The following is a 278222-nucleotide window of genomic DNA, read 5'->3' on the forward strand; positions in this document are numbered from 1 at the left end:
TTACCTGTCTGAAACCCTTGTTTTCTAAGCCCATCCTAAATTTTCCTTGCTCCAAGATGCAGAATCCTCCTTCAAGAAGTCTCAATTCCTTTCAGTGAGAGTCAGGGGTTGGCAGAAGTGCTGATACTAATGGGCTGCAGTCAGAAAAACATATTTCTGTTAAGGGTCATGCGTTCACAATGATTTTCCCAATTAAAATTACATTTCTTTCTAATATAAAATCTTTTATCTATTTTATTTTACCTACAATATTTCTGCTTAAAGTTTTATTCCTTCACCCACAATATAATCGTACTTCCTTCTTTTTATTACTCTTATTCCTTGGCAACTACCGTCATGCTGTCTCTTTGTTGACAATGATGTCCCCTGGGTTGGTCTCTTTGTTTTAGTTGATCAACCTGTCCTCTTTCCGTTAACGGCAGGAAACACAACCTCCCAACGCACACACACGCACACACTCGCACACGTGAGCGTGTGCATTCACTGGCCAGGGCCAGAATTCTTACTGGAGGCAGCCTCCTGAAGCCAGCCATCCTTTTTTTTTTTCATTTTTTTAACATTTATTTATTTTTGGCTGTGTTGGGTCTTCATTGCTGCATGCAGGCTTTCTCTAGTTGTGGTGAGCAGGGGCTACTCTTTGTTGCGGAGCACGGGCTCTAGGCTCATGGGCTTCAGTAGTTGTGGCACGAGGGCTCAGTAGTTGTGGCTCGAGGGCTCTAGAGTGCGGGCTCAGTAGTTGTGGCACACGGGCTTAGCTGCTCCGCGACACGTGGGATCTTCCTGGACCAGGGCTCGAACACGTGTCCACTGCATTGGCAGGCGGATTCTTAACAACTGCGCCACCAGGGAAGTCCCAAAGTATGTACTTTTATGAGAAAATGTCTCCTGGGTTACAACACCCTTCCAATCAAAATGTCAGGGTAAAAACTGTGGTGTCCAAAGGTTTCAGGCTTTCCCTAATTTTTTTCTTTTCTGTTTAGTATACTTTCGGTACTTTTTTTTTTTTTTTCCTGTACGCGGGCCTGTCACTGTTGTGGCCTCTCCCGTTGCGGAGCACAGGCTCCGGACGCGCAGTCCCAGCGGCCATGGCTCACGGGCCCAGCCGCTCCGCGGCATGTGGGATCTTCCCGGACCGGGGCACGAACCCGTGTCCCCTGCATCGGCAGGCGGACTCTCAACCACTGCGCCACCAGGGAAACCCGCGGTATTTTTTTTTAATTAACTAATGTCTCTTAATGAGTAACATTTGTTTTCAGGTAGTTAAACTTAGTCAACTGTCCCCTAAAAATCAGAAGACCTCTCTGATATCTAACTGGAGAATCAAAACCCTATTTTTTAATTTAAAATAAGTTTAAGATCTAAGCCTACTTTTAGGTTCATTCTCCAAGAGAAACGAATGAGGAAACGCTGAGCCGGAAGCACAACATCCAGGGCTGCCGATGGCGGGTAAGCACGGAAACAGACATGCGCAGAACTCCCCAGGTGCCCCTGCTGTCCTGGCGCCTCCCGCCCCCCAGGGGACTCCCCTAACACCGCCACAGCATTGAAGGGCCAGCAAGAGGCTCCCAGGGTCCTGCTCCAGCCCCTCCCGGATCGGCACCATCCTCCACGCCCAGGAGTGGTCCTTCACCCCTCTCCCTCCCTCACTCCCACATCCAGTTGGTCAGGAAATCCCAACGGCTCTAACTTTCAAGTATATCCAGAACCCATCACTGCCCATCTGGATCCAAGGTGCCATCTTCTCTCACCTGGATGGCAGCATCAGCCTCCTGACAGACCCCCTGCTTCCTCCCATGCCTCCTACAGTCTTTTTTCATCAGAACAACCATTGTGATCATTTTTAAATGAAAGTCAGACGCTGGCCTTTGTGCTTAAGATGCTTCAGTGGGTGGGATGTCATTCAGAGTAAGAGCTGCACTCCTCTCGGGTTGGTGGAGGGATGGAGGGACAAGGACACTTATCTCGCTCCTCTCCTTCCACTGCAGCCCCCACTCCAGCCACCGTGGCTCCTTGCGGTCCCTGCCGCAGACTAGGCACACTCCAGCCTGAGGGCTTGGCACCAGCTCTCCTCTGCCCCCACGCACTGCCCTCAGATACCCGCTTGCCTGATGCCCTCATCTCTGTCAAGTCTTTGCTTGAGTCTCATCTTCTCAATGAAGCCTTCCGTGACCACCCGATTTAAAAGTTCCATCCACACTACTACCTTCCTCTCCCTGTTCCTACCCTCTGTGTTCCCAATCCTGCTTCTCTTTCCTGCTCCCTTTCTTTTGTCCTCTCTTACTGATTTATTGTTTCTGATGTGTCTGCATCACTATAAGGTCAGCTCTACTTGGGCAGAAATTGTTTTGTTCACTGATGTATTCCAAGCACCTAGGATAATGTCTGGCACATGGAGGCACTCAATAAATATTTGTTGAAATTGGTCAGGACTCATGCCATAGCAATTGGTAAATGATTTGAATACATCACCTAAAAAGATCCTATAAAACGATTCTATAAAAGGCAGTCAAAGTGAAAAGAAACAACAAAGTGCATCATGGGGAAACAATTGTGGTTAGCAACTATTATAAATCCAAAATGATGGTTCACAAAATTAGAGCACCCGTCAATCCCACTCCCCACTCCCCACTCCCACCCCGAATTACCTAGCTAAAGGAGGCACGGCCTTCGTAGTCTGGAAAATGCTGCTCTTTCTGCTTCTTCAGTTCTCAGAGTCATTTAAAAACTATAGTTTGCTTTATTTTCAGATCGTGACTTTCTTGAACAGTGTGCCTTTGTGATTGTTTAGATGTTTCTAATCAGCTCTTCAGTGTTCGTTGCCCCGTAAAGCAGCTTTTCTTTCCCTGCAGTTCTCAGTTTCAGTTTCTTAAATCCTATGTTTTCCTCCTTGTTGAATTCTTCTCTTGTCTGGCTGGAGTTTATCCAACACGTCAAATCAAACATTGTTTGTTCGTCCGGAAAGGGAGCACAGGCAATAACATTTCTGAGTCCTTGTCTGTCTAGCAGTATCTTTGCTTTGTTCAGGTCTAGAATCTTGACAAGTTTATATTCCAGGTGATTGCTGATGCCATCAGAGCCCAGTCTGCCACCACAACTTTTCTCACACATTGCCCAAGTTCCCTCTGCATCCCCATAGCCCCTTCTCTCACTGTGGTTGTGAAATCGCATAGAAACTGTTGAAGCCAGCTCTCCACGATAGATATATTCTACACTTGTCAGAAATAGCAAATTGAGTGTGTCCATCAGGTTATTTTATGAACTTATCAGCCTATCTTGCCATGAAAGCCTGGTGTGAAGGGTTTTATAAAAATATATCTTATAAAGCAAATTTGCTTAGAGCAAAGGTAACTGAAATAGCCAGAAATACAAAACGTTGCTATTGCTTTCTGTCAATAATCAAGACATGACAGAATGGCCATCATCAAAAAATCTAGAAACAATAAATGCTGGAGAGGGTGTGGAGAAAAGGGAACCCTCTTGCACTGTTGGTGGGAATGTAAATTGATACAGCCACTGTGGAGAACAGTATGGAGGTTCCTTAAAAAACTACAAATAGAACTAGCATATGACCCAGCAATCCCACTACTGGGCATACCCTGAGAAAACCATAATTCAAAAAGAGTCATGTACCAAAATGTTCATTGCAGCTCTATTTACAATAGCCCGGAGATGGAAACAACCTAAGTGTCCATCATCGGATGAATGGATAAAGAAGATGTGGCACATATATACAATGGAATATTACTCAGCCATAAAAAGAAACGAAATTGAGCTATTTGTAATGAGGTGGATAGACCTAGAGTCTGTCATACAGAGTGAAGTAAGTCAGAAAGAGAAAGACAAATAGCGTATGCTAACACATATATGTGGAATTTAAGAAAAAAAATGTCATGAAGAACCTAGGGGTAAGACAGGAATAAAGACACAGACCTACAAGAGAATGGACTTGAGGATATGGGGAGAGGGAAGGGTAAGCTGTGACAAAGCGAGAGAGAGGCATGGACATATATACACTACCAAACGTAAGGTAGATAGCTAGTGGGAAGCAGCTGCATAGCACAGGGAGATCAGCTCGGTGCTTTGTGACCGCCTGGAGGGGTGGGATAGGGAGTGTGGGAGGGAGGGAGATGCAACAGGGAAGAGATATGGGAACATATGTATATGTATAACTGATTCACTTTGTTATAAAGCAGAAACTAACACACCATTGTAAAGCAATTATACTCCAATAAAGATGTAAAAAAATAATAATCAAGACATGAAAAACGTTGTAGGAAGTCAAGAAGCTGGAAAAAAAAAAAGAGTTAAAGATGCAGAATTTCAGGAAGACTGAGAAAAACAGAGATAACCTGGAGGTAGCAGTCAAGCCTCAGCTTACAAAAAGATGAAACAAAGAAAGAAATGTTCCCTGTTGTCTTACTGCAGCCATTGATAGCATCAGTATAGAGGAATTCAGCAGGGGTTTCCAGGGGGTGCTGGAAAATGGGAATCATGAATGCTGTATTCTGTTTTGTGTGTTTGTTACATAAATCAAGCTGTTTATTATGGGCTAGCAATGTTTCAAATGGTGGAGCTCTTACTGGCCTTTGCATGTCTTCAGTCTTCTGAGGGCAGACGTTACTGTGACTGCAGAAGTGGGCTGGGAGGTTCCGGCACCACCAGCTACAATTTTCATGCAGGAACCCCAGTGCCTGATCCCCACAACTCAGCTCTTCATTTTGGTTTCACCTCAGAAGGAACAAGTGTACTTGGCGTGCTGGCGGACTTCAATTTCCTTCACCATTCTCCTGAGGGAGGCATCAAAACAGGTCCCATATTTACCCGTGATTCTGACCTTAGAGCATTTAGCCTTGTCGTTGCAAACTAAGGCTGAGCCCAGAAAGCGGATGCTGTTTTCTGAATTAAGTTAGGATTCAGCACTATTCAGAATCTCTGGTCTTCATGGAGGTAAGGGCATAAAATATCAAGCATCAATTTGACCAGAGAAGGGTTAAAACTCTCAAAAACACAAATGACAAATCATTTCCAGAAGGCCACAACTTGTCTCTTCATTCCCTGCTGGCTTTTCGAGAAACGTCTCACTGCTCCGCGTCCCCCAGGCAAGATCTTCAGTAGCTACAAGGGGCCAAGACAGTGAGAAGCCTTCTTTCAGGCTGGCTGAATCAGCGGGGGCTCTTTTATCTTCTTTTTTTCTGGCGGAGGCCTGGGCAACCACAGGCTCACAGCACCCTCTGCTGTTAAATTACAGTCTTGATGTTGGGACTGAGACCACGAGAGAATTCTGGTCTGGGGCAAGAAGCAAATGACAAGAGCAAAAGAAACTCAAAATTAGTTTTCATGCAAAACTTCAGGACGAGTTAATCTTGCTGGTAACAGGCAGCAAAGACACAGCCAAGGAAAACGGGAGGACAGTGGAACTTTTCCAGCAAGACAGCTTTTCAGCCTTTTCCAAAGCTGAATGGAAATCCCTGACTCACCCACACCAAGGATCCAAACAGGCCAAGTACACTTTTTCGAGCACCGTTTGTAAAACACATGGAATATTGTCTTCATAGAAATAGAACCCAGAGTAACAGAAAAGGGGAGACAGACAGGCTTTGAATTAAATGTAGGGAATTAGGGGCTTCTCTTCTGGGCCCTCTGGCTTTCAGCATGATAAGGTATGTACCTGCCCTAACAGAGGTAAAATTAGAAGCTACATGGCAACAGTATAATGGAAGGTTTTCACTTCTCCTTATAGCTTGCTTATTTGATCCTTTTTCCTTGCCAAAAGCACCAGACAGCCTTAAGATCCTTAAATGCCCCCGTCCTGAAATCACTTATTTAACCAGGAGAGAGATGCTAGTTTATAAAAGAAAAGATGTTGGTCACGTATATATATATATATATATATATATATATGTATTATACAAATATAATATATTTATATATATTATATATAATTATATATAATATAAAATATTATACAAATATATTATACAAATCATATATATATACATTGTATATATGTATATATATACACACACATATATATAATTTGTGTGCTCTTTTAAAGTATATTATGAATACTTACATAACTACTTAAATATACTAGCTATGTTACTCAGAGGCCACACAACATGGTGGTTAGGCAGATGGGCTCGGGAGCCAGATTGCTAGTTCAAAGTTGTGCCCTGTCATTAACTAGCCGTGTGACCCCAGCAATCTCCTTATCTCTCTGTGCCTCAGTATCCTCATCCGTAAAATGGGGATGACAATGGAATCCATCTCATGGGGTTGTTCTGAGAATTAAATAAGTTGATATTTATAAAGTGCTTAGAACAACACCTGGCAGAACTCTATATGTTTAACACGAACCAATAATTAAGCAATACCAAACAATAATAAAATAAAAATTAGGCAGTGGCACTGAAATCTGCTTTTCACTATTTGGAACTGCAATTAGTAGAGGGTTTTATCTAGTGTAACTTCTTTGCCTTTGTGAGGTCTTTTTCAGACTATGTTTTTGTCACCCTCTTTTTGCTGGGGTGTAACACAGGATTTACCTTCTGTTAATGGGGAGGGAGGTGGGCCTCTGGGGACCAGAAGAAATGGCCTAAAATTGGTGGGAGAGGTTCATTTGGGTGAAGAGCAACACAAGCTTCATGTCTGTCTTATTCTTTGCCTCCTTGTAACAGCCAAGTAAAAGGTGCCCAAAATATATGACTCACTCCATCAGCCTTTTTAAGACCCTGTTACCTTCTGGGGCTGAGGACAATTCGCAGTCCAGAATTTCTATAAAGAAGGGGCTTAGCAGTGACCATCTGGTTGGAAGGGAAACCAGCAGCTGTCTTAGAATAAACTAGTTTTGTTTGCCTATTAAGCGCACTGCTGTATTTGAGATGGCCTGGATACTGGAGCCCAGGAGCGACTAAATTCCACTCAGTCCTCTGTTGTCTCTGCCACAATCCTCCTCTGCTCTCCTCCCCCCATTATTCTCTCACATCACCCTGTTCTTTTCCTGTTTGACTTAACAGAATGTATGATTTTACATTTATTTGCTTCTCTCTCCCCTTTCTTCTCCAGGACCTCAAATACCATTGAAAACAGTGACCACAGCTGTTTTATCCACCAGTATGGCCCAGTTCTTAGAACAGTGTCTGACACACACTACACTCTCAATAAATACCTGTTGAAGACATGAACAAATGAATTCCGTGATGGTTTACTACATACCCAAATCAGCAATAACAACAGAAACAAGTTAGGTGACATGGAAGATAGAGGAACTTTTATTTTCACAAAAGAAAAGGTTGATTCTGAAACACTTGGCTTTGAGGATGTTTGAGGATGAACAGGGATGGTTTACAGGAGGCCTCGGCTGCAGGTGGCTTCTGCAGGGAGTTCACGGAAGGGCTCAGCAAAAGAGAGAGAAGGCTCTCATTATCAGCGCCTCTTCTGCTCTGGACACCGGCCAGTTCACCAAGACCCACCCTTGTTCCTTGACATTGAGAGTCTGGCACTCTGCCAGCAGTAGTCTTCACAGAAGGTGCAGACCTTTCTGGAAAAAAGAAGAAAACTTTCCATCACTCTTTCCCAGATAGCCCTGGTTTCCCTCCATCGAAGGCACTTTAGTCATAGTTTGGATCCAATTCAGGAAAGGAATGGGAGACACAGAAGCTTTCTTCAAGAGTATTTCATTAGGGTATGTTGAGCTGTCTGTTTTCCCAGCAGGGCTCTGCAGTTTATTTAAGTTCTTATTAAGGAAAATATCTGGCATTCTAGCATAACTTGGCTGACTCTCTCGTTTCCACTCAGGACTAAAGGGTGGGGTGGAGCTACAGGACATTTAGGCACTATGCCTGCCTGAATTTCGGCTGTCTCCTGCTCTGTGTCCAGCTTTCATCTGATGTCGTTTGTCTTTCATACTAAAATCTGATCCAGCACCTCCATGTGCACATAGTTACAAAGGAGACCTTCACCTTGGTGTGAGCCACAGCATTGTCTTCAGCAATTTACAGGTACTTAAGTCATAAACTTTCTTAGCCAAGAGGGAGCCATTTCTCACTATTTCTATGCTGTAAAAGTGGATTCTAGCCATGTTCCAGAATATGCAATCTATGTGCGTATATGTGTACCTAAAACTCTACTACATTTTGTGCTAATTAATACCTATTATTCTCTTGGTCCTCATTTAAGTTACTCTAGTAAATAATCAAACTCACTCTGCTTGATTTTCTGGTGAACCTCACAAAAGATAATGCACCCCGTCCCTTGAATACAAACTGTACCTCTCCCCAGGGCATTGGATTAGGGCCCCTTGGACAGGTGTGAATGACATCACCAGTTCAAATGTGCTGCTTTATTTTCCCTTCCTTTACACAACTAGTTACTGTTTTCACATAATTAGCTCAAATGTTGATGCATTTTCCTAATTATTTCAGAAAATTCCTTCTTTCTTAGGACACCGTATTCACATCCCCACTTGCCGGTTAAGAAATTGAAGGTAAGGGAGAGTCTCAGCAGGGAAACCATACACCCCGGATTTGCCCGAGACCAACCTGGTTTGTGGTTCTGGAGAGATGTGTGGAGCACCCCTTTCACTCTTAGAAGTCCCCAAGTTTGGGTAATAAATCATATGGTCATTCTAAGCCTACGTGACCAGAACCCACCTGAGTGGTGGCAAGCAAGGGTGGCCCCAGTCCACTGCTTTTTTTTTTTTTTAATAAATTTATTTTATTCATTTTTGTCTGTGTTGGGTCTTCATTGCTGCGGGCAGTCTATCTCTAGTCGCAGCGAGCAGGGGCTACTGTTCGTTGCGGTGCGTTGGCTTCTCATTGCAGTGGCTTCTCTTGTTGCGGAGCACGAGCTCTAGGCATGCAGGCTTCAGTAGATGTGGTGCACGGCTTTAGTTGCTCCGCAGCATGTGAGATCTTCTTGGACCAGGGATCGAATTCATGTCCCCTGCATCGGCAGGTGGATTCTTAACCACTGCGCCACCAGGGAAGCCCAGTTCACTGCTATTTTTATTACACCCCGATGAAACAGAAACACAGAGGGAGAGAGGGAGATCACACACACAAGAAAATGAACTCATGGGAATTCCTTGGTGGTCCAGGGGTTAGGACCCAACGCTTCCACTGCAGGGGGCCCGGGTTTGATCCCTGGTAGGGGAACTAGGATCCCACAAGCCATGCAGCCAAAAAACAAACAAACAAACAACTCCCTCCTCAAAAAAAAAGAATTCCCTTGGGTCTCTGTTCAAGGGAATCCTGCCTGAGTCCTTCTCTAAGTAGGAACCCTTCTGTGAAGCAAATACTACTTCCCCGTCTCTCATCAACGATTCCATTTTGTACTGCCTAACTTTTACACTATGGTTTTGTTTTAAAACACGATACTCATTTAATTGAGGAAAGCAAGATGCAGAGGAGTGTACATTATGTTTCAAAAGACGGGAGATTTATACACATCTATGAAAAAAATACTGCCAGAGGATATATAAGAAATTAGTGGCTGTCTCTGGCAAGGAAAATTGGGCAGAGGCAGGGCTGGAGAAAAAAAATTTTTAAATATGTTTTTTAGGGCCGTCCCTGGCGGTCCAGTTGTTAAGACTCCCTGTGTCCACTGCACGGGGCGCAGGTTTGATCCCTGGTCGGGGAACTAATATCCCGCATGCTGTGTGGTGCAGCCAAAAATTTTTAAAATACATTTTTTAATTTATTTTTTAAATTTAATTTATTTAATTTATTTAAATTTATTTAAAATAAAATAAAAATACATTTAAAAAATATCTCTCGATGCCTTTCATACCCCCTCTGCAGCCTACTGATGCAACGTCAATGCCTAAACTTTGCCTCAGAAACTCAAATTTCTCTTCCCTCTGGCCACCTGCCTGCAGCCCAGCTCTCCCACTCATCCTCCTCCTGGCTCCAGCTGAAGTCTCAGACTCTGGACTTCTGTCCCTGCCAAGTAGGCTGCCTTGTGGCTTTCAGTCTTACCAGACAAGCTGTTTTAGCTTCTTTCACTTTGGGAGAAAACTAACTAGACACCATCATTCTCTCCTTAGGAGCTCTTGACACAGGAGGAAAAAATGATTCCACACCAGAGCTGTATCCACCCTGAACTTCTATATCACACGCACATGTAAGCACATAACCTCATCCGGAGACCCAGGATTCAACCATAAGTTTGATTTATAGGACCAGCACAAACATCAAAGCTGACATGCCCTGTGAGGGAGAACACGGGCTATTGGGGAGAATTGGTCTATACTTTGAAATGGAACGGCACATCAAAAAATACTTGTTAAGGGCTTCCCTGGTGGCAGTGGTTGAGAGTCCGCCTGCCAATGCAGGGGACATGGGTTCGTGCCCCGGTCCGGGAGGATCCCACATGCCGCGGAGCGGCTGGGCCTGTGAGCCATGGCCGCTGAGCCTGTGCGTCCGGAGCCTGTGCTCCGCAACGGGAGAGGCCACAACAGTGAGAGGCCCGCGTACCTAAAAAAAAAAAAAAAAAAAAACTTGTTAAATGTGAAGCTAATCTTTTTAACTACCTTGGATGCTTATTGCCCTATGGTGCTATTACTAATCATATACCCATTGGCACCTACCTTCCCTGAACCTTCTCATCTATAAAATAGTTACACTACATCAGTGGTTTCCAAATGGTGCCCTGTGGCTCCATGGGGGTACCTCAGGGCCCTCTAAGCTCCTGCAAAACTCCAAGCCTCCACTCCTTTTTCCAACCAGATCAACACAGCTTTCATCCATTTCTGAATTGGGCTGTTATATGTAAGACTCATGAAGAAAAGCTTCCTTTAAATTGAAGACAAAAGTTTGAAAGCCACTACAGTAGGTAACCACTCAATTCCATCCAGCCAAATTCTATGAAGCCACGCTCCCTGCCTGCCTCCGTTTCTCTAGCAGGAACGCAGCAGAAATTCCTCATGTGGGAATCTTACCTGAATAAAGTCCTTGTGTGAACAAGGAGACAGACATCTAATCTGAAGCTATTCACCAGCAGCTGCTGGGTTCAAGAGACGCCTCCCTTGGCCTCAATCATAGCTCCAAAATAACCTGGGGAAGCATAGGAGGTGGCTGCACACACGCCCATCCACAGGGGCACTGCCCAGGGAGGCAGCTCACCTGGAGGTGGCAGAAGTGCAGCCACTCCTGCTGTTACAACCAATCCTCGATTCGCAGGTAAAGAGGAACTGAACATCAGGTAATCAAAAATACCCATTCTAAAAAAAAAAAAAAAAAAAAAAAAAATACCCATTCTAGGTCATCTCCAGGAATCCAGTGTTTTCCTGAGCACTTACAGTTGAATATGTTACTTCCCAACACCACAGAGATGGAGGCACCCCCATTACTGCCACGTCACCAGTGAGCAAAGTGAAGGTTGAAAAGGCAAGATAACTCTCCCAAGTGAGTAAACAACAGAACCAGATTTTTTTTAAGTTGTATTCTTAAATTGTGAACTATAACCTCATTGAATAAATCATAAATGTAGGCTACAATGCGTAATCGCAGAGCAAAGCCCGATGTTTACCTGTCACCCAAGTCAAGAAACAAAACACTGCGGGCACCCCGGAAACCACCCTCCCACCCCCATCTCGGGTCTCTTCTTCGTCCTGCTTCACTCCCCCCCCCAGAAGTATCAATAAATGTTGTCCTTTTAAAATCAATCCCTCGCTTTTTGTTATATAGGTCTACCACCTATAGATGCACGAAGCCAGGACTACTCAGGTCTGTGAAACTCCAGTCTATGCTCTTAACCTTGAGATAATGCTTCCTCTTGTTCTATCAGCTGCTGAAAGATGACTTTAAATCTTCCATCAACTATGGATTTGTTTCTCCTTTAAATCTGTCAATGTCTGCTTTATGTATTTTGAGGCTGTTATTAGATACCTATAAATTTACAACTATTTTATCTTCCTTTTATCACCACACGTCTCTCTTGGTCTCTAATAACGATTCTTTTTTTTTTTTTGGCCATGCTGTGCAGCTTGCGGGATCTTACTTCCCCCACCAGGGATTGAACCCAGGCCACAGCAGTGAAAGCACCGAGTCCTAACCACTGGACCGCCAGGGAATTCCTTTTTTTTTTTTTCTGGGGGGGCGGAGCCAATAATGATTCTTAAAGTGTTACAGCCTTAAAGTCTCATTTACCTCATATTAATAATGCCCCCAGCTTTCTCTGGGTTAGTCTTGCCTGGTATCTTTTTCCATCCTTTTCCTGCCTCAATAGCAGACTCGGAACATCTTTCAACTATATATTTTCGTGCCCTCTTGACCTATTTACAAAGTCATTGATACCTTTTAATTCTGAAACACAAGACTAGGAAAAGAAATAAGGAAAAAATAAGAGAAAACAAGGAGATGTGAGTCTAAGCCCTAAGCCAAGCCTCTGGTCTGACTCACATCTCCTTAGGCAGCTGCATTTCTTCATGAAGAAAGACTGCAGCTGGGTTTAGATAAATTACTACAGTTCATCAACGTAACACTCACGGATAGGGTGTGCCTAACAGGAGCTGAATTAGAAAGCTGTTTAAGACTCACAGACATGGAGAACAGACTTGTGGATGCCATAGTAGGGGTGGGGGTGGGGGTAGGTAGGGATGGACTGGGAGTTTGGGATTAGCAGATGCAAACTATTATATATAGAATGGATAAACAACAAGGTCCTACTGTATAGCACAGGGAACTATATTCAATATCTTGTGATAAACCATAATGGAAAAATTATGAAAAAGAACATATGTAGCTGAATCACTCTACTGTACAGCAGAAATTAACACAACATTGTATATATCAACTATACTTCAATAAAATAAATTTTAAAAAATAAAGCTGTTTATTCACAAAGACACTGATCACATAAGCACACTGGAATATACTGTATAAGTTCAAATCCATCATGTAAATATACATGGTGCCACAATCATTCCAAGTCAAACTATTTTATTGTCCAAGAGACTCCTTCTGTGGTCACAGGAGGCCGGCTGTCAACGGACAACCAGGGAGGCACCCGAGCCCTCACTCCTCTGCACTCTGCGTGCTGACGTAGTCCTGGAGAAGCGCCTGCACCTCTGCCCGACGGCTCATCTTGGTGGCCTTGCCCTGAAAGCGGCCTTTCTTCCCCGCTCCCTTGCCTTCTAGCACCTCAGCCACCCTGGGGAGCAGAGAGACAGTCAGGGAGGGCGTCTTTGAGGGAAAAGTCACAGGAAAACCAAGGGCAGCCCTGAGGCTTTCCCCTTGGGCTGGGGGGAGAGAAAAAGTAAATGGCTTCTAGAAATACTTGCACATGTGCACAAAGATATGGGTACCATATTTATTTAACAGCGAATAACTGGGGGCTTCCCTGGTGGCACACTGATTAAGAATCCGCCTGCCAATGCAGGGGACATGGGTTCGAGCCCTGGTCCGGGAAGACACCACATGTCACGGAGCAACTAAGCCCGTGCGCCACAACTACTGAGCCTGTGCTCTAGAGCCCACGGGCCACTACTACAGCCCATGCGCCTAGAGCCCGTGCTCTGCAACAAGAGAAGCCACCGCAATGAGAAGCCTGCGCACTGCAACAAAGAGTAGCCCCGGCTCGCCGCAACTAGAGAAAGCCCGCGCGCAGCAACGTAGACCCAACACAGCCAAAAATAAATTAATATTTTAAAAAAAAAAAAAAGAGTGAATAACTGGAAACAATAGAAGTGTCTAGAAAGGGGCTAAATTACGGCAACCTTCAAGGAACAGGATGAGCGTCATTAGGAGTAAAGAGCTGTAGACACAAAGGCCTGCGGGAGCAGCAGGGAAGCAACTGGGGCTGAGCGAGAAAGGTGGGCCTATGGCACTGGCCGGGCCCGTGCTGTCTGAAGAAGCAGGCCCCACTCACGTCCTCGTAGATACTAACCTGCAGGAACGTCAGTCCAGTGTTGCAAGCGTGCGCCTTTTTTTCTTCCTTTTTTGAGAAAAGCTAGAACTCTCTATTTTTAAATAAAAATCTCCTAATTTTAAAATGTAGCAACTAATTTTAAAAATTTAAAGTAGTATACAGGCCAAACCAGTCTATAGGCCACAGCTGGCTGCCTGTCAGGAGCCTCTGCTCTAAATACTTCTGTTTTCCTTCAGTGTTTTACAGTGAACACATATTCATCACAGCCAATCAGGACTTCAAACCCCTAAATGCCAGAAAGAATATGGGGCACTCCACCTCCATGTCTAATTTAAAATAAGAAAATATAAACAATATAAGAGTAAAAAAGTCCAACACAATTCTACTTTTTCTATAATAACTACATCAATACGTCTTTTGATTCAGTCTCAAAATCCTAATTTTTTCCCCCAAGTTTGTCTGTGCCTCTGCTTTGCTGATGCCTTAAGCAGGTGCTTCAACTGCCTAGTGAGAATCCAGCACCTGTATTCATGTATCACTTATGAATCTCAATTTCTAAAAGAAAAAACACAAAGCACGTGAGATTTGGAGCCGAAAGTCCTGGGCTCGAGTCTCAGTTCTGCCACTTTAACCGTGAGATCTCAGGCACACAATCTGCTGTCCCTCATCTCTAAAACTGGGAAGGACGGTGGTGATCATTATTTCTGCTAAGGCAACATCACATGACTGTGATGTGAATGAAAATGAGATGCAGGGGCTTCCCTGGTGGCGCAGTAGTTAAGAATCTGCCTGCCAATGCAGGGGACACGGGTTCGTGCCCCGGTCCAGGAAGATCCCACATGCCGTGGAGCGGCTAGGCCCATGCGCCACAACTACTGAGCCTGCGCGTCTAGAGCCTGTGCTCTGCAACGGGAGAGGCCGCGACAGTGAGAGGTCCGCGCACCGCGATGAACAGTGGCCCCCGCTCACCGCAACTGGAGAAAGCTCTCGCACAGAAACGAAGACCCAACACAGCCAAAAATAAATAAATAAATAAGTAAATTTATTAAAAAAAAAAAAATGAGATGCAGATGCGGTGGCCCTTTGCATCCAACAAGGGTGCTATTAGTAGGTTAGGCTTACAGGTTCTTCCACCCGTGCAAAGCAGTCCACGGAAGATTACCTGGGCGCCAGGGTCTCCACAGCCTCAGCTGGCCCTGCCAGTAAGAAGAGTCCAGCACCTTTCTCTTCGCCCACAGTTAAGAACAGGAGGGTCTCCTAGGATGGAAGACAAGATGAGCCCTGACACTTAAAAGACGTGCAGTCAATCCCCCCTAAACTGCACTCTCTTCAGTCTCAGGAACAGACTTTTATCATATTGCAATATATAAAGATACCAAATCAACACAGTGTACACCTTACACAGTATTACATACCAATAACATCTCAATTAAAAAGAAAACAGGTTTTCCCTCCTAAACCACAAGTGATGTTCCTCATGAATGTAAGGCAGCCCCTCCACTCTGGGGCCCACTAGGGACAAGAAACTTTGAGAGTGGCTATAGGAACTTAGGTTGAATATTAAGAAGGGGGCAGAAGCCTGCTGACCATGACCAAGCATAGAATGTCTTTCATGATCTGACTCCCGCCAAATTCTGCAGCCTGGTCACCCCACTCCCACACCGCCCCTTGCACCCTGTGTCTGCTATCGCCAAAACCTCCGTGTTTCCCTCTGCTTGGCCACCTCGGCTCCCCTGTCTGCCGATGACCGCTAAGCAGTCTTCTAGGCCTCTCCCCTGAAGCCTCCCCAGCCTTTCAGGGAATGCGCTCCTCTGCCTCTAGCACTGACCACCCTAAGTTATAAATGTCGGCATACACGGTTGTCTCCCAGACTCAAGAGTGAGCTCCTTGAGTATCAGTACTCTCTACACAGAAATAAGAGGAGAGATACACACACACTGCTTGGCCCAGAGTAGATATTCCCAAAGGTGTTTCCTGAGTGAATGCAAAAGAGAGACCTGGAAACCACTAAGCTCTGGTCAGTACCGGGATGGGTGGCTGAAGCCAGAGGCAAAGGAACACTGAACGGACAGCCTTCTAAGGGCCTAGCCGACCGCCGTATTTCTGAAATCAGCCCTCAGCACATATAAATGTGGGTGGCACGGAGGAGTTCCAGTTCTGATAAAAGGAGCTCTGGAGCTGGTAAGTGTCACAGCCCCAGAAAGGACAATACCACTGACTGAGCTTGGCACCTAAAACAGAGCCTAGCTCAGAGTCAGTGCTGAGAAAATAGCGTTGAATGAATTTCTGTTCCCTATTCTTCATGTGTTCATGCGGAGGGACCTCAGCTAACCTGACGCCCCTCATTAGGTCTCCACCCGGGGCGGACAGAGAACCTCATGCTCCTCTTACCTCTGACCCAATCTCGTTGGCGATGATATTCATGAACTCAGAATCACCCTCCTTCCTAAAACAAAGGGCAAAGACATCAGATCTAAGTTGCAACGGGAGCTAAGAAACTGCAGGAAGCCCAGCTCCTCCTCGTGAGGCTGGCCACACTGCTGCCTTTTGTGCAGAGTCCCAGAGAAAGAGTGTGCTCTCTGAGGGCCAGCCTGGCATCTTTCTAAGCCTTGGCACGCTATAACAAGTTTTGCGTTTGTTTCTGTCTCCCTTAAACAGGATTCACCCGGGTAAGTGGAGACCTGTTAGATGGCAAAGGAGATGAGGGAAGGCTCTAATGAAAGTTATAGTGAAGATGTTTATATCAAACCCAGAAAATCTGCAAGGCAACACACTTCTTCGGGTCTTCTCAGCCTTAAGAACACCAGGGGCGGGACTTCCCTGGTGGCGCAGTGGTTGAGAGTCCGCCTGCCGATGCAGGGGACACGGGTTCGCGCCCCGGTCCAGGAAGATCCCACATACCGCGGAGCGGCTGGGCCCGTGAGCCATGGCCACTGAGCCTGCGCGTCCGGAGCCTGTGCTCCGCAACGGGAGAGACCACAACAGTGAGAGGCCCACGTACCGCCAAAAAAAAAAAAGGAACACCCGGGGCGACCCGCCTCCCACTCTGCACTGCGTACAGGGGAGAGGCTGAGCCCTAAGCCTAGCACCCCTGGCCTCACCTGTGTAATGTGACCACACCTCCCCAGTCTGGGCTGTTCCTGAGGCTGTGGGCAATGTGCACAGCCAGGTCTCTGAGCAGATTCAGGTTGTTCTGAAAAGGATGCCATAACTCAGTTGACAGGTGGGGAAAGGGTAACCAGAGAGAACATCTCTCCACCCCTCCCCTCCCCAGTCACTGCCCACTAACGTGCTGCACATCCAGTCAGATGGAGGGGCTGAGTCTGGGGAGCCTTTTCCAGGCAGAGCCCACACCCTCGCCACCCTCCATGGATAAATCACCTTCTGCAGGAGCTTGTTGGAGTTCTGTAGCTTTTTCACTGCTTCCACGTGATCCTCTGCTCCACACCTGCAAGAGAAAGGTTCATGGAGGCCTGGCCAGTTTTCCAACTGCTTTTGGTGTCAGTCATAAATCAATGGCGCCCTTCCTGATGGGACCCAGGGACATTTCCAAGGAAGCCTCAGGCTGTTGGGGAAGAGGATGTAAAGGAAGAAACCATTTTGTGTGCATCTGATCGACTACCCAAAGCACCTTAGCACTTCTGGTTGCATCCTACCCCTAAAGATAGAGTATTCTGTCTGCCGCACAGGTGGGAAGGCTAAGCTCCGGGCTGCCCAGGCGCTGAGAAAAGGAGGCAGTGGAGGGGGGCGTACTTCAGCAGAGCTGTCAGTGCTTTCTCAGTGCTGTGACTCTTCTCCATCCACTTCAGCACCCGGTTCCCAGCCAGAAAGGTCACATTGGTTTTGTTCTTTTTCCCCTTCTCAGAGCCCAGGATTTTAATGACCTACATGACGCAAGGAAGTAAAACACACACACACACACATATAAACCGCAGCAGGTGCTGGACCCAAGGGTAGGAGAGATCAAGACCTCCCTGCTGGCTCGGAAGCAATAAGGAGTGATTTCACTCAGGACCCCTCACGTGTCCCCCTCTATCACTCTCAGCCCTGCTGTGATCCCCCACCTCTGACACCCTCGCTCCCACCCACTCAAGAGCCCTTCCTCACCTACCTGAAGGTCACTGAGATTGCTCACGTGGGTCCCACAGCACATGTTGGAATCAACGCTCTTGATGGTGACAACTCGAATAGGCCCAGCATGATCATCCGGCAAACCCCGGCCCCTCACCTGGAACGCAAGGGAGGGAGGAGGGCTGTTTGAATTTTGATGAGGAGCCCTCGGAGGGCCACTCTACAGAAGCCACCCTGCCGGCTCTCCCCTCACCTGCTCCACACCGGGATCATCCAGGCTCAGTTCTCGCACATACACAGGCAGCCGCTCTCTGATTTTTTCATTGACACTCTGCTCAATGGCAGCTACTTGCTCCGCAGTCACGGAAGGGCTGTCCAGCTCGATGACACTCCGGAGTCGCCCTAACTCCCTGCAAGAAGAAGTAGAGTGGTCACAGGATGCTGACGGGGACAATTAATAATAGAAGGAAGTTTATTGTTTACAAAGCGTGTTCATGTAAATGCTGGTATTTAATCCTCACAAAAATGTCACAAAGTAGGGACTGTCATTTCCACTTTACAGGTGAGGGGTGATAAGGAACAGGATCAAGGTCATGCAAGGGATTCACCCCCTAGGTCACTGAGCTTCAAAGTCCATATTCTTTTTTAAGCAAAGGGAGATGTTTCTCAGGGAAAACACAAAGTCATCCACCACGCCATCTTCGAGGGGAACAGGTGAGCACAGCAGATTTTTATCCTCCTACCCCCAACTCACTACTAGGAAAGGAACCAGCAGTCAGGGACCCATGCCTGACAATTAGTCTTATGCCTCTTGCTCACCATGATGTTGTCTTCAGCCCAAACAGATGATCAGCAACTGCAGTGATGAGATGCTGCCCTGAGCAGAGAGAGGAGACGGGAGAAGAAGTGAGACGTGATCATGAGTGACACGACCCCAATGTCAACGTCATCACAGAAATTCTACTGCTGAAGACCTGCCTGGCACTGGGTAATACTCTTGAGAGATACTTTATTGAAAACCCTCAGGAGAATTCTGCAAGAGGCTTTATGATGCCATTTCTTTTTTTTTTTTTTTTTGCGGTACGCGGGCCTCTCACTGCTGTGGCCTCTCCTGTTGCGGAGCACAGGCTCCGGACGCGCAGGCTCAGCGGCCATGGCTCACGGGCCCAGCCGCTCCGCGGCACGTGGGATCTTCCCGGACCGGGGCACGAACCCGCGTCCCCTGCATCGGCAGGCGGACTCTCAACCACTGCGCCACCAGGGAAGCCCTATGATGCCATTTCTTGAATGAGGAAACCAAAGTCTAGAGAAATCAAACAACTTTCCAAGGCAACAGTAGCTCGTCAGAGGCAGGATTTGAACTCGAGTTCTAACTGTGCCAGATTCATTCACTCAACAGAGATTTATCAAGTGCCTACCACGTGCAAGGCACAGGGCTTGGCACTAGAGATGTAGCGCCATCCCTGATCGATGACAGCGAGGAGGAGAAGGAATCAACTGTGGAGGCAAAGGGAACAAGACAGCCAAAGGCCTTGAAGGAGGAAAGAAGCAGGATGTGTTCAAGGAATGGAGAGAAGGCCAGCATGGCCAGGATGCAGGAGCGGGAGGCAGGAGCACCGGGTGAGGCTGGAGCAGTAGATGAGCGCCAGCCCAGGCAGGCCTTGTGCCCCATGGCAAGACGTTTGCCTTCATCATGAGCTACAGGTAGCCTCTGAAAAGCTTTAAAGCAGGGGAGTGGCCTGATCAGACTTTCATTTTTAAAAAATATTCTAGCTGCTTTGTGGAGAATGGGTTGCAAAGAGACAAGAATGAACATGGGGAGACTAGCCGGGAGGCTGTTACGGAGGGCTGGGGAGAGACGATGAGAGCTGGGATGAGGATGACTGTGTTGACAGTGGAAGCAGGTAGAGAAGTATTTCGAAAATAAACCGACATGACTCAGATCGCCTGGCTATCCCTAAAGCAGTGTCTGAACTGACTTCCAGGATTTGAGCAACTGGGTGGATGCTGGCCATGCACTGAACACAGTGAAGGCGAAGAGAAGACCAGATCTGGGGGAGGGGGTGGCTTTTTAATTCCATTCTGGACATTTTGAGTTTAAGAAGGCTATGAGACATCTACAGATATAGATATCAAGTGGGAAGTTATAATACTTAAATCCAGCAGTTATTCTAATACTTTTACTTTAACTGCTCATTTTGCTTTTATAACATTTATCACATCTTGTCTGAACTGGAGCTGATTCTGAATATGTCTGTCTCTTCCAAAAGGTTAACTCCTAGAGGACCCAAACCACGTCTCAATCATCGTGACATTCCCACACGCAGCAACTGCCCCATCCCACCCCACCTACCTGAATGCTGCTGCATGTGGTCAAACCTCCATTCCCAGTCCACCCGGACCTGTACCTCAGTCCCAGGGGTCAGAGGTGTCTGGGTGAAATGATCAGCCTGGGCACCCCGGCGGGTCACTCTCAGCACAGAGATGTCATTGATTGTACCACGGTCATCAGGCTGGGGAAAGAAGTAAAAATAATCGATGGTAGCAGGTAGGGCTCACCCTAACTCCTGGATACCCTCTAGCAGAAGTTTGTGAGAAACACACCCAGAATTTGAGATTCCCTAAGGGAGAAGAAGCAATGCCAAGTGAGGTGGTCCACTTTGCTCATGAGGGGACTCTCTCTATACTCTTCACTTGGAACACCTTTTGTTCTTCAGAAAAAAATCACAGAATGAATACAAAAATTGTAACTACAGCATAAAATAGATAACTAATGAGAACCTACTGTATAGCACATGAAGCTCGAAAACAAATAAATAAATAAAATTTGAAAAAAAAATGTAACTACAGCAACGAAAATTTTAGTAAAACCCAAACAAACTTAATCCTCACTCTCATTGCCTTGGTTTACATTTTTATCTTTCAATAGTTTCCAAACTGACCTGAATTTTTCTCCTTTCTTCCACTCTATCTTCTACACTCCTACTAGAATTAAATTCAAAAATATTCATTAAAAATATCAAATATTACAAAATATCAACTGCTTACAAGACACTGTACCTATCCAAGACTATAATGTAAATAAAACATGGTCCCTCATGGAAAAGTCTGGAGAAGAATAAAGACATGCTAACAGGCAACTGCAATATGATCTACAACATGCCATAGTTCAAAAAAGTACATTGTTTTAGAGGAGCTCAAAGAAAAGGAACCTAACAGTCTTGGGGAATCAGGGAAGACTTCCTGGAAGAGGTGATATATAAAATGAGACCTGCTATGGATACCTGAGGGCACATGTTTTCCTTCAGCAGATCAGAAAACCTCCATGCTGGGAAAAATTGGAAGTTTCTCACAATCAAGTTTACTGAATATGTTCTCTCACATCATTTCTTTGCTTAAGTACTTCCATGGCTCACCATAGCCTCCTGAATGAAGTCCACACACCTTAACACATCCTTCAAGGCCCTCTGAACTGGCCCCCACTTACCTTTACAAAACCATCTCCAGCCTGTCATCAACACACACCAGAGGCTCCAACTATATGGGACTATTTTGCAGTTAACTAGACTTGTCAGATTCTTACAGGCTTCCCTGTTTCAGCTGGGAAAGCCTCTCCCACAATGCCCACCTTTCGTGTTATTATTCTCCTTTCCCATTTTCTCATTGGACCTTGCCCCTACCCCATCACAGCACTGATACGTCTGCCCTCTGTTGTGCTCCTTCATGGGAAACTTTTTCAGTCCATGCCAAACACCCTAATCGAATTCCTACCTCAGGTCCTTTGCACTTATTCTCCCTCCCCGGAATACTCCCCACCCCCCACCAGCACCACTAGATAATGGCAATGGCTTACCCCCTCACCTCACTTCGTTCTCGACAGAAATAACTTGCCCCCTACCTAGGAGGCCATCCCATCACTCTCTTTCCCTCGACCTTTAATTTTCTTTATAGCATTTATCATACTGACATACTACTTATCTATTCACCGTTTTGTCTGTTTTCTCCAATAAATATTCTACGTATGCAAAGACATTTTCTTGTTCAGCTTTTATCCTTAGGGCTTGAATTAGTACCCAGCATTTGTTACGGACAGATAACCATTTGTTGATAAATACCTGCTGAATGAACAAATGAACTGAATTGAACTAATTTCCATCTGTATTCATTACAGCTAGGACTGAGGACCAGGAGAGCATTTCCGACCTGCTCGGAAAGAATTAGGGGCTTCCTGGGAGGGGGGAGAAGGAAAGGGGAAAGGATGGGCCTGGTACCTGTCCCCCGCCCTCGGGGAAAAGCAGCGTGTCTTCTAGCACCACGTAGAAACCGCTCAGCACTTCCTTCTTGCCGTTGCTTCCTTCGGTCTGCAGCTCCGCGGGACTGCAGGAGACCACGGTGGTGGTGAACTGGGTAAAGAGGGATGCGAGAGTAAGCCCCGACCCCAACCCTCAGCGCACCGGGACTGAATCCAGCTCGGTGCCCCCTCCACGCGGCGCCTTCTTCCCCGCACCGCCGCACCCGCTCGGAGCATCAGGTTTCCCGCCCGCCGGCCGCACCTCCCTGGCGTAGCTGTCCCGCTGACACTGGAACGCCATCGCTGCTGTCTCCCAGTACGCCGGTAACCTTGCACACAGAAACGCCCGGCGCCGGACGGAGAGCGAAGCGGGACAATCTTCATTCCGGGCGCGTCTCTGCGCAGAAGCAAAAGGGCTAAGAACGGCGTGTGGTTTGGACAAATTTATTGAAAACGCGAAGTGCAGGCACTCAGCGTTGCTGAGGGACTATTTTAAGACTTTGAAGAAAACCAGAAGACAAGACAGAACAAAACTGCGGCCTAAACTTGTCATAGCACTTTGTTTGGCCCCGTTGGACCCCAGGGATGTACGTAATTCGGCCCCGCGGAAGCCTGCCTGATAGAAGTGGGGATGGTACTGGCTTGGATAGACAGCAACGTCGCCCAATGGAAATGTAATGCAAGCCACATGTTAATTTTTCTTTAAAGCTCTTTTTTTTTTAAATTAAATTATTTATTTGGTTGCACTCGGTCTTAGTTGCGGCAGGCGGGCTCCTTAGCTGTGGCATGCGAACTCTTAGTTGCAGCATGCGTGTGGGATCTAGTTCCCTGACAAGGGATAGAACCCGGCCCCCTGCATTGGGAGTACTGGGATCTTATCCACTGCGCCACCAGGGAAGTCCCTTAATAATGTTTTTATTTAAATCACCATATACAAAATATTATTTCATCATGTAATGTGTATTTTAAAATAAGTATTTTCCCCCCGTACAAGATTTTCGAAACCTGTTATGTATTTTACACTTACAGCACCTCTCAGTTCGGACTAGCAACATTTCAAGTACTCAGTAATCACGTGTGACCATTGCTACGGGACTGGACAGTGCAAATAAAGAGGTTAACAGAAGTTAACAAGTTTAACTGCAATCGGTGCCTTAAAACGTTAAATGGATTAAAAGTTAAGATTAACCTTCTGCTCTTTTAAATCAAGTAATAAAAAGCTTGAAGTTCCCAGATGTTTCAGAATATAGGGTTTTTCTGATTTTAGGCAGTAATGCAGACCATACCCATGTGTTACGTAATGTGTTCCATTTGGAACTCTGGAGCAACTCCGTATTGATATTTATGCTGAGAAATAAATACGCTAAATGGAATAAACAAAGACTATAAATAGCCTCACATCATTTTAGGTCATGTTTTGCTGCCGGATGAGTTTTGGTGTTAACTTTTTTTTTTAGGTCAGTTTTTAGAAATTTTCGGTTTTCAGAATTGTGGGCAAGGGGACATATGCTATAGAAGTTCAAGTCCCAGCTTTGCCACTTATTGTGACCTGTTTGAGCACCTATTAAGAGAAGACTTAATTATTTTACAAGGTTGATATGAAGTTCAAAATTTTTAATGAGATGATATTAAAATACTTAGTAAATTGTAAAGCACGATACAAATACAGATTTGCATTATGTTATTTTTTAAGTTTAAGAACTAATGTCAATATCAAAATGGGCAAAAGACATGGACAGAGCACATTAAAAGAAATATTAATCACTAATAAACAATGAGCCATCTCATAATTTAAAGCAAATTAAACCAGGGAATTCCCTGGCGGTCCAGTGGTTAGGATTCTGTACTCTCATTGCTGAGGGCCCGGGTTCAATCCCTGGTTGGGGAACTAAGATCCTTCAAGTCCCGCGTCGTGGCCAGAAAGAAAAAAAATGAAGCAAATTAAACCAAGTATAATTTTATCTTGGCAAATATCTAAAAGGTTTTGGAGAATGGAGCACTCTTGGTGGAAGTGAAAATTGGTATGATTTCATCTAAAAGCAACTTGGCAACAGCTTTCAAAACGTTTATCTGCTCTTTGACCTAGCAATTCTACTTCTAGAAATTTACCCTATAGGAATTCCCTGGTGGTCCAGTGGTTAGGACTTGGTGCTTCCACTGCCAGGGCCCAGGTTCAACCCCTGGTTGGGGAACTAAGATCCTGCAAGCCACGTGGTGTGGCCGGGAAAAAAAAAGAAAGAAATTTACCCTACAGATATTCTTGCCAAACATGTAAGGATCTACTTTTTGTGTGTGTGTGTGTGGTACGCGGACCTCTTACTGTTGTGGCCTCTCCCGTTGCGGAGCACAGGCTCCTGACGCGCAGGCTCAGTGGCCATGGCTCACCGGCCCAGCCGCTCCACGGCATGTGGGATCTTCCTGGACCAGGGCACGAACCCGTGTCCCCTGCATCGGCAGGCGGACTCTCAACCACTGCGCCACCAGGGAAGCCCAAGGATCTACTTTTTAAACTGTTCCTTGCAGCCTTGTTTGAAAACTGAAAAAGACTAACAACAACTTAAATATCCCTTGATAAGGAACCAGTTAAATTATGGAAAATATATTCAACTGAATACCATGTAGCCATAAAGAAGAGTCAGATCTATGTATACTGATTTAGAAAGAGCTCCAATATATATTAAGTGAAAAAAAGCAGGGTACAAGATGTATATTAATAGTATGATTCCCATTGTGTACACACAGACGCATTGCATTTGCCTATATGCGTTAAATTTTAATATACTGATATATTGTACTGTATGTAAATAATACATGATATTGTATATGTTCCAGATATGTTGTATGTTTTATATATAACTATATATAGTATTAATTATAGGTATTAAGAAATTTATAACAGGTAGAAATATAGATATAAAGATCTAGACATAAATATATAAATTTATTGAAGAAATTGTTAACAGTGGTTACAGCTATTGAGGGAGTGCAAATTCTACTTTAAATTTTAGACCCTTCTATACTATTTAATTTTTTAAACTATGTCCCTATATTACTGAGATAAACTTTAGATTTTGATTTTTTTTAACAAATCTCAGTACTTTACCATGAATTCAAGGGCAAAGCCTGAGTGTTGCATTTTGTTTAAGTCACAGTTTAAGTACACACTGGGCCCTCAGAAAACGTTTATGGATGAATGGGGTAGCTGATGAATAGAGTAGTAAACAAACATAGGCATTAACTAACGTAACAATTAGCTTTAAAAGTGTAAAGATAGGGCTTCCCTGGTGGCGCAGTGGTTGAGAGTCTGCCTGCCGATGCAGGGGACACGGGTTCATGCCCCAGTTCGGGAGGATCCCACATGCCGCGGAGCGGCTGGGCCCGTGAGCCATGGCTGCTGAGCCTGCGCGTCTGGAGCCTGCGCGTCTGGAGCCTGTGCTCCGCAACGGGAGAGGCCACAACAGTGAGAGGCCCGCGTACTGAAAAACAAAACAAAACAAAAGTGTAAAGATATTTAAAGGAATGCTCTCCTAGTGCCAATAAATGGCCTAACTGCTTTTTAAGTGCCAAAAAAAAAAAAAATGTAAAGATATTTCTGGAGTATGCAGGGAAGCTAAGGTGGGTTTCTGGCTGGTTCTAGAGGTGGCAGTATTAGCTATACAGTGAAAGGCTGGTTTCTGCTCTGAAGATCTGGGCATGGGAAAGTTCCCCAGCTTGGTTACAAGTCTGCTCCCAATATCTTTCTTCTTCCAATCTCGACAGTAAGGGCCAGGATCTCTGACACCCACCTCTCCACTGGAGAGGAGCTATAGACAGGAAGAGGCTTGCCTCTAGGAGGAAGAAGTACAAAAAGGAAAGAGACACAGAACAGTTCCTACAGATTTATTATAATCTATATGCTGCTTCTATGGCTTTTGCTCTTACACATACACACACACAGAGGCTCAAATACTCCAGAAAGCCCTGATGAGTGGCCCAAACACAAAGATTACAGCCAATTGGTAGGAAGTCAGAAGCCCCACCTGTCTACTCCTCTCCTATCCTGTCATCTGACACAGCAGCCTTAGTCAAGTGCCTAGGAAATAGAAATAAAGCATGAAGGAGGACCCTTAATAAAGAGCTTCTAGGAAAGTTCGGAGATCCCAGAGGACCCTGGCACACAGCCAAAGAGCTGAGAAAGACCCAGGACCTAGCTTGTTAGAGTGACTGGAAGGTAGCCACAGCTTCCTCCCCAGCTCTGCTGTCACAGAAAGTTAATTACTTGTTGCATCCGCACTGTCAGAATCATCCTGGGGGGAAAAAAAAGACAAAAGCCCCTGTAGAGTCTGCAAAGAGTGGACATTTATGTTCACAAATGCTGCTCACTCCCTCCAGCTCTCCAGGTTTTCTTTGGTAATTTTCTGAATCACACAACTTCTTGGGAACCTAACACGGAAGGATTTAAATTTTGTATGATAAAATAAGACACTTGTATTCAGTAAACAGCACTGTGCCATGCATCATTTAATGCCAGAATTACAGCGAATGCTACTGGTCCTTACAGCTATAAAGATAGTCAACAGGGCCAGGTCTGCCCTAGATTGGGGAAGCAGAAGGGGAGATGGAAGGGACAAGGGTCTTACTGGGGTTTTCTAGAGCATGGAGAAGAACATTTGACCTCCTGTGTCAAATTCAGATTTGGCTAACATGCACTGAGAACCACTATGTGCTAGAGACTGGGACAGGAGCTTTCTAGTATCTTATTTTTAAGGGCTAAAAGGAAAGGGAAAGGTTAAGGAGCAGGCTTTACTTACATCCAGGTCGTCCATTGCAGGGGGAGGCCTCTTGGTCCTGACCTTCTCCAAAAGCTGGTGGGAAGAGAAAAGTAGTCACGAGAGAGAAGAGGGGCAAAGGAAGAGCAACCTGCATATTGACGGACCACAGGAAAATGGTCCCAGGCAAACAACTGCCCCAGCTTTAAAGCCCCTAATACATCACTGGAATGAACTGAAGAAAAGTAAATTGATACACCCCTTTTTAAAAAATTTTATTTTATATTGTAGTACAGTTGATTAACAATGTTGTGTTAGTTTCAGGTGTACAGCAAAGTGATTCAGTTATACCTATTCTTTTTCAAGTTCTTTTCCCATTTAGGTTATTACAGAATATTGAGCAGAGTTCCCTGTGCTATACGGTAGGTCCTTGTTGGTTATCTATTTTAATTATAGCAGTGTGTATATGAAATTGACCCCCTTTTTAAAAGGAAATTTAGACACACACACCTCCTTACTAATCCGGGTTACTATTAGTGTTTTTACAACTTGAATAAACAGCTGAAATTCGGAAACCAAATATCGTATAGCACGGTGCAATTTATTGGGGATTGGTGATTTATTTTGTGATGTGAATTTTTATACTGCGTAGTTTGAGCTTCCCATGAAGCTATCTGGCTCAGGAAAAACACACACACATACACAAAGAAAACAAAAGAGAGAACAAGAATTACAGAAAAGTAGGAAAAGCTTTTGCCAAACTTGTTCGGAACACAGGCTCTACTCTAAACAGTGAATGAATCTATGTATACAATTTCACTAGCAATATTCACTTCTCTCATCCCTACTAAATAAACATTGCACAAAACATAAATACTATCAAACCATTGAGCAACCTGCCTGGGGAGATCATATCCCTCTGCCTAGCCCTGACGACAATCCTCTAGAGCAATGTGTGCAGAGAGTCCCAGAGAATGATTGAGATAGGCAGAAAACAGCATTACCTCTGCGTAATGGTCCACCTGAGCCAGCTCCACTTCTTCATCCCCTTCCCAGTCTCTCCAGTTATCAAAATCCACAGACAACCACACTGGCTGCAGGAGGAAAGCACAGAGAGTCACAGGCCAGGAAGGCAGCAGCAGAAGTGCATAGATGAGTGTGGGTATGTGCATGGGAGCATGCTTGGGGAAAAGAGGGTCAATGGGGGTATCATCTTCCCAACAGCACCCCTTTAGTTAACCCCCCTCTAGGCTGCCACGTCATCAGCAGCAGCAGCAGCAAAGATTTACCAAGAACTTACTAAGTGCCAAGCACAATGCCAGGCATTGTAGGGGATGGAAAAGCATAGAAACTCTGTCCTCCAGGAGCCAGCTGACTAGAAAGATAACACATCTAGAAAGATAACTGTATCATAAAGCATCCTAGGAGTCAACCAAGCAGCAGTCCCTGGAATCAGGGACAACCCTTTGAAGCCCATATTCCAAGTTCCCACATTTAGACAGGGAAAGAAGTTATTTACTCGATCATTTAACAGGTATTTATTGAACACATACTGTGGTTGGCACTGGGATTTTTAAAATGTTCACTACACAGTCTCAGCCATCAAGAAGCAAGTAGGGGGGCTTCCCTGGTGGCACAGTGGTTGAGAGTCCGCCTGCCGATGCAGGGGACATGGGTTCGTGCCACGGTCCGGGAGGATCCCACATGCCGCGGAGCGGCTGGGCCCGTGAGCCATGGCCGCTGAGCCTGCGCGTCCGGAGCCTGTGCTCCGCAATGGGAGAGGCCACAATAGAGAGAGGCACGCGTACCGCAAAAAAAAAAAAAGAAAAAAAAAAAAAAAAGAAGCAAGTAGGGGACTTCCCTGGTGGTGCAGTGGTTAAGAATCCACCTGCCAGGGCAGGGGACACGGGTTCAAGCCCTGGTCCGGGAAGATCCCACATGCCATGGAGCAGCTAAGCCCAAGTGCCACAACTACTGAAGCCCGTGCGCCTAGAGCCTGTGCTCTGCAACAAGAGAAGCCACTGCGATGAGAAGCCCGCGCACCGCAACGAAGAACCGCTCGCCACAACTAGAGAAAGCCCGCACGCAGCAATGAAGACCCAATGCAGCCAAAATAAGTAAATAAATTTATTTTTAAAAAAAGAAGCAAGTAGGGAAGGGAAATGTAAATAAATCATTATAATACAGTGTGGAAAGTGTGACGGTGGGTTCTGTAGGGGATATTATAGGAAGCCAGCCTTCTTGGAGTAGCAGGGCCTTGAAGGATGAGCAGGGGTTAGGTGGGCAAAGGTAGTGGTGATGGAGACTTTCCAGGAAGAAGGCATAGCTTGAGCAAAGGTATTGAGGTGCATAATAGCCTGGTGTGTGGAAGACAGCTGCAAGCAGTTTGCTGTGGCTGGAATGTGACGTTTGAGGCAGAGAGTAAAGGGGTATGAGGCTGCAGAAGGAAAGAACAGCCAAGTCATCAGCTTATACGCCATGCTATGGGCCTTAGACTCTAACCCAAATGGCAGAAGCTACAAGTTCAAATGCCTGAGAGTGTCAGGGAGATAACGAAAAGGAGTGAAGTGAAGTGGAATGCATGCCCCATTTCAAGCTCCAACTCTAGGCATTTGGGAATTTAGACCAGCGTGGCCAGAGTCTCCAGTTTCCAAGAGAAGCTGAGAATCTGGATTTTTAGGTGAAATCTCTACTTTTTTAAAAAAATTTTTATTTATGTATTTATTCATTTTTACCATCTAGATCTTTTATTTTCTTTATAGCTATCATGCCATGAATTCATAGGGAATGGGTTCCAACAGTTCAGGCTCCTTTCCATTGGTTCTCATGAAGTGTGCTTCTCTGGGTGGAGCAGGCTGGTGCTTCAGCTGAACCCAAGTACCATTCTCTTTGGCTTCCTTCTTTTTCTGATCATTTTCCTTCACACATTTCAGGAAACTATCTCTGCTCTCAGAGTGCTTAATATGCTAAATATGCACATTAATTCTCTTGGCAATAATCTTGCCCTTAACTTGTTTGCTTACAGTGATGCCAACAGCATGCTGGGTAATGCTGTAAACTTGCAATTTTGCCATGGTAACATTTGTGGGGCATTCCTTTTTGAACACAGCCCATTCGCTTGATATCTACAATACCACCTTTCTTGTAGATTCACATGGAAGGAACAACTCCATGTTTTTTAAAAGGCCTAGGGAACATATAGTGGGTGGCCTCCTCTTTCCCTTTGTGTTGGTCATTTTGGTGAGTTACTGGAAAATGGCGGTTCCGGCTGAAAGGTGAAATCTCCACATTTTAAATAATGAATTAATTAATTAATTAATTAATGGCTGCCTTGGGTCTTTGTTGCTGCGCGCAGGCTTTCTCTAGTTGCGGCAAGCAGGGGCTACTCTTTGTTGCGGTGCGCGGGCTCTAGGCTTCAGTAGTTGTGGCATGTGGGCTCTGTAGTTGTGGCTCACGGTCTCTAGAGCGCAGGCTCAGTAGTCGTGGCGCACAGGCTTAGTTGCTCCACGGGAAGTGGGATCTTCTAGGACCAGGGCTCCAACCCATGTCCCCTGCATTGGCAGGTGGATTCTTAACCACTGAGCCATCAGGGATGTCTGAAATCTCCATATTTTTAAATGTCAGTAGCCCATCAAAATAATTTTTAACACTTTGAAGACTGCTAAAACAAATTTGAGAGGCAGATCCAGCCAGCATGCAGCCAATTTTCAACTTTTAGGGGAAAAGAAGCCACTGGAGGGTCTTAAGAGGAAAAGTGACAGGGTCAAATGTGTGTTTTAAACAGACCATGCTGCGAGGAATGCAGAGGATGGATTGAGGGTGGTGCTGAAAATATGCAACAAACCTCACCCAGTAATGGATAAGGCCTGAATTAGGAAGAGATTAAATCATGGATTCTATTTAAGAGGTCAAATAGGCAGGACCTGGTGAGTAACTGAATGTTGGTGGGAAAGGAGCCAAGGGTGAGTCCCAGACCCAACTTGTCAACCTGGGTACACAGATAGAGAGCACAGGAGAAAAAGCGGCCACTTCCCGCACACCCACCTTGATATCCTCCTTAGTGAGTCGGGGCCAGGCCACCTTCTCCTTCCATTTCCTCACAAAGCAAGTAATGGAGCGGCCAGAGCGCTTATCTCGTGAGTCCTGCCAGATAGAGAGGATCATTCTTAGGGTCTGAGGTTTAGAATGAATCTCCATTTCCCAAGCAGCCTTCCCATCCAGCCCTTACTGCCCCACCCCACCCTTACCTTGCAGTTCACCTTGGCATAGAACTCAATCTCATTATAAAACTCCATTCCATCGGCATTCTTGCAGCTGAGGAGACAATGCAGCTAAGGAGACGAGGAGGCTGAGTGTGGAGTGTGGGGGCATTAGGAGAAGAGAAAGGTTCCCAAGAAGCCAGGCCCTGGCAGCAGTGGAGGGGGAGGGGATTACCTGAACACAATGCGGTGGTCTTCGATGAGCACGTGGACATCGGTGCTGTCCTCAACACAAAACTCCATGAACACATACTTGGGCCTGTCGTACCACAGGGTCCGAGCATGCTGCCTGAAGAGGAGTTGAGGTGGGGCTTCATAGGGGTGCGAGAGGGAAGACTGAGGGCATTTGGGAAAGGTTGGGGAAAATACAGGGACGTTTTACGCTACAGCATGGTCAAAGCGGAGCTAAATAAGACAGAAGGGGGTGGAAGGGGAGTGACGAGACTGGGGTGTGCGGTGAAGATGAACCTGAGGAGAACCGAAAGTGCGAGAGTAGAGAGGTAGGGAGTTATGGAGAACATTCAGGTCACACTTCCCCTCAGCACCCCAAGGATACAGAGACCTGGGGTCCGGGGTTCCCATGGGACCTCGCAGAACCTGGAGCGCCCAGAAAACGTGGGGAAAGGAATCTCTAGTGAAAAAGGCGGCCAGAAGCACTTACCGTGCCATGGCGGCTCCCGCTGCCCCGAGGCGTTTGGAATCCGAGGCAGGGGCCGCTATCTTTAGATCCTGGGGACGCCCCCAGCAGCTGCCTCTCCTTACATGGTTGGGGAAAGGGTTTAGAAGAAGTGGGAACGTGGCCTAAGCCAAGGGATCCGCACTCCGAAGAGACTCTGGGAGAGCATAGTCCCTGCAGCCCTTCACATCTTGGGGTCTCCAGAAATACACACGTTAGGAATAGACGACCCGCCCGCCGGGATTAGAGGTCGATACACATGGAAGGGCTTGTCCAGACTTCATTCGCCTGTTTCTCCAATGCTTAGCACACTCAGTGTCCGACACACAGCAGGCGCTCAATAAAAAAAAAAAACTACTGGCCAGAATTAAGTCCCGAGGGAAGGCCGGCCCTGGATGACGTCTGAACTAGGTGACGTCTGGGCCCCGCCCATCCGCTCCTCCGGGTTTCCCAGCCAGCGCGCCGTTGCCATGGCAGCGGGGGGCGTGGCTGACGTCCGGCGGCGTTTCCTGAAACATGGCGGCTCTCGAAGCGGCTGCTGAACCGGTAACGGGGGTAGCGGCCGTTGGACCAAAGGCGAAGGACGAAGAGGAGGAGGAAGAGGAGTCGCTTCCGCCGTGCGAGGCAGTGCGCTGGGCGCCGGTGGGGGCGGTGGCAGAGGCCGGGCCCGGGGCGGCGGCGTTCTCGGAAGAGGCGGCGGCCGAGGAGCCCGGACCGGCCCCGGGCTCCCCACCGGACTCGCCGGGCCGGACGCTGCGGCGGCTGCGGGCCGAGCGGCGGCGGCTGGACTCGGCGCTGCTCGCGCTGTCCTCGCATTTTGCGCAGGTGCAGTTCCGCCTGCGGCAGGTGGTGCGCGGGGCGCCGGCGGAGCAGCAGCGTCTCCTGAGCGAGCTCGAGGACTTTGCCTTCCGCGGCTGCCCTCACGTCCTGGGTTACGGGAGCCCAGAGGACCCCACCAGCGATGATGGCGACGGGATGCCGGGGGACCGGCCACGGTTGCGGGGCGAGGACCAGGTGAACAGCTGGGGCCACGCCCCGAGGGATATGGGAATAGAGGGGTAGGTGGGCGGCGATGCTAACGCGGACGGAGGTAGCACTGGTGAGAAGCCGGCTCGTCTAGGTGGCTATGCGTGTCCCAGAAGAGACCAGACAGGTGTTCGGGACCTGCTGAAAGGCAAGAGGACAGAGAGGCCTGGGAAGCTGACGGTGAGAGGTGTTCACCAAAGGTGTGGGAAGAGATGCAGGTGTGATGAGGTGAGAGGCAGAAGAGGGATGAGCGAGGAGAGTGTTCAGAGGGCAACAGAGCAGCCAACTGAAACAGTGCTGCTCCCGCTCACCTTGCCGTCGCCTCAAGAACCTAAGCCCTCAGCACATTTGCTGTGAGAGTTCTCCGACCCTGGAGATTGAGAAAATTGCTTAGAGAAGAGCAAGTGAATTGAAATCCGTGGAAATTTAGATGTACTCCCTGTCCGTGCTTTCCTAGAATCTAGAGAATGTCTTTAATCTTCAGACTCTTGTCTGGGTGAGAGCTTTGGTGAACAGCAAGGTCTCTTAGTAATTGTAAGAAACACAAGTCCTAATTATGTGAATTTCCTAATGCTGGTATTTTAAAACTCCTTCCCCATCCTACTTAATAACTAGGTATTCTAAAGGAAGCCCGTTTGGTAACTGTGAGAAGATTCATTCAGTTAGTCAACACTGAATGCTGAGAATTTGTATGACAGCCCCAGGGGACGTTTCCTTACAGTCTTTGAACCTCTGTAAGTGCACAATTGTAGATAGCTTGTTGGAAGAGACTCGCTGTTTTTTCTCCACCTTCTTATTTAGGTTACAACCCATATGTGGCTTTCTTCCCACTTAAATTGATTTTAACCAAGAAGACTTATCAGCAGATATTGACTTGCTTATTTTAATCTGAAATGTTTCCAGTTCAGTCCTGTGTTTACTGTTCCACCCTTCTCTCCGTATACCCACAGCTCCTTGCACAAGTCCTCAAATTGCCAGACTTTTTTTTTTTTTTTTTTTTTTTTTTTGCGGTACGCGGGCCTCTCACTGTCGTGGCCTCTCCTGTTGCGGAGCACAGGCTCCGGACACGCAGGCTCAGCGGCCATGGCTCATGGGCCCAGCGGCTCCGCGGCATGTGGGATCTTCCTGGACCGGGGCACGTGTCCCCTGCATCGGCAAGCGGACTCTCAACCACTGCGCCACCAGGGAAGCCCAAATTGCCAGACTTTTAAGGAATAGGTAGGATATAAAGAATTTCTGTGGTCAGGCCCTGTTCAGGAGTGAGGAGCACCAAAGATTTGGTGTGGATGTGGTGCTCTTTTGGTTGTCCGTTTTTACTTTTAGAAACAGTGTACAACTTAAAAAAAAAAAACTGTAGCGCTCAAAACACCTAATAAGCAGCTGTAATCTTGTGTGCATATATTGACACATGAACAGGTGGTGCCAAAGTGGGGACATGTTAGAACCAAACGATTTACTACTTATCAGTTACAGTTTTTTGTTTTTTTAACCAGTATTTTCTCTTGCTTCATACTGGAAATTATTTCTGTTATTTCCTGCCTTGCACCAGAGCTCATTGTTCTCACCTAGTAAACATGTTTGCCCACACTCCAGTAAATCGCATACTCAGTAATTACCATGGCAGGTAACAGCGTTCAGCAGACACAGTCATGAAAATGGAATCAGGATCTATGGCTGGTTTCTTTCTTCTTTGGCTTCATAATGTTGGGATGGGATACAATGAAAACAAAAACAAAGTTTCCCTAGTCCTTTCCCTTTGGGCTGGTTAGACAACTTTTTCCGTAAGAGTTCATTATTTGGAATGTGGCCTTCTGAACCTGATTGCGTTCAGTAACGTACAGCAAATGTGTACTGAGAGCTTACCCTGGGCCAGACACAGTGCTAGGCCCTGGGGGTAGTCAGGGCCTTTGCCCTTAAGGAGTTCATAGACTTGGGGAGACAGAATCCTAAACAAATCATTATAATGTGACATGAGCTAGAGTAGAAGTTTGTACAAAATACAGAGGAAGTGATTGGTTCTGCCTGGGGAAATCGAGGAAACCTCTTAAAGAATAGCTAGGCCACTAAGTTGGGGAGAAGAACACGGTTCTAAGAAAAAACCACGACACTGGGAAAGCTTTGGAGAGGCAGTATCCCCTGAGAAAAGGCTTGCTTTCATATTGAGCAAAGCTAAAGCAAGGGGATTGCTTTTTAAATAGCTAAACAAACAGTTAATTTGTTGTTTTTCATTTGATCTCTCTCATACCTTACTTCTGGAGGCCTTGGTAAGTACCATTTTAAGATTAAATTTAATATCCTATAGACATCTAGTTTAAAATGCAGCCTTACACCTGTAAATGATTTGCTAGTTTTGCTTTGTTTTGTTTTTGATACTCAAAAAAGGCAAGGAAGAACCAGTATTTGAGAATACATTGGCAAGGCTTTACCTCTCCGAAGGGTTTTTCATCATTTAAATGTAGAAACTACCGGGTGGCCAACAGTGAGAAAAGGCGTCACTGGTCAGGGAACCTTATCGAACTTTTTTTTTTTTTTTTCCAAACCTAATTACCTTCTCACCCCTCTTACTTGGCTTTGAATTTTTTTCACTGCCCCAGGTACCTGTGTTTGTTTGATTTTGCAATACATTGGAGGCGCTTTGGACCTTAAGAAAACTGATAGGATTTATAAAGCCTCTCTGTACACCCTTACCTCCAGATTCTCACACAAAATTTGGCTGTAGCAAGTATTCAGGACTTGTTCTGTGGTAATTGGCTCTGGAGGATGGCATGTTTAATTCCAGGGAGGCTGTCTTGGCTGAGATAAGTTGTGTCAATCTTAACTAGACCTGAGTGGGTGGGAAGCAATCTTAATGAAAGGCCCCATTGTACTTATATCCTATTTCCAATGAAGGACAAATACTTTCTTAAAGAAAACATGCATTTAATAAATTGCCCCGATGAAATAATTATTCTCATTTTTTAACGTGTCCCATGAATTCTGTATTTCATTCGGGTTACTTGGAAACATTTTATATTTTACTAGTCATTATTGGCTTAAGAGAATTCATAATGTGCCCTGACTTTTTCTTTTCCTGTGAAATCAACCCAAATCTTTTCCCATCTTAGAGTGAGCAGGAGAAACGGGAACATCTGGAAACCCAAAGGGAGAAGCAGAAGGAACTGATACTGCAGCTCAAAACGCAGCTCGATGACCTGGAGACGTTTGCCTATCAGGAAGGCAGTTACGACTCCCTGCCGCAGTCCGTGGTCTTGGAAAGGCAGCGGGTGAGCAGATCCAGAGGCGCGTCCTCCACTGCCTCGGGTTACCTTGTCCCTTCCAGCGTTCGCAGGACAGCCTTGTCCAGCTTGCTCACCCTCAGCCTCACTGCTGGCCCATATGAAAGGGAAATTTTGCTGCTACCTGGGACCAGTCTTTATTCACATGTGGAAACACACATGCCAGAGCTTTCTAATGTGATGATTGAGCTCTTTTTTGTTTTTTTGGTGGCTATTATTATTAATAATAGTAGTAATAAATAATAATAACAGCAATAATTTATTTCATTTGATCATTGAAACCGTTCTACTTGGGCACTTCATATGATGTAAACTAGTTTTCTCCCCCAGCACCAGTCAATAAATATTCCAGGAATCCTGACTTTAATGCTGTATTTATTAAAGCAACACCTGGGCAGACAGGTGAATCTGTTAGTCAAAACACAGTCTCAGTTACACGTTTGTCTCTCTGGAGCTGTGATGTGGCTGTTTTTCTGGCAGGGCTGGAGTTATACATTATCTGGTTTTCAAATTGTTCCTCATGTTGTCACTAGGATATTTTGGTTGTAACACGCCTGGATGTTTCATAGAGCTTTTCCTTTAGTTGCCTAGAGTAGTAAGGCAAGAAGGGATGAGAAGGACTAGAAACTAAGGGAAATCAGTATTTATTCTCTTGGAGGCCATGGGGGAGGCTAACTATGGGGCTTTCGGGATCATCAGCCACTTTGGATCATTTACACTGTTGTTCTCTTGAGTGAAATTTACCTGGCCTGGTAGAAAATTTGCAGTGAGAGGAGCCATTTCTGTCAGAGAGGAACCAGGGGTCCTTGATTCTATAAGAGACGTAAAAGGCCTGTGCCCTCACCTTGATCAGCAGTTGCACCATTTTTCTCACAAATTTGATTTCCATTTAAGGGTAGAAGGGAGGCACACTAGTAAAGATTCTCCTTCTTCCTAACCCTCTCCCTGAAAATTCCAAAGGGTGTGCTCATGGCTTGTAGTCTTGATAGGTGATCATCGATGAGTTAATAAAGAAACTGGACATGAATCTGAACGAGGACCTCAGCTCACTGTCCACTGAGGAGCTTCGGCAGCGTGTGGATGTAGCTGTAGCTCAGATCGTCAACCCAGCCCGAGTGAAAGAACAGCTGGTTGAGCAGCTGAAAACTCAGATCCGAGACCTCGAGATGTTCATCAGCTTCATCCAAGGTCAGAGGAGGGGTGGAAAGAGAAGGGTGGCTGGGTGTCACCATAATTGTATGTATTCTGAGTACTAACACCTAAAGGTGCCAGTCCTTGATGTATATGCAAGAGGTTTGGTCACTCGGTGAGGGAGCCAGCATGGTGGAGTAGAAAGGACATGGATCTTAAAACCAGAGGGTTAAAATCTCAGCCCTGCCCCTTACTGGCTTCCTGTCCTTCGTAGACTAATGAGGTTAGGCAGGTTCCTAACCTCTTCAGTCCCGCTCTCCTCCTCCATAAAATGGTGATTCGTGCTTCCTTCACTCAGCAGTTATTTATTGAGCCAGCTAGTATGTGCCAGTCACTTCCACACGATGAAATACTGTTTGTAAAAGTCTTGTCACGTGGTAGGCACTAGTAAATAGTATTTTGCCTTTAAAAATCTGCCAAAAAGAGGCTAAATAAATGTCTCCTCTTTGTAACCTCTGATTGCAGATGAAGTAGGAAGCCCATTACAGACAGGTAGTGGACACTGTGAGTGCAAGGCCAGTGGGAAGACAGGAAACGGCTCCTGCAGAACTGGCAGCAGCAGACCACCTCCAGGAAACAGCAAAAGTAAGTACAGCTTCCAGAATGCGCAAATCTATAGAGACAGAAAGTAGATTAGGGGTTGCCTAGGCTGGGGGATCGGGGAGAAGTAGGGAGTGGGAAATGCCAATGGTACACGGTTTCTTTGGGGGATGATGGTTGCCCAACTCTGTGAATATACTAAAAACCACTGAATTATACACTTTTAATGGGTAAGTTGAGTGTTATGTGAATCATATCTCAACATAGTTATTACTAACCAGAAAAAGTAAGCCCAGCGACATCCTAGGTGGCTCTTGGCTTCATGTGGGACCCATGCTGTGGCTCAGAAGCAAGACTGGATCTCAGCTTGTGACTTGCTGACTGTCCCTCTGACCACTGTGGCCTCTCACTGATGAGTCGTTGTGTTTTCTACGCAGCGAAGGCAGAAGACGTGAAGAGAGTTCGGGAGACAGGGCTGCACCTGATGCGGCGAGTGCTGGCAGTGCTCCAGATCTTTGCTGTTAGCCAGTTCGGTTGCGCCACGGGCCAGATCCCGCAGACCCTGTGGCAGAGGGACCAGGCTGACAGGGACTACTCTCCCTTATTGAAGAGGCTGGAGGTGTCAGTAGACAGGGTGAAGCAGCTGGCCTTGAGGCACCAGGCGCACGACCATTTCAGCAGCTCCGCCAGCCTCCAGGACCTCTCTCTGGGAGGCAAGGATGAGCTGACCGTGGCTGTGCGGAAGGAGCTGACTGTGGCCGTGAGGGACCTGCTGGCCCATGGACTGTACGCCTCTTCACCGGGGATGAGCCTCGTCATGGCCCCCATCGCCTGTCTGCTGCCGGCCTTCTCCTCGGCCCCCGAGGCCATGCACCCCTGGGAGCTCTTTGTAAAGTACTACCACGCTAAGAACGGCCGTGCTTACGTGGAATCCCCCGCCCGGAAGCTCTCACAGTCCTTCGCCCTGCCTGTCATGGGAGGCACTGTGGTGACGCCCAAGCAGAGCCTGCTGACAGCCATCCACGTGGTGCTGACAGAGCACGACCCGTTTAAGCGCAGTGCAGACTCGGAGCTGAAGGCCTTGGTGTGCATGGCGCTGAATGAGCAGCGTCTCGTGTCCTGGGTGAACCTCATCTGCAAGTCGGGGTCGCTCATCGAGCCCCACTACCAGCCCTGGAGCTACATGGCACACACGGGCTTTGAGAGTGCCCTCAACCTGCTCAGCCGCCTTAGCAGCCTCAAGTTCAGCCTCCCTGTAGACCTGGCTGTGCGCCAGCTCAAGAACATCAAAGATGCCTTTTGATGAGAATGCCCTGGCCCCAGACCAGCATCTTGCTCAGTAAGGATAGATGGTTAGTCTTCTCGGATAAGAGCAAGAATTAGGAGGAGGGGCTAAAGACATTTTCCCTAGCCAGATGATGCAAAGTCTCTCTCCCCCATCAACTTAGCATCTCAGAAAGATATGCTGGAGATCCTCTTGTTAAAAGGTTCTGCCCTGGCGTGTAACCACGGTGTGCATGTGAGCACATATACTTGAGCCTGTTGAAAAGAAGTCAGTCATGGCACACCCTCTTCACGCCATGTCTGATTTGTAGAAAATCCGGGTTGCTGTAACCATTCTCTTCACGGTGGTGAGGGACAGCATGAGTGAGTTGTTGGTCCTGGAAGACATACAGCTTAAGGCTCCTGTCAGTCAAGTTGCGAGCCATCTTCCTTCACTTGAAGCAGGTTTGAGAGAGTCCTAGGTCAGAATTCAAACTCCTTTTGTGAATACTGATGCCTCTTTCTTCCTGACCCCAAGGTCAGGGGAGGCCCTGTGTGTGCCATAGCTGCCTCTAAAACCAGGAGTGGGAATATCTGAGAACAGCATTTCTAAGGGTGTTTACCACAGTTGGTTTTTTTTTTTTTTTTTTTAATTTGGCTGCGCTGAGCAGCTTGCGAGATCTTAGCTCCCCGACCAGGGATTGAACCCCGGGCCCACAGCAGTGAAAGCGCCAAGTCTTAGCCACTGGACCGCCAGGGAATTCCCCAAAGTTGATTTTAATATGAGCCCTTTTTCGTGTAGAGGTAAGAACTGAAATCTGTCCCTGACCACGTGGTCCTTTCCTCACAGCCCAGATGATGGTCTTTCGGTTTTGGAGCTGGTTTACCAGGACAGCCACCGTCTGGTACCATGTCCTCTGGCGAGTAACCTTTCCTCTGCGCACCTCCCAGCTTCTCAGAAGGAAACGTGTCCAAGGTGTGTTCCACGTGTCCTGGAGGCTGGATGGTGGAGGAGGTCTGACCACGTGATCATACTACAGCGTGGGTAGGAACTGTGGCAGATCACTGGTGACAAAGAAGGGCCTTGGCATTTCCTTGTAGAACTGACTCTAGACTGGTCCTATTGGGTCTCTTTTAGCCTTTTTAGTTCATATTTGCCATTCAGCTTGCATCCTGCTCTGGGACTGACCAAAAATGAGCAAAGTATATCACCTTCTGGAAAGCCAAATGGGTTCCCAACACTACTGATTTACCATCGTTCATGTATTTAATTGCCAGCTGCGCTTCGTGACTGCACTATTATGTAGTGCATTTTAACTTAATGTTTTCAGTAAGATATTATTTAAGATCTATTCTTGATAATTCATTAGAATTAGTCCTTCACGTGAAACAGGATAAGTGTAAAATGTTGTGAAAAATGGTATCTGTGGTTGCTAATAAAATCATAGTATTTTGTGTAGCTTCTCTGCAAAGACCTTAGAGACTGTTGGCTTTGGTTTATAAGTCTGGGCATTGTCAGCGTATCTGATCCAGATCAGTATTTCCTTGAGCAATGCCTGGCTCCTGGCATTTCTGCCTCTTCTCTGTCCCCTGCACTGGATCAACTCAGCTTTGGTGGTGTTTCCCCCACTATCCCCCTTGAACAAATTCATGAGAAAGTGTCGTTGGCATTATCATCCCGTCTTGCCCAGACCTACAGTCCTATCCCCACAGCATATCTCACCACACATGCCACTTTAGGAACTGACGCTTTTGAATTCACTTGTCTGGATACCATTTAGGGTGGGTGATAAGTGCTCTAGTCGTATGGCATAGCCCTGGATCACCCCAGTGTGTTTCCAGTCCTCACAAAAACTGGTATTAAGGCTTTTATGCTAACATGATGAGAAGCATTTTGTGTGTGTGCCATCCTAATTTAATTCTCACTACATGTAAGGCAGGACAATATTATCTGCATTTTATAGCTGAGGAAACTGAACTGCAGAGGTTAAATATTTTGTCCACGTTTACATGTTGGAAGAGCTGGGATTTGAACCCAAGTTGCCTGAATCCAAATCCTATGGTCTTTATACTGTTAATGTTACCTCATTGTATCATGCTGCTTCTAGATATTTTGTTCCTCTCTCTCCTTTATCCACACCCTCACTTCACCATCACTTTGTGGATGAACAGGTATTTTCCACATGCCTGCCAGAAATTTCAGCTGCCAAAGGACTAGGCTGCAGGGAGATGGGCAGATAGCCATTGCTATGCCAAGTTCTTCATGAAACTTAGAGACATGCAGAGACTGCCAGCAGGCCAGCAGTCACGTAGCTGCTAGTCACTGATAACGTCTGTATTATAACTGAGGACAGAGGTCTGTGCTTGGCTTGGAGTGAGGCAGACAGGATGAAGGAGGAGAGGAGGGACTGTCAGCCGAGGTCTAAGGCTATGCAAGAACAGAAGGAAAGAGAGCCGTGGATATGTATCCAATGAAAGTGCAGGGTCCATTGTATGATCTGCAAGGCATCGTTAAAGATTTCCAAGATGCTCTGCCTTCATTCATTCACTATTGAGCACCCACCAACTGCTTGGGCCAGGCTAGGTGCTCAGAACTTATCTCTGCCTGCCTTCAAGGAACACAAGGTTTAGCAAAGGAGGTAGCAAGCCAATTGGAGATTTGAGTAGCTTGTTAAAACACAAATTGCTGGGACTTCCCTGGTGGTGCAGTGGTTAAGAATCCGCCTGGCAATGCAGGGGACACAGGTTCAATCCCTGGTCTGGGAAAATCCCACATGCCACGGAGCAACTAAGCCCGTGCGCCACAACCACTGAGCGTGCATGCCACGACTACTGAAGCCTGTGCTCCTAGAGCCTGTGTTCTGCAGCAAGAGAAGCCACCACAATGAGAAGCCAGAGCACCACAATGAAGAGTAGTCCCCCTGCGCGCAGCAAGGAAGACCCAATGCAGCCAAAAATAAATAATTAAAACAAACAAACAAACAAAAATAACCACAAATTGCTTGGTTCCATCCCCAGAGTTTTTTATTCAGTAACTGAGAATTTGCATTTCTAACAAGTTCCCATGCTTGTTATGCTGATGCTGCTGGTCTGGGGACCACACTTTGACAACCACTGATCCAAACCAACTGAAATATGTTCTATAGTAAAATGAAGTGTGGATTGGATTGCTGAGGGAGCATAGAGAAGGAAGAGATGAATTCTGCCTGGGAGAATTCTAGAGTGGCCTTGAAGGATGGATAGGATTTTGCCCAGCTACAGTGGAGGAGAATAACGAAACACGGAACAGCTTGCGTGAAGACCCTGGTGCTCAGAAGGGGTCGGATCTTTGAGTAGTTGAGCTGGCTGGAACCCAGGTGGTATGTGAAGGGTGTGGAGGAGACAGGAACTTATACTGCAAGGAAGATAGGAAGGGAGTGAGAGTTCAAACTTTGGTACAGAGAGCCAGCGAAGGATTTCAGGCAGGTAAGTGGCGGACTTAAGAGTTGTGTTTAGAGAACTTTCTAAAAATAAGATCTATAGCTCATGGCTCCACACCAGACCTGAACTGGAATCTCTTCAGTTGGCAATGCATATTTAAGCATCCCAAGCAATTTTTGACCCACCCAAAGTTTTGAGGAGGGACTGGAGAAAACAAAGAACTGAAGCTGGATCAGTTAGGGAGCAGGTGTAAAAGGATAGAAAAGATTTAAAAGACATGAGGCAAAATTCACAGGATTTAGTTACTAATTTGATTTGGAGAGTTTTAGTATGTGATAAGAGTTCAAGGCAATGATAAGATTTCAGGGTTTGGTTTCTGTTTTCCAAGAGAGAAACAGCAAAAGACACAAAAGCAGATAAGGAGGGTGAAAGAAGACCATGGAGGTGGACATGGACAGGGTCGTGTGGTGCAGTGGCAAGAGCGGCTTGGGAACGGGGGAACCTTGATCTGCGCCACCAACTCCGTGACTTTGCTGCTCTAGAACTTTCCTCTCATCTTTGAGAGGACAGAGTAGACGATTTCTGAGTTCCTTTCCAACTCTACAATGTCATATTACAAATTAAAACAAAACATTTTCATTAAATATAGAAATATAAGTACATATCAGGGTGATAAACTATTGGAATGAAGTCCTGAGGGCTGCGGGGGAAATTGGTCCTTGGAGAGCCTGAAGAAGAGAAATGATGAAACCCTGATTGTTCCCACGTCTTGCCCAAGACCAATCCTATAGATTCGTCAGTGTTCAAATGAGCAAAAACTATAAGATGGTTTCTCTTTCTCTTGAACTCGGAAGACACCTAAGGACCCATCTAAAAACACTCTTCCAATAAGTGATGGGAAATAATTCAGTTTGAGAGCCAACTAGACCTGGGTTCAAACCCAGATTTGATGATCAGAGCCTTAGGCTCTCTAAATCTCAATTTCCTCATGTCTAAATGGGAGGAAAATACCCAAGATGCAGATTCCTGAGAATTAAATAGCAGTTGACTTACCTAAAGTGCCTAGCATCTTGCCTGGCACAGAGTGGGTACTCAATTTGGTGACTGGGTAAACAGTATGGGCTCAGGAGGACTGCTTGAATCTGAGTTCCCAGCTTGATCACGTACTAGCTGTGGATTTGGGGCAAATTACTTAACCTTCCAAAACCACAGTATCTTCAACTGTGGAATGGAGATAACATTACTTATCTCTTATTGTCGTTATGAGGATCAAAAGAGATAATACACGTAAATAGATTAACTTGGCCTGACACAGCGTACAGAGCTGCTAGTATCACCATAATCGTCCTTCATCTCCCTCCTTTATTCTGGTCGGAAATGTCTCTGACATCATTAGCCTCTAAATGTTGAGGGCAAGTTCCCTTGTTTGATTGATCTTCGTCTCTTCCTTATGCGTAACTGTACACAGTTGGTACTAATAAATGTCCTATTTTGTTTCTTACTCTTCCAAAGCAAAAGAAGTAAATTTCAAACTGTGCCTCCCCCACCCGCTAGCGCCAGAGAAAGGAACTACAACCAGGGGGCAGAGGAGCAGCTGCGTCCACGTAAAAGCCTTCCGGGGGAGGCAGAACTCCTTTGCCCTTTCTACTGCTGGAGCTGCTCATAAAGTTTGATTTGAATTAAAAAACTGCCAGGCCTTCCTTTCCCTTCAAGAGCTTCTTCCGCCCTCAACACAGATTCTGAGCGCCACGCAAGAGGCGGGAAGAAGCCCGAGGGGGCGGGGCAGGAAGTGAGGTCACCCTCCCCGGGGTGAAAGGTAAGCGGAAGTGCTCTTTCTTTCTCTGCTGTAGGCCCGAGAGGTTGCTGCCGGTGAGTAGCGGCTGGGGCAGGGTATTACAATCCGCAGCCATCCGCGGACTGGGGGTTGAGTTGCGGGGTGGTGCCGGGTGCTTTTCATTCTTCGGTCTCTGACGGTTTCGTAGCGGATCCTGTCTTGAGAGCAGTACCTGCGGGCGGCCTGAGCCGAGACGCAGTGAGCGCCGCTGAAGTTCCGGGCCCACAGCCTGAGCTGGCGGGTTTCTGAGCGGCCCTTTCTCTTTTCTCTGCAGACATGGGCAAGTTCATGAAACCCGGGAAGGTGGTGCTGGTCCTGGCCGGTCGCTACTCCGGACGCAAAGCGGTCATCGTAAAGGTACCAACCTCGCGAACCTGTGCCCCTTTGTATCCCGTGAATGGGGCGGGCAGGCGACTTGGAATTCAAGACCTAGTTTGGGGGCATTACCCACTGAGCATTGCGAATGTTGGGGGGGGGTTGAATGCATGAGAGCTTTTGAGAGAGAAAGACGCATAATAACAAATGGGAGTTGAATTGGACAGCTGACACCCAACGCGTTTTCTATCAGAGAGGTTTTAAGTAATACTAATGGCTGACGTTTATTGAATGCTTGCTTGGTACCTGGCACTGCCTTATAGGTGTCGTCATGTGCAATCCTTGCGGTAACTATAAGGTTACTTTCTACTGCGAAGGTTTAGAGATGTTAAGTTTAACCTGAGGTCAAACAGGTAGTAAGTTCTGCAGCTGGGACTCCGTAAAAAGAGGAGAAATTGTTACTAGTTAAAATGGTCACTTAGCGTAATCTAGCCGTTCACTGTTTGCCTTTTACCTACGTCTTTAGCCTTTTATGAGATTTTCCTAAGCTCTGGCCACATACACCACTGCTGTTGACTGTTGGGGACACCGGGGCACCCTTGGTTCCCTTTCCTCCGTCTGCCTGAGGCTGGTTTTGGAGTTAGGCAGCCAGGTTTGGAATCCTGCCTCTAACCATTCCTAGCAGTGCAATCCTGGAGGAGGTTAAGAGATGTAAAGTCCTGAGAACTAGTGCTTGGCATATAGCAATCACTTCATAATTGTTAACTGTTGTTACATTTTAAATCTCTTGCCTCCCAGGAACCCTTCCAGATTTTTCCTGGTGGGAAGGAAACCACCCTTTTCCCTGTTACTCTTTGGGCATCTAGCATAGCACTTAGAATGTCTGCTTTGTGTCGTTTTTATAATAGTGGGTCTCAGAGGCCTAGGGGTTGACGGTGTTCTTTCTATACACGCCCTACATCTAGCAAAGGGTCTCAATAGCAATAACATGTAATTGCTCACTCAGAACATTGATGACGGCACCTCAGACCGACCCTACAGCCATGCTCTGGTGGCTGGAATTGATCGCTATCCCCGCAAAGTGACAGCTGCCATGGGCAAGAAGAAAATTGCCAAGAGGTCAAAGATCAAGTCTTTCGTGAAAGTTTATAATTATAATCACCTCATGCCTACAAGGTGAGCGTTTCAAGAATGGGAATGAAAGTGACTTTTTCTAACTTTTCCCAGTCTCTGCCCTGCTGAATAAGGAGACAACCTTGTAGCCGCTCCAGTGGAAGAGACATCATTTTCAATTTGTCATTTGGCCGTGGTTTCCAGTGTTGCCTCTTTAATCCATCTTGGAAGTGTTCACTTTCCTGTTGTTTTCTATTGATTTCCCTGACTTGGCAAAGCCTGATTGAAAAACCTCTTCCAAACTTGCTCTTGATCTGTCTCTCTCCTCACCTGAAAATTCATTGAAGTGTTGAGTAAAGGTTGTTCCATTTGTTTCCAGCCACAGTAAACACAGGCATAGAATCTGGCCTGCCTTCTTCCACTCTCAAGGATACTAGTTATTATAGGGTAGGGTAGTTGTGGGAAACTGAGAGTGAATTGTGAAGTTTTTCAGTGGCTTGAATCTATGTAAATGAGTTTGTTAAAACTGGACATTTCCAAAGAATATCATCAGGACTTTAGCACAGTTTTGATGATAGCTCCTGTGGAGTCAGACCTTAACGTGCCAATGTCCCAGGAGTGGGGCGGAGGGGTGAAGGCCCTGGCAGCATGTGGGCTGCTCCTACCTTCCTGCCATTGTCCCCAGGTACTCTGTGGATATCCCCTTGGACAAAACTGTTGTCAACAAGGATGTCTTCAGAGACCCTGCTCTCAAACGCAAGGCCCGACGAGAGGCCAAGGTCAAGTTTGAGGAGAGGTAAGTAGGCTTTGGTAGTGAATGCTGGAGTATGGTTTCACTGTTCCCCATGAAGACAGTTTTGTCTTCTGTGATTCCTCCCCTCATTAGTGTCCTTTTTTCCCCCCTCTAGATACAAGACCGGCAAGAACAAATGGTTCTTTCAGAAGCTGCGGTTTTAGGTCTGTCTTGTTTCAGTCATTACAAATACAAAAAAAAAAAAAATCCATGTGTCTGCTTCCTTCTTGTTATTAGACTGGGAAAGAACATTCATACAATGAGGGACTGTGGGAAAATATAAAATAAAAGGTACATCTGCCTTTGTGAGACATGGACTACTTCTGTCCATAGCCTCATAATCCTTTAATGGTCTAACTCAGTGGGTAAAATGTCATATTGAACTGTTTCCCCAAAAGAGCTACTCTGGACATTTTTAGGTGTGGAATTGTTTAAGCATCCCTGGCTTCAACCCATTACATATCTAGAGAACTGTTCCCCCACCCCCACCCCGTGTGACAACCAAAGGCCCCTCTGAGTGGACACCATCTACTTTGGATTAAGAGTCACTAACTTGAGGTGGTTTGTTAAACCGGAGTGCCAGATTTGGTAGGTCAGAATTCAGCATCTTGTCAAGTGATGTTGGTGCTGCTTGGACGAGGACCACACTGGAGAACTGCTCTAGATGGGGATGGACACCAACAATGAAGGCCTGAGCCACAGAGCAGCCATTCCTAGTGGGACCAAGGAGAGGTCCCCAAGTGGTCTGTCTAGCAGAGACAGGCAAGGAAGGGGGTGGGGCTCTGGATTGTCACCACTGTTACAGGAAAGGCGTTTGGCCCTTCTATAGCATTTTACCTCTCATTGGACACTTAACTGTGACTGGTGTTACTGATGAAATAGGTTCTCCAGGCAAGCTAATACTAAGTCACTAAATGGAACTAGGATTCAAATGGCCCTATTTGCCAAGCTTCACACTTGGCACACTTTCAGCTGGGGTGAGGAGTGGGGGCATGAGAAAGGGGCTCAGTAAGTTACTCTGAGTGGGAAGCCCTGGACTAGGTGAGAATACAAAACTTATATCCTGCACTGCTTTATGTATATTCATTGGACTCATCTCACCCTTAAGTGTTTTTTGGTTTTTTTTTTTTTTTTGGCTGCGTTGGGTCTTCGTTGCTACGCGCAGGCTTTTCTCTGTGGTGAGCGGGGCTACTCTTCGTTGCAGTGCGCGAGCTTCTCATTGCGGTGACTTCTCTTTTTGGAGCACGGGCTCTAGAGCGCAGGCTCAGTAGTTGTGGTCCAGGGGCTTAGTTGCTCCGCGGTATGTGGGATCTTCTTGGACCAGGTCTCGGACTTTTGTCCCCTGCGTTGGCAGGCAGATTCTTAACCACTGCGCCACCAGGGAAGCCCCTCACCCTTAAGTGTTCGATGTCTCCAGTAAGTCACACTCACACTCACAGTCACAAATGGAACTATATTTAAACCCTCTTTTAACTAAAAATTCAAGTTCAAATACTGTTCCAACCAGGTTTGGATACATGCATCACTTCCTAGCAATGTGACTTTGGGCAGGTTTCTGCACTTCTGTGTCTCACAAGTTTAGAATCTCATCGGGAAGATGGAACCAACTTCAGGGGGTTGTTTTGAAGGTTGAGTTAATTCATGGGAAGCAGAATTGGTATTGGGCACATAACAGCTCTCAAGTGCTGGCTGTTGCTACAGCTTCGTCAACTTGATGGGGCTTTATCTGTCCTGGTTGCATTTCTCATTCAGTTATCAACATCTGCATGTTCTGGGCAACATTTTAAGCTCTTGGGAAATAGCCATTAACAAAGCAGACAAAATTCTACCAATAGGCCTGTGCTGGGATTGCTAGGTTGGGAATGAATGGCTGATTGGGGCCAGCATTCAGTTTGTAGTTGCTTGTGGGGTAACTTCCCCTGAGGCCTCACAGCTAGGGGAAGTTCGAAGACCAGGAAGCCACCCAGGGGTGGAGTAGGGAAGGGCAGGGACTTTACTGAAATGAAAGTGAAAGCAAAGAGCCTGCATAAGAACCATAAGAAGTGTCTTTCAGGCTCTGCTGGGGAGACCAAAACTCCTCAAAGTGCAAGCAAGACGTTAGTCGCGTTGGACCCTGCCAGTTTGTGCTAGCTCTGAAGCTTCAGCCCTTGCTAACTGGACCTTAGACCATGACGGTGAGAGGAGGGTCTTGGGGGTGGGGGGAGCCCAAGAGGAATGCTCCTCTTGGCCAGGAATCTGCAGGTATCCCAGGGCCTGGCAGGCAACCCTCTCCCTACCCATCTCTTAGACCTGCTACAGGTCTGGGGAGTGACGGCTGGGTTGACCTCTCTGCAAGGGAGTTGGTCCCCTAATCCACTGCCTCAGAGACAGTTTATAACCTGCATCTCGGGATCGTGAATTCCTTGTGTGGATGGGCATTTTTCTGGAGAAAGAATCCATCGTTTTCATTAGATACTCAAAGGGTTCTGTGACCCCAAAAAGTTTAAGAATTGCTCCAACCTTTATCTCCTGAGATCTTCCTCAACAAGTTCCTCCCCTCCTTATATTTCCATCTAAATGTCACCTTGACCTCTTTTCAGGGCGAGGGGAAGAAGTGTTACCCTGTCTGCTGTGGTCCCCGCTTTCCCAACCCCTGATCGCCCCTGCTCGTGCTAGACTAAGCCCTCTGCAGGCTGGTCCTCTGTCTCAGCCTGTTCACCCTTGATCCTCGGTGCCCAGCACAGTGCCTGGCATGCAGTAGGCGCTCAATAAACAGCTGTTGAGTGAATGAATCTCATTTCCCTAGTTTCTTCAGTCTTTCTCCCTGATACTACCCCGTCTGTTACAAATATATAGGTCTCTTGCTTGGAAATTTTTCATTTGCCCCTCAAATGTTGAAGGAAGACACAGGCTCTAGAGGCCAGCCTGCCTGGTTCCAAATCCTGGTTCCTCCAATTGTGTGGCCCTGGGTAAGTTATTAGCCTCTCTAAAGTTTACAGTCTAAGCCCCATTTCCTTATCTATTTGGTGGGAATGATGGTAACACTTCCACACAAGAATAGCTACCTGCCACAATTAAACTAAACAATCCCTAAAATACACAGTAAAAACTGAGCACGCTGCTTGGCACATACTGAGTGCTCAATACATGTTCATTATTGTTAACATTGCCAGTTCCCCAGTTCAGCCACCCCTCACTCCTCCCACTCTGGTAAAAGTGCTCTCTTAAAGGGCCTTTACATATTAGAAAGGAAAGAAGGAAGGTGGATTCAGGAAACTGTATTTTTTTAATATAAATTTATTTAATTTATTTATTTTTGGCTGTGTTGGGTCTTCGTTGCTGTGCGCGGGCTTTCTCCAGCTGCGGCGAGCAGGGGCCACTCTTCGTTGCGGTGCGCGGGCCTCTCATTGCGGTGGCCTCTCTTGTTGCGGAGCACGGGCTCTAGGCACGCGGGCTTCAGTAGTTGTGGCATGTGGGCTCAGTATTTGTGGCTCATGGGCTCCAGAGTGCAGGCCCAGTAGTTCTGGCGCACGGGCCCAGTTGCTCCGCGGCACGTGGGATCCTCCCGGACCAGGGCTTGAACCCGTGTCCCCTGCATTGGCAGGCAGACTCCTAACCACTGCGCCACCAGGGAAGCCCAGGAAACTGTATTTTTAAAAAATCACCCTAAATTCATTATTGAGAGACAGAGTCTATTAATGACATTGTGATGTCTATCTTCCCAGAATTTTTATGCATTGATAAATATCCTCATGAATTAAAACATTTTAAATCATCAGAATAGGGAATGTACAGGCAGCTTTATATTTTGCTTATTGTGAGCATTTTTTCATGTTAAATGTTCCTTATTACTGTCTTTTAATTGCTAAATATTTTATATTTAGCTGTTTCTTGTTGGACATGTAGATTTCTTTTTTTTTCCCATTGTAAACAAGGCTACTGTAATCATCCTTGTACGTGAACTGACCATCTCCTTATGATAAGCAGGACTGTTTTTTGTTGCTCAATCTCAGCAGTCATTCTCATGCCTCCTGGCAGAAGGCTTGTTAGCAGCACTGGGCACAGCTGCGGGCTCCTCTGCCTTAAACGTGTTGTTCTTCATGCCTGCTCTCCCTCTGGTTTCACTAGCCCCTCCTCTGCATTCTCCTTGGCTGGTTCTTCCTTGTTCCCCTGATCTCTTAGTGTTGGTTGCCCCAGAAATCAGCCCTTGGACCTCTACATATTGATCTCATTTAATTTTGTGACTTTAAGTGTCTCTGCTTGGATAATTTTCAAATTTATACTCATGGCCTGGACCCCTTCCCTGGATGCCACATCATAGAGGCAACCACCACTCTACATCTCTACTGGGATGTCAGATAAGCACTTCATCCCTAATATGTTCAAAGTAAACCCCAATCTCTTCCATCCAACGTATTTCCCATCTCGGCAAATGGCTCTCCTTCCCCTCAGTTGCTCAAGCCTAACAGCTTAGTGTCATCACAGACTCGTCTTTCTTCCACATCCTACTTCCAATCCATCAGCAACTTGAATCAATCTAAACTCTTTTTTTTTTTTGTGGCACGCTTGCGTGGCTTGCTGGATCCTAGTTCCCCAGCCAGGGTTTGAACCCGTGTCCCCTGGAGTGGAAGTGTGGAGTCCTAACCACTGGACAGCCAGGGAATTCCCTCAATCAATCTAAACTCTTGACTACGCCTCACCACCTCCACTGCTACCACCTGATCCAGGCCATCAGCATTGCTCACATGGACACTGTCATGGCCTCCTTAGTAGTCTCCCTGTTAGTGCCCTTTCCCCACATCAGTCTGTTCACACAACAGCCAAGTTATCCTGTTAGCATTTAAGCCTGCCTGCAGCCTCCCACCTCACTTTATGTGAAAGGCCCTTCATGGCCCCACTCTGTTTTCTCTGTGACTTTATCTCCCACCACTCCCCCCTCACTCGCTCTGCTCCAGCCACATTGGTCTCCTTGATGTTCCTCAAATACATACAACAAACTCCCACCTCAGGGCCTTTGCACTTGCCGCTCTCTCTGCATAAAACTTTCCCCCACGTACACACACGGCTGACTCCTTTATCTCCTTCAAGTATATGATCAAATATCTCAACGAGGCCTACTCTGATCACCCCAGTTAAAACTGTACTCCAACATTCTCTCTCCTCCCTTCTCTGTTTTTGTCCATAACACTTATCACTAACATACTGCAGATTTTACTTATTTATTGTGTTTATTATCTGGCTCATCCCCTAAAATGTAAACTCCACAGGGAAGTTTTGTCTGTTTGGTTCACTACTGTGTCCCCAGAGCCTAGAACAGGGCCCGACACGTGGTAGATGCCTGGTAGCTGATCGTTGCGTGAGTGAATAAGGAAGCAAATGAGGGAGGGGACTTCCTGTAGCCCTCCTTTTCTTTTGCCTCTGTTTCATCACTCCTCTTCCTTTGTGTCTATGATGCTACCTAATCCTGGCCCTGGCCCTGACCATGCCTTCTTTTTCTTTTCTTTTTTAACATTTATTTATTTATTTTGGCTGCACCGGGTCTTAGTTGCGGCACATGGGATCTTCGTTGCGGCATGCGGACTCTTAATTGTGGCATGTGAACTCTTAGTTGTGGCATGCATGTGGGATCTAGTTCCCTGACCAGGGATCGAACCCAGGCCCCCTGCCTGGAACACGGAGTCTCACCCACTGGACCACCAGGGAAGTCCCCATGCCTTCTTTTTCTCCTCTGCATTCCTTTATCTTTCCTGACCCCTGACTAGGTATCTTCAAAGATCACATTTTTAAGGGCTCTGTCCCTGAATGAGTTCTTCCATCCTCTTGGCTTCTACTATTACCACATACTGTTCTAACCCAGAGTCCAAGCCACCAAGTCCTGTCCCTGACACTCTGTGTCTTCAACAGCCTTGGGTTTTACTTACTTTGGCCCATTAGGGCCAAAGTTTTTTTGTTTGTTTGGTTTTGTTTTTTGTGGGGTTTTTTGTTTTGTTTTTGGCCACACCACGTGGCTTCCAGGATCTCAGTTCCCCGACCACGGATTGAACCCAGGCCACAGCAGTGAAAGCCTGGAATCCTAACCACCAGGCCATCAGGGAACTCCCACCATTAGTTAACCTTGATGAACCTCAGGTTCCTCAACTATCAAACGGGGATTATTAAAATACAAAACATTTAACATAGCACTCATCATATGCCGGGAACTACTTTTCCAAATAAAATTATACATAGGTAGAAATTGCTATTCCCACTTTACAGATGAAGAAACCAAGGCACAGAGAGTTAAATAACTTGCCCATTGTCTTGGCAGTAGTAAGAGGAGCTGAATGTAAGCCCCGGAGTTTTGGCCCCAGAACTTGTGCTCTTAACTGCTATATTACACTGCCTCTCAGTACTGCTATGATGAACACAGATAGCATGAGATTTTATCTTAGGGGTTGTTAGGTTCTAAACTTGGCAAGGAAGGCAGAAGAATGCATGTAGTCAAATGAACCTCAAATCATTAACTCACCCCTAAGTATCCAGAATTCATAGTCTCTCAATGAGCTCAGTGTAAAACGGATCCCTTTTGTTTTTTCAGTTGAGTACCAGATGGATACTGGCTTGCATTTAGAGACCAAGTTATCATGTTAGTTAAGTAAATAAATAGCATGTATAGTTGAATTCAAGTAAGTGACTACAATCAGCCTGTGTTGTCCTTAAGAAGTCTGTGATAGAGAAGTTTCAGTTGGGAGTTGGAGACAGGAGGCAGTTTTGTGATACTTAAATGGGATGGAGTCCAACTGTGCCGATCACTTAGCAGGTCCCCAGTAACTACTGGCTCTCTTCCCTTGCCTGCTGGGTCAATGACATTATACCAAATCCTTGGACATCCAAGTCTGCAACCTCAGTGTTGCATCGCCTCTCCAGTCTGTCCCCTCTGTCGCTTTAATACAGCATCCGGAGTCTGGCAGCTTTTCCTCTTGAGATGTACTCATCTGTGTGTGCTCCTTGTGCCCAGTGCCAGAGGTTCAGGTCAGCTCCTGTCACGTCTGTGAGAATTAGAGCCACAGATCTGGGCTTGTTCTCCCCACTCCCCAGTTCCTGCTGCTCCAGTTCATCCTGCCATCAGTGCCAGCTTCTTTTTTTTTTTTTTTTTTAAGTATAGTTGATTTACAATGTTATGTTAGTTTCAGGTGTACAGCAAAATGATCCAGTTATACATATATGTATTCTTTTTCAGATTCTTTTCCATTATAGGTTATTGCAAGATATTGAATATAGTTCCCTGTGCTATATACAGTAGGTCCTTGTTTATCTATTTTATACATAATAGTGTGCATCTGCTAATCCCAGACTCCTAATTTATCCCTCCTTCACCCCTTTTCCCCTTTGGTAACCATAAGTTTGTTTCCTATGTCTGTGAGTCTGTTTTTGTTTTGTAAATAAATCTGTGTCATTTTTTTTAGATTTCACATATAAGTGGTATCATATGGTATTTGTTTTTCTCGACTTACTTCATTTAGTATGATAATCTCTAGGTCCATCTGTTGCTGTAAATGGCATTATTTCATTCTTTTTTATGGCTGAGTAATATTCCTCTCTCTGTGTGTGTGTGTGTGTGTGTGTGTGTGTGTGTGTGTGTGTACACACACACATATATATATAACATCTTTATTCATCTGTTGATGAACAGTTAACTTGCTTCCATGTCTTGGCTATCGTAAATAGTGCTGCTATGAACATTGGGGTGCATGTGTTGTTTTGAATTAGGGTTTTCATCTTTTCCGGATATATGCCCAGGAGCAGGATTGCTGGATCATATGGGTAACTTTATTTTTAGTTTTTTAAAGAGCCTCCATACTGTACTCCATTGTGGCTGCACCAATTTACATTCCCACCAACAGTGTAGGAGAGTTCCCTTTTCTCCACACCCTCTCCAGCCTTTATTATTTATAGACTTCTTAAGGATGGCCATTCTGACTGGTGTGAGGTGATACTTCATTGTAGTATTCATTTGCATTTTTCTAATAATTAGCAATATTGAGCATCTTTTCATGTGCCTGTTGGCCACCTGTATGTCTTCTTTGAAGAAATATCTATTTAGGTCTTCTGTCCATTATTTGATGACCGGATTGCGCTCTTTTCAACACTGTGTCCATCACCTCACTCCCCCTTTCAGAAATGTTCACCAGTTCCCCATTTTCCCACTGATAAACTCTCTGGCCTGAATTGTTTTGTTTGTTTGTTTGTTTTTCCTTGTATCCATTCACCAGTGGATGGACGTTTTTGAATGTTTTTTTTAAACTGTAATTATGAAGCTTTTAAAACTAAATTTACTTATTTATTTATTTAAAGCTATTTATTAAATAGCATTGCCAATTACTAGATTTTCAAACAATATGTATAATTAGATCAAGATTTAAAGCAGAAGTAAAAAGAGGATGGATTAAAGACTGAATCCAACTTTTATTTTTCATATTTATTTAAAATCGAGCCATCTGGGCTTCCCTGGTGGCGCAGTGGTTGAGAGTCCGCCTGCCGATGCAGGGGACACGGGTTCGTGCCCCGGTCCGGGAAGATCCCACATGCCGCGGAGCAGCTGGGCCCGTGAGCCATGGCCGCTGAGCCTGCGCATCCAGAGCCTGTGCTCCGCAACAGGAGAGGCCACAACAGTGAGAGGCCTGCATACCGCAAAAAAATAAAATAAAATAAAGCCATCTTTTTCAAATAAAAATCCAGATTTCTGGTTTCCCTTAGAAATGGGAAGATATAGGATACTGAGACCACATTCCATGTGAAAAAACTTGGCTAGAGCCGAGAAGGGGTTGCCACTTTAGTTGGGACATGCTGTCTGCAGGATGTAAGAGTCCCCACCTCTCCATATCACACTGCACCTGCTCCCCTGACTCATTGATGTCATGTAACTGACCCTGAAAGTCACTGATTATTTCTCACTACTCATTAATTGGCATTATTTGGTCAAGCCCTAGTTTTCTTCTGCTTAAAATAGAGTGAACTCATATTGAATTATTCAACGCCCACTGTAATATGTTCCCGTTCTGTCATTCGTTCACTTCATTCATTCACTCACTTCATTCATTCATTCAACACGGGTTTACTGAATGCCTGTTTTGTGCCAGGGACTCTGCTGAACACTTGGGACACAGAGATGGCCAGGACAGAGTCCCGTCCTCCCCAGTGAGCTCACACTTCCCTGAGCTGACCTTATTTATCAGGCTTCCAACCACAGGGTGAGCTCTCCATCCCACAAACAAAGGTGCATTTATTCCCATCCCTGGTGTCACTCCCCTGCCCATTTGTCAGCTCTCTCTGGATCTGCTCCAAATCACACCCAGCCTGAAAGGCTGCTTGGTACAGCAGAAAGGGTGGCAGTCATGGGACAAGCTGGGAGATGTGGGGTAAATTACTCCCCTACTCTGAGTTTGATTTCTTCACTGTAAAGCATAGACTAAGAGTCGAGAGTCAGACTGCCTAGGGCCAGATGACTTCAGGTAAGTCACTCGATCTCTCTGAGCTACTGTTGCCTCATCTGCAAAATAAGAAGAGGGTGTTTATTTCATAAGGTTGTTGCAAGACATGAGTGGTATAATCCATATAAAGGGCTTAGCACATGTTAGCTGATAGTCTTATGACATCTTGCAGCTGTAAGCTCCTACTACTCCTCGAGGCCTCCCTAGTTGTGTTAACCCGTTTGGGACGGTCCCTCCTCCAAATTCCCGCTGTCCTCCACCATCAGCCTCTCCTCCACCATCAGTCGTGTGATTGTGCACTGTCTTGAGTACTGTTTGTTTGTCTGTTTGAAATATTTATTTATTTATTTTGGCTGTGCTGGGTCTTAGTTGCAGCATGCAGGATCTTCGTTGCGGCACACGGACTCTTAGTTGTGTCATGCGTGCGGGATCTAGTTCCCCGACCAGGGGTCGAACCCAGACAGGCTGCATTGGGAGTGCAGTCTTACCCACTGGACCACCAGGGAAGTCCCTTGAGTACCGTTTTATACGGGCCTAAGCGCTGGACCCTTTTCTTCCACTGCCTGTGTCGTGCCCAGTACCTCATAGCAGGAGCTCAATCAGTGTTTGTTAAACTCTGGGTCTCCAGGAATGACCCAGCCGTGGCTGCTGCAAAGGCTCCTGCCTTTCAGAGCAGCTGCGATGGGGGCAGCCAGGCTGGGCCAGGACAAGCCCAGGGCAAGGTAAAGGGGTTGGGCTGTTCTCGGGCTGAGCACCAACTCTGCTCCTGGAGTGTCCAGAATAGCGGCCCCCTTTCCCTGGGTCATTCATTCTCTGGAAAGGCAGGTGGATGTCTGGTGGTTCCCCTCTGCTCCAATAGGCCCTCCAAGCCCTTCAGGAGGAACAGGCCAAACTAAAGACCAGGCTACAGGAGCTGAAAAGGAAGCTCAGGGACAACCCCCAAGACAAGGTAAGCTGGGAGGGGGTATGGCCTGGTAGAAAGAGCTGGGGAGGTCTTGGTTTCACTACTGCCTCTGCCATTTCCGTGCTGTGTGACCTCGAGTGTGTTACTTGAACTCTCTGAACCTGTCTGCTTCTCTGTAAAGTGGAGCTCCCTACCTCACAGGCTTGTGTGAGGACAAACTAAGATTTTGTATGTAAAGTGCCAGTACGTGCTTGGCCCACATTCATCCGCTTAGTTACCCAGCTCTTCTTTCAGTGTTCATCCCTGGCACTCAGCATCAGTGGCATGTAATTGAGGGTGCTTTCCTCCTGGGAGTGGGGCGCTCTCCCAACCCTGAAATCCGCATCAGCCTCTCCTCCCCCACCTCCAGATCCCATTCCCAGTGCCTGAGACCCCCCTGGTGTTCCGAGGAGACATTCAGCAGGGCAAGGAAACAACCAAGTCTGTGGTTTCTAACCTGCGGATCTGTTACCCTCTGCCTGGAGGCTCTGCTCTGGTCACCTTTGATGACCCCAATGGTGAGCTCCAGGAAACCTTGGGAGGGAGGCTGGGAGGCTTCCTAAGTACTGACCCTGCTCCCCCACCCAGTGGCCAAGCAGGTGCTGCAGCAGACGGAGCACACGATCGATGTGGAAGGGTTCCGACTGCGGGTGCAGGTCCAGCCCTTGGAGCTGCCCATGCTGACCACCATCCAGGTGACAGAATGGCAGGGCCCTGGGATCTGCACGGGGCCCCATGCACCTGGGCACAAGGGAGTGGGGTGTGCCTGGGATGACTCCCTCCTGCCTCCCCCTAGGTGTCCAGCCAGATGAATGAACAGAGAGTACTGGTCAGTGGGTTTCCTGCCGGGCTTAAGCTAAGTGAGGAGGAGCTGCTGGACAAGCTGGAGATCTTCTTTGGCAAGAGCAAGAACGGGGGTGGCGATGTGGAGACGCGGGAACTGCTGCAAGGCAGTGTCATGCTGGGCTTCGCTAAGGATACAGGTAAGGGCCTTGTCTGCGAGATGAGAGCAGAGGCACCAGGCCACAGGAGGGGGGAGCCCTTGATGCTGAAGGTCCCCCGCTCCCTGTCCCTGCAGTGGCCCAGCACCTGTGCCAGACGGGCCAGTTCACAGTGCCACTGGGTAAGCAGCAGTTCCCTCTGAGAGTCTCTCCCTACGTGAGTGGAAAGATCCAGAAGGCTGAGGTAAGTGGGAAGGTGGAAGATGGGGACTGGACCCGGTAACCTGTCTGCCTGCCAGAAACTTACCCAAGGAAGGACCACAGCCCTGAAACCCCACTGACCTACCCGCTGCCAACCTCTCCAGGCCTCCTGCCCCCTCCCATACTCCCACGGTCGCCACCTGCCCCGACCTCTGCCCCGCCCCGACCCCCCAGCCCAACCTGCACGAGCCCTTGCCCAGCTCCTGGCTCCTTTTCCAGATCAGGTCCCTGCCAGTGCCCCACTCGGTGCTGGTGCTCAACATTCCCGATGTCCTGGATGGCCCGGAGTTACAAGACGTCCTGGAGATCCACTTCCAGAAGCCCACCCGTGGGGGTGGGGAGGTGGAAGCCGTGGCAGTCATGCCCCTGGGACAGCAGGGCCTGGCAGTCTTCACTGCCAAGTTGGGCTAGGAGCCTGCCCTGCTCATCACCCCCCGCCCCTCTGCCAAGGTTCTCAAACCAGGCTGGGGTTGGACGCATATACAGGAGAGAGAGATCATGCTGGTCAACGGCAGGAGGGACTATGAATTGTGAAACGCTGCCCCGAGAACAGTAAAAGCGCCTGCATTGCACGATCTTCTTCCTCATTTCATTTCAAGAAAGGAAACTCGATTAGGCCATGGAAGAAGGCTAGGGGGAGGGAGAAACCCTAGCCTTCCACTAGCAGCACTGGCCCTCCACAAGCTCCCCTTCCCGTCCACTATCAGAGGCAACATCCAGCACCCAGGGTTTGGCTTTTTATTGACACAAACACAAAGGCAGCTTCGGTAACCATAACGGGGTGGGTACACAAAAGTGAAAATCGCACTTCACACATTTAGGCCTCGTTCAGATGAAGAGGCTGAGCCCCTCCCCCCACCTCCCAATGGCAGTGGCTTGGGCAATCACCCGCCCTAATTCCAGATCCAAGGGCAGAGGGACTTACACCCCTAGCCCTGGGAAGTCCCCACTTTGGTTCCAGTGGCCCAGGTCCTAAACCTCCGCTTTGACCCCCTGTTCCATCTCCCCACCCCTGTAAACAAAGTTTGGGGCTGAGTCTGAAAAGCTGCCTCCCTGCTCTGAGGAGACAGTGGGCCTCCGTGACTACATGGGGAACGTGCTTCGATTTTTACTTTGGTCCCAGAACAAGAGGCAGATGGCATCGCCTCTCAGAGCTCTGGCTGGTAAGTGGCACACTTAGCTGCAAGGCTGAAAAAGCTTCCCCGCCTCTTCCGCCTCAACCACCATAGAGAAACGACAGCCCCAGAAGACAGGACATGGCACAGGCCCCCGGAGGCTAGGGGCTGGCCCCCCACACACCGGCACACACACAGATTTTTGGCAGTGCTATGGGACTGGGGAGCAGCGAAACCCCAGCTCCAGCAGAACAAGGAAGGCACTGGGGAGGACAGGGGCAGGAGGTGTGAGGCAGGGACCCCTACACACACAAGCAAGCTTTCCATTGCTAAGGCACTGAGAACAAATCCAGAGAACTCAGTGAAGAGGAGGGGGCTCCGTGTCCCTCCCATAGAGTGGTGACCTAGGGCAGCAGGTCTGACTCCCGCCCCTGCTGGAAGGGGCACCCCTGCTGGAGAGTGGCAGAACCCCTGGAGGTGGGAGAAGCCGATTGTGCTCGAGAAATTGGGGACAGGAGGACGAGGCCTTACAACAAGGTGGGCGCTGGCTGGCCCGGGTTGAAGGGACACTAGGGCGACACAGGGACATGCTGGACTCACACAGATTGGCCCCATATCCTGAGCTGGCATTTCGATTCTTTGGGGAGGTGTGGGGCGGGGGCAGGAGGGCAGACGAGGCGGAGGCGGAAGCACAGGGAACAGGACGGGAAGGGATTGGCTAACCTTGGCACAAAAGCAGCACAGCGAGGCCCGGGGAAAGGGTGGGGGCAGGAAGTGGCCGGCCTCTCTCTGACCCTCCCTGTCCCCTTGGCAGGGCCCAGACATCCAAGTGGTCACTTCCCAACCTCTTCAGAGGGCAGGAAGCGGGGAGGGGGAAGCCCTGACTAAAGAGGAAGAACAGGACAGGGGAGAGGACATCACCGCAGAGACCTTGGGGGGAAAGAGGGCAGCGCATTGTGATAGAGGATGAACCGCGAGGGTCTGGTGGCCAACAGCACATGGCTTCCCAGCTTCTCTCTTCCCCGGGCCCTGAGGGTCTCCCAGCCCCCTGCCTAGTTCTCCTTCTCCGGCCCAGGCACCAGGAGGACTTTGCCCACGTTCCTCTTCTCCTGCATCTGCCTCATGGCATCCGCCACCTGGAGAGGAAGACAAGACTCTGCTCCCAGCGCCATTCGGCCCATCCAGGGAGCTGGCCTAAAGGAGTCAGCCCTCCTCCTCCCACGACTCCTCCCCTAGGGACCCCAGCCTTCACGGCTCCTATCCAGGCCCTCCCTGCAGGGCCATCACACTCACCTTCTCGAAGGGCCACACGGAGTCGATGTGGGGTTTGATGTGGCCCTGGTTGTACAGAGCCACGAGGCGGGCCACCACACCGCTGACCAGCTCCGTCTCGCCCTCCAGATAGCCCAGGTGGAAGCCACACACGGCTCGGTTGGCCGGCAGCAGCTGCAGAGCTGTCACACTGAACTGATTCCACCATGTGCGCGCCACAGCCATCAGGTTCCGCTTGGGGCCCGTTAGCAAGTTGGCCATTCCTGAGGGACGAGGAGACACATCCTGTGAATCCAGGTGCCAGGCACATCCCTGTGTGTCTGGATCCAAGCTCATCTGCCCCCCACGGGCCCCTTACAATTATCCATACCGGCACCCAGGAGTGACAGGAGCACCTCCCACCTGCTGGCTACCTGGCCCAGATGGACTCTAGCCGACTCAAAGATTGCTCTAAGCTTTATATACTTGTTTATTTTTGGTGTGAAGTAGTTTTTTAAATGGAAATGCAACTTGCCCAAGAAGCCCAGGAGGTAGGACAGAGGAAGGCAGACTGGTTGACACTGCATCAGGAATAATCCCCAAACAAGAACACAGAGAGAACACAGAACTTGCTATGACTCATGAATGAGAAGGCGAGTAGCTACACCCAGGAGGGAGCGATGTGAAAGCAACATCCAGCACCAGGCTAACCGTGATGCTTCCCACAGAGCGCCGGAGTCTCTGTCCGTTCTGCATTCAAAAGCCCTGGGCCCCTATATCCTACCCCTCAGACCCCACCCTGCTTCCCCTAACTCCCCCTCCAGCCCGGCCCACCAACTCACCATAAGTGACTACTTTGCCCATGGGTTTGAGGAGGTTGTAGCCCTTGGCCGTATCTGACCCGCCCAGAGGGTCCAGGACGATGTCCACTCCTGTCAGAAAGTAGGGGGCCCAGGAAGAGCATTAGGATTCACAGATCTGGAGACGCCCCTCCCTGTCCCATGCCATCCTAGCCCTTCCCACTCCCTGACCCCACCTTTGGGAGAGATCTTCTTGATCTCCTCTACGTAGTCAGTCGTGTGGTAGTCGATGGGGTGTGTGACTCCGCTCTCCTTCAGCACCTCATGCTTGCCGGCTGAGGCCGTTCCGAACACCATCACGTTCTCTACTGTACGGCACAGCTGCACGGCAGCCATACCCACACCCCCTAAAGCAAGACACTTTCATAAAGGGGGGATATAGAGTCGTCCAGCCACCACTCTCCATTCTCACCTCTCAAGGATCCAGCCCATCACCTTCATTTTGCCTGGGCTCATCTTGAGGCTTTCTCTCCCATCATTCCATGTCTAATTTCCAAGATTGAGAATTGGGGGGAAGGTGGCTGGGAAGGAGGGGGTGCTGGGCAAGGGCACGTTGCTATGGGTAGCACACCAGGCTGGACCTGGTGGCTGAATGCTACCACGGCAACAACACTGCAGAGGCCTCTGGGCACCATAGGCCGAGGCAGCTAGTGTTGCCATGACAACAGTCCAGACAAGCAGCAGGGAAGAGGCCCGGAAGGAGATCTGGGTGGGGTAAGGAAAAGGGATAAATGGAGGGTGCCTGTCACCTGCAGCCATGTGTACCAAGACGCTGTGGCCAGGCCGTAGGTTGCCAAAGTCAAAGAGGACCATGTAGGCTGTGATATAATTGACCAGCAACGCAGCAGCTTCTTCAAAGGTCATGGCCTCAGGCATTAGGAAGGTCTGGGCCGAAGGCACAGTCACCTCCTCCTGCCACATGCCTGACCGGATCAACACCATCACCCGGTCCCCGACCTTGAAAAATGGAAAAAGAAACTGATTCACTTTGCTGTACAGCAGAAACTAACACAACATTGTAGATCAACTATACTTTAATTAAAAAAATTAAAAAAAAGAATGGAAAAAGAGCATCATTCATTCACTCACTCATTCACCCACTGGTAATTTATGACCTTCTACTATGCACAAGGCCCTCTTCCTGGCAATGAAGTAATAGTACAAGCAGCAGCAGTACTCGTGGTAATGGTTATAATAATAACAATAGTAATAATAATATCATCAATAACAACTTATCTTTATTGACTGCTTACCAAGGCCAGGCCCTATTGTAAGTGCTCTACATATAAACGCTCAATCCTCACGTCAGCCCCCTGAGGAAGATACTATCCTTATCTCCATTTTACAGATCTTACACTTTATTATTGTGTAAGATCCCTGAATGCAAGAAGCTTACAGTTAGTGCAGCATGAAATATTGAAGAGACCAAACTGCTTAGGTTTAAAAAAAAAATGGGCTCCACTGTTTACTGACACTATGACCTTGGGCAAATAAAAATTATCTAACCTTTTTGAGCCCCAGTTTTCCTATCTGTAAAACAGGGCAGTTAATGAGGATTAAGTAGCAAAAAATCAGTGGTTTTTAGCCTAATGTCTGACACATAGTAAGAACTTCGTAGTGTTAGCTGATAATAAGGACAACAATGATGACAATATCAGAAGCAAGGAGGGGAGGTCACCAATCCATTAACTGAAGGAAGAGGGCCGTATGCTGTAAGGGCCAGACCAAAGTGCAGGTAAAGGCCTCTGAGCAGTTAGGGCTGTTACCTCAGGAGAAGGATCTGAGCCGCCACTGGGGGCTCAGAAAGAAGCTTCACCCAGAGACTGGGGGGAGGAGTGATGGCCAAGGAGAGCCACACAATCCCACCTACCAGGAAAAGGCATCCCCCCTCCCCTTCCCCATACCCTCAGCCACCTGCACAAGAGCCTCCTTGCAGGAGGGAAAGGGAGCAAAGGAAGCAGAACCTTCCCCTCCAGTTTAACAACTGGGGTCAAGGGGAGGATAGGGGAAAGGGGTCAGTCTCCAGAGGAAGGCCTCTCATGGTCCTCTGAAGAGCATGGAGAGGGAGGTGTGGGTGCTGTTCCAGGACAATCCGAGTCTGTCTTGGTCCCTGCCAGGAATGATGGGAATTCTGTACATTAACGAGACTTGGGATCCATGGGGCAGGGGGATGGGACTCCCACACATACCCTTTTTCATGTCCACACTCCATTGAGGAGGAGTACTGAGGGCAGAGTAGGACCCTTCTCTGCAAGCACTGGCCTGAGACGAGGTCTGAGCAATGGAAGCATCCCACCCCAGGACTCAGGACTAGTGGACTCAGAAATAACCCAGGAGAGCTGGGGAAAGTGTAGTGGTCAGTCCAGGTGGTGGCCAGTCGCAGATTTGGCCCAGAACAAGGTCCACTTACCCAGGCTCATGCTCACCCCTCAGCCCATTACAGGGCAGGCCCATGACCCTTCCCCAGCCCAGATATCAGGAGGGAGCGGGGGCTCTCCCCTCCGAATCCAGCCTCTTACATCGTATTCTTACCCTGGACAGGATATCCTGTATTTACGAAGCGGAAAGTGTGGGGAGAAGAGGTTAGGTGGTTGGCCTTCAGCAGTAACATGAACTATTACTCCCCCAACCAAAAAAAAAAAAAAAATTCTTCTTAGCACCTTCTTAGAGTAGGATTATTTAGAAGTCAGTGGAAAGGGTGGGGCCAGAGCTGATTCCACAGAGAAGCCCTTTAAGGAGGAAGAAGACGTATGCCTGTACAATAAATCCAAAAATTCCAGCTCTGAGCTCTGGGACCCGCAGGTCTGGCAAGAAGAAAGTCTGCATTTGATGAGTCTCTCTTGCAGGGGCCAGATTTGAAAAGAAACCCCTAAACAAATGACGTGCAAAGACCTCACCCCAAGTCTCTCAAAAAGTTGACCATTTGAAACTCTCTGGTGCCTGGGGCTGTCGCCAAGATTAACGATAAACAAAAAGGAGTCACAGACCGGCAGAGCTGGGCCAACCTGCTCCCGGTGCCACACCCCCCTCCCCAGCCCAAATGGGCACCTGCCCGGTTTCTCAGTAGAGGGTCCTCTACGAGAAGACAGAGGTGGGTTCCGCCCAAAGTTCCCAAGGGCAGCCCGGGGTCGTGGTCCGCTGGCTGAGTCACCGGAGGAGGAGACAGTGCAGTCACGGGAGACAGAGAGCCCAAGACAAAGATCCAGACACCCAATCTCGCCCCCCACCCCACCCCACCCCGTCCCCACTCTCACCCCCACCCACCCCCGATCAGACTGGCAGTATAAGGCCGGTGCGCGGGAGGAAGGGGTGGCAGACTCCCTCTCCTCCATGATGGGCGTGCCTGTCTCTAAGGCCCTGCTCTGGGAGGGGCCGCCTCACACCCCCACAGACCACGGGGCTGCATGTGACTAGGGCTCTGGCACGGCCCTGCGCCCCCGCCCAACCCCGACTATATAGCTCTTCAGGCTCCCTCGCGGGAAAAAGGTACCGACCGTCACTCAGAGTCACAGACCACAATTACCCGCGGAGTGTTTAGTGGGCAGGGGTACAGGATAGGTTTCACGGGTGGTGGGAGGGGGCCTTAAAGGTCATTGAGCGCATGCGCATAGGCTCCTTATTGTTTCCCCACCCACCCAGCACCAGCACCGTTTCGGGGCGGCGGCCACAATTAAAATGTTTGGGGAGGGGGCAATTACTTCATCTCAACCTCCCACCCCCAAATATAAATCCAGTTTTCCAGGAGCCTCAGAGCACAGGCTCCTTTCCTACGTCTTCCTTGCCCGTCTACCCGGGTTCGTGCCAGTTTTCCCCGGCTCTGCCACACCTATGGCGCCCGCCCACTCGTGCCCCACTGCCCCGTGGCCCGCGCAGCCTCTCCCTGCCCTGCCCTGCCCTGGCCCGCTCACCTTGCGGTCGTTAACTCCCTCTCCCACAGCGATCACCACGCCCGCGCCCTCCATGCCTGGAGTGAGGGGCAGCGGCGGCAGCCGGTCGTACAGCCCCTGCCGGGCCATAAGGTCGGCGAAGTTGAGCCCGCAGGCCTTGACGCGCAGCGTCAGCTGGCCGGTCCCGGGGGCCGGGGGAGCGGCCGGCCGGGTCTGCAACTTCACCTTGTCGTAGCCACCGAAGCCGGTGAGCACCAGGCAGCGCAGCGGCGGCGGCGAAGGGGCGACGGGCCCCTCGGAGGCCGCGGGTGGCTGGGCGTCGCCGGCTGCCTCCTCCGCCTTCGGGAGCTGCGAAGAGGCATCTTCTCCAGCCTCTGCCTCGGCCACCGCCACCACGGTGGCCGCCTCGGCTACCTCTCTCTCGGCGGACATGGCTGGGACGCTCGACGTGCGCGCACAGCTGGACCGAGAGTGCACCGCTGGGGAAGGCGGGGCGCGAGTCAGGACTTGCTAAGGCTGCCGACTCGGAGCGGGCGGGGCGGGGCGCCGGGACGGGGGCGGGGCCTCGAGCGCGGACTTAAAGGGCCAGGGCCACCGTGCAGGTGCGGCGCGAGCGCGAGAAGTGGAGAGGAGGCGCTTATTGGGTACGGGCCCACGCGAGGTCCTTCTTGGGATCATGAAGACTGCGAGTTAATTTACTTATTTATTCATAATAATTAAGCTAAAAATATATTAAGGGACAGTCTGAAGGACGATCCCAAAACCTGAGCTTACATCAGATGTGGGGAGCCAGCCACCTGTGGAGCGGAACCCAACCGAGTTGTTCCTCAGGCTCTGACACGACCCATGTGAGACCCATTCTTTGCTTGCAGTGGCAAACTTGGAGCAGGGTGACCGAGCCATCTGACTTTGTTAAAGCTCTGTACTTCAATTGTCCTTTCTGTAAAATGGTGATGGTGTTGCTTGCTCTAATTAATCTAATTAATCTTCGGATGCTGTGCTCATCTGCTTTGACATTAGCCGACCAGAAACACTGGACAGTGTCCTCAAGAAGGTGGGAGCCTAGGGAAGCAGGACGGCTAGACTGACGGGGACCAGAAAACACATGGGCCAGGAGGAGGGAATTACAGCTGAGCATGGCCATCAGGGAGAGTGTGTGTGAAGCTCTCACCCTCCCCAATCCCCCCCTGACTTCCTGGAAATCAGTCCTCAGAGCTGGATATGGCATCTGGGGGAGATGGGGGACAACAGGGAGGAGTACTCAAGGGACTTCTCGTCCACCCTCCCCATCTCCTTGGGTGTGGGAGCCCCAGATGGAGGGGATAGGAATGCTGCTGCTGGAGCTCAGGAAAGGCCTGTGGTCTCCTCTCCAGGCCCCTATCTCCATGAGAAAAGCCCATGGTGAATGGACAGAAGTCGGCTAAGGCAGCCCCAGTTCCCAGGGAGGGGAAGGGAGGGCGGGACTGGTCTGTTCCCAGGAGCAAATTTGGGAAAGGGGATGGCAGACCCTTCATGGCCACTGAGGTAGAAGCAGGGCCCCACCCCTGCCCTCTCCTCCCTTCCCTTCTCCCACACCCTTCCTGCTTTCAGCCCAAGCCCACCACTCTCACCTCCTTGCTTACTTACACGGGAGAGCCCAGAGAGGTGCATGGTAAAGATAAAATTAAATCGAGTATCCTCTATTTAAAGAAGCGCTTTTAAACAGTAAAAGATGCTATGCAAATGCAAAACAGAGGTTTGATTATTGTTAGACTCTGAATCAAGCCTGAAATCACTTTAGAGCTTGTCTCTGGCTCCAGAAGGGCTGTCACCCTGGGCAGTTCTATCTTCCTCTTCTTTGTCCCCGTCTCCGTCTCCCCGAAGCATCCACCAGAGGACGCAGCTTCCCCAAAACTTTCCACCCTGCGCTTGGCTGGAGAAACTCTGTCCTTGCTTCCCTGATCGCCCGGGCCCGCGGTTAAATCACCGCAGCCCCAGGCCAGGCCGTCCGTTGCCATGGTAACGGAAAGCCAGGGCGTCACCATTGTCCGGGTGGGTGTGTTGGAGTCCTTGCCTATACATCCCCAAGACTCCCTGCCGGGACTTTAGAGTGGGGGAGGGAGACCGAACCAAAAAGATGCCCTTTTTCCCCCTACCTTCTCGCGCCCCCTTCTGTTCAGAAAGTGGATGGCTTCCCCCGCGCGTGTCCGCACTAGCACACCGGCGTTCACGCGTGGTACGCAGAAGGCCCAAGCCTCGCGCTTGTGCAGCTCCCACCCTACCCCTCAGAACTTTCCCCGAACTCTGCCCCTCCCCCATCGCTAAGGAAGTCAACTCAGTCTAATAACCCGGTTCAGCACTTCCCAAACCCGCAGGGGCCCACTAGACCAAACCCGCGCACTAGAACCCTTCTCCTGAGCCCCCGTTTCCCCGGGGCTCCGCCCCGCTCCTCTGGGCCCCGCCCCCAGGCAGTGCGGGGCGGGAGGCGGGGCCGGGGGCGCGGCCGCCGGGCTGGGGGCGGGGCGCAGGGGGGGCCGAGGCCCCGGGCGGGGGCTCGGCGCGGGCCCGAGAGATGCCGGTGTCGGCGGCCCGAGCGGCTGCAGCTGCAGCGGCGGGGGAGGCGGCAGCGGAGCCCGGGAGGGGGGCTGCGCGGGGGGCCGGCGCGTAGCCGGGACTATGGAGGGGCAGAGCGGTCGCTGCAAGATCGTGGTGGTGGGGGACGCGGAGTGCGGCAAGACGGCGCTGCTGCAGGTGTTCGCCAAGGACGCCTACCCCGGGGTGAGGAACCAGCGTCTTGGGAGGGGGGCGCTGAGGCCGCGGGGGTGGGTGACTGGGGCCTGGGGGACGGACGGAAATGGGTGCTGGGGTAACCAGGGATCAGAGAGAGGGGCTTGGAGGACTGGGGAAAGCGTTGGGGTTTCTGAAAGGACTGCAGAGGTTTTGGGTGGGAGGCATTGGGGAGCAGGGTGAGATGAATGGGGTTTGGGAGAACCGGAGGATCCCGGAGCGGGCGCTAGGGGAATGTCGGGGGTCTTGGGCATTGGAGAGGGGAAGAACTAGGGCCTGAAAGGACCGGGAGGGGGTCCGGGAGCCTAGCAGAGATTCCGCTGAGGCAGCTGCTCCCGGGATCTCCCCTTTGCCCAACACCGGACCAACTTGTGTCCTCGGGCTGGGCTGCACGGGGTGTAGGAATGAGGAGGGCATTTGTCTGGGGTGAGCACTGGAGGATCTCATCTTGAGCCATTCGTGTCTGCAGAGTTATGTCCCCACCGTGTTTGAGAACTACACCGCGAGCTTTGAGATCGACAAGCGCCGCATTGAGCTCAACATGTGGGACACTTCAGGTAGCCAAGTCCCTCGGGGTCACCCTGACTTCCAAGGCCCCCACCCTGCTCCCTCCCTGGACTAGACCCTTAGGCTCCAGGTCAACCCAGCCCATCCATCCTATTCTAGGAGGAAGGAAAATTAATTTTCTGCTTAAAGCCAGGAAAACTAGGCAGAGCTTTCAGAGACACATAGAAACCTTGTCCTGAAGGAGAAAGCCCAGTATCCCATCCCCTCAGCTCGATTCTGCATACCTGGGAAAGTTGGGAAGGAATGGCTTTTATTTTGGAATATGTTTCTTAGGAGATAGGCCTGGGTTTAGGAAAGACATTTAGAATTTCTTTTGGGGACAGGAAACTGCTTCTCTAGACTGAACTATAGAAATCTGAGATCAAGTCCCGGGAGGGTGGGAGGGCTCTGCCCCTGCCCCTTCCCCTACAAAAAGGGAGGAATTTTTTGTTTTGTTTTAAATTTTTACTTGGCTCCCCTGGAGAGCTTTAGAAAATGTCTGTCAAAGCCCAGAAGGCGCATGCAAAATTTTGTGAGAATGTTGAGAGATTTCATGAGCTTCTCAAAGACTCAGAAAAGATTAAGAATGATTACTTTTAGAGAACCCCCTAGGGAAGTGGAGAGCTGTTTTCTGCCTTCTAACCTCCCCTCTGTCTACTCCCTTCCTTGGAGAAACACAGACTCCTTGATGGGTATTAATACCTGCTCTTTTCCATTCTCTGCTCAGAATCCCTTGACCAGGATTGCTAAGGTCTCCCATTCCCTTCCAGGCCTTCTGCACACTCAGGACCCTCGTCTGTCCCCTCCCTCCCTGTCTTCTCTCAGGTTCCTCTTACTACGATAATGTCCGGCCTCTGGCCTATCCTGATTCGGATGCTGTGCTCATCTGCTTCGACATTAGCCGACCAGAAACACTGGACAGTGTCCTCAAGAAGGTGGGAGCCTAGGGAAGCAGGACAGCTAGACTGAGGGGGACCAGAAAACACATGGGCCAGGAGGAGGGAATTACAGCTGAGCATGGCCATCAGGGAGAGTGTGTGTGAAGCTCTCACCCTCCCCAATCCCCCCCTGACTTCCTGGAAATCAGTCCTCAGAGCTGGATATGGCATCTGGGGGAGATGGGGGACAACAGGGAGGAGTACTCAAGGGACTTCTCGTCCACCCTCCCCATCTCCTTGGGTGTGGGAGCCCCAGATGGAGGGGATAGGAATGCTGCTGTTGGAACTCAGGAAAGGCCTGTGGTCTCCTCTCCAGGCCCCTATCTCCATGAGAAAAGCCCATGGTGAATGGACAGAAGTCGGCTAAGGCAGCCCCAGTTCCCAGGGAGGGGAAGGGAGGGCGGGACTGGTCTGTTCCCAGGAGCAAATTTGGGAAAGGGGATGGCAGACCCTTCATGGCCACTGAGGTAGAAGCAGGGCCCCACCCCTGCCCTCTCCTCCCTTCCCTTCTCCCACACCCTTCCTGCTTTCAGCCCAAGCCCACCACTCTCACTTCCTTGCTTACTTACATGGGAGAGCCCAGAGAGGTGCATGGTTTCTGCATGCTGTGAGCAAGGATTCACCCTGTGCTGCCTTCTACCCCTGCATAACTCTGTTTTCTTCCTCCAAATAGTGGCAAGGGGAGACTCAGGAGTTTTGCCCCAATGCCAAGGTTGTGCTGGTTGGCTGTAAACTAGACATGCGGACCGACCTGGCCACACTGAGGGAGCTGTCCAAGCAGAGGCTTATCCCTGTTACACATGAACAGGTGGGACCCTTGATCTCTGACCTAGTCCCAGCCTAGACCTCTCACCTCTGCCCCTCTCAGCCTCTGATTTGAAAACACCCTATTTGGCTAATCCCTTGCCCTGGCCTCTGACCTGATCCCTTGACCACCCCCTGCCCTCAGCTTCCTTGCCCCTTGCTGAGCTGCAGGCTAAGCCCTGTAACTCTCTCCACTCACTCCATCCTTCCAGGGCACTGTGCTGGCCAAGCAGGTGGGGGCCGTGTCCTACGTGGAGTGCTCCTCCCGGTCCTCTGAGCGCAGCGTCAGAGATGTCTTCCACGTGGCCACAGTGGCCTCCCTCGGCCGGGGCCATAGGCAGCTGCGCCGTACTGACTCACGCCGGGGACTTCAGCGATCTACTCAGCTGGCAGGACGGCCGGACCGGGGAAATGGGAATGGGACCGGAAACGAGGGCGAGATACACAAGGATAGAGCCAAGAGCTGCAACCTCATGTGAAGGGCCCCGTGGGCAGACTGAGGAGGGAAGGTGTAGGCACAGTTGTCCCCCTGCTGGCCACCGGCCTCCTGACCTCCTGACTCTGGCTGGGACTTTAGGGTGGGCGAGTGAGCAGTTCTCCTGGGCAGGGAAGCTGGAGGCAGAAGGGTACCGCCATTCCCCACATCCTCATTCAGCTCCTCTCCAAGGCAAGTTGAGGGAACTAGCAGAACAGGCATCTGGGCTGGGAGCTGGGATGGGGCCAGGGGGTTGGGGAAGCTGGCATCAAGCGGTGACCTTGGTTGAGTCTCAGTATATGAAGGGTGCCTTCCCTCCCCACCTTCAGTTCCCATATCCTGGTCCTGGCTTCCTTCCCCAAGGAAAGTGTCCATTCTCTGACCTTCCCTCTTCCTCTCCTCTCACTTCTACAGCTGTTCTCACTCATCCTAACCTCCAGGCAACATGCACTAAATTAAAAAGCAAGTTGAGAAGCCTCTCCCCCAATTTACCCACCAGTCTTAGCTCCCTCCCTCCCTTCCCCCAAGAGTCCCCAAATAAAGCCCATGTCCATGGAAAACGACTGTGGCTTTAGTTTTGTTGCTTTCTAAGAAAACAATCTACCAGTCTCTAGCAGCAGGAGGGAAAGTTAGACTTCAGTAAGAACTTCCCTGTCGATGCCCACAGACGGAGCAGAGGAAAAAGCTATGGGTTGGATCAGCAGTGTCCTTTTCGGAGCCAGAGGCGGGAGAGAGAGATATCTTGGGAATATTCATGTCAGTTAATGAGCCAGACGATCCTAAAGCCGTTAGGGGGTTTTAAAGTGGACTGATGTGCAATTCATTACTCAGCCCAACTGGGGCCCCTGCTAATGTGGGAAGGATCCGGCTGAAGTGGTCCAGGCCGCTTGCTCACCATGTCCAGCCCCAACTTGGAATCTGCTGGTGCCCTGGGAGCTGTGGGTGTAGGGAGGGCACCAAAAGCCTCCACATCAGGGTGACCCTGTACAGAGTGGTTTCCCAAGGGAACAGTAGTTTGATTCTGGGGTCTCCTTGGAGGCTGGGGCAGGGGCTCTCTCCCTCTTTCCATCCTGAGCTCCTTGATGATTTTGGAGGGAGCACAAGATGTGAGTTGAGGGTCACACCTCCCCAACCCCCTACAGAAGGAAAGACGGTGGAGGGGCCGGCCAGAGCACTTGTTGTCTGGAAAGACAGTGCTGGTCTGTTTTCTCCGGAGTCTGGTTTCACATTGTCCTGTATTCCCTCCCTGGCTCTGATCCCACTGGCCTCTTTTCGGTGACATTCTCCCCCAGGAACCATCCGTGGCTCTCCCCTCCCCCAGCCCCAGCCAGTTCTTCAGACACACTCTGGGAGAGAACACAGACCTTACCCTCCCATCTGCTGGGATCCCCACCTAGCTCACAGCCCATCTTTCCCTCATTCATTCAGCAAATGCGTACTGAGCACCAACTGTGTGCCAGACACTGGCTTGGGATTCTGAAAGGACCAGCCTCTGTGCTCTGGAGGCCAGCCCAGTGGGGAAGAGAGGTACCCCAGGTGTGATGGTTCCCTGGTTGTGGAAGCTCCTTACAGCCTCAGAAGCCCATCCTCTGAGCCAGGTCCTTGAGGGTTGAAGAGGAGTTTGCCAGGCAGGGAAGGGGCGGGAAAGGCACTCTGAGCAGAGGGTACAGCATGTGCAAACACGTGGAGATGAGGAAGAGCATGGCACCACTGGGGCTGCCATGGCAGGGAGGGCGGAAGACAAGGCTAGGAAGGTACAGGGAGGCCGCTGCAGGGCCCACAAGGGAACCAGGGCTTCATGCGGAGGATGTGAGGCAGCATGAGGGATTTCAAGCAGAGAATGAAGAGACCAGATTTGGTTTTTGGATAGATGGTTATCCGGATGAGGTGATGGGGGGCTGGGGTGGGGGTGGGGTGGGGGGCGCAGGGAGGGTGTCTAGGGGGTTTGGCTCTGTGATGTGTCATTTAAAATAGCGTCTCCCTCGGGACTTCCCTGGCGGTTCAGTGGTTAAGACTCTGTGCTTCCACTGCAGGGGGCACGGGTTCAGTCCCTGGTCAGGTAACTAAGATCCTGCATGCCAGGCAGTGTGGCCAAAAAAGAAACAAACAAATAAAATAGCTTCTCCCTTCCCTATGCCAGGGCCCAGTCTTGAGAGGAAAGGAAATCCCCACCCACTCCTGCCTCATCAAACACTCCTTATCCTCCCTCTTCCTCCAAGACCCTGTCCTGGTCCATCTCAGCCAATCTCCTCAAGGATTCTGGGACAGCTTCAAAGGCACCAGGCACCCTACCCTCTTAAACTGAGACCTGGTTAGGGGCTGACTCCAGCATCCTCTGCAAGGATACTGAGTCCTGGATTGAGGGTGCTGGAGAGCACTGGGGCTCAGCTAGGTGGACCTCAGTCTGGTCCCAGAGGCCTGACCCTTCCCCCACAGGGGCCTGATATACCACTGTCTTGGGATTTTGTCTGTGGCTTCTCATCTCCACTTTGAACTTTGGTACAAACCAGGCTCAAAGTACGGAGTGTTTGCACCTCCTCTCTTCTCCCAACCTCCCTCTCCTGCCATGCTCAGGGAATGCAAACACATTTCAGTATTTGCCTAAAACAAACATAATTAGGAAGATAAATCAGCTGGAGGAACTCCTAAAGTTTATAATACATTTCCAGTACCACCGGGAACAGATATTGGTCCCCTCTGCAGGTCTGGGTTGCCAGACGTTTTATTTCCTCTACAGAGGGGTCTGTGCCTCTGGGCTGAGGAGCCCAAAGGGTGAGAGGAGGGAATGGGGCTGTTCCTAGATCCTCAAAGGCCCCTGCAGGCTGGAAGGAGGGGACCTTCCCCTCACCCCAGATGCAGGAGTCAGACCCAGCTTCCTCCTCTGCAGCTGTTTCCCCACAAATTGGACACCCCTTTGGGAGACAATGTAGCCTCGTTAATCATTTAATGAAATAAACAACTAATCACATTGTGTTGCTGCCAGTGTTTCTTAACCTCAGCAGTCAGCCTGCCCTGGAGGGAGGAGGCGGAAGGAAGGAATGGGGTAGAGGCGGGGACTTGGTCTAACACCTGAAATGCTTCAGCTGACAGAGGGTCATCCCCTTATGACTCCAGCCTTTCCAGGAGGGACAGTCATGAAAAGCGCTTAATATTTGGAGGCAGAGGTCCGAGGGCCTGGGTCCTAGCTCTGCTGCTTCCTCCCTGGGGAGCCTTTAGTGAGGCCCTGCAGGCATCTGAACCTCAGTTTTCATACTTGGAAAAGGGAGCTGATTGCCACATCTGCCTCACTGTGTTGCTGAGGAGGATTCAGAGAGGAGAAAGGATGTAGAAAAGTTGTTTGAGCCTTTAAAGGGGGCTGAACTGATACCGACCTTTATTTTTTACAACTTGCACATCCAGGCTTGAGTGCCTCTGAACTGGGCCTGATGGAATAAGGAAAGGCTTCTTGGAGAGGGCCTCTTGGGATTCAGACTGGAGGAAGGCCAGAAGACAGGAAGGGGCAGGTCAGGTGTCTCGTCCCCATACCTATCCTGAGGGCTAGAGAGAGAGGTCTAGTGACTCCTCCAAAGGACATCTTTTGGTCCCCCATTTTTCTGAACTCCCCCATTACCTTTTCTGAAGTCTGGGTGAGGGCACCAGGTTGCCATAGTGACCCCACTCCAGATACACGCAGACTGGTCCTGCAGGCTGTGGGAGGTGGGGGGAAGGGGTCATGTCCCGCAGGTTCCTGGTGGACACCAGGACCCTGGCAGGCAGTCCTGGTACAGCTGCCCCCTACACTACTCTCTCTTCCCCAGGAAAGGGGTTCAGCTCTTCTGAGTATCCCCCCCTCCCTCTCTGCCAACAAAGGAGTTTCTTCTACACAGTGCAGCCCCTCTCCCCCCTTTCCCCCTTTCAGCTGGGTTCCCAGGTCTCTCTCCATTTCTAGCCAATCCCCAACTCCCTCTCCTCAAGGCTGGGGGTGAGGGTCAGAGAGAGGGGAGGCACCAGGTCCAGGCATGTGGGGTGATTCCCAAGCAGCTACCCCCGCCTGCAGCCGAAGAGACAAGAGGGACACGTACATAAGTGCCCCTCCCCCCAAGAAAATGCCTCTGCTGTTGACTCCTAAATAACAGATGTCTGTCTGCATATTAATGAGATTGGACGAATAATTGGTGAGTTTTTCATTCAGTGTCAGAATGAACCCAGAGGCCTTATGTTCATGCACACAGACACCCACTCACTGACTCTCCCCTTCCCCCAGAGCACAATGAGACAGAGGCAGTGGCTGGCAAGCTTGAACCACAAGGGGAGGGGCAGACAGGGAAGTGGGAGGGGGCGTCAGCAGGAGGGAGACTGCCACCGTCTGGGTCTGTCAGGTTTCTCCCTCTTGACTGCTATCTCCCCAGTCCCCCACTCCCACCAGGGGCAAAAGCTTGCATTTGTGCGATTTCACCACCATGCAGAAGGGGCCCAGAGGAAGGTGGGAGCCTGAAGGTAGGGAGGGGGGAGGCAGGTGCTGCCCAGAGGGGAGCAACAAAGCAGTGGCCTCCTTCAGCAAGGTTGTTGCCTCCCATGAGCCTGGAATCAGGGGGCCTTTACCCTGCTTAGCCCCTGCGCCAGGGTGTGAGGTGGTTTTTGAATCAGATAGCTGCCATCTGCCAGCTGGGTGCTCCTGTGCAAATTACCCAACCTCTCTGAGCCTCTCATTTTCCCGTCTCCAAGAACACCACCTTGCAAGACTGAAAGGAAGAAATGAGATAAAATGTGTCATGTGTCTGTCTTAGTGCCTGGTTTACAATAGGCCCCCACACATATTTGTTTTCTCCCCACCTATCCCTAAAACACACCAAGACAGTTTCAAAATTGCTGCCTCTCCTGCCAGACACACGCTCCTTAGGGCAGGGGCGAATTAGAAGTTTAGTAATTATCCCGGCTGCCTAGAAACCTGGGGATAAAGATACAGAGAGGAGCAGGAACAGAGAAAGAGATTAGATAGACAGAGGAGAGAGAAGTGATGGAACCCAAGGCCTGGAACAGAAGGATAGACCACAGAGACGCAAGCTGGGAATGGAGAAGGTACTGCAAGCAGTGGAGTGAGCCCTGGAGTGAGAGTCTAGAATCTACACTGTGGATTCCGGAAGCCCCGGCTCTGCCATGCTCGCTGTTTGACCTTAGCAAGTCTCATCCTCTCTTAGCATCTTAGTCTCCTCATCTGTAAAATGAGGGGTTGATTTGCTCTCTGGGTCCCTTCGCACTGTGTGAGAACAGGAGTCCCAGTGGCAGCGGGTTGGTGGGGGGAGCAGGGGAGAGGAGGCGGGATCGCCCCCGCCCCCCCCCCAGCAACTTACTATGGCCCATCGGTCACTCTTGCTCTGTGTCCTCCCTCCCTTGGTAAATAGATCTGCTGCGCCAGCAAACAACTGTCCATTGTGTCCTAATGAGGGACGAGCAGGGAAAACCAATCACTTATGATGCAAATGAGCGGCGGCTGCGGCCTCCTTGCTTTCACTGAGTGCCTCTCTTCAGCGCTGCCCCAGTTGGGCCTTTCTCCTTAGCCCCAGTTCCCATCTGGTCCTGGAGGAGGAGGGGGCAGGCCCAGACTGCCCTTCCCATTGTCGTTCATTGCCACTCCCAGCAAGGGGGCTCTACCCTCACAGCTTCCACGAGGCCCAGCTTCTCTCCCCACCCCCACAGAGCTCCCAGGGCAGCTCGGTTTTTGTTTTTAATTAAGGTGAAATTCACATAACATAAAATTAACGATTTTAAGGTGTACAGTTCCGTGGTATTTAGTGCATTCACACTGTTGTGCAACCACCACCCCTCTGGGCGTGGGTGTCATGCCCTTCTGCCCATCTCCACACCCTACAAGCTCCAGTGGCACAGGGAAGCTGTGGAGGCCTCAGCAAAGGAGTAATGGAGGTTGGTGTTGGGCTAAAGGCTGAGAAAAGCCCAGAGCTGGCCTGGGGTGAAGAGGACAAGGCCTGCTCTTTAGAATGGAGCCCAGGGAGAAAGCTCGGGCTTTGGTGGGAAGGGGAAGATCATCACTGCTTTCCCCAGCACAGCCCTGGGGCCACATCTTTAGGAAATGGCCTCTTGAATTGCTGTAGAGATTTTTTTTCCTTAATTTTTCTGACATTTGGTTGGAAACCAGAGGAGGTTCCAGCACAAATCTTGGCTTCCATGGCTGTCAGAGTCTCTGGGCACTTGGGGATGGCCCCACCAGCAGGCGTCTCACCTCTGCAGCTGTGGACGCCGTGAGACGGCCCCCAAAGCCCTTTGCCTCCAGGAGAGACCTCTCCTCACCAAGCTCCAGGCTTCACCAAGGGAAGATTTTCTGCCCACTTGGCACTAGCTTATTGCAGAAGTCCTATAGCCTAACAGCTGGGAAGACCCACATAAGTTGTAATTTGAGTTTCTCTTGCCATTTGGTTTTAGATTGTTTTCAAAAGATGGCAAACATCTGATTACCTGTGTGTCTGTGTTACCTCTGGATTCACCTCTTTTTCCCTCCTCCCTAATCTGGGACATGTAGTAATGCTTTAAACAAACAAACAAACAAAAAAAACCCACAAAAACTCTTTTGGAATTAACCAGTGCCAACTGCTGCAGTATTGCAGAGAAAAAACTTTACAGGGTCACAAACTTTCTTTTATCTTCCCTGGCCCCTACCCGCACTCAACTGGATTCCACACTCCCTCTCTCAGACAAGACACAGCCCAGACACCATAATGAGAGCATTTTCATCTGTGTTCTAATGAATAGGGAGTCCTGGGCTAGTCAGCTCCAGGTCTGCCATCAATTCACTGGGTGACCTTTGACCAGGCCCTGGACCTCAATTTTGTTTTTGCTTTTGTTTTTTTTGCTGTGTGGCTCGGCTCGCAGGATCTTAGTTCCCCAAACAGGAACTGGACCCAGGCCCTTCGCAGTGGAAAGCATGCCAAGTCCCAACAACCGGACTGCCAGGGAATTCCCATGGACCTCAGTTTTATTACCTATAAAATGGGGATAACAATCTCTACCCTAGTGATCTCCTAGGGAACAAGCAAGGAGAGAGAAATAATGGTTGTGCCAGGGCTTTGAACTTGCAAAGAGATTATCATGAGCATCCTAATTATTTCTCCAGTGATGATGGCATAGCAGTTTATCTATCTTGAGTATCTAGCCTGGAGGAGGCCCTGCTGGAGGACACATGGGAGAGAGGAAACACCTTCTCTGTCTGCGTGGGTGCTGGTTTGATTCATCACAAAGCAGTAGGCTTCTAGATAGGCGAAAGAGAATCAAGGAGGAAATCTGTAGGTGTGGGCTTAGAAGAGGAAGAGTGATTCTTGGATGTTTAGATCTCTCGTACTGCTTTTGGAGTAAATTTGGGTACTAGAAAAATGGGTGGGAGGGATTGAAGGGAATTAGCACTCTCAGTGGCAGAACGTGGCTTGTTTTCCAGGACTAAAGTTCTTGAGGGTGGGGCTAGCAGCTGGATAAGGCCTTTACTCAATGAGTCCATTCATTCATTCTTTAACTGTTGCATTCAGCAAATATTCATTGAGTACCCATCAGGGTGTCTGCCAGGAACAGAGCTGGGTTATAACAAAGATAAAATGATACTAATCCTACCCATAAGGACCTTCTAGTCAAATAGAGACAATAGAGTATGTGCAAAATAACTTACTGAGGGAAGAAAGTATCATAAATAAAGCAAAGCTTCTGGGATGCTCAGAGCGGGGACATTCTGGCCTGGAAGTGGGGAGGGCTCTGTGGAGGAGGTGGGGTGGGCAGTATTTGGGCCTGCAGCGTTGGCAGAGCAGGACTCACTGAGGATAAGACAGAATGTGAGCAAAATCTGTGGGTCCCCATATTTGGTGGCCAGGGTGCCTGAAAGGAAACAGCAGGTGAGGCACTGGTGAGGATGGATTTCGGCTTAGAAGGGACAGCCTGGGGAGACTGGCTGGGTCAGAGAAATAGATCCTTAGAAGATTCTCCCAAATCTTCTTCTGGATCCTCCCCCTAATTCTGCTAGCTGGGGGCTCTTAACTGGGACTTCTGGAATCTCCTGGCTTTTCACCTGGCCAAATCCTACCCAAGAGCCAGCTTGAGATGCTTTGCCCCTTATACTAAGCCAGTGGTTCTCAAACTTGAGCTTGTTTCTCGGAATCACAGATTGCTGGCCCCATGTCCGGTTTCTGATCAGTAGGTCTGAAGTGAGCCCCTGGAATTTGCTATCTAACAAGCTCCTAGACTATGTCGTTAGCCCCCACTTCCATTCCCCATCAGGGGACCATGCTTTGAGAATCACTGCGTTAAGCTGTATGTCAAAACTGCCTTAGCATTCTGGGTGCTGACACTAAGTCTCAAAGCTCTTGTTTGTCGGCCCCCATAATATGGAGGCGTGAGGTGCCTCCACAGCAGGCAGAGCCCACCACACAGCCCACAAGGGGCTTCTGAACCAGAAGACACAATTCTGCAAGGGTTATCGGTGGCCTCCTTGCTCCACCCATTGAATAGTAAGCTCCTCCTCCCTCCCTTCCACAAGCCTAGCATACAGAGTCCACTACGAAACCGGGCACGTAGTGGCCCCGTCAGTCATTAACCTTGTTGTTATCACCTCCTAGGACTGGTTCCCAGCACAGTTTAGCCTCACACAAATCTTGTTTGCATCAAAATCTTGCCACCTCCTTTTGTGGTGTGATCTTGGGCAAGTTGCCTGACCTCTCGAAGTGCCATTTCCCTTACTGGTAAGTTGGGAATAGTGCCTGGCACTGAGGAGTGTGGCACGTGACAGTCGCTTATGATTATTATTGTTGTTGCTCCTGAGAGCTGGCAAGATCGATGGTCCACAGACCCCATTTCTCTTCCTTTTTAATTGAGTCATCTCCCACCTGCCTCCTGTTTTGCCCTCCTTGGGCCTTTCCTGTCATCACTCCGTGTCTCCCTGCCTTTCTCCCTCCAGGCCAGCTTTCCATCCTCCCCTCACAGGGCCCGCTGGTGGCCGACTCTCGCTGGGTAAGGATTGTCTGTACCTTGATCTCCATCAGTCAATAAAGGTAAATTACAAAATCATTTGTTTTACTTGTTCTCATTACCTGGAGGGCTGTCTGAAATTGCCTTTCTTTGGAAAGCCACATTTGCATATCTCTATGCTGGAGTCAAAAGCTACAGCTGTGGTTTCACTGCAATTTAAATATTAATAAAACCTCCTAAACCTCTAGCTGTTGTTTTAAGCAGTCTGGCTCTTCTCCTAGGTTGCTAATATAATTTAATCTTTGTCCTTTGCTTTGTATTTGTTTAAAGAGCCATTCTGGAGTCAACTGGAGCTAGCTGCTGCAACTTTGTAGATAAGAACCACTCACCAGCTTGGGAACCTTAGTTTTCCTTAACAGGCCCAAGATCTTCCTAGAGACAAAAGAATAGACAGTAGGTAACATTTTATACCAATTAGCAGCCCCTTACACTAAGCCAGTGGTTCTCAAACCTGAGCTTGCTTCAGAATCACAGACTGCTGGGCTCTTCCCCTAGTTGTGATTCAGTAGTTCTGGAGTGAGGCCCTGGAATCTGCATATCTAACAGGTTTTGCCTGCCCCCACCCCCTCCACCCCATTCCCCATCAGGGGACCATGGTTTGAGAATCACTGTCCTAACCTGCCTTATCATTCTGGGTCCCTGAAACTAGGTCTCCAGAGCTCTTGTTTGCTGGCCCCCATAATGTGCAGGGAGTCTCTCCTGTTTTCCATTTCTTCTAGCCCCTCAAACCATTACTTAGATTTTCCTGATCGTTGAGACTCATTTCAGGATCTGCTTCCTCCTGCACCTCCCTAATCCGTGCTCTCCACAGTTCTCAATTTTCTCTCCAGTTCTCCTTAATTTTCTATTTGCCCAGATCCATTTCTTTAATTTTCTCCTTGGTATGGGCAGATTTAAAGCCTGTTGGAGGGAGCTAGGCAGCCCTGAAGTACGGTACAGGGGCCTCTGGCTCAGCCATCTCACAGCCGTTGATAAGCAAGCTCCCACAGTCCCTGGCCAGTGAGCTCCATTCTCTCTCAGGTTCTGCGGGTAGATCTGCAGTTCCCCCTCACCCGGCCCTGCTCTCCTCACTGCCTGCCTCTGGGGCTGCCCTTATCTGCTCCTCGCAGCCTTCACAGGATACACTCTGGGCAGCCTGGCTCCTTCCACTCCAACCCCCCAACACTGATTCCTTTCTTCTTCCCCCGCATGTTTTTGAGCCGATACTTTGTGGATGATCCTGGTTGCACTTTTTGGGAGGGAGATAATCTAGGAGCTCTTCTCTAGGCCCCCCTCCCTGCACCTGCATGATAACCCCTCCTCTTCTCCTTCTTTCCAGCTTCTTTGCAGAAGTTCATTTCGTGAAATGAGATAAAGACAGTACAGGAACTAGTTCCCAAAATGCAGCTGTGCCCAGAAAGGGCTGAAGACTGTGGGATGGAAAAGTGGGAGGATATCTTAAAGCCAGAGGTCAAAAAAGCAGGTAGCTTTACTCCATCTTCAGATAGGACTCTTAAGCTCTGCCAATCATCCTGAGGCCAGGGCCAGAAGCTGACTTCCGGGAGAGGTTATGCAGAGCTGGAAAAACAGACTGGGTGGACATTTGTTGGGAGACCTTGAGAGACAATTACAGAAAACTTCTAAATGTGTCTTAGTTGTCTCTGCTTTCACCCAGGATTCCTGGGAAGGCAGGATGTACTACATAGATGTTGTTTTTTCTATTAACCCATCAGTGATGGGGGCAGCAGGATGAGGCCTAGCTTACCCCCAGGGTCCAGTAAGCCATGGCTTGTCACTGGAAATGAGACATTTTTGGCCGAAGACTGGGAAGCACTTGCTTCTTGCCTGCCTTTACGGACTCCCTGCCAGGTGGACAGGGAGCTGGCGTGGGCCCGAGAGAGGTCACACAGTGGGCAAGGCTGAACTGGCAGGTCCTGACAGCTGAAAGATAAGAAACCCTAAGCTGGAAAGCTGGATGGGAGTGGACAAAACAAGTAGCCGTGATCCAAGCCTGTAAATCCCCTTGCCTAGGGCTGCTTTCCCAGGGAGAGCGGCCACTTGGAGGCAGGAACTTTCTACCGCCTCCCACCACAGGCCATAAAGCCAGAATGCTAGTTCCCCTCCCAGTCCGCTCCTCTCCCCAAATTCCCTTGAGGCTTGAACCAGTGCCTTCTGACCTGGGGTCAGTGACGGATGCAGGTGGAAAGCTGAATGATGGGATGGAAAGGGCATGGGTTTGGATCTTCGCATTGTCATTTATTAGCTGTGCAAACTCTGAGCAAAATCCTGTATTTCCAGTTCCTATTCTTCAAATGAGGTGACAAATACCCACTTCACAGAGCTGTGATGAAGACTAAACGATATGAAAATGTAATAACGGCAGTTAGTCCCATTTTCTCTACTTCTCCCCTCACCTACCCACCACCCTCCTTACAAGGAAGGCAGTATTGAATTGTGCAAGGATTTCATCCTCTTTGCCTCAAAGAGAATTCCAATCTCTGAACAGAGTAAAGACCAACAAAAGATGATACAGACTGTTATCAGTGGATTAAGCATGTTAAACGGGAGTGGTTGTCAGAATTCCAAAGACGTCCTCCCTAGATTTCTGGCCCCGGGTGTTATTCAATCAAACAGTAAGCTAGGTAATGCTGTGAAGGGACTTTGCAACTGTAATTATGGTTCTGGACCTTAGGATAGGGAGATCACCCTGGATTACCTGGTGTGCACAATCTCACCACTTGAGCCCTTAAAAACAGAAATTTCTTTGGCAGGAGTTACAGAGATGAGGCAGAAGGGGAAGTCAGAGAAATTCCAAAAGTGAGACGGATTTGATCAGGCATTGCTGGCTTTGAAGATGGAGGTATGGGGTCATGAGTCCAGAATGTGGGTGGCCTCTAGAAGCTAAGGATGACCTCTGGCCGACAGCCAGCAAGGAAACAGAGAGCTTAGTCCTAGGAGTGCAAGGAACAATTCGGACAACATGAAATGAGCTTGGAAACAGATTCATCCCCAGAGCCTCCAAGAAGGAACACAGGCCTGCCCTGCTGGCACCTTGATTTTGGTCTTATGAGACCCGGAAAATAATAAATAGATGTAGTTTTAAGCCACTAGATTTGTGACAATTTGTTATGGCAGCAATAGAAAACAAATATAAAAAGGGTTTTTTTTGTGGTACGCGGGCCTCTCACTGTTGTGGCCTCTCCCGTTGCGGGGCACAGGCTCCGGACGCGCAGGCCCAGCGGCCATGGCTCACGGGCCCAGCCGCTCCGCGGCATGTGGGATCTTCCCGGACCGGGGCACGAACCTGTGTCCCCTGCATCGGCAGGCAGACTCTCAACCACTGCGCCACCAGGGAAGCCCGATAATGTTTTGAAGTCCCCTTGATAACCCTAGGAAGTAGGTACTATTATCATCACCGTTTTACAGATGAGGAGATGAAAGTACAGTGAGAAAAGGCTCTGAGAAAGTCTGCAGGTGTGAGCCTTCAGAACAGTCATACTCGGTGGAAGTGTTTGCTACCAAGTTTATTTCCAGGTGAAAAGCACATTTACAAAACATATTTTGTACAATCAAGTCTTTACTGCCTGCACACACTGGGGGGCTAAGGAAGACCTAGTCCTTCCAACAGCTATAAACAGTCCTGGATAATGAGTTTATGAAAAACACTTTCTCTTCCTTCAGCAAACAAAATTATTTATGAATCTGTACAGTTCAGCAATAGGGAGCAAAGGGAAAAAAATTACCTCAAGGAAAGCAAACAGCTCCTTTCCTGGTGGGATCCATCATCTTACAGACATGAAATATTCATATCAGAGATCTTATATTTCAAGAGGAATGGGTTACATATCAGAGCTACAACAATAAACATTTTATTTGTCACTAATGGGGAATTAGAAGATTCTCTTTGGACACCAGAATTCTTGAAAAGATTCTGCTGTTTCAGAGCACATGAGTGCTAAGAAATTCTTTAGAAGCCCAGCAACTATAGCCCAGACTTTTGGAGATCAGGGTCAGCAAGACTCCCCTCTCCTCTAATTAACCCTCAAATTTCATATTATATCCATTACCGCCTCTGGATTTCCTCCCCAATGCTCCACTCCAACACTTGAGAGCTGTCCAAGGACTGTTCTGATTTTAAGTCACAGCACAGATCCCCAAGTACTCACCTTCCATTGAAGGATCTGACTCCTGGACTTTAAGAACACAAGGGTTTTGGGAAACAAATTTAGGGAAACCAGCTTTTCTCCTGAGACCAACCACTCTGCCTCCAGCTCGAAGCCGACAGCCCCAGGACGAGGAATAAGGCTGATAAATAATGAATCAGCATCTTGCTCAATTGGTGGGGTTTAAATGGTTTTAAATTCTTTTCAGGTGAAAAGTTGCCACAATTTTGTGCTCATGGCAGATTTCAAAGGGAGACTTGAAGCAGAAAATCTTTAAGGGACCCTTGCAGAGCCAGAAGTTCTTTTCAGGCTGATGTACATAAAATATTTAGGAATCGGGGCTGTGGAAGGACTGAAGAGGCCTTTCCCTGGGCCTGGAAAAAGGTCATTTCTTAAGCTCATTCTTGAGGTCCTGCAGAGATGGGCCCTATCCCCTATATACATGGCAGGCTGGAATCAGCAGCAGCTCTGGGGACCTGGGGTATCAGGTAGGTGTCCAGCTCCTGGCACTGGTAGAGGGCTACGCTGTCCAATACCCACTCTCGGGTCACCACAGGTGCTTCACACATCTGCCCGATGACTGGAGACAGAGAACACAAGCAGAGATTAGTGTCAATTCACATTTCCCCAGACCAGACTGTAGTCAATCTACTCGGGGCAACCAGTTGGATGAGTTCTTAGAGTGACTTAGGCAGGAGCAATATCACTGATCTTCAGCAGTGCTTCAGGACATAAAAAGCCTGAGGACTGACTGCTGGTGAAAGCCTATAGCCTCTGGCAACTTTATTAACATGAGCTCCAATCTGTTAAAGGAAAAGTCACCAGAGAGAGCAAAACAGCATTGCAATTTAATGACGTGGAAACATGTTTGCCATATCTTAAGTGAAAAAGCAAAACAGTATGATGAGCATGATCACATTTGTATAAAATATATGTGTGTACATACATACACAACCAGGCCTGGTAGAATTTTCTGGTGATCATCTCCAAGTGGTGGGATTGCTGGGATTATTTTGCTGTGTTTGTGCTCATTTATATTTTATGTGATGAATTTTCATATTTAAGCACATCCCCCCCTCCCAGAAACAGTTCATGCAGTACTTTTATAATGCAAAACAAACAACAAAAAAGTTTTGAAAGGACATTTTAGCCATTCATTCAACAAATATTTATTGAGCACCTAGAATGTGCTGAGAACTACATTAATGAAGCACCGGGTGACCTGTGTTGAATCAAACTCTTCCCACCCCATATGACGCAGGTACGTGCCTATGGCCTTCCGGAGCCCCACACAGGTGCACCATCCACTCCAGTTGATCTAAACAGGACATTTAGGCCTAAAATCACCACAGTAATCTGCACGCTTAACCTGGGTCCTCTACCCCATACTCCTCTGGATGAAGGCTTACAGCAAGACTCACCATGGAAGCCACCGCCCTCTGTCCAGGCATCTGGCTGCACGACCACAACTGGTTGAGTACCCTGTACCCCCAGAAAGGAAACAGCATTGAGGGTATCAGAGCAGGACTTTTGCGACAGTCACTTCACCATTTCTTGATAGCTTGCTGAAGCACACTACTCTGGGGGCAACCATGCAAAGGACGGGGAAGGGCTCATGTCAAAAAGGAAGGGTCAGAGGGAAAGAGCCTTCCCTGGGTCTGTTTAGTATTTGTAGCTCTCAAGCCCTTACTTATCCCTTACAGATGGAGTCTTCTGGCACAGGTACGTGGGCAGAGAAGGGTGAGGGTGAAGTGAGGCTTCCAAGGCTACACTGGGGGGTTCATAGGGACTGAAAGGTGCTGCCTCGCTCAATCTCAGGACAGAACAGTGTCCTCCCCCGACAGGGCACCAAACTCTTACCTGGCTGAGGGTGAATGATGAGGGCTCCTTCACCACAGAAGCCCCACACAGATGCACCATCCACTCTAGTTGATCTAAATAAGACATTTAGACCTAAAATCACCACAGTAATCTACATATTTAACTGGGCTCTCTACCCCACACTCCTCTGGATGAAGGCTTACAGCAAGACTTCTCAGTGGAAGAGTCCCTGTTTCTCTGCTCCAAAGGGACGGAAAGGCCTTAAACTACAAATTCTAAGTCAATTTGCTACGGATATGCTACCTACTTTGGTTATCAGTCCCCATAAGGCCACTTGGTAGATAAGGTCTGAAAGTCAAATGAAAGAAAGAAAAAAAAAATCGAAGATCTCATTTCCATTAATTTGCTAAACTGCTGGCTAAGACACTGTGAAAAACTACCTACCCACCATCCCTCCTTCCTTGCCTAATTCTGTGTTGGTGATTGATAATCACAGCCACTGACAGCACCATACTTGGTGGTAATTATTGTAAATGTCAAGAGATATGAAGATAATTCATTCAGTCAAGAGAAAATACAAGTCATCCTGGACAGAGACTCAGCACGTCAGTGGGGAAAGGCTATATGCTGAGCTGGAATCAAATCACTTGAAAAAATCAGAAGAGATGTTCCACTTGGACCTGGAAAAGCAGCAGAACTGACCACTGGGTGCCTCCTGGTCACCTCTGGGTCTCTTTACCATCAGCCCGTTTCTGAGGATTGCTGAGGTGCTCCTGTTTGGCTGAGTGAACCGAGGTCAATTAACTTACCTCCAAAATGACAGCTGCTAGAGACCCTCGTTCTCATTATACCGAAGTACAAAAACCCTGAGAAACCTTTGAGTGGCGCTTGGAAATTTCGTGAACACCCAATCAATAACCAATACAGAAGCAAAATTACTTTGCCAGGTTCTTTTGCTGCCACTCATTTGTCCCTGACCAGATGCCAAGGCTGACTTCGGGGGAGTAAGAGGACCTGATCCTGGGGGCAGAAGTGGGTACAGAGGAAAAGGTGGGTAGCCTTTGTCTGGAAAAGAACGAACCAAATCTAGGCACACCCCAGGGCCTCAGTGCCTCACAACTTCCGAGCTGAGCCACATAGCTCTCCTCAACATCACATCACATTCAGTGTCAAATTTAATTAGAAAATGTTCATCAAGAGTCTCCCTCTGCTCTGGGCCTATGTGGGGCCCCAGGCCCACAGGGCTTATGCAACTGTTGTGCTCTCATCTCTGTATCAAATGGAGATGGTTTAGGAGGAGCAGAATTCCTTCTTGACATTTACAAACCCAAAAGGTATCTTCTCCCTAACTTATTATTTCCCCCCTTTCTTAGACCAAAGGGCAGTAAAAGCAGCTCTACCCCACTGAGCACAGAACATATTGTGTCCTAGATCCTAACTCTTCACTGCCTTCTAGCTCTTGAGAAGGGGCACAGGGCTAGTTTTTTTGCCATGGGCTAATGTTTTGGTGTGGTTTTGTCTGACAAGTGCTAGAGAAATAGAATAACCTCTGGAATATCTCACCCATATGAGGAAACCCCCATTAAGATGATGACGTAGGGGAAAGGCTGGTGCTGGATTCGGCAGTTCTCCCAGTCAGTCTCTTACCTGTGGGCATATTGGTAAACGGTCCATAGCAACAGATTTCTAAGCCCTTGAAGATCTGGGAGAAGAGAGGGACAGAGGGGTGGAGAGAAAGAAACATTAGTTATAAAAGATATGGGTTTTTATAAAAAGCAATATAGAGACTCTCAAAAATGAAGAACTTTCCTTTTTTTAAAAAAATTTTAAAATTTTTATTGGATTATAGTTGATTTACAGTGTTGTGTTAGTTTCAGGTGTACGGCAAAGCGAATCAGTTATACATTTATATATATATATCTCCACTTTTTTTTTTTTTTTTAAGATTCTTTTCCCATATAGGCCATTACGGAGTATTGAGTAAAGTTCCCTGGGCTATACAGCAGGTTCTTATTAGCTGTCTATTTTATATATAGTAGTGTGTATATGTCAGTCCCAATTTCCCAATTTATCCTTCCCCCGACTTACCCCCTGGTAACCATAAGTTTGTTTACTATATCTGTGACTACTTCTGTTTTGTAAATAGTTCATTTGTACCCCTCCCTTTTTTTACGATTCTACATATAAGCGATATCATAAGAACTTTCCTTTTCTTTTCTTTACCACCTGATAATTTCTGCTGCTACTTCCCAGAGACAATCAGCCCAATGTCCAAAACACTGATGGATTTTAGACTTTTTTTCATGTGTGTATGTATCTGATCTACCCTATAGTCATACTTTGTCATTCAAGGGCTGGGCATCCCACCTTGCCACCAATCAGGTCCAGGCTCTTCCCTGATGACCTCTGCAGGTAATTTTACTTCTCGTTAGAGACAAGAAGAAAAAAATTGGTCCTCCTTTATGTTTAATAAAAGGCTTGGATGGCAAGAGATTCAAACTATCAGCTGAAGTTTGATGTTTATCCAGATTTGATATATACATCAATACTAACCCTGACCCTAACTGGCAGAGAGGTCTATGTTTATTTTAGTGTACCTGCTCCTTTTCTCCTGGCCCCAGAACATCTGTTCCTGCCTTCACACTGCTCTACGAATGGCCCTTGTTCCTTCAGCAACCTAAGTTGTTTTTAATCTAGAAGGGAAGCCTGGTTGTGCCTCTCCTCACTGAGCTTACTGCCTAAATTTTCAGGAGACACAGATCACAATGCACCTTGCAGGTACCTCTTCCACTTAGAGTGCTCAACAGACTGTCCGAAAGATCTTTCTGTTTTGGTGGAAATATTCTATATTTGCTTTAATAAGGTGGCCAGGAGTCACATGTGGCTAATGAGCACTTGAAATGTGGTTAGGGTGAGTGAGGAACTCAACTTCCTATTTTATTTAATTTTCGTTAATTACAATGTAAACAGCTTTGTGGCTGGTGGCTACTCTGTTGGACAGGCAAATTCTTACACATGCTTTGGCATGAATTCTTAGGGAAGGACTTGGGTATCGTTTCAAAGAACAAATCTAACTTTGTGTCAGTTGGCTGGATACATACCATTTAGGTAACCTTTGTTCTCTTGACCCTTTTTCTTTCTCCCCATTCTACTAAAATGAAAATTGTCTAGGCCTAGAACTCACCTCCCTTCAAATAAGAGAGACTGGGGTAGAGAAAAATCAGGAAGCTAAAAATACAAGATGGCCTTTTAGCAAATGCCCACTCCCCCCCCCATCCCATTTCAATCTCAGTCAGAGGAACAAGGACAGACAGCAGGACAAGTCTGTTTCTGTTGTATGTGACAGCCTCCACCTGTGCCATTCTCACTATCTGTATGAATAAACTGCACCTCCAACCTGTTGGCAGGATCTAGATGCTCATAATGCTAAAAGTTCTCCTCAGGTGGCCAGCTGGAGCCAAATGTTGACACAAAAAGTACAAAAGATAAAGAATTTTAAAAAAATTTTATTTATTTTTGGCTGCGTTGGGTCTTCGTTGCTGTGCGGGCTTTTCTCTGGTTGCAGCGAGCGGGGGCTACTCTTCGTTGTGGTGCGCGGGCTTCTCATTGCGGTGGCTTCTCTTGTTGCGGGGCATGGGCTCTAGGCATGTGGGCTACCATAGTTGTGGCAGGTGGGCTCTAGAGCTCAGGCTAAGTAGTTGTGGCGCAAGGGCTTAATTGCTCCACAGCATGTGGGATCTTCCCGGACCAGGGCTCGAACCCGTGTCCCCTGCACTGGCAAGCAGATTCTTAACCACTGTGCCACCAGGGAAGCCCAAGATTAGGAATTTTTACATCCAGGCTGACACTCACTGATGAGGATGTCTAGTTATGAGATCAGAAATTTGAAGTTTCACCTCTACAAATACATTTCTCTTCCACAAGAGAACGCTACAGTGACACGTGGTGTTTTCAGAATGACACTACTTTGACCAGGCACGTTCCACAATTGCCACCCCAAATGCAGGGCAAAACTCCAAATGCTGGAATTTCCTTTCAAGGAGGGAAGAATCTGGTGCTGATTCTGCCTTGTATCCAGTGGAATAAAACATATGACTGGCTCACACAGAGCTCCCCTCAGGTGCAGGCAGAAGGAGAAACAGGGCCAGCAGCTTTTCTTGGCATCTAGAAGTTACTTGATAGGCTCAGAGGGTGAGGGTGGGCTGACCCCAAGGGTTCAGAGCTCCAGGGCTTGATTCGTGATCATCTCCCAAAGCAGTTTTCCTTAGAAAATCATCTCTGTTGGTTCTCTCTCAAGTTCTATAAAGGAATAGGAGGTGCTCTGTATGTGGGTGTTCTGACATGCCCAGTGGTACACACTTGAAAAAGGAAGAAATGCAGACCAGGAGCATAAGCACTCAGCCGGTGACCCAAGAGCAGCCAACTCAGGCCTGACAGGCTGGTGTGAAATCTTGCCTGGATTTCTCCTTGAGAGAACAACATAATTTTGGCTACATCATCTGTTACAGTATGATCTGGGGAAGAAGGTCACTGAATCTTCCTGGGCCTCTAGTCTTTCATTTGTAAAGTTGTTAGAATAATCAATTTTTCTCCTGGGTGAAAACTTCTATAATGTGCCAGGAAACTATGGTATTGTCATTAAGAGCTCAGATTCTGGAGGGAGACTGGTTCTAGTTGGGTTCAGCTCCTAGTTGGGTTCACAACTAGCTGTGTGAGCTTGGGCAATTTACTCAACCTCTTTGATCCTTAATTTTCTCATCTATAAAATAGGCATAATTATAGTACACGCTTCCCAGGGTTGCTGTAAAATTGTTAACTAGTTAAGATAGGGTCGAGTGTTTGGAGCAGTCCCTGGATATAGTGAACATTACACAGATGTCAGCTATTGATTATCAATCACTTTCTCTTCTGTGCTTCCACAGACAGCCTGGGTACATCCCCCTCACAGCACTTACCACACTGCTGTAGAGAAAGACACCATCGTGAAGTAGAAAGAGCAAAGGTTTTAGATTCACATCTGTCTCAAATCCCAGCTCTGCCATTTATCAGCTAAGATTTGCACCCTAGAATGAAACCCAAATTATATAACTTCTCTAAACCTCTAAGCTCCCTCATTCATAAATCGGATAATAGAGTTGGCCCACTGGCCTACTGTATCCAACAAGTTCCGCATCCGCAGATTCAACTAAACTGCCAATGGAAAATATTTGAAAAAAAAATTTTTCTTCCAGAAAGTTCCAAAAAGCAAAACTTGAATCTGCTTTTTGGCAACTATTTACATAGCATTTATACTGTACTAGGTCTTAGAATTAATCTAGAGTTGATTTAAAGTATATGGGAGGATGTTACATGCAAATGCTATACCATTTTATAAAAGGGACCTGAGCATCTTTGGATTTTGGTATCTGCAGGGGGTCCTGGTACCAATCCCCCAAGGGTACTGAGGAATGACTGTACTTATTTACTCTGCCGTTCCGGAAGAACTAAAAAAACTATATGAATGCACCTACTTGGTATTCTAGCAGTGTAAGGGGCCATCTTGTAAGGCCCCTTACAAGATGAATGAGACCATCTCCACGAAGTGGGCAGGAATGCAGAGGGGTGGGTAGGTTTTTTGCCAACATGGGGGAGGAGGGCTTTACCTTCCTGTCCTGGGATTCTCTTGCTCGCTTTGGGCCTTGATGGTTTCTTCCATTGACAACATCGCCTCTGACTTCAAAATCATGCTGAAAGAAACCAAGCCCAAACCACAGGGGTCAGAGAAAGAGAAGCCTCCTTCAATGGAAACAGAGGAGATACATCATATTTAAGGAATCAGATATTGCCAGGCAGTTTTGAACCCTATCTCCCCCAAAATCATCTTTTCTGGTGGACTGCATGAAATGACCAGCATCTCAGCTGCTGAAATCAATTCATTGAAGCAAATCTTTGCGGGCAGAAACTAACAATTGGCTTTTCACCTCACTGGGACTTAACGTATTTTAATTTGCAACATCTATCTCCTCTCAGAACATTCACTTAGCATTTAAACTGCTAATACTGTGCTGTTATAAAGATAACTGGAGAATTCCTGATCTCTTAAATTAATGTGTATTACCACCTAAAGAAATAAGGGTTTCTCAGATTTCCATTGAGAGATTTACAGTTAATGAAACCAAAATAATAAAATATACATTTAATACTGAAGAAAGTAAGAGGCTTTTCATAATCACTATTTGGACTAGCCAAGGCTGGGGGAATAAAGAATAATAGGATTAGGGAGGTTAGAGGTTTGGGGAGAATTCTGGGGAAGAATGCTTAGAAACAATTCTTACTGAAACTCAGATTGCGGGGGAGACCACATCTGTTGCCAAGAGAATTAGGAAGAATAATAAAGTCATGGGTATAACCACAGGTTGTTATTAGGTGAAAGAACTCTTAATATTTCCTAGTCACGTGCGTGAGAAGAGTCTGGTGATAAACATGTCATCTATTTGAAGATGACCCTCAAATTTATAGACCTGATTGTACCCCTGTGCCTACTAACCTCTCTACCCGGAGGTCTCCTATAAATCCCCAAATCCATGCACCTAAAACAGAGCTCTTGATTCTACTCCTGCCTCCTGCTCCCCGGCCTCCCAGGATGCTCCTCCCCCATGTCTTCCTTATCTAATTAACATCACTAACATCCACTTCATTGTTCAGGCCAAAAATCTAAGCATTACCCCAATTCCTGTCTTTACCTCATCTTCCAATTTAACCTATTAGTAAGTCCTATCTTCCAAACATCTCAAACCAAATTCTTCTTACCATCTCCAGGTCTCATTACCCTATGAATAAAATTCAAATTCCTTACCACGACTTACACCAAATCCTACCTGATCTGGCCCTTGTCTATGACCTTCTCCAACCCCTTGTCTAACCTCTGCTGCCTACATATGATTCACCAATTACAACTCTCTGGCTATACTGGCCTGTTTTTCTTTAATAAACCAAGCTCATTCCCATCTTAAGACCTTTATGCTTGCTGCTATTCTGCCTATACCATTGTTCCCTACATTTTTTTTTTGTTTTTTAAAATTTTTATTTATTATTTTTATTTATTTATTTTATTTTTGGCTGCATTGGGTCTTTGTTGCTCCATGCGGGCTTTCTCTAGTTGCGGAGAGCAGGGGCTACTCTTCATTGCGGTGTGCAGGCTTCTCATTGCAGTGGCTTCTCTTGTTGCGGAGCGTGGGCTCTAGGCGCGCAGGCTCAGTAGTTGTGGCGCACGGGCTCAGCTGCTCCGCAGCATGTGGGATCTTCCCGGACTAGGGTTCGAACCCGTGTCCCCTGCATTGGCAGGTGGACTCTCAACCACTGAGCCACCAGGGAAGCCCCCTACATTTTTCAAGGCCAATTCTTTCTTGTCTTTTAGGTCTCAGCTCAAGCTTTTCAGAAAGCCTTCTTGGGTCTCCTTACCTAAATAGTCAACCTCTGTCCCCAGCCAACCGCCAGTCTGTTGTTCTATATATTTCTTCATAGTGTTTATTGGTATTTTAAACACATCTTTATTTATTATGCATCTCCCCTCCACAGAACATGAATCCCACCACAGCAGGGAACTATCAGTCTTATTTACTGCTGTATCCCTGGTGCCCAGCACATAGTAGGCTCCCAATAATATAAGTCACTGAATGAAACCAACAGAAACATCAATTAATTAATTATGAATATGCTGACTACTGCATAATAGTTTAAAACTGCTTTCGCTAATTTTATTTTGCCTGATCTGTTGTCACCAGAAGCTCTAAGATGGCTGTTCTAAAATTATTCCTCCTCCTACGCTCTATCTTATTTACCTCTCGCTGGTCTCAGTATCAAAGAGTAAAATAAAATCTCTTTGAAGGAATCAGATTTCTAAACAGATACATTTGCATATTAATATGAAGGATTCTTTTCAACTGTGAAAGAGTTTTCTACAAAGGTGTATGTGTGTAAGATTTAGGTGGGCCTGTTTCTCTCTAGTTGTGGCGCTCAGGCTCACTAGTTGCAGCACACAGGCTTAGTCGCCCCGCCGCATGTGGGATCTTAGTCCCCCAACCAGGGATCAAACCTGCATCCCCTGTACTGGAAGGCGGATTCTTAACCACTGGACCACCCGGGAAGTCCCTGCTTGCATAACTCTTTTTTTTTTTTGGCGGTACGCAGGCCTCTCACTGTTGTGGCCTCTCCCGTTGCGGAGCACAGCCTCCAGACGCGCAGGCTCAGCGGCCATGACTCACGGGCCCAGCAGCTCCGCGGCATGTGGGATCTTCCCGGACCGGGGCACAAACCCGTGTCCCCTGCATCGGCAGGCGGACTCTCAACCACTGCGCCACCAGGGAAGCCCTCGCATAACTCTTGATGATCCACATCATCAAGGAAAATCTTCAGAAAGTAGTGCAAGGCAGGAAGCAGATAAATGTTCGTGACTCAGTAGGACTCAATGGCACCAAGTCTTTCTGATTAGTTTGTAAAACAGTACCTACCTCATCCAGCATCTTTCTTTCTTTAATAGACTGGGTCACCCCTAAAGAGATCACAGAAAAGATAGGTCACACAAGAGCAGAAGACCTCCCTTCATGGGGGTAGATGGTGCAGTGATTCACATAAGAGTGTGGGAGAAATGACACTGAATAGAGGTCCTCTCTCTATAAAGCCACAGCTCCTTAATAGATTTCCTTCTGGAGACACCGCTGATGCTTAATTTAAACATTATAAAAGTGCCTGCTGCACATGGATTTCTGCCTACCATTAAATAAATCCCTAGTTCATATGCTAACATTACCAGGAGCAGATTAGGTCCTATTAGTTATAAAAAGAAATACATTTTCCCCCACATCACCAGCTATCTGAACAAAGAGCTATGCATTAAAGATAAAGCTAGTTTAGTGTTACCACTAAAGACCTTTTCGTAATTCAGATTCAGCATCAGCAAAAATCTTAGGTGTTAAAATGTTAGGTGTCAAAATGCAATTCTGAGGTGTTAAAGGGAGGAGGGGAGAAATTATATGGTACTTACAGAAATAGCTAACTACCCATTTTCCTCCTGCAATTCCCAGAAAATATTTCAGTGTCCGTTCACACACAAACTCAGCATCTGCAGAATGGAAAACATCCAAAGGATTAGAAGTTGAAAACAAAATCAGGAAGGGCTGCCATAAGAAGCTAGAGCGCCCCGCTCCTTATGCTACTTGAGATTAATCTGGATTGATGATTCCAACACCCCTGGTGATAGACTCAGAGGCTGGAAGCACCCCTAATTCTAACCAGCAGGTGTGGATCTTTGGAAGTCTGGAGAAGGCTGATACGAAGTTAAGACCACAGGAAGTGTCTGCCCTATCTTCTAGATGCCAAGGCCAGCTAAAGATGTCTGTCAGCGTGCTCAGGGAACTACCCATGTCGGTAGTATTGATACACGTGGACGGGCAAGATCTATTTTACTGGATGACGACATGTGAAAGGAAAAGAAAACAGTGTTATTGAAATCCTAAATTTGAAATGTCAATGATGAATTTTCACCCCCAGAACTTCTACTTGGGGAATCCTAACCCCTAATTCTTAATTCCCTTGCAAGGCAGAAAAATATAGTATTTTCATAGTTTTTCTCTTTTCAACGTATTTCAGCAAGCAGTAGCTGAAGAATCACTTCTGCTTATTTTTTAGTGTTTTAAAGGCCCGTTTGACGGACTAAGCAAACTCAGGAAAGAACACTTAGTTTCAAACAGGAGAAATGTATTTAACTAAATCCTAAACACAGCGGGCCATCTGCCAGTAGTAGAAACAGCCATTCTCCCTAACCGAATTCTTCACAAATTAAAAAAAATCTTTTCTCTTTCTTCACAATTTTTTTTTTTTGCGGTACGCGGGCCTCTTACTGTTGTGGCCTCTCCCGTTGCGGAGCACAGACTCCAGATGCGCAGGCTCAGCGGCCATGACTCACGGGCCCAGCCGCTCCGCGGCATGCAGGAACTTCCCGGACCGGGGCACGAACCCGTGTCCCCTGCATCGGCAGGCGGACTCTCAACCACTGCACCACCAGGGAAGCCCCACAATTTTTTTTTTTTTTTTTTGCGGTACGCAGGCCTCTCACTGCCGTGGCCTCTCCCATTGTGGAGCACAGGCTCCGGACGTGCAGGCTCAGCGGCCATGGCTCATGGGCCCAGCCGCTCCGCGGCATGTGGGATCTTCCCGGACCGGGGCATGAGCCCGTGTCCCCTGCATTGGCAGGCGGACTCTCAACCGCTACGCCACCAGGGAAGCCCCTCTTCACAATTTTTAAAGCTTTTTGTTTAACTGTTGTGAAGGTTGACTTAATAATATGCTTTAAACTCAGAAATCTTAGCTCATTTTTAGTTTTAAAGTAGCAAGTGTATTGCCTTTGAGTTTAAACACTGAACTACTTTAGATTTAATTTGCATTTTAAAGTTTTCTTTTCACCTACCAGCAGCCTTGATCCAAACCCATAGCTTAAGATATATTCAAGTTTAATGACATTCATCTCTCAAACAGTTTAGTTCATGGTAACTTGTTTTGGCATCGGATTCCTGTGAGCATTATCCTCTGACCCTGTAGTATGATCTTTACACAGTAGAAACCTAAGCTCTTAGAAGTTCTAAGGCAGCATGTGCCTGCCAAGAAGTCTGGACCCTATGCTCAAGAACCTTCAGCTGTATGAACAGAAACACCCTGGAGAGGACCAGAGAGTCCATTTTGTTAGGAAGGTTTTAAGAGTTGAGCTTCAATCTGTATCTTCTGTGTGCCATAGGCACCAGTCTTTGCTTTCTGGAGCCCATGAGTGAACCTAACTCCTCCTCCAGATAACAACTCTTCAGATATTTCAAGACACTTGTCTTGTTCCCTTAAGTCTTCCCATTCCTTCATTTGTCCTTCAAATGACATTGCTTTGAATTCCTTTTCCCCATTCTCTTCGTCTACCTCTGGAATAAACACTCTCCAGTTGTCAGGGACCAGCATGAAAAGAAAGCATGGTGCTCAAAACAGAGCACACACCTTCCAGGTGTTCGCTCCAGTGGGGGTGGGGTAGGGTGTCGGGATCATCACCTCACTTGCTCTGGACATTAGGCTTGTATCAATAAGGCCCAATTTCAAATGAGCTTTGTTAGCAGTCCTGAAATGTTTACTCAGATTTAGCTTACAGTCAGCTAAAAGCCTCTGAGGTCTCCCTTGTCATCACACAAGTCATACTTAAGATTTAAAAAGGGGAAGGTGTAGGACAAATGAATTTTTCCCTTCACTTTTTTCTTTTTCATATGCTAGGCTATCTCAGAGCTGATAACTGGACTTGTTTCCTGTAAAACTCTCAACCACATTCAAACTAGGTGTTGGAGTGGAGTGAGGTCATGGAGCTAGCTAGGGTTTCCAACCACCCAGATTCTGAGTGAAGACTCACTTCTGCTCATTCCCCTCTTTGCCCCATTTGTTCCTCCAGGACTCGGGCTCTGCCTTCCCAGAAAGCCCTCACACAGTGTAGTCCAGGCAGGGTGGACTAGGAGAAGTGATTCATCGTTCTGGCTCATCACTCTCCAATCTTAACACAAAATAAAAGGGGGTCAGGAAATAGCAAAACTATTATTTTTCTTTCATCAAGCAGTAACTGATTGACTATTGGAAGACGGTCACCCATGCTATGCTTAACAAACACGCCCATGTCTTCATGTAGTTTTATGCAACAGATGCAGCATATTCTGTAAAGGTTCTTGGTGTACCTGTTTTCATAATGACATGAGTAGTCTCTTCAGTAATTAGATTAGTTAAAGTGATGTGATGTTTTCTGGCAAACTTGTGCACAAGCACCTGAAATCAAATCAAATATCACATTATAATAAATTACATCTAGAACAGAGCTTGAGTATTAGTTATCCCAGCTTTGAACCTCCATTTTTCTCACAAAAGGTACATCCTTTTTATTCTAATATGAAGTTTCAAAATAAATAGTAATTTAATAAAAATTATGTACAAATCAGAGGAAGAAACTCTAAAATAGTCTGTGCTAACAGACATGGAATTATAACCAAGGATTCAAAATAATATTAATTTTCCTTTTAATAACAGATACCATTTGATTCCCTAAGACAGTTTCTTTGCAGGGTGACACCCTACTATACTATAATTTAGATATATCAGCCTACACTTTATAAGCTGAGAGGTAACTTGCCTATACAGAAAGTTATGCTCAGATATGTCACTTAAGAACAAGATTCAACCTGCTGACAGTTTTAAAACGTTCAAGTCAAGATGCTTCTAAAGGTCAGTACAAAAACTATCAATTCCTCTTAAGGAGAAGGATTGGAAGAGACTCATATTCTTCCCAAAAGAAATCTAGAGCCTTCTAGCTATTATCTATCAACCAAATAAAAAATCAATAGGCAGTAAAAGAAATTAACCAGATCCATTATAGACACATTTGACATAATCAGCAGCTACTGCTTGGTAAATTACTTTGTTTACCAAGGGCCATCATTTACTAGCCATCACCACCCACGCCAGTATTTCCATCATTTACTAGTCATCACCACCCACGCCAGTATTTATGTGCCCCACGAGACTGCAATGGAGGGTGGGCTGTCTTTCTTTCATGCTGCCTCACTCCATACTGCCACAGGGCACTGAAAAAGGCAAGCTGGAGAAGCTAATGACATCCTCCCCCCACCCCCCGGCTTTTGCCACTGCCCTTTGCCAGGATCATTAGCAATTCTGAACTGATTAATTGCTGAAATCCCAGCCTTGAAACAGCGTTCAGTTAGAAGAGCAACTGCTGAAAAGATCATCTTAATATAGGCTTCGGAATTAATCATGCGTAATACAGTCAGCAGCTTTCATGATAAATTTACCACACTTCGGCAAGTCTGAATAGAGCTGAAAAGTTTTCTTCTTTGCTTGTTTAGAGACAATATGTACCCAAGCCACTTAGAGTCTCATTTGCAGTTCAGGATTGCCCATGGCAAGAAAGATTAGATCATTTTAGCCTTCTCGGAAAAGCTGATCTCACAAAACAAAGGAATAAGGAACGCTAATTTTCAGTGAATAAATGGGAATTTTAGATGTGTTGGCAAAAGATCAAGAGCAGTATAAACAGACATAGGTATGAATTTTTAGAGCAAATAGCTGTTCTGGGCACATGGTTGTGAAATGAGAATTCTGGCATTATTGATGAGAATTTATTCATTGTATCTACTAGGGCAGACAAGGCTTACTTTGCCCTTTTAGTAGTGGGACACATCTGGTCACAGAGGTCATGCTGAGCTGCTAACCTATAGAGAAGCTAGGATGAGAAATGGTTTCTATTCCAGGAAGGATATATTAAGAAAGATACTTAAGAATGACTGAATCATTTCTCAGTGTGCAATAAATAGCATCCACTATTGAATCTGTTTGATACTCTGGTGTGTTATCATGGTTTTAAAGAAATCTTCACTCAATTAATGATTAATTAATGGTGATTAATTAAGGGGAGATAAATTTCCTATGATGTCTGAAATCTATGCTCAATCCAAGCAGAAACAAAGTTTCAGTGGTCTTAATATTTTAATGGGTATTTTTCCACAGCACAAAACAACTCCTGTTTCTAGCAGGAGATGTCAAAATCCTAACAGGGATGGGTTATTGTAGGGTAGAACTGACAGGGCAAGCTACTGGATAACAGTGTTACAAGCCAGGATAAAGATAAATAAACACTGGAGAAATGCCACTATCTGGCCATGTACTTGGAACCAGTTTAAATTTAGTTAATCATGCTGGCAAGTTCACTCAGATGTGAACAAAGGTGGGGAAAAGATGCCTTCTGGGGAGTAGAGCTATACCTCCTTGCTTTTTTAGATAGAAAGAAAATTAAAATAAAAAAGCTCTGGATTATACTCAAAACCATAACCTTTCTGCTAATATTTAATAATTATTTCCTTTACTAAATACATACAAAATAATCCATGCTATAGCTTTATCTAGGTATAGGTTTTCAGAAATTAGTAATGGAACTTAAATTACATAGTAATGAGCTCGTTTGCCAGATTTCTTCCTATAGGTTATTCACAGCTAGTACCCATTTAAAGCCATTGCGGTATGTTAATGAAGGCTCAGTCATTAGGGAAATACATATGGATACACTCACAAATTCTTTTGGGGTCAAGCCTGATGCCACCATAGAAATTCTTTTGTTGCCTCTTTGTGTTGAAGGTATCAACTCTGGCTTCTCCCTGCTCACACTTTCTTCCCTCACATTACACCCTGCAGTATTAGTAGTATGAGCTGCAGCCGGACTCCTGGCAGATTCTTCTGCTTGAAATTGGGGTAATTTCAGTGCAGAGGCTGAGGGTGGCATGCTGCAGACATGAGCTGGCTCTGGGGCTCTGTATTCAGAGGGATCAGACTCAGGGTCATCAGAGAAGAGGCTGATTCCAGATTCTAGGTAAGGGGTTCCCTCTGAAAGGAATGAGGAAAGAAATTTAATATATATGACAGTGAATTCTGAATTATAACATCTAGTCTCTGCTAAAAATTAAAAAGACAGATTAAGTTAGGTTAAGAGAAAAATGGGTACATTAATAACACTGTTGGTAGATGTGCAAAGCAGCTTAACTTTCCTAAAGGAAATTTGGTATTATGTAGCAACAGCCTTGTGTGTTTATACTTGCAGTCAACAATTCTAGTTTTAGAAATGTATCCTAAGGACATAAAAGAGGTCTGTAAAAGTGTAGTCATAGGAATGTTCACTGCAACATTGTTTATAACAGTAAGGTTTTAGAAACAAACTAAATGTACAATGAGATTAAATAAATTATGCCACATCCATTCCAATGAACTACTCTTCACCTGTTACATTTAATTACAATAAAATGGAGAAATGCACACACTCATGTTTGTTGTAGCATTATTCACAATAGCCAAGAGGTGGAGGCAACCCAAATGTCTGTCATTGGATAAATGGATGAAGAAAATGTGAGATATGTATATATCTATATCTATCTACACACACAGTGGTTTTAAAAAAGCTACCAACATGGATGAACCTTGAGGACAGTATGCTATATGAAAAAAGTCAGTCACAAAAGGACAAATACTGCATAATTCCACTTACATGAGTTATCTAGAGTATCTAAACTCTTAGAAAGTAGAATGCTGACTCCCAGGGGATAGGGGGAGGGGGAAAGGGGGAGTTGCTATTTAATGGGTACAGAATTTCAGTTTTACAGGATGAACAAATTTTAGAGATCTATTGCACAATAATGGGAGTATACTTAACATTACTGAGCTCTTAAAAATGGTTGAGGTAAATTTTATGTTTTTTTACCACAATTAAAAATAAAATTAAAAATTAAAAAAAGATACCATTGATTTTTAAGATGCTACTCTATTTCAGTTTTAACATGAAATATGTTTGCATCTTAGATATTAAATGCAATATTATAAGAAAGCCTGCTTTCTATAATTTCTGTCATTTATCAGTTTAGTTCTTAGGGGATGGTTTTGATTCAAATGTATACTTCTTTAAAAAATTTTTATTTTATATTGGAGTATAGTTGATTTACAATGTTGTGTTAGTTTCAGGTGTACAGCAAAGTGATTCAGTTATACTCAAATGTATACTTTAATCTTTGGGCTGCTTGTGAATATTTTGGCACTTCCTATATCACTGAAACTTTAAAAAAAAAAACCAAATACAAATAGTTGACTAAATACAATCAAAATGATTTTTGTTTCTTCATCCATGATGATATCATTAACTTTTTCACTTAATAAATCATCAGATATCATTACCAAATTAAAAACAGACCATCCCTGAAACATTTTAGAAAATGTCACTCCATCAGCAAGTAAGCACAGCTAAGTAGAATGTATGAGATTCCTAAAATGACTCTAGTGAACATGGCCAAAAATATTTAGTTGTCTAAGAGCACCTTTTATGACAATGTGTTTTTCAGGATTAATTTAAAACTTTCTTTACTGATTAAAACCTTGATTTACAAGCAATAAAGCACACCATTCAGTTACAGTGATTTATAAGGCATAAAATATATAGTAATTTATATTCATTAATTCATAAAACAAGAGCTTACTTTAGAGATTTGACTCATTTTTCAATAAAGGACAAGCCTAAAACTTTACCCTAGGGCCCTAGAACTCTTATCTAACAGTTGAAGTAAAATATTTAGAGAGCACCAAGACTCTCCCATCCTCAAAACTGTTAGAGTTAAACCAATATAGACCGATTAACAGCGGCAATAATGTTCAACTTGGATTAACATTCAAGCTAGTTTTCTAATGGGTTTAAGTATAACAGATGCGTTCATGATAGACTACCACATTTGAAAGCTGACTCATCAGAATATCTTTAGGTTAAGAGTAAAATAAAAGTGTTTTCTCCATCAGAGCAGATAAAATATTACCTAGATCTTGTCTTGGCAAAGAAGACTGCTCCATTAAATCCTGGGCCTCAGACTCCGTCAGCTGTTGCTCCTCCACATCAACAGCCTCAAGCTCCTTTTGAGGTGGGCAGTTTCTGCTCTGAAGACTCCTTGAGTGGCTGTGCATATACCAACTATTATCTGACAACTGCGATTTAGAAGGGGAAGACCTAGAAAAAAGGATGAAAGGAGAAAACCATCACTGTAGCTTGTGAAAGGACTAATCATACTTCCCAGGCAGCCAAGGCATAAGTGAAAGAGCTCACTGTCAGAGATCGGGAATGACTAGCAAGAGAGAACACAAGAGATGGCTAGGAGTCTGGATTCACGATGTCTGCCAACATGTCAGGGCTGACACATAACATCTCTCCTTAGGGTCTGGCCTGAGGCAGTATATCTCCTAGCTATTTAAAAGCATGTCAGCAAATTTCACCAAATTATCCACTGCCACTCACTCAAATTCTATACACTATTTCAAATGAATGTATGAGAATCAGCTCTCTCATGAAAATAAGTTGATTAATTTTGACATTGCTACACTCATTCTTTCTACCCAATTTTAGCAGAATTCATAGAATCATCCCTACCTCCTACCTTTTCAATGTCCAAAGTCATTCTAAAAATAAAAGCCAGCTATAATATATTGTTAGAAGAGCATATGCACACAGTAATTCCTCTACTCTTTCAGGTGTTTAGAACTTTGCTGAATACGATACTTATCAACAGATTTAAAGGACCTCAGAGATCAGATAACTGATTCAAACAATTATTGGATATTTAGTATGAGTCAGGCACTAAAGCTAGGCTCCACGGATTAAAGATGAGCAAGACCTGAACTGTTCCTCAAGCAGTCTAGTAGAGGAAGTTCAATCAATGTGTAGGTTTTTTAATATAAGTCTCTATAGGGTATACTGGGGTGGGGGAAGAGGAAGAGGAATATTTCATCTGAATATTAAACAGGTGGTTAGCTCAATCGGTTAAAGCACAGCAATATTAAACAGGTGGTTAGCTCAATCGGTTAAAGCACAGCAATGATTAGAGGTCATTACCTCTAATCATGGGTTTAGGGCCTATGGAGGTCAAGTCTTTTCATTCTCTATCACAGCCATCAGGCCATTATCACAGCCTCAAAAATATATCCTCAGTCCAATCCAAGATGCTTGGAAAAGATGGTGTGATTAGATTATTGACAACTTGTCACTATTTCCAGAGAGATAAGTGAAAATATTCATACACTTGGTAGAAACGCAATAAATATGAATTCCTTTTCCTTTCTAGAGTCATGAGATGTGTGACTCTATCAGTTCTGAGACTCTATCCTGAACTATCAATTTGGAATAATAGTCCAGAACTTGTCCTTTTACTTTCACTGTGTTTTTATAAAGATCAAATGAAGAAGTAGATAAAGTATTTTTAAAACTATGAAGTGTTACATAGTCTTATATCAATAGTGATGTGAACAACATCCTTGGAAGATATTCTGAATATTCACTGGGGTAAATCAATAGCTAAACTTTTTCTAGGAAGGCAAAAACTTCAATTAGGGCAAGGGCGGCCTTGGAGAAGTCTACCATCAGCCTCCAGGCCTGCTGAGGTTTTAGTTCTGTATTTTATTCTGACCTTGAAAAGGGACAGATCTACTGTCCATTTCTCATGTTGTAGCTCATGCCTTGTACAGGTCCAAAGAGCCTACATACAATTAAACAAAAGCAACGTCCTAGGGCAATGAGAGGTTAGATATGTCCGTGTACAAAAAACTAGAGAAAGTATGGTGAAAAAAAAATTAACACTAAAAGTTTAATGTAAGTACAGGTGTTACTCAGCTACCAAACTTGACATTTATTACTTCTTACCTTTCCATTCCTGGTTCTTTATTTTTACTGGTGGAAGTATCCGGAGATACTTGAAACTTGTCAGCAGAAAGGCTTTCTGGATTCTGGCTTATAGGATATTCACTACTTTTCTCTGAAGTTAATACTGCTTTAAATGGAATGAGAAAACAAAGAAATCTACTTTACTGCTTTGTCCTGATGGTGATAATTCAGGTGAGAATATCATTTTTTTTCAAAAGCAGCAATCTGTGACAATCAAATTGGTTTTTTAAAAAAATAATTAATTTATTTATTTTTGGCCGAGTTGGGTCTTTGTTGCTGTGCTTTCTCTAGTTGCGGCACAGGCTCAGTAGCTGTGGCACCCGGGCCTAATTGCTCCGCGGAATGTGGGATCTTCCTGGCCCAGGGCTTGAACTCATGTCCCTTGCATTGGCAGGTGAATTCTTAACCACTGCACCACCAGGGAAGTCCCAATCAGAATGGTTTTTAAACAGGTATATCAGACAGAATTCTATAAACACAAGTGATACAGCACCAAATGGAACTCAATGACTAAAAAATAATAACAACAATAAAAGGAACACTTTAAAACTGGGTAAATAAAGATACCCAGCTGAGACAAGGCTGAAAAAATAATATATTTATATTTTTTGGCCCTGAATGATAAGGACATAAGAATAGGAAATGAATTTTTATCTCTGCAGCAAACTAAATTATACTCAAATCACCTCAGACAACAGGGAAGAGAAAGTACTGGAAAGCACAAAGCACACTCCCTTTTCCATCCCTATTGCCTCCACATCAAAGACTGTATAGGGCTTTAGCAAGATGAGTGGCCTCCGCCCGGCTGCTGCTGCAGCCAGCACCTCGGTGAAGCCCATTTTCAATCGGGACATGAACGAGGCTAAGCGAAGGCTGCGTGAGCTCTACGGCGCCTGGTATCAGGAGGTGCCGAACACTGTGCATTTATTCCAGCTAGACATCTTTGTGAAACAGGGACGGGATAAAGTCCGAGAAATGTTTATGAAGAATGCCCACGTCATAGACCCCAAGGTGGCTGATCTTCCGGTCATTAAGGGAAAGATGGAACTGGAAGAAACGAAGTGTGGAAGCAGCAGACACAGGTCATGCGGTTTTTCCATGAAACAGAAGCACCAAGGCCAAAGGATTTCCTGTCCAAGTTCTACGTTGGGCATGACCCGTGACATCACTCAATATTAAGGTGCATGTCGATATTTAAATATTTTAGAGCACAAATAAACTCAATATATGATAAAAAAAAAAGACTGTATAGGATGGGGGTTTGAGTTTTTGCATGTGTATGGAAACAAGGGAGGGGTCAGATGAGAAAGAAAAAAGAGGTGACATTTTGCTTCACATTTTCAATTACTAAGAAAATAATAAACCGAAAAACCAATACAAACAAAAAAACAAGGTGCCGACTGATAAGGAACCTGGAAGTAATACATGGAACTAATGATGAACTGGCACAAGAAAGGAAAAAACACAGAACAGACCCAAGGCAAAGTTCTAGCACGTTAGTACATCCTTTTTATTTATTAATTCCTCCAAATGTATTAGTGTGCCACTGCTTTCTAGGAAGTGGCTTAAAGGCAGAAATATTTAAAAAGCAAAAACAAATACTTAAAAATTACACGTCTTCTATCCATTACAAAGTCACTGATGACTATCATTTATTTTGAGCTTTTATTAGAAAAGCGAAAATCCATAAATAAAGGCAGAAAAATTTAAACAAAGGGCTGTATTAATTAAACTATTTTTTTAAGACACTGGGTAGCCTGCGGGGAAATAATCATTGATTTCCTGAGTTAATCCTCAAATACATTATTTATAGTTTCCTTTATAGTCTTCTCTTCTGGACCTGTGAGTTCCTAGGAACACAAGAGCCCTGCCTGGAGCTACTGTAAGGTGCTGAAACAAAGGGTCTAACCATGCACCAGCAGGTTTTTCTTCCAACTGGAATGTAAAGTTTTTAATATAGGCATCATTTCCCCCCTAAATACAAGGTGATCACTGATAAAAGGTAATGTGCAATGTCTAAGGAATCACACCAAACAGAATTATTTTTTTAATTAAAAAAACTTATTAAAGTATAGTTGATTTACAATGTTGTTAGTTTCCAGTGTACAGCAAAGTGACAGAATGAACTATTGGAAAGGGCTTTTTATTTTTTTAAGTGGAAGGGTGGGGAGGGAAAGCCCTCAGACACAAAAATAGATATTAAAAAGTCATTCTACCACCTGGACATTTAACATACAAGTTCCTCTTTTCACTACAATGGGGCCCAAGCTACAAAGAAAATAAGCTAACCTGAGTTAGGACTCAATAACTCAATAGTACCTAAAAAATACAGGGAAAAACTTTTCTGCTCTTCTTTTTCCTTAATCCTTATTTCATAGATGCAGTGATCCAGAGCCCAAGTACTGGAACAGTACTGTAGTCCCCCCTGAAATCATTCCTTCATCTGTGGGTCTTAATATTTTATATTCTTCATGGGTAGGGAATACGGGCCAGACCAAACATTTAATAAATTTACTGCCTGCCTATTAGGTGCTAATAAGCATTGTTGAAAAGTATTGGGAAGAATCAAAGAGAAAGACATTGAAAAGGAGGAAAGAGATATTGAGAAATGATAAACTATAAGCTTTCAGGAATGAACGTACTGTAGGGCAGAAAAGCTCAGATGTGTCTGAAAATCATTTCAGCTGTAATGGACTATGATGTTACAAATGCTAATGTTTGCTTTATGAATGACAGGTAATTCAGGAGGAAAAAAACAAAACAAAAATAAAAACAAAGTGCCTGATATGAAATAGCTTTACCTGCAGAGGGAGGTACACATCATTCATAATGGGTAAGAATACACGTTTGCACAAAAATATTATGCAGGCTTGGGAATGACCCTTAGGCAAACAGTAGGGCAGATCTAGGCTGAGGGCAGGACATCTGATGTAAAGATCCTGGAAAAGGAGCTTTCATCATCATTAAGAATACAGATTCTTAAAAAATAAAAACTGGGGCTTCCCTGGTGGTGCAGTGGTTGAGAGTTTGCCTGCCAATGCGGGGGACACGGGTTCGAGCCCTGGTCTGGGAAGATCCCACATGCCGCGGAGCAACTAGGCCCGTGAGCCACAACTACTGAGACTGCGCGTCTGGAGCCTGTGCTGCGCAACAAGAGAGGCTGCGATAGTGAGAGGCCTGCGCACCGCGATGAAGAGTGGCCCCCGCTTGCTGCAACTAGAGAAAGCCCTCGCACAAAAACGAAGACCCAACACAGCTAAAAATAAATAATAATAAAATAAAAATAAATTAAAAAATAAAAACTGGTGAAATATGATTAAGTCTAGAGTTTCGCTTATTACTAGTAATGTGCCAATGTTGGTTTCTTCCTTCTGACAAAATTACCGTGGTAATGTAAGATAACAACATTAGGGGAAACTGAAACTAGGTAAGGGGTAGAGTTATTGTAGGAACTCTCTGTACTATCATTGCTGCTTTTCTGTAAATCTAGAGTTATTCAAAAATAAAACATTTATTTAAAGAATAAGTCATTTTAGTACAGCTGAAGGTAAACAAAACTCCTTTTCCCAAGATTAAGAAGTTTGCTTGAATTTCAGTTAGACTCACACCAATTTAAGAGGGAAAAAGGCACAAAACTTGAGCTGCTGTTAAGTAGATGCTCAAATTGTTTCAGAAATAAAGCCACAAAATTCCAGAATCCATACCCAGAAATTTTCTTTCAGTAACTCTAGAGTGGGCTTCAGAGTTTTAATCATGTGAATTAAAATATTTATTGAGCGCCTACTGTGTTCCAGGCTCAGGTGTAAGGGTTCTCTGCCCAGATGGAGCCTACATTCTAGTGGGAGGTAAGAAGGAACTCTAAACAACATGCAAAACAAATTCGATATTGTTAAAAGTTAAGGGCCGGGCTTCCCTGGTGGTGCAGTGGTTGAGAGTCCGCCTGCCGTTGCAGGGGACACGGGTTCGTGCCCCGGTCTGGGAAGATCCCACATGCTGCGGAGCAGCTGTGCCCGTGAGCCATGGCCGCTAAGCCTGCGCGTCCGGAGCCTGTTGCTCCGCAACGGGAGAGGCCACAACAGTGAGAGGCCCGCGTACCGCAAAAAAAAAAAAAAAAAAAAAAGTTAAGGGCCTTCCCTGGTGGCACAGTGGTTAAGAATCCACCTGCCAATGCAGGGGACACAGGTTCAAGCCCTGGTCCGGGAAGATCCCACAAGCTGTGGAGCAACTAAGCCCATGTGCCACAACTACTGAGCCTGTACTCTAGAGCCTGTGAGCCACAACTACTGAAGCCTGCGCACCTACAGCCTGTGCTCTGCAACAAGAGAAGCAATTGCAGTGTGAAGCCTGCACCCCAATGAAGAGTAGCCTCCGCTCACCACAACTAGAGAAAGCCCGAGCCCAGCAACGAAGACCCAACGCAGCCAAAAATAAATTAAAAAAAAAAAAAAAGGTTAATAAGGGCTATTGAAAAAATGTAACAGTATAACAGGGTAAAGTGGGGCTGGAAAAGTCAGAGACTTAAAAATTACAATAAAAAATACCGTGGTTGGGCTTCCCTTGTGGCGCAGTGGTTGAGAGTTTGCCTGCCGATACAGGGAATACGGGTTCGTGCCCCGGTCCGGAAAGATCCCACATGCCGTGGAGCGGCTGGGCCCGTGAGTCATGGCCACTGAGCCTGCGCATCCAGAGCCTGTGCTCCGCAAAGGGAGAGGCCACAGCAGTGAGAGGCCCGCGTACCGCAAAAAAAAAAAAAAAAAAAAAAAACAACCGTGGTTATAGGTGATCTCCTTGAGAAGTAGCATTTGAGCAATTTGAAAAACATATTCAAGTTGTGCAAATATAAGTGGGCATGGCAGACACTCTCTGTGGAGTTGGGAGAGGGGACACTTTTTTTTGTTTTTTGTTTTTTTTTTGCGGTACGCGGGCTTCTCACTGTTGTGGCCTCTCCTGTTGCGGAGCACAGGCTCTGGACGCGCAGGCTCAGCGGCCATGGCTCACGGGCCCAGCCGCCCCGCGGCATGTGGGATCTTCCTGGACCGGGGCACGAACCCGTGTCCCCTGCATCGGCAGGCGGACTCTCAACCACTGCGCCACCAGGGAAGCCCGGGACACTTTTTTTTTAAATGGAGAAATTCTCATAAGCCTCTCCTCCCTCCTCTCAACATTTACCCACCTACCTCAAAACTCTGAGGATGTTATAATTTCATAAGAAAGTAGGCCAATGAATAAGTTTACCACAAAGGATAGAGTAAAGGCTCTTTCATAAAAAAAAAGTTTTAGGGGCTTCCCTGGTGGCGCAGTGGTTGAGAGTCCGCCTGCCGATGCAGGGGACACGGGTTCGTGCCCCGGTCCCGGAAGATCCCACATGCCGCGGAGCGGCTGGGTCCGTGAGCCATGGCCGCTGGGCCTGCGCGTCCGGAGCCTGTGCTCCGCAACGGGAGAGGCCACAGCAGTGAGAGGCCCGCGTACCACAAAAAAAAAAAAAAAAAAAAAGTTTTATATAGAAATTCAGAAGAAATTTTCAGAGTTTTTCAAATCCATAGTAAAATAGAATATATAAAAGTATAGCACTTATAAAAAAATAAAAGCCACAAAGAAACATTTTGTGTACAGATCTTCAGGAAAAAATACGCCCCCCAACAAAGATGAGATAGTAGATTCACACATATATTCAAAGCCAGACAATAACATGTTATATCTGGTGCATTAAAATTGAAAGTCTAGTCTGTTTTTAGATTGAAGGTGGTGAAAGCACCAACAAGAATTGTGATGGTGGTGACTTGGGGCTACTTTATCTGGGAGATGAACTAAATGAAGATAGTTACAAAGAATGCATTTAAGGAAATACATTTTGAACCACTGCCATAGCAACAGAGTTCCTAGCTTCTCATGCATGAGCTACTTACTGTTTCTCTCTGAACATAAAAACACTACAAGGCACACTCCGGGGCCAACGCCACTCTCTTGAATAATTAAGAGTAGAGTTCCTAGAAAGACTCAAAGGAAGGCCCTTTGGCCCCCTGTAGGCCTGAGGAAGGGAGGGAGAACGAAGAAGGGACTTTAACACTGAGTTAGCTGGGTAGCTAGCACTCTGGGAGTGCTAGTTCCTAAGCACCAGCTCTCTCCTGGAACCCAGGCCTATGCCTAGCCTCTCATGCGTGTCTGTGTATTTGCCCGTTTAAAACCCTGCCTGATGTGTTGTTTTTCACAGGCTTTTTCCAGTTAAAACTCAAATTTTCATCTCACTTTCCTTCCTTTATGCCAGGTTATTTCTCAGCTCGGTGCTCACTTCTTATAGGGAGTCATCTCAGAGCAGCTCCACCTGCCCAGTTACTCCAAATGCCTCGCCTTGTTGATAACAATCATGTTGTTATAAAGCACCTGTCTCTGCCACATAATTGGGCTTTCTGTGGATCAAGGTGCAGTTCCTGAAGTATACATAGACGTCTCTCTCTATAAACCAGAAAGTGATTAAATAGGGCTTCGTGACCTGACACCAGTGCTATAAGAAACATGTCTGAGTGGTTTTTTTTATAAGCTTTCTAAAATGATGGGGTTACCTATTTCCAATCTGCCCCATGACACTCAGCTTCCTGTGGGCGCCCCATAGCATTTGCTTACTGTGGGTACTCAGATGACGATGCTTACTGACTGTCTTGGGCCCTCTGAATGGTAAATTAGTTGTAAGCAGAGACTAGAAGCAAGGCTCTAAGATTTCCCAAGGAGTGACTCAGCAAATATATGCTGAGCAAGGATCATAAAATGTTGGAGCTGGGTCCATACTTTTCAGAAAGAGATAAAGGCTTAGGGAGGGAAGAATTTTGCTTAAGGTAACAGTTTGGCCAATATTACAAACCTTTTTCTGATGTGTTTTGTTCCAGATTTAGCAGGTCCTCAGAGGCACAAGAATCGGCTATGAGGGAAGGGGAGCTGTGAGAAGGCTGGCTCCCGTGCTGCTCTAACACAGCTTCCAGTTCGGCCATTTCCTGCTGGATCTTTAGCAGGTTATCTTGCATGGTATCCCTCTGCTGCAGACACGAGAAACGATACCAAAAAGTTATACTCTTTTAGAAACTTGCCAGAGATCAAGAATATGTTACACCAATTAATTTTACCGTGGGACTTGAAATCACTTTGTATGGAATTATAAGTTCTGCCTGAGCACCTTTTTTAAAATTTATTTATTTATCTATTTATTTATCTATGGCTGCGTTGGGTCTTTGTTGCTGCACGTGGTCTTTCTTTAGTTGCGTTGAGCAGGGGCTACTCTTCCTTGTGGTGAGCAGGCTTCTCATTGTGGCACCTTCTCATTGCAGAGCACGGGCTCTAAGCGCGCGGGCTTCAGTGGTTGTGGCACGTGGGCTCAGTAGTTGTGGCACGCGGGCTCTGGAGCGCAGGCTCAGTCATTGTGGTGCATGGGCTTAGTTGCTCCGCGGTATGTGGGATCTTCCTGGACCACGGCTCAAACCCGTGTCCCCTGCATTGGCAGGCAGATTCTTAACCACTGCGCCACCAGGGAAGCCCTGAGCACCTTTTAATCTGACCATATTCATGCAGTTAATGCCCATGAAATTATTTCAGAAAGATGTTAGAAGGGGAGAAAAAATTCCTCAAACTCTCCCAAATAGGCTTGTTTTATTGTGATGTCCTTTTGAAGTTGGTTATTTTCTTTTAAAGCTAGGGAGTGAAAAAATAAGGTACTTAAAACACTTTTGGTATTTAAAATTAGCATGATTCTGTTAACATCTTCCAAAGGCTGCATTTCAAAAATTTGGTATTGTGGCACTCATAAGAGATTTGGGTTAGTCCATATAAAAATGTCTAATCTCTGGCTTGTGAGGTCACTTCCTTTTCTGGGATTCTTTGAACATTTAGTTTCTAACAGAACAAGCAAAGAGCTAATTCATTAATTTATCTATTTATTCATTCAACAACTATTTGTTGACCACCTATTATGTGTCAGGCACTGGGGATACAGCCCTAGAATGGTGCTGCCATTCTAGATGGGGACGGGGTACCTAGAGATCGCTGCAGAGAAGAACCGGCTATATGGAAGGATCCAGCAGAAGGAGCCCTCAGAAAGCCTGTAAGGCCAGTTATTGTTCTCAATTCAAGATAATGGGCTCCTCTTGCTTATGAGGCTCCTGATGTTTATTTCTCCATATGAAGAAGAAATCTGCTAAGTCTAAGGTTTTTGATAAGCGAAGTATTTCGTAAGTAAGGAGCTCTCCAAAATATACATTTCTTCACTACTTTTAGAAGGAGCATGTATGGTTGCCAGCAAACCCTGGGGAAACAGATTGTTTCACCCTGTTTCTTCTGATCCTCGCAAATGACTTTGCCCTCTACTAAAAACAAGCCATCTACTTTCTCCTGCTACACTGAGTTCACAGTTTTTAGGAGGTTTTTATGACTGGGAAATGCATTCCCTGCTCCACTAAGGCTTCCACTACTACCCTGAGACTGCTTTGTTGCCAATGTCCACAGCAGCACCATTGCCACCACGTGGTGTCTTGTGAGTGGTTCCATTACTGATCAAATCCTAGCCAAGGGCTCACCTCAGTAAATCTGGAATGAAACCAGGATACCTGATAAGCTTCAAGGAGCTCTATCAGTCACTACTGCCACAACCATCACATCTAACTTCTGTGGCCATTAAATAGGTTAGAAAATCGGAAAAGTAATGGGAGAATTATAGGTACATAACTTTCCTTTGGGTTCTCCCAAAGCAGTTACTTTATAACTTGGACAAATTCCCCTGCAGGCAATTGGCCTGATACATTTGGGAGACTAAACTCAAATTGGTTACCAAGTTTTCTTGATTCTAATTCTTGTGTTTCTTGAATTAGTCCTACTTTTCTTTTCTATTCCCACTGTGCTACTCTGATATCTACTTTTAATACAGCTAAAGTTCCCTAAAAGCCATGTTTATCATGTCTCTTTTTTCCATTAGGAGCTTAGTTGTATACAACTGCTCATATAAAAAGTTAACACTTTCTGAATACTGTATAATTATTACTCGTTATTGATCTCATGATAAATTCCAAATTCCTAAGCACAGCATTCAAAAGGGCCTTCACGGGCTTCGCTGGTGGCGCACTGGTTAAGAATCCGCCTGCCAATGCAGGGGACATGGGTTCGAGCCCTGGTCCGGGAAGATCCCACATGCCGCGGAGCAAGTAAGCCCGTGTGCCACAACTACTGAGCCTGCACTCTAGAGCCCGTGAGCCACAACTACTGAAGCCTGCGTGCCAGAACTACTGAAGCCTGCACACCTAGAGCCTGTGCTCTGCAATAAGAGAAGCCACCGCAATGAGAAGCCCACGCACCACAACGAAGAGTAGCCCCCGCTCGCCGCAACTAGAGAAAGCCCGCGTGCAGCAACTAAGACCCAACTCAGCCCAAAATCAATCAATCAATCAAAAGGGCCTCCACACTCTGATCTTATCTCTTGTTTCTCCCCAAAACCACCACGTATGCCCTGTTTTCCAGTCACATGGGACAACTTTGTGTTTCCTGGGCATGATTTCACGCCTCCGTGCCTTTGCCTTGATTTACTGCCTCTCTTCTCTTTCCACCTGGAAAAAATTCTCATCTTTTAAGGTCCAGCTTGAATATCTCCTTCAGAAGTCCCCACCAACAATACATCTCCTGTCAGGAACAGATGACCCCTCAGTGCTTCATTTATACTGCTAGTGCATTAGTATACCGAAGTGGAATGTTCCTCCCAGATGGATGGAATCCTTCCTTAATCATTTTTGTATCCCTAACACCCAGCAGGCAGTAAGCATTTAGTAAATGTTTAATGCAGAAATGAATTAATGAATAAATATAGTTAATCAGTCTTTGATAAAGCACAGATACTAATGATACCAAATTAGGATTTATCTCCTATATATGTCTCCCCAGTTCTGTGTAAACAGACCTTGGGAAAAGATCCCACTTCAATCATTTTGCTTGTTGGAGCTACTCTAGATTTAAGTTAGCCCTGAAATCTGACTTTGGCTCTGTTTTGGGTAGATGCTTGATAAAAACAGGTTATAAAATGAATCTTGAACAAATAGACATATATCTCTGGGAACAAGATCAGAAATATAGAAAACAAGGAGGTAGTTTATTGAATCTCAAATATTATACAATATGCCTAAGGCAGATGGAATCAGAAACCGAACACTACAACTCTAAAACACAAGGGATAAAAAGGTGAAAGTCACGTTGACAGAGCCCCAAATCCACACTGAGAAAGGATCATAGTAATTGCAAACAGAGAAAAGGCCTCCTAGGGAATTCCCTGGCGGTCTAGTGGTTAGGACTCTGCACTTCCGCCGCAGGAGGCACAGGTTCGATCCCTGGCTGGGGAACTAAGATCCTGCAAGCTGTGCAGCACAGCCAAAAAAGAAAAAAAAAGAAAAGGACTCCAAAATCTTTTCATTAATTTAGTCACCATGGCAATCCTGCAGAAGTGGAGAATACAGGTGACAATTCAGGCACAGAACAGGCAGTGGTCTCAGAGGTTTCTTCCTGACTCCAGCAGGCTTCAGTCCTGGAGGGATTTGCTCTGTGTTGAAAACAGGCAGTAGAAGACAAGCCCTCTATCTATAGTCCTCATAGCAATGCCAAGACTCAGAAGTTTAGAACTGGATACTACCCAGTGTTGGCAAAGGTATAGGAAAATGGGAGCTACCAAGTACCACAGGGGCTAGAAGAGCACAGCTTGGTTCAGTCTTTCTAAAGGACAATTTAATAACATGTACCAAACAGAAAAATTCCAGTCCTAGGAATTTATACTAAGGAAGTCATTGGGGATGTGGGCAAATATTTAGTTATCAAGATAATACTACAGGGACTTCCCTAGTGGCGCAGTGGATAAGACTCTGCACTTCCAATGCAGGGGGCCTGGGTTCGATCCCTGGTCAGGGAACTAGATCCCACATGCATGCCACAAATAAGAGTTCGCACGCCACAACTAAGGAGCCCGTGTGCTGCAACTAAGGAGCCGGCAAGCTGCAACTAAGGAGCCCGCCTGCTGCAACTAAGACCCGGTGCAACCAAATAAATTTTTTTTAAGATAATAATACAGTGCTGTACATGATAGCAAACTGTGTCTCTTGCCCTGAAACCCTCATATTCAGCAATAGGTTGAATAAATCATGGTGTACACAAGGAAAGAATACTATATAGTAGTTAAAAATAAATTCATTGAAGAAAATTTAGTGACATAGTAAAAACAATGTAAGTATGTAGAGTACCATCTGAATGTTTTTTAAAGATAAGGTATACACACACACACACACACCCCTGTGTACAATAGGAATAAGAAAGAATATATACCAATAAGTTAATAGTAATGATTTTTATGCATAGAATTTAATTTTAAAAATAATTAATATGGGCTTCCCTCGTGGCACAGTGGTTGGGAGTCCGCCTGCCAGTGCGGGGGATACGGGCCCTGGTCCGGGAGGATCCCGCATGCCGTGGGGCGGCTGGGCCCGTGGGCCATGGCCGCTGGGCCTGCGCGTCCGGAGCCTGTGCTCCACAGCGGGAGGGGCCGCAGCAGTGAGAGGCCCGCATACCGCAAAAAAAAAAAAAAAAAAAAAAAAAATTAATACAAGTTCATGGTATAAAATTCAAGGCACAAAAGGATATTCAGAGAAAAGTAAGGCTTCCTCCTTCTCCTTCTCCCAATCATCTATTTCCCCACCTGAAGGCAACAACTATTACCTATCTTTTGTATATCATACCAGAGATAAAAGTTAACATTTACCAAACCAATCTCTCTCTTTTTTTTTTTTTTTTTTAAGTTTTGGTTGTGTTGGGTCTTACTTGGGGCATGCAGGATCTTTCATTGTGGCAAGTGGGCTCTCTAGCTGTGCTGCGCAAGCTCAGTAATAGCGGCGCACAGGCTTAGTTGCTCTGCAGCACATGGGATCTTAGTTCCCCAACAGGGATGGAACCCGTGCCCCTGCAGTGGAAGCACGGAGTCTTAACCACTGGACTGTCAGGCATGATTTTTATTTATCTGTATTTTCTAAGTTTTTTATGATGCACATATACAATATTATAAGACTATCGGTTTTTCTCAGTTTTATCTAATCTGGAATTTCAGGAAGTTCAGGAAAAAATGTCACTTTTTGCTAGCAGCTGAAGGTGTATTTAAGGTTTAGGTGAGAAAAAGAAGTCATGGCAGGATGATTCAAGGTGGTCCAGGTATCTCCATTTTAAGAATGTACATACTATAGTTCAGAGATGATAAGTAAATTGCCTAGAGTAACACAGCCAGGTACAGAACTCTCACCATTACCACCAGCAACCACTGTGTCAATATTCTAAAAAAATAAGTTGAGGGTCTTCCCTCGTGGTCCAGTGGTTAAGACTCTGCGCTCCCAATGCAGGGGGCCTGGGTTCGATCCCTGGTCACGGAACTAGATCCCACATGCTGCAACTAGAAAATCCCACATGGCACAACTAAAGACCTGGAGCAACGGAAGGAAGGAAGGGAGGAAGGAAGGAAGGAAGGGAGAAAAAAAAGCTGAATAAGCCTGAAGTTTTGAATGTGAGAACTTAGAAAATTTTGGTGCCACTCCTACAACATAAAAATTAGGAGACAGAGCCAGGTTCTGTGAGGAATATGATGTTAATTTTTAGATGCTGTGGTAGAGAATGCTTTTTCTAGGAGACTATTCTGCCTGGAGTACTGAAATATTCATGTTACCAAATGTTGTAGATATGACAAAGCTGTTACCCCCCTCACAAGTCACCAAAATATTGGATATTGACCACTAGGAGCAAGAAGTAACATTGTGTACTTTTTAAAGAAAAAAGATGACTTACAGGCACTGAAGAACAAATAACTATACGATTTAAAAAGAAAAAACAAAAAGAAGTATCCACCAAACAGTGAAAGGCTAGATAGTGTCTAACAGGAAGAGAACTCTGTAGGTGTCAATTTGGTACTGAGAAGAAACACACCCCTCTATTTGATACAGTAGTGCTTTCATATGTGTTTTTGCTATAGGGCAAATGGGTTTTGAAGGTTTCACTTATTCATTAAATTCAGTATTTAGTGTTCTGCAGTGAGCATGTTGGTACGTACATGTGTGTATGTGTGTGTATGAAGTAGGAGGTAATGTGTTCCATCTCGGTGCTTACAATCCAATTTGAGGAGACAAGGTCCCACACACAACTGTTATACCATTAATTCTAAGGGGTTATATAAGCAAATGTAAGAATGCGGGATGCATAGCACTGAGAACACCACACACACATCCCCATGTGCTTTTACCTGAGTGGTTAAGATATCGCTCTGAGAGGACAGCCCCAAACAGTCTTCAGAGAGGCTTGTTTCACTCTCATACTCGGATGCTGCTTCACCTTAAATGATAATAAAAATAGATTAAGATGTAAAAACAGACAGCCAATACTCCAACTTGCAGTACCTGTTTCTTCTCATTGACAGGACAAACTTCACTTTCATGTCACACAAAATGATTACACTCTTTGTTTAGGGACACCAGATTCCCTCTTAGGAATCGTAAGGATGAAAACCAGAAGCAAGTCCACCAATAATTAGGGCATTAAATCTCATTCAAATAGAAAAGATGTTCTAGCTGAGTAAAGGACTTTTGAGGAAAAGCACCTTGGGAGGAACATGTTTAAAGTTTAAGAAGCAGTTACTTTCATTGTACTTGGAAACTCGTAAAATGTGCTCCCCCAAAGGCATAAACATTTAGTTCATTTCTATAAAATAGACGGGGGCAAACACAAAAACCTGGTTCCAATACCTAAGTCTGAATCCACACTCTGCTCTTCTTGGTGATTATCCTCTTCCCAGCCAGTTTCCCTTTCGTCATCATCTGAAACCAATTCCTTGTCACTCAGAACTTCCTGGTTTTCAGACTGATGCCCCACTTGTTTGGAAAGAGGATCAAACATCAAGAAAGGATCCTGGGTGTTTGTATTAGCGGTCAAGTCTTCCACTGCACTGCACCGTGAAGAAAATAAGCTATCAGAACATCTCGCTTCCTCATGAAGGTGATGTTCCTGGGATGCCTTTGCCGATGTTATGTGGTCACTACAGTCATTTAAACTATTCTTCAATGATATTAGGTTCTCCTCTGTTTCCTTAGATAGACCCTCTGTGGCAACAGCATTATGTCTGGTAGATGGAGACAGTGTATTGGTTACTTTACCAAATAAGTGTTGGAAACAAGGAAGCTCTTCATCCTCACTAGACACATTCTCTTCTGAGGACTCAGCCCCTCTTTCGTGACCCTGAACCAAAGATGTATGATGGGCTAAAGGGCCAGGGCTCCTTCTGAATTCTCCTTTTTGGACACTTTTGCTAAAAACAGCAGATCTTTCCTCAATGTCACTTTCAGCAAAGTTGCTTTCCTTTATTTTGTCATCATTTAACAACTCATCAGGTGTCTCAGAACAAACCTGAGAAGCATGGCTTCTTCCCATAGGTTGTTCTAGGTTATCTGGATTTAGACATGGGGAGAAATCTTCATTAACACCCTGAAGTGTGCCTTCATTTTCTCCTTGCCTTTTTATTTCAGGAAGTTGACAGTTACTTACAGGAAGACTTTGCTTATAGACTTCGGGTTGCATAAGACCTAATCTGAGCGAAGCACTTAATTTAGGTCCTCTGTTTCTATCTAGTTTTGCTTGAATGTTTTCACCACTGGAACCTACTTCATTAATACTAGAGCCTACTTCATTAGTACTGGAACCTACTTCATTAATACTGCTTGAGCTGACTTCTTTAAAAGTGCTTTCTCGACTGTTATTTTGGCTAATTGTGCGCACTGTACTTTGAACGATGCTCTCGTTTTCCATTGCTCTTTCAGGTGACATTACAGGTTCCTCAAACTTTTCCTCTGACAGGTTTTTCTTACATATAGTTTTAACAGATGACCTGATGGGAGAAAGTGATGGTATAAGATATGGGTTGTGTGAAATCCCATGTTTATTTGCAATAATGAGCTCAGTTTTGTTGCCTCTGAACTGTGATGACTGACAAAGCCTAGTTACTCTTTCTGGGCTACGTTTGGCATGATCGCTCAGCTTCTTATCTTTTTGACCAGCGACAGGGAAGTCCACAGTTGTATTAATTGCCCGCACATGCTTGATTTTAGACTCACTCTTTCCCTGATTTTCTTCTTTTTGTCTGCATTCAAGAGGGACTCTTGGGCTTTGTTCCCTTAAGGACCCAGAGTGGGCACAGACTGATGCACATTCCTTTTCTGGATTTGAAAACAGAGCAAACGTCTGACGCTTTGAAACCTTGAACATATTCTGCAAATACTGTGTATCAAGTTCACTCTCTTCCATTTCTATGCTCGCCTTCTGAATGTGGTTAACGTCATGTCCCAGTGGATCCTGAAAGTCCTCTGTGTCGTTTCTAATATCTTTAGAACAACCAGGGATAAGTTCCTTGGGGCTTTCAATTGCTGCACACAGACTCACATGTTGATTTGGTGCTGTCTTTGCCTTCCCTAGGGTGTCAGCTTCCAGTAATGAGATACTATCCTGAGTGCCATAATCAGTATCAGGTACCAAGGAAATACTGGTACTCTCTACAGCTCTTTCAATTTGCAAACCTTTTCCTCTACTTAATGTCAGACCTTTGGGGTCTTTGGTATTATTTGACACTTGAATTGTTCCTAGGCTCTCCTCTCTTTGAAGGCTAGGATTAACAAACTCTTGAAGTTTATTAGAACCAGAACAGTGAGTAAAAAAAACAGGTATGTTTGTTAAATTTAGTTCTGGGTAAGTGTCACTGGCAAGTCTCTTAGTTATTTGTTTGTGTGGCTTGTCACTCTTCTTGGCTCCAGTTGTAGGTTCTTTATCTCCCATGAATTGAAGCTTTTTGCCGTGCCTGACTGGCATTTGGCTGGAATGTTTTTTCTTCATCTCTTCACTGCTAGAACAACTATCAATTTGTAGTTCAGTATGATTAGGTGGGCTTGGGTTTCTACTGACTGCTAGTTCAAGTGCATGAATGTTCCTGGTAGAGGACTTCCTCCTCAGCCTATTTTTAGGTGCTTTTGAACTATGGATATTCAATTCTAGTTCCATATTGCTTATACTGCTGCTTATAGGTTCAGCCTTAGTTCTGAAAGCAGATTCTTTTTCCAATGATTCTGTTAGGTTAGCGTTTTTCTCTTTCTGAACATAACCACCTTTCATTTCAGTCTCATGACCATTACTAGTAATATTTATCCCATGACCATTCTGCTCTGTTTGGTCAGTTCCCTCAATTATTTTTTCAGGAGTCTTTGGAAGAACTGCCAAATCGACTTTCTTGATAAAATCCTCAGGATGAAGGCCTGATGTACTTCTCCTTTTACGCCTTAGTTTTTTTGTGAGGGGGCGCTCTTGTGTTATCTGAGGTTCTACAGTAGATGCTCCTATAATTAGATCTTCAGCTATGCGGCTCAAGTTAGGGAGGCTTGTCTTCCTCTGATAGGTTTTCCCAAATATTTTATCTTCAATATTACTCTCTACTGGTTTGGAGTGGACTCTTTCATGTATTAAAGCACCATGAGGATCACTGGTCATTAAGTCTATTTTCTCTGAAGAACCCAAATATCCATCAACTTCCTTTGGAACTTCCACTGCACGAGCTACTTCAGTGTTTGATTCAAATGCCCCATCACGTGAGTCGTAAGAAGTTAGCATTTCGTCACTTCTGGAAAACCATTCATTAACTCTCTGTATGCTGCTATTCAGTGTTATCCAAGGAAACTCTTGGGAATCTCTAGGACTGTCAGAGGAGGCAGGTTTCTGCTTATTCAGTTCTTTTCTCCCATATAGGGGATCAGCATTCAGAACTACCTTTTTCTCTGTACTGGGAGTCTGCCTATCATTACATGTGTCCTTACTTTCAGCCCATCTGCTCTGATGGCTCTTTCCTAAGACAAGCTGTTTGCTTTTATTACAGAATTCAGCCTTTTCTACATTCATTCTGTCTTTAGTGAGTAATAAACTGCTGTTTTCATGCTGTAATGAGCTGGCATGAGTATCTGTGCCACATGGCTCCACATGCAAGTTTGAAACAAAAATACCCTGATACTTTTCTGGATGCTTCTCAGTTTCATGCTTCTCAGTGGTGGTCAAATCTTTATTACTGAATTGATGATGTTCAGCCTTTGTTATGTCCTTCTCAGAAAACTCACAAGCAGCTGGAAAAAAAAAACAAGGTGCTTAAAAACTGAATTATTATGAAAAAAATAGGTACTTAATACAACTTGGTTGAGGGGGAATGAAGGAACTGGCTATTCTTAGAGAAACCTCAACTATCAAGTGTACTGAAGACGTAGCTCATACTCTTCTGCTCAATTCCTATGTATCTAGACTCTCATTATTTCCACTCAAAATAATTAGAGTTTTAATTTCAGAATTCTCCCTACTCATAAACCATACCTCCTATTTTGCTAAACTCTAACAGTGAATTAAAAGCACAGTTTGAGACTCACAGACATGGAGAACAGACATGTGGTTGCTAAGGGGGAGGGAAGGTGGGGGAGAGATGAAGGGGGAGTTTGGGGTTAGCAGATGCAAACTAGTATATATAGAATGGATAAATAATACGATCCTACTGTATAGCACAGGGAACTATATTCAATATCCTGTGATAAACCATAATGGAAAATAATATTACAAAACATGTATATATGTGTAAAACTGAATCACTTTGCTGTACAGCAGAAAACACAATATTGTAAATCAACTCTACTTCAATCAAAAAAAAAAAGCACAGTTTGGGCATCAGACATATAGTGCTTCTGTTCTATCTTCAGACTCATACTCCCTCTATCTAAATACCAGTATGCAAAGTATGAAATAAAAACACAGCAGTTAAAAGTAAAGGCAGGGCTTCCCTGGTGGCGCAGTGGTTGAGGGTCCGCCTGCCGACGCAGGGGACATGGGTTCATGCCCCGGTCTGGGAAGATCCCACATGCCGTGGAGCGGCTGGGCCCGTGAGCCATGGCCGCTGAGCCTGCGCGTCCGGAGCCTGTGCTCCGCAACAGGAGAGGCCACAACAGTGAGAGGCCCGCGTACCGCAAAAAAGAAAAAAAAAAAAAAAAAAAGTAAAGGCAACAACCAATTACATAGGGTACTATTATAACCATATCAGTCTAGTGTCATTGTCAGGCTGTACCATGACATCTGAGAAAGAACGATATTCTAACTCTGCCAAGAAATGTTGTGAATTATAAACGTCCCAAATGGTTCTTCAGAATAATCTAATTACAGCACCGCATCTACCTATTCTTTCTTTAGTGCCCGTTAAGTTGGAAGACTTGCCATTACCCTTTTTTGCACGATTCAAACTGGCTTCAGCCTTGGCTCCTTGAGGGGTGATTTCTAACAATTCATGGTCTCCTACACTATAGGGAAAAGACAGAAGCCTTAGTGAGAAACAGTGGTTTATATGCACAAATAGCTGTCACATGATCAAGTATTTTAGCTCCTCTAGGTAGGGTTGCAATAAGGGTTATCAATTTGATTCACTTTTTGAAATCTGTGCTTTAGTAACTTCTAGTCAAAATGAAACGGTCAAAGACTGAGAACATACAGTCACAAAAATCACAGCAGTAATATAGAACATTGCTTTATGGACATACAAATGAGAACTAAAATTTAAATGATGGACAAATAATAGCTAAAAGACAGTAAAGAGAAAACCAACAAAACTTAAAATATATCTTAATGAGAATACAAGTACAAAGTTATCTAAACAAAGGGAGCACTGGGATGGAACAAACATTCCAATAGAATGCAAAAGCACACCACTTTGCAGCACTGCCTTCTGTGCTTCTTTCCAGGCTAAAAATCATTTTCTCCCAATTGAGAGATCAGGAAAAAGTAATTTGCAAACAAAATCTGATTGGCAATGACACCATCACAGATCTTAGGGTCAAGCAATAATTCCTAATGAAAGCAATTTGACAACCCAGTTGGGGGCTGCTTGTAGATTATGGTTTAATTTATGTAGACAAAGTTTGAGTTACAGATGGAATTAAGGAACAGAGGAAGGAAAGAACTGAAAACTGAGTACTCTAATGTTTTCAACAGCCACAATTATCACTGAGTCAACACTATCATACACGACGAACTAAGCTAGGGCACAACCATCTGCTGGAAGCAAGTCTGTGCATAGTTCTACTGTTACTTTAAACTCTTTCAAACTCTTTACTAAGAAACCAACCAGCGAAGCAAAAAGGATATTTTCTGGACTTCCCTGGTGGTGCAATGGTTAAGAATCCGCCTGCCGAAGACCTAAATAGACATTTCTCCAAAGAAGATATACAAACTGCCAACAAACACATGAAAGAATGCTCAACATCATTAATCATTAGAGAAATGAAAATCAAAACTACAATGAGGTATCATCTCACACCAGTCAGAATGGCCATCATCAAAAAATCTACAAACAATAAATGCTGGAGAGAGTGTGGAGAAAAGGGAACACTTGTGCACTGCTGGTGGAAATGTGAATTGGTACAGCCACTATGGAGAACAGTATGGAGGTTCCTTAAAAAACTACAAATAGAACTACCATATGACCCAGCAATCCCACTACTGGGCATATACCCTGAGAAAACCATAATTCAAAAAGAGTCATGTACCAAAATGTTCATTGCAGCTCTATTTACAATAGCCCAGAGATGGAAACAACCTAAGTATCCATCATCGGATGAATGGATAAAGAAGATGTGGCACATATATACAATGGAATATTACTCAGCCATAAAAAGAAACAAAATTGAGCTATTTGTAACAAGGTGGATAGACCTAGAGTCTGTCATACAGAGTGAAGTAAGTCAGAAAGAGAAAGACAAATACTATATGCTAACACATACATATGGAATTTAAGAAAAAAAAATGTCATGAAGAACCTAGGGGTAAGACAGGAATAAAGACACAGACATACTAGAGAATGGACTTGAGGATATGGAGAGAGGGAAGGGTAAGCTGTGACAAAGCGAGAGAGAGGCATGGACATATATACACTACCAAACGTAAGGTAGATAGCTAGTGGGAAGCAGCTGCATAGCACAGGGAGATCAGCTCGGTGTTTTGTGACTGCCTGGAGGGGTGGGATAGGGAGGGTGGGAGGGAGGGAGACGCAAGAGGAAAAAGATATGGGAACATATGTATATGTATAACTGATTCACTTTGTTATAAAGCAGAAACTAACACACCATTGTAAAGCAATTATACCCCAATAAAGATGTTAAAAAAAAAGAATCCGCCTGCCAATGCAGGGGACACGGGTTCAAGCCCTGGTCCAGGAAGATCCCACATGCCACTGAGCAGCTAAGCCCGTGTGCCACAACTGTTGAGCCTGTGCTCTAGAGCCCGCGAGCCACAACTACTGAACCTGTATGCCACAACTACTGAAGCCTGCGCACCTAGAGCCCGTGCTCTGCAACAAGAGAAGCCACCGCCATGAGAAGCCCGCGCACTGCACTGAAGAGTAGCCCCCGCTCGCAGCAACTAGAGAAAGTCCGTGCGCAGCAACAAAGAACCAATGCAACCAAAAACAAACAAATAAATAAATATTTTAAAAAAGGATATTTTCTCAGCTATAAAATGAGGAGATTAAAGTAGATGGTCTTTAAGGTCTATTCCAATGCCATGATTCTAACCTAAAGAAATATCAATCCTTAATATTAACTAGATACAAAAATGCCAGCTTCATAGAAAAAGGCTCTCTTTGACTCACCTGAAATAACTGGCCTTATTAACTGTATCTTCAGAAGAATCAGATCCTAAAAGAATTCCCCAAATACCCCCAAATAACAAATCAATAAAAGTATTTTTATTGAAAGGCTTAAACTCAAAAAATACACTTGTTGCAAAACATATCTTCAAGAAATATTTACTGAGCACCCACTACATGGCAGACACAATGATACATGTCAGGCAATACAGAGAAGTGGTCATAAGCACAGGTTTGAATCATGACCCTTTCACTTACTAGCTTTACAACCTTGGCAAAATTTCTTAACCTCTCTGTGCCTTAATTCCCTCATCTGTAAAATAAGTATAATAGTAGTAATCATCTCAGGTTTGTCATGCATCTTAAATGAGTTACACAAGTAAAACACACCAGTGCGTGCACTACAGTAGGTGCTCCTAAATATTCTCTATTATAATTATTTTGATTATTTTTATGAGGCAATACCTGTTGTCTAGGAACTTATGATCTTAAAAGGGGAAAAGACACAAGAAATTTTGAAAGAATATGACACGTGCTATGTCAAACATTAGTGCTTGGGAGCTCAAAGGAGGGCCGTTCTTTCCAATTATAAATATACTCTAAACGATAAGACATAGAGAGACCTGCTTGAACTGAGCTCAGCTGTTCTTAAGTCTTTCTAGTCTAGTACAAGTTATCTTAGATCCCTCCAAATGCTGTAGCCCACTCATCACATTCTTTCTTAGCCCTACTCTCCATATTTCCAAAGTATATTTACACATACTTATAACCAGACACCCTTTCTTTTGCTCTCTTTACAAAGGAAGGTTCTTCAAGGTGAGACCTGCATCTTTTACATTATTTATAACACATCATAAGGCTAGTAAAATTATTTTATTTTCACTTCCCAGAGCTCCCTGCCACTGTATAAATTGTGACCACGGTTTTTGGTAAAACTCCTAGACAAGGAATCCAGCAACTATTATTCTAAACTTACAAAATCTGAGACTCTTACCCAATTCAATGTAGACGGACTTATTCTGAGGTTGTATCTGCTGCTTTGTCCTCAGAGATCTCACAATTCCAAGGTTAGAGAGCTGGACACTAAGACTGGTTTCCTGCTAAGCAGTAAAGAATGATCAACAAATTGTTGGCCAGTTCTGTGCTTTTTTTTTCTTAACAGAAACTCAAAGCCATGGACAAAACAAATAGACCATTATCAATTAGCTAACATTTATGACACCTCAGAAAAAACATTTCGCAGACTACACACCAGAATGTATGAGTTTTGTGTGCTTTGAATACTTTTCCCCTCTCTCTGTTGTTCTAAATTTTTCTAAAATAAATATGTATTATCTGTGTAATATTTTTAAAGATAAGGAAAGCATTTTTTTTCTTTTTGATTTTGTTTTTGTCTTTCTTTCTTTTTTATTTATTTATTTAGTTTTGGCTGCATTGGGTCTTCGTTGCTGTGCTCGGGCTTTCTCTAGTTGCGGTGCGCGGGGGCTACATGGGCTACTCTTCGTTGCGTGTGCAGGCTTCTCATTGTGGCGGCTTCTCCTGTTGTGGAGCATGGGCTCTAGGCGCGGGGGCTTCAGTAGTTGTGGCATGTGGGCTCAGTAGTTGTGGCTCTCAGGCTCTGGAGAGCAGACTCAGTAGTTGTGGTGCACCGGCTTAGTTACTCCGCGGCATGTGGGATCTTCCCGGACCAGAGCTCAAACCCGTGTCCCCTGCATTGGCAGGCGGGTTCTTAACCACCGCACCACCAGGGAAGCCCCAAAGTAAATTTTTAAAAAGGATAAATGAAAATAAAGAAAACCCAGCAATGGGCTTCCCTGGTGGCGCAGTGGTTGAGAGTCTGCCTGCCGATGCAGGGGACACGGGTTTGTGCCCCGGTCCGGGAAGATCCCACATGCCGTGGAGCGGCTGGGCCCGTGAGACATGGCCGCTGAGCCTGCGCGTCCGGAGCCTGTGCTCCGCAACGCGTGAGGCCACCACAGTGAGAGGCCCGTGTACTGCAAAAAAAAAAAAAAAGAAAACCCAGCAAGCCTAAGAATATTCAGTACAGGAGAGAATATTTAGAAACGGGACCTTACTCTGTTGAAGCTTTCCTTCTTCTTTTTAAGCCCTTCAACATCTACCGAAAAGTGAATGCTGGTACTATGAGAACTTTTTTTTTTTAATTAATTAATTTATTTATTTTTGGCTGCATTGGGTCTTTGCTGCACGTGGGCTTTCTCTAGTTGTAGTGAGCGGGGGCCACTCTTCGCTGTGGTGCCCTGGCTCCTCATTGCGGTGGCTCCTCCTGTTGCGAAGCACAGGCTCTAGGTTAGCGGGCTCTAGAGAGCAGGCTCAGTAGTTGTGGCTCACTGGCTTAGTTGCTCCACAGCATGTGGGATCTTCCCAGACCCGGGCTCGAACCCATGTCCCCTGCATTGACAGGCAAACTCATACCCACTGCGCCAGAGAACTATCATTTTTAAGATCTTCATTATTCATTCACATATGAGTAACAACAGCGCAAATCTCTGCATTTTCTTTGACAATTACACTTTTAACTTGAAGCAATTTTCAAATGTTAAAAACCGATTTTTTTTTTCCAGGCAACTTTTCAGAGGAAATAAAACAGAAGATATGTCCTTGTCCCTGGAGAACTGCCATAAGATGGTTATTTTAAAAACTAGCAAGCTGACCATCAGTGTCCTTGTGTCTATCTTAGACAGATATGAAGAAAAATACGTTCATCAGAATGAACAAAGCACTAAAACCGGGGACCTTCTCTCGTCTCCTCTAACTCTTGTTTGGCCCCTTAATTTACCATCTTCCCTTGTTTACTGACTTTTTATGTAAATCCATAAGCATCTAGCACACTCACCAACTCACAGTGCTCAATAAAGAGATGTTATCAGAATACACAAAAATGGCCTTACCAAGGTAGGATTTTCAGGTTCACTCTGTTGAAGTTTTTTGGCCCGGTTTCGGTAGCCCATACTTTGAATGATAGAAACTTCCTCCTTTAGATGCTCAGAAGAGTTACTTTCCTTTTTTGAAAAGTTATAACTGTTTGCAACTGTGAATTACAAAGGAAAACATTATTTTTGCAGTTAGAAAAAAATATTAATTGTAAGCAAAGAACCAAGAGAAAGCCTGTGTATGCTCTTTGTTGTAAAATATTAAAACAATGCATGAGGGCTCCCCCGGTGGCGCGGTGGTTGAGAGTCCGCCTGCCGATGCAGGGGACACGGGTTCGTGCCCTGGTCCGGGAGGATCCCACATGCCACGGAGTGGCTGGGCCCGTGAGCCATGGCCGCTGAGCCTGCGCGTCCGAAGCCTGTGCTCCGTAACGGGAGAGGCCACAACAGTGAGAGGCCCGTGTACCGCAAAAAAACAAAAAAACAAAAACAATGCACTAAAGGTTGCCTATACTTTTTTAAAAAATGAACTTCAGAAGTTCTACTCCTAGGAAACGAACACATAGACCAAAGTTATTTCTACTCCTTTTTTTCCTACCTTAATACTAACAAATTTGCCTATTAATACCATATTTCACTGAAACTAAAATACCAGTGATATAAAATGCACCATTATTTTCTGTACCACTAAGAAAGAAAACACTAAATTAAACAATGACACACCATTAATGGTAAACTGCTCCCAATTCTGGAGATGTGCAAATAAAAAACGTGCATATTAGGATGGATAAAATAAGGTGTGAGACCAGTGGGAATGATTTAAAAAATAGATTACAGGGGCTTCCCTGGTGGCGCAGTGGTTGAGAGTCCGCCTGCTAATGCAGGGGACACGGGTTCGTGCCCTGGTCCGGGAAGATCCCACATGCCGCGGAGTGGCTGGGCCCGTGAGCCATGGCCGCTGAGCCTGCGCGTCCGGAGCCTATGCTCCGCAATGGGAGAGGCCACAACAGTGAGAGGCCCACGAACCGGAGGGAAAAAAAAAAAAAAAAAGATTACAGATAAAGAGCTAAAGTTAACCTAGACCAAAAGGTCTTACCACCTATTCAAATAAAATAATTCCACCAACTTCCATTTTAATAGATGGCCACTTGAGCATTGGCCCCTGGGGTTATGCAACACTTACTCTGCAATCCTGTGTCAAGCTCAAAAGCATGAATGATCTTCAATAGCTCTTCAACAAGCTGACTAAATCTTGTACTTTCTTGTAGGCTTCTGAAAGTAAATTGTTTGAAAGACACACTTAGCAAAAGATTACCAACTTTTTAAGGACACTAAAATAAGGAAAGACATGTGAACAAATAAAAAAAGAAGTAGCAACAGTTAAAAAAAAAACTATATGGAAAGAACAGAGCTATTAGTGACATTACACTAATCAAAACATCACTGACAGCAGAATAAACCACATAGTATATTGATTGTTTTTATAATTATTTTTGGCCATTCAAACTTACCAAAAGCCTATAATTATCTAAAATAATAGTACTTTGAATCCACAGTAGATATAAATCCACTGCATAGAGAACTTATTATTCTTAACATCTGAATCCCATCCACCCAAAGTGCCACTTCTAGCTCTCAGGGATTTCTGCCAAATGATGATTACATTATTTCAAAATCACAGATAGATAACAATGTCCAAAGAGAGATTTTGGTTTAGGACAGTTGTAGGACAATATAATTTATTTATTCATTTACATATCTGAGTGACTACTATGTGTCAAACATTGGAAAAACAGTGTTGACTGAGACAAAGCCAGTGCCCTAATAGAACTTACATCCTGGCCAGAGGGACACACAATGTATAAATGCATTGCATATGTGTTTGTGTAAATAAGTAGAAATATACGCAAGGAAGAAAAATAAAAGCAGGATCAGGACAATGGGGGCAGGGTGGTACAGTCCTATATTAGATAAGACTGCAAGTTCTTGCATCATATAGAAGGATTAGAAAAAGGCAATGAATTGCTAGTACCTGTATAAGGCAGATGTACTGTAAAATTTTCAGAAAAATGACTTTAGAAATAATTTACCCTGTCAGCTAAACACCCTTTTTTATATATTTTTCTACTGATGAGTGGTTTGATAGGAATACCAGCTATGTTATTAAGGAATTTCTACTTTTTCCTGTTGTTGTCACTTCCAACCTCCCAACTACCCAAATTATATACCTTTTGGTTATATGATTCTTACACAGAGGACACTGTGAAGGCCCTTTCTTCTGGTTGAGAAGTTTCAGCATACAAAATCTATACATTTTAAAGAATAAAAAGAACAACTCAAGTTACATTTTTTTTTTTGCAGAGAGAATATTCAAAAAGCAAGTAGCCATGAAAAGATAGTCTCACAACTGCCCTTAAGAGCCATTTTAAAGGTAATGGCAGGTGAATTACAACCAATGGCCTTCTTTAATTGTTTTTAGATGCTGTAAAATCAGAAAACAAACTATATAAGCAAAGATCTATGAAAACTGAACTTACATGCATATGGCTTACTATTATGATCAAATAAAACTTATTAAAAGTTAATATGGCATATTTAATGATATACTCATAATTATTTCATGCTGCATAATCAGACATAAATGGTAAGTGGTTCAAGTAAAATGACTATAATTAGTTTAAAAACTCAGCACCTCAATACAAAAGTTACAGTAATCGAGACAGCATGACACTAGCATAAGGATAAACATATACATAAATGGAATAGAATGAGAGTACAAACATACATCTATGCTATTGTTGATTTTCAACAATAGCACCAAGACAATTAAATGGAAAAGGAATAATCTTATCAACAAATAGTGCTGGGACAGCTAGATATCCACATGCAAAAAAATGAAGATAGACTCCTACCTCACACAATACAGAAAAATTAACTCAAAATGGATCACAGAACTAAATGTAAGAACTAAAACTATAATGTCTGTGACCATGGGTTAAGCTATGATTTCATAAATAAATAAATGGCAAAAACACAAGCAACCAAAGAAAAAATGGGTACACTAGACTACATCAAACTTAAAAACTTTGGTGCTACAAATAATACTATGAAGAAAGTGAAGGGACAATCCACAGAATGAGAGAAAATATCTGCTAATCATATATCTGATAAGGGACTTGTATCCAGAATATATGAAGAACTCTTAAAATTCAATAAGAAAGAAATAACCCAATTAAAAAATGGGCAAAGGATATGAAGAACTATATTTTCCAAAGGAGATATACAAATGGTCAATAAGCACAGGAAAAGATGCTCGATATCATTTGTCATTAGGAAAAAGGAAATCAAAGCCACAATGAGATGCCACTTCATGCCCACTATGATGGCCCTAATTAAAAAGACAGATAATAAAAAAAAAAAAAAGACAGATAATAATAAGTATTGGCGAAGATGTGGAGCAACTGAAATCCTCATTCATTGCTGGTGGAAATATAAAACAACACAGTCACTTCGGAAAACTGTTCGGCAGTTCCTCAGGATGTTAAACAAAGAGTTACCATAAGACTCTGCAATTCTACTCCTAGGTTTCTTTCCAGGAGAAATGAAAACATAAGTCCACATAAAACTTGTACACAGGACTTCCCTGGTGGCACAGTGGTTGAGAATCTGCCTGCTGATACAGGGGACACGGGTTTGAGCCCTGGTCCAGGAAGATCCCACATGCCACAGAGCAACTAACCCCGTGCGCCACAACTACTGAGCCCACATGCCACAACTACTGAAGCCCGGGCGCCTAGAGCCCATGCTCCGCAACGAGAAGCCACCGCAATGAGAAGCCCATGCGCCGCAACGAAGAGTAGCCACCCCCCCGCTCACCACAACTAGAGAAAGCCCACGCACAGCAACGAAGACCCAACGCAGCCATAAATAAATACATAAAATAAAATAAAATGAAATAAAATAAAAAACAAAACAAAACCCCTCAAGGCTGGAAGAAAACATGCTCCTTTTTATATTCACAATGCCCAACAGAGTATCTGGCATAACCACACTGCTCACTAGACATCTAAGGAATGAAGGAGGCTCATTCAGGGTTTTAGAATGGCTTTGGATAAAGAACAATTTTGTTGTTTGTCTCAGACGCTGAATATGGCTAAGAAGACTTGAAGATCATATGCAACATGTTCAGAGTCAGCTTCCTTTTTTTTTTAATAAATATTTTAACATTTATTTATTTAGGCTGCGCCGGGTCTTAGCTGCAGCATGCGGGCTTCTTAGCTGCAGCATGTGGGCTTCTTAGCTGCAGCATGCTGACTCTTAGTTGTGGCATGCGGACCCTTAGTTCTGGAATGCATGAGGGATTCTAGTTCCTCAACCAGGGATCGAACCCGGGCCCCCTGCATTGGAAGCACGGAGTTTTACCCACTGAACCACCAGGGAAGTCCTGAGTCAGCTTCCTTAAGAAAGGAAAATACTGCTCCCATTGGCTGGTGGTGTCCATGAAAATCAACATTCCCTTAGGAAGAAGACAAAAGAAGACTCAAAAGAGAGGTAGAATGGAAAAAAGGGAAGAGGGCAGAAATAGCTGTGGTGATGATTATTAAAAGCAGTGATTCACACTGATACAACCAATATTTACTACATGTCCAGTATTGTTCTAGATGCAAGAAATTCAGTGGAAAAGGAAAACAAAATCCCTGCTATCATAAAGGACATAATATTATGGCAAGGGAGGTGACTGGGGAAGGGAGTAGAGAAGATACCGACATTGAAGAGAGCCAGGAAAGAAGATTTAGGGAGCTGAAAAGGCAGTGGGAATGGTGAGCCAGCAGACACTCAGAGAGCACTTTTTACTGGCCAGGTCCTTTAACATGCATTGTTCTCTCTGTCTACACAACCCTGAAGTATTACCTTCATTTTACAGTAGAGACTTGTCCCAGATCATACAGTAATCAAGTAACTAGTAAAGGTGATATTGGATCTAGAATTGAACTGTAGCAAAGCCCATGGTTTTTCCACCAGAGAAAGTAAATGTAGGTAGGTTTGGTCAAGGAGACCCAGGGGTCCTTCTTCACTTATATAGTTGCTTGAACTACCACATTGCACTTGACAACAATTCTATAGTTTAGGGGACAGGGGTATCAAAAAGCTACCTGCTCTGTATATAAAGCCCATTTAAACATTTATTTATTTATTTGGTGGTGCTGGGTCTTAGTTGTGGCATGGGGGATCTTCGTTGCCATGTGCGGGACCTCTGTTGCGGCATGTGGTATCTTTAGTTGCAGCATGCGGGAGGCATGAGGGATCTAGTTCCCTGACCAGGGATCGAACCTGGGCCCCCTGCATTGGGAGCACAGAGTCCTAACCACTGGACCCAGAGAAGTCCCATAAAGTCCATAAAGAGCCACAAAATAGAGGCTACCACTCCTTGAGAAGATGCAAATACTACCTGCACTCTACCATAATGGCTCTAGGAGGCATCAACGCATCACACTGGCAAATGGTACAATTCAACAATTCAGAGTAGAGGTAGCGATTAGGTAATTCCCTAAACATAGTACTGCAGAATACAGCAGCTAAGATATTGCGTGATAAGCCAAGCTATAGATGTTGCAGCCTGTACAATAATTACATAAGTAACACAGGAGAACCAGATACGTAGAAATCAACCAAGATATTATGAGTTCCAATCTTTCTTTATGCTAGAAAAAGAACAGACTCATAAAGGTTATTAAATTAACTAAACTCAAAAGAGAAAATGAACTTGTACATGACTTGAAAAGATTGAGCTAAGGAAAATATTGACAGATCAACAGAACAGTGGCATGTTTTTCAGGGCTCAGAAGAATGTATTAAACTCTGTTTTAGAGCCCTGGGTAATCTATGTGATGCACTAATTAAATGAAAACACATATACAAGTTCTACATAAGGTTCTTAGTGAAAAGGTCTAAGAAAAGTTTTGGGATTCTTGGGTTTCTAAAGCCCAATGGTTAAGGAAAGGCATTTTTAAAGAAAATGCAGTATGCTTTCTAAAGGGCAGCTTCAGCTTTTTAAGAAAACGCTGATGGAGAATAGTAAAATCACAGTGCCACAAACCATCTTGGGGGACTTTTCAGAGTACTCATTTTTGAGCACATCTACACCCTGCACAGTTTAACAAGTTATGGAAACTCATCTAATTTTGAGTTGCTTGTCCAAGTCTATCCTGGCAGGAAGCAATGAATTAATAGTTCTAACTATAGGCAAAATAAAGGCAAGCTGACTTTTGGCTACCTTCAGTTATACTGGGTGCCCTGGCTTACTATCAACAGAGCTAAGATAATAGACAAATACGGTATCTTGTTAAAGGAAATAAAGACCCTGAGAGCTCCACAGCTTAGCATCTCAGCATCCACTTATGTTGCTGGTCCCAACAAACCTTGTCAGTTTGTATAAATAAGGTTCTGTTTTCTTTTCTTTTAAATTTTATTTATTTTTGGCTGTGTTGGGTCTTTGTTGCTGTGTGCAGGCTTTCTCTAGTTGTGGCAAGCGGGGGTTACTCTTCGTTGCAGTGCATGGGCTTCTCATTGTGGTGGCTTCTCTTGTTGCGGAGCACGGGCTCTAGGCGTGCAGGCTTCAGTAATTGTGGCACATGGGCTCAGTAGTCGTGGCGCATGGGCTTACTTGCTCCATGGCATGTGTGATCTTCCCAGACCAGGGCTCAAACCCGTGTGCCCTGCATTGGCAGGCCGATTCTTAACCACTGCGCCACCAGAGAAGTCCTAAGGCTCTGTTTTTTTTTTTTGTTTGTTTGTTTTTTTGCGGTATGCGGGCCTCTCACTATTGTGGCCTCTCCCGTTGCGGAGCACAGACTCTGGACATACAGGCTCAGCGGCCATGGCTCACGGGTCTAGCCACTCCGCGGCATGTGGGATCTTCCCGGACCGGGGCACGAACTCGTGTCCCCTGCATCGGCAGGCGGACTCTCAACCACTGCGCCACCAGGGAAGCCCCAAGGCTCTGTTTTTTTAATCACACCTCTGGTTTGTACTTTAGTTCCAACAATTAAGAAGTTATCTTTTTTCTTTTTTTAAATTTTTATTGGAGTAGAGTTGATTTACAGTGTTGTGTTAGTTTCAGGTGTACAGTAAAGTGAATCAGTTATACATATACATATATCCACTCTTTTTTAGATTCTTTACCCATATAGGCCATTACAGAGTATTGAGTAGAGTTCCCTGTGCTATACAGTAGGTCCTTATTAGTTATCTATTTTATATATAGTAGTGTGTATATGTCAAGCCCAATCTTCCAATTTATCCCTCCCCGACCAAGAAGCTATCTTGAGCTCTTCATCTGGAAGATTCTGCCTAGTTTCCTTGCCCAGTATCCCAGTCCCCTGAGTCAAGGCTCTTGTCTCCTAGGGATGAGAATCTTACCACTAACCCTCAGCCTCCTATGGCTGGGTCCCTGCTACTTTTCTTCCCTTATAACTACCACCCTGAACTTCTCATTTCTGCTGCTAGACTCCTGAGAGACTATGTTCAATCTACTTGCTAGATTATCCATCTCTTGCCTATTTCTGGACCTCTGACATACCGACCTACTACTAGATTACAGAATTCCCTGGTGTCATGATCTAATGTATCCAGCCGTGAAATGTCCCCAACACTGATTCACCACTTATCTGGATCTCCTCAGTTAAATGACCCCAAGACTTGCCTTATTTGGTCTATCTGGTCTTTAAACCTCAGCCTTCCTTGGTCTAGTCCCTCTTAGTATCCTCCATATAAGTGTATAGAAAGGCTATCATTCCAGAGCACTGCTTCTCAAACTTTAATGTGCATAAGAATCTCCTGGGGATCCTGTTAAAATGCAGATTCTGATTCAGCAGGTTTGGGGTAGGGCTGAGATTCTAGGAAGTTCCCATGTGATGTGGTTGCTACAGACCCATGAGTCCCACTTTGAGTAGTTAGTTTCTACAGCTGCCACATGTGGCTACTGAGCACTTGAAACATGGCTAGTCTGAGCTAAAATGTACTGTAAGTATGGAAAAACACAAGCTTTCAGAGACTTACTACAAAAAAAGAATGTCAAGGGCTTCCCTGGCGGCGCAGTGGTTGAGAGTCTGCCTGCCAATGCAGGGGACACGGGTTCGTGGCCCGGTCCGGGAAGATCCCACATGCCGCGGAGCGGCTGGGCCCGTGAGCCATGGCCGCTGAGCCTGCGCGTCCTGTGCTCCGCAACGGGAGAGGCCACAACAGTGAGAGGCCCGCGTACAGCAAAAAAAAAAAAAAAAAAAAAAAAAAAAAAAAAGAACGTCAAATATCTCATTAATATTTTTATATTATATTTTGAAATGATAAAATTTTAGCCATGATTGGATTAAAAATATATAACTATATTAATCTCACCTTTAAAAAAACCTTTTGGTAAGTAATGTGGCTACTAGAAAATTTAGGTTAGATTTATATGGCTCAGATTATATCTCTTTGGACAATGTGCTCTAGATCTTTCAAAAAGTATTACACATTTCATCTGTTGTTCAGAAACTGCAAGCTAATGCATGAACGGCCTAAGTAATATTTTCTAAACTGGTACCATTGTACTTTTTGTATATCTCATGAAAGATTTCAGAACTACAGGCTTACTCCAGTCAATAAAGCTGCGTTATTGTTAGCAATGAGAGTCCACCTTGAGAAAATACAATTAATGCTTGGGGGTATTTTTCTGAACTTTCTTATCATATAGATCAAGGTGTTATTCAGACTATAAAGGTATTACAGAAGATATTTCATGAAAAAGTTGATCTATCACACAGGCACTATACTAAACTTTTAATTTGAACTTATCACTTAAAATATGGCTGGCTAGGGCTTCCCTGGTGGCGCAGTGGTTGAGAGTCCGCCTGCCGATGCGGGGGACACGGGTTCGTGCCCTGGTCCGGGAGGATCCCACATGCCGCGGAGTGGCTGGGTCCGTGAGCCATGGCTGCTGAGCCTGTGCGTCCGGAGCCTGTGCTCCGCAACGGGAGAGGCCACAACAGTGAGAGGCCCGCGTACCGCAAAAAAAAAAAAAAAAATATATATATATATATATGGCTGGCTATTCTGCTTTTCCTATCCTCCATGTTAGGAATTGCAAGCCTTTTTCACTCTCCTCCAGTTGCCAACTTTAACCTTCTCAATCTCAACAGATGTCTTTACCTCCAACTTCACTGAATAACAACTATTTCTCTTTCTAGCATCCATTTTCTAGTTCCAATCCCTCTGCCTCCTCTTGGATCTTTCTCTCTTGCAAATATCATCTCCCCTCTGAGGGCTCCTTCCTTCTGTAATACAACTTCTCTCTATATATGAAAAGTTAGTTTCTTTTTCCTGAATATATTCTTTCTTCTCTTCATACCTTTGCTCATATTATTTCCTCTGCCTGTAAAACTGCCTTCTTCCACAAGCTCTCAAAGTAATGAATGTTCATAATTTAATCTCTTCTTTACACACTATAATACCATATATTCATTATTCAAGGTGACAGGAAAGCATACAGTACATTTCAGAAAGATTCTTGTCAAGAAACAGTGAAAGTCCCAGCATTTAAAAGGTTAGTCTTCAGCTATCTGTAACCTTTTAAATAGGGGGACTTTAAAATTTTGTTTTATAAAGGTATTGGTCTACAAAGAAAATGGCCCTATACCACAGACAGTTTGAGAAGCTTCCCTCTAGAGGCCACAAAACTAAAAATTCTTGAAGGAGAGATAAAGCCGTGCTGCCATGACACCTGACCAGGAAGAAGGGCCTGAAGAATGAGAAGGAAATTGTTGGGAACAGATCTAGGCCAGTGGGGTGACCTGGAAAAGGGGTGAGAGACAGTGGAAATGGGCTCTGGATCCTTGTTGGGACAGATAAATAGCAAAAAGGTAAAATTCAGAGGAAGGAAGGGGCCGGCCAGCTGGCAGACTTGTGCTCAAAGGATATCCCTCCAAAGGGAACAGGTTTCCTCCAGCTTCAGCCAGCCCTCATTATCCTTAATGCAGAAGCTTTCCATGTTTTTTAGGTTACAGAAACGTTCCAAGCTGATGAAAATTATGAACTGTCTTCCCAGAAAACTGCACAGGCCCATAGTTTTTAATACAATTGAACTTAAAATTCAATATAATTCTAGGAAATTCATGAAAACCATTCATGAATCCCAAGTTACAAACTCTTGAATCTAAAAATTCCTTAGAGGATACATAAGAAATTGATAATTGTGGTTTTTTTCTGGGGAGGGAAGGGGGAGGCAGGGGTTTGAGGTAGGAGGGAAAAATATTTTGCATCATATATGCTAGTAAACTCATTACCATTGACATGGCTTACCTTTTCAATTAAAAAAGAAAAAAATGCTTAAAAAGAAATAAGTTGGCATTCAGGGCAAGCCTCAGTCATAGCGTAACATCAAGGAAAGGAGAAAACCCCCTGTTCCACAAAATTATCTACCAAACTTTTTCTGAAATTCTTCCATCAAGAAACATATCCATTTCAAAGGGCAAAATCCTTAAAAATGTAAATATAACTTGAATCATTGGTATGAATGAATTTCAGCCTAAATATAAACTGATATCAGGTCCTTTCCTATTTTCACAAGGATTATGAAGCAGGTAAACACTGAACCTTAGAGGGCAGAGAGCAGAAGGACATGCAGAAATGAACAGAAAGGAGAAACTGGGACAGTTGAAACACAATTTGCTTATTTCGTAACTGCTTGCAATCTGCTTTCACCCATGGACACAAAAAACAAACAGCTGTTCAAAGTGATTTCATATCCCACTAGATAAATATGCCAATATTTTACCACAAACTATGGCTACAAAAACTTACGATTCTTTTTCACATAATTGAAGAAGCTAAAGCTTTAATAAAGCTAGGTGTTTCCTGTGTTATGAAGGATAAGCACAAAAGCTAATAATGGAGCCACATAAAACATTCAAACTTACTTGCAAAATATGTGATCACACTTTGTGGAAACAGGCTCTTTGATCAACTCCAGACTAGAAGGGTAGGGGAAAAAAAAAGAAAATAAAAGAAATGAGGTTCAATAATTCATTTAAAAGTAAATGAATAAATGAATTCTTAATAAAGAAGTTCAACTTTAAGCTGCTATAACTAAGTCAAAGTAAGGCTTTAAGTTCATTCAATAAATATTTATTAAATGTCTGCTGTACTAGGAACCAAAAATACAGCAGAGAATATGATCCTTACCCTCAATGAGCTTTCAGACATCAAAACAGAATATATCATTCTTTTCTATATTCTATGTTAGCTTTAGCATTTAAAAAATTAGCTGATATTATTTCATATTAGTTTTCACTGATACCTTTTTTGAGCTATCATTGTGGGTGCACATCCTATATGTTAACTAAACTTTAAGCTCCACAAAGACAAAAACTTCTTGTATTTCTTTTGAATTCCCTCATAGCACTTCTTTGGCATGTGATTGCCTTTTTATTTTTTCTTTCTTTCTTTTTTTTTTTTTTTTTTTGCGGTACGCAGGCCTTTCACTGTTGTGGCCTCTCTCGTTGTGGAGCACAGGCTCCGGACGTGCAGGCTCAGCGGCCATGGCTCACGGGTCCAGCCGCTCCGCAGCATGTGGGATCTTCCCGGACCGGGGCACGAACCCATGTCCCCTGCATTGGCAGGCAGACTCTCAACCACTGCGCCACCAGGGAAGCCCCTACTTTTTATTTCTTAATATGGAAGGCTTAAAGCATTTACACAAATAAAACAGTAAAATGAACTCCATGTACCATAACCCAATTTCAGCAATTATCAGCTCACAGCCAATTTATTTCATCCATACCAAAATCCACTCAAAGCCAAGATTATTTTTAAATAAATTCCAGGGGATTTCCCTGGTGGTCCCGGGAGTAAGACTCCACACTCCCAATGCAGGGGGCCCACTTTCAATCCCTGGTGGGGGAACTAGATCCCACATGCATGCCGCGACTAAGAACCTGCATGCCGCAACTAAAAAGATCCTGCATGCCACAACGAAGATCCCACGTGCCGCAACTAAGCCCCGACGCAGCCAAAATAAATAAAATAAATAAATATTTTTTAAAATCCCAGCTGTCATAGCATTTCATCTATAAATATTGCAGAATATATCTTTCAAAGATAAAGACTCTTTTAGTTTAACCATGAAACCATTATTACTCCTAAAAAATAATTTCCCTAGGGCTTCCCTGGTGGCGCAGTGGTTGAGAGTCCGCCTGCCGATGCTGGGGACACGGGTTCGTGCCCCAGTCCGGGAAGATCCCACATGCTGCGTAGCGGCCTGGCCTGTGAGCCATGGCCGCTGAGCCTGTGCGTCCGGAGTCTGTGCTCCACAACGGGAGAGGCCACAACAGTGAGAGGCCCACGTACCGCAAAAAAATAATAATAATAATAAATAATAATTTCCCTAGTATCATGTAATATACAACTAATGTTCCAATTTCCCTCACTGTCTCATAAAAATTTAATAATTAAATTCATTTAAATCAGGATCCAAATAAGATCCACACATTGCATTTGGTTGATATATCTCAAGTCTCTTTTACAGATTTCTCCTCTTTTTTTACCTCGTCATTTAAAAAACTAGGTCATTTGACCTCCAGAATTTCCCACATTCTAGATTTTGCTGATTATAACCCTATGATGTGGTTTAACTTGTCCCTCTAACCTCTATTTCCTATAAAGTAGACCTAGAGTCAAAATTGGGTTCAATTTTTTGGCAAGAACACTTTACAGATGGTTCTGTGTACTTTTATTACATCACTTCCGGAGGTACATGATGTTTGGTTTGTGATTACTTTGTAAGAACAGTGTAATAAGTACTCACTGAAGAAAATTTAGAAAATAATAAACTTAGAAAAATATTAAAATCTCCAGAAAAGAAAATACATCACTCAAATTCTCATCCCTACCCATCTAACCACAAAATCTCAAGGCCCTCCTGAGATTAATTCATTTACTAATATAACAAGTATTTATTGTGCATGTACTATGTGCAAGCACTGCTCTTGGAGATGCAAATACAGCAGCAAACAAAATAAAGCCTGCCCTCACAGAACTTACATTCTAGTTGTGGTAGGCAGTTGATTGAGAAACAAACATATATGGGAATAAGTGCTAAAAAGAAAAATAAAGCAAGGTAAGGGGACAGGAAGTGCAGTGTGTGGGGAGAAGGGTATATACAGGGTAGTCAGGAAAGGCCTCACTGAGAAGGTGACACTGGCAGACAGCTGAGCAATGTGAGGAAACAAGCTGTGCAACAGTTGGGGGAAGAACATTCCAGCAGAGGGAGCAGAAAAGACAGACTCTGAGCAGGACCATGTCCAGGGTTTTTGAAGGACACCGAGTACGCCAAGGTCTAGGATGAATAATCAAGGGGGAGGTACTAGTAGAAGAGGTCAGAGAGGTAGGTGGGAGCCTGAGCATGCAGGAACCTACAGGCTATTTTAAGTCTTCAGTGTTTATTCTGAATGAGAGTTCCAGAAACTGATTCTTGGTAAAGTTCAGGCAAGACATCAAAGAACAGGTAACCTGTGTATGTGATAGGAATGTGGTTCATTAAATGTTTAACTCTTTAGAAAAGGATCACAAGAAAAGCTGGGGGACAATAGCCTCCTTATGAAGGGTTTGGTAACACAACTCTCGCAATCATGGGGTTTCTGACGCAGCACAGGGCAATGAAAAGAAAAATAACAGAGTAAGTCAGAAGACTGGGTTTCTACTACAGTTCTCTTTGTTAGCAGAGTGATCTCAGGCCAACCACTCTACCTGAACCTCAGTTTCCTTCTCGGTCACCCACTCTACCAGTCTCTTGAGGCTATTCTGAGAATAAAATTAAATGCTACTTGGGAAAATGTTTACAACCTGAGATGACTTGTACCAATGTTAGTATTATTATTGGGACTGAAAGTGATTTTAAAAAGAAAAACAAAAAAAACTCTGATCTGTTAGTAAATCACTATTCCTCAGATAGGCTAGACAGCAAAAGAAATTCTCAGTAAAAGAGAAGTTGGATTTAGCTATGATACCAGATGGCTTTCATTCTCACCACTGACTCAATTCTGAGATAATTATATTTCAGTATAGTAATTAAAAACCAAGCTATACAAACATACTGTAAACACAAACTTTGAACAGATGAAAACTCCAATACATAAAAAAGTAATTACTGTTGAAGGAAAAGCTTGAAGAGAGAATGGGAATGAAAAGAAAAAAATTAAAATGTTCTCTTCTAGGTCCTGATGAAAGTAAATGCTTACTATAAAAGTGATTCAGGGACTTCCCTGGTGGCGTAGTGGTTAAGAATCCACCTGCCAATGCAGGGGACATGGGTTCGAGTCCTGGTCCGGGAAGATCCCACATGCTACAGAGCAACTAGGCCCGTGCGCCACAACTACTGAGCTTGTGCTCTAGAGCCCGCGAGCCACAACTACTGAAGCCCACGTGCCTGGAGCCGTGCTTCACAACAAGAGAAGCCACCACAATGAGAAGCCACACACTGCAATGAAGAGTAGTCCCCGCTTGCTGCAACTAGAGAAAGCCAGCACACAGCAACGAAGACCCAACGCAGCCAAAAATTAATTAATTAATTAATTAATTAAAAAATAAAAATAGGGCTTCCCTGGTGGCGCAGTAGTTAAGAATCAGCCTGCCAGTACAGGGGAAACAGGTTCAAGCCCTGGTCCGGGAAAATCCCACACGCCGCGGAGCAGCTAAGCCCGGGCACCACAACTACTGAGCCTGTGCTCTAGAGCCCACAAACCACAACTACTGAAGCCTGTGCACCTAGAGCCTGTGCTCCACAACAAGAGAAGCCACCGCAATGAGAAGCCCGCTCACTGCAATGAAGAGTAGCCCACACTCGCCGCAACTAGAGAAAGCCCGCGCGCAGCAACAAAGACCCAATTCAGCCAAAAATAAATAAATAAATAAATAAATAAATTTATATTGAAAATAAATAAATAAAAATAAAAGTGACTCAAATATTTTAAACTTTTGAAACCACGAAATATTTTAGGTCTACTGCATATTTATATTTAGAGCTTCCAACATGGTAAGTGATTGGAGAAAGAAGATAGGTTAGGTTCAAAAAACCACCACCACCCACTGGGATACACATTTTAGCAAACTCTTCGAAAGTCAACGAATTTGTATATTCACGTGTAAAGAGTTAGAATGAACTACCAGTTATCAGAAATAAATGCCAATAATGACTCAGGGGCCAGGAGAAGAAATTTTAGCTTGAGACCTCAAAGAAGCTGGAAACCTACCCTATAGTTACCATAAATAACATTGTTTCCATTCACAGTCAGGAATCATTTAAGACATTAACTACAAATTGTACTGTTCTAGGCAATGTTAAAAAAAAAAAAAGTGAACTAGGTATGAGTTTAAGGTTTAACAACCAGGCAGAACAGTCTTAGTTTAAAAACCAGGTCTATTTCTAATAGAAAACAGATTGAGGACTTCCTTGATGGCACAGTGGTTGAGAATCCGCCTGCCAGTTCAGGGGACATGGGTTTGATCCCTGGTCCGGGAGGATCCCACATGCTGTGGAGCAACTAAGCCCGTGCGTCACAACTACTAAGCCTGTGCTCTAGAGCCCGCGAGCCACAACTATGGAGCCCACATGCCACAACTACTGAAGCCTGCATGCTCTAGGGCCTGTGCTCCGCAACAAGAGAAGCCACTGCAATGATAAGCCCGTGCACCGCAAGGAAGAGCAGCCCCCGCTCACCACAGCTAGAGAAAGCCTGCGCACAGCAACCAAGACCCAACACAGCCAAAAGAAAACAAAAACAGATTGAAAAAATAAATAAATATGGAGCTGGAAAATACACAGTAGTTGACTGAAAATAAAAATTTAACATTAACTTTCATTCTCACATCTTTAATTTTTATGTATCTGAGTTTTTTTGGGGTTTTTTTTTTTTGCGGTATGCGGGCCTCTCGCTGTCGTGGCCTCTCCCATTGCGGAGCACAGGCTCCGGACGCGCAGGCTCAGCGGCCATGGCTCACGGGCCCAGCCGCTCCGCGTCAGGTGGGATCCTCCTGGACCGGGGCATAAACCCGTGTCCCCCGCATCGGCAGGCAGACTCTCAACCACTGCGCCACCAGGGAGTCCCCTGTATCTGAGTTTTTTTATTTGATAGTTTACTTTGCCAGAATGAGAAAGAACATTACATTATTATGACTGAGTCCCATGGAAATGTAAAATAAATGGACCCAAATGCCATACTATTAAGGACTTTTTGATCACTCTTTGTAATCATCATGAGTAAGTTTTATGCTTTTTCAAAAGCAATTTTTTTTCCAATTGTCATTTCCTGCTTGCCTGGCTCTGATGTTTCGTAAATTAGGCTGTAAAGCTCATTTAGCTTTGGTTCTTGTTTAGCTGAAATGTTGAGAGGCAGGGGAGCAGAAGGTAGGTTACTTATAAATCTTGTTTCTCTCTGAAAACACAACTTGCATTTTTTAAAATCTTATTTGACTCCAAGTATGAAAAACAACTTTCATGAAGCACAAAGCAAAGGTAAAACTTTTCAGTTTACTTTTTGAATAATATCCACCACTATCACCATGTTAAAAACCACTAAATTATCAAAGAACCAGTTTAGTTTATTACTTAATACCTTCAACAAATGTTTACTGAGTGGCTACTATGTCCCAGATACTGTTCTAACTACTGAAGATATGAAGTAAATAAAACAAATAAAAACCTCTGCCCTTGGGAGTTTCTATTCTTTGGGGGTTGAGAAAAAGGATAAATAAATTATACAGAATGTCAGATAGTTTTAAGTTATGTAAAAAATAAGCATTATGTAAACATAGGGGGATAAGGGATGTGTTGAGGGTTGGAGTGTTACAATTTTAAATTGGGATCGTCTGCCTCTTTGAAAGATGGTATTTCAATCAAGATTTGTGAGCCATGCAATTACCAGGGGAAGAATGTTGCAGGCAGAGGATGTAGCAAGCATAAAAGCTCAGAGGCAGGAGAATATGTCGCATGTCTGAAGAGCAGCGAAGAGGCCAGAATGACCAGAATTAAGAGAACAGAGGGAAGAGGGTAGTCAGTAATCCTCCTAAATTGCCTTTCTGGCTTTTTACCAAGAAATTCTGAGGTATGGTTTTTAATTTATTTTATAGATTTAAGAGATACCATTGAGGTCAGCTAGTGACTACCTGGGGTTCATAACCTTTGTTGTACCATGGACCCCCTTTGGCAGTTGGTAAAGCTCATGAACCCCTTTCTTAGAGCAATGCTTTTAAATATATAAAATACAAAATACAAAATTACATAAGACACTAATTATATAAGAATACAGTTCTATCTATAGGCCTCCAAGGGTCATGGAGGGTCAGCAGGTTAAGAGCTCCTGAATCCACACAAGATAACTTTCTGGGGTGATGGAAACATTCTATATCATTCATTCATTCATTCATTTATGGCTGTGTTGGGTCTTCGTGGCTGTGCACAGGCTTTCTCTAGTTGCAGCGAGCGGGGGTTATTCTTTGTTGTGGTGCGTGGGCTTCTCATTGTGGTGGCTTCTCTTGTTGCGGAGCACAGGCTCTAGGCGCATGGACTCAGTAGTTGTGGCACGTGGGCTCAGTAGTTGTGGCTTGCGGGCTCTAGAGCTCAGGCTCAGTAGTTGTAGCGCACGGGCTTAGTTGTCTGCGGCTTGTGGGATCTTCCTCGGCCAGGGCTCGAACCTGTGTCCCTTGCATTGGTAGGCAGATTCTTAACCACTGTGCCACCAGGGAAGCCCGGAAATGTTCTATATCTTGACTGGGTTACTCAGATACATATACACTTGCCCAAACTCATAGACTTGTACACTTAAGCTCTCTGCATTTCACTGTATGTAAATTACACCTCAATCTAAAAAAACCTTTACTACTCTAGTCCCCTCCTTATTTTGTAGATGAAGGAAACAAAGGCTCACTCAAAAAGTCTAAGAGGGGCGAGGGGCAGTATAGGGGTGGGGGGTGAGAGGTACAAACTATTAGGTGTAAGATAGGCTACGAGGATGTATTATACAACATGAGGAATATAGCCAATATTTTATAATAACTGTAAATGGAGAGTAATGTTTAAAAATTGTATAAAAAATAAAAATTTTTAAATAAATGAATAAATCTGGGGGGTGGGGTCAAAGAAACTTGCTAAAGGCTTTGAGGACTCACAGTATTCTTATTTAAATATAGTACAGGGCTAGTTTCAACCAAAGGTTCTCCCAAGACCTACCCACTCACTGACACCGAGCATTTGTGATTTTATTTTGCCATTATTAACTATGTCCATTCCAAGTGATCAAGCTGGTTGTAGAGATGGATGAAATGCCCAAATGCCACTTAAGCCAAACCAGAGCCTTGCCCTAATGTAGAGCCAATCAAGACAGTCTGTGGACATTCAAGACAGGGGACTGTGTGTGTTGAGGTGACACAGAGGGAAGGTTAGAGTGGAGAAAAAGGAGTAATTTCTTATATTCCTAAAGCTCTTCAGTTAAGAAAAGCAGCAACTTTAATAGCTTAATCTCAATAAACATTATAATTTTTTCTCCTTTCTATCTAAGGTCAATTCTATTCATTTGCATCGGATATAAGGAAGAATCTCAAATTAATAAACTCTTGACTTACCAGATTGGACACTCTAAGATTTTCTGCATAGCATTAAGGACATTTTGTACTTCTTCAACGTGATTCGCAGAAAAATCCATTTCTTCCTGTTCCCATGAACTTTAACACATGAACTTAAATATATATGTAAATAAATCACGTTAAAAGGTTTAAAAGCTTGATTTCATTAAGTGCCACTTAAAATTGGAATGCTTTAGTATCAGATCAACCATAGAACTAATGACAAAAACCTTATTTTAAAAAAATTCTACAAGTTTTTTTGTAATTAAGACCATTTAAATTCTCTATTTTTTCACATCTAGCCTCCAATCACTTCCTTTTGGTCTTTTCCTTTCTCCAAGAACGGGAAAGCCACAGTGGGGTGACTGACTGGGTGAGTGGTCGTAGCCACCTAATTCTCCAATCATCCCGGCTGTTTTCTTTTTCTCGCTTAAAATCAAAATCAACACCAACCAATGCTCCCCACCCCTGTCCTTCCCCAGTGTTTCCCACCGGCCTGCACTCATCTCAGGATCCTCCTCAGGCACATCCATGCCAGCAGCGTATATGCCAAGGGAGGCTCGCCCCTCTACTTCCTTCTTGTCCCTTCGCAGAAACGCATATGAATCCAGTTCTTAACGGCTCTTCCTCCCACAAAATTCTGTTTCCTCCTCTTCCCAGACACATTCCTGCACCCCGCTTTCCCTCTGGGTCTCCATCTCACATATACCAGCCCATCTTTGTATGCCATGATGTCCCCCTCAAGACCCATTCCAGTTTCCACCATCAGGATTCCCCCTCGGAGACACCCTGCCCCCTCCCTTATCTTCAGCGCCTCCCCCCGACCCCGTGACCCACAAATTACCCCCCTCCCCACGATTTCCCCAGACTCAACGTCTTAGGCTTCTCAGGTTCCATCTTCCGCCCGCCCCTTGGCAGATAGCACCCATCTTGCTCGCCTTCAGGAGTTACCTCTCCCCTGCTGTCTCCACACCTGTTTACTGCCTGTCCCCCGGAGCACCCTGTAGGCCCCTCTCCCTTCCCCAGGGTTCTCTCACATTTATCCAGAGCAAAGCGTCTGTGGTTCCCGGGCCCAGAGGCCCACTTCTCTGAAAAAACCCCCCGGACCGCCCTTGGTCAGGAACGCTCACACCGCGCAGTCGCAGTTTCAATTAATCTGTAATTCCCGCGCTTTCCTTTTGCCACGGAAACCGGCCGCTGCGCCTAGCGAGAGCCTCTCAGAACGCGAGAACGAAACACGTTACGGAAGGGCGGAACAGAAAGAGCTGAGCCTCTCGGGGTTCCTGATTGGTCACCCATTCTTTCCCTGCGTTACGTAATTAGAAAGAGACGGGAGAGAACGAATTCTGCTCGAGTTTTCTAACAGGCGCCTGACCCCTTACCTCTACGCTTCCAGGTGCGGCTTATTATGTCACAGTGATTGCTGTACTAGGGTCGGAATCGCTACCTGAGGCCCGAATATGAGCGCAAGATAGTGCCTAAAAGAATCGAAGGAAGAGGGCCCATTCCCTCACCCTTTCCGTCGCAATGGAAGTCTCCAGTTTTGGTAAATAAAAGGGCTGTGGGAGGAAAACTACGATTTCCAGCATGCATTGCGGATCGAAAGGCCTTGGCCACAGCGTCCCTTGGAAACTGTAGTCTTATGGAGAGGAACTTCCGACACTGGAAGCGGGCACGAGTCTCGCGACAGCCCAGTTGACAAATTGAAGAGCTCCGCCCGCTTATGCACGTCAACAGATATGGATTGGAGTGTTATGTTTTAGTATCTTGAGAGCGGATAATAGGCTAAAGAACCTACAAATCCTAGGAAGACTACAATTCCCATCCATCCCCGCGAGTCTCCGGCAAGTCGTCCTCTAAGGTCGGTGACCTAACTAAGGGCCGGCGCAGCTTTTACCTGGGAAGGGGAAATCGGCCCACGGCTGCGCACTCGTAGTTCCGCCCCTTTGCCCCAGTGTTTGTTGTTGTTGTGAGGTTCTGGCTGCTCCTGACCCGCCTCCGCCAACTCATCTTCGACCAATCAGTGGGGTGGTAGTTTTGAGGGACAAGTGGTAGGAACCAATCATCTTGTCGGAAACTCAGAGACGCAGGGGACTAGGCCCTGTCTCTCTCCGCCATGTTAGATTCACCCCGCAGGGATAGCCCGAGAGCTGGCTGCGGACGGTTCTTGCACTGGCCTCGGGCAGGCGCCCCCCGGGGGCGGGAAGCTGGTAAGGAAGCAGTTGCGGTTACCTAGGGGTGGTGTCACGTCGCACTGAGAGGGCTTGGGGAAGTTCAAGGGAGGAAACCTGCAAAGAAGAGGGGCGACTTTTTCCGTGTCTGGGGCCAGCCGATCTTTTCAGTGACCGGATGGGAGAGCAGTTCGTGTTCCGAGGGGCCAAGGGGGCGGATACCACCGGAGGGATGGCGGGTCCGTGGCTTAGAACGCCTGGCTTCTGCTGAAGGACGCCGAGACTCCCCAGCACAAAGAGGGCCTAGGCAAAGAAAACGAGAGAGAGTCTTCAGGGGTTGGTGATACTGTCTTGGGGACATGGAGTGCCAGGAAAAGTTAAGTGGAAGACTAGGATGAAGTTTCCAAGGAAAAAAAAAATGACACTACCCACACAGCCTCCTACTCCCCCTCATCCCACTTTTGGGGAACCTCATAAGGAAGTCTCCTTGGTCAGGGACCTCTGGTATTGGAAAGACACCGTTTTTCCTTCTTATCGAACACGCAGCTTTCAGATCACACATTTTAACTCCAGGATAGCTTGTACAGGCCTCCGGTGGAGACAGTAATGAAAGCTCAGGTTCCCAGGTCAGATTCATTAAAGGGATTTTTGATATCCTGGAAAAATCGACATAGAGGAAAAGCTGATCTATGCCAAGCAAAGATGAGCCAGTGGCATGAACTTAATATAATGCCAGTTAATGAAAGCTGAAGGCCGAGGCCCCAGCTACCTGACTTTACTAACTACAGGGACAGAGAGTACTAACGATAGCTTTGGTATTTCCACAAGTTCAAGACTAATGCTCTTGCTAAAAGAATTTTCACATATAAGGCAAACCGAAATAGGCAGCTCTTTATGAAGACCTGGATATGGTCCAGCTAAACTAGAATCTCCCACTTCCTGTTTTCTCCTTGCCAGCCAACTAGTTGGATGAGCTCCAGAGTATCTAAACTAATTTCCAACTGTGTAATTTGAGAAAAGATTAGTTTCCTTTTGGACTTTAAAAAGTGTGGAAGTGTGTTTCTCAGAAGTTGAAAAGTGAGAATGTGTTTTAGAATATCCACTTTTGGCTGAGTGAATCAGTCACCTAATCTCCCTGATTTTTTGCCCAAGATTCTGGGGAGTTGCCAGGAGTTCTGTCCAAATTTTAAGGACCCCAAGAATTGCATTCCATATGAATGAAATACTAGATGTCAGCAGGATTGGTGCTAGAAACTATTTTGGTGGTGAACTTGGCTCTAGGTAGAGAAAAAGGATGGAAAATGTTGGAGGATGATTGTCTTTGGATTAAAAAAAAAAATCCCTGATCCTCAGAGAGTTCAAGATCGTTTTTAATGACAGTTGTATTGTTTCACAGGGCAGTTCCTTGCACTGTGGAACACAGGACTATTTCAGGCCCTGATTTATTATGATAATAACTTTTATATTTGAGTACCGTTTTCAAAGAAATAGCATACACATTTTTACTTGATCCTTGTGATAACATTGTGAGGTTAGCAAAGCAGAGGTCTTAGACCTATTTTACAGATTAAGGAACTGAAGCTTGGAGGTTAAAAGACTTGCTCACACTTACTAGCACATGGCTAGTAGCACATGGCTAGTAGCACATGGCTAGTAATGTGCCAGAGCTGTGTCTGGAACCCAGCTCTTCTAAACCCCTGTGATCCCTCCCCTCATTACACTGTAAACTCCTGAGACTTAATCTTGTTCCTCTCCAATGTCCTGTGCCTGGAGCAGAACCTGGCTCTTTGTAGATGCTTAGTCAAGATTTATTGATGAATATGTTTTTTAGAAAACATATAAACATGTAAAAAAGCTGGCCTTTTTCATTACAACTTACATTTAGATTTAAACAAACTATTTTTTCATAAAGTCAAAAAAAACCAATCTAACAACTCATAAGTAATCAATCCTTAAAATTCTTACCTTTTAGAGGTAAATATTCAATTATTTTGTGGATGAAATGAGTTTGGTTAAAACAGTTGACTACAGTCAATCCATATTGGGGGGAAGGAAGGGTATAGATGAAATGAGGGTAGCTTTGAGTTGATCATTGTAGTTAGATGTTCACTACTCTCCACTTTTATGTATGTTTGAAATTCTCCATAAAAGAAAAAAAGTAGCCTACAAAAAAAACAAAACACATGAACTTCGATGAAGGTTGTTGAATGCTACCCCTGTATAGTTTCTTGGCGAGTGGTTCAGCCTCTAACTTGTTGTTAAATGGATCTAATAGAGAACTTTGGTTGCTCAATTTAGGAAAGGGCTGCTTTTCCAAGAAAAATATAGACCATCACTTTCAGGCTTTAGAAATGTAAATTCCCCAAGGGTAGAGACCTACGCTTACTCATCTTGGTAACCTACTAGTAAATATGTAACAGTAGGTATCTGTTTAATTAAGCAATCATTATAAAGTTCATAAAATCCTAAAGGATTTTACAAATGTTAGATGATTTCTGTGAATGTGGCCAAAATTTACATTCTCTCTGCAAACATATGGCAGTGAGATTTGTTTTAAGCCACCCACTAGACTGTAAATAGCAGAAGAGCAGGGACATTATCTTCACACCCACTGCTGTGTCCTCCTAGCCTAGCCTGTATTAGGTCCTCACAAGTATTTGTTGAATGAATGTTTATGCAGTTTATAGAACTCTTTCTAATGTGTTTTCTCTCTCTCACCCATCCTCTCTTCTCTAGCCCCACAGCATGGAACCACAGGTTACTCTAAATGTGACTTTTAAAAATGAAACTCAAAGCTTTCTAGTTTCTGATCCAGAAAATACAACTTGGGCTGATGTGGAAGCTATGGTGAGTGTTATTTTGTTTTGTTTCTCCATCCTTTAAGCATAAATATTTTTTCCAGAGGTAGCTATTTTTAGCTGTGTCATATTTACCATTTCTGGGCCTTTTGGAAAATTATTTTTGACAGGGGCTTGGGATTCATATAGGAGATGTGCCCTGGTAGAGGAAACAAACAAATTCTTTCTGAGGCGTTTAGAAAGGAAAGGTAAATTTATTTTTTTAAGTGAGATAGGACTTAGAAATCCTGTTTATTTTAGAAACGGCCTGAGGAATGAATTGGTGTGGACTCCACCCTAACGAGGCCTGAGGTGAATGTTCTCTTGCTTGAGAGCAGATAGGTTACTGTGGGTTTTGAACCACCAAGGATATAATTTGTGTTTTGCAAGAGCTGATCGATTGCTTTTATTGCTAGGTCAGAGGATGAATATCTCAAAGTTGAGCAGGAAAAACTCGCACGGGTGTTCAGATAGCAGCTCATCTATCACTTTCGTTGTTGTTAGTGCTTTTCCTCTTCTTGGTTTGCCCTTTGTACTCTTCTGTTTTTGTTTGATTTGCAGTAGTGAATGTTTTACTTCCTGTGTAACTGTGTTTGTCTAATGAAACTCTTTGGTAAAAACCTAGTTTTACCTGGTTGGTAAAAACCTACTTTTCTCTGGTTATGTGTTATGGTAACCAAAAAGGAAAAGAAATGGTGGAGAGACCTCAAAAGATGATCTGATCTCATCCTCTGTCTTCCAGGAAAAATATTTCCTTTATACTACCCTGGACAGATGGTTATCCAGAAAGTTGGAGCTTGTTTGTCAAATGATCTGAAAATCAAACACAGCTATCTTTTTTTTCCTAGTAGTTAAATGAACTGACAGCTTGCCTTTTTTCTTTATTGTAAACTTTAAATTATAAAAGTGTAATACCTGCCCATTATAAGAAGTGAAACAATCCAAACATATATAAAGAAAATGTTAATATCCCTCCACTCCCCATACCCTCCACCCGCTATTCTGGCCTCTTTGGGGGTAACCAGTGTTAACAGCCCTGTGTGTACTTCCCACGTTTTCCATGTTCATACAGTTATCATACCATACTATGAACATTATTCTACAACTTGCTTTTTAAAAACAAAACAAAAAAAAAAAAACAGGAGAAAAACAAGTAGTGGTTTACTAACATGCATACCTCCTGTATACATGAGTGATACCCAGGAAAACTGAGTAACTCCACAGCTTGCTTTTTTTAACCCAGCCTGTATTATAGACACAGTTCTCAATGAATAGACAAGGATCCAAGCTGCTGGTGGTGTTACACAACAATTTAACCATCCCTTACTGAAAGATTGTTTCTAGGGTTTTTTGTGGTTTTTTTTCAATTGAGATATAGTTGACATATAACATTATATTAGTTTCAGGTATACAATGTAATGATTCTATGTTTTTGTGTATTGCAAAATGATCACCACAGTAAGTCTAGTTAATATTCATTACCACACACAGTTACATTTTTTTTTCCTTGGTATGACATCTTTTAAGATCTATTCTCTTAGCAACTTTCAAATATACAATATAGTACATATTATTAACTGTAGTCACTGTGCTGTACATTACATCCCCAGGACTTTATTTTATAACTGGAAGTGTGTACCTTTGACCACCTTTACCCATTTTATCCACCTCCCATTCCCTGCCTCTGGCAACCACCAATGTGTTCTCTGTATCTATGAGTTGATGAGTTGTTTATTTGTATTTAATATTCCACATATAAGTGAGATTATATGGTAGTTTTCTGTCTGATTTATTTCAGTTAGCATAATGCCTCAATTTCCAAAAGGTTGGGTTTTTTTTTTCCTTTTACCACTATAAAATAAACTACAGGAGATTCCTCTTTGTATATATAACGTATACACTGTTCTATAGGTTAAAGTTTCCCAAAGTGAAATTAATGGGTCACCAAGCATGTGACTTTAAATTTTCATAGATACTACTGCATGCTTTGCAGAACAGTGGTAGGACCCCACAGAAGCACATGACAGTGCCCTGGATCTTTATCCGCATTGGATGTCTTTGTTTTTGTTTTTGGCCGCAATGCGTGGCTTGCGGGATCTTAGTTCCCCAACCAGGGATTGAACCTGGGCCCTCGGCAGTGAAAGCCCAGAGTCCTAACCACTGGACTGCCAGGGAATTCCTCAACATTGCATGTTACAGCTTTAAAAATTGTGTTGCCATTCTGCTGAGATGACATCTCATTGCTTTAATTTAGGTTGTTCTGACTACCATTAAGGTTAAACATCTTTTCATGTATTTGTTAGGCATATCTGATTTTTTCTGTGAAATTTCTGTAGATTTTGGCCCACTTTTACCAGTTAAGATCTTATGATTAGCAGTTGCTTTTTGTGTATTGCAGATATTAACCCTTTGTCTCTCGTGATTTGCAAATATTTTTCCCAGTCTATTGCTTGTCTTTTGACTTTGTTTTTTTTTTAACCATGTAAAATGTTTAATTTTTATGTAGTGAAATATGTCAGTCCTTTATTTTATGACTTCTAGGGTTCTATTACAACCTGCCTTTTTGATAACTTGATCATATAGTGTGTACATTTCATTTGCAGGTAAAAGTTTCATTTGATTTGAACACTATTCAAATAAAATACCTGGATGAGGAAAATGAAGAGGTAAAGTATATTATGGTACCCATGACCAGGTATCCAGAATAGGGATCTTATTTCTCAAGAGGGATGTGGAGCTCAAAAAGTTCAGAATAGTGTTTATCTCATTTGTGTAGGAGTTTAAACATATTTGATAACTGCATGTTCTAAGCTGATTTGTGCCATCTGAGATGGAGTTGAGAAATAGGGAAGCGACATTGAAGAAGAAAATCTGAGAGATAACTTTTAAAACTATATAGTGATCTTATGTTCAACTATATCACAAGCTGCTATTTAGTTTCTAATAATAAAAATAATAATGACAAACCCTTATTGAGTGGTTACAATGCGTCAGACTAACAACAGTACTATTATCATTATCTCTGTTTTACGCATGAGAAAACTGAGGCACCGAGAGTTTAAGTAACTTGCACAAAGGCACAAAAGCTTGGAAATAGCAGAGTAGGGTACTACTCATACCCTCTGATATACATACTTTATACCCTCTGGCTCCAGAGCCCAGGCTCCTAGCCACTATATTATGCTGCTTCTTAACTACCTGAAACAAAGGAGGATATAATAGTTAAGCAGTAAAATTACTTAATTATTCACATTTAGTTCAGATACTGGAAAAGCTGAATGCCTGACCTGAGGTTTTGTATCTGTCCTGTGAGGCTGGATATGCTGAATTGCTCAGTTGATGAGAGGTTTATAATTCACTGTTGCTTTTTTTCCTTTTACAGGTATCCATCAACAGTCAAGGTGAGTCCCTAAGAGAACCTATTCAGCTTTATTTAAAAGCCTTAATCTGATCATAGGCATTGGCATTTCCATTTCCATTCAAATCTTGTTGCAGTATTTATTTTAGAGTAGAATTTGGTATGCAATAAATGCACTCACTTACCCATAGGCATTAGTTACATAGGAGAGCTTTATTTTATAAGTTTTTTGTGTATAGGTTGGTGCCTTGATTGGACCCAAAGGACAGCTTTAATGAGAGGTTCTCTTATATTTAAGATGCTAATGTTTTGAAAAACATGTTTCCCAATTCAACATATTTAACTTGTTTTCCTGGTATTGCTTTTGTCCTTGACTTGGTATATATATTAAAGGCAAGTTATAAATAAGATGGTTGGTTTTTGAGAGCATGGGGTGCATTTTCCCACAGGAGCAATGTTATATTTGAAGATTAGGTTCCCAGGCTAGCCCCCAGAACCTAATTTTAACCAGCTGAAATGATAGTATTGACACCTTTAACTTTAACTTCCTTGAGTCCTGAGCTTCACTAAGCCTAGGGTGAGGGAGCTGGATTGAGTTTTTGTAACTGGAAGACTCTAGTAGCAGAGAGAGGGATTTAAGGGGGAGAACTAATTTGCAGGTAGCTTCTATTTATGATGGGATAAGAAGGGAATTTGTCAGCAAAAAGGTAGTAGCTGTTCATAAATAAGGACTGTAAGCTAAGAATTCTTAAAAGTAAGAATTGTCCGTGCTTAATAGAATCTTTTGGGCTGGTAAAAAAAATCACAGTATGTATATTTTTGTCCTTCTAGGAGAATATGAAGAAGCACTTAAGGTAATGATCATTTCATCTTATTTTCAAATAACTTTTTAAATGTTTATGGACTAAAACTTGAGCCTGAATTCCATTAGCCATGTGGAGAAACTAATGACTATAAACACAGCAAAACCCATTTTTAGGGAGACTGTGATGAGTTCAGCATACCATGCAGCAAAAGGTACCTCCTAATATAAAGATTCTTTCCAGTATCATTGCATCTCATTGCTGGTCTTGATGCCACTGTACTGGCATTTCAAAATTGAAAGAACTCTCTGAAATGATGCTTTCTGGTTCACATTTTTTATCTCCTTCCTTCACCTTGTTCCCTGTCAAATGTTACACTATAATGTGGAAGAATTTAAGGTATAAACCATCCATTTACAATCTCTTGTATGTCAGTGATGAATTAGAGTATTCCTCAAGGTCACTTATTTAAGGTGTGCTAAGCTGACCTTTCACTGACTATCCTTTTTGAACTTCTAATCCAGGCTGAGCCATTTTCCATAATCACTTTTTGTCTAGGGAGGGAAAGGCAAGATTTTTTTTTAAATCAGGAGCTGGATTTACCCTTCCTGGTTTTTGATCAGAGTTGCTATTCTGAATGCCACTTGTTTCAAAAGTTTAGCCAATGTCTTCTTGGTTTTTACGCAGAAATCCTCATTTACCATCCAGTCTCTTGGTTTTAGGCATTCAGGCCCTTTCCTGGTTTCTCTTAGTTGAAATACCCGTCTCTGTTAGTAATTTTTCATGCTTCGTAATTTCCCTCTGCAGGACTTGGGATGAGTGTGTATATATAAATATATATAATACTGACTTAAAAATCAGATTCTGCAAAGTACATTTTTTTTAATCTGTGCCAAAAATGTGTTTTCAGAGAAAATCTTATTTTCATACTCAGACTTTGTATTGTCACTCATTTGTATAAGTGCGCTTCGTTACAGCACGGGCCCTGCCCCCACCATTTGGAAGTGTCACACACACACACAAAAAGCCTGTACAAAAGACTGGCTTCTCTTCTTCCTGTGACCTTGACCTCTCCCACAACTTCCTAACACTTACTAATTTATGAAACTTTTTCTCAGCACAGTTTTGTTTTGCATGTCCATTGGATTACAAACTTTATTAAAAAATATAGAACAACAACAAAAAGAAATTTCCCTCTGCCCCAGTTTTCACGTGATCTTCCTAGTTCCTCTTTGCTTTTTTTTTTTTTAATTTATCTATTTTATTTACTTATTTTTGGCTGCGTTGGGTCTTCGTTGCTGCACATGGTGTTTCTCTAGTTGCTATGAGCAGGGGCTACTGTTCGTTGTGGTGCATGGGCTTCTCATTGCAGTGGCTTCTGAATTCTGAATTCCATTAGCTGTGTTGCGGAGCACGGGCTCTAGGCACTCGGGCTTCTGTAGTTGTGACTCACGGGCTCTAGAGCACAGGCTCAGTAGTTGTGGCGCATGGGCTTAGTTGCTCCTCAGCATGTGGGATCTTCCTGGATCAGGACTCGAACCCATGTCCCCTGCATTGGCAGGCGGATTCTTAACCACTGTGCCACCGGGGAAGCCCTTCCTCTTTGCTTTTAAGCTGTTCTAACATGATGTCTCCCAACATCCCTTTACTCTTCTCCAATCTTCTGGCTTTTCTTTTTCCATGTTCAGAAGCTATAGTAGTTTCATTAAAAAAGTCATTTAAAAACTTCAGAATTCTTCTACCTTTCTCACAGCCACTATTAGTTTACCTATTCTGTCAGAAATCTTGGATCTCAGCAGTCTAGAGTTTATATAAGCCTGTCTTGCCCTAGGAAGCAAGACTTTTTCTACATACATTTTTTTCTATAGTAACATATAATACTTAAAATTCCATGTTTATATTTTGACACAGTTTGTTGTAGTTGTTTCTTGAGCAATTTTTTCCACAGACTCTACCAAATATTTTAGAAAAAGCTTCTTGGTTTGTGGTCTAGAGTAGGAGTTGGCAAACTATAGCTGGGAAGCTGGCCATATATGTATGTGTGTATATATATATATTTAAAATTTTTTGTAAACATTGTATTTCATCTGAATTTAATATGATACAAAAGTATTATGTGCTTGAACCTGTCACTCAAATAGAAGGTTCTTTCAGTTCTCCAGGCCAACCTTCCTTTAGAGGCAAATAAGAAATCACCTCACACCTGTCAGAATGGCTATCATCAGAAACACCACAAATAACAAATGTTGGCGAGGATGTGGAGAAAAAGGAACACTTTTACACTGTTGGTGGGAATGTAAATCGGGGTGGCCACTGTGGAAAACAGTATGGAGGTTCCTCAAGAAACTAAAAATAGAGCTACCATACGACCCAGCAACTCCACTCCAGAGTATATATCCAAAGAAAACAAAAACATTAATTTGAGAAGATATTTGTACCCCAGTGTTCATAGCAGCATTATTTACAATAACCAAGATATGGAAGCATCCCAAGTGTCCATCAACAGATGAATGGGTAAGGAAGATGTGTGTGCGCACGCACGTGCGTGTGCACGCGCGCGCGCGCACACACACACACACACACACACACACACTGGAATACTACTCAGCCATAAAAAAGAATGAACTTTTTCCATTTGCAACAACATGGATGTAACTTAGAGAAATAGGTCAGGGAGAAAGAGACAAGTATTGTATGTTATCACTTATATGTGGAATCTAAAAAGTAAAACAGGGACATCCCTGCTGGTCCAGTGGCTAAGACTGCACTCGCAATGCAGGGGGCCCAGGTTCGATCCCTGGTTAGGGAACAGATCCCACACGATGCAACTAAGACCTGGCTCAGCCAAATAAATAAACAAATATTTTTAATAAATAAAATAAACTAGTGAATATAACAAGAAGAAACAGACTGATAGATACAGAAAAGAAACTAGTGGTTACCAGTGGGGAGGGACAAGAAGGGTAGGGGATTTAGAGGTGCAAACTATTATATATAAAATAAATAAGCTATAAAGATATATTTTACAGCATGGGGAATTTAGCCAATATTTTATAATTAAGAAAGGAAGAGAAATCACATTATGTAGAGTATATATAGATAATTTGCTTTTACAAAAACAAAATATTTGGACATTTTATATTCAGTATAGCTTAGCAATCCAGTTTCTCTTGACAAATTTAGTTAACTGTTAGGAGGTATAGTACATATTCAAGAGAACTTAATAGCCCGCAGATATTTTAACCCTTAAGGATGACATGTCTGATTTAATTTTGTTTTTGTTTTTAAAGAAGGTACTGGTGGGAATTCCCTGGTGGTCTAGTGGTTAGGACTCTGAGCTTTCACTGCTGAGGTCATGGGTTCTGTATCTGGTTGGAGAACTAAAATCTCGCAAGTCACGTGGTGTGGCCAAAAAACAAAAAGGAGATAATACTGGCCCTTTTTGGTAGAGGCTTTGAGCTGCTTCTCTCTCTTTTTTCCTCCTAATTCTTGTTCTTTAACAGCATGCTTAGCTTGTACCTGTTCACATTCTTCCTGTGCTGTTTGATTTGATGTTTTCTTTTTCTTTTTCTTTGGAATAGCAAGAGAATTTACTCTTATGCTACATTGTTCTTCTGGCCGAGGCTGCTCAAAGCTACCGTGTTCTTCAGACAAAGTCTGGTCAATACTGTATTGCTCTTCTGGCAAAGGTTGATCTACGTATTCTTCTTACAAAGGCTGGTCAACTTGTTCTTCTGATAAGGACTGGTCAACTTTTCTAGGTGGCTTCCTGAGTCTTTCCTCTACAACTAAGTAGAGGTGCTTCAGATGATCAGGATATAAATCTGTGAATTGTGATTCCTGTGAGGTTTGAGCCTTCATTTCCTGTCGTAGCAATTTCTTATAATTTTTCTGACTTTTTAGTTTTCTTCAAAATGTAAAGCCTTCCCTCACGAACTTTCCCCACGAAGGCCTACGGATGGTTGATGGTTAGGTTGCCATGTGCTCTGTTTCACATTCTTATTTCTGAATCCTGCCAACAGCTCCTTTGTTACGTGTCCCAAAAATCCCTGTCTGCCACCTTGCTGCCAGCATCACCCTGGCCACATTTTTTTTTTTTTTTTTTTTTTTGCGGTACGCGGGCCTCTCACTGTTGTGGCCTCTCCCGTTGCAGAACACAGGCTCTGGACGCGCAGGCTCAGCGGCCATGGCTCACGGTCCCAGCCGCTCCGTGGCATGTGGGATCCTCCCGGACCAGGGCACGAACCCGCGTCCACTGCGCCACCAGGGAAGCCCCATCCTGGCCACATTTTTATAAATAAAGTTTTATTAGAACACAGTCATGCCCATTCATCATGTATTGTCTGTGGCTACTTTTGTGCCACAATGGCAGAGTTGAGTAGTTGTGATAGAAACTGAATGGCCTGCAAGCCTAAAATATTTATTATGTGGCCCTTTAAGAAAGTTTCCTGGGTACTTTATTGGTGGTCTGGTGGTTAAGACTTTACCTTCCAATGCAGTGGGTGTGGGTTTGATCCCTGGTCAGGGAGCTAAGATCCCATATGCCTCACAGCCAAAACACCAAAACATTAAAAAAATAGAAGCAATATTGTAACAAATTCAATAAAGACTTTAAAAAAAAACACTAAAAGTTTGCTGAACAACAAGGATGTACTGTATAGCACAGGGAGCTATATTCAGTGTCCTGTAATAACCTATAATGGACAAGAATCTGGAAAAGAATATATATATGTGTGTATATAAATAACTGAATCACTTTGCTGTGTACCTGAATCATTGTAAATCAACTATACTTCAATTAAAAAAAGAAAGTTTGCTGATCCCTGACCTAAGATAATAGCTTTCAGACTTTTTGGACGTGGAATGCTGTTTTTAAGTGGAATCTTAAGAAGTCTAATGTGTGAAAATAGATAAAGGAAGAACAAATCTTGTCACTGGGTAACAAGTGGGAGGAGCTAGAACCCCACGGACTTGACCCCCTAATCTCTTCTTGGACGCTGGAGTAACTTCATGGAATCTCAAATGCTCCTTGAAGTAGAGTTTTCAAAATAGGATATTTAAGAAGATGCTCTTCAAAAAGAGGTGACCACTTAAGCATGCTTTCCAAAATACTATTCTGAGTGGGAAGGTAGACGCTTAACTTTGGACATAGCTTTAAGTTTCCTGGGTCTAGAATTGACTTTTGAAAAGTTGAAATTAGAATCCATAAGTGGAGTCCTACGTAAAAACCAGTTAATAGATGGTAACTAGACAAACTGGTGATTATTTCACAATGTATATTTGACATTTTCAAATGTCAAATCATTATGTTGTAACCTGAAACTAATATATGTCAATTACACTTAAATTTAAAAAGTTAAACAGAAAAGTAGTAACCCAATTAATGAAAACATCTCACCTAATGAAGAGCTACACTAAAACCCTTTTGTTTTTAACAAAACCATTCCTAGTTAACATTCTTGGCCAAGAAACAGCAGACTGTTAACATATTTATTATTTGATTTAATAAAAGAAGCATGAATCTGATATTTTCCAGCATATTTTACCACACCTCTTCTGTTTAGGTGTCTTTGAAATTTTATTTAGGAAAGGAGAATCACACAATATTGTTTTTAATTTCATAACGTATGCTCTCAGATGGCAGTTAAGCAGGGAAACCAACTGCAGATGCAAGTCCATGAAGGCTATCGTGTTGTCTACGAAGCCCCACCCCCAGTTGGAGCAGAAAAACGACCAGTTGCAAGGACAGGGAAGAAGCCACTTGCACATTATTCTTCACTGGTGAGAGTCTTGGGATCAGACATGAAGACCCCGGAGGAGCCTGCAGCACAGGTACAAAGGGAATGGACCTGTCTCTATGATTTTTCTAACCTATGTTTCATTGTCTCTAGTTTAAGATTTGAGCTGTTCATCAAAGATTTGGGAGTTGTTTTGACTGTCTCCGTCTGACTTTTTGAAACTAGTAACAGTGGTTACTTCTGGAGAGGAGCATGAATAGTTTGACATAAAGACTTCGGTTTTTCCTATACTCTTTCATGCTCATTTTTTTTGACCATATATTTATATTATTTGGCAACAGAAACCTCAAAGTAATACATTTCAGGAGATTTACTTTAAACAGAAAAAGAAAAAAACTATCTCTGATTGTGTTTACTTGCAGCAGTTTCCACCTGCTCCACGTGACGCAGACCAGCCTCAAGACAAGCCCCCAGACTGGTTCACAAGCTACCTAGAGACAGTGAGTGTTCTTTCTGGCTTGGGTTCTAATGGCACTGTTGGAACGGGTGGAATGTGGAAGAAACAGAAAGCTAAATCCAGATGGCTGCTGCCTCTGGTACAGGTGAATGAAGAGTAGTAGCTAATAATATCCAAACTAGAGTAGTTCCAGTCAAGAAAGTTCCTAGCTTTTGCAATAATGTACTAGAAAAAGGGGGGAGTTTAATTCTAAGGATGTAAGGGAAAGGGACAAATTTCTGTGCTTGAGAAGGAAGAGTTAGAAATTTACTCATCAATGGATTTTTTGGTATTTTATTTGAACCAGTTTAGCTATGGAAGGAATAGACCTTTTTTGCTTTGTTTCTGTCCCTTCATTTAGTAGCTATTATCTGTTTATTATGCTCTTATGTTATACCAGAGGTGGTGAGGTTTCAGGTCTATTTGATATTTTCATGCCTTTTTCCAGTCTTGGAACTGAGGGGTTTTTTCCCCCATCTTCTCTGTATTCTAGTTCAGAGAGCAAGTGGTTAAAGAAACGGTTGAGAAGCTTGAACAGAAATTACGTGAGAAGCTTATCCTCCAGAATCCATCCTTGGGTTCCTGTCCTTCAGAAGTCTCAATGCCTATTTCAGAGGAAGCACTGTTTTTGCCAGAAAACCAGTTCAACTGGCATATTGCTTGCAGCAGCTGCCAAAGGAGGATCGTCGGTGTGCGCTACCAGTGCAGGTAAAGCAGTAACTGGGCAGTGAATAGCTCTTAGTAGAACTTACAGCAGGCGGGCCTTCTAGCATTCTGGGAGGTACCCTCTGAGCACCATCCATAGCAGCTCTGGATTGGAAACAAGCTACTCTTCACCCACAAGATAAAATAACTATTTGAAGGGTATTCAGATTGTGGTGTTCATATATACTTTCGAATTAAAAGAGCCAAAATTAAGTTCCCCAAAACAACATTGGATCCCCAAGGATTATCTCCGTATTCCAAATGCTTTCATATCTCGTTTTCTCCCATAGATTGTCCTTTGAAATAGGTACAGGTGAAGTGTTACTATCCTCATTTTATTCATGAGGATTGAGACATGGCATGGATGGGTGATGTGCTCAGGTTCCCACCTAGCTGGTAATAGAGCAGATAAGGAAGTCCGGGTCCCTATCGCCCAACCTCAGGTACTTCCCACTGTTCCTTTCTTTTCCTCATAGCCTCTGCCCATCCTACAATATCTGTGAAGATTGTGAATCGGGGCCATATGCCCATGACTCCAACCATGTCCTGCTGAAGTTGCGGAGACCTGTTGTGGGTTCCTCTGAACCCTTCTCTCACTCGAGGTTCTCTACTCCTCGTCTTCCTGCTGCTCTGGAACAGGCCAGGTAAAACCATATGTGCATGGGATGCTTGTTCTCTGTTTGGTTTCTTGGTTTTGGTGACAGGGTGTGAGTCACAAAACTACAAATAGTCTCCTGGGAATTCCCTGGCAGTCCAGTGGTTAGAACTCCACGCTTCCACAGCAGGGGGCACGGGTTCGATCCCTGGTCGAGCAACTAAGGCCCCACATGCCGCATGGCACAGCCAAAAACAAAACAATAAAAGCACATAGTCTCCTTAGTTCCCACTCCTTTCCAGTTGATGTGCAATGACGGGGATAATTATCCTCCAAAGCTAATGAGATGGAAATGAGAACTACAGAAAGAAATTAAGAAGCTAACCTAGAAGCTGACGCTGATGGAGACCACAAGTGGCTCAAAATAGCTTCAAGATTTTTTAAATATTTATTCATTTATTTATTTAGGCTGCACCGGGTCTTAGTTGTGGCACTCAGGATCTTCATTGTGGCGTGGGGGATTTTTTTTTTTTTTTTTGCAGCATGCATGCACAACCAGGGATTGAACCCGAGCCCCTGCATAGGGAGCGCAGAGTCTTACCCACTGGACCACCAGGGAAGTTCCTGAATAGCTTCAAGATTTGTTTGTGAGATTTGTTTTTTAAGACTGTGTTTTTTATCTCACAGGCTCCAGAAACAGGTTGACAAGAACTTTCTTAAAGCAGAAAAGCAAAGGTTGCGAGCTGAGAAGAAACAGCGTAAAGCAGAGGTCAAGGAACTTAAAAAGCAGCTTAAACTCCACAGGAAGATTCATCTGTGGAATTCGATCCATGGGCTCCAGAGCCCCAAGTCTCCTTTGGGCCGACCCGAGAGCCTGCTGCAGTCTAACACCCCAATGTAAGCCCAGGGCCAGGGCGGGAGCCAGGACTTTAGGTCCAGCCCTCTAAACTGGAACTTAAGCCAACTTCTGTCTTATTTATTGGTAACCCATAACACCCAAACCCTTAAAACTTCCCGTTTTCCGATCCTAGTGTTCTTAAAGGGTGGTTTGGTAGTTATCTTTGACACTTGCTTTGTTGCCTTCTTCAGAAAAACAGAAACCAGTAAGGTTCAGAAACTGGCTGGTGTGACCTCTCTTCACTGGAGGCAGTCTGGATTTGAAGCAAAAGAAGCAAATATTTTAAGAGCCCAACTCTTTAGTTAATTTATGGTCCCTTTTAGTTATCCTCACCATAGTTTTTTAGCTTAGGAGTCAGGTCCCCTTGGGTTTTTTTTTTGTTTTTTGAGGTTGTTTTTTGGGGTTGTTTTTGGCGTGCGGGATCTTAGTTCCCCAACCAGGGTTTGAACCCGCGCCCCCTGCAGTGCAAGCACGGAGTCCTAACCACTGGACTGCCAGGGGATTCCCATTGTTAGTATTATTTTTAAGGCAAATGCATTGGTACATCCTCCAGGGTCACTGTCTGTGTCTCAGACCACAGTATTGGGTATTCAGAAGACATCACACCCAGCAGCAAGTGACTAAATATTTGAATTTCTGTTCAGGCTCCCTTTGCAGCCCTGTGCCTCAGTTATGCCAACCCTCAGTGCAGCATTTGTGGATGAGAATTTGCCTGATGGGACTCACCTCCAGCCAGGAACCAAGTTTATCAAACACTGGAGGATGAAAAATACAGGAAATGTAAAGTGGAGTACAGACACAAAGGTATTTTTCCCCACAAAACGTGAAGATGAAGTGATTTGAGGTGGCAGTGTGTTTAACTGACAGGCTTTCTTTCTCTTGTCACTATTCTTTTCAGCTCAAGTTCATGTGGGGAAATCTGACTTTGGCTTCTACAGAAAAGAAGGATGTTTTGGTTCCCTGCCTAAAGGCCGGCCATGTGGGAGTTGTGTCTGTGGAGTTCATTGCCCCAACCCTGGAGGGAACATACACTTCCCACTGGCGTCTTTCTCACAAAGGCCAGCAGTTTGGGCCTCGGGTCTGGTGCAGTATCATAGTGGATCCTTTCCCCTACACAGAGAGCTCTGATAACATTGAAAAGAGCATGATCAGCTCAAGCAAAGGTGCTGATCTCACCTGCCAGCAAGAGGTGAGCATTGGAAGGGTGACTAAAACCAAAAGAGCCCACTCACAGCTGGTGGTTCTTCAGAAGTCTGGAGAAGCCAGCTTCTCCCCTCCTTCGAACACATCGTGTGCTTATATTGGGCCTAGTCCTCAGGGGCTCTGTTTGCATGTCCTTCGCATCTTGGTGCAGGCGTCCCTCAGTGCTTTCGTATCTCTCTGTAGTGATGTGTGGCTAGCCTCTGTGCTGCACGAGGGAAAGCAGAGCTGCCTGGCCTGTGGGCCTGCTGAGCTGATGCCTTTGCTGCTTAACAGTCATCTCTCCTGTATATCCCTTGTGTATGTTTCCTAAATACTAATGAAGTCTTACCCTGGTTGTTACTTGGTGCACAGTTTTTTCAGGCAGCTTCCCTGTTTACTACTTAAATTTAGTTACCCAGTGTTAATGTCCTGGTTTCGACTGTTGTTTTTATGGTTAATCTAAGCTATTGTCATTAGGGGAAGCTGGGTGAAGGGGGTAATTAGTAAACTCTCTATACTGTTCTTGTAACTTTTCTATAAGTCTAAAATTATAACAAAACAAAAAGTTTTAATACATGTAGTGCTTTTGTTTTTAGGGAGGCAGCCGTCAGCTTGCCTTTTGAGTTCTGTTGAGGGCCTAAAATGTGTCCCAATGGTTTATCTCCATAGGAAGCTCTTCTTCCGGCTAAAGAAGAAACTCCACCTGGTGAAACAACTGAGCAGGCAGAAGGGACAGGAACCTGCATCCCACAGAAGGCCAAAAATGCTGCCAGCGAGAGGGAGCTCTACATCCCATCTGTGGACCTTCTGACTGCCCAGGTGGAAGACTGAGCACTTTGAGGGGCGAGGGACAGAAAGCCCTGGGGAAAGAGTTCTGAACTTGTTGAAGAAAAGGCGGTAGAGCCATAGGTGGTGCTCAGGAAGTTGGAGATACGCCCACTCTGATCTAGTCAGATGCACTGAATGGCAAAATCATCACCAGTGGGAGCAGGCTTCTAAACTAAATGTTTCGTCTTTGAATTGGGAACTTACCTTGTGCTTCCCACCACTTCCCTCTAGTTGCCTCTTCTTTTCTGCCTAACTGGTTCACCTTCACCCCCACTGCATTTGCTCTCTTTCCTGCCATTTGGTTATTTGAATGCCTACTTCCCATTTAACTCTTCTTGTTTTCACTTGACTGATGTGAGGCATGAATTTGAACAGAGTTGAATCTGGGATGATACAGAACTCAATGGCCTGCAGGACCCATCAAGACAAAACATGGCTCTAGCGTGTGCTGCGAGTAGTCTAACCTTGTGCCTTTTTTTTTCAGGACCTGCTGTCCTTTGAGCTGTTGGATATAAATATTGTCCAAGAGTTGGAGAGAGTGCCCCACAACACCCCTGTGGGTAAGAATGTCACTCGGTCCACCTTGCTTATTTTATTAACAGGCCCCAAAATACTGCAGCCCTGACTCTGGTAGTTAGTATTTTATTCTGAGGAAATAGTTGGCAAGGATTTCTCCCACAATGTGATATTAAAACTGCACCCATTGGTTCATTTTCCTTCCTCTCCCTGTTGTCAGAGGCAACAATACCAGTTTGTGCAAAGTTTCCCCACCATAAAGGGACCCTCTTCTCCATTTTTCTCTGGATATTTGTGTCCCTTTGTTCTTTTGCATTCATGGCTCTGTGTCTTGGCCATGGTCTCCCAAAGCCAAACAACCGTTTATGATCCTTCCTGCATTGATGGATCTGTCTGAGATACTTGTGTGCCTAATGGTCTGGAGAAATTCTTTAGAACGCCTTGAAGTGTACCTGGGTTTATTTTAGCCATGCAGGAGGCAAAAAGCCTATGAGCTGCTGTTTCTGGACACTGACTGTTGATGATGTGAAGCTTTTTCATGGCTGATGGTTCTCCTGTCTTCATTCTCCAGATATGACTCCCTGCATGTCTCCTCTGCCACATGACAGTCCTTTAATAGAGAAGCCAGGCTTGGGGCAGATACAGGAAGAGAGTGAAGGGGCGGGATTTAAAGAACTTCCTGGTAAGGGGTTAAATATTTGTAAAGTATTTGCATCCTCCCCTTCCACACCACACCCTGTTGTTACACATACCCCCTACTAATCTTACCTTGCTGTGTGAGCGGGTTTTCTGTAGGATCTCATTTTTTGAAGTCTCCTCACCTGCACATGGCACCAATAGCAGCTATTCTGTGGCATCGCATCAGCATGGGTACATGACTAGAGAAAGATCTTCAACACTTTAAACGCTAATTGCAGACAAAGTTCATGTCTTTTTCAGATTCCACAGTGTCAGTAAAGAAGAGGGCTGAGAACATTTCTTCAGTGGAGGAAGCAGAAGATGACCTGAGTGGGACCCAGTTCGTGTGTGAGACTGTAATCCGATCCCTTACCTTGGATGCTGCCCCGGATCACAAACCACCTTGCAGACAGAAGTCCACGCACAGTGAGCGTCCCTGAATTCCCCACCCACCCACCCCCCAAAACTGAGGTGACGCCTGACTTGTGATTGCCAGACCTGAGCAGATAGAAGTGCTCTTCTTTACTGAGAGTAGTGGAGATAGCGGGATCTTTGTTAGAATTCGGATCATGGTTGTTTCTTTGGGCTCTACATATGCTACCTGACCATTTTATTTATAGCATCAGGAGCAAAGCAGCTACCATAACTCATTTCTGTACTTCTTCAGGGGCAGAATTTCAGTTGCACACCACAGAGGAGCAGCAGCCGGTTGTGCTGCCTGGATTCTGCAGCAAGGAGTCTTCTTGTAAGTTGACAGAGCCCCTCAGCAGAGACCCCCACTGGCAGCTGAGTTGTCTCCTTTCTCCAAGGGCAGCAGTCAGGAAATAGTGGGCAGAAACAGGAGCACCAGACTAAGTTTCTCACGGTTAAATTCTGCTGTAATAAATTTCTTTGTGGCAGAAATTTTTAGATGTCAGATAGGTAGAACCACTGTCATGTATTTCAAGTACTATCCAAAAACTCAAATTCTACTCCATCAAAATAATGTGAAAAAATGTCTTGTGTTTATTATAGTGAAATTTGACCTATACCTTTAAGCATGATTTATCTCACTTTTTCATTTATGTATCTATATTTAAACTGTATATTTTTTAAAATATATGTATTTCCTCACACATACTTGTGTACAAATGCATAACAAAAAAGTCTGGAAGGACTTACGCCAAAATGTTCACAGTAGTTATCTCTGTTAAGGCTATAGGTACTTTTTTATTTCCTTTTTTTTTTGTCATCCATGTTTGCCAATTTTCTATCATGACTACTCATTACTTCACAAAGAAGAGAAGGAAAGTAGTCATACAGTCCTGAAGTATTTACCACCAAACATTTTCTCTTCTTATAGCACTGTTAGCTAGTATATCAGTTTTGATTTGAACCCGTCTCAGTATGTTAACCATCACGTGAAGAGGAAAAGGGATGAGGCCTCCTTGTTTTAAGATTCATAGTGTTCTCAGAAGCCTCGATGTTTCTGCCAATGTTGTTTTTGTGAACTTTGGTTCTATGTGGCTTTGCGTAGGTTTAGAATATGGCCATGACCATGGTTTCAGCAGCCCTTCCCTCTGGTTTGTCCCTGTCCTCTGGGTTTCATAATTATAGCTCATGACCTACAAGGCTTGGTGGGGTAAGGGTAGCACAGGGGCTGCTTTTAGCTTATACCTTAAAATTGGCTGCTTTCATCCTTTAGTGAAATTTGCCCCACCCGAAGAGGGACCACTTGGAGACGAGAGGGAAGAGATTGTCCGTATTGTTGAAGAAGAAGCTGTCATGGAGGAGGAGGAGGAGGATGAGCTCAGAGATGAAGTTCAGAGTCAGTCCTCTGCTTCTTCGGAGGATTACATCATCATCCTGCCTGAGTGCTTTGACACCAGCCGCCCCCTGGGGGACTCCATGTACAGCTCTGCCCTCTCACAGCCAGGCCTGGAGCGAGGGGCTGAAGGCGAGCCTGGGGTTGAGGCTGGGCAGGAACCAGTCGAGGCTGGGGAGAGACCCCCTGGAGGGGAGAACCAGCCACAGGGGCACAGCATCAATGATATCCTTATGACCTCACAGACTCTGGACACAGTGCCCCTGACCCCAGAGGTGGTAGGGCCTTCGCCACGGCTGCCCAGGTACCATCCACACCCCGCTCTGCTGGGCTGTTCTCCAGAGGTGGAATAAAGAGAGAGGACTCAACCTGATCTCAAAACCTGTTTCTTTGTCAGCAAGGGAAGAGTCTATTTCCCATAGTAAAGTCTGATGAATAAAAGTTGTACTTCCCAGTATTTGTGTATTCTGGATTTAAAGAAATACTTGTTTCAGTTAACCTTAATTATCTGAGTATAATCTATCTACTTATGTTTTGATCATTGAGAGCCAGTTTTTAAACACAAACATCCCTGGACCTTCCTCCCTGTTCTGTTGACTCATGGGCAAAGGCAGCAAAAACTCTTTCTCATACTAATCCAAACAAAGTAGAATAAGAAGTTTAATCTGTTATGGAAACAAATATACTACAAAACCCAGATAGAAGTTACTGTTTTTCTCTACTGGTTCTGTCTGTATCACTGCTCTCTCACAGTATGGAAAATGGTGGAGGCTTGACTATAATTTAAAGCATTCTCCCAGGGAGCTAGATATTTTCTTTTATCAGCACCACTTGATACAGGGGGAAGTGACCAGACTGAAGCCAGTCTTTCTAGCTTGACTGTGGCTGAAGAGGAAAACCAGAAGAAGAATGAGCCCTTCTCACCTGATCCCTAAATTCAGACATGTGATCTGGATCAGAAATGTGAAGCCTCTGTAGAGAATTTGGCACTGCTGTGCTCTGTTTACTGTTTCTCCACCATTACTGTAGGCGCCTTTTCAACTTACTTTCAATATTGTGTCTTTCTGAAAGGAGTCCTCCGTATGCACAGCATCATGGTTCCCCAGGAGTGGATTTACCAGTTACCGTACCAGAAGTTTTTTCAGTCCCTGATCAGAGCAGAGGAGGTAATGACCAGCCTGAGCTTTCTCTTTTTCTGTGCTCCTTTCTAATGGAACCAGGTATAAATAGGCACTCTATCTTTGTGACTCTTGGCAGTTTTTAGAAACTTGCCCTATGACTTTTTCTGTGCTCCTGCCTCATACTCTTTTGTTCTATCTTCTAGCTTAATATTTATTAAACGAGATCCCATAGAGGTTGGCATTGTGCTGTAGTGGAAAGAACACAGGCTTTGGGGCCAGACTAGTCTAGGCTCCAGCCTCAGCTCCACCTTTCTTCACCGTGTGACCTTGCAATGGTTCAGCAGGGTTCTAAGACCTGAAGGTCTGTTTCCTTACCTACAAAATAAAGAGACTAGCACTTTGAAGTTGTGAGTAGACCCTCAAAGTCGCTTTCCTCTCGTCCTCAAAAAACAAAACCTGAAAGTACTTAAGAACTAATAAACTATTGTGATAGAATTATAGAATTAATTTTTCTGATTCACTAAACAGTCACCTTGCATTGCATTGTGGACAGTTTTCTTTAACATTTACTTAAACCACCTGCAAAATTTCTCAAATATTTAAAAAGAAAGAAAAAGAGACTTTAATCGTTGCAATCAGATTGCCACCTGCCTCAAAACTAGCCTTGCTGTGATTAGGAAACACCAGGGGGTTATGGGTGCTGTATCTAACCAACAGCTCTTTTGCTTTTAGAGCTCAGAGGCTCATCAGGACTTGTAAACAGCAGACAGAAGAGCTCTGACCACTCAAGGTAACGGGGGCTTCCTTGTGCAGCCCCTCCTTCAGAAGCAGAGGGATATCCTAGTATTTCCTCCGCTTAAACGAGCCTCTCAGAGCATGTGCCACCTGCCGAGAGCGAGGAGAGCCATCATTCCTTCCTGTTCTTATTTCCTCCTAAAGCTTGCGAGCAGCACTGAGCAGAGGACTCATGTTGTTGTTTAATAAGAGTGTTCACATTCCAGACCAGGAGGAAGTTCCCTCAGATTCACCTCCTGCTTAGTACCAGAGAAGAAGGCAGGAAGGCCCAGCCCGCTGTGCATCCTTGTAACTTTTTCGTAGACACACCTGCCTCTCTGCTCCCAGTCATCTCAGAGCAGTGTCACGGTGGGCTCCTCCCTACGTAGAGCGTTCAGAAAATCACATTTCCTTTGGGAGGTGTTTCCTCTGGGATGATAACTGAGCATGCAGACTGCCAGGTCCTCAGTGTGCCGCTGAGCACATGAATTTCCAGCCGGGGCTGAAAGCTGGCATGCTAACCAGAGTGAGGTGCTTTCTGCAGCGCCCTGCCCATGTCTTGCAGCAAGCAGTAAGAGCTGGGCCCTGCATCGAGCCCAGATCTGTAGCTATAAAACTGATAGGAAAATAGGCCCATTCTCCTTTTACGTCTGACTTTTTTCTCGGGGAAATCTCATTTTCTTCCCAGGATTAGAGCCCAGGTATCCGTAGGAAGATAACGATTCACGTTTCTTTAGGGAGACAAATTGGCTTTCCCCGCAGGCACCACCACGGGAGCAGCATTGCTGGAGGGCTGGTGAAGGGGGCTTTGTCTGTTGCCGCCTCTGCATACAAGGCCTTGTTTGCTGGACCACCAGTCACTGCACAGGTCAGTGTATGTTTTATTTTCCTGAACCGAATCCAAGTCACCAGTGAAAACAGGGGCGTCTGCCCGGGTTGGAGAGAGTAGCATGGCATCGTAGCGAGCGTGGGCTTTAAGTTTAATCTTTAACACGCAGCTCTGCCACTTTCCAGCTGTATGACTTTGGCTAAGTCACTTGAGGGAGGAAAGAAAAAAGACCTCACGTTGGTTGCGGACCTACTGTGTGGGGGTCACTCTCCCAGGTGCCAGCACTACGAGGTGAATCAGACACCAGTTCCTGCCCAGAGACAGTGGGAGATAAGCAAACGGACATTTATCTGTGAAACTTTTGAAAATTGCAAAGCACTGTAGAATGTAAAGACTCTTCCCATTCAATTAAGGAAAAAAGAAAAACGTTTATTGTGCAGTGTCAGATACTGTGCGGGTGTTCTCAGACCAGTGGAACACCTCAGCCTGGTGTCGGCCCCACGGCGGGGCCAGGGAAGGCGTCCTGGCAGATGACGCCCGAGCTCAGTCCTAAAGGACAGAATGAGTGTGTAGCAGGAGAGAGGGTTAGAGAGGGCACTGTAGACAGAGTAGCCAGTGCAGAGACTTGGAGATGGGACCCTGGAAGGTGAATTTGCACCAAGAAGAGAAAAGACCAGTGATGTAGGTGGGATGCTGTGTTAAGTGATTTTGGCTTTTGTTTTTAAGACCCCGTGGGAGGGACTTCCCTGGTGGTCCAGTGGTTAAGACTTGCGCTGGCCATACTTTCTTCCAGTTTCCCATGCTTTCTCCCAATTACCATCTCCTCTCTTGCTCCTTCTTGACCCATCGTCATGATTACCTTTAACTTCACGGGGTTTCCAGAGTTCGTTAGCATCTTTTCCTTCATCTAGTTCTAAAGACAGTTCGCCAGTCACCTGGCTCAGAGTGCAGACGTACCTAATCCAAAGCAGGGCCTTCCCAGTCCTTCCTTATCCCCTCAGAAGACCCATTAGTATTGGGTGGACAGGAGTGCCGTAGCCCGGCACCTGATTACCTAGTATTTTGAATAAAATCTGGAAGATGAGCATGCCTTAACAAGAGAAACACAAATTATACAAAAAACGTTGTTCCGCTTTTCTTGACTCTACACAGCCAATAGTTTCCGAAGATCAGACAGCAGCCCTGATGTCCCATCTCTTTGAAATGGGATTCTGTGACAGGCAGCTAAACCTAAGGCTGCTGAAGAAACACAATTACAACATCCTGCAGGTTGTGACAGAACTCCTTCAGATCAACAACGACGACTGGTACAGCCACCGCTACTGAGGAGTGACCTCGTATTCAATAACTTTGCCTGCTGCTCAGAGACGATCTTTATTCTGTCTTGGGGGTGTGGGGTGGAGGCCCTTGCTTATTTTTTAATCTGATGAATCTACATAGAGCCCATCATTGAACTGTCAAGACAATACCTGCCTTGCGGTATTTTCTGGAGCACATGAAAGGCCGGAACTTAAACCTTCCCTTTAGACGTTAGATGAATTGTAGGAAGAGCATTTTTCACTTGATCTGGATAAAACGCTTCTCCGTTTTAGTGCACTGAAAAGTGCAACTTAAACTCCCTATGGAACCCTTTTTCTTCCTGCTTGTACTGAAGTTGAGTATTTTTCTTTGCTTAATTGTGGATGTTTTCAATGAGGATATCTGTTCATTGTCAGCTTATAAAAGAAATTAACCTTGGACGTTGTTTTCAAGAATTACTCTCATAATTTTTCTAACCTATCCCAAGCTTCATAGCTGTGTGGTGTTAAAATAACACCCAGGGCGCGCACGATAGGAGTTTTGTTCCTCTTCCCTTCTCAAGGAGAAAGTCGTTCCCCTGCAAGTCTTAGTACCGGGCACTGTTGTTTTTCAAAAGACCCCCAGTGATGCGTGTAGAGTACATCCACCTCCCGGTCTCTGCACTTCTGAGAGGAGCGGGGAGTGTGCGCATTAACCCAGCAGCACCTGTTGAGCAGTGTCTGTTGTAGCAATTTTGCATACATTTTATTTTATTTAAGGGAAAGAATTTAGGTAGTGTGAAATATTTTGCTAATGCTACAAAGAAGGAAAGAAACTCTTCTATTAAAGGGAAAAGTAAATTTAACAGTTACCCTTTTTCTTTATGTCGGGGGGCAGGCCTTTACAGTAGAGTGGGCGGGGGTGTATAGGAACATGAGAAAAGTGAAAGGCAGGCTCCTGTGTGAATCATGTCAGTGAAGTTCAGGGGTGGGCAAATGAGTGGGTGTGAGGCTTAGGCCATCCTGATGGCCTCCTGAATGTTTGCAATCTGTTCAGGAGAACCTAGAACAAGAAAAAGAGGCTGGTGTTTTGCAAGACTTGGATGGGAGCAAAGTCACTGAAAAAGTTTTGGTTTAACCCCAGGGTACGCGAGCGGGAAGGAGCTCGCTTACAGGCTCCTGGTCCTCGCTCTGCTTTACAGAAGGGAGTCTTGGGTACAGCTGGTAAAGAGGTGTGACAAAGAACACTACAGATTTTAGTCATAAACATTACTTGCAGAAAAAGAAGACTCTGACCCCCAGCCTGAAGGGGGAAGGATAGTAAAATAGTATTACTTAACCTGGTTTGGTATTATAATGAATGGTGATTTAAATTAGTCATTGGCCATAATGATGTTTATTTACGGTATAACTCTTGAATGCTGTGAAATAAGCCAGGATTCAGACTGCAAGCCAACCAGCCTGTTTATTATTTAAAACGTTTTTGTGGGGGGTGGGGGTGGGGGTGGGCTTCTGGGTAGAGGCTGAGCGGCAGGGTGTGTGTAATTAATTCGGTTGATTTGGGACGGGATCTTGTCTTGACCATGTGAGTTGTATTGTAGGGGTCCAGGAGGGCCCTGGGGTCCAGTCGTCTGTCCCATTGTACTTGTACCTAACCGCTTCAAGAATGGTGAAATAAACTTTGAAACCCCTACGTGGACTGGCCGGTCCTTTCGTCGGGAACCTCGCGTGGCCTTTGAAGAACCGAGAAGTTTTCTGGCCGCTGGGTCGAGAGAGGCTGGCCCTGGGAGGGAGGGGCGGGTCCGGAGGAGCCGGGGCGGAGCTTCCCAAGGCTTTGAGCCGAAGCTTGGGGCGAAAACCCCGGCTCCCGCGCTTTCGATTCTGCTTTGCAGGCGTTTCTGTCGCTGCGGTCGCCCGGGGGTAAGGCGATTCCTTAGAATCGATTCCTTAGAAAGAAGGGACCCTCCTTGCCTTCTTTCCCTTTGGCATGCAAGGGCCCAGGCCCCTTCTGTGCCTCCTCCCAGCCCAACACGCAGGTTCCAAGCTCTGCTAACGGCCTCCCGGGGTGTGTGGTGGGACTGAAAATCCTCGTTCATTGAATTCCTAGCCTCTCAGTCCGCTCCGACCCCGCAGCCCATGGCCGAGCCCCAGAGTAGGGCGTGAAGGCTCTGGGGAGGCCAGGGTCGCCGCTCCCCACCTCCTCCAACGCGGTGCAGTCGGTCCCCAGGACTCTCCGGGAAGGGGACTGGTGGCCCCCTGGAGCCACCCTGCCTTACAGGCCCTCCTCCCCAAAGACGTACTCCAGCAATCTCTAGCCCTCTTGCAGCTGAGAGGAGCCCAGGATCTCAGGCCTAAACCAGGTGAGGCTCCCTTTATTTTAAACCTCAGACCTAAACCAGGTGAGGCCGCCTTTATTTTAAGCCCAGAAGGTCTGAGTTGGGCTCACCTTGCCCACTCATTTGCCACCAGTCTTTTGGGAAGGATCTGGAGTTCGCTGTGACTCGTCCTAGTGAAGGACTGACCCTGAAATTGCTACCACCCTCGCCCAGACATTCTTTCCCACCCCGGCTCAGAACGCAAGCGGAAGAGGTTTATGCTCCCTTCCACAATCATTTTAGGGTTCTCAGCCCCACCTGTGGCCAGCCTAGCCGCCTTTTTCTTTTCTTGTCCCAAAGAATCCCTGCCTTCCTATTACGCCAGCACCTGTCCAGGCTCAGGAATGGAAACTTTCCTTCCACACCCAGGCTGGAGACCTCGGGCATTTCTGCCCGGGTGCTCTAGAGACACGTTCAGAGTCGTCTTGTCGCAGAGGATGAAGGGGCTCCCCTGGCTGCTGCCCCCATGACCTATCTAACTTCCTTCCCTTGCAGTGAATGACAGCTCAGCAGCTTTTCCAGAACAAAATTAAGCACTCTGCCTTTCACTTACGAAAGTCCCTTAAAGTGAAATAACTTCTGCTTTGCTTTTCCCTCTTGTAGGCCGATTGAGCTCTCCCTACAATAAAAACAAAAACAACAAAGAGTTGCAATGCATTGAGATTCCTGATCCAGGAGTCGTGTGTAGCTGCTCGAATTCCCACCCCCTCACTGGCTTAGGCTCGAGCTTGCTGAAAGCGTGGTGGGGCTCCTTGCCAATCTCAAGAGCCTAAAACCAGAGGGACACCCGGCATCGGTGCTGACTGGACTTTGTTCTTCTCTCATCAGTGAAAAATACCCCTGAACGATGGGTGAGACGCTCTCCCAGCTGGGCTCTCGGGAGGATGAGAACAAGTCGATGCTGCCCTCCGGCCCAGCCTGTGGCAGCGAGGCTGCCAGCTACTCCAGCACCACCAGCAGCAAGCCTTCTTGTTCCTGTGCGCCTTGTGAAAGGGCTGCTGGCGGCAGCTTTGCGACTTGTCCCACCTGCCAGGGCAGTGGGGAGATCCCTCGAGGTGAGTGGCCCCAGGCTCTGGAAGTAGCCCGGGCTCCAGGAAAAGCTCTTAGCAGCCAGCTGGCCAGTGCCAGGCCCCTCTGAGTCTCCTTGGATGGGGTTGGGTCTCCCAGCTCCTAGTCCCTGAGTTTCAGGGCTAGCCAGGGAGATGCTGACCCTCTCTGGGCTCGCTGCAGAGACCCCCTCCTGCCCTGGTGGTACCGCCCGAACCCAGGGGATTCCCAGCCTCTCTGCTCTCTTAGCAGCACTGCCTTCGGATGCAGGAAGTTACAGTGACGTCTCCAAAGAAATTGGGCTTCTCGGATTTGTGGTGACGTGCAGGAATGCTCCACACCTGTTAATGAAACTCTCGCCTCCGTTCTAGAGCTGGCAAAGCCGAGCTGCCAGCAGCCCGGTGTCCCCAGTCAGTCCTGCTCTGAGGCAGAGGTGGCGTGCTTCTGACACTGCTCTGTGGGACGGAGGGGTGCTGCTGGCAGGCTGGCACAGGAAACGCTTGTCATGGACACTTCCCGGCCCTCCCTCTCACCCTCTTTCTACAGAACTAGAGAAGCAGCTGGTGGCCCTCATCCCCTATGGGGACCAGAGGCTGAAGCCCAGGCACACGTAAGCCCCTCTTCCTATCCCAGCTCTGTAGGCGTTGCCCCTGGGGGCTCTTCCTCTTTGTCTCCCCCAATCCCCCTTCCCACCCCCCCCCAGCTTTTCTCCATGGGTTCTCCCCCAGAGAGCCTGAGCCTCACTGGCCTCAGACGTATTAGCTCCCTGTTTCCAAGGATTTTCCTAGTTTAAGAAGCTCGGGGCACAGCAGATGCCACCTGAGGCCTCTTGGTGTCCTGAGCACCGCTGCCTCCAAGAGGCAAGGCTCCCTTTTGAAGACGGAGAGGACCTCTTGACTCTGCAAGTCCTTCCAGGAGGGAGGGAGTGGCTGTGGTTGCTGTTGGTTTGGGAAAGTGATTTTTCCTAAGAACTTCCTTGGCTACGGCAGCTCAGACCTGCTTGTTCTTTTCCCCGTAGAGATGGGAAACCAGCTGCTCTCTGTTCTGGGACACTTGAGAACCTCAGAGGAGGCAGCCCTGAGTTTCACTGGGGGGCCCATGACCCTGTTTGTCATCTGGGTCCTTTGACATAGATCCCTGCAACCTCCTCCCAGGGTCCTCAGCTTCCGTGGGGGAGCCCACCACCCAGCCTGCCCCCGCCAGTGCACCAGAAGCCGAATCTGGCAGTGCCCCTTAGGAAATGCTAACAAGGTGCTCTCTCTCTAATGCATATCTCAATTTTGAACTAGATGGACAGATGATGTCTTGTTCTGAATATGAATATGAAAATTCAGAAGTGTCAAAATTCACATGGGCTTACTTCTTCCAGTGAGAATAGCTAGCGTTGGTTGAGCCTTGGCTATGTGCCAGGGCCAGGGATGGGTGCCTTTTCATGCATTAGCCCATAACAGATGGTATGAGGTAGGTACCGTTACCCCCATTTTATAGACAAGGAAACGGAGGCTTAGGGCGGTTAGGCGGGTTGTTCAGAGTTGCTGGGCCAGTGGCTAACACAGAACTGGGAATGGAAGCCGGGCTGCCAGCCTCTCAGTCCGGTGCTCCTACCCACCCTGGGCCACCTCTGAGCCTAGGTTGGTCCTCCGCATCTGGGGAGCTAAGTGTACGGTTGTGTGTGTGTGTTGGGGTGGGGGCTCGGAGGAGAGCCTTACGTAGAGAGAAGAGTGTCTGAACGCCCCCGGCCCAGGCAGCCTTGGTGTCCAGACTTCTCCACTCCTCTACCCCGGGTCCTGTTCTCCCACAGGAAGCTCTCCGTGTTCCTGGCAGTGTTCATCTGCCTGGTGACCTCCTCCCTCATCGTCTTTTTCCTGTTTCCCCGGACTATCGCCGTGCAGCCTGTAGGCCTCAACTCCTCCACGGTGACTGTTGGCGAGGCCGACATCCACCTCAGTATAACGGTGGGTGGGTGCCTGTGCCCCTGGGCTCCGACCCCACCTTCCTGGCAACACTCCTCTGTACAGCCCTTGTCCGGTGTGCTCACCCCGGGCATCGGTAGCCGGGGATCTTATGGCAGCCAGAGGATGTCGGGAGCCTGGGGAGAAGCAGGAGCAACCATGAGCCCCCTAACAGACCGTGCAGGATTGGAACAGTGAGGGGTTAGAATTGACGCCAGAGCCGTAGATCACTGGGTGCAGTCGGGGTGGTGTGCCTGAGACTCCCCGGGTGGGCAGGACTGAACAGAGAGAGCCTTGCAGGGTGAGACTGGATTTTGAGCCAGCTTAATGTCTCAGTTAAAGGCGACCCCTCGCCGCTAAGAGCCCCTCCGAGGGGCTCCTGGCACTGGGCCTCGGCAGCTGAGGCCCGCGTTGGGGGTGGGGCTCAATCAGGCTGCGGGGTTTTGAAACTGTTCGACTTCTTGCCGAGGATGGTGCTGCCCTAACCCCTTCCTTTCCCTGTCTTGCTCGCCAGAATATCTTGAGCATCTCCAATAACAACTACTACCCCATCGCCGTGACCCAGCTGACCATTGAGGTTCTGCACCTGTCCCTCGTGGTGGGGCAGGTCTCCGACAGCCTTCTCCTCCACGTCGGCCCTTTGGCCAGTGAGCAGGTGACTCCCTCTTGCTGGCCAGACCTGCCCACAGGTGTGTGGACGCGGGTGGCTGGAGTTGGGGCTAACCCTATACCCATTTGGTTGACAGATGTTGTATACGGTAGCCAACAGGATATGGGATGAAAACACATAGTGAGTAGCCCTTGATCAATCCCTTCTCCCTTAGCCTCTTTCCTGATTGGAAACCCAGGTCGAATTCCCACCAGATGTTCTGATTGCTTAGCAGACCCTGCAGTCAGCATGTGGCCTGCACTCTGTGGCCAAGACTGCAGTGTACAAGCATTCAGGGTCCCCAGCCTCTGCCTGTTTGGACCTGGCCTGGAATGAAAACCAGCCTAGAATCTGGTTCACACTTAACGCTATATGACCTTAGGCTCTTCAGCCTGACTCACCGTCTTCTACTAAGGGAGAGGCCAGCCCGTGCCTGGGCCAAACCAGTGGGGTTTGGAGGAGCGATATTGCAGCAGGGGCGACATGCTCACCTTGGGCAGAGGGAGGGGGAAGGGGTGGGGGCGGCATGTGGGGCCCCTGATGGAAAGGAGGCAAGGGGGGGGCTGGGACGGCAGGTCTCGTCCGAGCTGTCCGACAGGCTGCTCAGTGTGTGAAACGTGGGCCCAGGTTCTCTGTCTCTCTCTCTCTGTCTCTCTCAGCAAGATCTGTACCTGGCTGAAAATCAAAGTCCACCATGTGCTTCTGCACATCCAGTAAGTAGGGCTTGGAGCCCTGGTACCCTCTCCCACTTCTGCCCCCCGTGGGGGGAGAGTCATCGCAGCGAATCCCGTGAGTCTGTGTCGGCTCTTGGCAGTAGCAGATCCAGCCCCTCCCCTAAGGCCCACCTTATGAGCCACTGAGGTGGCAGGCACAGATCTGCCCAGAACCCGGTGGGGGGGTGGGGGGCAGCTGTCCCAGGTGCCTCGGCAGCGTGGGGAGCAGAAGGAAGGGCCGGGTCTGGTCTGAGGAAGCCAGCCCTCTGCAGAGAGCAGAGCAGGGCCAGGGCTTTCCTCTTCTTCCCAGACCCTTGTGGTGTGGAGGAGTAAAGACAGTGAAGCGCAGACCTAGGGTGGCGGGAGCTCTCCAGCCGCCATCTTACTCCTTTCCTCTGCCGCCACCAGGTCTCTCCCCTCGCCTCCCTACTTCCTTCTCTCACTCCTACCCCAACTGCCTATCCTTAGATCGGTGGACGTGGAAGCTGGGTAGGGTCAAGGCTCAAGTTCTGTAATCTTCAAAATAAAACCGGTGTGGTTTTTCTGGGAAAAAAAAAAGCCCTGTTTCCTCTCCAGGGGCACCCTGACCTGTTCCTACCTGAGCCATTCAGAGCAGCTGGTCTTCCAGAGCTACGAATATGTGGACTGCCGGGGAAACGCATCCAAGCCCCACTTGCTGGTCCCTCGCCCGCCGTGACCTGTCTGCTGTCGTCGAGCTGCGGGCACCTGCCGGCCTGGTCTGTATCTCCCACCACTCCATGGCACCCAATAGGACGAGAGTGACTCTGCCAAAGGAAAAGCCCTGCTTTATCATACCCTCCCCCTGTTCACCCCCAGCAGAGGAAGCTTTCTGTGGACGTTAACTTCATACGCACACGTGCACACGCACACGCACACACACCCTCACGCCCTCTCTGATTTCCACAGGAACGGAAGCTTGGTTCTTCTAGAAGCCAGCACCAGATATTCCCCTTGGTCTGTCTTGAGGAAAGTCTGACCTGACGTTTCCTCAGAGCTGCCTCAGCGGCACGGAGTGGCTCCCACACTGTCTGTGCTGAGCACCTTGGTTGCCCAGCTCGTCCAGGGAAGACCTTTGTCCTGCCTGAATGTGGAGAAAGCTTTCATTTTGTCTGGCTTTTAATACATGGATCCTTTCCAAGTTCTCCACCTGGTAATGAGAAGGTGACTTGGGGGACAGCCAGTGTTGTCCCCCAGGCCTCTTAGGGAACCGTAGATGCTCTCCTATGCCGCCCTGCTTTGGTCGTGTGACAGGGTGATGGTGACGGCCTGCTTCGAGAACGCCTGGTACCTTGTCTCCCCACCCCACCCATCTGACAGCAAGATTGGCCAAGGCCCTTTGGCTCCGCAGCCTTCCTGGTTAGACTGTCTGGGTCCCCAGGAAGTCAGAGCTGTTCTGCAGCTAAAGCTTCTCTCCCGAAAACAGTTTTATCGTTCTCTTCAGAGCAGGAACCAAAGTGGGAGGGGAGGGGAGGGGAGGGGAGGGGAGGGGAGGGGAGGGAAGGAAAGGGAAGGGAGGCACCGGGCAACCCCCTGGGCCTGCACAGGAAAAACAGAGACAAAGCCAGAGTCATTTTAAAAGGTTTTTATTGAAGGAGGCCACAAGCCTGAGCCCACGTGAGGGGACACAGGCAGGTCAAATGGTGGGCGCAGCCGCCCTCCCGCTGAAACCTGCAGAGGTGAGGCCGGACTGCTGGGTCCCGCTGCACCCCTAGCCTAGTCCCAGGGCGCCCTCTGCTCCCAGAGGCCTCTGCTCTCCTTTGGGCGCTGACAGTATGGAGCTGCCTATCAGTCGGGACTGATCCAGGCCGTCGCCTCTTTGCTGTCACTCAGATGAGAAGCCCCAGGCAAACCCCAGGTTCTTTAGGCGAGCAGGAATTGTGTTTGCTCACTAAAGGCGGTTACCGGTTTCCGTCACTCAGACAGGCAGAGAGGTGAGCTTGAGTAGCAGGGAAAGCTGAGTTTGCAGTAGGAAGGGCGGAGAAGGGCACGTGGGGCCAGAACCTGGTGAGGAGCCGGCCGGGGGGGATGAGGGGAAGGAAGGAGTTCGTGCCGTCCGCACGCTTTCACGCCTGGGTAACTGGCGTCGAGGTGGTGCTGGTAAGAGCACGGAAGTCCACGGGGGGCCAGGCTGGAGCTCACGCTGGGTGGAGTTCGCCAAATGTAATGGATTTATATTGGAGTCAATCAGCTGTGCTTAACCGTGTTTAAGGAAGGAAAATAAAAGGCTCCTGTGAGTGGGAAGGGAGCCGGTGGACGCTCCCCATCTCACAGCCTGTTTCTTAATATCCAAGTGGGCATCAAGGTCTCTTCCCCAGTCCCTGAGCCCCTCGGGAACACGCCCGGCCTCTCTGCCTTCTGGGAGACGGCTCCCAGGAGCTCGCTCGCTCCCCTTCCCTCGTTGCGTGTCTCTGAGCCCCTCCCAACTTTAATGCTCCTGTTCTGTGCGCCCCCGCTCCTTCGCTTCCCCCAACTGCTCCTCTCAGGAAACACTGCACTGACAGGCTCCTTCAGTCTCACCCAAAGGTGAGACGCTACAGTGAAAGGACCCAGGCATCCCCCTCACCAGTCAAGAGTGGCAGAGGGAGCAGGGCTGGGGGACCCCAGGTGTCAGTTTCAGGAAGAGGTGAGGCGGCTGCCTGGGGCCTCCAGAGCCTCTGGGTTGTCTCTGCTACGTGGAAAGGCTGAGACCCAGGGAGGAAGAGGCCTGCGGATTTGGTGGGGGCGGGGGGCGAGTCCCCCTCTTCCCAAGGTCAGGTGTCCTGTGCCTGAGGCTACAGTCCTCCCTTCCTCCGAGTTCTTTCTCTCCATCCCTTCCAACCACCCTCCGGAGTGCCCACCGTGGACCAGGCACGACACTGGACTTGGGGGAGGCCCCTGCGTGCCACTTCTTCCTGATGCTGCCCCAGGTCCCAGGTCTGCTCTGGTGTGATGCAACCCACGCTTCCCCAGGTGCATCTCAATAAGCATCGGCCAGGAGGAAGGGCTGGTGGCTCCAGTGAGAGTCGTAGACCTGAGCCCCCAGCAGGCTGTGATATCGCTGCTAAATAAGGGCCAGTAGTGGAGCTGTAGAGCTGGGGGCCCAAGGCCAAGTTCTCCCATTGGCTTTGCCTGGAGAAGCATGGAATTGCCCTCCACTGTCTTCTCGCACCCTCTCCATCCTCTTCGTGGGTCTTCCTGGCCCCTCCCCCTCATCTCTGTCTCCTGGAGCCCAGCCAGTCTCTTGATTCTTTGCGGGAAGAAATCACACGTGATTCCCAGCCAGCCTCCCTGCCAGAGTGGATCAGGAGGGCTTGGCTTTTGAAGTGGAGATGCTGCTGGGAGGTAGGAAGACGGGGCTGCTCATCTGATGTTTGCTGATGGCCGGCCAGTGGGGTCTCGGGGGTCTGTCTCTGAATCACCACTGCTGGATGTAGTTCGTTGACTGAGAAGAGGGAGAGACAGGAGGCAGAACAGGTTAGTTAGCAGCTCCCGGGCCTGCTGGTTTGAGAACATTGTCTTAAGGCCTCTGAAGCCCGAGTAATCAAAGTGAGATGATGTAGCAGCCTAGTCCTCGTCTTAAAGGGCCGGGATCAGGTTCTCCCATCCTTTGCGCCTGAGTCAGAGACAAACAAAAAAAAAAAGCTTCTTTCCAAAGCGTATCCTGTTTCATGTAATTCTCAAGACTCTCAAAAAAGCGTCTTCCTGGGTTTGACGGTCTACAACGAGCCAGGCCGTAAGCTAAGTGCTTTGGATGCTTTCCCTTTTAATTCAGTCCTCGTGACACCTCTGTGGAGGAGGTGGGGTATTATCAGTCTCATTTTACGGGTGGGGCAGCTGAGGCTCAGAGATCTGAGTCGTGCTACCGGAGAGTGGTGATCCTGACGGAGACCACAAGCCCTGACTTCACGTCTCACCGTCCTCCCGCTGCAGCTGGCTCCACCCCATCCGCGTTTCAAACGGCCCCCTTGATTTTGCTTCTCTGGCACCCGTCCTATCTTTCCAACTAGACCGTCAGCTCCTTCACTTATACTGAGTGCTGAGCAACAGGGCCTACAGAGACATCTTTATGGGGGCGTGGAGTGGACGAACGGGCCATCCAGAAGTGACGGAATAACTTCAGTCCCCTCTCCCGATTCCCGCCGAGGAAGCCTTTCTAGACTCCACCTGCACTAACACGCGAGCGCGGGCAGACACGCAGCCAAACCGTAGCTGCCTCTCACACTCTGAGTCCGTCTCACCGTGAATCGTGGGTACTTGGTGTGTGTATCTGGGCTAGATTTCCCGAAACCTGATGATGAAACGAAGCACACGTCACTCAGCTGGCAGTTCCTGAGAATGGCACGTGCCACAGCCGGACTCTTTACCACGTTTCTGGGGGGCAGGCCAAGGCCCCTAGCTGGGGCAAGGCAAAGTCCCAGCTCCCGCTGAGCATTCTCCACTAGGAAGCCGACCGGGGCTTCCCTGTTCCAGACCCCCCAGGGCTCAGGATGTCCGTTGCTAAGCCTACACCTCCTGCCCCACCCTCTGGCCGCCCCGAGCCGACCCCGACCCCGACCCCGTCTGTCACCCTCACCCTGGAGAAGGGACTGACCACTTCTGAGCCACGCTCTGCGGAAGTCAGCGGGTTTCTCTGCAGCTCTCGCTTGGTGCAAATCCACTCAGAGAGTGTGACCGCCCCCACCCCCAAGTAAAGGTGAAGGGTGCCAGGGAGGGTCAAAGGGTGGGGTGACAGATGTGGCTTCTGGACTATAGCCCGGGGCTCTCTCCTCACCATCTCCCGCTCCCGGGCATGTCACTCACCTGCACCTTGAGGGTTCATCACCCGTCCTTGGAATCTGTCCTTGTGGGCGCCTGGCCTTTGGGAATCCTGGAGAATGTACCGGGAGGTGCGCTCAGTAAGAGGGTCCTGGGCATTTTGTGGCTTTGGCTGAGGCGGCGGCGGCGGCGGCCGCTCGGGTACCTGCGGAGGCTGCGGCTGCGGCTGCGCGGGTGGCGACCGTGATGGCGCCGGCGGTGGCGGCGACTCCCGCGGCGACTCCCGAGCTGGCTGGGTTCTTTTTTCAGATTGCCGTTTCTCTTCTTGGAGTTTCTTCAGTTCCTGTCAAGAAGCCACCCGCAAGTGGCATCCTCCTCCCTCCCCACCCAGCCACGCCCCCCTGCCGGAGACACTGAGGGGAGCAAGGCAAGGGAATCCAGAGGCGGAGGCGGCTGGAGGGTCTCTGTTCCCTGGAGTTGGAGGCTGAGGCTGGGGCCTGAGCTCTCTCCCCTCACCCACCCACACCCAAGGACTGTTTCTATAGCAACAGTGCGCCCCCCCCCCCCCGCACAGCCCCCTGCCCAGGAAACAGCCGCCTCGGGCCACCTACCTCCGCGCACTGAAAATCGTTTGCAGTGCCGGAGGGTAAAGAATAATCTCTTGCGCATGCTCTGAAACAGCACTGCCCAGTGGAAGTATAACGAGGGCCATGTATCATTTAAAATGCTCTGTTAGCCACGTAACAGAGTAAGAAGAAATAGGTGAAACTGGGTATAATGATACATTTTATTCAACCCAATACAGCCAAAACGTAAAACCAATATGAAAATATTAATGAGGTAGTTTATAGTCTTTGTTTTTGTATTAAGTCTTCAAAACCCAGAGGGCATTTTATACTCAGCAGCACATCTGAATTTAGACACTGCATTTTGATTTAAAATATTTAGAGTTCAGATAATTTACAGTCGAAAAAGTAGGTTCACATATCCACGTTGTTCCAAACATACTTAAAAGTGTTTCGGTAGGTAAAACGAAAATTTGTCTTAAAGAGTATATTTAAATAAATTAGATGTATGTAACGTTTAAAATGCAGGTCCTCGGTCTCACTAGCCACGTCTCAAGGGCTATAGCACACAGGCTGGTGGCCGCCCTACTGGACAGAGCAGCTTTAAAACCTCCCGAGCCTGACGCTTCAATCCCACGTTGAGGCCTCGGCCTAGTACAACAGCAAAGCTGAGTCACCCCAATACACACACACACACACACACACACACACACACACACACACACACACACACAGTCACAAACACACACGGTCCATCCAAGACATCCAAGGACCTTGCTTTCCTGCAGCCCAAGCAAAACAACATTCACCAGGTAATGGACAGCTTCCTTGGGGTCCGTCGTCTCCCCTCCCCATCCCCTCCGTGTCCCCGGAAGGACCCTGGTGAACGGGGCCCCTCTCATGCACCTGCTCTTGCTGCTGCTGCTGCTGGGCCATCAGCCACCTCCTCCGGCCCAAAGCCATCTGCCGGCGACTGGCCTCCCAGTGGTACGCACTGCCCATGATGGTGGCGGTGACAGAAGGCCCCAGGCAGGGGCTGGGGGCAGGCAGAGCCCAGGAGGCTGCCACTGCCCCCACCACTTCCGTCTCCTCCCACCTCAACCCCCTGGCCTGTGACCAGAACCACCTCACAATACGGCCGGCCGCTACCGGGGGCAACTGGGCAGCCCCTCCCCGCCACCCACCCCCGCCACCCCCCACCCACCACCCCCGCCTGCCCTGGGAAGGAGGGGGGTGTTCTTCCCACACCTCCTAGAGAGCATCTGTAAAGTACCTTTCTCTCCAGGGCCCTGGGCAGGTAGAAGACACCTTTCCACCTAAGCCTTGAGTTTCAGTGGGCCCCGGGGGACGATCCCCCGAGTGGTCTGGCTTTCCTCTCCGGTTTCTTTCTCCCACCCTTCCCAGGATTCCAGCCTCCTCATCTGGCCCTCTGCTGACCCCTCCCTTCCCTCCTCCCTCAGTCCTCCGTCTCCCCCACTGTGCTGACTCAAGAACAAACAGGGACTTCCCCGGTGGTCCAGTGGTTAGGACTCCGCGCTTCCACTGCAGGGGGCACAGGTTCCATCCCTGGTTGGGGAACTAAGAGCCCGCATGCCGCGTGGAGCGGCCACAGAAGACCAAAAAAAGGAAAAGAAGATACGAGACCCGGCCAGCTCTCACTGAGGTGTGAGCTCTGTGAAGGCAAAGCGGCTTATTAGAAAGCACCCTGGTTCCGGGGATTGGATGCGCCGGGCTCGAGCCTACCCTCCCTCTCTTCCTCTGACCCTGGACTCAGCTCACCTCTCTGGGCCTCAGTTTCCTTGCCCGGAAAACCAGAAGGGTAGCACTTGTTACCTTCCTCACGGGGTTCACACAGGACCACGTGGGTCAATGGATGAGAGGTATGTGAAATGAAATATAAAATCGCTCAGCTACAGGTTGGTATTATTTATTATCCTACCCGATTTGCGTCCCGTTGGGGAGGAAAAATTCGTCCTCTAGCCTTCTAGGTTCTGTGGGCTGGTCTAATGACCAGATTGACATCGGACAGACTCATAGGAGAAAAACAGGTATAATTACGTATGTTCAGGGATCCCATAAGGATACGAGACCCAAGGGCAGCTGAGGCTTATATGCCCTCCTGAGCTAAGGAATGCGATAAGGGCCTGGGCTTCAAAGCAGAGAAGGGTGAGTCACCGGGACAAAAAGAAGGGCAGACCAGACGTTTGCCCTTCTTGTAATGGGATGTTTGCCCTGCTGTGCAGGTGGGTCTCTCTGATAAAAGTTGTCTCTGATAATAACTCTCTCTGAGCCAGGCCCCCTATCTAAATACTTTAGGCAGTTGAGGGGGAGGTAGAAAGCTCTTCCTGTGTCCTTGGGGCCTCCACGGCCTTCAACGCAAATAGCCCCAGGCCGAAGTGGCACATTCTGGGGAGAGTCATTTTGAACTCCTTGGGTCTTCAGGAGGCGGAGTGGCCAGGGGAGGGTGTCATTTCGTGAAGCCCGGGGGAAGGCTTCTGGGGGCAGGGACTGGGTGGACTGTTGGTCTTTCCCCAAAGATATAAATTTTTCTAGAAACGGCAGAGGCTGAGTCCAACTGGAAGCAAGAGGAGGGTATAGGTGAAGAAGGGGCTTCGACCCGGCCTCAGCCTCAAGCACTGTTGATGGTGGAGGGAGGGTGCAGGGTGCAGCCCTTGAAACGGGTTCAAACAGAGAGTTTGAACCTCAAACAGAGAGTCTGTCTGTCAGTTCAGGCGGCCAGTCTAGTGGAGTCATCTAGCGCTCTGGAGTCAAACAGACTCGGGTTCAATCCCGCCTGTGTCACCGACTACCTGGGGGAACTTGGGCAGGTCACTCAGCGTCTCTGAGCCTTTCCTCTGAAGGTTGTTGGAAGACACTATAGGATGCTTGGGAAGTGCCCGCCGTCACAGTGGGCATCTGGCTATGGCCAGCTGCTGGGGGCGCCCCAGCTCTGCTGAGGGGCCAGTGGGACCTGAGCCTTGCCGGAAAACTTTCTCCCTTTTTCAAAGAGGTGCTATACTCCCTTCTCCTCGTCCTAGCACCCAGGGATGTCATTTGCAACGACAGATACACAAGGGTTTCCAGATACAAAAAATGAAATGGAGGCTTGTCACTGGACATTTATTTTCACAGCACATTTATCTTCCTATAAACGAATTCTGCGAATATTTAGGTGGAAAGTGCCTATGTTAAGAGAAAGAGAAAGAGAAAGGCACTTGACTGTCTCCGTCATTAAATGGGCAAAAGAGGAAGCGGGTTCCTGTTGGTATCTCTTCCTCCCTCGATTTCCCTCTTCCTGTCCTCCTACCTTAGGAGGACCAGGGCTCAGATGTGGAGACGCTCAGGGTAGGGGAGGTGGGCTGGGCTGAATCTGGGGAACTGTTTCCAACCCTCTGAGCCAGTCCTCCCGCGAGAGGAGGGATTTTCAGGGCAAATCTGCCAAGGCTGCGCCCTCCCGATTCTCATCTCCCTTTCCGAGCCCCTCTCGTGCCTTCCCCCTGTGCAAGCTGCCTCTCCCAACCCCACCTCTGACCTCAGAACTCCTTCCAGCTCTCGATTCTACTCCGTAGCCCACTCCGCCCCCTGTCGATTTGGATTTTAACTCATATCAGCCCTCGGGGAACTTCCCGTGCTGTTAACTGATTGTAGCCACTCGCACATTGCATTTTTAATAGAGCTGGTTATTATAGAGACCCAGAATCCTTTGCTGCGGAGAGAACAGGGTACAGTTAGAAGCGTGGGCCAGGTAAATCTTATGAAATACCGGCTGCGTTATTTAACAGGCGTGCGAATGCGATCTAGCGGCTCTCCCAGCTCTGATCAGCCTCCTCCCCTGCAGGGTAGGGGTCATGATACCTCCATCCTGGAGGTGTTGTGATGCTGGGAGGAAATAATCCACGTCACACATCGGGTTCAATAAACAGAGGCTTTTATTGTTATAGTAGTTCACGAATTTAAGATGCCATCTTTTGTGAGAGGTACCGTTCTTTTACCTAGCCCTGAAGAAAGACAGGACGAAAGAAACAAAGAAAGACGTGCTGCGATGTTAAACGGCGAGAGTGCTTTCTCCTGGCGTCGAATGTAAGACGCATGCTGGCTCCTGAGACGTAAAGCTGTGAAAACGATGGGCATCTTGGAATGGACAAAATCAGGCATCACTGTGGAGTGTGACGCCTTCTGTTGGGGGCTGTTGAAAGGCCAAAAAGAAAATGTGGGGATTTGCTGGCCTCCGTGATGGCAGCCAAGTTGCGAAAAGCCCAGTTCTTGGTTGAGTCTAACTAGTTTGATGGATCCAGTCTAGCCGGGCAGGAAACTTGCTCTCCAGCACACAGACTCTTACGTTGTAGCGCCAGGACCCCGAGCACATTCGGGGCGGGGGCAGGGGGGTGAGGAGCAGAAGGTCTGCTGGTCCACGCGCACCCCCTGATCACGTGGCTGGGAAAAACCATCTCCCTTTCCGACTGCGAAGTCAGACAGACCGATCCAGTTCTGTTGCTAGTCATAAAAGTGAAAGCTTTTGTTCTGTGACTGGGAAAAGGGAGAAGGCGGGAGAAAGGAGAATTGAGGGCGAGAGGGCGGGGTCAGAGAGAAGGGAGAGGAGGTCAGAGAAAACAAAATGTCTCCCTGTCTCTTCAACTAGGGCAAGCTGACAAGTGATGAAAAGAAACCTGAGGGAGCTGTCCAAGGGGTCAGGGTAAAACTTGAGGGGAAGGCAGCTCTGCTGCAGGGCCAGGAAAAACAGATACAGTGAGGCCTGGACTTGAAGAGGCTGTCCTCCCCAGCTGGCAGGGCACCCAGCAGGCTTCTGATGCCCAGGGATGGAACATTTAGAAGCGCTTGGAGTTGGCAGCCTCGGCACCGGCAGACCTTATCTGAGCGTGCAAGGCTTCCTCGGCAGCAAAGAGCAGTGGATGTGGTTGAGTGGCAGCCAGAGGAGAGGAATGGAAGAACACGGCAGATGCCCCTTGCTGACCACAGGGACGAGGTCACGTTCACCTGTGTGATCCCAGGACCCACACGGTGACAGGCACAGAGTTAGGTGTGATACCAGAGAATCAGTTGAATCAAGACTCTTAAAAACAGGATATCAGAAGATTTTCTAAAAAAAAAAAAGAGAAGTCATATATATGTGTGTGTGTGTGTGTGTGTGTGTGTGTGTATACACTCACTTTTTAATATGATAAAGTTGGCATCTGAAACTGATGAGAAGATGGACTATTTCATATATGATATTGGGACAACTGGGTCGCCATCCAGACAAAATAAAATCAGATCTATACCTGAACTCAAATACTAGGACAAATGTGAAGTAGGTCAGAGATGGAAACGCAAAAAGATCAACAGTTCAAAAGACGGTGGGCAGGGGATAGGAACGCGCAGTTCACAGAAAATAATAATGTATCTCAAGCGCATGAAAAGCTGTGCAACCTTGCTCATAGTAAGAGATAACATTGGATAGTATGCAAAAGTTTGATAACATGGTGGTTGGGCAAGGCTGTGGGAAACGCACTGGTTGAGAAGGCTGTCTGTGCTCTTCCAGTCTCTGTCTCTGGCTTATCATTTCCAACTCCCTGGCAGCAATGATAACTGGGTCCATAGTGAGATTGTAGGACGCTTGGACAAAGGAAGGCTCACCAGCCAGCCACGTCCTGGTGTTGCCTGAACTTTCATAGGCACTTTCGTCTGTACACATGGATGTGAGCTGGCTGAGGGGCACTGACTCACGTTAACCGAACTCACAAGAAGCTGGTGCGTGAATTAGAATGCTAAGTCGTTAATTGACAAAGGGAGATACGGCTTTGCAATGACAGAACATGCATGTCTGCAATCCAAGGTACCTCATTCTAAAGATCAAAATACCTAGGAAGCTAAACTGGTGAGCACAAGATGACCTGATAAACATGGAAGCAAGCAGAAATGTAGTGGAACACAGTGAGGGTCGTAATAATTACCGCGAGCCAGGAGGCCTGCTAATCTCTTTCTGTACGGACAAATCGCATTATTTAATATTTACACATTCATGTGTTCAACCAGATTCATGTGTTCATGTGTCTAGTATGTGTCAGGCCGTATTCTAAACACTGAGGAGATAAAGTTCCCTGCTCTGGAGCTTACTTACATGCTATTAGGCTAGAAGGCAATAAACAAATAAATGTGTAAGATGTCAGGTGACATGTGCTATGGAGTAAAATAAAACCAGGAGAATGAGGGAAGATTAAGCACAGGACTATATGTTAATATTCTCATTTTTCTAGATGAAGAGGGTAAGCTACAGAGAAGTGAGTTGCGATATTTTCCCTTACATTTGGTACTTACAGGAATACCATATTCCAGGCGTGTCTCGTAATTCTTAAGATCGTGTCTAATAATTTCTCATTTCCTTATCTCCAATTTACAGATAACGTGGCTACATCGAAGACAGACGGTTAAGCGGGGAGGCCAAGTCACGCACCAGGTCACGTGATTATTAACAGGTGGAGCGGGATTAGAGACTAGGTGTTCCGAGTCTCTGCTCTTAACCGCTGCACCAGACAGCTTGTTCCTGTCTCTCTTCAGACAGACCTGTGTGTCAGGCTCAGCAACACTTACTCTCATAGTGGGCGGGACACACAAGAACCACTTCTCTTTCTTTTGGTGCCCTTTTCTAGGTCCCGTGCTCTTCATAGATGGATCCGACCTCTTCCGCTAAGTAGCTGTGTAGTCTTGGGCAAAGTTGCTCACCCTCTCTGTGTCAACCGCTCCGTCTGTAGGTAAACTTTGAAAGTCTGATATAAGGAAAGCACTTAGCGCAAAGCCCGGCCCAAGCAATAAATGTTTCCTCTTGTGTTGTTACAGGCAACACAGCTGCTCAGTTGTTTCAGTGTCACAGCCATGACGCCTTCACTGGAACCTCGTTGGACACTAGGGCCCACATTCTAGACTACCAAACCAAGGTCGCCTCACTAGCTCCCTTTATACCCCCTCAACCCCACACGGTAGGCACTAAGGTTTCCACTTCTCAGCTGGGGAGTTAAGGCTCTGGAGGTGAAGGAGTTTGCCCTAGTGGCCTGCAGCCGCGGCAGGGCGGGGGTCCTGACAACCAGGGCAGCAGTGCTCGCAGGGAGCGATCTCGGGTCCCCAGTTCTCACCGCAGCCCCTGCCAGGCGACACCGGACAGGCACTCCTGGACTCCCAGCCTTCGACTGGGTCTTCGGCCTGGACAGAGCCAGCCCGTGGGACCCTGTCGTCTTCACAGTGAAGACCAGATGACGTTTTTCGTACTCGGACCAGTCTGCTGCGAATCAATTGCGCAGACGCCCTCCTCTATTCTCCCACCCCCAATTCCCCCGAATTCTGTCTCCGCGAGAGCTCGTGCCAACGAAGAGGTCCGCCCCGGCCCAGCCTCCGCTCATGCGCGCAGAGGCGGTGCCGAGGACTGGGCGGATCAACCCGCGCGGCTACACCTACCCGCGCGGAGAGGGCGGGGCATGCAAATTTAAAATGGCGCTCCAGCCCGAGGACGGCGAAGCTACCGCAGGTACCGAATTCCTCTTCTACGGTGTAGAGAATAAAAAATCTTCCCGAGAGTGTGGTGTGGTGCCACCCACAGTACTGTCACCGAAGCAAAGGAAGTGAGACCTCGAGTGAGCAGTGACAGGGGTCACACTGAGTCGAATATGGATGCGAGGAGGACGGAGACAGCGATGGCAGGTCGCTGGGTATCGCTTCTCGGCCTTTTGGCTAAGATCAAGTGTAGTATCTGTTCTTATCAGTTTAATATCTGGTACGTTCTCTACCCGAGAACATCATATTAAACGGATTTTTGGATCCCGGAGTCGGGGTGGGAGCTTGCTCCGCCCGCTCCACGCATCGACCTGGTATTGCAGTATTTCCAGGACTGGTGCACCCTTCCCGGGGAAATAATTGAGGTTTAAAAAGTAAGAGCTGCGGTTTATGTTTTTTTAATCGCTCAGTTGCAGGTGTTTTTTTTTTTTTTACGTTTGCAAGGTGTAACACTGCCCTTCTGTGGAAGTTCTTTTTGTGTCTGCTGTTCATCTTGCGGACCTAAGTGGCTAGGTTATGGGTGTTTGCGAAGCGTGACTAGTGGGAGGGAAGAGAAGGGTACTTTCTGCGGAACCTTGTCCCCAACTTTCTACGGGGCAGCGTGAGGAGATGAGAGTTCGTGTTCGGGTTTGAAAAAAGAGCCCACCGCGCGGAAGTTGCGGGACCTACTTCTGGTGTGAGTCTTGTGCGGTTTGAACGAAAGTTCACCACGCGCGAGGAAGAATAAAGAGTGGTCTCCGTCCGGGTTTAAATACCTACCTCATAGTGTTACCAGGAGAATTAAGTAAGATGGAGTGTGTGAAGTACTCAGCCAAGGGACTGGCATACGGTGAGTCCTCTGTGGCTCGTAGCGGTTAGTTTGGCCCGGGAAGCTAGTTTAATCTTCCTCGGGAAACGTACAAAGTCACACATCAACTTTGACCACCAAAACTCACATTGTTTTCCAGTGTGTGTGACTTAAGAAATCAGTGCTTCTCAATCTTCTCAATCTAAGGTGCACGGGGGTCGCCTGTGGACCTTACAGGAATGCAGGTTCTGGTTCAGTAGGGGTCACGGACTGAGTTGTGCCCCCAAAGTTCGTATCTGTAAGCTCTATCCGGAGGGGAGGCCTCTGGGGCCGGTGAGGTTTGGAAGAGGTGATGGGGGATGGGGTCCTCTTGTTGGGATTAGCTCCCCAATGAGAGGAGGCACGGGAGAGCTTATCCTTTCCCTCTCTCTAACACGTGAGGAGAGGGAGGGGAGTCCACCACGTGCAAGCCAAGCCAAGACTATCCCCAGAACCCTGCCAGGCTGGCGCCCCGATCGGGGACTTCCAGTCTCCGGAACTGTGACAAAATCCATTTACGTCTTTGAAGCCACCGGCCTGTGGCGTTGTATTCTGGCAGCCCTGGCAGCCCTCTCAAACTAAGACCGGAGGTGTGACTTGGTGCCTGCGTCCTGCATTTCTCACCGGCTCCAGGGCGATGCGGATGTTGCTGTTCACAGACTCGCGCTTTGAGCAGCAAGGGCCCAGAACAGATTACTAGGAAGTGACCCTAAACGTTGTATGTTTTCCCTGACGATGAGTACTTTCAATGTTCTCCTGTACATCTACAACAGCGATCTGTTATGGTAACTCCGAACCCCTAACAGCTCTGGCCTGTCAGAGGCACTCAGCAAGTCATTGCCAGAGAGAAGAATATCCGGATGAGCCAAGGGCTGTGCCTGACAGTTGGCTGCCGGGCCTCGGGGGAAGACCTCTGCCCTTGGAAGACCTTTGGAAGCCCCGGGGGTGAGTCAGGCAGCCTCTCTCCCCTCTGAGGTTTGGGGGTGATGACACTTCCTCAGGGTCCTGTAAAGGTAAAATGAGATTGTGACCAGGAACGTGCCATAAGCAGTGCCTGGCTCACACACGGAGGCACTAACAAACCGTCGGTGAGTAGATCTGAGCCCCACGAAAGGTTTCTCGGCCTCTGGACTGGAACTCCTTGATGCAACGCTCATGTTGGCCTCCTGACCTGGAAGCTGACCAGACTGTCCCGGTCAGGGCAGCCAGCGGGCCCGGGCGGGAGGATAAGAATGGGGGTGGGGGTGGGGGTGGGGGTGGGGGTGGCGGGACCGGGTTTGATTCCTGGTCGGGGTTACCGGGAGCTGCGGCGCGGCCACAAAAATAGAACAAAAAACAAAAACAGATATCTGAAATACCACTTCAACACGTAATTAATACGGAGCTATTTGACAGTTTTTAATACCAAGCCTTTGCGATCCCGTGTGTATTTCACACTTAACAGCACATATGGGTTAGGAGGAACCACCTTCCTAGCGCTCCCTAGCTGCGAGTGGCTAGTGGCTGTGACAGCGCAGGTCAACAGAATGGGGATGAGAGTGGAGGGAAACGAGTGAGGCGCTTGCCTTGGCCAAAAAATTTCAGGGAGCACCAAAAACCCAGTAATCAAAATAAATCTCTCGATTATCTTAGGATCCAGGCAAGATGCACTGTATCAAAATATTCCTTATCTTGATTGCTGAAGAGCGTTTCGGGGCGGCACTCCCTTAAATGTTTCGCCCGCCCGCCCCGAAGACTAGTTTCTCACTGGCCTCACCTAGTCCTGGCCCCGGATAATAATACTGATACCCACCCCGCGGAGTTACGGGGAGAATCAAATGAGTTAATACACACGGAGCGCTCGGCAGAGGGGCGGGCACTGGGAAGGGCTCAGGCAGCACCCGCCATCAGGCTTTCCCTGCGGCAGGGTGAAACGACCCCATTGGGTTTCAGTCCTGCATCAGTGATACCTTCTAAGAGCTCTTCTGAGATCCAGTGAAAGAAATAGAAACTCCCCAACTAAAGTGAAGCTCTGTTAGGAAGGGGGATGGAAAAGGTTTACGCTGCCTGGGCAGCCTGCGGCCTTTGCCACAGAGAAGCGTTGCCGCTGCGAAACTTCATCCCCACTTTGCCAGAGGCCTTAATTTATTTACGGGCCTTGATGCCCAGAGCGTCCCTGGCAGTCACTCTCCTCTCTGGTGTCCTGCCACCCCAGGCCAGATCTTCCCCTCTTCACCCCTGGATCGGGCCAGGACCCTCCTAAGCGCTTCTCCGATTCAGTCTGTTTTGCACACCTTTTGTTCACTCAGCAAACGTTTACTGTGCACCTCCTACAGGCCGGGCCCTGGCCTAGTGCTGGGACACAGAGGTTAAGTGCTTGCTGATGAGGGTCGCCGCCCTCAAGGATCTCAGATTTCAGTGGCGGAGATACAGGACCGCCCCCAACGAGTGGTGAATGGTGGACTCGAAGTCTGGGGTGGGATGAAACACAAAGGAGGGCCGCAATCATCCTGGGGTGGGGTGGGGTGCGGTGCGGTGCGGTGCGGTGCGGAAGAGCCCATGAGGAAGGCTTGCTGGGGCAGCTGAAGCCGAAGCGGAGCCCAGAGGCTCTGCGTAACAATTAGACAGGTGAGGAGGAGGTGGAGGGAAAGGAGGTCTCAGGCAGAGGAAGCTTTCTGTAGGAAGCCCGGGATCTGGGTTCATTCGTAGAAGCACCGACCGACGCAGGCGCTTGAGTTGGAGAGAATCCCTCCAGCTGCTCAGCCCGGCCCTCTGCGTCCACACACCTCCTCCCTTCCCCACTGTGGGCCATCCGCCTTCCGCCTGGCAGGGAGATTACCCCACCGGCCCTGGGAAGCCCCCACTCTAGACCTTCCGCTCCCCGGACTCAGAATGAGCGCCCCATCCGACCCTACGAAGCGGAGGCCTATTTAACACATTGCAGTCTGGACGTTTCCAGCGAAAGTGTCTTGCGACCTCGTCTTCAGGAAAACTCTCAGCCAACGGCTCCTCCCACAGGCCCCTCTAGCCGCCCACCCCGAATCCCCTACGGTTCGGCCTTTTGTCTCCGCTCGCATTGATGCCAAAGAGGAGCTCCCCCGCAGCAGCCCAGAGGATAAGGTCAGCCCGCCGGAGCCACGCCCCCTTGGGCGGGAGGGGGCGGGGCATGCAAATATAAAATGGCGCTCCAGCCCGAGAACGACGAAGCTACAACAGATCCAGAATTCCTCTTCTACAATGTAGAGAATAAAAACTCTGCACGAGAGTGTGGTGTGGTGCCACCCACAGTACTGTCACCGAAGCAAAGGAAGTGAGACCTCGAGTGAGCAGTGACAGGGGTCACACTGAGTCCAACATGGATGCGAGGAGGACGGTGACAGGGATGGCAGGCTGTTGGGTATCGCTTCTCGGCCTTTTGGCTAAGATCAAGTGTAGTATCTGTTCTTATCAGTTTAATATCTGATACGTTCTCTACCCGAGAACATCATATTAAACGGATTTTTGGATCGCGGAGTCGGGGTGGGAGCTTGCTCCCCCCGCTCCACGCATCGACCTGGTATTGCAGTATTTCCAGGACTGGTGCACCCCTCGCGGGGAGATAATTGAGGTTTAAAAAGTAAGAGCCGTGTGTCGTGTGTCGCTGTGCGCTCCTTTAGCGAAGCTTTTTCTGTCGGACTGGACCAGAGCTTTTTCCCTTCTCGATAGTGTTTTTAAAATCTTTTGCGTCTGTTTTTCTTGTAGATTTGTCTGTATAGATACGTTGTATGTGCAGAAAAAGGAGCAAGTTCAGTTGGGTAGAGGAAAGAACCGCTGTGACTGAGAGAGCTCTCTCACAGTTTCCCATTCTTCAGCGTTGGGAGGGCCTTCGTACTGGTTGGCGGAAGGACCCACGACCACAAGGTGACTGCCCTGTGTGCTTTGGCTGTTTTCGCATTCACCTTGCTGTCTCTCTCCTTCTGTTAGGTAACTGAACGTCCCTTTCTCCATTTTTCTCTCATTTTCCCCCAATTTTAAACCGTGTTCTTGCGCTAAGAATTTCTTCTCTTTTCTGCCTTCTCTCGAAGTGCAGCTTTGTGCTTTTGCTCAAACTTGGCGTCCTCTGGAGGACATAGTTTCTGCCCCACAGTCTTCTCAGGGGGCCTCTCTCCCACATTCCCCCGTCTGTGGAAACTAGGAAAGGAGCGGAGAGGGTATCCAAGCTTCGTCTTGAGGCTCCCAGACCGTTTCCACGTCACCCTCAAAGCAGAAAGAAAACAGTAGCTTGAGTCTTCTGTTCTTCCGTCTCTACTTCCCCCGACTTCTTTTGGTGCCTCCAGCATTACTTCTGTCCTAGTGTTTCCTGATGTCGATATCCACAGGCAGGGCTTCCCTGGTGGCGCAGTGGTTGAGAGTCCGCCTGCCGATGCGGGGGACACGGGTTCGTGCCCCGGTCCGGGAAGATCCCACATGCCGTGGAGCGGCTGGGCCCGTGAGCCATGGCCGCTGAGCCTGCACATCCGGAGCTCCTGGGCCACCACAGTGAGAGGCCCGCGTACCGCGGGAAAAAAAAAAAAAAAAAAAAATCCACAGGCAGAAAAGGACCGAGCGCGAGGGCAGCTCCCGCTGAGAGCCACGAGGATCCACCCGGAATGGAGGTTTAAATGATGGGCTTTCCGGGCTTCTCTGGTGGCCCAGTGGTTAACAATCCGCCTGCCAGTGCAGGGGACACGGGTTCGAGCCCTGGTCCAGGAAGATCCCACAGGCCGCGGAGCAACTAAGCCCGTGTGCCACAACTACTGAGCCTGCGTGCTGCAGCTACTGCAGCCCGCACGCCTAGAGCCCGCAACAAGAGAAGCCACCGCAATGAGAAGCCCGCGCACCGCAACGAACAGTAACCCCCGCTCGCCGCAACGAGAGCAAGGCCCCGAGCAGCAACGACGATCCAACGCAGCCAAAAATAAATAAATTTATATTTAAAAAAAAAAAAAGTGATGGGCTTTTCACTTAGGTGTGTGTGTTGGTTGTACTGTATACAGCTGACTGACAAGGAGAGGTCAGTGCCACTGAAGGAGTTTTATTACTTACAGTTCCCAAGAGAAGAGGGCACGCCACACCCTGCAGCGAGCCACATAGGGACTCGGCCTGGCCTGCTCGGTTGGGAGGCAGGAGAGGAGAGTATATGGCCTTTATCGTCCTGGGGAGGGGAGGGGAGGGTGGGGAGAATGGGCAGAGGCATCAAGGTAGGCCAGTTTGAGCAAGGTTCGGATTGGACCATTAGAATAGCATTCGGTGAGCTTTGGGCTACAGGGCTGTTCTCTAGTTGTGAGGTACCGGGCCCTGGGGTCAGAGAGGGCAGGGGAAATACTAGCTGGAGTGTGAGAGTAACTAGAGGAGGCAGTTGCAGATACGGGTGTTGGAAGATTGCTTTGCACGTGAACAGCAGGCTCCCAAAGCAAGTAGGTTGCACTTCTAGGAATTAGTTAGTCCTGCGAGGGGCAGTCTCTTCCAGGCCAGCAGGCCCTCAAGACGTCAAAGCATCGTAAATTATAGAAAAACTTAAAACATGATTAATCCAGTGGATGATCATTTTACTTGAACTTTCCAGTCTCGGGATTACCTAGGGGTAGAGGGTGGAAAGGCCAAGAGGGCGCTAGGAGAAGCATTCGACATACACCTCTCCTACCAAGGCATCCCCCCCGCAGCACGAGATCAGATTCCAATGAACAGTATGCAATGGGGTTTATTCATTCAAGAAATATTGATTGAGGGACTTCCCTGGTGGCGCCGTGGTTAAGAATCCACCTGCCAATGCAGGGGACACGGGTTCGAGCCCTGGTCCGGGAAGATCCCACATGCCGCGGAGCAGCTAAGCCCGAGTGCCACAACTACTGAAGCCCGCGCGCCTACACAACAAGAGAAGCCACCGCAATGAGAAGTCCGCGCGCGGCAACGAAGAGTAGCCCCCGCTCGCCGCAACTAGAGAAAGCCCGCACGCAGCAACGAAGACCGAACACAGCCAACAATAAATAAATAAATAGATAGATAGATAGATATTTAAAAAGAAGAAGAACAAGAACAAGAAGACCTAGAGGAAGATTTAGGAAATTATTTTATAAATCCTTTCGACTCAAAATCTGAATATTTTTTAAATTGATAAATATGATGATATAAAAAGAACTTTCCATGAAACCTTTAAGCAATGGAATCATCGCCTTAAGTAAAGCCAAAGCCAGATCTCCAACAGGAGAAAATGTTCACCGCTTCCATTACAGACAAAGCGCCAGTCCCCTGAATGTGTAAATTGCAGATCCACGCCCTTAGGATAAAGCCCAACCGAGAATCCAGGAGGAAAAGGGCCGAAGACCCCCAACAAGGAGTTAGTTCACGGAGAGAAAATAAAGGCGTCTCTGCAACAGGAGAGGACGCTCAACCTTATTTACCCAAGATTAGAAAACTGCAAATCCAAACTACGCCGAGGTACCATTTTCACCTGTGAGATCGACCCCTCCCCCCTTTCCCCACCCCGCACCAAAAAAGCATTCGCAGGTTTGATGCCACGTGGGGTTGTTGGCGAGGCTGGGGCAAGAGGCGGTGCCGGGGAACGCCTGCCGTGCTCTTCCCGTCACCGTCCGTGATCTCCCGAGCTTCAAGGCTCCGTTTCAGTGAAGATGGCTGGGACCGCGACGGCCCTGCACCACCGTGAGGGCACAAGGGCACGCGACCGGCCTCCACAGAGCGCCGTGCACGGGGGCCGGGCGCGATTCGCAGGCCCTTCAGTCCGTGCACGTCGATTTGCGCAAACTCCGCGGGAGTGAATCACGCTGCGAAAACGGAGATGCTAAGTTACTGATTTGCGACGGGCACTGTTGCATTCCAACGACTGTCACCCAGGGCATCCCTTCTCAGGACGACCCGTCCCCCCAGGGGACCCGAACCGTCGGGCAGAAACCGGGCGGGAGAACACCGACGCGAGCAGACCGGCCCCGAGCAAGGAGGGGCGAGGGGGTGTGGTGGTGGTGGTGGCGGTGGCGGCTGAAGAGCCGCCTTTAATCATGGCGTGTGTCGGGCACTGGCTAAGCGTGGAGGAGGCACTCTTACTCATTGAACGGTTGTTGAATGTGCCGTGCGTGTTGGGGGGGGAAGAGCGGTGGACAAAAGGCAAGTTCTTGATTGCTGGGGCTCGAACCGTGACAGCTGCTACCGTGTCAGCGCTCCCCTCGCATTCTCCGGCTGCCGCCCCTGTCTCTGGTCTGCGGCGGGACGTGCACCGGCCAGGAGGCCAGGAGGCGGGCTCCGGGTCTGGCCTGGGCTCCGGGTGCGAGGAGCCGGTCCGGAGGGTGGAGTCCGCCCGCGGCAGCCGCGCGTCCCCGGGCGACAGAAGGCGGAGCATGCAGATTAGAAACGGCTGTTCGGCGCGGGAAGGACGGGACAATCAAGTACACAGACTTTCTCCTCACAAAGGTAGAGAACAGAAAGTCTGCACAGGAGTCTAGTGCTAGCACTGTGGACGAGGCAAAAGGAGGCAGACGAGGCGTGAGGATGAGGGCGCTCACCGTGGCTTGAATAGGGATGAAGGGAAGAGGGCAACGGCCAGAGGCGGAGAGGTGGTATCGCTTCTCGGCCTTTTGGCTAAGATCAAGTGTAGTATCTGTTCTTATCAGTTTAATATCTGATACGTCCTCTATCCGAGGACAATATATTAAATGGATTTTTGGAGCTAGGAGTCGGAATAGGAGCTTGCTCCGTCCGCTCCACGCATCGACCTGGTATTGCAGTATCTCCGGGAACGGTGCACCTCCCCTTACGGGGACTAAACTACTGGTTGAAAAAAGATAGATGCTGTTTTCCGGATTACTGTAGCGCGGGTGTTGTCCGTTCCCGTGCAGTGGCGGGGGAGGCTGTATGAGCTTTGGTTTGTGACATCAGCTCGGTTCCTGCAGTTCTTCGAAGGCCCGCTTCCCCCCCCCCCCCCCCCGCACCGTGTTTCTTAAGCTGGCGGTTCCGACTTGTTGTGGAGGGGCGGGGCGCGGCGCGGCGGGCGCAAGTTCTCTGATCCAGTCTTTGTGTTTCACGTGTTGGGGAAAAAAAGGGCTCCTTCTGTCGCCTGCCTTGCGGCGGAGAGGGGAAAACTCCTGGCCCTGGATCTTGACTGGTTTTTCAAGTGGAGGCACGGAGCACTAACGTCGCCCCAGCACCGGGGAAGGGAGAGGAGGCAGAGAGAAACTTCAGGGGTGTAGGATCTTCTCCTACCCTGGCCCAGTTGCCCACCGTGCGGTAGGCTCTGCCGCCCTACGCCAGATGGAGGCAAGTACGCGTTCCTCGTATTTGACCGCAACGTCGGTGTTCGGGCCTAGAAACAGGCGCTGTTTGGAGAGGCAGTACTTTTAATACCTTCGTTTTGGGAAGACCCACCTCCTCATGTGAAATGGGTCGTTTAATCCCACCGGTGCAGACGGGGGCCAGGTACATCAAAAACCGCTTTTACAGGGGTCACGGAAAACAAAAAGGTGACTGGAAGCGCGAGAAAAACAGCCCCGAACACCCTTTCCTCCTCCTTAAGTGCCTTGTTTTTTTCTTTCCCCTCTGCGGGGGAAACCGCTCTCTAACACCCCAGAGCTGTGCCATTGTTGCGGAGCGCGCGCGCCTTTCCGGCTCGCCCAGCACCGCGGTAGGCACCGGTCTCGTTCCAACTGCAGCTCCAAAGGGGCGCCCTGGGGCCTAAATTAGAGCTCCCCTGCTACAGCCGGTGGTGGTCCCCCGTCCTTCCAACCCACCCCTCCCCGCGCCGGACCACGTGCGTCTGAGCCCCACTCGGTCGCCCCGGGGGGGGAAGCTGAGGCTTCCATCGACAGGCTGGATCCACCCCTGGCCGTCCTCCGTTCCTGTCTCCGATCCGCAGGGTCGTAGGTCCCCGTACTACACGTACGAGCGCAAGGGATACAAGAGAACCGCTCCATGGATCTCCGTCGAAGGCTGGCCACGTGGGCCAGGTCTTCGGTTTGTACACCCCGGTCGCGGGCGCTCTTCCCTCTCACGCGGCACGCGGCGAGACTGTTACCCGGGCCTGTGTCAGCAGAGTAAGTGCGACGCCCTTGCACTACTAGTACGCACGACGGTGGCCAATCAGAGCCTGGCCCCGCGGTAAGGTGGGCACACCAGTGGCAGAACGAGGCCCCAGCCGCAGCCCCGAAAAGCGCAGGCTGCTGGGTCTACGGGCCCCCTCACCGGGCGGAGAAAAACGCTCGCTCTGCGGCACGCCACCTCACCCAGCGAGGCTGGGGCGGCACAGGCCCCAGCCGGACGAGTAAGAATCAGCAACGAAGCTGAAATGAAGCGGGGCGGAACCGCTTCTCCCGACGTCTCCACCCCCAACGCAGACCTGGATGATGCTTGCGGAGCAATCGCTTGCTTACCGTGTTAGACCCTTGCGGGTGGCCGCTAAGCAAATTCTGAGAATAACCGTCCAGCACGCCACAGAAAAATGCGTAGAAGCGGGCAAAGAAGCAGAACGCAGGAGCAACCACCCGTGACAACAGAAAAACATGCGGAAACGCGAACGCAGTGGCCAACACGTGGACGCTGGACATACACATCACAGTAGCGCGAAGCGCCAGCTACGCATCAGCCCCGTTTTCCTTCTTTTTCCACAGCTTAGTTTCTCCCCAGAGGGAGGTGCACCGTTCCTGGAAGTACTGCAATACCAGGTCGATGCGTGGAGTGGACGGAGCAAGCTCCTATTCCAACTCCCTGCTCCAAAAATCCATTTAATATATTGTCCTCGGATAGAGGACGTATCAGATATTAAACTGATAAGAACAGATACTACACTTGATCTTAGCCAAAAGGCCGAGAAGCGATACCGTTGCCAGCTCCTTCGCCAGCACACCCCTCTTCTCCCTCGCCTTTCAGCTCACGGTGACGAAACTCATCCTCAAACGAAAGCCCGCCCTCTTCCCTAGACTTCACGGCGTCCTATTGCCACAACTTGTAACACGTACCTAGTTTGTCAGATCCTTTAAACTTATTGGGGGCTTTTAGGCTTTCTATTCTCCCATGCCTCCCCCGGACAAACTGCCAAGCAATTTGCATGCCCCGCCCACAAGCGCGCACGTTTCCTGCTCCCCGTGTGCGCCCTCTCGCGGTGGAACCGAAACAAGCGAGTACCCGGAAAGTTCCTTCCGCCTGCTTTGCCGGGAAACGCCCAGAGCGAGAGAGACGCACAGAGTTCTACCAAGTTTTGTTTTCCAGCATTTCTTTTGCTTCTCATTTTTTTCCCCCAAACATACAGCTACCTTGAAAGAGTCTTACAAGTGGACACCCACCCACCACCTAACGTCGTCTTACTGTTGTACGGACGCATACGCACATGCGTTGGCTATGTTTAAGTTCTAAGGTCAATTTTTAATAACGTCGTTTCCCACAGTCCTTTATTTTCCCTTCTATCAGTTATTCACAAAAAGACTTAAATATAAGGAAAAACAAGACGAAACAAAGCAGGTCCTTCTTGTGTCAGGGCCTACTGGGTCCCGGAGAGCAAATGTGCCTATTTTTCCCTGGATACTGAGAGATAAGGGGAGCCCCATCAGCCTGGCTGTGTTTTTTGCCACCTACGGTCAGTTCAGTGGCACAGGTGCAGCCCAGAGTGGTTAGGAGGTGGAGGTCGGCCGCGTGAGTCTCACAGCGCGGGCACGGGGCGAGGCAGCCAAGGGGGGGTGGGGGAATCTTCGTGCGGGGGAAGTTGTCTGGATGAGGGGTGGGGGTGAAGGGACGCTGAAAGGTGTGCCGACAAAACAATGAATCAATAGTCAATCTAAGAAGGAAACGGGAAATTTTCTTCGAGCCCACCTGAGGGTTATAACCGGGGAGACGGTCTTTCCGAAAGCTCTGAGGACCGTTGCGAAGAGGTAATGTACTTTTCTCCCCCGCCCCACCCCCGGGCCGCGTGGCTTGCGGGATTGTGGGATTTGGGATCTTAGTTCCCCCACCATGGATTGAACCCGGGCCCTCCGCGGTGAGAGCGTCGAGTCTTACCCACTGGACCGCCAGGGAAGTCCCACGTGATACTTTCTGTTTTTAATTGAAGTATAGTTGATTTACAATGTTTCAGGTGTACAGCAAATTGATTCAGATATATTTATTTGCTTTTTATTATATATTCTTCAGATATATAATATATATTCCTTTTCAGATATACATACACGCTGCATATATTATATAGTATCATATAGTCTTTTCAGATTCTTTTCCATTATAGGTTACTACAAGATATTGAATATAGTTCCCTGTGTTATACGGGAGGTCCTTGTTGTTTCACTCTTTTATGTATAGCAGTGTGTATCTCTTAATACCGAATTCCAAATTTATCCCTCTCCTCCTCACTTTCCCCTTTGGTAACCATAAGTATATGTGATTTTAGGGAAGGGGTAAGTGCAATCAAGCACACATCTTGGTAAAAGGCTACAGCTACTCAGAAGGAACAGATACCTTAGGTAAGGGTTTTAGTGCTTTTCTAAGTCTGGGAAGCATGCAAGAAACTGGGTGCATAAAATTTTCTCTTGCAGATATCTAACTCTCTGAGGTCTGGTTCTGTCAGTTTCCTCCTCATCCTGATCTCCACCCTGAATCCCTTTCGGGGTGGGTGGGAGGTAGGTCAGCAACTATAGAGACTAATGACTTGATCCTTGTAGAACTGGATGGTGGGTAATTCTTTATTTTACAGTCCCTTCCCTTTCGGTCTTAATTTCCACCAGGGCCAAGGGGGCATTTCGTAACCAAGCTGTGCCACTCGCTAAGAATGCTCGTTCCCAGGTCAGGTGAGGGTTTCGTTGATAGGCCACTCAATGTGCTATTGGTGGACTAGGCCCTGTTAACAATAACCAAAAGCCTCTGGACTGCCTGTCTTACTAGCCTGTTATGGTCCAGGAAACAGTGCCCTCTTGTCGCTCCTTCCCTCATCTAGAGGTACACTATCGCATTCATTGCTCTTATAGAACTGGGTATTCGATCTATCATTGCAAGTCCCCAAGTCATCGTTATTTCTGATCTCAGATGGCCGCCAGGGAAGTCCCAAAACAAGAAAAATTTAAACAAAGCTTTTTTCCTCTGTTCATTTGTGCCTCCTCCCTCCCCTCTAGTGTGCATTGCGCACCTATGTTATGCATGAACAGACCTCCCTAAGAGCAGAAATACTTCCTGGACCATAAAGATCCATATTTTTTTTGTCCTTCTGGCACTAGCCAGATAACTCCTTAGAAGATAACATTCCTTCCTCTATCATTTCAGGGGTCAGGACTGTAAGGTCGGATCTTAACAAACGGCACCGCGAAACAGAGGAAAGCTACAAGTGAGCTTTATTAGGGAGCGCTCCCGGGCGAGGTTCACTGGTCCGAGAGAAAGGGGCCAGAGAAGTCGCGTCCAGTACTGGATGAGGGGTATTTTTATTGGGGTAAAAGCAGAAGGCGGCTTGCAAGGGGAGGGGGTGGTTTGCTATACAGGGTAATTCCTTATTTGGTGAGGATACAGCAAATTCCTTATTTGGTGAGGGCCAGGTGTTGGTTGGTCTGTTGTGGGGCGTAAGCCCATTTTCCCTTCCCGTCAGCCCCATTGTTTTCTGGGCAGGAAGTTAGAGTCTCTTGTTGATTCCCATAACAGGTGAGGTCGTTATGTGCCGATGCCTCTCCTTCCTCATACTGGTCGATGTTTTCTCTTATCCCCCGGGCCTCCTTTCACCCGGGCCAACAGACCTTACAAGGATAACCCACCACTCACCTTGTATGTGCACACACCCTCGGTGAACTTTATGTAAAATGCCAATTAATCATTTCCCTCAAAGATAACAATTGCTGCAGGGACTTCCCTGGTGGTCCAGTGGTTAAGGATCCTGCTCCCAATGCAGGGGGTTGGGTTCAATTCCTGGTCAGGGAACTAGATCCCACATGCATGCCGCAACTAAGAAGTCCACATGCTGCAACAAAGATCCTGAGTGCTGCAACTAAGACCCAGTGCAGCCAAAATAAATAAATATTAAAAAAAAATTTTCTTGCCTTAAAATATGAATTTTATTTCATCAGGTGGCAGGTACCAAAGGGTAGCTGAGGGAGGGAGAGGGGGAGGGAGAGGAAGGAGGGAGGGGGAGGGAAGGAGGAAGGTGATTGGAGAGTGTGATGCTAGAAGCAGAGGGGTTAAAGCACTTGGTAAAGACTAGATCTAGGGGGCTTCCCTTCCCTTCCCTGGTGGCGCGGCGGTTAAGAATCTGCCTGCCAATGCAGGGGACATGGGTTCGAGCCCTGGTCCGGGAAGATCCCACATGCCGCGGAGCAACTAAGCCCGTGCGCCACAACTACTGAGCCTGCACTCTAGAGCCCGCCAGCCGCAACTACTGAGCCCGTGTGTCACAACTACTGAAGCCCACGTGCCTAGAGCCCGTGCTCCGCAACAAGTCACTGCAACTAGAGAAAGCCCCCACACAGCAACAAAGACCCAATGCAGCCTAAAATAAAATAAAATAATTTAAAAATTTAAGAAAAGACTAGATTTAGAGTTAGACCAGGCGAGTGAGTGAGGGGAGGGAGGAGGCACAAATGAACAGAGGAAAAAAGCTTTGTTTAAATTTTTCTTGTTTTGGGACTTCCCTGGCGGCCATCTGAGATCAGAAATAACGATGACTTGGGGACTTGCAATGATAGATCGAATACCCAGTTCTATAAGAGCAATGAATGCGATAGTGTACCTCTAGATGAGGGAAGGAGCGACAAGAGGGCACTGTTTCCTGGACCATAACAGGCTAGTAAGACAGGCAGTCCAGAGGCTTTTGGTTATTGTTAACAGGGCCTAGTCCACCAATAGCACATTGAGTGGCCTATCAACGAAACCCTCACCTGACCTGGGAACGAGCATTCTTAGCGAGTGGCACAGCTTGGTTACGAAATGCCCCCTTGGCCCTGGTGGAAATTAAGACCGAAAGGGAAGGGACTGTAAAATAAAGAATTACCCACCATCCAGTTCTACAAGGATCAAGTCATTAGTCTCTATAGTTGCTGACCTACCTCCCACCCACCCCGAAAGGGATTCAGGGTGGAGATCAGGATGAGGAGGAAACTGACAGAACCAGACCTCAGAGAGTTAGATATCTGCAAGAGAAAATTTTATGCACCCAGTTTCTTGCATGCTTCCCAGACTTAGAAAAGCACTAAAACCCTTACCTAAGGTATCTGTTCCTTCTGAGTAGCTGTAGCCTTTTACCAAGATGTGTGCTTGATTGCACTTACCCCTTCCCTAAAATCACATATACTTATGGTTACCAAAGGGGAAAGTGAGGAGGAGAGGGATAAATTTGGAATTCGGTATTAAGAGATACACACTGCTATACATAAAAGAGTGAAACAACAAGGACCTCCCGTATAACACAGGGAACTATATTCAATATCTTGTAGTAACCTATAATGGAAAAGAATCTGAAAAGACTATATGATACTATATAATATATGCAGCGTGTATGTATATCTGAAAAGGAATATATATTATATATCTGAAGAATATATAATAAAAAGCAAATAAATATATCTGAATCAATTTGCTGTACACCTGAAACATTGTAAATCAACTATACTTCAATTAAAAACAGAAAGTATCACGTGGGACTTCCCTGGCGGTCCAGTGGGTAAGACTCGACGCTCTCACCGCGGAGGGCCCGGGTTCAATCCATGGTGGGGGAACTAAGATCCCAAATCCCACAATCCCGCAAGCCACGCGGCCCGGGGGTGGGGCGGGGGAGAAAAGTACATTACCTCTTCGCAACGGTCCTCAGAGCTTTCGGAAAGACCGTCTCCCCGGTTATAACCCTCAGGTGGGCTCGAAGAAAATTTCCCGTTTCCTTCTTAGATTGACTATTGATTCATTGTTTTGTCGGCACACCTTTCAGCGTCCCTTCACCCCCACCCCTCATCCAGACAACTTCCCCCGCACGAAGATTCCCCCACCCCCCCTTGGCTGCCTCGCCCCGTGCCCGCGCTGTGAGACTCACGCGGCCGACCTCCACCTCCTAACCACTCTGGGCTGCACCTGTGCCACTGAACTGACCGTAGGTGGCAAAAAACACAGCCAGGCTGATGGGGCTCCCCTTATCTCTCAGTATCCAGGGAAAAATAGGCACATTTGCTCTCCGGGACCCAGTAGGCCCTGACACAAGAAGGACCTGCTTTGTTTCGTCTTGTTTTTCCTTATATTTAAGTCTTTTTGTGAATAACTGATAGAAGGGAAAATAAAGGACTGTGGGAAACGACGTTATTAAAAATTGACCTTAGAACTTAAACATAGCCAACGCATGTGCGTATGCGTCCGTACAACAGTAAGACGACGTTAGGTGGTGGGTGGGTGTCCACTTGTAAGACTCTTTCAAGGTAGCTGTATGTTTGGGGGAAAAAAATGAGAAGCAAAAGAAATGCTGGAAAACAAAACTTGGTAGAACTCTGTGCGTCTCTCTCGCTCTGGGCGTTTCCCGGCAAAGCAGGCGGAAGGAACTTTCCGGGTACTCGCTTGTTTCGGTTCCACCGCGAGAGGGCGCACACGGGGAGCAGGAAACGTGCGCGCTTGTGGGCGGGGCATGCAAATTGCTTGGCAGTTTGTCCGGGGGAGGCATGGGAGAATAGAAAGCCTAAAAGCCCCCAATAAGTTTAAAGGATCTGACAAACTAGGTACGTGTTACAAGTTGTGGCAATAGGACGCCGTGAAGTCTAGGGAAGAGGGCGGGCTTTCGTTTGAGGATGAGTTTCGTCACCGTGAGCTGAAAGGCGAGGGAGAAGAGGGGTGTGCTGGCGAAGGAGCTGGCAACGGTATCGCTTCTCGGCCTTTTGGCTAAGATCAAGTGTAGTATCTGTTCTTATCAGTTTAATATCTGATACGTCCTCTATCCGAGGACAATATATTAAATGGATTTTTGGAGCAGGGAGTTGGAATAGGAGCTTGCTCCGTCCACTCCACGCATCGACCTGGTATTGCAGTACTTCCAGGAACGGTGCACCTCCCTCTGGGGAGAAACTAAGCTGTGGAAAAAGAAGGAAAACGGGGCTGATGCGTAGCTGGCGCTTCGCGCTACTGTGATGTGTATGTCCAGCGTCCACGTGTTGGCCACTGCGTTCGCGTTTCCGCATGTTTTTCTGTTGTCACGGGTGGTTGCTCCTGCGTTCTGCTTCTTTGCCCGCTTCTACGCATTTTTCTGTGGCGTGCTGGACGGTTATTCTCAGAATTTGCTTAGCGGCCACCCGCAAGGGTCTAACACGGTAAGCAAGCGATTGCTCCGCAAGCATCATCCAGGTCTGCGTTGGGGGTGGAGACGTCGGGAGAAGCGGTTCCGCCCCGCTTCATTTCAGCTTCGTTGCTGATTCTTACTCGTCCGGCTGGGGCCTGTGCCGCCCCAGCCTCGCTGGGTGAGGTGGCGTGCCGCAGAGCGAGCGTTTTTCTCCGCCCGGTGAGGGGGCCCGTAGACCCAGCAGCCTGCGCTTTTCGGGGCTGCGGCTGGGGCCTCGTTCTGCCACTGGTGTGCCCACCTTACCGCGGGGCCAGGCTCTGATTGGCCACCGTCGTGCGTACTAGTAGTGCAAGGGCGTCGCACTTACTCTGCTGACACAGGCCCGGGTAACAGTCTCGCCGCGTGCCGCGTGAGAGGGAAGAGCGCCCGCGACCGGGGTGTACAAACCGAAGACCTGGCCCACGTGGCCAGCCTTCGACGGAGATCCATGGAGCGGTTCTCTTGTATCCCTTGCGCTCGTACGTGTAGTACGGGGACCTACGACCCTGCGGATCGGAGACAGGAACGGAGGACGGCCAGGGGTGGATCCAGCCTGTCGATGGAAGCCTCAGCTTCCCCCCCCGGGGCGACCGAGTGGGGCTCAGACGCACGTGGTCCGGCGCGGGGAGGGGTGGGTTGGAAGGACGGGGGACCACCACCGGCTGTAGCAGGGGAGCTCTAATTTAGGCCCCAGGGCGCCCCTTTGGAGCTGCAGTTGGAACGAGACCGGTGCCTACCGCGGTGCTGGGCGAGCCGGAAAGGCGCGCGCGCTCCGCAACAATGGCACAGCTCTGGGGTGTTAGAGAGCGGTTTCCCCCGCAGAGGGGAAAGAAAAAAACAAGGCACTTAAGGAGGAGGAAAGGGTGTTCGGGGCTGTTTTTCTCGCGCTTCCAGTCACCTTTTTGTTTTCCGTGACCCCTGTAAAAGCGGTTTTTGATGTACCTGGCCCCCGTCTGCACCGGTGGGATTAAACGACCCATTTCACATGAGGAGGTGGGTCTTCCCAAAACGAAGGTATTAAAAGTACTGCCTCTCCAAACAGCGCCTGTTTCTAGGCCCGAACACCGACGTTGCGGTCAAATACGAGGAACGCGTACTTGCCTCCATCTGGCGTAGGGCGGCAGAGCCTACCGCACGGTGGGCAACTGGGCCAGGGTAGGAGAAGATCCTACACCCCTGAAGTTTCTCTCTGCCTCCTCTCCCTTCCCCGGTGCTGGGGCGACGTTAGTGCTCCGTGCCTCCACTTGAAAAACCAGTCAAGATCCAGGGCCAGGAGTTTTCCCCTCTCCGCCGCAAGGCAGGCGACAGAAGGAGCCCTTTTTTTCCCCAACACGTGAAACACAAAGACTGGATCAGAGAACTTGCGCCCGCCGCGCCGCGCCCCGCCCCTCCACAACAAGTCGGAACCGCCAGCTTAAGAAACACGGTGCGGGGGGGGGGGGGGGGGGAAGCGGGCCTTCGAAGAACTGCAGGAACCGAGCTGATGTCACAAACCAAAGCTCATACAGCCTCCCCCGCCACTGCACGGGAACGGACAACACCCGCGCTACAGTAATCCGGAAAACAGCATCTATCTTTTTTCAACCAGTAGTTTAGTCCCCGTAAGGGGAGGTGCACCGTTCCCGGAGATACTGCAATACCAGGTCGATGCGTGGAGCGGACGGAGCAAGCTCCTATTCCGACTCCTAGCTCCAAAAACCCATTTAATATATTGTCCTCGGATAGAGGACGTATCAGATATTAAACTGATAAGAACAGATACTACACTTGATCTTAGCCAAAAGGCCGAGAAGCGATACCACCTCTCCGCCTCTGGCCGTTGCCCTCTTCCCTTCATCCCTATTCAAGCCACGGTGAGCGCCCTCATCCTCACGCCTCGTCTGCCTCCTTTTGCCTCGTCCACAGTGCTAGCACTAGACTCCTGTGCAGACTTTCTGTTCTCTACCTTTGTGAGGAGAAAGTCTGTGTACTTGATTGTCCCGTCCTTCCCGCGCCGAACAGCCGTTTCTAATCTGCATGCTCCGCCTTCTGTCGCCCGGGGACGCGCGGCTGCCGCGGGCGGACTCCACCCTCCGGACCGGCTCCTCGCACCCGGAGCCCAGGCCAGACCCGGAGCCCGCCTCCTGGCCTCCTGGCCGGTGCACGTCCCGCCGCAGACCAGAGACAGGGGCGGCAGCCGGAGAATGCGAGGGGAGCGCTGACACGGTAGCAGCTGTCACGGTTCGAGCCCCAGCAATCAAGAACTTGCCTTTTGTCCACCGCTCTTCCCCCCCCAACACGCACGGCACATTCAACAACCGTTCAATGAGTAAGAGTGCCTCCTCCACGCTTAGCCAGTGCCCGACACACGCCATGATTAAAGGCGGCTCTTCAGCCGCCACCGCCACCACCACCACCACACCCCCTCGCCCCTCCTTGCTCGGGGCCGGTCTGCTCGCGTCGGTGTTCTCCCGCCCGGTTTCTGCCCGACGGTTCGGGTCCCCTGGGGGGACGGGTCGTCCTGAGAAGGGATGCCCTGGGTGACAGTCGTTGGAATGCAACAGTGCCCGTCGCAAATCAGTAACTTAGCATCTCCGTTTTCGCAGCGTGATTCACTCCCGCGGAGTTTGCGCAAATCGACGTGCACGGACTGAAGGGCCTGCGAATCGCGCCCGGCCCCCGTGCACGGCGCTCTGTGGAGGCCGGTCGCGTGCCCTTGTGCCCTCACGGTGGTGCAGGGCCGTCGCGGTCCCAGCCATCTTCACTGAAACGGAGCCTTGAAGCTCGGGAGATCACGGACGGTGACGGGAAGAGCACGGCAGGCGTTCCCCGGCACCGCCTCTTGCCCCAGCCTCGCCAACAACCCCACGTGGCATCAAACCTGCGAATGCTTTTTTGGTGCGGGGTGGGGAAAGGGGGGAGGGGTCGATCTCACAGGTGAAAATGGTACCTCGGCGTAGTTTGGATTTGCAGTTTTCTAATCTTGGGTAAATAAGGTTGAGCGTCCTCTCCTGTTGCAGAGACGCCTTTATTTTCTCTCCGTGAACTAACTCCTTGTTGGGGGTCTTCGGCCCTTTTCCTCCTGGATTCTCGGTTGGGCTTTATCCTAAGGGCGTGGATCTGCAATTTACACATTCAGGGGACTGGCGCTTTGTCTGTAATGGAAGCGGTGAACATTTTCTCCTGTTGGAGATCTGGCTTTGGCTTTACTTAAGGCGATGATTCCATTGCTTAAAGGTTTCATGGAAAGTTCTTTTTATATCATCATATTTATCAATTTAAAAAATATTCAGATTTTGAGTCGAAAGGATTTATAAAATAATTTCCTAAATCTTCCTCTAGGTCTTCTTGTTCTTGTTCTTCTTCTTTTTAAATATCTATCTATCTATCTATTTATTTATTTATTGTTGGCTGTGTTCGGTCTTCGTTGCTGCGTGCGGGCTTTCTCTAGTTGCGGCGAGCGGGGGCTACTCTTCGTTGCCGCGCGCGGACTTCTCATTGCGGTGGCTTCTCTTGTTGTGTAGGCGCGCGGGCTTCAGTAGTTGTGGCACTCGGGCTTAGCTGCTCCGCGGCATGTGGGATCTTCCCGGACCAGGGCTCGAACCCGTGTCCCCTGCATTGGCAGGTGGATTCTTAACCACGGCGCCACCAGGGAAGTCCCTCAATCAATATTTCTTGAATGAATAAACCCCATTGCATACTGTTCATTGGAATCTGATCTCGTGCTGCGGGGGGGATGCCTTGGTAGGAGAGGTGTATGTCGAATGCTTCTCCTAGCGCCCTCTTGGCCTTTCCACCCTCTACCCCTAGGTAATCCCGAGACTGGAAAGTTCAAGTAAAATGATCATCCACTGGATTAATCATGTTTTAAGTTTTTCTATAATTTACGATGCTTTGACGTCTTGAGGGCCTGCTGGCCTGGAAGAGACTGCCCCTCGCAGGACTAACTAATTCCTAGAAGTGCAACCTACTTGCTTTGGGAGCCTGCTGTTCACGTGCAAAGCAATCTTCCAACACCCGTATCTGCAACTGCCTCCTCTAGTTACTCTCACACTCCAGCTAGTATTTCCCCTGCCCTCTCTGACCCCAGGGCCCGGTACCTCACAACTAGAGAACAGCCCTGTAGCCCAAAGCTCACCGAATGCTATTCTAATGGTCCAATCCGAACCTTGCTCAAACTGGCCTACCTTGATGCCTCTGCCCATTCTCCCCACCCTCCCCTCCCCTCCCCAGGACGATAAAGGCCATATACTCTCCTCTCCTGCCTCCCAACCGAGCAGGCCAGGCCGAGTCCCTATGTGGCTCGCTGCAGGGTGTGGCGTGCCCTCTTCTCTTGGGAACTGTAAGTAATAAAACTCCTTCAGTGGCACTGACCTCTCCTTGTCAGTCAGCTGTATACAGTACAACCAACACACACACCTAAGTGAAAAGCCCATCACTTTTTTTTTTTTTAAATATAAATTTATTTATTTTTGGCTGCGTTGGATCGTCGTTGCTGCTCGGGGCCTTGCTCTCGTTGCGGCGAGCGGGGGTTACTGTTCGTTGCGGTGCGCGGGCTTCTCATTGCGGTGGCTTCTCTTGTTGCGGGCTCTAGGCGTGCGGGCTGCAGTAGCTGCAGCACGCAGGCTCAGTAGTTGTGGCACACGGGCTTAGTTGCTCCGCGGCCTGTGGGATCTTCCTGGACCAGGGCTCGAACCCGTGTCCCCTGCACTGGCAGGCGGATTGTTAACCACTGGGCCACCAGAGAAGCCCGGAAAGCCCATCATTTAAACCTCCATTCCGGGTGGATCCTCGTGGCTCTCAGCGGGAGCTGCCCTCGCGCTCGGTCCTTTTCTGCCTGTGGATTTTTTTTTTTTTTTTTTTTTCCCGCGGTACGCGGGCCTCTCACTGTGGTGGCCCAGGAGCTCCGGATGTGCAGGCTCAGCGGCCATGGCTCACGGGCCCAGCCGCTCCACGGCATGTGGGATCTTCCCGGACCGGGGCACGAACCCGTGTCCCCCGCATCGGCAGGCGGACTCTCAACCACTGCGCCACCAGGGAAGCCCTGCCTGTGGATATCGACATCAGGAAACACTAGGACAGAAGTAATGCTGGAGGCACCAAAAGAAGTCGGGGGAAGTAGAGACGGAAGAACAGAAGACTCAAGCTACTGTTTTCTTTCTGCTTTGAGGGTGACGTGGAAACGGTCTGGGAGCCTCAAGACGAAGCTTGGATACCCTCTCCGCTCCTTTCCTAGTTTCCACAGACGGGGGAATGTGGGAGAGAGGCCCCCTGAGAAGACTGTGGGGCAGAAACTATGTCCTCCAGAGGACGCCAAGTTTGAGCAAAAGCACAAAGCTGCACTTCGAGAGAAGGCAGAAAAGAGAAGAAATTCTTAGCGCAAGAACACGGTTTAAAATTGGGGGAAAATGAGAGAAAAATGGAGAAAGGGACGTTCAGTTACCTAACAGAAGGAGAGAGACAGCAAGGTGAATGCGAAAACAGCCAAAGCACACAGGGCAGTCACCTTGTGGTCGTGGGTCCTTCCGCCAACCAGTACGAAGGCCCTCCCAACGCTGAAGAATGGGAAACTGTGAGAGAGCTCTCTCAGTCACAGCGGTTCTTTCCTCTACCCAACTGAACTTGCTCCTTTTTCTGCACATACAACGTATCTATACAGACAAATCTACAAGAAAAACAGACGCAAAAGATTTTAAAAACACTATCGAGAAGGGAAAAAGCTCTGGTCCAGTCCGACAGAAAAAGCTTCGCTAAAGGAGCGCACAGCGACACACGACACACGGCTCTTACTTTTTAAACCTCAATTATCTCCCCGCGAGGGGTGCACCAGTCCTGGAAATACTGCAATACCAGGTCGATGCGTGGAGCGGGCGGAGCAAGCTCCCACCCCGACTCCGCGATCCAAAAATCCGTTTAATATGATGTTCTCGGGTAGAGAACGTATCAGATATTAAACTGATAAGAACAGATACTACACTTGATCTTAGCCAAAAGGCCGAGAAGCGATACCCAACAGCCTGCCATCCCTGTCACCGTCCTCCTCGCATCCATGTTGGACTCAGTGTGACCCCTGTCACTGCTCACTCGAGGTCTCACTTCCTTTGCTTCGGTGACAGTACTGTGGGTGGCACCACACCACACTCTCGTGCAGAGTTTTTATTCTCTACATTGTAGAAGAGGAATTCTGGATCTGTTGTAGCTTCGTCGTTCTCGGGCTGGAGCGCCATTTTATATTTGCATGCCCCGCCCCCTCCCGCCCAAGGGGGCGTGGCTCCGGCGGGCTGACCTTATCCTCTGGGCTGCTGCGGGGGAGCTCCTCTTTGGCATCAATGCGAGCGGAGACAAAAGGCCGAACCGTAGGGGATTCGGGGTGGGCGGCTAGAGGGGCCTGTGGGAGGAGCCGTTGGCTGAGAGTTTTCCTGAAGACGAGGTCGCAAGACACTTTCGCTGGAAACGTCCAGACTGCAATGTGTTAAATAGGCCTCCGCTTCGTAGGGTCGGATGGGGCGCTCATTCTGAGTCCGGGGAGCGGAAGGTCTAGAGTGGGGGCTTCCCAGGGCCGGTGGGGTAATCTCCCTGCCAGGCGGAAGGCGGATGGCCCACAGTGGGGAAGGGAGGAGGTGTGTGGACGCAGAGGGCCGGGCTGAGCAGCTGGAGGGATTCTCTCCAACTCAAGCGCCTGCGTCGGTCGGTGCTTCTACGAATGAACCCAGATCCCGGGCTTCCTACAGAAAGCTTCCTCTGCCTGAGACCTCCTTTCCCTCCACCTCCTCCTCACCTGTCTAATTGTTACGCAGAGCCTCTGGGCTCCGCTTCGGCTTCAGCTGCCCCAGCAAGCCTTCCTCATGGGCTCTTCCGCACCGCACCGCACCGCACCGCACCCCACCCCACCCCAGGATGATTGCGGCCCTCCTTTGTGTTTCATCCCACCCCAGACTTCGAGTCCACCATTCACCACTCGTTGGGGGCGGTCCTGTATCTCCGCCACTGAAATCTGAGATCCTTGAGGGCGGCGACCCTCATCAGCAAGCACTTAACCTCTGTGTCCCAGCACTAGGCCAGGGCCCGGCCTGTAGGAGGTGCACAGTAAACGTTTGCTGAGTGAACAAAAGGTGTGCAAAACAGACTGAATCGGAGAAGCGCTTAGGAGGGTCCTGGCCCGATCCAGGGGTGAAGAGGGGAAGATCTGGCCTGGGGTGGCAGGACACCAGAGAGGAGAGTGACTGCCAGGGACGCTCTGGGCATCAAGGCCCGTAAATAAATTAAGGCCTCTGGCAAAGTGGGGATGAAGTTTCGCAGCGGCAACGCTTCTCTGTGGCAAAGGCCGCAGGCTGCCCAGGCAGCGTAAACCTTTTCCATCCCCCTTCCTAACAGAGCTTCACTTTAGTTGGGGAGTTTCTATTTCTTTCACTGGATCTCAGAAGAGCTCTTAGAAGGTATCACTGATGCAGGACTGAAACCCAATGGGGTCGTTTCACCCTGCCGCAGGGAAAGCCTGATGGCGGGTGCTGCCTGAGCCCTTCCCAGTGCCCGCCCCTCTGCCGAGCGCTCCGTGTGTATTAACTCATTTGATTCTCCCCGTAACTCCGCGGGGTGGGTATCAGTATTATTATCCGGGGCCAGGACTAGGTGAGGCCAGTGAGAAACTAGTCTTCGGGGCGGGCGGGCGAAACATTTAAGGGAGTGCCGCCCCGAAACGCTCTTCAGCAATCAAGATAAGGAATATTTTGATACAGTGCATCTTGCCTGGATCCTAAGATAATCGAGAGATTTATTTTGATTACTGGGTTTTTGGTGCTCCCTGAAATTTTTTGGCCAAGGCAAGCGCCTCACTCGTTTCCCTCCACTCTCATCCCCATTCTGTTGACCTGCGCTGTCACAGCCACTAGCCACTCGCAGCTAGGGAGCGCTAGGAAGGTGGTTCCTCCTAACCCATATGTGCTGTTAAGTGTGAAATACACACGGGATCGCAAAGGCTTGGTATTAAAAACTGTCAAATAGCTCCGTATTAATTACGTGTTGAAGTGGTATTTCAGATATCTGTTTTTGTTTTTTGTTCTATTTTTGTGGCCGCGCCGCAGCTCCCGGTAACCCCGACCAGGAATCAAACCCGGTCCCGCCACCCCCACCCCCACCCCCACCCCCACCCCCATTCTTATCCTCCCGCCCGGGCCCGCTGGCTGCCCTGACCGGGACAGTCTGGTCAGCTTCCAGGTCAGGAGGCCAACATGAGCGTTGCATCAAGGAGTTCCAGTCCAGAGGCCGAGAAACCTTTCGTGGGGCTCAGATCTACTCACCGACGGTTTGTTAGTGCCTCCGTGTGTGAGCCAGGCACTGCTTATGGCACGTTCCTGGTCACAATCTCATTTTACCTTTACAGGACCCTGAGGAAGTGTCATCACCCCCAAACCTCAGAGGGGAGAGAGGCTGCCTGACTCACCCCCGGGGCTTCCAAAGGTCTTCCAAGGGCAGAGGTCTTCCCCCGAGGCCCGGCAGCCAACTGTCAGGCACAGCCCTTGGCTCATCCGGATATTCTTCTCTCTGGCAATGACTTGCTGAGTGCCTCTGACAGGCCAGAGCTGTTAGGGGTTCGGAGTTACCATAACAGATCGCTGTTGTAGATGTACAGGAGAACATTGAAAGTACTCATCGTCAGGGAAAACATACAACGTTTAGGGTCACTTCCTAGTAATCTGTTCTGGGCCCTTGCTGCTCAAAGCGCGAGTCTGTGAACAGCAACATCCGCATCGCCCTGGAGCCGGTGAGAAATGCAGGACGCAGGCACCAAGTCACACCTCCGGTCTTAGTTTGAGAGGGCTGCCAGGGCTGCCAGAATACAACGCCACAGGCCGGTGGCTTCAAAGACGTAAATGGATTTTGTCACAGTTCCGGAGACTGGAAGTCCCCGATCGGGGCGCCAGCCTGGCAGGGTTCTGGGGATAGTCTTGGCTTGGCTTGCACGTGGTGGACTCCCCTCCCTCTCCTCACGTGTTAGAGAGAGGGAAAGGATAAGCTCTCCCGTGCCTCCTCTCATTGGGGAGCTAATCCCAACAAGAGGACCCCATCCCCCATCACCTCTTCCAAACCTCACCGGCCCCAGAGGCCTCCCCTCCGGATAGAGCTTACAGATACGAACTTTGGGGGCACAACTCAGTCCGTGACCCCTACTGAACCAGAACCTGCATTCCTGTAAGGTCCACAGGCGACCCCCGTGCACCTTAGATTGAGAAGATTGAGAAGCACTGATTTCTTAAGTCACACACACTGGAAAACAATGTGAGTTTTGGTGGTCAAAGTTGATGTGTGACTTTGTACGTTTCCCGAGGAAGATTAAACTAGCTTCCCGGGCCAAACTAACCGCTACGAGCCACAGAGGACTCACCGTATGCCAGTCCCTTGGCTGAGTACTTCACACACTCCATCTTACTTAATTCTCCTGGTAACACTATGAGGTAGGTATTTAAACCCGGACGGAGACCACTCTTTATTCTTCCTCGCGCGTGGTGAACTTTCGTTCAAACCGCACAAGACTCACACCAGAAGTAGGTCCCGCAACTTCCGCGCGGTGGGCTCTTTTTTCAAACCCGAACACGAACTCTCATCTCCTCACGCTGCCCCGTAGAAAGTTGGGGACAAGGTTCCGCAGAAAGTACCCTTCTCTTCCCTCCCACTAGTCACGCTTCGCAAACACCCATAACCTAGCCACTTAGGTCCGCAAGATGAACAGCAGACACAAAAAGAACTTCCACAGAAGGGCAGTGTTACACCTTGCAAACGTAAAAAAAAAAAAAACACCTGCAACTGGGCGATTAAAAAAACATAAACCGCAGCTCTTACTTTTTAAACCTCAATTATTTCCCCGGGAAGGGTGCACCAGTCCTGGAAATACTGCAATACCAGGTCGATGCGTGGAGCGGGCGGAGCAAGCTCCCACCCCGACTCCGGGATCCAAAAATCCGTTTAATATGATGTTCTCGGGTAGAGAACGTACCAGATATTAAACTGATAAGAACAGATACTACACTTGATCTTAGCCAAAAGGCCGAGAAGCGATACCCAGCGACCTGCCATCGCTGTCTCCGTCCTCCTCGCATCCATATTCGACTCAGTGTGACCCCTGTCACTGCTCACTCGAGGTCTCACTTCCTTTGCTTCGGTGACAGTACTGTGGGTGGCACCACACCACACTCTCGGGAAGATTTTTTATTCTCTACACCGTAGAAGAGGAATTCGGTACCTGCGGTAGCTTCGCCGTCCTCGGGCTGGAGCGCCATTTTAAATTTGCATGCCCCGCCCTCTCCGCGCGGGTAGGTGTAGCCGCGCGGGTTGATCCGCCCAGTCCTCGGCACCGCCTCTGCGCGCATGAGCGGAGGCTGGGCCGGGGCGGACCTCTTCGTTGGCACGAGCTCTCGCGGAGACAGAATTCGGGGGAATTGGGGGTGGGAGAATAGAGGAGGGCGTCTGCGCAATTGATTCGCAGCAGACTGGTCCGAGTACGAAAAACGTCATCTGGTCTTCACTGTGAAGACGACAGGGTCCCACGGGCTGGCTCTGTCCAGGCCGAAGACCCAGTCGAAGGCTGGGAGTCCAGGAGTGCCTGTCCGGTGTCGCCTGGCAGGGGCTGCGGTGAGAACTGGGGACCCGAGATCGCTCCCTGCGAGCACTGCTGCCCTGGTTGTCAGGACCCCCGCCCTGCCGCGGCTGCAGGCCACTAGGGCAAACTCCTTCACCTCCAGAGCCTTAACTCCCCAGCTGAGAAGTGGAAACCTTAGTGCCTACCGTGTGGGGTTGAGGGGGTATAAAGGGAGCTAGTGAGGCGACCTTGGTTTGGTAGTCTAGAATGTGGGCCCTAGTGTCCAACGAGGTTCCAGTGAAGGCGTCATGGCTGTGACACTGAAACAACTGAGCAGCTGTGTTGCCTGTAACAACACAAGAGGAAACATTTATTGCTTGGGCCGGGCTTTGCGCTAAGTGCTTTCCTTATATCAGACTTTCAAAGTTTACCTACAGACGGAGCGGTTGACACAGAGAGGGTGAGCAACTTTGCCCAAGACTACACAGCTACTTAGCGGAAGAGGTCGGATCCATCTATGAAGAGCACGGGACCTAGAAAAGGGCACCAAAAGAAAGAGAAGTGGTTCTTGTGTGTCCCGCCCACTATGAGAGTAAGTGTTGCTGAGCCTGACACACAGGTCTGTCTGAAGAGAGACAGGAACAAGCTGTCTGGTGCAGCGGTTAAGAGCAGAGACTCGGAACACCTAGTCTCTAATCCCGCTCCACCTGTTAATAATCACGTGACCTGGTGCGTGACTTGGCCTCCCCGCTTAACCGTCTGTCTTCGATGTAGCCACGTTATCTGTAAATTGGAGATAAGGAAATGAGAAATTATTAGACACGATCTTAAGAATTACGAGACACGCCTGGAATATGGTATTCCTGTAAGTACCAAATGTAAGGGAAAATATCGCAACTCACTTCTCTGTAGCTTACCCTCTTCATCTAGAAAAATGAGAATATTAACATATAGTCCTGTGCTTAATCTTCCCTCATTCTCCTGGTTTTATTTTACTCCATAGCACATGTCACCTGACATCTTACACATTTATTTGTTTATTGCCTTCTAGCCTAATAGCATGTAAGTAAGCTCCAGAGCAGGGAACTTTATCTCCTCAGTGTTTAGAATACGGCCTGACACATACTAGACACATGAACACATGAATCTGGTTGAACACATGAATGTGTAAATATTAAATAATGCGATTTGTCCGTACAGAAAGAGATTAGCAGGCCTCCTGGCTCGCGGTAATTATTACGACCCTCACTGTGTTCCACTACATTTCTGCTTGCTTCCATGTTTATCAGGTCATCTTGTGCTCACCAGTTTAGCTTCCTAGGTATTTTGATCTTTAGAATGAGGTACCTTGGATTGCAGACATGCATGTTCTGTCATTGCAAAGCCGTATCTCCCTTTGTCAATTAACGACTTAGCATTCTAATTCACGCACCAGCTTCTTGTGAGTTCGGTTAACGTGAGTCAGTGCCCCTCAGCCAGCTCACATCCATGTGTACAGACGAAAGTGCCTATGAAAGTTCAGGCAACACCAGGACGTGGCTGGCTGGTGAGCCTTCCTTTGTCCAAGCGTCCTACAATCTCACTATGGACCCAGTTATCATTGCTGCCAGGGAGTTGGAAATGATAAGCCAGAGACAGAGACTGGAAGAGCACAGACAGCCTTCTCAACCAGTGCGTTTCCCACAGCCTTGCCCAACCACCATGTTATCAAACTTTTGCATACTATCCAATGTTATCTCTTACTATGAGCAAGGTTGCACAGCTTTTCATGCGCTTGAGATACATTATTATTTTCTGTGAACTGCGCGTTCCTATCCCCTGCCCACCGTCTTTTGAACTGTTGATCTTTTTGCGTTTCCATCTCTGACCTACTTCACATTTGTCCTAGTATTTGAGTTCAGGTATAGATCTGATTTTATTTTGTCTGGATGGCGACCCAGTTGTCCCAATATCATATATGAAATAGTCCATCTTCTCATCAGTTTCAGATGCCAACTTTATCATATTAAAAAGTGAGTGTATACACACACACACACACACACACACACACACATATATATGACTTCTCTTTTTTTTTTTTAGAAAATCTTCTGATATCCTGTTTTTAAGAGTCTTGATTCAACTGATTCTCTGGTATCACACCTAACTCTGTGCCTGTCACCGTGTGGGTCCTGGGATCACACAGGTGAACGTGACCTCGTCCCTGTGGTCAGCAAGGGGCATCTGCCGTGTTCTTCCATTCCTCTCCTCTGGCTGCCACTCAACCACATCCACTGCTCTTTGCTGCCGAGGAAGCCTTGCACGCTCAGATAAGGTCTGCCGGTGCCGAGGCTGCCAACTCCAAGCGCTTCTAAATGTTCCATCCCTGGGCATCAGAAGCCTGCTGGGTGCCCTGCCAGCTGGGGAGGACAGCCTCTTCAAGTCCAGGCCTCACTGTATCTGTTTTTCCTGGCCCTGCAGCAGAGCTGCCTTCCCCTCAAGTTTTACCCTGACCCCTTGGACAGCTCCCTCAGGTTTCTTTTCATCACTTGTCAGCTTGCCCTAGTTGAAGAGACAGGGAGACATTTTGTTTTCTCTGACCTCCTCTCCCTTCTCTCTGACCCCGCCCTCTCGCCCTCAATTCTCCTTTCTCCCGCCTTCTCCCTTTTCCCAGTCACAGAACAAAAGCTTTCACTTTTATGACTAGCAACAGAACTGGATCGGTCTGTCTGACTTCGCAGTCGGAAAGGGAGATGGTTTTTCCCAGCCACGTGATCAGGGGGTGCGCGTGGACCAGCAGACCTTCTGCTCCTCACCCCCCTGCCCCCGCCCCGAATGTGCTCGGGGTCCTGGCGCTACAACGTAAGAGTCTGTGTGCTGGAGAGCAAGTTTCCTGCCCGGCTAGACTGGATCCATCAAACTAGTTAGACTCAACCAAGAACTGGGCTTTTCGCAACTTGGCTGCCATCACGGAGGCCAGCAAATCCCCACATTTTCTTTTTGGCCTTTCAACAGCCCCCAACAGAAGGCGTCACACTCCACAGTGATGCCTGATTTTGTCCATTCCAAGATGCCCATCGTTTTCACAGCTTTACGTCTCAGGAGCCAGCATGCGTCTTACATTCGACGCCAGGAGAAAGCACTCTCGCCGTTTAACATCGCAGCACGTCTTTCTTTGTTTCTTTCGTCCTGTCTTTCTTCAGGGCTAGGTAAAAGAACGGTACCTCTCACAAAAGATGGCATCTTAAATTCGTGAACTACTATAACAATAAAAGCCTCTGTTTATTGAACCCGATGTGTGACGTGGATTATTTCCTCCCAGCATCACAACACCTCCAGGATGGAGGTATCATGACCCCTACCCTGCAGGGGAGGAGGCTGATCAGAGCTGGGAGAGCCGCTAGATCGCATTCGCACGCCTGTTAAATAACGCAGCCGGTATTTCATAAGATTTACCTGGCCCACGCTTCTAACTGTACCCTGTTCTCTCCGCAGCAAAGGATTCTGGGTCTCTATAATAACCAGCTCTATTAAAAATGCAATGTGCGAGTGGCTACAATCAGTTAACAGCACGGGAAGTTCCCCGAGGGCTGATATGAGTTAAAATCCAAATCGACAGGGGGCGGAGTGGGCTACGGAGTAGAATCGAGAGCTGGAAGGAGTTCTGAGGTCAGAGGTGGGGTTGGGAGAGGCAGCTTGCACAGGGGGAAGGCACGAGAGGGGCTCGGAAAGGGAGATGAGAATCGGGAGGGCGCAGCCTTGGCAGATTTGCCCTGAAAATCCCTCCTCTCGCGGGAGGACTGGCTCAGAGGGTTGGAAACAGTTCCCCAGATTCAGCCCAGCCCACCTCCCCTACCCTGAGCGTCTCCACATCTGAGCCCTGGTCCTCCTAAGGTAGGAGGACAGGAAGAGGGAAATCGAGGGAGGAAGAGATACCAACAGGAACCCGCTTCCTCTTTTGCCCATTTAATGACGGAGACAGTCAAGTGCCTTTCTCTTTCTCTTTCTCTTAACATAGGCACTTTCCACCTAAATATTCGCAGAATTCGTTTATAGGAAGATAAATGTGCTGTGAAAATAAATGTCCAGTGACAAGCCTCCATTTCATTTTTTGTATCTGGAAACCCTTGTGTATCTGTCGTTGCAAATGACATCCCTGGGTGCTAGGACGAGGAGAAGGGAGTATAGCACCTCTTTGAAAAAGGGAGAAAGTTTTCCGGCAAGGCTCAGGTCCCACTGGCCCCTCAGCAGAGCTGGGGCGCCCCCAGCAGCTGGCCATAGCCAGATGCCCACTGTGACGGCGGGCACTTCCCAAGCATCCTATAGTGTCTTCCAACAACCTTCAGAGGAAAGGCTCAGAGACGCTGAGTGACCTGCCCAAGTTCCCCCAGGTAGTCGGTGACACAGGCGGGATTGAACCCGAGTCTGTTTGACTCCAGAGCGCTAGATGACTCCACTAGACTGGCCGCCTGAACTGACAGACAGACTCTCTGTTTGAGGTTCAAACTCTCTGTTTGAACCCGTTTCAAGGGCTGCACCCTGCACCCTCCCTCCACCATCAACAGTGCTTGAGGCTGAGGCCGGGTCGAAGCCCCTTCTTCACCTATACCCTCCTCTTGCTTCCAGTTGGACTCAGCCTCTGCCGTTTCTAGAAAAATTTATATCTTTGGGGAAAGACCAACAGTCCACCCAGTCCCTGCCCCCAGAAGCCTTCCCCCGGGCTTCACGAAATGACACCCTCCCCTGGCCACTCCGCCTCCTGAAGACCCAAGGAGTTCAAAATGACTCTCCCCAGAATGTGCCACTTCGGCCTGGGGCTATTTGCGTTGAAGGCCGTGGAGGCCCCAAGGACACAGGAAGAGCTTTCTACCTCCCCCTCAACTGCCTAAAGTATTTAGATAGGGGGCCTGGCTCAGAGAGAGTTATTATCAGAGACAACTTTTATCAGAGAGACCCACCTGCACAGCAGGGCAAACATCCCATTACAAGAAGGGCAAACGTCTGGTCTGCCCTTCTTTTTGTCCCGGTGACTCACCCTTCTCTGCTTTGAAGCCCAGGCCCTTATCGCATTCCTTAGCTCAGGAGGGCATATAAGCCTCAGCTGCCCTTGGGTCTCGTATCCTTATGGGATCCCTGAACATACGTAATTATACCTGTTTTTCTCCTATGAGTCTGTCCGATGTCAATCTGGTCATTAGACCAGCCCACAGAACCTAGAAGGCTAGAGGACGAATTTTTCCTCCCCAACGGGACGCAAATCGGGTAGGATAATAAATAATACCAACCTGTAGCTGAGCGATTTTATATTTCATTTCACATACCTCTCATCCATTGACCCACGTGGTCCTGTGTGAACCCCGTGAGGAAGGTAACAAGTGCTACCCTTCTGGTTTTCCGGGCAAGGAAACTGAGGCCCAGAGAGGTGAGCTGAGTCCAGGGTCAGAGGAAGAGAGGGAGGGTAGGCTCGAGCCCGGCGCATCCAATCCCCGGAACCAGGGTGCTTTCTAATAAGCCGCTTTGCCTTCACAGAGCTCACACCTCAGTGAGAGCTGGCCGGGTCTCGTATCTTCTTTTCCTTTTTTTGGTCTTCTGTGGCCGCTCCACGCGGCATGCGGGCTCTTAGTTCCCCAACCAGGGATGGAACCTGTGCCCCCTGCAGTGGAAGCGCGGAGTCCTAACCACTGGACCACCGGGGAAGTCCCTGTTTGTTCTTGAGTCAGCACAGTGGGGGAGACGGAGGACTGAGGGAGGAGGGAAGGGAGGGGTCAGCAGAGGGCCAGATGAGGAGGCTGGAATCCTGGGAAGGGTGGGAGAAAGAAACCGGAGAGGAAAGCCAGACCACTCGGGGGATCGTCCCCCGGGGCCCACTGAAACTCAAGGCTTAGGTGGAAAGGTGTCTTCTACCTGCCCAGGGCCCTGGAGAGAAAGGTACTTTACAGATGCTCTCTAGGAGGTGTGGGAAGAACACCCCCCTCCTTCCCAGGGCAGGCGGGGGTGGTGGGTGGGGGGTGGCGGGGGTGGGTGGCGGGGAGGGGCTGCCCAGTTGCCCCCGGTAGCGGCCGGCCGTATTGTGAGGTGGTTCTGGTCACAGGCCAGGGGGTTGAGGTGGGAGGAGACGGAAGTGGTGGGGGCAGTGGCAGCCTCCTGGGCTCTGCCTGCCCCCAGCCCCTGCCTGGGGCCTTCTGTCACCGCCACCATCATGGGCAGTGCGTACCACTGGGAGGCCAGTCGCCGGCAGATGGCTTTGGGCCGGAGGAGGTGGCTGATGGCCCAGCAGCAGCAGCAGCAAGAGCAGGTGCATGAGAGGGGCCCCGTTCACCAGGGTCCTTCCGGGGACACGGAGGGGATGGGGAGGGGAGACGACGGACCCCAAGGAAGCTGTCCATTACCTGGTGAATGTTGTTTTGCTTGGGCTGCAGGAAAGCAAGGTCCTTGGATGTCTTGGATGGACCGTGTGTGTTTGTGACTGTGTGTGTGTGTGTGTGTGTGTGTGTGTGTGTGTGTGTGTGTGTGTGTGTATTGGGGTGACTCAGCTTTGCTGTTGTACTAGGCCGAGGCCTCAACGTGGGATTGAAGCGTCAGGCTCGGGAGGTTTTAAAGCTGCTCTGTCCAGTAGGGCGGCCACCAGCCTGTGTGCTATAGCCCTTGAGACGTGGCTAGTGAGACCGAGGACCTGCATTTTAAACGTTACATACATCTAATTTATTTAAATATACTCTTTAAGACAAATTTTCGTTTTACCTACCGAAACACTTTTAAGTATGTTTGGAACAACGTGGATATGTGAACCTACTTTTTCGACTGTAAATTATCTGAACTCTAAATATTTTAAATCAAAATGCAGTGTCTAAATTCAGATGTGCTGCTGAGTATAAAATGCCCTCTGGGTTTTGAAGACTTAATACAAAAACAAAGACTATAAACTACCTCATTAATATTTTCATATTGGTTTTACGTTTTGGCTGTATTGGGTTGAATAAAATGTATCATTATACCCAGTTTCACCTATTTCTTCTTACTCTGTTACGTGGCTAACAGAGCATTTTAAATGATACATGGCCCTCGTTATACTTCCACTGGGCAGTGCTGTTTCAGAGCATGCGCAAGAGATTATTCTTTACCCTCCGGCACTGCAAACGATTTTCAGTGCGCGGAGGTAGGTGGCCCGAGGCGGCTGTTTCCTGGGCAGGGGGCTGTGCGGGGGGGGGGGGGCGCACTGTTGCTATAGAAACAGTCCTTGGGTGTGGGTGGGTGAGGGGAGAGAGCTCAGGCCCCAGCCTCAGCCTCCAACTCCAGGGAACAGAGACCCTCCAGCCGCCTCCGCCTCTGGATTCCCTTGCCTTGCTCCCCTCAGTGTCTCCGGCAGGGGGGCGTGGCTGGGTGGGGAGGGAGGAGGATGCCACTTGCGGGTGGCTTCTTGACAGGAACTGAAGAAACTCCAAGAAGAGAAACGGCAATCTGAAAAAAGAACCCAGCCAGCTCGGGAGTCGCCGCGGGAGTCGCCGCCACCGCCGGCGCCATCACGGTCGCCACCCGCGCAGCCGCAGCCGCAGCCTCCGCAGGTACCCGAGCGGCCGCCGCCGCCGCCGCCTCAGCCAAAGCCACAAAATGCCCAGGACCCTCTTACTGAGCGCACCTCCCGGTACATTCTCCAGGATTCCCAAAGGCCAGGCGCCCACAAGGACAGATTCCAAGGACGGGTGATGAACCCTCAAGGTGCAGGTGAGTGACATGCCCGGGAGCGGGAGATGGTGAGGAGAGAGCCCCGGGCTATAGTCCAGAAGCCACATCTGTCACCCCACCCTTTGACCCTCCCTGGCACCCTTCACCTTTACTTGGGGGTGGGGGCGGTCACACTCTCTGAGTGGATTTGCACCAAGCGAGAGCTGCAGAGAAACCCGCTGACTTCCGCAGAGCGTGGCTCAGAAGTGGTCAGTCCCTTCTCCAGGGTGAGGGTGACAGACGGGGTCGGGGTCGGGGTCGGCTCGGGGCGGCCAGAGGGTGGGGCAGGAGGTGTAGGCTTAGCAACGGACATCCTGAGCCCTGGGGGGTCTGGAACAGGGAAGCCCCGGTCGGCTTCCTAGTGGAGAATGCTCAGCGGGAGCTGGGACTTTGCCTTGCCCCAGCTAGGGGCCTTGGCCTGCCCCCCAGAAACGTGGTAAAGAGTCCGGCTGTGGCACGTGCCATTCTCAGGAACTGCCAGCTGAGTGACGTGTGCTTCGTTTCATCATCAGGTTTCGGGAAATCTAGCCCAGATACACACACCAAGTACCCACGATTCACGGTGAGACGGACTCAGAGTGTGAGAGGCAGCTACGGTTTGGCTGCGTGTCTGCCCGCGCTCGCGTGTTAGTGCAGGTGGAGTCTAGAAAGGCTTCCTCGGCGGGAATCGGGAGAGGGGACTGAAGTTATTCCGTCACTTCTGGATGGCCCGTTCGTCCACTCCACGCCCCCATAAAGATGTCTCTGTAGGCCCTGTTGCTCAGCACTCAGTATAAGTGAAGGAGCTGACGGTCTAGTTGGAAAGATAGGACGGGTGCCAGAGAAGCAAAATCAAGGGGGCCGTTTGAAACGCGGATGGGGTGGAGCCAGCTGCAGCGGGAGGACGGTGAGACGTGAAGTCAGGGCTTGTGGTCTCCGTCAGGATCACCACTCTCCGGTAGCACGACTCAGATCTCTGAGCCTCAGCTGCCCCACCCGTAAAATGAGACTGATAATACCCCACCTCCTCCACAGAGGTGTCACGAGGACTGAATTAAAAGGGAAAGCATCCAAAGCACTTAGCTTACGGCCTGGCTCGTTGTAGACCGTCAAACCCAGGAAGACGCTTTTTTGAGAGTCTTGAGAATTACATGAAACAGGATACGCTTTGGAAAGAAGCTTTTTTTTTTTGTTTGTCTCTGACTCAGGCGCAAAGGATGGGAGAACCTGATCCCGGCCCTTTAAGACGAGGACTAGGCTGCTACATCATCTCACTTTGATTACTCGGGCTTCAGAGGCCTTAAGACAATGTTCTCAAACCAGCAGGCCCGGGAGCTGCTAACTAACCTGTTCTGCCTCCTGTCTCTCCCTCTTCTCAGTCAACGAACTACATCCAGCAGTGGTGATTCAGAGACAGACCCCCGAGACCCCACTGGCCGGCCATCAGCAAACATCAGATGAGCAGCCCCGTCTTCCTACCTCCCAGCAGCATCTCCACTTCAAAAGCCAAGCCCTCCTGATCCACTCTGGCAGGGAGGCTGGCTGGGAATCACGTGTGATTTCTTCCCGCAAAGAATCAAGAGACTGGCTGGGCTCCAGGAGACAGAGATGAGGGGGAGGGGCCAGGAAGACCCACGAAGAGGATGGAGAGGGTGCGAGAAGACAGTGGAGGGCAATTCCATGCTTCTCCAGGCAAAGCCAATGGGAGAACTTGGCCTTGGGCCCCCAGCTCTACAGCTCCACTACTGGCCCTTATTTAGCAGCGATATCACAGCCTGCTGGGGGCTCAGGTCTACGACTCTCACTGGAGCCACCAGCCCTTCCTCCTGGCCGATGCTTATTGAGATGCACCTGGGGAAGCGTGGGTTGCATCACACCAGAGCAGACCTGGGACCTGGGGCAGCATCAGGAAGAAGTGGCACGCAGGGGCCTCCCCCAAGTCCAGTGTCGTGCCTGGTCCACGGTGGGCACTCCGGAGGGTGGTTGGAAGGGATGGAGAGAAAGAACTCGGAGGAAGGGAGGACTGTAGCCTCAGGCACAGGACACCTGACCTTGGGAAGAGGGGGACTCGCCCCCCGCCCCCACCAAATCCGCAGGCCTCTTCCTCCCTGGGTCTCAGCCTTTCCACGTAGCAGAGACAACCCAGAGGCTCTGGAGGCCCCAGGCAGCCGCCTCACCTCTTCCTGAAACTGACACCTGGGGTCCCCCAGCCCTGCTCCCTCTGCCACTCTTGACTGGTGAGGGGGATGCCTGGGTCCTTTCACTGTAGCGTCTCACCTTTGGGTGAGACTGAAGGAGCCTGTCAGTGCAGTGTTTCCTGAGAGGAGCAGTTGGGGGAAGCGAAGGAGCGGGGGCGCACAGAACAGGAGCATTAAAGTTGGGAGGGGCTCAGAGACACGCAACGAGGGAAGGGGAGCGAGCGAGCTCCTGGGAGCCGTCTCCCAGAAGGCAGAGAGGCCGGGCGTGTTCCCGAGGGGCTCAGGGACTGGGGAAGAGACCTTGATGCCCACTTGGATATTAAGAAACAGGCTGTGAGATGGGGAGCGTCCACCGGCTCCCTTCCCACTCACAGGAGCCTTTTATTTTCCTTCCTTAAACACGGTTAAGCACAGCTGATTGACTCCAATATAAATCCATTACATTTGGCGAACTCCACCCAGCGTGAGCTCCAGCCTGGCCCCCCGTGGACTTCCGTGCTCTTACCAGCACCACCTCGACGCCAGTTACCCAGGCGTGAAAGCGTGCGGACGGCACGAACTCCTTCCTTCCCCTCATCCCCCCCGGCCGGCTCCTCACCAGGTTCTGGCCCCACGTGCCCTTCTCCGCCCTTCCTACTGCAAACTCAGCTTTCCCTGCTACTCAAGCTCACCTCTCTGCCTGTCTGAGTGACGGAAACCGGTAACCGCCTTTAGTGAGCAAACACAATTCCTGCTCGCCTAAAGAACCTGGGGTTTGCCTGGGGCTTCTCATCTGAGTGACAGCAAAGAGGCGACGGCCTGGATCAGTCCCGACTGATAGGCAGCTCCATACTGTCAGCGCCCAAAGGAGAGCAGAGGCCTCTGGGAGCAGAGGGCGCCCTGGGACTAGGCTAGGGGTGCAGCGGGACCCAGCAGTCCGGCCTCACCTCTGCAGGTTTCAGCGGGAGGGCGGCTGCGCCCACCATTTGACCTGCCTGTGTCCCCTCACGTGGGCTCAGGCTTGTGGCCTCCTTCAATAAAAACCTTTTAAAATGACTCTGGCTTTGTCTCTGTTTTTCCTGTGCAGGCCCAGGGGGTTGCCCGGTGCCTCCCTTCCCTTTCCTTCCCTCCCCTCCCCTCCCCTCCCCTCCCCTCCCCTCCCCTCCCACTTTGGTTCCTGCTCTGAAGAGAACGATAAAACTGTTTTCGGGAGAGAAGCTTTAGCTGCAGAACAGCTCTGACTTCCTGGGGACCCAGACAGTCTAACCAGGAAGGCTGCGGAGCCAAAGGGCCTTGGCCAATCTTGCTGTCAGATGGGTGGGGTGGGGAGACAAGGTACCAGGCGTTCTCGAAGCAGGCCGTCACCATCACCCTGTCACACGACCAAAGCAGGGCGGCATAGGAGAGCATCTACGGTTCCCTAAGAGGCCTGGGGGACAACACTGGCTGTCCCCCAAGTCACCTTCTCATTACCAGGTGGAGAACTTGGAAAGGATCCATGTATTAAAAGCCAGACAAAATGAAAGCTTTCTCCACATTCAGGCAGGACAAAGGTCTTCCCTGGACGAGCTGGGCAACCAAGGTGCTCAGCACAGACAGTGTGGGAGCCACTCCGTGCCGCTGAGGCAGCTCTGAGGAAACGTCAGGTCAGACTTTCCTCAAGACAGACCAAGGGGAATATCTGGTGCTGGCTTCTAGAAGAACCAAGCTTCCGTTCCTGTGGAAATCAGAGAGGGCGTGAGGGTGTGTGTGCGTGTGCGTGTGCACGTGTGCGTATGAAGTTAACGTCCACAGAAAGCTTCCTCTGCTGGGGGTGAACAGGGGGAGGGTATGATAAAGCAGGGCTTTTCCTTTGGCAGAGTCACTCTCGTCCTATTGGGTGCCATGGAGTGGTGGGAGATACAGACCAGGCCGGCAGGTGCCCGCAGCTCGACGACAGCAGACAGGTCACGGCGGGCGAGGGACCAGCAAGTGGGGCTTGGATGCGTTTCCCCGGCAGTCCACATATTCGTAGCTCTGGAAGACCAGCTGCTCTGAATGGCTCAGGTAGGAACAGGTCAGGGTGCCCCTGGAGAGGAAACAGGGCTTTTTTTTTTCCCAGAAAAACCACACCGGTTTTATTTTGAAGATTACAGAACTTGAGCCTTGACCCTACCCAGCTTCCACGTCCACCGATCTAAGGATAGGCAGTTGGGGTAGGAGTGAGAGAAGGAAGTAGGGAGGCGAGGGGAGAGACCTGGTGGCGGCAGAGGAAAGGAGTAAGATGGCGGCTGGAGAGCTCCCGCCACCCTAGGTCTGCGCTTCACTGTCTTTACTCCTCCACACCACAAGGGTCTGGGAAGAAGAGGAAAGCCCTGGCCCTGCTCTGCTCTCTGCAGAGGGCTGGCTTCCTCAGACCAGACCCGGCCCTTCCTTCTGCTCCCCACGCTGCCGAGGCACCTGGGACAGCTGCCCCCCACCCCCCCACCGGGTTCTGGGCAGATCTGTGCCTGCCACCTCAGTGGCTCATAAGGTGGGCCTTAGGGGAGGGGCTGGATCTGCTACTGCCAAGAGCCGACACAGACTCACGGGATTCGCTGCGATGACTCTCCCCCCACGGGGGGCAGAAGTGGGAGAGGGTACCAGGGCTCCAAGCCCTACTTACTGGATGTGCAGAAGCACATGGTGGACTTTGATTTTCAGCCAGGTACAGATCTTGCTGAGAGAGACAGAGAGAGAGAGACAGAGAACCTGGGCCCACGTTTCACACACTGAGCAGCCTGTCGGACAGCTCGGACGAGACCTGCCGTCCCAGCCCCCCCCTTGCCTCCTTTCCATCAGGGGCCCCACATGCCGCCCCCACCCCTTCCCCCTCCCTCTGCCCAAGGTGAGCATGTCGCCCCTGCTGCAATATCGCTCCTCCAAACCCCACTGGTTTGGCCCAGGCACGGGCTGGCCTCTCCCTTAGTAGAAGACGGTGAGTCAGGCTGAAGAGCCTAAGGTCATATAGCGTTAAGTGTGAACCAGATTCTAGGCTGGTTTTCATTCCAGGCCAGGTCCAAACAGGCAGAGGCTGGGGACCCTGAATGCTTGTACACTGCAGTCTTGGCCACAGAGTGCAGGCCACATGCTGACTGCAGGGTCTGCTAAGCAATCAGAACATCTGGTGGGAATTCGACCTGGGTTTCCAATCAGGAAAGAGGCTAAGGGAGAAGGGATTGATCAAGGGCTACTCACTATGTGTTTTCATCCCATATCCTGTTGGCTACCGTATACAACATCTGTCAACCAAATGGGTATAGGGTTAGCCCCAACTCCAGCCACCCGCGTCCACACACCTGTGGGCAGGTCTGGCCAGCAAGAGGGAGTCACCTGCTCACTGGCCAAAGGGCCGACGTGGAGGAGAAGGCTGTCGGAGACCTGCCCCACCACGAGGGACAGGTGCAGAACCTCAATGGTCAGCTGGGTCACGGCGATGGGGTAGTAGTTGTTATTGGAGATGCTCAAGATATTCTGGCGAGCAAGACAGGGAAAGGAAGGGGTTAGGGCAGCACCATCCTCGGCAAGAAGTCGAACAGTTTCAAAACCCCGCAGCCTGATTGAGCCCCACCCCCAACGCGGGCCTCAGCTGCCGAGGCCCAGTGCCAGGAGCCCCTCGGAGGGGCTCTTAGCGGCGAGGGGTCGCCTTTAACTGAGACATTAAGCTGGCTCAAAATCCAGTCTCACCCTGCAAGGCTCTCTCTGTTCAGTCCTGCCCACCCGGGGAGTCTCAGGCACACCACCCCGACTGCACCCAGTGATCTACGGCTCTGGCGTCAATTCTAACCCCTCACTGTTCCAATCCTGCACGGTCTGTTAGGGGGCTCATGGTTGCTCCTGCTTCTCCCCAGGCTCCCGACATCCTCTGGCTGCCATAAGATCCCCGGCTACCGATGCCCGGGGTGAGCACACCGGACAAGGGCTGTACAGAGGAGTGTTGCCAGGAAGGTGGGGTCGGAGCCCAGGGGCACAGGCACCCACCCACCGTTATACTGAGGTGGATGTCGGCCTCGCCAACAGTCACCGTGGAGGAGTTGAGGCCTACAGGCTGCACGGCGATAGTCCGGGGAAACAGGAAAAAGACGATGAGGGAGGAGGTCACCAGGCAGATGAACACTGCCAGGAACACGGAGAGCTTCCTGTGGGAGAACAGGACCCGGGGTAGAGGAGTGGAGAAGTCTGGACACCAAGGCTGCCTGGGCCGGGGGCGTTCAGACACTCTTCTCTCTACGTAAGGCTCTCCTCCGAGCCCCCACCCCAACACACACACACAACCGTACACTTAGCTCCCCAGATGCGGAGGACCAACCTAGGCTCAGAGGTGGCCCAGGGTGGGTAGGAGCACCGGACTGAGAGGCTGGCAGCCCGGCTTCCATTCCCAGTTCTGTGTTAGCCACTGGCCCAGCAACTCTGAACAACCCGCCTAACCGCCCTAAGCCTCCGTTTCCTTGTCTATAAAATGGGGGTAACGGTACCTACCTCATACCATCTGTTATGGGCTAATGCATGAAAAGGCACCCATCCCTGGCCCTGGCACATAGCCAAGGCTCAACCAACGCTAGCTATTCTCACTGGAAGAAGTAAGCCCATGTGAATTTTGACACTTCTGAATTTTCATATTCATATTCAGAACAAGACATCATCTGTCCATCTAGTTCAAAATTGAGATATGCATTAGAGAGAGAGCACCTTGTTAGCATTTCCTAAGGGGCACTGCCAGATTCGGCTTCTGGTGCACTGGCGGGGGCAGGCTGGGTGGTGGGCTCCCCCACGGAAGCTGAGGACCCTGGGAGGAGGTTGCAGGGATCTATGTCAAAGGACCCAGATGACAAACAGGGTCATGGGCCCCCCAGTGAAACTCAGGGCTGCCTCCTCTGAGGTTCTCAAGTGTCCCAGAACAGAGAGCAGCTGGTTTCCCATCTCTACGGGGAAAAGAACAAGCAGGTCTGAGCTGCCGTAGCCAAGGAAGTTCTTAGGAAAAATCACTTTCCCAAACCAACAGCAACCACAGCCACTCCCTCCCTCCTGGAAGGACTTGCAGAGTCAAGAGGTCCTCTCCGTCTTCAAAAGGGAGCCTTGCCTCTTGGAGGCAGCGGTGCTCAGGACACCAAGAGGCCTCAGGTGGCATCTGCTGTGCCCCGAGCTTCTTAAACTAGGAAAATCCTTGGAAACAGGGAGCTAATACGTCTGAGGCCAGTGAGGCTCAGGCTCTCTGGGGGAGAACCCATGGAGAAAAGCTGGGGGGGGGTGGGAAGGGGGATTGGGGGAGACAAAGAGGAAGAGCCCCCAGGGGCAACGCCTACAGAGCTGGGATAGGAAGAGGGGCTTACGTGTGCCTGGGCTTCAGCCTCTGGTCCCCATAGGGGATGAGGGCCACCAGCTGCTTCTCTAGTTCTGTAGAAAGAGGGTGAGAGGGAGGGCCGGGAAGTGTCCATGACAAGCGTTTCCTGTGCCAGCCTGCCAGCAGCACCCCTCCGTCCCACAGAGCAGTGTCAGAAGCACGCCACCTCTGCCTCAGAGCAGGACTGACTGGGGACACCGGGCTGCTGGCAGCTCGGCTTTGCCAGCTCTAGAACGGAGGCGAGAGTTTCATTAACAGGTGTGGAGCATTCCTGCACGTCACCACAAATCCGAGAAGCCCAATTTCTTTGGAGACGTCACTGTAACTTCCTGCATCCGAAGGCAGTGCTGCTAAGAGAGCAGAGAGGCTGGGAATCCCCTGGGTTCGGGCGGTACCACCAGGGCAGGAGGGGGTCTCTGCAGCGAGCCCAGAGAGGGTCAGCATCTCCCTGGCTAGCCCTGAAACTCAGGGACTAGGAGCTGGGAGACCCAACCCCATCCAAGGAGACTCAGAGGGGCCTGGCACTGGCCAGCTGGCTGCTAAGAGCTTTTCCTGGAGCCCGGGCTACTTCCAGAGCCTGGGGCCACTCACCTCGAGGGATCTCCCCACTGCCCTGGCAGGTGGGACAAGTCGCAAAGCTGCCGCCAGCAGCCCTTTCACAAGGCGCACAGGAACAAGAAGGCTTGCTGCTGGTGGTGCTGGAGTAGCTGGCAGCCTCGCTGCCACAGGCTGGGCCGGAGGGCAGCATCGACTTGTTCTCATCCTCCCGAGAGCCCAGCTGGGAGAGCGTCTCACCCATCGTTCAGGGGTATTTTTCACTGATGAGAGAAGAACAAAGTCCAGTCAGCACCGATGCCGGGTGTCCCTCTGGTTTTAGGCTCTTGAGATTGGCAAGGAGCCCCACCACGCTTTCAGCAAGCTCGAGCCTAAGCCAGTGAGGGGGTGGGAATTCGAGCAGCTACACACGACTCCTGGATCAGGAATCTCAATGCATTGCAACTCTTTGTTGTTTTTGTTTTTATTGTAGGGAGAGCTCAATCGGCCTACAAGAGGGAAAAGCAAAGCAGAAGTTATTTCACTTTAAGGGACTTTCGTAAGTGAAAGGCAGAGTGCTTAATTTTGTTCTGGAAAAGCTGCTGAGCTGTCATTCACTGCAAGGGAAGGAAGTTAGATAGGTCATGGGGGCAGCAGCCAGGGGAGCCCCTTCATCCTCTGCGACAAGACGACTCTGAACGTGTCTCTAGAGCACCCGGGCAGAAATGCCCGAGGTCTCCAGCCTGGGTGTGGAAGGAAAGTTTCCATTCCTGAGCCTGGACAGGTGCTGGCGTAATAGGAAGGCAGGGATTCTTTGGGACAAGAAAAGAAAAAGGCGGCTAGGCTGGCCACAGGTGGGGCTGAGAACCCTAAAATGATTGTGGAAGGGAGCATAAACCTCTTCCGCTTGCGTTCTGAGCCGGGGTGGGAAAGAATGTCTGGGCGAGGGTGGTAGCAATTTCAGGGTCAGTCCTTCACTAGGACGAGTCACAGCGAACTCCAGATCCTTCCCAAAAGACTGGTGGCAAATGAGTGGGCAAGGTGAGCCCAACTCAGACCTTCTGGGCTTAAAATAAAGGCGGCCTCACCTGGTTTAGGTCTGAGGTTTAAAATAAAGGGAGCCTCACCTGGTTTAGGCCTGAGATCCTGGGCTCCTCTCAGCTGCAAGAGGGCTAGAGATTGCTGGAGTACGTCTTTGGGGAGGAGGGCCTGTAAGGCAGGGTGGCTCCAGGGGGCCACCAGTCCCCTTCCCGGAGAGTCCTGGGGACCGACTGCACCGCGTTGGAGGAGGTGGGGAGCGGCGACCCTGGCCTCCCCAGAGCCTTCACGCCCTACTCTGGGGCTCGGCCATGGGCTGCGGGGTCGGAGCGGACTGAGAGGCTAGGAATTCAATGAACGAGGATTTTCAGTCCCACCACACACCCCGGGAGGCCGTTAGCAGAGCTTGGAACCTGCGTGTTGGGCTGGGAGGAGGCACAGAAGGGGCCTGGGCCCTTGCATGCCAAAGGGAAAGAAGGCAAGGAGGGTCCCTTCTTTCTAAGGAATCGATTCTAAGGAATCGCCTTACCCCCGGGCGACCGCAGCGACAGAAACGCCTGCAAAGCAGAATCGAAAGCGCGGGAGCCGGGGTTTTCGCCCCAAGCTTCGGCTCAAAGCCTTGGGAAGCTCCGCCCCGGCTCCTCCGGACCCGCCCCTCCCTCCCAGGGCCAGCCTCTCTCGACCCAGCGGCCAGAAAACTTCTCGGTTCTTCAAAGGCCACGCGAGGTTCCCGACGAAAGGACCGGCCAGTCCACGTAGGGGTTTCAAAGTTTATTTCACCATTCTTGAAGCGGTTAGGTACAAGTACAATGGGACAGACGACTGGACCCCAGGGCCCTCCTGGACCCCTACAATACAACTCACATGGTCAAGACAAGATCCCGTCCCAAATCAACCGAATTAATTACACACACCCTGCCGCTCAGCCTCTACCCAGAAGCCCACCCCCACCCCCACCCCCCACAAAAACGTTTTAAATAATAAACAGGCTGGTTGGCTTGCAGTCTGAATCCTGGCTTATTTCACAGCATTCAAGAGTTATACCGTAAATAAACATCATTATGGCCAATGACTAATTTAAATCACCATTCATTATAATACCAAACCAGGTTAAGTAATACTATTTTACTATCCTTCCCCCTTCAGGCTGGGGGTCAGAGTCTTCTTTTTCTGCAAGTAATGTTTATGACTAAAATCTGTAGTGTTCTTTGTCACACCTCTTTACCAGCTGTACCCAAGACTCCCTTCTGTAAAGCAGAGCGAGGACCAGGAGCCTGTAAGCGAGCTCCTTCCCGCTCGCGTACCCTGGGGTTAAACCAAAACTTTTTCAGTGACTTTGCTCCCATCCAAGTCTTGCAAAACACCAGCCTCTTTTTCTTGTTCTAGGTTCTCCTGAACAGATTGCAAACATTCAGGAGGCCATCAGGATGGCCTAAGCCTCACACCCACTCATTTGCCCACCCCTGAACTTCACTGACATGATTCACACAGGAGCCTGCCTTTCACTTTTCTCATGTTCCTATACACCCCCGCCCACTCTACTGTAAAGGCCTGCCCCCCGACATAAAGAAAAAGGGTAACTGTTAAATTTACTTTTCCCTTTAATAGAAGAGTTTCTTTCCTTCTTTGTAGCATTAGCAAAATATTTCACACTACCTAAATTCTTTCCCTTAAATAAAATAAAATGTATGCAAAATTGCTACAACAGACACTGCTCAACAGGTGCTGCTGGGTTAATGCGCACACTCCCCGCTCCTCTCAGAAGTGCAGAGACCGGGAGGTGGATGTACTCTACACGCATCACTGGGGGTCTTTTGAAAAACAACAGTGCCCGGTACTAAGACTTGCAGGGGAACGACTTTCTCCTTGAGAAGGGAAGAGGAACAAAACTCCTATCGTGCGCGCCCTGGGTGTTATTTTAACACCACACAGCTATGAAGCTTGGGATAGGTTAGAAAAATTATGAGAGTAATTCTTGAAAACAACGTCCAAGGTTAATTTCTTTTATAAGCTGACAATGAACAGATATCCTCATTGAAAACATCCACAATTAAGCAAAGAAAAATACTCAACTTCAGTACAAGCAGGAAGAAAAAGGGTTCCATAGGGAGTTTAAGTTGCACTTTTCAGTGCACTAAAACGGAGAAGCGTTTTATCCAGATCAAGTGAAAAATGCTCTTCCTACAATTCATCTAACGTCTAAAGGGAAGGTTTAAGTTCCGGCCTTTCATGTGCTCCAGAAAATACCGCAAGGCAGGTATTGTCTTGACAGTTCAATGATGGGCTCTATGTAGATTCATCAGATTAAAAAATAAGCAAGGGCCTCCACCCCACACCCCCAAGACAGAATAAAGATCGTCTCTGAGCAGCAGGCAAAGTTATTGAATACGAGGTCACTCCTCAGTAGCGGTGGCTGTACCAGTCGTCGTTGTTGATCTGAAGGAGTTCTGTCACAACCTGCAGGATGTTGTAATTGTGTTTCTTCAGCAGCCTTAGGTTTAGCTGCCTGTCACAGAATCCCATTTCAAAGAGATGGGACATCAGGGCTGCTGTCTGATCTTCGGAAACTATTGGCTGTGTAGAGTCAAGAAAAGCGGAACAACGTTTTTTGTATAATTTGTGTTTCTCTTGTTAAGGCATGCTCATCTTCCAGATTTTATTCAAAATACTAGGTAATCAGGTGCCGGGCTACGGCACTCCTGTCCACCCAATACTAATGGGTCTTCTGAGGGGATAAGGAAGGACTGGGAAGGCCCTGCTTTGGATTAGGTACGTCTGCACTCTGAGCCAGGTGACTGGCGAACTGTCTTTAGAACTAGATGAAGGAAAAGATGCTAACGAACTCTGGAAACCCCGTGAAGTTAAAGGTAATCATGACGATGGGTCAAGAAGGAGCAAGAGAGGAGATGGTAATTGGGAGAAAGCATGGGAAACTGGAAGAAAGTATGGCCAGCGCAAGTCTTAACCACTGGACCACCAGGGAAGTCCCTCCCACGGGGTCTTAAAAACAAAAGCCAAAATCACTTAACACAGCATCCCACCTACATCACTGGTCTTTTCTCTTCTTGGTGCAAATTCACCTTCCAGGGTCCCATCTCCAAGTCTCTGCACTGGCTACTCTGTCTACAGTGCCCTCTCTAACCCTCTCTCCTGCTACACACTCATTCTGTCCTTTAGGACTGAGCTCGGGCGTCATCTGCCAGGACGCCTTCCCTGGCCCCGCCGTGGGGCCGACACCAGGCTGAGGTGTTCCACTGGTCTGAGAACACCCGCACAGTATCTGACACTGCACAATAAACGTTTTTCTTTTTTCCTTAATTGAATGGGAAGAGTCTTTACATTCTACAGTGCTTTGCAATTTTCAAAAGTTTCACAGATAAATGTCCGTTTGCTTATCTCCCACTGTCTCTGGGCAGGAACTGGTGTCTGATTCACCTCGTAGTGCTGGCACCTGGGAGAGTGACCCCCACACAGTAGGTCCGCAACCAACGTGAGGTCTTTTTTCTTTCCTCCCTCAAGTGACTTAGCCAAAGTCATACAGCTGGAAAGTGGCAGAGCTGCGTGTTAAAGATTAAACTTAAAGCCCACGCTCGCTACGATGCCATGCTACTCTCTCCAACCCGGGCAGACGCCCCTGTTTTCACTGGTGACTTGGATTCGGTTCAGGAAAATAAAACATACACTGACCTGTGCAGTGACTGGTGGTCCAGCAAACAAGGCCTTGTATGCAGAGGCGGCAACAGACAAAGCCCCCTTCACCAGCCCTCCAGCAATGCTGCTCCCGTGGTGGTGCCTGCGGGGAAAGCCAATTTGTCTCCCTAAAGAAACGTGAATCGTTATCTTCCTACGGATACCTGGGCTCTAATCCTGGGAAGAAAATGAGATTTCCCCGAGAAAAAAGTCAGACGTAAAAGGAGAATGGGCCTATTTTCCTATCAGTTTTATAGCTACAGATCTGGGCTCGATGCAGGGCCCAGCTCTTACTGCTTGCTGCAAGACATGGGCAGGGCGCTGCAGAAAGCACCTCACTCTGGTTAGCATGCCAGCTTTCAGCCCCGGCTGGAAATTCATGTGCTCAGCGGCACACTGAGGACCTGGCAGTCTGCATGCTCAGTTATCATCCCAGAGGAAACACCTCCCAAAGGAAATGTGATTTTCTGAACGCTCTACGTAGGGAGGAGCCCACCGTGACACTGCTCTGAGATGACTGGGAGCAGAGAGGCAGGTGTGTCTACGAAAAAGTTACAAGGATGCACAGCGGGCTGGGCCTTCCTGCCTTCTTCTCTGGTACTAAGCAGGAGGTGAATCTGAGGGAACTTCCTCCTGGTCTGGAATGTGAACACTCTTATTAAACAACAACATGAGTCCTCTGCTCAGTGCTGCTCGCAAGCTTTAGGAGGAAATAAGAACAGGAAGGAATGGTGGCTCTCCTCGCTCTCGGCAGGTGGCACATGCTCTGAGAGGCTCGTTTAAGCGGAGGAAATACTAGGATATCCATGTACAACTTCACTCCTCCACTTTTCTTCAGGACGCAGGCAGTGACAGACACGTCCACCAGAGGGCAGCATCTGCCACTTTCCAGCCCTTGCCTTGGCCCTGGGTGGTTTTGGGTGAGTTGCCTCTGAAAGGGCCCCTGGCATGGGAAAAGGGTACCTAAAGGCCCCTTTCCCACGTTTTTTCTTTTCACACTCATTCTAAGTAGTAGGTTGTGTTTCTTCCATTTGATGCTTGAGGAAGCAAAGCTGGGATCTGAAATACGGGTCTTTGTGATTCCCAGGCCAAAGCCGTTCCTGGGCATCCACTCCCCCAGCCCATCCCTGCTCCTGCAGACTCCTCTCCTCCCTTCATCTGTGCACTCAGACAGGTACTCGGTTGGGATGCTGTGGAGACAAGGATGTCCTCAGCTGCTTTCTAGGTGAGCTCCATCCATCCTGTACCCTCCCGTACTCTAGAGCATGGGCTGTCCTGGGGAAAGGGACCTGGGATCATCTAAGTCCCTAGTTACATGCTGAGGAAACTGAGGCTCCCGGGGGAAAGTGGCTTTTCCAAGCCAGTGTACTTGGGAGGACAGGACTCACGATGACTCTCAGCCCAGGGTTTCAGCCCACCAGGCCTTGAGGGGTCCTCTCTCTCCAGTGTCATCTGTCCCATGGCCTCTGTTTTTCTCCTCCAAGAAATCCCTCTTCCCCAACAAAGGCCTGAGGGTTGAGTACTGCCCAGACCTTGCCTAGAAGTGCAGGGTTTTACAGGCATCTCTGCCAACCCCCAAGGACCCCAGACCAGGAAACTCCCAGCTAAGGCTGGATGCTTGGTTCTCATACTCAAGGAACCGCCTTGAGTACCTTTAATCATTCCATCATGCAGTCATGAATCATGCAAGATTTCCTGATTGCCTACTGGGTAGCAGGCATAGTGCTGGGCACTGCAGAGCTGAGGATGAGAAGAAACGGCTCCTGGGCTCAGCGTTTAGTCTGGTGGGGAGACAGCTCTGAGGAAGAATAATCATTCAGCAGCTGCAATCTGACCCAGGTCAGGGAGCCAATGGGAGGAAGCAGGTAGGTCCCAGCTAGTTTGTCCTTCTGTCTGGAACGCTTACTTGACTCTTTGCCACTTAAACCTTGGCTTTAATGTCACAATGGAAAGGCCTTCATGAGCAGTCCCTCTCCCCCAGGTAAAGCAGCTCTCTCCGCAGTCACTCTCTAGCACATTTCCGTGTTTTATTTTCCTTGATGGCATGCGTCACCATCTGACATTAACCTCTTTAGCCATTCCCTGTCTCTCCCCACTCTTCATTATAATGTCCACTCCACAAGGGCAGGTCCTAAGCCATTTCACTCAGGCCTTCAACCTAGCAGGCACTCCATAAATGAATGCTCAAAGTAAGAATGTTCCAGTGTTCTCTGTAGGGAATCCTCCAATGCACTAGGTCCTGGGCTGTCATCTTGTGGAGAGAAAGGGCTGCAGAGGTGAGGCTTCCAGGAAACAAAATGGTCATTAATGGAGGAAGGCTCCCTGGGCTGCAGGCTGGGTGTGGAGGCGGGGTTCCCATTTAAAGGAGACTGGATTGGGGTAGGCCCACAGCCTGGTGCTGCCCTGACAAACTGGGCCCCTTCCTTCACTCTCACCTTGCCCCACCTCCTCCTTCCCATTTGTTCATCAACACCTTTCCTGGCAAAGGCAAAAGATGAAGGGTGGGGAGGTTGCCAGTTTCATCTCCCTTATCAGGTGATCAAGTGACAGTTTCCCTCTTGGGTGTGAGGCCCAGGAGATGTAGGAGAAATGTTAAAGAAATTTCAAAGACTGTGGAAGAAACACAAAACAATGTATATCTGTTTTCAGTTTCCATGTGCTCTCCATTTCTCTGTGTTTTCGGTTTCACAGCCATTGTAGCATGTGATCAAAGCCAAGTTTGGCCAATTTCTAGCTGGATGACCTTGGACAAGTTACTTACCCTTTCTGGCTTTGGTGTCTTCTTTTTGGAATAACTATACTTACTACATGGTTTGCGTTGTGTATTAAAAAAAGGAAAAGTGTTGGGAATTTCCTGGCAGTCCAGTGGTTAGGACTCTGTGCTTGTACTGCAAGCGCGTGGGTTCTGTCCCTGGTCATAGAACTAAGATCTTGCAAGCTGCAAGGCACAGCCAAAAATAAAAATTAAAAAAAAAAAAAAGAAGGAAACGTATGCAAAGTCCCTTGACCACAGCTTAGCATGCATCGGCCGCTCAATGAGCTAGTGGTTCCCAACCTCTCGGCTTGCTCTGACTTCCCCTCTCCTAACTCAGTTCCACCCTTGTGCCTTAGCTCCTGCTGCATTCTGCCACCCCACAACATGGGGTGTAACAGACTAATTACCTAAGGTTTTGATCTCTTAAGGGATTTGGGGAAGCTCCCTGCATTGCTGGGGAAAACCAGGTGGCTGGTTTTGTTGCGGGGAGGGGACGAGGAGGGTGCAAGGCAGGCTGGTGCTAAACAGATGGGAAGCTAGTGGGCAGGAAGGGCTAGACCCTCCTATCTGGCAATGGCTTCCCCCCCACCCCCTTTTACAATTCCCCTCATAGACAGCCTTTTAAAAAGTTAACACTGAATTATACAATAAATGCAAGCATCCAGCTTCCTGGTGAAAATGGAAAGAGTAGAGTTAACATTTCATTCTCCTTTGAACCCCCTCCCCACCTTCAGTTTTACCTTCCTCCCTGCAGGTAATTACTGTTACCCTTTGGTCACACTGCCCGTTGGTGACATCTCCGCCTCTTCAGTGCTGCCCAGACTGTATCAGGCTGTAATGACTGGGGAGATGCCACTCAGTCCTGCCCACCTCCCAACCAATCCTACGCACGACTAATTAACTTCTGGAAACCTTTCCAGAAGCTTCTAGTTGACATGTTCTCTCCCTCCTCTGAAGTCCTGTAAGTGCTTATCTCATGATTTACAAAGTCGCTATGTTCCCTGTCAGTGGCCAGTCTTGTCTCTCTCACTAGAGTAGAAGCTGTCTGAGGCCAGGCCCCGTGGTCTGCTCATCCTCTATGTCTCCACAGTCTCTTTGGCTCATGCAGAGCAGACAGTATTAACGAGGTCAGTAAACACGCTGTGAAGTGAAGGATTTTGTCTTTATCGATTTGAACAGGGGAGGCCCTCAGGGGGTCTGCTGCTGGCAGGCACTCTGACCAACAACGGGCGGGACTTCTGCTGAGAATCTCCCTGAGGAGAGAGATTGGATAAGTAAGTGGTGAGGGGCCAAGGCACTGGATTCAGACACATCCTTGCTCAGCCACTTACTAGCTATATGTGACCTTAGACAAGTCATTGAGCCCTTCAGAGCTTTCTTCACCTATATAATGCAGACGACACCAGTCTCTCATTGGTTCCCCCTCTTCCTGTTCATCCTCTGGCTGTTACAAAGATCAATAGGGGTAATGGGTTTAGGCTGTTTTATGGGGTTCCATGTTCACACAGGTTAAAACATTGAATTAGGAAGGATAAAGGAGGAAGCCTTGTCAGCATCTCTCGAGTGGACCCGGCCAAGGGAGCGTATACGTGGGGTGGATATCTCTGCCTGGGTGAGGGGGATGTGGTGGTATTGAGAGTGTTACGCTCTTCACCTCTCCTCCCTAGTCAAACGCTGCCACGCGTGTTCCTTTTGCCCCTCCCACCTTCCATCCCGGATTTATCCCGAGTTTAATTCCAAATATTAGATTATGGTAGAAAAGATCAAATAAAACGGTCACCAATTGACCAGACGTCCATCACAGTGTGGCCCGGGTTCCAGTCCGCTTATCTCCACGCCCCGCCCCGCCCCGCCTCGCTGCCGCAGGGCTGCTGATTGGCCCGCACCACGTGACGTCACGCGCGGGTTTTAAGGCAGAGTGCCCCGGGCCGCTCCGCAGTGCCAGCGGGCTGGAGGCCGGCTAGGAACCTCGTGGGGCTGGCCCGGAGGAGAGCGGGGAGAGCGCGGCTGTCGGAAGGTAAAGGGGCTGTTCAGGCCGAGCCGAGGCGATCCGGGTGCGGGGCCGGAGGAGCTGGAGTCAGCGATCGCAGGAAGGCGGGCAGTGGAGTGTCGCGGGGCAGTGGGGAGGGGGTCTCTGTGTAAGGAGGGTTGTGTCAACCGCCTAGGGATGTGGAAGGCGGGTGGGAGTGGGCCTCACTCTCCGGTCTCAGCGCCCGCACCCTGATTCTTAATTTGGGCCCTCTGCCCCCCAGCTGCACGTTCCCCCGAGGATTCTCTCCTGGGGAATGGGTCGCGATGCCTGCTACCTCGCCACAAGCGCAGAAGCTGACTGTCCGGCAATCGAGGTCTCTTCCCCCAACCTCAGTGTCCTGGGACCTGGGGGTTTCTGTAGGTCTCATCGCCCTTGTCAGGGCCACCAGGGAGGGGGGAGAGCCTCTGTTATACCTGCAGCTGCTTTAAGAAAAAAAAAAAAGGAATTAAAAAAATGAGCAGCTGATTTAGGAAATGATCAAGAAGTTGCAAATTTCATGTTTATTATTAAACATCTCCTCCTCTTTTCTCGCATGACCTTTCCCTGTTCAGATAGCCCAGCTGTGGTCTCCAGAGCCTGCAGTTTCAAGGCCTCCTCCCTGCCTGTACTGTGAGCCCCAGGACCTGCACCTTAGCCAGTGTTCAACATGGGGAACCACTTGACAGAGATGGCGCCCACCGCCTCCTTCCTGCCTCACTTCCAGGCCCTGCACGTTGTGGTCATTGGGCTGGACTCGGCTGGAAAGACCTCCCTTCTTTACCGCCTCAAGTTCAAAGAGTTTGTCCAGAGTGTCCCCACCAAAGGCTTCAACACCGAGAAGATCCGGGTGCCCCTGGGGGGGTCCCGTAGCATCACCTTCCAAGTGTGGGATGTGGGGGGGCAGGAGAAGCTTCGACCACTGTGGCGCTCCTACACACGCCGGACAGACGGGCTGGTGTTTGTGGTGGATGCCGCTGAGGCTGAGCGGCTGGAGGAGGCCAAGGTGGAGCTACACCGAATCAGCCGGGCCTCGGACAACCAGGGTGTGCCTGTCCTGGTGCTGGCCAACAAGCAGGATCAGCCTGGGGCACTGAGCGCAGCCGAGGTGGAGAAGAGGCTGGCAGTCGGCGAGCTGGCTGCTGCCCCACTCACCCACGTGCAGGGCTGCAGTGCTGTGGACGGGCTGGGCCTGCAGCCAGGCCTGGAGCGCCTGTATGGGATGATCCTCAAGAGAAAGAAGACTGTCCGGACAGGCAAGAAGAGACGGTGACCTGAGGCTGCCCCCTCCTCACCAGTAGGGGTCTGCACACTTGGACAGCCAGGTGGAGCCTGTGGCCCCTCACCTAGCCCCAGGGTGCAAGGACCTGTTCACCTCGATGAAGGACCGAGGAGCACACCGGGGGGGTCCTGTTTTGGGGCAGCACTGGGGTGGGCGATGGGAGATGGGATGTCTTCTCACATCTCTCCCTCATCCTCACTTCTGGAGAAGTGGAGGCTGCAGGACTGTGGAGGCTTAAATGTAAACTGACTCTACCTCGACCCTGTTTCCTGTTTTTCTTCTCTGGCTTTTTGATTAGATGTGTTTGGGGGTGAAGGAGAGTTTCTTGGAGGATGCATGTGGAATAAACGAGAACTAGCTCTTGCCCCTCCCCCCAACTGAGGGGTCTCCCCAGGTTGCTTTTCTAGGGGTGCCAGTCGTAATAGTCTATATTTTTCTCTTTGTATGAAAGTGCCGAGAACTCCTCCCCACCTTTGTAGACTCACAACCATTTTTATAAGCCACGTGTGTCCTCTGTATTATTATTATTAACGATTTTTTAGCATTTGCCTATAAGTTATTAAAGACTGATGATGTTGTAGCTCTAACCTTGGTCTGGCATTTTCCTCTCCTTACCTAGCCTCAGGGTTAGTCCAAGATTTCTATATGGGCAGGCAGGGGTGGGGAGGAGGGACTTATCTTGAAGCTGAATTTGCAAAGCAAGCACTTTTCTAAAAAATTAGATTGTGTGTTTACGGGCTGGTGGGGATTATAGAGAGTTGAAATAACCCCATGCTATTGCCTGATCTCTGCCAGGTTTTTTTGGGTCCCTTCTTTCTTCCACTTTCCTCCCCTCCCCTCCTCCTCTGGCTCTGACTTGCCCCCGATCCCAGCTGGTCCCTGCAGATTTAACTTCAGGTTTTGCTGCTGTGAGCTGCTCCTAGGTCCTTGCCCTTGGGGACACCTCTTAGGTCTATGTAGGTAGGTCTGCCCCGTCCGCAGCACTCAGGTGGTTAGTCTGATTTCCTCTCCCAACCCCAATACACATCTTGGGGGATGTGGAGAGAATGGAAAGTAATTTCCTCCTGGCCTTAAGCCACCTCTGTGTGCTCAGTCCTGCTGACTGCAGCTCACTGGCAACAGCGGCAGTGACTGGTGCTGGGGAGGCCCGGGCTGGATTGAACCAGCCAGGCACCTGTGACTAAGCCATGAGTCGTCCAGCTATTCCCAAGAGAGGGGAAGTCTAGTAGCTGTTTGAGCCTGGTGCGAGTGAGGACGGCTGGATAGCCACATAGACCACCAATGTTAGCAGTGATCGTAAGGATAAAATGCTAGTGTCGCGAGAGCCTGAATACCCCTGCCCAGACTTTCAGGGCCACGCCCACCTCACCAGCACGAGGGCCAGCTGTGTTTGAGGACAATTAGATCTTCCTAATCTGAGTGGGAGTCGTAAGTAAAAACCAAGCACAATTTTTTCCAGTCCCCCGGTCCCATGCCCACCCTTTGTGCAAACATAGGATCCCCAGAGCATGTTCAGAGTCCCTGCTCCAGAATCAGATTAAAGGACCTGGGGAGGGAGGGGAGGTGCTGGCAGCCCCATCCTGGGGGAGCCTTCCTAAGGAACTCGTTTCTTCCTAGCCAGCCGGCAGAAGCTGAATTTGCTGAGTCCGGGCCAGGTCAGATTTGCTAACACCCGTGCACGCCCCTTCTCCCGGCCCTCAAGGTGGCTGGCAGGACGGGGGTGGATGTGCATCCAACCGGAAGGGTGCCCAGGTCTGCGTCAGTGCTGGGGCCTCCTCGACAGAGCTGCCGGGCTGGTTCTGCTGGGGACACGTGCTACCTGGCCGCCCTCTACCCACACCTGTGACTCATCTCTCCCAGTCCTCAGGGTAGAGTCCTCTTCTGCAGCCCAGGAACAGGCTGGGGAGGACCTGGCTGGAAGGATCCTAGGTCTTGCTGGGAGATCTTTCTTCCCCATTCCACCCCAGTTTTGCTCTTTTGTCTCAAAATCTCCAAGGACACGTTCTCTCCATTTTTAGTCACCTGGGGGACTGAGGTCTCTGGATTTGGGGGTTATGTATGCAGAGGTGCTCCCCCACCCCTAGCAGAGAGGCATCCATGATGCCATGGTTCTGCCAATCAGCCTCCCTCCCTATCTTATTAGAACTGTCTTCTGCTCCCCTCTTCTCCCCCAAACCCCTCTCCAGCCCTGGGTGGGGACCATGGTCCACAGGAGACCTGCGAATGTCCTGGCTCATGCCCTGACCCCCTGGGGGGTGGAGGAAGGGGGGTGCTGGCGACAAGTGAGATGGAGAAGCCAGGTGCTCTGAAGCGTTGTGGGGAGAGGGGAGCACGGGGGCATTCTGATTAGAAAGCCACATTCTGGCAGGGTAAGGGTCTGGAGCTTTGTAATAATCCTTAGTCCATCAAAGGGATGGAGGGCTGGGAGGGAGGGGATGACCTCAGGGGTTCGGCGTGTTGAACTCTGGGCCAGTTGCTTGGGATGGGGGTGGGATCAGGATCGCAGGTAGGTTGTAGTTTCTTTGTCTCAGCTTCTTTATTCAGGAGAATTTCTTGGAGACCCTGAGATGGGTGCTGAGGAAGAGGCTCCTTAAGGGCCGGGGGTGTCTAGGGGCTAAGGGGGGGCAGGGGCTGGTTGCCTGTGAGGTGACGTTGAAGGAAACCAGTGGTCCCAGAGTTGGGGCTCCCTTCTGAGCGGCACCCCCCCAGTCACAGCCCCCCTAGCCACCGCCCCCCCCATCCCAGCCACCTCTTCTTGCACAGTTTGGATGGTAAAATCCAGATGGAGTGCACTTTTCCTGGGTGCCCTGTGCTTCCCCAAAGCCCTCGTGAGGGCAAAGATGGCCGTGGTCGCTCACCTTCCCACCCCCCCTCCAGTCCTCCCATGCTGCATGTGCTCAAGGAAGAGAAAAAGTAGCAAAAAGGGAGGAAAGAAGTCCCTAAGGGGGTAGCAACTTGCCCGAGGACACAGCTACTTAGTGGTGCGTCCAGATCCTTCCTCCCAGGCCAGCTCTTTGGACTCCCTTGGGCAGACAGCCAGGAGGTTGGAGACAGGGAGCAAGTCCAGGACCTCAGAGCTCTGACCTCCCCCTCCTTCCCTCCCTCCCTGCCTTGATTAGATTAGGGACCAGCTTTCCACTCCCCCACTCCCCTTCCTGAGGCGCGCAGGGGCTTTATCTTCAAAGCCCAGCAGAGCTCTGGCCTCAGATCTGGCCAGAAGTCCCCACCCTCCTTTCACACTGACCATGTGTCATAACAAGTCTTTCTGGAGATGGACACCTCCAACCAGGGCCTGGGAAGCACTGAGTTCCACTGGAGCACTTAGGAGCACACAGGACAGCCTGTTCTCCAACATGGGCATTTTCTGAACGGAGGCCAGTGGGAGGGGAGGGAGCAAAGGCAGTAAGGAAAGCCCAGGCCCGCACTGGGCTGTAGGGAATGGGCAGTCTATAGCCACACATCGTTTCCAAGGCCATCTGCAGGACCACGGCTGGGGAGTTTGTGGGTGGGTGTCATGGAACCTCTTCCTCTGGCTAAGACAGAGGAGGGTGTTTGTTCTTCCCTCCTTCCTTTAAAAATTTTTTTTAAAAATAGTTCCCCCCTTCCTCACTTGATTATAAAAGTAATAGGTCTTTGTTGTAAAAGAAACTTAGAAACTTAGAAAATGGAGAGCCCCATAGTCTAAACTTCAGAGCTAGCTAAACATTGTGAACAGGTTTTTACATATAATCTTTCAGATATTTTTTCTCTGCGTATATTACAAATAGTATATATATATATATATATATATATTTGAATGACACATGGGGTTATCTCAGGCATATTGTTGTAGTTTTGCTTTTCTCATTTATATCTTGGGCACAATTCAATGTCAGGACATATGGATTTTCTCATTCTTTTTGGTGACTACATGAGATTCCATTGTATGAATGGGCCCTCATTTATTAATTAAATCCACAGCATGTCCCCAGCAATGAACTTCCTTGTACATATTTCTTTGTACACTGCGGGGAGATTTCCTGTAAGATGATTCCTAGAAGTGTAATTGTTGTGTCAAAGGGTACACTTTTTTTTTTTTTTTTTTGCGGTACGCGGGCCTCTCACTGTTGTGGCCTCTCCCATTGTGGAGCACAGACTCCGGACGCGCAGGCCCAGCGGCCATGGCTCACGGGCCCAGCCGCTCCGTGGCATGTGGGATCTTCCCGGACCGGGGCACGAACCCGTGTCCCCTGCATAGGCAGGCGGACTCTCAACCACTGCGCCACCAGGGAAGCCCTGTTGGGGTGAATTTAATTCAGCCCCATCATCCTCCATCCTCAAATTTCAAGGCGTCTTCAAGCCGAGGGGTGTGTGTGGGGGTTAGGGTGCGAGAGTAGACATCACAGTGCTCCTGCTTTATGGCAGGTAAGAAAAAAAATCACCAGCGATACGGTAGAGGATTTGCAGGCCTGGGGATTGAGCCCCACCCGGGGCTGCCTGGTTGATGGCGGAGGTGGGCAGATGGTGAGGACTCCCTTAGCACCCAGCTTCTCACAGATGGCAGGCGGAGTGGGCGAAACAGCTCCTGAAATAAATCCCCGGGACTTGGCTCAGGGAGGGAGTGCGGCTGAGATTAGGAGCGTGGGCTGTGAAGGGAACATGGAGAACAGATCTGAGCCTGAAGGAGGGTGGCTGGGGACCTGGACCTCCCCCACTCCCCTAGTGGGGACCCCCATCAGCTACTATAGCTCATGGACTCCTGGAACAGGAAGCAGAAGTGTGAAGTATCATATCCCTCGGCCACTCTGGGTTGTTGGGGCTCCATCTCTGTTGAGTTCATTCAGGCCTCTGGGCTAATCCTGGGTCTATGCCCCTCCTGGGTGGATCGGGATGGTGGGGAGTGAGGCAGGCAGGAGAGTGTATCTCCTTAGTACCTCCCATCCCCTCCTATTAAATCTGGTGGAGATTGGTGGAGGAGGGTGGGGCTGACAGCTGGCTTTTAAAGATTGCTGAAAGTGAAGTTTTGCGATTTTGATTGTGTTTGTTTTTATAAGATCACTCGCTGCTTTCCATTCCAGATGCTGACTCTTATCCCTCGGGAGAGAGAAGGCAGAAGTGCTTGCTCATTCCCTGGAATGCTCCCAGTCTAATGGGGGAGGAACAGAACCACCACTCTGACCAGGCAGCACCTCAGAAAGTAACCTCAGAGTAAGACGTGGCTCTGCCACCAACTTCTGTGACCTTGACCAAGCCCTTCCTTGTCCCCTGGCCTCAGTTTACCCATCTATAAAGTGAGGGGGTTGAGTACACAATATCAGATCTTTTCTGGTTCACTTTCTGTGGTCCTCGGTACAAGGTGGGTGTGGGGAACTCCTTAATGATCTTTCTCCCTTCATCTTATCACTCTCTGAAATTACCTTGTTTTGTTTTCAAGTTTGTTTACTGTCTGCATTCATTTCCACGTTGTGCAGGACAGCCCTCATCCATTTTGCACACCACTCTATCCCCAGGACAGTGGTGGGCACACAGTAGGTGATCATCACATATCTATGGAATGTGGGGTGTCCACTCAAGGATTGGAGGGTTGGGGTGTCACCGCATTGAAGAAGTGGTTTTAGTCTATAAATGCTGACAGTACTCAGGAAAGAAACTATCAAATAAGATTGGGGAGTTTATCTGGGAAGACTTCCTGGAGGAGGTGGGGAAAAGAAGCAGATTAAGGAACTGGAATTAAGTATTCTGATTAACTAAGGACTTGGAGGACCATGGGCTTGGAAGTACTTTCTTGGCCCTACCTACTGCTCAGGAGGAAAGATCTGAGGTTGAGGTTTAATAGACACAGCTTCCTTCCTCCCTTCCCAGTAATTAGTTGCCTGGCCTGGGATGCTCCCTGGAGTCTGTTCACCACTCCCCTCTCCCAGCTCCTCCCAAGGTCACCCCAGGATAGTCGAACTGTATCTAGATTTCCATTCTCTGCCTCCCACCCCAGAGGAGCTGAGTGCAGAGCAGGTGCTGGGGAAGGGACTCCCAAGGTCTGGACTTGTGCTATCCCATATGGCAGCCACCAACCACACGTGGCCACTGAACCAGGGAAATGTAAGAGAACTGAACTGGGACATGCCGTAAGTGTGAAATACACAACAGATTTTGAAGGCTTAGTATGAAAAAAAGAATGTAAACATCTCATGAATACTTTTTTATATAGATGTGTTGAATTTTTGGATATATTGAGTTAAATAAAATGCTTCATTAAAATTAATTTCACCTGCTTCATTTTACCTTTAAAAAATGTGGTTACCAGAAATTCTAAAATGACATTTGCTGTTCGCATTCTATTTCTATTGACAATGCAGGTCCAGATATTTGGGGGAAGGAGCATTATGGGTAAAAGAAGGGGAGAGCCATTGTTCTTCCTTTCTGCCGAAATCAGAAGAGAAACAGACCAAACTGCGGCAATCTGGAAGAAGGAGGGGAGGTTACAGAAGGGTCTTCTCGACAGGGAGGACTGAACAGCGTGAAAGATCTGCTCACCTCCTTCCTGGAAGGCTTTCAGGATAGGTCAAGACTTTGCATATCTCAAGTTATTATTTATTTATTATTTATTTGGCCTCGTGGCAATCTTAGTTCCCCAACCAGGGATTGAACCCAGGCCCCCTGCAGTGGAAGCGAGGAGTCCTAACCACGGGACCGCCATGCAAGTCTCTCAGATTATCTTAAAACACCTTATCAAACTATGATTCTCACTGATCCAAACCTGATTACTTTGCAGGTGATTTTGTAGCTCCATTTAGGGTGTTTTCACTCTATAAACAGCTCTTTAACTGTCTGTTTCACGATAAGCCCAGTTACCTGGAGTCCACAGAAAATTCCTATCCTGATTTTACCCAATAGTTTCTGACCTTTCATCATACTGCTGAGATAGCAGCAACAGTGTTGACAGACTGAAGTTTCATCATCTTGCCCTCCTCTGCTGCCTTCCTCTGCCCAACCCTCTCCCAACCCCCAAAAGGTGTTGGAGCAGAAAGAGAACTCAAGCAGGAGATACTGAAGGGGAAGATGCCAGCTGGGGGTCTGGGTAATCCACCAACTAGATTATCTGCTCCTGAGTTTGCACAAACATAAGCAGGTGGCCTATATGCAGACGGGATGAGCCACGGGGATCAGGTTAACACTGCGTGTGTGTGAGTGTGTGTGTGTGTGTGTGTGTGTGTGTGTGTGTACGTGGGGGAGGGCAGTTCTGCAATAAAAACCCTCACCCACTTATCTCCCACCCAGAGCATTAGTTCAATCAGTCATGTATTTTTTCAATTAATCACCTATAATATCATAAGATTTAGCCTTATTGGGCACTGACCCACCATCCTAGGTGCTGGAGCTAAAGGTGTAACCTGTGCACAAAATTGTTCTAGATCCGGTTTCCTTGATGCCGAGCCTGAAACAGGGATTCAGGGGCATGTGGTTTATTGAGGGCAAAGTCTCAGGAGAAGGGGAGGAAGGGAAGCAGGATGGGGTAGGGGAGGGGCTAAGCAAGGACCCCCTCTCACAGCCGGAGTCTAATCTGGGCTTCACCCTGTAGGAAAGCTCTGGATGGAGACTGGGACCACAGAAAGGAGCTCCCTGAGGTAGGTACCCCCACCCCCATACCCCATCAGTCAGCTAATTGGCTGCTGGTTGCTCAAGTCTCCAGAGAAGGGGCCACTGGGAGCCTTTGGAGTCATTGGAGCCAACACTCACAGCCAGCAGAGGGGCCTGGGCAGGCATCAAGGGCACCACTCAGGGTGTAGACCGAGAGACAAAAAAAGTCACTGACCTGGGCAGGCCAGTGCCCTGGTTGCTGTCCTTGTTTGGCAATCCAGTCCTTGTTCTACTCTCACTCTGGACCTCAACCTCAGCCCTTAACTGCCCTTGTCGCACCTTGTTTCTCCCTCCATCTGTTTCTTGGTCCCTTCCTACCCCCACTGTCCTTGGTTCCTGCCTTTGATCTGCCTTCTCTCTTCTGAAACTCAGGATGAAATGCTGAGTTTCTTCAAGAGTCTCCAGGAAGCTGGGGTACTGGGTCACCCCTGTTGACCTCTTCCCTTGCCAATGGGTCACTTGAACCCCCGTTCCCCTGGACAGAAAGCTTTGGTGTCCCAGGGGACATTTGACTCAAATCACTTCTGTTGTGCGACTTCTTTACTGGGTGTATCCATCCCTGCCTCCTCTTGTGGAGCAAGGACAGTTCAGGAGAAATTCATTCTCAAGGCTTGACTCCTACTTAAACATCACAGGATACATTCTCTGGAAGGGAAGTGGGGGATCTGGGCTGGCTTCCTTAGAAACTTCAGCACTGAAAAGAAACCTCCTTTCCTTGACCCCTCCCAAATTCAAACAGGGACTGGGAGAAAGGAAGAGATGATTGTTTCTGGCCAGAGGCTGGGAGATGGATGGACTGACCTCTGAAATTTCCTTTTCTCTGGCACAGCCCTGTTTGTAGAGATGCCAGAATTCTCGTTCAAAAAGCAGGGGAGAGAGGGAACTTCCCTGATGGTTCAGTGCTTAAGACTCTGTGCTCCTAATGCAGGGGGCTCCGGTTCAACCCCTGGTCAGGGAACTAGATCCCACATGCATGCCACAACTAAGAGTTTGCATGCCACAGCTAAGGAGCCAGCAAGCCGCAACTAAGGAGCCCACCTGCCGCAACTAAGGAGCCCATGTGCCACAAATAAGGAGCCCTCAAGCCACAAGTAAGGAGCCCGCCTGATGCAACTAAGACCCGGTGCAGCCAAACAAATAAATAAATATTAAGAAAAAAAAAAGCAAGGGAAAGAGTACTCTCTGAGGGCATTTGGTTGTTCTTTCATACCCCAGGTCACACAGAGGGATCCAGTGTCATGCCCTCCACATCCTCCTGTCCCTAGCACGTGGATTTCCTGTGGTATGTGTTTCTCTCTGACACACACACACACACACACACACACACACACACACCTTGTTGAAACCAGGATTGCTAGTTCCAGGGAGGGGAGTGAGGAAGCAGCTGTGGACAGGTGAGTGTGGTCACATGTTTATCCCTCTGGGAGGTGACATTTGCACTACACCTCCACAGGTTTCATCTGAACCTCACCCTAACCTGGGCCCTGTGTCATCAAGGAGGGCAGGAGGGATGGAGGAGTTGAGTTGGCCCTCTGGCAACAAGGAAAGCATTCTTAACAGGCCCTTGAACTGTCAGCAAATCAATTCTCTCCAGGACCACATCTGGAGGAAAGTCAACTTAAAGAACAGCAGCAGGTGGGACTTCCCTGGTGGCTCAGTGGTTAAGACTCTACGCTCCCAATGCAGGGGGCCCAGGTTCGATCCCTAGTTGAGGAACTAGATCCCACATGCATGCCGCAACTAAGAGTTCACATGCCACAACTAAGGAGCCCTCGAGCCACAACTAAGGAGCCTGCCTGCCACAACTAAGACCCGACACAACCAAATAAATAAATAAAATAATATTTAAAAAAATAAAGAATCTGCCTGCCAATGCAGGGGACACAGGTTCGATCCCTGGTCCGGGAAGAGCCCACATGCCACAGAACATCTAAGCCTGCGAGCCACAACTACTGAGCCCATGTGCTGCAACTACTGAAGCCCACGCGCCTAGAGCCCATGCTCTGCAACAAGAGAAGCCTCCGCAATGAGGAGCCCGCGCACCGCAAAGAAGAGTAGCCCCCACTCACAGCAACTAGAGAAAAGGCCCCCACGCAGCAACGAAGACCCAATGCTGCCATAAAAAAAAAAAAAAAAGAAAAAAGGACAGCAGCGGGAATCGGGCCTAGATTGCTGGGTGAACTTCAGTTGATAGAAGCATCCCGGAGAAGTTTGGGGGAACATCCATCCTTCCTGATGTATTGGTTGAAGGCAGGGTGTAGGGCCAGGATAAAGTGTGCGGTCTGGATCAGGGAAAATGACCCTGGCATTCCAAAGAATTTGGCTGCTCTGAATCAGAGGAAGGGACCGTCTGACCGGACGAGTCGCCCCCATTAGGCTGGGGTTGAGGCTGTAACTGCGGTAATTCGTTGATGAATGCAATTTGCAGCTGGCTTCTCTCCCTGTGACAGGCCTCAATTAGAGCTGCTAGAGGGAGCCGAGGTGGGAGGAGGAGCTGGGATGTTGTTTCCGACTGCTTCTCCTGGTCCCCTTTCAGCTCGCGGCCCCACCCCGAAGAAACAAGAAGGGATTCTTTAGGCTGATTCATTGTCCCCCAACACCTGAACTTACCCCCTGAGATGTAATTTCAGAACCAGTGGTACTGGGTGGAGAGGGAGAAAGGTATAAAATGAAGGATGCCTTCCGCAGGCTGGTTTGGAATGCTATGGATTTTAAAACTCAATGTTAATTTAGCTTAGTATTTTCTCATTTATTTTATAGCCTCTAAAAGTCCTATAGGAAGGAAGATTTTTGAGCCAAAATACTTATATCTGTCTTATAGTCCCCTGTGCATCTCATCAGACAAAGGGAAAAAATACGAGGTGGAATGATGGAAAGAAGTGAGAGAGAGAAAAATCAACTCCCCCCCTACCCTCCCCCAAAATATATATATTTTGGCCATGCCGTGACGCTTACAGAATCTCAGTTCCCCGACCAGGGACTGAACCCGGGCCACGGCAGTGAAAGCCCAGAATCCTAACCACTAGGCCACCAGGGAACTCCCATATAGATAACAGAATTTTAATTTCAAAAGACTGCAGGGACACTAGAGACCATTTAGTCCAATGGTTTTCAAGCCGTTTTAAAAAGTAGTTGCAATGTTTCTTCCAACAAAATCTAACAGAGAAACTCAATGTGCAAAAAAAGTTGTGACTGATACAGTGAGAGTGAAAGTGGGGGCTCTGAGCCCCCTGGACTGTCCGCTGCCCTGAGTCCTGCTTCCCCTACTTCCTGCCTCTGTGACCTCCCTATGGTATCTGTAAGGGTCACCCTTCAATTAGGGTGACCAACTCATCCTGGATCTGTCCTGTTTTAGCATCAAAAGTCCCAGATCCCGAGAAATCTCTCAAACTGGGGCAAACTGAGACAGCTTGTTGCTCTACATTCAGTGGAGCAGAGTTAGAAAACCACATTACAACCCTTTTGATATAATGGTAAATATACTGGGGTCAAGAGAAGTGACATGGTTTGAAGTCCTGTGGTTCGATTCCCCATGCCCAGGTGTAGCCTATACATTGGGGTGTAAGTCTTGCCCCTCTGCCCTGTATCCCTGTGAGAGGTAAAACTGTGCACCTCCAAATTTTTCTCCTCCTTCAAGACCCTTTCCTATGAAGCCTTCCCTGATTCCTCTAGAAAGAGTTATGTCTTCTAATTCTTCTTTTAGAACATTTCTAAGATTGAGTTATTTTTAATCTTGGGTCTTTTCCCACATTTGGATTCGAAGATTCTTGGTTCCAGGTCTCATTTATTTTCATATCCCTCAGCATCTAGTGCAGTGTCTGGAATACAGCAGGCATTCTAAAGATGTTTTTAGATAGATAGTTGGATGGGTGGACAGACAGATAGATTTGGAGGACAGATGGATGGGAAGATGGATAGATGGAACGGATGGGTGGATAGAAAGGTGGATAGATAGAAGGCTGGGTGCCACGTTGAAGGCCTTGGGATGGAACAATTGGTCAGTTTCTAGGCAAGTTCCTCTTGTATCAATTTCCCTAATATGGCCATTTTGCTTGAATTTGACTTTTGCGTTATCTAACCAACCCATATTCAGATGCAAGGACTGAAGCAGCTTCCCAACCCAATTAGAAGTCATTTAAAATTGATCATTTTTGGATTATTTCTGTCATTGCTTTCCTCTATGGAAAGTTATGATTTAACTACACAAATACAATATTCGATGAACATACCTCCAATAGGCAGCCGATGGCTGTGACGAATACTGTCTGAAAATAAAACAGTTTAAAAATAACAGCAAAGGGAGAGTGTAGGAGGCAGGGAAAGAGGGTGAGCAGCTGGTGAATATAGCTAGCAAGATGATCAGGACTCAAGGACTGGAATCTGAAAGGAGGAATGTGTGTGAGGTGCACATTAGAAGAACTTCCCAATTCTCAGGATCCCGAGACAATAGGATTAAAAAAAGAGAGAGACAATAGGATAGAAAGTTTTGCAAGAAAGAGGGGGATGATGTTGATCGTGTTTGGAAGCAGAACATTAGACTAAATGATTATTCCTGATTATTGACCTTCTATTCATTCAGCTGCGATTTACTGAGCCTCTGTTCTGACCCACGTGTCAGGCCAAGCAGTTTCATTTATGTTATCTCAGCCCGTTTTGCCTGGGGACAGGAAGACAGAGTCTACACATTCTCAGATGTGCAAATTCTTCTCAGCGATCACATCCACACACATGGTTTTAACCACAGCAGCTACGCTGCCTCCCAAGTGTTCATCTCTAGCCCCACACCTTACCTCCAGCCCGATGCTGAATGTCCCCGCCAGATGTCTGCAGGAGACATCGTGTTAAACTCAAGAGACTCTGTGTTGAACTCGTCTGTTTCCAGTCCAAACTTTCTCCTCCGTCCAGATTCCCCATCTCTGTTCAAGGTCTCCTCATCTGATTCACTGAACACCCAAGTCAGGACCTGGGCCTCATCCTCTTCTCCCTTCCCCCACCCTCATCTCCCCATGCTGGTCACCACGTCCAATAAGTCTACTTCCTAAATACCTCTCAGATCTGTGTCTTCTTCTTCCTCCCCTCAGAACTGCCCTAAATTCAGGTCCTCACCTTTTTTTTTTTTTTTTTAATTCCATGACTTACTTTACTAAATGAGTAGGAAATAGAAAAATTAAGACATAGATATTTGGGTGTTTTTTTTACATTTTATTTTGATTAATTTTTATTGGAGTATAGTTGCTTTACAATGTGTTCGTTTTTTTTTAAAGATTGCTCTTTTAAAATAATTAATTACTTTTTGGCTGCGTTGGGTCTTCGTTGCTGCGCGCGGGCTTTCTCTAGTTGCGGCGAGCGGGGGCTACTCTTCGTTGCGGTGTGCGGGCTTCTCGTTTTGGTGCTTCTCTTATTGCCGAGCACGGGCTCTAGACACGTGGGCTTCAGTAGTTGTAGCACACGGGCTTAGCTGCTCCGCGGCATGTGGGATCTTCCTGGACGAGGGATCTAACCTGTGTCCCCTGCATTGGCAGGGGGATTCTTAATCACTGAGCCTCCAGGGGAGTCCCTGTTGTGTTAGTTTCTACTGCACGGGTCCTCACCATTTCTCACTGGACTATGACCGTAGCTTCCTTAGTGGTCTCTTACTTTCCCATCTTGCACCCTGGGAACCTCTTCCCCACTTGGTTGCTAGACTCATTTTTCTAAAATGCAAATCTGATCAGTCACCTCTTCCCCTTAAACCTTTTGATGAAAGCCCAGCTGTCTTTAAAAACAACATCCAAAGTCCTTAGCATCTGTGACAAAGGCTTTCCTACTTTGACCACTCCTCTGCTTCTCTCCTCACTCAGCTGTACCAGATCATGGCCCATGCCAGCAGGGTTCTCTCTGTGTCAGCCCCAGGCCTTTGCACAGGCTGTTCCTGCTGCCTAGCAATGCCTCTCCTTCGATGTTCACTGATCTAATTCCTCCTCATTCTTCTCAACTCAGGGTGTTGGGTGTGACCTCCTCCAGGCCAACTCTCTGACTACCTCTTCACTCCTGAGTCCGGGTGAGGTGCCCCTCCTCTGACCTCTTATTGTGTCCTGTGCTTGTCTCTTCCTTTCCTCTGATTGTGTAGCGCTGCTGCCTGTTCACTTGTCTGTCTCTCCCACTCCAGTGCGACATTTCCCAGGACAGGTATGCTGTCTTTCACAACTGCATTCCTGTACTGAGGGTGCTACTTGGCACGTAGTATGCCCAGTAAATGTTTGTCGAATGAATGTATGACCTCTTGTCCTTCATCATGGGTGAGACTTTGATCTCATCCTCCCTCTTGGGGAGGCCAATTCGGGACAGTTTAAGATAGGGCTCCGGATGTGCTGTAGGAATCAGTACATTTCTCTCTCTCCCCTCCCCCGTCTCATGCAGATTTTGCCAGTGGCCACACCCTTGGCACAGATGCAGGCAGCTCGGTCTGCAGAACGTCAGCTGGCAGAGAACAGCCCTTCCCTTCCTCCCTGGCTCTGTCTTCACTCAGCACAAATCATTTTTCCTTTTTGGGTGTTCAGAGCTCTGATAGCAGAGGGCTGGGTGGGAGGGTGGTGGCAGCCGGCAGTCTGCAGGGAGGTGGAAAGGGGGGGGGCGTTGTGGGAGAGCCAAGGCGTGGGTGGAAGTGTGCTATGTGCGCCCTTTTGAGGGAGAAAGAAAATTTAGCTCTTTGGGGCCGTCTGGGGTAGAGCAGCTGGGATGTACTTGTCCTCTTTTGTTCTCTGAAAGTTGAAATTGCCCTGTTGATATTTAAGCCTCCTAGATATCGGTGGACTCAGGACTTCCCAGGTGGTCCAGTGGTTAAGACACCGCGCTTCCACTGCAGGGGGCGTGAGAACTAAAATCCTGCATGCTGCGTGGTGCGGCCAAACAAACAAACAGATCTAGAAAAGAAAAGAGGATCTTCCGCATACCTCATTCATTCAGTCATTACCTGGGTGATGCCAGATGCTTGGGGACACAGAGATGAACAAGGCTTGCTGCTCACAGTCCAAGGGGGTGAGTCTGTAAGTAGATAAAACACAGAAGCCAGTGTGGTCTGGGATGGCTGCCAGAGCTAGAGCTTAGTGAGCTTTGAGGGCAGATCACTCTCTCCGTGATTGCCCTCCAAGGCATCGGCTAAGAAGGTGACATTCCTGCACTGACTTGTTCTTACTACTGCTTCCAACTTCCCTTCCTCAGAGGAGTCTCTGTTTAATTCTTCACGAGGAGAGTAGCATCATATATGGTAGAGAGAGTAACCGAGTTCCGAGACAACAACATGGTTTCAGATCCTGGCTCCCCAACTCATTCATTCATTCATTCATTCATTTATTCAGTAAATGCCCTTAATCAGTTGTGAGACCTTGAAAAGTTGACATTAACTCTCTGAGAGTCAGTTTTCTCATTTATATAATTGGGATTCCGGTGACACCCACCTCATCATTCTTTGGGGAGGATTATATGAACTGGGGTACGTGACAAGGGTTTGTAAGCTGTAAAGTGTTTTGCAAATATGATCAGATATTTGTCCTTCCACTTATGCACTCATTCAGCCAGCCAGTAGCTATTGAGGGTCCTCTTCTAAGGAAGGTCTGACAAGCACCTGAGGCAGAAGCCTGTTTCGTGTGTGTGTGTGTGTGTGTGTGTGCGTGTGTCTGTTGAGTGACTATAGCAAGCCTTCACCAAGCAGCAACCGTCTGCCCCGTCTGAAGGGAAGTCCTAGCTTCCATAGCCCCCAGCCCTCACTCCCAGGTGCAGGCGGTCATATGCTCTCCCGTCTTTCCCTAGGCTGATGGATGCTGGTACGTGGAGGAGGCTGGCAGGGTGCATGACTCCCCAGCCTTAATCACCCTGCCTACAGGACTTCTCTTTCTACAGGATGATGACCCCAAATAAAAACATGGGTGAAGAGCAAGGTAGTTCCCAGGCTGTGTCCCTGTGGGTCATCTGAGCCACCATGAAGGGAGTCGGATTCACTATTTTGCACGTCCCCCAGCCCCTCACCACTCACATCGGGAGCATCCCGGAGAATTCCAGAGCTTGAAGGGGCCTCGTGGTGAGCAGGAGACTGGAGGTTACTTTCCCACCACGGTCATTGCCTTAGCAGACCCTGGCCAACCACACCATCAGCTCCAGCATGTGTACAGTGCTTTACAGTTTACAAAGAGCTTTAATGCATTTCTCGGCTTAGATTCTCACAAGGACCTTGTGAGGCCGTTACTGGAGAGGCAGAACAACGCAGGGGTGGAGGGTGTGGCCTCTGGAGCCAGACAGCCTGCATTTGAATTAGTCTCTGTTGCTTCCCAGCTGTGGGACTGAGCAAATCCCTTCACCTCGCTATGCCTCAGTTTCCTCATTTAAAAAAAAGAGGCTAGGGCTTCCCTGGTGGCGCAGTGGTTGAGAGTCCGCCTGCCGATGCAGAGGACACGGGTTCGTGCCCTGGTCTGGGAAGATCCCACATGCCGCGGAGCGGCTGGGCCCGTGAGCCATGGCCGCTGAGCCTGCGCGTCCGGAGCCTGTGCTCCGCAACGGGAGAGGCCATAACAGTGAGAGGCCCGCGTACCGCAAAAAAAAAAAAAAAAAAAAAAAAGAGGCTAATAATAGTACCTACTCTGTACAGTTTTTGTAAGGACTAATGGTTTACTTGTTTATCGTCTGTCTCTCCAAATTAAACCATAAGCTATAGAAAGGAGGGAATCTTCGTTTTGTTCGCTGAGTGCCTGGAGCATTTAGAACAGTGCGTGACACAGAGGAGTTGGCCAAAAAATATTTGTGCAATGAATGAAGAAGCTTGGAGCAAGCCAGGCACACAGTATGTACTGTATGTGTTAGCTATTGTAGTCAGTTTGGGCTACTATAAAAATAATACCATAGACTGGGTGGCTTAGACACGAATTTATTCCTCACAGATCTGAAGTCTGGCAAGTCCAAGGTCAAGGTGCTGTGGTTGACTTGATTCCTCCTGACACTCCTGTTCCTGGTTTGCAGAGAGATGGCTTCTTGCTGCATCCTCACAGGGCCAAGAGAGAGATCTTGCGTCTCTTCCTTTTCATAAGGGCATTAATCCCATCATGGGGCCCCACGCTCATGACCTAATTAACCCTACTTACCTCCCAAAGGCCCCACCTCCAAATACCATCACACTAGGGATTAGAGTTCCAACATATGAATTTTGGGTGGGGTGGTGGTGGTGGTAGGTTGGGGTGGGGGAGACACATTCAGTCCATAGCAGCTATTATGATAGAATTTCCCCTATTTGGTTGTAGAAACTGAAGTTTAGAGCACTTAAGTGAATTGCCTGAAGTCACAAAGCCAAAACATGGTAGAGCTGGAGCTTAAAATGGGGCTGCTTACTCTACATCTAGGGCCATTTCTCTTACACCGTGACTACCTCAGTTCCTCCTGTTTCCTCTCTTTAATCTCTCCTCTCACCCTCTCCAGGTAAGTACTCATTAAAGTTGGATTGATTGAGTTAATCCAGTTCCTTTTCTGCAGCATAGAGAGCTGTAGGACTTTCACCAATTCATAGCTTTTGTGAGAATAGTTTCTCCATCTCTTAAATGAACATCGTAATAGAACCTACCCCATAGGTTCAGTGTTTTTTTTTTTAAAGTATTTTATTTACTTATTTATTTGGCTGTGCCAGGTCTTAGTTGTGGCATGCGGGATCTTTAGCTGCAGCATGAAGGATCTTTTAGTTGCTGCATGTGGGCTCTTAGTTGCAGCAGGCATGCAGGATCTAGCTCCCCAACCAGGGATCGAACCTGGGCCCCCTGCTTTGGGAGCACAGAGTCTTAACCGCTGGACTACCACAAAGTCCCAATAGGTTCAGTTTGGGGAGGATTAAATGATGGATAATGTATGGAGAGTGATAGGCACATAATAGCTCATACATATAAAATATTAATCATCTTCACCATCTTTTAGTGGCCACTGGGCAGAATTTAAAATATATCTTAGATCTAGACTCATAGAATGTTAGAGTTGGAAGAGATCTTAAAGAATATGGTCTAACCTTTTAATTTTATATATGAGGAAATAAAAACCCAGAATCATTTTACTTGCCCAAGGGTTCGATATTTGCTAAAAATATGTGTATCCTAGAGGAAACTGGGTGAAGATTTACAGGGACTCTTTTTTTCTTCTAATAAATTTATTTATTTTTGGCTACGTTGGGTCTTTGTTGCTGCTAGCAGGGCTTTCTCTAGTTGTGGTGAGCGGGGGCCACTCCTCATTGTGGTGTGAGGGCCTCTCATCGGTGGCTTCTCCTGCTGCAGAGCATGGGATCTAAGTGCGCGGGCTGCCATAGTTGTGGCTTGTGGCCTCAGTAGTTGTGGCTTGCGGGCTCTAGAGAGCAGACTCAGCAGTCGTGGCGCTTGGGCTTAGTTGCTCCGTGGCATGTGGTATCTTCCCAGACCAGGGCTCGAACACGTGTCGCCTGCATTGGCAGGCGGATTCTTAACCACTGCGTCACCAGGGAAGCCCTGGGACACTTTCTACTATCTTTACAACTCTTTTGTAAATCTAAAATTATTTCAAAATAAAAATAACAACAGCAGACTTCCCTGGTGGCGCACTGGATAAGACTCCAAGCTCCCAATGCAGAGGGCTCCGGTTCGATCCCTGGTTGGGGAACTAGATCCCACATGCATGCTGCAACTAAAAGTTCGCATGCCGCAACTAAGAGTTCGCATGCCACAACTAAGGAGCCCACCTGCTGCAAGTGACCTGGTGCAACCAAATAAATAAATAAATATTTAAAAAATAACAACAGCAACAACAATAGCCATTGCAGCTACTTCTAGAAAAATAATCACCTAAATTATAAGGTAGGGAAGGGAATGAAGGTTTGGGGCTTGGGAGGAGAGGTAGGGAGATATTTAGGGATATTCTTCAATTACCTTGTCCCTCCCAAAAGAGATATTGACTCATATTTCAGTGCATTTACCCTGTCTCTGTTATAGCTAGTAAACCCATCCATCGGTTTCTTATTTTCAGTGTCCATTGATTTTTTTTTGTTGTTAACAGATAACTACTTGATTTTTAAAATTTCTTTTCCCTGTTGAAATTCTCCATTTTTCATCTATTTTGTACATCTTCTATTTTCTGAACACCTTAAGAATAATTATTTAAAAGTCCCTGTCTTGGGCTTCCCTGGTGGCGCAGTGGTTGAGAGTCCGCCTGCCGATGCAGGGGACGCGGGTTCGTGCCCCGGTCCGGGAAGATCCCACATGCCGCGGAGCGGCTGGGCCCATGAGCCATGGCCGCTGAGTCTGCGCGTCCGGAGCCTGTGCTCCGCAATGGGAGAGGCCACAACAGTGAGAGGCCCGCATACCTCAAAAAAAAAAAAAAAAAAAAAGTCCCTGTCTTCTAACTCCAATGTCTATATCACCTGTGGATCTACTATTGAGTAGTTTTTTCATTTGATTATTAGTCATATATTCCTATCTCTTCACATACATAGTAATTTTTGATTGCATGTTAGAAATTTTGTATATCAACACTGGAGAGCCTCCACAAAATGGTTGCTTTCCACCAGAGAGACTTCATTCTAGGCTCTGCAAGACACAAAGTGTGGCCAATCCCATTAATCCAATGGGGATCTCAGCTGGGGCAAGGCTGTTACAGATTTGGTGAGATTCAGCCTACCTCGGGTTTGCACAGTTCTTGGGATGTGGACCCTCCTCAGCTTCCAGCTGAGGGGCTGGCAGATTGTGTCCTCAACACCGAGACAAAGGTAAGAATTGCCGCTCTGTTTTGCAGAGGTTTGTCAGTGTCTCTCTTTAGCTTTCCTCCCTGCATAGTTTTGGAATTCAGCACGTGTTTAGAGGGGAAACTGGCTGCATATTAGAGGTCCCTCAAGTCTCGCATTTTGGTTTTCTAGTTCCCATGTGGCTGTTGGAAGCTCTAATGGCTTTTCTGCTCAGCAGCAAAACACTCTGTTTAGGAATAATCCAGATTATCAGTCTCTCGCCCTGCCCAGAATTCAAAAATGCTCCCAGGGGAAAAGGAGCTACAGATCTCCAGTCATTTCTAAAGGGTCCCCCCAGCCCCCAGAACGTTAGTCTCTAGAGGACTTCTGCAGTTCTCTAATGCTTTTTTGTTGTTGTTGTTTTGAAGTATAGTTGATTTACAAAGTTGTGTTAATTTCTGCTGTACAGCAAAGTGATTCAATTTTATACACACACACACACACACACATACATTCTTTTTTATATTCTTTTCTTTTATGATTTATCTCAGGTTATTGAATATAGTTCCCTGTGCTACACAGTAGGACCTTGTTGTTTATCTATTCTATATGTAATACTTTGCATCTACTAACCCCAAACTCCCAGTCCATCCCTCCCCTACCCCGCTTCCCTTTGGCAACCAGAAGTCTGTTCTCTGTGTCTGTGAGTCTGTTTCGTAGATAGGTTGGTTTGCGTCATATTTTAGATTCCACATACAAGTGATATTGTAAGGTATTTGTCTTTCTCTTTCTGACTTACTTCACTTAGTATGGTAATCTCTAGGTTCATCCACGTTGCTGCAAATGGCATTATTTCGTTCTTTGTTAAGGCTGAGTAGTATTCCATTGTATATATGTACCACATGTTCTTTATCCATTCATCAATCGATGGACATTTAGGTTGTTTCCATGTCTTGGCTATTGTGAAGGGTGCTGCTATGAACATAGGGGTGCATGTATCTTTTTGAATTATAGTTTTGTCTGAATCTAAAGCTTTTATAAATATTAGTTCTGCAATTTATCCGGCTGAAAAGGAAGTATTGGCTTGTTGTGAACTATTCTATCCTACCCAGAAGCACTCCCAAAAGACATATTATAAAGGATTGAAAAATTGGGACAATATCCATTGTGAAATAATTTTTTCCTCCCTCTCGTCCTCCCTCTTTTGTTTTCCAATAGCCCAGTAGGATGTGGGTGTAGAAAAGAGAGTACGGTCTTGGGGTCAATTCCAGATCTGCTACTTACCTACTGCGTGACATTAGAAAATTGATTTTATCTCTCCACCTCTCAGTTTTATCTGTAAAATGGAGATATCGTAGAAATTGAAGTAATATCGCATGGGTGGCGCGCAGCACAAAGTCTGACATATAGATTTTAGTACCTTTCTCCTCTTTCTTCTCTCCCCTCTTTCCACAGCTGGTTTAAAGCTTTCTCCTACTTGGTGGCTAGGGGAGTGGGGGAGTTTTCCCACAAAGGGATCAGGGTTAGTGTTTTTTTTTTTTTTTTTGGCTGTGCCGCGTGGCTTGTGGGATCTTAGTTCCCTGACCACCAGGGATTGAACTGGGGCCACAGCAGCGAAAGCGCTGAGTCCTAACCTCTGGACCTCCAGGGAGTTCCCCAGGGTTAGTGGCTTAAAGGTGGTTTCTTCACTGACTGGTAGAAGGGTGGTCAAAAAGCTTGGCCTCAGGTCCATTTGATGTGAAAGGCGATAAAACAGCGTCTCCACTCACAGCTTGTGGCCCTTGGAAATGACAGCTTTAGGGTATGAGGAGGATAGCACTAGTAATTTAGAGAGGTGATGGGGCTTCCCAGGGGCCCTGCATTCATAGCAGGCTGTCTTTGCCCAAAGTCAGGTGGGGTTACACGACATCCAGGGAACAGAGCTGCTCAAATCTTGTCACTCTTCCATGGCCTCTCCCCGCTCCCCCTCATGTCAGGCACTTACATTCTTGCTCTCATTTAAACCCTACAGGTGCCCTGAGCAGAAGCTGTGACGTGCTGGAACCAGCTCATACCGGCTTGGCTTCTGAGAGCCAGTTTTCAAGAATTTTGTGAGCTGGTTGACATCATGTTGATAACTTGGAAGCTGTCATTGTGGGACTGTTTACACCATGGAAATTAGCAAACACCACAAGGCAGGGCTCTTCTTTTCTTCTGGAGAGCTGGCTGTTAAACATTTCCTGGCATACCATTGGACATAAGTGTTGTTAGCATTTTACGACTGGGTAAACTGGGGCTTCGTGACCCACATTCTCAGAGCAAAAAGCAGCACAGCCAGGATTCAAACTCAGATCCGTTTGGGTCCAAAGTCCTTGAGCGCTTTTCCCTGGGGACATCAGCTGATTTTTTTTCATTGTTGTTGTTCCCATGATGATCTAATATCACCCCAGTTTAGGAAGAAATAAAAGTGCTGTATTCCCCACTGTCTTTCATCTCTCCACCTCCACCCCCAGCGTGAGTACGCAAAGAACTTCAGAATCTCACTTTTTCTCATATGATCCTCATCATGACCCCCTGACACAGGCAGCCACCCCCATTCTACAGATGTGAGGGTACAGTGACTCCCAGCCCCTTGCTCACACACCAGGGCCAGGACACAATAGAGGCCTCCTCACCTGAACTCAGAAACCGTTCATCATCTCTGGTTGCGTCCTCTTCAAGGAGCAGAATCCTCACTTCAGATTCAGGGTCAGCCACCATGCACGTTTCTTTTCCTTTTCCCTTCAGGTGACAGGAAGCCACTGCTAGTCCTCTGCAGGCTCTGATTACTGCCGCCACAACCTTGGCTGTTGCTGTGGTGGATCTGGGCACAGCTGGGAAGCAGACTCTTTGCAGAAACCTGCCTAGAGGCTAGGAATGTAGATTAAGGTACCAGTAGGACCTGCTCTTGGCGTCTGACTCCACCACTTACCTTTGCTGGGGAACTTGGACTAATTGTTGTGAGCCATGGATTCCTCACTTATAAATTGAAAATAGGAAGCTTACCTCACACGCTAGCGAGGATTAACTGAGCTAACACCCAGCCCAGGGGCTAGCATGCAATCTGTGCCCAATAATTGGTGAATTGGAGGCACACTGAATGGACATTTTTAGAAAATTTTTTATTGAAGTATAGTTGATGTACAATGTTGTGTTAATTTCTGCTATATAGCCAAGTGATTCAGTTATACATGTATATACATTCTTTTTCTTATTCTTTTCCATTATGGTTTATCACAGGATATTGAATATAGTTCCCTTGGCCATACAGTAAGACCTTGTTGTTTATCCATTCTGTATATAATAGTTCGCATCTGCGCATCCCACCAAATGGACGTTTTGGACAAATGTCAAATCAATGTTTGGCTGAGGGTGAAGATACACATTACCATAGAATGAAATTCTTGGGAACAAGAATAAATCTTAAATTTTGTTAAAGATTTAGTTACTGTTGCAATTTTGTTCTTTTAAAAACGTAGTAGCAGGGCTTCCCTGGTGGCGCAGTGGTTGAGAATCTGCTTGCCGATGTAGGGGACACGGGTTCGAGCCCTGGTCTGGGAAGATCCCACATGCCGTGGAGCAACTAAGCCCGTGCACCACAACTACTGAGCTTGTGCTCTAGAGCCCGCGAACCACAACTACTGAGCCTGCGTGCTGAACTACTGAAGCCCGTGTGTCTAGAGGCCATGCCCCACAACAAGGGAAGCCACCACAGTAAGAAGCCGTGCACCACAACGAAGAGTAACCCCCACTCGCCGCAACTAGAGAAAGCCCGCGTGCAGCAATGAAGACCCAACACAGCCAAAAATAAATAAATAAATTAAAAAAAAAGAGTTGTTATTCTGACTGAATGGTACTTTGAGCTGCCATCTTTGATTTAAAAAAAAAATGTAGTAGCCAAATTTCTAAAGTTTGTCATACTGCAGAAATACTACTTTCTCAGCATGTTCAGCAGTTGAATTGTTCCTGCAGTCACTACATGGCACATCTGGGAATATTAAGTAACAGCTTACTTTCATCTGGGGTAGGTGGAGGGGCAAAACATTTTTTGGATACGTCACTGTTCTCTAACAGTTTCTTCTTATCTGTATTTTCATTATTATGACTGGATTGAATGTGACATGTCATGGTTGTTGTATGTTTTCTCCTTATGAAATTTTGAGGCAGCAAAGTTGACATTCAGCTTTTTTTTTTACATTCAAATATATATTTAATGGTAGAAAATAGTTCATTTACATATTGACATTCTGCTTTTAATGCATCTTCACAAGATAAGAAAGTTCTTAGAGTATTTTCTTTAAAGACTCATAGACTAAATGTCATTAAATAAGAATTACAGTTCTAAACTTTATTTGCATTAAGGTTATAAACATTAGTTCACCAAATAATTCAACAAAGACTAGATTTATGATACAATATCTATCATTTTGCTTTATATTATCATTTATATTTTCATAAGTGTTTCACAGTTCAAAAAGACTGTAATGTTTCCTGCAACGTTTTCTCACTCAGTGCTACTTAGTGTAGGTGCTAAGACCAGCAGCATCATTATTACCTTGGAGCTTGCTCTAAAGGCAAATTCTTGGGCTGGTCCAGAGACCTATCTAATCAGAATATCTGGAGGATGACACCCCCTTCTCCTCAGCTCTCCAGATTCTGATAGTCCCTAAGTTTGAGAAGCACTGATTTAGCCAACACACTCTCCTGTTATTTACATAGTCGTCCACCTATTTCTTTATATCACCATTTGAAAGTTGAACACTGTTTTTGTACATAGAACCGCCAGTTTTCACATTCATCATTAATTATTAGAAAAATTTAACCTTGAGACAATAATTTCAACACATAGAGCATACAAGGAGATTTTCACTCCAAGGTACATTGGGAATGCTTACCTCTATGGAAATAGCATATCGATAACTTGAGGGACTTCCCTGGTGGTCCAGTGGTTAAGACCCTGTGCTTCCACTGCAGGGGGCAGGGGGTTTGCTCCCTGGTCAGGGAACTAAGATCCTGCATGCTGTGCAGTATAGCCAAAAAAAAAAAAACAACCCCAAAACAAAAAACAAAACAAAACAAAACCTGAATGACAGGCCCTGTTTGTATAACTGATGTTATGATGTATACCGGCAAGATATAAGATATGATGGCAAAATATGTGGCCACACGATCACCCATCATGTACAAGTTCAGAAATGTCATTGAAGGACACATTTCACAACTCAGTCTTCCAAAGGATGAGGTCAAAGCAGAAATTTTGGTCATATATTGAGATCAAAGCTGAACTTTGAAGTATCCCTAGTAGCTATTATTAACTATCAAGGTGACATTGTGCGGGAGTTCCCTGGTGGCGCAGTAGTTAAGACGCTGCGCTCCCAATGCAGGGGGCCCAGGGTTCGATCCCTGGTCAGGGAACTAGATCCCACATGCATGCTGAAACTGAGAGTTCGCGTGCCACAACTAGGGAGCCCGTCTGCCACAACTAAGACCCGGTGCGGCCAAATAAATTAAATAAATAAATATTAAAAAGGAAAAAGGTGGGCTTCCCTGGTGGCGCAGTGGTTGAGAGTCCGCCTGCCGATGCAGGGGACACGGGTTCGTGCCCCGGTCCGGGAAGATCCCACATGCCATGGAGCGGCTGGGCCTGTGAGCCATGGCCGCTGAGTCTGCGCGTCTGGAGCCTGTGCTCCGCAACGGGAGAGGCCACAACAGTGAGGGGCCCACGTTCCGCAAAAAAAAAGAAAAAGAAAAAAGGTGACGTTGTGGTCTTCTGGCGCCTGGAGGGGCTTCAGTCTTCTTAACACACCCCCTACCATCTACTGCGCCAATTCCAGCTCCCAGGGAGCTCAGGGTTCCCCATCTCTAAGTGACATGTTCATCTGTGTAGGTGCCCGAGCCAAAAACCTCTATTTTGACACCAAATCCTATTAATCCAATGTCTTAACTTTCTTTCTGCTGTCTCCACCTCTCTCCCAGATCCAAGTCGCAGTTCTTTCTTACAGCTTTCACTTTTACAACCTATAATCCACTTTTCACATAGCAGCCAAAGCGATTAAGCATATATATAAACCAGAGCCTGTTATTCCCCTGCTTAAAACTCTCCCTTGGCTTCCCATCACTTTGCCCACTGCGCATTTCTAGCTCCTGTCTACCTTGTCAGCCTCATTTAGGATCACCCTCCCTCTGAACGGCGGGCATCTAACCAAACAGGATTCACTTTTGTTCCCTGGACACTTCTGGTGCTTTCTTGCTCTGAGACTTTGCACATGCGCTCCCTCTCTCTACCTGAATGCTCCCCACTGCTGCTGTCTTCTGCTGGCTCTTTTCTATCTTTCAACTCTTTATTAAACATCACTCTCTTAGAGAATCCTCTTCTGATCACCCAATTTAACGTAGATCCCTCCTCTTCTCCCTCGCTTCTACCATATAGCCCTTAACAAATGTGTATTTATGTATTGGAGCGTTTGTTTACTGTCTGTCTCTCCACTGGGAAATAGGTTCCATGAGGAAAGGAACCACATCTGCTTTGTCCTTCACTGTCTCTCCAGTGCCCAGCCCATAGCCGAAGCTCCATAAATACATGCTGAGTGTTAGATGAGTCCCTGTCTTGAGCCTGAGCCCTGGTGCATTGTGGGTGGTACCAGGCTCTCTGTGGAAACAGCATCCAACGGATCTTCACTGGCTATTGGAAAAACATCCCAGTTTGTTCCAGCTCAAATATCAGCTACTTCAAGAGGCCTTCCCACCCTGCTACCTACTTGCCCCTTCCTTCATTATTCTCTGCCATATTATTATTACGTATTATTATCCTTGAAAGCCCTTACCACAATCTGAAGTTATCTTGTTTATTTACTTGCTTACCTATTTGTTGTTCTTCTCCCTCGATTGGAAGGAAAGACTTGGCTTGACTTTGTACCCCAAGCGTCTAAAATACAGTAGGCGAACATAAATATCTGATAGTTTTTGCAAATATCTGATAGTTTTTGCATTGTCTGACATTCCTAAGTTTATCCAGGTATTTGTAGGCCTAGGATGAGCTGCTTTTATTGTAATAAAAATCAACAAAGCTGTTCCATTTCAGCAAAAGAAGAAGGACACAAAACTGTACAGGTAACAAGTGCATAGGAAAAAGACTGGAAGGAAATATATTAAAATGTTAATAGTGCTCTTCTCTGTGGGCTAGTTTATGGGAATTGCTGCTTCTTAAAATTTAAAAAAAAATGATGCTTACCTGTATTCTTCCGAATGTTCCACAATGGTTAAGACTTCTTTTTATAAGAAAAAGAATCTGGAAAAAACATTAAACTGGATAGATGAAATTAAAAAGGGAAATAGAGCACAGAAGCAACTTCCGAGGCCTCTCCAGGGGCCCTGCCTCTCCTGTAGCTCTCTCTGCCCTGAGAGGCTTGGCTCCTGAGTCCATTGCTGTAGCTCTTCAGCGAGGCTTGAATTGATTCCACTGCCACAAGACAGAGTGTCTCCTGGGAGGATGGGCCAACAGGACGTCTGGAAGCCTAAGGCTATGTACAGGCTCTATTCTGAACGCCTGGCAGGTTGGGGCTGGAGCTATTCCAGGCTGGGAGTAAAGAAATCCAGGCAAAGCATTTGGTTGGCCTGGAGATGTGTTCAAACTCTCTACCCAGAAGCTTTGCTTCTCCTTGGGATGTACAGTCCTTTCAGAGGAGAATACCCTTGCTAATTGGAAATACAGTGGTGGAAGGAGGCAAGGGGTGCAGAGGGCCAAGGTGGTAGAGCGGAAAGAGGGTTGCGTTTGGCTTGGGCTCCAGTTCTGGCTGTACTATCTACCTGCCAAGTGGACACAAGTAGGTACTTTGTTTCTTTGAGCTGTTTTGTTTTTGTTTGTTTGAATCTGTAAAATGGGAAATATAATCCCTGCTGTAGAATTAATTAATCACAAATGGGAAGGGGATTCTCTGCCCTAATTGCATCCCTGACAGAGGCAACAAGAGCCCTACTGAATCTGTTTTGGAATTTCATTTGATTATTTCCTCTTCTTTCCCGACCTATCAAGGTGATTGAGAATATCATGATATACCAGATGGGAAGGTGCTTCATAATCAAAAAGGGACCAGAAGAGGAGCCCCTGTGAACATGTGGTAATTCCTGAAGAAATGCCCTTTGAGGAGTGTTTTGTGGTCAGAATATATTCTCTGCAGCCTCTCTTTCTTTCATTTATTCTTTTGTTTGCTCACATGGCCAACCCTTCTTGAGTACTGCTCTATGCCAATCCCTATTCTGGGCACTGGGCATAGAGTGGTGTGAACAGGCAGATCTGGTCCTTGCCCTCAAGCAGCCGTCTATGGGACAGAGGGAATCTCGGAGGATTGTATTTTTTTTTTTTTTGGCTGCATTGGGTCTTTGTTGCTGTGCATGGGCTTTCCCTAGTTGTGGGTGAGTGCGGGCCACTCTTTGTTGCGGTGCGCAGGCTTCTCATTGCGGTCGCTTCTCTTGTTGCAGAGCATGGGCTCTAGGCCCATGGGCTTCAGTAGTTGTGAGCTTAGTTGCTCTGCAGCATGTGGGGTCTTCTCGGACCAGGGCTCGAGCCCGTGTCCGCTGCATTGGCAGGCGGATTCTCAACCACTGCGCCACCAGGGAAGTCCCTCCCGGAGGATTCTGATGCTGTGTGATTGGTGCCAGGATAGAGGGGCACACAGGGACCCTAGGATCACAGAATTCTCATATCGGTCCTTCCTAAGATGTGGAGCAGGGGGTGTCTGCCCAGCATGGGGTTCCCCCAGCCCAACCTGAGACATCCCTTTGCTCTAGCTCATGGGTCCAGGGTAGACAGCAGATGGGGAAGGTCTGGGAAGGCTCCACGCAGGAGGAATCCAGGCTGGGCATATTCCTACTATAACCCTCTTGCCCAGACCCTGTGTCCCTCCGTACGGTGTTTGCAGAACCAGTCATGCCACTTCAGCCTTCTCGAATTAAGCATCATGAAGGCGGGGAGACTTGGGGTGCAGCCTGGCCACGGGGTTATTTATTCCATCACTTGAATCACAATACATCTCCAGACTTCCCTTGATTTGGCTAATTCAAGAGATGAAGGCCCAGATGTGATGGGGGGCAGGGTTGCCATTAAGCGTCACAAACCCCTCATTTTATACCAGCTGATGGGAGACCGTAATTGCCCAGATGGTGGGAGAGCATGATTAGTCCCGCTTTTATGCCAAGCCCCATGAGAGGTGAAATTAGTCATGGAGCCAGAGTGGGAAGGGCTCTTCTGTCTCATCCTCTCTCTCAAGCTGGCCAAGAAGGTCCCTGATGAGTATGCAGTAGAGGAAGCTGGTCAGTCTTCCTGCTTTTCCAATCCAGTCTAGCTGTAGTCTAGGATTCTGGCAGACTCTATGTTCAATACTGCTTTTTCTCCAAGTCCTCTCCTTCTGGCTGCATATTTTGTTCCTCCCCTTTTCCTGTACACTTCACTTCTTCACTTCCCACTCACCCCTTTCAATATGCTTTTATGTTCTTGGCAACACTCTTACCACGGTCAAGAGTGATCTCCTATTAACCAGGACGAATGGCCTCCAGGATTGTTTTCATCTATTTGACCTCCCTATAATGTTTGAAGCTGTTGGCCACTTCTTCCTTCTGGAAACTCTTTTTTCTTCTGGGACTTCCTCCTCCTGCTTTTCTTTTCTTTCTTTTTTTTTTTTTGGCTGTGATGCGCGATGCGCTTCTGTGATCTTAGTTTCCCCCCCCAGGGATCGAACCCTTGCCCTTGGCAGTGAAAGCGCAGAGTCCTAACCACTGGACCACCAGGGAATTCCCCTCCTCCCGTTTTTCTGATCATTTCTTCTCCATCTCCTTTTTTTGTTTTTTTGCGGTACGCGGGCCTCTCACTGTTGTGGCCTCTCCCGTTGCGGAGCACATGCTCCAGGGGCGCAGGCTCAGCGGCCATGGCTCACGGACCCAGTCGCTCCGCGGCATGTGGGATCTTCCCGGACCGGGGCACGAACCCGTGTCCCCTGCATCGGCAGGCGGACTCTCAACCACTGCGCCACCAGGGAAGCCCTCCATCTCCTTTCTTTTCTGTCCTGAAAATGTTGACAAGTTCCCAGTTCTCTGTCTTAGGCCTTTGTCTCATCTCTTGGCTTCCTCAGTGAGTGGCAGATACTGTTGGCCGCCCATTCAACAATCATTCTTTTTCTTCTTGTTCAGGGAAGGTGACCCTTCCTCTGTGCCAGGGAATGGATCATGATTGGTCCAAGAAATCACAGTAAATAATTTATCTTTGCCTGTGATTTGTTTAAAGGTGGACACATCGACATAGCCCTGGCTAGTGGGGCACGAGCAGAAGTTTAGGTGGTAGGGATTTCAGGGGACCATTTTGGGACGACAAGCAGCCTTTCATGCCTTTAAACAAGATGTGAGGATACGGTACCTGAAGCTGCAGAATCTATCTTGTGAGCCTGGGGAGAAGACCAATAGAATCAATTACAGAGATGCTGCCCAGGATCTTTGATATAATTAAGCCAATGAATGCATCAGTCCTGGCCTGACCCTGCTATTCTCATTTTTTAAGCTGTTGAAAGCATCTCTGACTGATGTATTGGAGATGTATTCTAACATCTCTTACGACTTCAACTACTAGCCCTCCGCTGATGCCTCCCAAATTTACATGTTTAATTCAGACCTCTTGCCTGCAGCATCACAGACATCTTCACCTGGATATCCCTCAAGCCTAATGTCTAAAACAGAACTCCATCTGGGACTTCCTTGGTGGTGCAGTGGTTAAGAATCTGCCTGCTAATGCAGGGGACACTGGTTTGATCCCTGGTCCGGGACGATCCCACACACTGCGGAGCAACTAAGCCCGTGCATCACAACTACTGAGCCTGCGTTCTAGAGCCTTCCAGCCACAACTACTGAAGCCTGTGCTCTTAGAGACTGTGCTCACAACAAGAGAAGCCACTGCAATGAGAAACCCGCGCACTGCAATGAAGAGTGGCCTCCGCTCGCCGCAACTAGAGATAGACTGCGAGCAGCAATGAAGACCCAACGCAGACAAAAATAAAAATTTAAAAATACATTTAAAAAAACTGGAAAAAATCAAGAATTCAAAATATAACCATATTAAAAAAATAAATAAAACAAAACTCCATCTATATATCCTATTATTCTCAGAGCAAGTCAGTTTGTCTTCTGTCATCCTGTAGTATTTTATTCATACCTCTGCTAGAGCACTTGTCACATGGGTTTATTTGTTTTAACTATCTGTCTTCTCCTCTAGAATTTAAACTCCCAGAAGGCTGGAAACTTATCTGTCTTTAAATCCCTAGTATCAAATAGGAGCTCACTAGATTTTTGTTGAACAACTTAATTGGTAAATATTCAGAATGTTCAGATGTGTTCAGCTGCAAGTAATACAATACCTAGAGAATTGTAACTTAACTGTAAAGGCATTTAATTATCTCACAAAACCTGGAGTCTGGAGGTAAGTGGTCTGAGAATTAGTTAAGCAGTTCAGCAAGGTCAGGGCACTGAGTCAGAATCTCTGAGATTTTCTTGGCTCAGGATCTCTGAGAATCTCTGACATTCTTCATGGTTGCAAGATAGCTGCCACAGCTCCAACATCACATCCTCACACAATAGGCTTCCAAACAGGAAACAAGAATGGGAAGTCTTGGTGGCACCCTAAGGGCTTCCACTTTACACACTAATCTCTTTGGAGGGTGAGGAAGATCCTCTTATCATTGGTAGCTAGAACTGTTAGATGCTCCTTTGGACCAATTGCTGGCAAAGGCAATAGCAATAACCAGGAATGGCTTAGACTAATCCTGAGTCATCTTTGGTGCTGGGCACATTGCTGTGTTCTTTTTTTTTTTTTTTAATAAGGGATTTTATTTTCCTTTGGCTGCATTGGGTCTTCGTTGCTGCGTGTGAGCTTTCTTTATTGTGGCGAGCGGGGGGCTACTCTTCGTTGTGGTGTGCGGGCTTCTCATTGTGGTGGCTTCTCTTTGTGTGGAGCACGGGCTCTAGGCTCACAGGCTCAGTAATGGTGGTGCACAGGCTTAGTTGCTCCACAGCATGTGGGATCTTCCCGGACAAGGGCTCGAACCCACATCCCTTGCGT

General features: G+C 47.7%; 13 protein-coding genes, 5 long non-coding RNA genes, 8 other non-coding genes and 1 pseudogene across 74 annotated transcripts; 15 read left to right on the forward strand and 12 right to left on the reverse strand.

Moving 5' to 3' along the window:
• Positions 1-4576: 4576 nt before the first annotated feature.
• On the reverse strand, positions 4577-7488 carry LOC132511921 (large ribosomal subunit protein eL43-like). The gene is given in 2 exon segments (XM_060135736.1): positions 4577-4896; positions 7473-7488. Coding segments are annotated over 2 exon segments (336 nt in total).
• Positions 7489-12811: 5323 nt separating this feature from the next.
• AARSD1 (alanyl-tRNA synthetase domain containing 1) lies at positions 12812-31122 on the reverse strand. 2 transcript variants are annotated; one of them, XM_060136079.1, is made up of 16 exons: positions 31024-31122; positions 27984-28073; positions 27022-27075; positions 26490-26517; positions 22494-22628; positions 22212-22343; positions 20294-20453; positions 18760-18817; positions 18194-18350; positions 17981-18097; positions 17623-17753; positions 17251-17317; positions 16971-17062; positions 16261-16315; positions 15032-15126; positions 12812-13152 (listed from the first exon to the last, which is right to left on the reverse strand). In XM_060136079.1, the coding sequence occupies exons 2-16, from the start codon at positions 28022-28024 to the stop codon at positions 13017-13019; spliced, it is 1458 nt and encodes a 485-aa protein (XP_059992062.1). In that variant the 5' UTR covers positions 28025-28073; positions 31024-31122; the 3' UTR covers positions 12812-13016. The 2 variants fall into 2 exon arrangements, with proteins under 2 accessions (XP_059992062.1, XP_059992061.1); XM_060136078.1 differs by lacking the exon at positions 31024-31122 and adding an exon at positions 28280-28354.
• Positions 31123-32397: 1275 nt separating this feature from the next.
• RUNDC1 (RUN domain containing 1) lies at positions 32398-40203 on the forward strand. Of its 3 annotated transcripts, none has more exons than XM_060136049.1 (6): positions 32398-32928; positions 36045-36203; positions 37205-37403; positions 37872-37991; positions 38384-39298; positions 40060-40196. In XM_060136049.1, exons 1-5 carry the CDS (start codon positions 32431-32433, stop codon positions 39247-39249), a joined length of 1842 nt encoding a protein of 613 aa, XP_059992032.1. In that variant the 5' UTR covers positions 32398-32430; the 3' UTR covers positions 39250-39298; positions 40060-40196. The 3 variants fall into 3 exon arrangements, with proteins under 3 accessions (XP_059992032.1, XP_059992033.1, XP_059992031.1); XM_060136050.1 differs by having other exon boundaries at positions 38384-39285; positions 40060-40181; XM_060136048.1 differs by having other exon boundaries at positions 38384-40203.
• Positions 40204-44437: 4234 nt separating this feature from the next.
• RPL27 (ribosomal protein L27) lies at positions 44438-46952 on the forward strand. Its single transcript, XM_060136133.1, has 5 exons — positions 44438-44498; positions 44738-44820; positions 45785-45954; positions 46577-46687; positions 46800-46952. Exons 2-5 carry the CDS (start codon positions 44740-44742, stop codon positions 46846-46848), a joined length of 411 nt encoding a protein of 136 aa, XP_059992116.1. The 5' UTR covers positions 44438-44498; positions 44738-44739; the 3' UTR covers positions 46849-46952.
• Positions 46953-48704: 1752 nt separating this feature from the next.
• IFI35 (interferon induced protein 35) lies at positions 48705-58850 on the forward strand. Its single transcript, XM_060136111.1, has 7 exons — positions 48705-48858; positions 56993-57082; positions 57447-57594; positions 57665-57771; positions 57873-58059; positions 58155-58261; positions 58498-58850. The coding sequence occupies exons 1-7, from the start codon at positions 48853-48855 to the stop codon at positions 58687-58689; spliced, it is 837 nt and encodes a 278-aa protein (XP_059992094.1). The 5' UTR covers positions 48705-48852; the 3' UTR covers positions 58690-58850.
• Positions 58851-59002: 152 nt separating this feature from the next.
• VAT1 (vesicle amine transport 1) lies at positions 59003-65883 on the reverse strand. 2 transcript variants are annotated; one of them, XM_060136088.1, is made up of 6 exons: positions 65617-65883; positions 62254-62461; positions 61681-61851; positions 61487-61576; positions 60687-60928; positions 59003-60529 (listed from the first exon to the last, which is right to left on the reverse strand). In XM_060136088.1, the coding sequence occupies exons 1-6, from the start codon at positions 65821-65823 to the stop codon at positions 60446-60448; spliced, it is 1002 nt and encodes a 333-aa protein (XP_059992071.1). In that variant the 5' UTR covers positions 65824-65883; the 3' UTR covers positions 59003-60445. The 2 variants fall into 2 exon arrangements, with proteins under 2 accessions (XP_059992071.1, XP_059992070.1); XM_060136087.1 differs by having other exon boundaries at positions 65413-65882.
• A 2152-nt stretch (positions 65884-68035) lies between these two features.
• Positions 68036-71388, forward strand: RND2 (Rho family GTPase 2). 2 transcript variants are annotated; one of them, XM_060136121.1, is made up of 5 exons: positions 68036-68148; positions 68627-68714; positions 69529-69638; positions 70315-70449; positions 70658-71388. In XM_060136121.1, exons 1-5 carry the CDS (start codon positions 68047-68049, stop codon positions 70922-70924), a joined length of 702 nt encoding a protein of 233 aa, XP_059992104.1. In that variant the 5' UTR covers positions 68036-68046; the 3' UTR covers positions 70925-71388. The 2 variants fall into 2 exon arrangements, with proteins under 2 accessions (XP_059992104.1, XP_059992105.1); XM_060136122.1 differs by lacking the exon at positions 70315-70449.
• A 12017-nt stretch (positions 71389-83405) lies between these two features.
• BRCA1 (BRCA1 DNA repair associated) lies at positions 83406-146547 on the reverse strand. Of its 35 annotated transcripts, none has more exons than XM_060135992.1 (23): positions 146449-146547; positions 138753-138806; positions 130029-130106; positions 128984-129072; positions 127819-127958; positions 125904-126006; positions 124913-124958; positions 122494-122570; positions 117957-121361; positions 117458-117546; positions 111032-111203; positions 104155-104281; positions 102284-102471; positions 100009-100319; positions 97610-97697; positions 97294-97431; positions 94903-94980; positions 94370-94410; positions 91523-91606; positions 87528-87582; positions 85920-85993; positions 85481-85541; positions 83406-84639 (listed from the first exon to the last, which is right to left on the reverse strand). In XM_060135992.1, the coding sequence occupies exons 1-23, from the start codon at positions 146526-146528 to the stop codon at positions 84494-84496; spliced, it is 5724 nt and encodes a 1907-aa protein (XP_059991975.1). In that variant the 5' UTR covers positions 146529-146547; the 3' UTR covers positions 83406-84493. The 35 variants fall into 35 exon arrangements, with proteins under 35 accessions (XP_059991975.1, XP_059991976.1, XP_059992011.1 ...); XM_060135993.1 differs by having other exon boundaries at positions 125904-126009; XM_060136028.1 differs by lacking the exon at positions 117957-121361.
• Positions 104962-105401, forward strand: LOC132511435 (NADH dehydrogenase [ubiquinone] 1 alpha subcomplex subunit 6-like; annotated as a pseudogene).
• Positions 146548-148571: 2024 nt separating the features above from the next.
• On the forward strand, positions 148572-173734 carry NBR1 (NBR1 autophagy cargo receptor). 6 transcript variants are annotated; one of them, XM_060136042.1, is made up of 22 exons: positions 148643-148658; positions 151356-151466; positions 154060-154122; positions 154839-154857; positions 155646-155668; positions 161255-161449; positions 161778-161855; positions 162345-162559; positions 163033-163200; positions 163839-164048; positions 164694-164853; positions 164948-165238; positions 165901-166050; positions 166544-166619; positions 167147-167257; positions 167515-167679; positions 167921-167998; positions 168938-169361; positions 170129-170223; positions 170911-170968; positions 171715-171820; positions 172934-173734. In XM_060136042.1, the coding sequence occupies exons 2-22, from the start codon at positions 151365-151367 to the stop codon at positions 173105-173107; spliced, it is 2961 nt and encodes a 986-aa protein (XP_059992025.1). In that variant the 5' UTR covers positions 148643-148658; positions 151356-151364; the 3' UTR covers positions 173108-173734. The 6 variants fall into 6 exon arrangements, with proteins under 6 accessions (XP_059992019.1, XP_059992020.1, XP_059992022.1 ...); XM_060136036.1 differs by lacking the exons at positions 154060-154122; positions 154839-154857; positions 155646-155668 and having other exon boundaries at positions 148572-148658; XM_060136037.1 differs by lacking the exons at positions 154060-154122; positions 154839-154857; positions 155646-155668 and having other exon boundaries at positions 148572-148658; positions 161781-161855.
• A 1136-nt stretch (positions 173735-174870) lies between these two features.
• Positions 174871-180957, forward strand: TMEM106A (transmembrane protein 106A). 3 transcript variants are annotated; one of them, XM_060136107.1, is made up of 8 exons: positions 176072-176175; positions 176262-176488; positions 177027-177090; positions 178282-178435; positions 178947-179087; positions 179179-179222; positions 179741-179794; positions 180371-180957. In XM_060136107.1, the coding sequence occupies exons 2-8, from the start codon at positions 176281-176283 to the stop codon at positions 180489-180491; spliced, it is 786 nt and encodes a 261-aa protein (XP_059992090.1). In that variant the 5' UTR covers positions 176072-176175; positions 176262-176280; the 3' UTR covers positions 180492-180957. The 3 variants fall into 3 exon arrangements, with proteins under 3 accessions (XP_059992089.1, XP_059992087.1, XP_059992090.1); XM_060136106.1 differs by lacking the exons at positions 176072-176175; positions 179179-179222 and adding an exon at positions 174871-174978 and having other exon boundaries at positions 178947-179121; positions 179745-179794; XM_060136104.1 differs by lacking the exon at positions 179179-179222 and having other exon boundaries at positions 176070-176175; positions 178947-179121; positions 179745-179794.
• Positions 180958-181382: 425 nt separating this feature from the next.
• CCDC200 (coiled-coil domain containing 200) lies at positions 181383-186117 on the reverse strand. The gene is made up of 4 exons (XM_060136124.1): positions 186022-186117; positions 184595-184892; positions 182653-183236; positions 181383-182008 (listed from the first exon to the last, which is right to left on the reverse strand). The coding sequence occupies exons 1-3, from the start codon at positions 186115-186117 to the stop codon at positions 183004-183006; spliced, it is 627 nt and encodes a 208-aa protein (XP_059992107.1). The 3' UTR covers positions 181383-182008; positions 182653-183003.
• A 2928-nt stretch (positions 186118-189045) lies between these two features.
• On the reverse strand, positions 189046-192404 carry LOC132512070 (uncharacterized). Its single transcript, XR_009537814.1, has 3 exons — positions 192243-192404; positions 191704-191858; positions 189046-190213 (listed from the first exon to the last, which is right to left on the reverse strand). It is a non-coding gene; the product is annotated as an uncharacterized LOC132512070 (long non-coding RNA).
• LOC132512074 (uncharacterized) lies at positions 191768-193017 on the forward strand. Its single transcript, XR_009537819.1, has 2 exons — positions 191768-191860; positions 191950-193017. It is a non-coding gene; the product is annotated as an uncharacterized LOC132512074 (long non-coding RNA).
• On the forward strand, positions 192815-193005 carry LOC132512384 (U2 spliceosomal RNA). The gene has a single exon (XR_009538115.1). It is a non-coding gene; the product is annotated as a U2 spliceosomal RNA (small nuclear RNA).
• Positions 193018-196861: 3844 nt separating the features above from the next.
• LOC132512383 (U2 spliceosomal RNA) lies at positions 196862-197052 on the forward strand. Its single transcript, XR_009538114.1, has one exon. It is a non-coding gene; the product is annotated as a U2 spliceosomal RNA (small nuclear RNA).
• A 3998-nt stretch (positions 197053-201050) lies between these two features.
• LOC132512379 (U2 spliceosomal RNA) lies at positions 201051-201241 on the forward strand. Its single transcript, XR_009538110.1, has one exon. It is a non-coding gene; the product is annotated as a U2 spliceosomal RNA (small nuclear RNA).
• Positions 201242-203108: 1867 nt separating this feature from the next.
• LOC132512377 (U2 spliceosomal RNA) lies at positions 203109-203299 on the reverse strand. Its single transcript, XR_009538108.1, has one exon. It is a non-coding gene; the product is annotated as a U2 spliceosomal RNA (small nuclear RNA).
• A 5974-nt stretch (positions 203300-209273) lies between these two features.
• Positions 209274-209464, forward strand: LOC132512378 (U2 spliceosomal RNA). Its single transcript, XR_009538109.1, has one exon. It is a non-coding gene; the product is annotated as a U2 spliceosomal RNA (small nuclear RNA).
• Positions 209465-211332: 1868 nt separating this feature from the next.
• On the reverse strand, positions 211333-211523 carry LOC132512381 (U2 spliceosomal RNA). The gene has a single exon (XR_009538112.1). It is a non-coding gene; the product is annotated as a U2 spliceosomal RNA (small nuclear RNA).
• Positions 211524-215521: 3998 nt separating this feature from the next.
• On the reverse strand, positions 215522-215712 carry LOC132512382 (U2 spliceosomal RNA). The gene has a single exon (XR_009538113.1). It is a non-coding gene; the product is annotated as a U2 spliceosomal RNA (small nuclear RNA).
• Positions 215713-219568: 3856 nt separating this feature from the next.
• LOC132512385 (U2 spliceosomal RNA) lies at positions 219569-219759 on the reverse strand. Its single transcript, XR_009538116.1, has one exon. It is a non-coding gene; the product is annotated as a U2 spliceosomal RNA (small nuclear RNA).
• LOC132512073 (uncharacterized) lies at positions 219602-220806 on the reverse strand. The gene is made up of 2 exons (XR_009537818.1): positions 220714-220806; positions 219602-220624 (listed from the first exon to the last, which is right to left on the reverse strand). It is a non-coding gene; the product is annotated as an uncharacterized LOC132512073 (long non-coding RNA).
• Positions 220170-223528, forward strand: LOC132512071 (uncharacterized). Its single transcript, XR_009537815.1, has 3 exons — positions 220170-220331; positions 220716-220870; positions 222361-223528. It is a non-coding gene; the product is annotated as an uncharacterized LOC132512071 (long non-coding RNA).
• A 6057-nt stretch (positions 223529-229585) lies between these two features.
• Positions 229586-231191, forward strand: LOC132512072 (uncharacterized). The gene is made up of 2 exons (XR_009537817.1): positions 229586-229921; positions 230566-231191. It is a non-coding gene; the product is annotated as an uncharacterized LOC132512072 (long non-coding RNA).
• A 425-nt stretch (positions 231192-231616) lies between these two features.
• LOC132512046 (transmembrane protein 106A-like) lies at positions 231617-237703 on the reverse strand. 3 transcript variants are annotated; one of them, XM_060136110.1, is made up of 8 exons: positions 236399-236502; positions 236086-236312; positions 235484-235547; positions 234139-234292; positions 233487-233627; positions 233352-233395; positions 232780-232833; positions 231617-232203 (listed from the first exon to the last, which is right to left on the reverse strand). In XM_060136110.1, exons 2-8 carry the CDS (start codon positions 236291-236293, stop codon positions 232083-232085), a joined length of 786 nt encoding a protein of 261 aa, XP_059992093.1. In that variant the 5' UTR covers positions 236294-236312; positions 236399-236502; the 3' UTR covers positions 231617-232082. The 3 variants fall into 3 exon arrangements, with proteins under 3 accessions (XP_059992093.1, XP_059992092.1, XP_059992091.1); XM_060136109.1 differs by lacking the exons at positions 233352-233395; positions 236399-236502 and adding an exon at positions 237596-237703 and having other exon boundaries at positions 232780-232829; positions 233453-233627; XM_060136108.1 differs by lacking the exon at positions 233352-233395 and having other exon boundaries at positions 232780-232829; positions 233453-233627; positions 236399-236504.
• Positions 237704-245454: 7751 nt separating this feature from the next.
• ARL4D (ADP ribosylation factor like GTPase 4D) lies at positions 245455-247388 on the forward strand. Its single transcript, XM_060136125.1, has 2 exons — positions 245455-245528; positions 246095-247388. The coding sequence occupies exon 2, from the start codon at positions 246190-246192 to the stop codon at positions 246790-246792; it is 603 nt and encodes a 200-aa protein (XP_059992108.1). The 5' UTR covers positions 245455-245528; positions 246095-246189; the 3' UTR covers positions 246793-247388.
• Positions 247389-278222: the final 30834 nt, after the last annotated feature.

The sequence above is a fragment of the Lagenorhynchus albirostris genome, chromosome 20 (genome assembly GCF_949774975.1).
Source record: "Lagenorhynchus albirostris chromosome 20, mLagAlb1.1, whole genome shotgun sequence".
In the NCBI taxonomy this organism is placed as follows: domain Eukaryota; kingdom Metazoa; phylum Chordata; class Mammalia; order Artiodactyla; family Delphinidae; genus Lagenorhynchus; species Lagenorhynchus albirostris.

Bases quoted from the DNA above. Each gene is read 5' to 3' on its own strand.
- RUNDC1 (XM_060136048.1), top strand. From the start codon at position 32,431: ATGGCGGCTCTCGAAGCGGCTGCTGAACCGGTAACGGGGGTAGCGGCC. The intron at 32,929-36,044 runs GTGAACAGCTGG...TTCCCATCTTAG, and splicing joins GGTTGCGGGGCGAGGACCAG to AGTGAGCAGGAGAAACGGGA. The intron at 37,404-37,871 runs GTCAGAGGAGGG...CTCTGATTGCAG, and splicing joins GTTCATCAGCTTCATCCAAG to ATGAAGTAGGAAGCCCATTA.
- ARL4D (XM_060136125.1), top strand. From the start codon at position 246,190: ATGGGGAACCACTTGACAGAGATGGCGCCCACCGCCTCCTTCCTGCCT.
- NBR1 (XM_060136042.1), top strand. From the start codon at position 151,365: ATGGAACCACAGGTTACTCTAAATGTGACTTTTAAAAATGAAACTCAA. The intron at 165,239-165,900 runs GTGAGCATTGGA...TTATCTCCATAG, and splicing joins ATCTCACCTGCCAGCAAGAG to GAAGCTCTTCTTCCGGCTAA. The intron at 167,680-167,920 runs GTGAGCGTCCCT...GTACTTCTTCAG, and splicing joins CAGACAGAAGTCCACGCACA to GGGCAGAATTTCAGTTGCAC.
- AARSD1 (XM_060136078.1), bottom strand. From the start codon at position 28,305: ATGCCTGGCATTGTGCTTGGCACTTA. The intron at 22,344-22,493 runs GTGCGGCCGGCG...CTCTTTACCCAG, and splicing joins GGGACAGCTACGCCAGGGAG to TTCACCACCACCGTGGTCTC. The intron at 17,063-17,250 runs GTGATTTATCCA...CATCCTTTTCAG, and splicing joins CCAACAAGCTCCTGCAGAAG to AACAACCTGAATCTGCTCAG.
- TMEM106A (XM_060136106.1), top strand. From the start codon at position 176,281: ATGGGTGAGACGCTCTCCCAGCTGGGCTCTCGGGAGGATGAGAACAAG. The intron at 177,091-178,281 runs GTAAGCCCCTCT...GTTCTCCCACAG, and splicing joins AGGCTGAAGCCCAGGCACAC to GAAGCTCTCCGTGTTCCTGG. The intron at 179,122-179,744 runs GTGTGTGGACGC...TCTCTCAGCAAG, and splicing joins CTGGCCAGACCTGCCCACAG to ATCTGTACCTGGCTGAAAAT.
- CCDC200 (XM_060136124.1), bottom strand. From the start codon at position 186,117: ATGGGCAGTGCGTACCACTGGGAGGCCAGTCGCCGGCAGATGGCTTTG. The intron at 184,893-186,021 runs GTGCATGAGAGG...GCTTCTTGACAG, and splicing joins AGCAGCAGCAGCAAGAGCAG to GAACTGAAGAAACTCCAAGA. The intron at 183,237-184,594 runs GTGAGTGACATG...CCCTCTTCTCAG, and splicing joins GATGAACCCTCAAGGTGCAG to TCAACGAACTACATCCAGCA.
- VAT1 (XM_060136087.1), bottom strand. From the start codon at position 65,823: ATGTCCGCCGAGAGAGAGGTAGCCGAGGCGGCCACCGTGGTGGCGGTG. The intron at 60,929-61,486 runs GTGAGTTGGTGG...CTCGTCCCTCAG, and splicing joins GGGCAAAGTAGTCACTTATG to GAATGGCCAACTTGCTAACG. The intron at 60,530-60,686 runs GTGAGTGTGATG...CTTCCTCTCCAG, and splicing joins CCGTGTGGCCCTTCGAGAAG to GTGGCGGATGCCATGAGGCA.
- BRCA1 (XM_060135993.1), bottom strand. From the start codon at position 146,528: ATGGATTTTTCTGCGAATCACGTTGAAGAAGTACAAAATGTCCTTAAT. The intron at 94,981-97,293 runs GTGAGTCTTCAC...TCCATTCTGCAG, and splicing joins AAAGAGGGGAATGAGCAGAA to ATGCTGAGTTTGTGTGTGAA. The intron at 84,640-85,480 runs GTGAGTCTTGCT...CTCTGTCTCCAG, and splicing joins AGAGGGCGGTGGCTTCCATG to TCATCGGGCAGATGTGTGAA.
- RND2 (XM_060136121.1), top strand. From the start codon at position 68,047: ATGGAGGGGCAGAGCGGTCGCTGCAAGATCGTGGTGGTGGGGGACGCG. The intron at 68,149-68,626 runs GTGAGGAACCAG...TCGTGTCTGCAG, and splicing joins CCAAGGACGCCTACCCCGGG to AGTTATGTCCCCACCGTGTT. The intron at 70,450-70,657 runs GTGGGACCCTTG...CCATCCTTCCAG, and splicing joins TCCCTGTTACACATGAACAG to GGCACTGTGCTGGCCAAGCA.
- RPL27 (XM_060136133.1), top strand. From the start codon at position 44,740: ATGGGCAAGTTCATGAAACCCGGGAAGGTGGTGCTGGTCCTGGCCGGT. The intron at 44,821-45,784 runs GTACCAACCTCG...TTGCTCACTCAG, and splicing joins GCAAAGCGGTCATCGTAAAG to AACATTGATGACGGCACCTC. The intron at 46,688-46,799 runs GTAAGTAGGCTT...TCCCCCCTCTAG, and splicing joins AAGGTCAAGTTTGAGGAGAG to ATACAAGACCGGCAAGAACA.
- IFI35 (XM_060136111.1), top strand. The intron at 57,772-57,872 runs GTGACAGAATGG...GCCTCCCCCTAG, and splicing joins CCATGCTGACCACCATCCAG to GTGTCCAGCCAGATGAATGA. The intron at 58,060-58,154 runs GTAAGGGCCTTG...CTGTCCCTGCAG, and splicing joins GGGCTTCGCTAAGGATACAG to TGGCCCAGCACCTGTGCCAG.
- LOC132512046 (XM_060136109.1), bottom strand. From the start codon at position 236,293: ATGGGTGAGACGCTCTCCCAGCTGGGCTCTCGGGAGGATGAGAACAAG. The intron at 235,548-236,085 runs GTGAGTGGCCCC...CTCTTTCTACAG, and splicing joins CAGTGGGGAGATCCCTCGAG to AACTAGAGAAGCAGCTGGTG. The intron at 232,204-232,779 runs GTAAGTAGGGCT...TTTCCTCTCCAG, and splicing joins CATGTGCTTCTGCACATCCA to GGGCACCCTGACCTGTTCCT.